The sequence below is a fragment of the Syngnathus floridae genome, chromosome 2, assembly GCF_059516105.1.
Source record: "Syngnathus floridae isolate MCC-2025c chromosome 2, RoL_Sflo_1.0, whole genome shotgun sequence".
Taxonomy (NCBI): domain Eukaryota; kingdom Metazoa; phylum Chordata; class Actinopteri; order Syngnathiformes; family Syngnathidae; genus Syngnathus; species Syngnathus floridae.
In genome coordinates, this window is record NC_142414.1 from 4,505,105 (window position 1) to 4,733,229 (window position 228,125).

The window sequence follows — 228,125 nt, forward strand, 5'->3', positions numbered from 1 at the left end:
ATCTCCATGTGACCTTCCTGTGAACATTCTTCTCCAATCTTGGACATATACTGTCGTACCTCATTCTTTCAATTTTGTCATTTTGTACGAAATTATGTTAGCTTTTGGCTGTGACATCATTAATCTATTGCTGTTCCCTGACTATGTAAAGTTTCTTCTTTTGATACTTCATGTCTTTGCTTACGTCATTATATTCTTAGTTTAATCATGCTTCCAACCGTATCTTTTCTTTGTTAGGCAAAATATTTCCCTCTGTGCAGAGCGTTCAGTAGTAATCAAAAACTGGTGTCTAACATTAGTCAAAACATAAGATACAATCAAGTACTGAACGGTTAAGACGACTCTGGCCGTGTCCATGATTTAGAGAAAAACATCAGGCATGCATTACATATTAGGCAATATATCAAAAGACATTTGTTATTTCAAAGTGCTCAGAAATATATATCAGATCTCATTACCACTTATCAAAAATGTCTAGTTATGTCTTCTTTATTGATTTGGTGTGCAGGTGTAATTATATGCTTCAAATGTTTCTTTTATTGATTTAATATGTGAATATACTTGTCTGCTTATGTACTTTATTCAATGAGGTTTGAGCACATCTGTTTTTGTAGCTAGGCAGGACTTTTTGTAATTTAACCCCATTCCTTCAAGGCCACAAGGATTTGGTTCAGCTAAATCAATCGGTGGATAAGTGACACAGTTTGTGATATTACGGAACGAAGATAAGCAAGAAGTGGCGGGTGCAGTAAAACATATTTTTGTACATTCTTTTAAACTGGTGGATATTTGGACTTTGCTTGAGTTCCTCACTTAGATTGTTCCATAGTTTGACGCCAGTTAAAGTGATACAGAAACTTTTTAAGGTTGTTCTTATGTTTAAGATTTTGAAGTTGTGATTCCCCCTTAACTTATAACCTCCCTCCCGATTCCTAAATAAGTTTTGGATATTTTCTGGTAGTTGTTTTGCTTTTGCCCTATACATTGCTGTTTGATAAGATACTATGTCAGTGAATTTCAATAGTTTGGATTGTATGAAAAGTGGATTTGTGTGTTCCAAGTAGTTGACTTTATGAATAGTCCTTATTGCTCTTTTCTGCAGAATGATAAGTGGCTGTAGTGAAGTTTTATAAGTATTCCCCCAAACCTCAGCACAGTAATGCAAATAGGGCAAGACAAGAGAACAATAAAGTGTACAAAGTGAATGATAATCCAGTAATTCTTTTGCTTTGTATATGACTGCCATGCTTCTTGAAATTTTAGACTTTACGTTTTTGAAGTGTGGCTTCCAACTCAGCCTGTCATCTATTATAACCCCAAGAAATTTGTTTTCCTGCACTCTTTCAATTTCAGTCCCATCTATTTCTATTCGTATCTTTATGTTCGCTTTGCCAAATAACATAAACTTGGTCTTACTTACATTTAATGATAATTTGTTCCAGTCGAATTCATTGATTTGAATGAATAATTGAGAAGAAATTTCAATTCTGAAGGCTCCTTTTGTCCCAAGCAAAGTGACAGGTGGTGGGGAGGGGGGATAAAAATTGTAACAGGAACTCTCGACTGGCTTTTTTTGTCTTCCAGGGGGTCTATTCAGGTAGTGTGGCAAATTTGAACAGGTTGTCTCATTTCTAGCCCAAGTTACAGAGGGGTAACACATCCTCACGGCAGCCCCGGGAGAATATGGGGTCAGGGGGGAGTTTAGTTGAAAAAAGTGGGGGCAAGGAGGGACTTTTGCTGAAAAAAAAAAGGCATCTGAAGGAGATAGTCAAGGTGTTGCTGCATCTAATTTGACATACAATAGTTTGTGGGGCCTCCGAGTTGTCTGTGTAACTTGGTTGAAAAAGGCATCTAATTCGACATACAATAGCTTGTGGGGCCACCGCTAGTTGAGTCAGGCGAGTCAACATTATTGGCTCCGAGTTGTCTGCGTGTAACTTTGAAGGAGAAAGTTTAACATACAATAGTTTGAGCCGAGGTCGAGTCATTAAAGCGTCGTCAATATGCTGATGAAGTTATCTGAAAGAAAGAGACTGGCTGTTGGGAGCATTTAATTTTGGAGGGAGACAGATGAAGGCCTCTGAAGGCCTTATATTTGATGTGCCTCCAGCATATTTCGTATGTTACAATTTGTTTAGACAGTTTTTATGAAAGTTGCCTAAATTAAAAACATGTCCTGACTAAAAACACGTGATACACAGAGGTGTGGTTTGAGAGAGGGGGTGGACCTGCTGCAGCTATATTACGGCAGAATATTGAGCGGCTAGTTCACAGAAAAGAGCTAAGCTAAAGCTTTGGTGTTAAACTGCAAACCTGAAGCTCAAATCATGATAGCGGAAACACCGGTCAGTATTCATCTTTGCCGTAAAGGCCCTGATGGCTTGTTAGACGCGCCTCGGAAGAAACATATGTATCTAAAGTGTATGCAACAGCCTCCTACAGAAAAACTTGGGCAGAACTGGTATCTAACACCGGAGACTCTGTGGGGATTTACATTTTTTTATGAGGTCGGCGAGCTATCTTTCTTCATGAGAAACCAAGGGGGCTCTGGACCAAACAACGACTGTGAGCCAGCCAGCACGTATGGTTCGTTGAACTAAAAAAGGACTGTTTTAAATCAACTCCTATCCGAGGTTTTGACTGAATATCTCGATGAATACGGATTACAAGGTGAGCTGAATGTAACATGGGTTTCAAGAATTACAGCGAGCGGAAGATGTTTTTTCCGGCTTAAAGTTTCTCCTCAAACTGTTGATGGGACAGAAGATGGAGAGCTAATCGATCTACTGTATCTGACACTAGAAGTGTTTATTAGCGAATGTGGAGTTTTTCAAACAATAGTGAATGTACCATTAACAGAATGGTATAAACTGTCACGGATCGGATGGAACATGGAGTAGGACGACTAAGTGCAGCTTGGACCAGGGTTTATTGAGGGAAAAGGGAAGTGGAACAAGGCATCGAGGTAAACAGACGAGAACTGGCAAACTAATAACATGACAGACTGACAGGGATGGCAAACAGAAACAGACTCGAAACAGACAGGAACCACAAGGACAGCAAACGTGACGACATCGACGATCCGACAGGGAGTGAGGGGCAGACAGGACTTATATACACGACAGGTAACGAGAGGCAGGTGGGAATAATCACACTGATCATGGGCACACAGGAAGGGAGGGGCAAGCACACAGACACACGAACAGACCTATGACGCGATTGGGGACGAGTACTGACAGAACCCCCCCCACACACACACAAGGGATGGCTCCCGACGTCCCAAAAAACAAACAACTAGGGGAACCGAACCGCACCCGGGCGGCGACTAGGGGAACCGAACTGCACTCGGGCGGCGACTTGGGGAACCGAACCGCGCTCGGGTGGCGACTTGGGGAACCAAACCGCGCTCGGGCGGCGACTTGGGGAACTGAAGCGCAGTCGGGTGGTGACTTGGGGAACTGAACCGCACTTGGGCGGCGACTTGGGGGACAGAACCGCACTCGGGCGGCGACTTGGGGGACAGAACCGCACTCGGGCGGCGACTTGGGGGAGCGAACCGCACACGGGCGGCGACTTGGGGGCGCGAACCGCACACGGGCGGCGACTTGGGGAACCGAACCGCACACAGGCGGCAACTTGGGGAACTGAACCGCACTCGGGCGGCGACTTGGGGAACCAAACCGCACTCGGGCGGCGACTTGGGGGACAGAACTGCACTCGGGCGGCGACTTGGGGAACCGAACCGCGCTCGGGCGGCGACTTGGGGAACCGAACCGCGCTCGGGCGGCGACTTGGGGAACCGAACCGCGCTCGGGCGGCGACTTGGGGAACCAAACCGCGCTAGCGCGGTGACTTGGGGAACAGAACCGCGCTCGGGCGGCGACTTGGGGAACAGAACCGCGCTCGGGCGTCGACTTGGGGAACAGAACCACGCTCGGGCGGCGACTTGGGGAACAGAACCGCGCTCGGGCGGTGACTTGGGGGACAGAACCGCACTCGGGCGGTGACTTGGGGAAGCGAACCGCACTCGGACAAAAGGAGAGTCAAAATCGCATGCAGCGGCAAGAGTCACACGCGCCACAGCAGTGGGAGTGGAGCCAGGGACAATCACTGGTTTGGCGCAGCTGGCTCAAGGTCCGGCGTTGCTGGCAAGAAGTCCGATGACGGCCATGGGTCCAGTGATGCCGGGGTGAGGCCCGATGGTGGCCGCGAGTCTGATGGCGGCCGCGGGTCCGGCGTCGCCGGAGCGAAGTCTGATGGCGGCCACGGAGCCGATGGCGTCGCGAGGAACTCCAATGGGGGCCGCGGGTCCGGTGTCGCGGGAGTGAGTTCGACGGCGGCTGTGGAGCCCATGGCGCTGAAACCTGCTCGGACGTGGATTGGGCGTCGCAGCAGGAGCTGGTGGTGGAGGGGGGTCCAAGCGCTGGTCGCTGTGATGGTCGAATCGTTCTGTCACGGATCGGATGGAACATGGAGCAGGACGACCAAGTGCAGCTTGGACCAGGGTTTATTGAGGGAAAAGGGAAGTGGAACAAGGCATCGAGGTAAACAGACGAGAACTGGCAAACTAATAACATGACAGACTGACAGGGATGGCAAACAGAAACCGACTCGAAACAGACAGGAACCACAAGGACAGCAAACGTGACGACATCGACGATCCGACAGGGAGTGAGGGGCAGACAGGACTTATATACACGACAGGTAATGAGAGGCAGGTGGGAATAATCACACTGATCATGGGCACACAGGAGGAGAGGGGCGAGCACACAGACACACGAACAGAACTATGACACGATCGGGGACGAGTCCTCATTCAAACGAATGCAAGCATTTGGTGACAGTATTACGGGACTCTTTCTATCTAGCCATGTCTGGAGAAACATCATCGGAGTGAAAATAAACTGAATTTAGATTAACCCTTACTAAAAAATAACTTTAAACTCCCCCCACCCTTGCCCTCCTCACACTTCTTCAGTACAAACTTTCCCAGCCCCCCTCTTTTTTTTTTACCTACTGTCACAGAAAGGTGGGGCTGTAGTCATTAGCATACCTATCTAAAATGTATAAGAAAGGGCTTTCGGGCTCATCCTTCACACCTACCACCAAGAGACCACTCTACACGTCAGAGAAAGAAGATGGCTCAAAAAAGACCCGCCAGACGACTTTTACCAAGTTTTACACCTGTGGAGAACGGGCCGGGAGAAAAGCTTTCCAGAGGCGTGGAACACTCTGGTCCAGCCCTGACAACTCTGGCACAGCGCAAAGCCAGGCCAACACAGCTTTCATCGCACCTCCACGACCAAACGCGCTGCCTGAGGGGTCGAGATCACCGGCTGCTACAACGTGGTCAGCACCCGAGGGGTTTGACATCTTGCCGATGCCTACACCCGAACCAAGCGATCTCTTAACACCGGTGCTACAGCTACCGTTGCTGGACTACGACAATCAGCGGTTAGCGCGTCTCTTTGGAGCTTCGTCATCAGCCTTCGAGGTGTTTGAGAGTCCTGAGACGAGTCCTGAGACCCTACAGGCAACCCCGGGGTACAGCGGCGAGAGCCGCTTAGCAAACGGGATGGAGCAGCAGCAGCATAAACATTGGTCCTCGTCTCATGCCATCGACCTGTTTGATGACGCATGCGCGCATTACCCTGAAAACGGTATGGATTTGCCCCGCTTATCTGCCGCTAACATTGCCCACATACTTAATACAGAGACAGAGGCCAGGGTAACCGATGATTTTGCGAGGAACATGGATCTGGCCGCGGATGAGACAATCGTTGTCGACTCATCTTTTGTACGATGCCTTAATTAAACATTTAAAAATAAAATGTGATGGGTGTACCCTTGACGATCTTAGCCAGTTGCATCACACGTGCCTGTTTATTGAGGACAGCTGCTTTTATTTCTATGCGAATTATGAAACAGTGACGGCTGAGTTGTGCAATGCTAACTTCCTCCACACTTTATCGACCATGCTTTTCTATTTCAGGACAGCCGGCTCTCTTAAAAACATCCGCAACACGGCTGCTGCCATTTTGCACAACCTCGCGCATGAATGCAAGGTCTTTGTGCGTCTCCGTTCGATAAAACAAGAATTTAGTGGCATTGTGTTGTTGAGTAATAGTGAAGTCAAACTATTATTTAGAACCTTTGGAAAGACACAATGGGAAATATTGTGAGAAAAATGTGGGCCCAATTGGAGACTGTTCTAACATTGTTTATAGACTGTATTAAATACCATTTGCCAAAACAGGGGAGCTAAAGAAATTTAAAACCCTAATTGAGTCTAAAGTAGCACCTCCTGTGTTATTTTCATTCATCCGTTATGTTAAACCTTAGGGGCTGGAGAAAAACATTACTTTTTTTACCATGTTGAATTTCTATTTTTTACCATGTTTTTTATTTTTACTGCTGTGTGATTTATACTTTTTTTTCTACTCATTAGTAATGTTTTTAAGAACCAGCTGAATTTTCTTTTTTTTGTAATAAACTATTGTGACCAACAAAGTGATTGTTTTTCTGTTTATTCAATTTAAAATGACAAAATGTCATACCTGTATGCTTCATTAATCGCACCACACTCCGATATCCAGCAGACCACATCTAATAATGGGTGGGGAGAAATGTCTTGAAAAGCTCTATTATGCTAAAAATCCAGCTGGTTTCGGGGGAGAGGCACGCTGTTAGCTGTAAAAACACTAACATTAAAAAAGGGAAAGCTTTTCTATCCGATCAAGATGTTTACACTTTACACAAACCAGCCAGAATAACTTTTTCTTAGAAATAAAGTTTTTTTTCGAGGTCCTATGAGACAATTTCAAGCAGATTTATGCGATATGCAATCATTAGCACGCTACAATGATGGATATAAATATTTACTGACCGTGATAGATATTTTCTCGAAACGTGCATATGTACGAGTTTTGAAAGCTAAAACAGGTACGCAGGTCACCAAAGCATTTGAAGATGTCTTATCAGTTAGCGGCACACCATTACGGCTCCAGACAGATAAGGGGAAATAATTTTTTAACAAACATTTCCAGAAATTAATGAGACAGCACAATATTATACATTTTGCAATGTCTTCCGATACAAAAGCGCAAACTGTTGAACGATTCAACAAAACATTAAAGGCACGCATGTGGAGGTATTTCACAGCTAAGAACACACAACGATACGTTGATGTAATTCGGGATTTTATTGTCAGCTATAATGACAGTTTTCATACTTGTATAAAAATGACACCAAATGCCGCAAACGAGGATAATAAAGATATTGTTTTCACCAACCTGTATGCAAACAATCCTTTCCACTGGGGGGACAAGTTCCGTTTTGCTCCAGGTGAAACTGTGCGGCTTTCCAAACTAAGAGGTGTTTTTGAGAAGGGTTATTTACAAAGTTACACGGACGAAGTATTCAGAATAACACAACGTCTCCATTGCGTTCCCCCCCGTCTACAAAATATCGGACTTGGATGGTATGCCTATAGAAGGCAGCTTTTACGAAGCAGAATTACAAAGAGTAAAAATTGAAAAAAAATCAAATTTTCCGCATACAGAAAATTCTTAAATCACGCACCGTGTCAGGCAGACACGAGTTACTCGTCCACTGAGTCGGCTGGTAAGCCAAACTCGACAGTTGGGTACCCGCAAAGAGCGTTAAAGACATTTGAAGTTCGATAAAACGGTCATTCTGTGAAAATTACAAGACGGGTGAAGTCCAGAGAGAATTCTACGTAAAATTAGCGTCAAATGCTAGTATGCACATTTTCAGTGAAAATACCCTTTCAGAATTTAATGTGGAATTAGCGCAACATATCGACTTAAAAGGTTCATGGGAGGTCGGATTATGTGAAATTTCATACATCAACTCAATTTCTGACGTTCCTGAGAAAAAATGGAATTTCTATCTCAATCAGCCGAAGTTTTCTGCTCAGAGAGGCGACGTATTCCAAGATGATTCAGAAGTTCGACATATGCTGAAAGTTCGAGGAGGCGTTTACAACGATCATGAGTCATTGGCTTCGGAAATTCAACCTCTATTAACTATAGCGAGTAAGAAAAGGTTTGATGTGCAATTTGATCAACATAAGCAGAGGTTCTTGTTTTCAGGCGAAGAAGGTTTGAGAATTATGTTCAAGAGCCCTCTAGCGTACAAAGTCAAAGTCAAAGTCAAAGTCAGCTTTATTGTCAATTTCTCCACATGCCAAAGACACACAAAGAAACCGAAATTTCGTTCCCCCCTATCCCACGGTGACAAGACATGGCTCACAACAGACAAACAGTAAACAAGTATAACAAAAGCGTGCTGAATAAATAATGAATAAATAACACAACAATAAATAAATAAATAATTAATTAAGAGGAGCGTAAAAACGCGTACAGCAGACATTCCCGAAAATAGCGCAACAGTGCCGCACGCTACGCAGAAGGGGGTAGCGAGTTCAGGGCCCTAACAGCCTGGAGAAAGAAGCTGTTGGCGAGTCTGGTGGTGCGGGAGCGCAGGCTCCTGTACCTCTTCCCAGAGGGCAGAAGGTCAAACAAGGAGTGAGCCGGGTGACTCACATCTCTGGCAATCGAGGTTGCCTTGCGGGCGAGATGGGAGGTGTAAATGTCCTTCAGGGAGGGAAGCGAAGCACCAATAATCTTACTAGCCGTATTCACTATGCGCTGCAGGGCCTTCAAGTTCTGTTCAGTGCAGTTACCACCCCAGACAGCGATGCAACTGGTGAGGACGCTCTCAATGGTGCCACGGTAGAATGTAGACAGGACTGCCTGAGGAGCACATGCACGCCTGAGCTTCCGCAGGAAATACAGGCGGCGCTGAGCTTTCTTTGCCAGTGACGAGGTGTTCGCGGACCAGGAGAGGTCCTCACTGATGTGCACCCCCAGGAACTTGGTGCAGCTCACCCTCTCCACCACAGCACCGTCGATGATCAGCGGCAGGTGTGTTGTGTGACCCTTCCGGAAGTCCACAATGATTTCCTTGGTCTTACTGACGTTCAGCAGGAGGTTGTTGTCCCTGCACCACGTGGTCAGAAGGTCAACTTCCGACCTGTACCGAGTCTCGTCGCCCTTCGTGATGAGACCCACCAGAGTCGTGTCGTCAGCAAACTTCACTATGCGGTTGTCGCTGTAGGTCGCAGTGCAGTCATGCGTCAGCAGGGTGAAGAGCAATGGACTGAGCACGCAGCCCTGGGGGGCCCCCGTGCTCAGCGTGACGCTGGCGGAGATTTTGTCGCCAACACGCACCACCTGAGGCCTCTGACAGAGGAAGTCCAGTATCCAGTTGCAGAGGGAGGTACTGAGGCCCAGCTCGTCGAGTTTGGAGATGAGTCGCTGCGGCACAATGGTGTTGAAGGCAGAGCTGAAGTCCACAAACAGCAACCTCACATATGAGTCCTTCCTCTCCAGGTGGGTGAGGGCCGAGTGGAGGGCAGAGCAGATGGCATCCTCAGAGGACCGCTTGGCACGGTACGCAAACTGGAAAGGGTCAATGGTGGGGGGGAGAACGGACTTGATGTGCTCCAAGACCAGCCGCTCAAAGCACTTCATGATGATGGGCGTCAGTGCCACAGGGCGGTAGTCATTGAAGCAGGACGGTGCAGGTTTCTTCGGCACAGGAACGATGGTGGCAGCCTTGAAACACGAGGGGACGATGGCCTGCTGCAGGGAAACGTTAAAGATGTCTGTGAAGACACCCGACAGCTCCCCAGCGCAGTCCTTCAGCGCTCGACCCGGGATGTTGTCAGGGCCCGCCGCCTTACGGGTGTCAATAGCGGCAAGCGCCCTCCTCACACCGTCGGCAGAGAGGCGCAGGGGCTGCTCGTGTGGGGGGGGAGTGGTCTTCAGCGGGCAAGTGCTGTTCTGGGCGTCGAAGCGAGCAAAGAAGCGGTTCAGATCGTTCAGCAGGCGGACGTCGCCCTCACAGCTCCTCGGCGCGGGCTTGTAGTCTGTGATGGTCTGAATGCCCCGCCAAAGGCTACGTGCGTCCTTGCTGTCCTTGAAATGGGTGGAGACCCTGCACGAGAACGCCTTCTTCGCTTCTTTGATGCCTCGGGACAGGTCGGCCCTCGCTGTCCTCAAGCCAGCCTCATCCCCTGCTCTGAAAGCCTTGTCCCTGGCCCTCAACAGTCTGAGGACAGCCCCCGTCAGCCACGGCTTCCAGTTCGCGCGAGTGACGACGGATTTCGAGCAAGTCACATCATCGATGCACTTCGTGATGTAAGAGGTAACAGAGTCAGTATATTCCTCTATGTCCGTCCAATCGTTGTAGGTGGCTGCCTGCTTAAACAAGTCCCAGTCAGTGGTGTCGAAGCAGTCACGAAGTGCATCGGAGGCACCCTCAGGCCACACACGAACCTGCCTCCGAACCGGCCTGGATGCCTTTACCAATTGTCTGTATGCGGGCAAAAGCAAAACGGTGAGATGGTCAGAAAGCCCCAGATGGGGGAGGGGGGTGGCTTTGAAGGCTCCCTTTTGCGCCGAGTAGACCAGGTCCAGGAAGCTGTCTCCACGTGTCGGAAAAGGAACATGCTGGTGAAGCCTCGGGAAAACAGACTTCAGGTTGGCATGATTGAAGTCTCCAGCGAAGATGGTGAAACCGTCAGGGTGCGCCGTTTGCTGTTCACTGACGGCCTGGTACAGTTCGCCAAGCGCCGCGGTCCTGTCTCCTTCGATGTTGGAAGGCGGGATGTATACCGCGACTAGCAGAATCGCGGTAAATTCCCTCGGCAGATAAAAAGGACGGCACTTAATGATCACAAACTCCACAAGCGGCGAGCAGTGCTTACATACCATCACAGAGTCCCGGCACCATTCTTCTCGGATGTAGACGCATATTCCACCTCCTCGCGACTTTCCCCCTCGTACAATGGCACGGTCCGCCCGATAGCACGCTAGCCGCTCCAGATGCACCGCAGAGTCCGGAATGTTGTCACTCAACCAGGTCTCGGTGAACACGAGCACACAGCAGTTCCGCACCGTCCGGTTCGTAGACCTCAGCAGGCGAACGTAATCCATTTTGTTGTCCAGCGATCGAACATTCGCCAGAAGAATGGAGGGCACCGCCGGTCGCGCTGGGTTGGCCGCCAGCCTGGCCCGGACACCTCCGCGCTTGCCCCTCTTCTGCTTCCTCGCACACCGTTTCCGACGACTCCCAACCGGGGGAGGAATAGCGGGTGAGGTCGGCGACGGATCAGGACGTAGCAGTCCGAGCGCCTTTAATGTCGACGCTTCAAAGTTCAGAACGCCGCAAAACCCACTTCTGCCGATGTCAAGCAGAACCTGCCTGCTGTACTTGTAGCACGGACGAGACGAACACACAAGACTGTCGGACGAACACTCATTAGACGAACAAATCACCGTACTGACGGGACAGAGAGTGGCCGCTGCGTATGCACGCGCCGCCATCTTGAAAAACATTGTTGGAATGAACCCTGAACATCTCGCTCAGACCGGAAGGCGTAAACGGACAACATCCGGCCGACAGACGAGCCGGATCATATTTCGTGTTTGTCTACACAGACGTCATAGATCATCAGACAGTAGGCGACGCCTACGCTCCGATGCTCCGAACTCTCCCCATTGAGGGGGAATACGGTGATGTTATAAACAAGACTTTCAATCCTGTTTACTATTTAGACATGTGCAGAAGCCATATCGAAACCATTTCGATTTACTTACGAACAGACCAGAACAATCCGTGAGAATTTGAATACGGGAAAGTTATTCTCATTCTGCATTTTAGATCGAAATAATAAAAAATAATGGTGACGTCAATCACGCATCCCGATCTGTATTGTTTTGTCAATTATTACGAAACACAAGTAGGGGGGTCATTTCAGGGGTTCCAAGGAAGCCCCGTTCAATATGGGCGCGATCTGGGCTCTATTTTTGCAAAACTCTTCCGCTTCGTGGTGCCGATGTTCAGAAACGGGTTTAACTTGGCGAAGCCACACCTTCAAGCCGCTGCTAAAAACAGCAACGAATGTAGCAGGGCAGGTCATAGAGAGGATTCACCGAAAACCGGAAACCACTCAAGAAGGTTCCGGGCTTGCAGCTTTATCACGCCGAGGGCTGCACCCTGGTGGGCGGAGAAAAAGGAGCGTTAAAAGAAAAAGGCGCTCGGCCGATCTCAGATCAGTTGTCAAGAAAAGGCGGAGAAGACGCGAGACAGATATTTTCTCTTAAAATGGCCCTTCTACATTTTAAATCGCAAGAGGGAACGCTATCAAGCCTTGACTTGTTTTGTCCTCCCATGACGCAACTCTCCATCGAAGACAGTTCTTATGTGGAATTTCTCCTTTATCCGCCATTGTGGACCAGGGTCCAATCGAATTTTTTATACCCGGGGACGGCTCAAAATATTTTGATTCATCCGACATTACTACACCTGCGTTTAAAGGTGACCCGTAGAAATGGAACTAATTTACCGCCACAAGATCAAGTTGGCATTGTGAATTTTCCGATAAACACAATTTTTAGTCAATTCGATGTTTCGCTGTGCGGGCAGCTAATCTCACAATCTAGCGCCACACACGCCTATCAGTCCATCATTGAGTTATTGTTAAACTTTTCAAACGATTCTTTGGAGTCACAATTCGCAGCAGGAATGTTCGCTAAAGACACAAGGGGGCGTATAGACTCTATCGCTTTTGAAGGGGCGTTGGCCAACGAGGGGTTAGTCCGACGCGCACAGCAGATAGTCATTTAATTTAAGTCAAGCAGATGACTCTGGGGCTTTGTCACCCGTAAATAACGGTGTTTTAAGACTAGATTTGCGTTTCCGTACGCCGCTACCGCACACAGCCACTCTTATTGTATACGCGGCTTATGATTCCCTTATTGAGATGAATGCCAAGAGGAAAGTATTGATGGACTATTATTAACTCTATTAACGGTCATGAATTGGACTTGATTATGACTCGGATGCAAAGAGCGTTGTTTGGAGGTGTTTACGCATCGGACAAGTTAGCTGACGTCAAAGACACACCCCCTGGACACTACATTGTAAGCACGCATCCGAGGCATCTACCCGGCGAACACTGGCTCGCTTTAACTTTAGAATCTAAATAGCTGTACATTTTTAGACGTGCATAGGCTGTTGTGAAACACGCTGCAGCCACGTTAGATGTTTTTGACGCGGGTATCTCATTGTTTATGTTGAAACAATACTGTACAATCGAAAGCTTTTCGCTGATAAAGTGGAAGAATTTCACATCGTACAGACCTGAAAACAGAAGTTCAAAAAATTCCTCAGATTTTGTCACAATTTTTGCGTTTGTCATGTTCTCACACTGCGCGAGTTTACCCCATAGATTGTTGAGACAAGAGTTTTGAAACTTGTCTTCTTCCCTGGTTTACAGCAATTTTGGAAGGGTCGAGTTCGAACCTGGGCAAATTACGGCCCGCAGGCCACATCCGGCCCTTTGTGCGTCCCTGTCCGGCCCGCATGAGGCCAATCGTAATTAAAAAAAAAAAAAAAAAAAATTGTCGTGCGTACAATACAACTGTTTCGCTTTTATTTTGAAAGGCGTCGCACTTCCGTGTAGCGTGCGTGCATGTGAGCTGTGCGTGTAGGAGAACAGCGCGAAGTAATGCTACCCTCAAAATGTGTGCTAACGCGAAGAAAAGAAAAGTTGACAAGGAGCGCCGTGTTTTCAACAAGACATGGACTGCCAAGTATTTCTTTACAGAAATGAAAGGTAAAGCCATGTGCCTGATTTGTGGTACACAGGTCGCTGTGTTTAAAGAATATAATTTGAGTCGCCATTACACGACCAAGCATGAGAAAAAATACATCTGTCTGATAAACAGGGCGCATCAGAGACTGATGCATTGCTAGCAAAACTGCAAGCCCAACAAGGACTTTTTATCAAGCTTCACACCCAGAGATGGAGCGGCTTTGTCATTTGAGGAAAAGTTAAAGAAGTTAAGAATAAATTGTACTGATTAATAATTGTTTTTTTATTTGACCTTTACACCACAATTTCACATAGCTTAATATAAGTATAAACAGAATAATTGTATTCTTCTAATTACCAGGACCAACTATTTAAAATAAATAATTTAGTGCATTTTACAATGGAAGAAAATTGAGCAGGTTTAAGTTATCGTGGATGTGGGCCTCTGACACAACTCAGGTTTTTCATGTGGCCCCTTGTAAAAATTAATTGCCCACCCCTGGTCGAGTTGGATACCCTGATGAATTGCGTACCCTTCTATGTATCTTTCTCTATCAGCCTCATTGACCACATGAGCCGGATAACCTGAAGTTTCCTGTTTACCTTTTAGAAATGTTCGCATGTAATCACGGGAAATTGTGTCGCTCACCCTTGTGTAATGCCATACTTCTGTAATATCTGCAACCATGTAGCCGAGATCAAGTGCCTTAACAAATTCAGGAGTTGTCCAAACACCAGTTAACGATCTTTGCTCATCATTATGTGTACACACCGTCTGCTAGTTGTTACGCTCAGCGCTTGTACGACACAGTGTGAAGACGAGTTTACCTTTAGCTGTTTTGAAGGGTAAAACAGGAAAATACAAACCACGGGTTGGGTTGATTGTGGCGCTGATGAAACCGAAATACGACCTGGGGTCTTTAAAATCACCGTGGATAATGGTTGGTGCCTGTACTATTGATGAAAGGGTATAATGACGTCACATCAACATACAACACACGCTTGTTAGGTTCTGCCATGTATCTTAAAACTAATGCGTTTGTTCGACCCCCCAAAAAGGGCCTGCATCGGCTTGAGCGGTGTAGGAAATTTGGCTTTTTTCAGGAATTCCTTCACCTCTATGTTCAACTTTTTCATTTGCAACCATTCGTGCTCCCACATAATTACAAGTTGCACATCCTGTTTAAGCTGTAGTTCCTGAATTTTCTTTTGGGTGTTATCAGACCTCTCCTGAAAGGGGCATTTTGTTGTCGGACATATTTTAGAGAGGTCATAGCATTCTGTGCAGCCGTGGTGATAACAACCAAAATACTCAAACACTATTTTTACGCCCCCAATTTCAGAATATCTATATATATCTACCGTGTACTTATCTATCTTAACCTCGCCCCCGTTCAATGCATGCCTAATATGAATATTTTGGCTGTGCATGATCCATCGCATGTACTGAATAGAGTCATGCGAAAAAGCTTTGTACTGACGCATATATTGTCTGAAGGTGTAATGGCTAGTGTTTGAGGGGTTAGAAAATTAGTGCGAAAAACTTTCATGCACGCAGAGGCTATTGTCACAGCATTGAATGGGTCTGTTCCGGTGGCCTCAAAAAACTCACTCCTGAATTTCTCACACCCCTGCATTAACAGGTCAACGTCATTCTCGCAGTAGGCTATCGCCTGTTTAGCAAAATCAAACACATTGCTAGCTTCTTTGGCATACCATTCATCAAACTTGGCTTGTTGAGGGGGTGACATTCGCCCAATATCGTAGTACGTAGGGTCAGGGTGACACCCCACGTACCGTAATTTCCGGACTATAAGTCGCGTTTTTTTTTCATAGTTTGGGTGGGGGGGCGACTTATACTCAGGAGCGACTTATATATGTTTTTTTTCACAAATTTTTACTTGATCATTAGGACATCACTTACAAGTATAGTTGACCACTTCCCATGTTATTTTTAGTATAGTTGATCACTTCACATGCTTTTATATCTTTATCTTGAACATATTCAAAACATAAAAAACTAGAGAAAACATCAAATAAAGCAATTAACACTTTAAAGCACCATATCCAAGTCCACTGTCTGCTGTATGTACACTTGCTCCATTTTTGCTCCTCTTATATTTATTATTATTATTTATTATTATTTGTTTATTTATCATTTATTCAACACTTATTTATTCATTGTTTGTGCCTTCTTGTTTTTTTTTGTGTTGCTTGTATGCATATGCGTACTATCTCACCGAGGGACAGTGGAAACGTAATTTCAATCTCTTTGTGTGTCTTAGTATATAAAAAAAAAATTGACGATAAAGCAGACTTTGACTTTGATAAAACAACCCAAAAAATTATATTTTCAGACGAAACTGGATGAGGGCGCTCTAAATTTCACCGTTGGCCGTGACTCATCAACTGGGTGGGCTTAAGAAAAATGGCACCAAAAAGAAACTCATATTTTGCAGGTTACAAACTTCAAGTTGTAAAATATGCAGCTGAAAACAGTAATCGAGCAGCAGAAAGAAAGTTTGGAGAACCGTGGAGAACTATTTCAAGTGACGTCAGTAGCGCGGCGCGGCGGTTGTTTACATACAAACGTGCCCACATAAGGACTACCGGCATCATTAGCGGTGATCATTTCTAAGTGACACGGAGGACAAAGAGTTTGAAGGAATTAAGGATTTGGAGTGACATAGAAGGTTTGAAAAACTATTGTGGCTTTAACGCACGCCCGGTCCTACTCTACTGAGTCGGGGGCCGGCGCTCGGCCGAGTGGCTGTCCGCGAATGGTGCGCGGGGCTCGGACATGGCCATTACGCACGCCCGGTCTGTCTGGAAGTCCACGCCGCCACATGCTTGGAAGTTTGTTTTGTTTAATAAAGAGCCGTTTAACAAACCCACGTCTATCCTTGTACTTTGTTAACGCTACAATATAGTTATATACTAAATCTGTGGAATAAAGACGAGGCTGACGTCAGGGCGCACGCGCGGTGAAGTTGACAAAGGACGACGAATTTGATCGATAGATTTAATGGAATTAAAGTGCACGGATGGTTTGATAATATTATTGGCTTGTATTATAGTTATTTGAAATATAGTTTATCTATCGTTATATGAGCCTGTGGAATATTTTGAAGTGCAAGCGCCCTCAGCCGCGCGCACCCATTGTTGACAAAGAACGATCGATGGATTTAATGAATTGGAGTGACACCGATGGTTTTATAAACATGTTATTCATGTAATAGTTGTCCTTAATCACTCTATATGTTACGTCAGGCCCGTTCTCAGCTCTTTGTTTGTGTTTGTCACGTTAGCATACCTATCGTTTAGTCTGTTGTTGCTATCGTTTAGCCTGTTGTTGCTCGTTCATGACTGTTTTTGGTGTGGGATTTTGTCGAATAAATTGCCCCCAAAATGCGACTTATACTCCGGAGCGACTTATATATATTTTTTTTCACTTTTTGGGGCATTTTATGGCTGGTGCGACTTATACTCCGGAGCGACTTATAGTCCGGAAAATACGGTAGTTTAGATGTTCTAAAGAGCTGAATTTGTGCGGGAAATAACCATTTGATTTGTCTTCAAACCCCAGGGCCTTGGGCATCGCACTTAGAGGCATCGTCAGGAATGAGAGCGAGTCTATGAATCGAGATTTTGTGTCTAAATCGACAAAAGACAGAACTTTACTCCCCTGCATCAGAATGTCAAGTTTGAGACCTAATTCAAGCATTCTCCTTATCATGATGCATGAATCAAAACCTCTCGCATTATGTGCAACAAATGTCGTTTGTTTAAACCGTGGGTTTCGAAAAAATCTGAGAAATTCGTCAACACAATCTGTGCCAAACCACTGTTTCGCCAGTCTATTTGATTTACAACAGATGAGAAAAGTTTTGTGTAAACCATCAGTATCTACATGGGTTTCAAAATCGTAGTAGACTACATTTTTGCAAGGTGGTTGAGGCTTGATGGGCTAAATGTAGCACATGTGGGGGTTCAGCAAGGCATCATCTTGGTTTAAGATCTCATCACACACTGTGCATTTTTTAACAGGGCAGCGATGTTTAGCACCGGTACCATCAGCTTTTAACATAATACTGGAGACCACACTGCAAACATTTTTTGTATGAAGTGCAGTTGCTCACACGATTCGTCGCTCGAAACTCTTTACGTTTGGAAAAGCATTCCTCATTACGGCAAGTTTTGTTACAATTGGGGCAGATAACACATTTAACATAGATAACATGGATAACACAGCCGTTGTTTACAACACGGATCGAGACAAACGCTAAAGTGTCCTTCACACTGGTGCTGTTGCCAATTCTCGTGCCCCTTGTAGCAATGTCTGCAAAAGAACGCGTGACCAACGGATGCCTCTATAGCTTTCACGCCGTAGTAATGACCCTCGAGGTGTAAGACAAATAAAGTGTCGTTGTCTGTTTTGGGATAATGTGTGTCGAAAAACGTCATGGGGCGACAGTCCTCTTTTCGGTACATTACAGTTATTTTCCGTTTGAGAACTTTCTCAAATTTTTGGACATCACCCAGACTCACAGGTGTTTGACAATTCAACCCCGCACTCTCATGTAAAAGCCGTGCCTGTCTTGTGGCCTGTTTTGTTGTTAGTTGTCATTTAGCAGATAGGTTAGTGAGAGAGCAAAGCATAGATTGTTGTCTTTATTACGAGGTATGTGTAAGTGTCGTTTTTTTTCAACCTCAAAATTTCTCTCTTGGTACTGTTCACCAACCTACGACACATTCCACCGCGCAATGGAGTGACTATTTGTACAATAAGCTCTAAGCTGTCATCAGCCAGAAGCTCTGCATTTGACTGAGCTAAACGCCCAAGCATGTCTGATACACTATCTCTGATAGAGTTTATGTCAGTCGTTTGCTGGTAGATGTGAGCTCTATCATTACCACTCACTAACTCAGCTTGAATCACCTCACCTGGTTGTGCTCGCCTAACCACCTCTTGCAAAACATCGCCTATTTTATCATCAATCTGGAGGTAAAAGGCTGCAAAATCATTGATGTTGGCTTGCGATGGTATATTTAACTGCCGCCTTACCTCGACATTGTTGAAATGCGGTCTATTGACTACAACAGAACCGCCACGCTGATCAGTTATTACAGAACCACTGTTAGATTGGTGGGCCATGTGTTGAAATGCTTGTGTGGTGTCATCAATAACATCTATTTCATGATCAATTATAACAGAGCAGTTGTTAGGCTGAAATGCCGGTGGAATGTCATCAATAACAGCCGGCGTTGAATCGACAGGCTTAACGGTCAACGAGTCAACCAGAGGCTGTGTATTTAGATTTTGGATCATGTTTAGCAATTGAACAGGAATATCAGGACTGATACGCCCGCTGCTATCATTGGCTTGGTTGTTTAATTCTGCTATCATGTTTAGCAATTGTGACGGGATCTGTGTAGGACTCTGTCTACCTTCATTCAGACATTGATTGTTCAGTTCATTTATGACAACTTGTAAATGGGTAAGAATAGCAGGACTGACAGGGCTTTCTACCTCCAACAAAACATTGTTCACATTGTTGAGCAAATCTGCTATTTGGCTCGTAGATGTCAGGCTGGGAACAAGGCGGAGGACTCGGATGCAGAGTCGTTTCTTTCTCTGATTTATTCCAGCACACACACTGATTAAAAGTACAACTCAAAACGCCTCTTGCGAGGGAAAACACGTGGCAAAAAGTTCAAACAAAAGCGTCGCACTGGGGTGAGACAAAAAGGCTATGGGGATCAAGGCACTAACAAAAAGCGTCGGTCGGCGGCGAGACAAAAAGGAGGAATCTTACTGAGAGCTCGGACGTCAAAGAATCGCTGGTGGTCGGGACGAGGCAAGACACACTGGCACAAGACAAGGGGAAGACACGGACTAAATACACACAAAAGGGCGGGGACACAGGTGCTGACAATTAGTGTCGACTACACAGGTGCACACAATCGGGATCAGGGAAGACAAGACAACCAAACACCGAGGAAGGAAACACGAACAGAAACGGAAGGGATGACAAAATAAAACAGGAAGTAAAGTTACGACACCGATGAGACAGAAAACCGGAAAAATAAACGCGACCGCATGACAGTAGACGCATTGTTTGATAGCAAATCATTGTTAACGCTTGACAAATCTAGCTCTGGTGTATCACTTCTTTGGTTTGTTTCGCTAAATGGTTGCAAATCTATTTCGTCGATGTTTGTTAAGAAATCTGACTCTGCTGACGTGAGGTTAGAATGATCATTATATTTCTTTTTTTAAGAAAATCACAACAGAAGCAACACAGAGTAGTAAAAAAACAGACCTATCTTGATTCTGCCAAATCTGTCAGGATCCGTATTAGCTTATAACATTCCTGTAACCGACTTTTGTAGATACAATTACCACTGCACTTTACAGGGTGTCTTCTATTCGTGTGGTGATGACTCTCGCGTGCCGGCTTAGGCCCCCTGGTGGCTGAGTGATTCGTGCTGTAGAAGGATGACCCCCCTCCTCCTCCTCCTTCCTCTTTGAACCCCTCGTCCTGTGTCACGACGCTTAACTGGAAGTAGATATTAAAAAAACAGTTAAACCGTTATAATACCAAAAATAGCACGTGGAATGATAACATAGAAAAAAATAGAAGGAATACCTCTAACGTTGTTTGTCGACTCGTGAGGATGGTTCAAGCCTTCGTATGCAGATAGATTGTGTTAGATAAACGCCGCTAAAGTCGTCGTCAAAGGATGCGTGGATATCGGCAAAAACGGTGACGTCTACAAACATTACATAAACATTACATCGTGTTTTACAAATAACTCCAGTGTATTATTATTATTATTATTATTATTATTATTATTATCTATTATTATGCCGACAAAATAGTAACATGACTTACCTTTAACCATCTCAAAACAATTTTCGACGCACTCCGACTCCGCTGATCAGAGCTCATGCGCTGGGTTGTCTTCTCAAAATGAGCGCTGATCATCCGTCCCAAACTAACTTGACCACGCCTATGGGGTCACGTGCCACGAGAACACTCTGCTACCGCTAATGATTTGTGACGTCGTTTTAATGACTCGACCTCAGCTCAAACTATTGTATGTTAAACTTTCTCCTTCAGATGTCTTTTTCAACAAAGTTACACGCAGACAACTCGGAGCCAATAATGTTGACTCTCCTGACTCAACTCGCGGTGGCCCCACAAGCTATTGTATGTCAAATTAGATGGCTTTTTCAACAAAGTTACACAGACAACTCGGAGGCTCCACAAGCTATTGTATGTCAAATTAGATGCAGCAACACCTTGACTTTCTCCTTCAGATGCCTTTTTTTTTTCAGCAAAACTCCCCCCTTGCTCCCACTTTTTTCAACAAAACTCCCCCCTTGACCCTGAGATGCACTGGTTGATAGCAAATCTAGCTCAGGTGGATCACTTCTTTGGTTTGTTTCACCAAAATGCAGGCCCTATACATGCCCATACATGTCCCCATCCAAAAATGGCACCAGCAAACCAAAATGGCGACAGCCAAAGATGGCGGCGTCTCGACTGGCGCTATCTTGGCGCCCGCCAGACTGGCGCACATGTCCACCCCAATCCAAACTGGCACTGATTTATGGTGCCATAAAATGCCATAAAATTTTATGACCCCTACCTCATTTACATACAATAGACATCAAGGGTAAGTACATTATTAATTTGATGAGTTTCATATCGTATTGAAAACTTTTTTCGTCCCCTTCCCAGTTGTTGGTAGAGGTCTTGAGATGGCACAAATCAAGTTGGAAGTCAATTGGATAAATCCCCCAGGACAGACCTGGGAATATTACAGCTTGTGGGCCAAACACAGCCCACTGATGTTGTCCAACTCTATAAATATATATTTTTTTAAATCATTCAATAATTTTGTCTTGTCACTGCAATTACTGTATTACTCCATTAGAGAGCGCAGCCACTGGTGAACCTTTGTGGGAGTGCATTGAGGCTGGCAAGCAACAGCCACTGTAAAGAAATGGGTCTTGTCAGCCCACCCTCTACCAATAGGGTATGCACAGTTTATTTGCTGTGAGTATTCATGGGTGGTGCACAGCGGCAGTCGTTGGTACTTCTTTCGCATCCGCTTTAGATTGTAGATGTACCTGTTGCCGTTCGAGATATACCGTAAAAATGAGCGGACCAAAGTACAGGTGAGTGGACAGTGAGTTCTGAGTGTTTACTAAAGAGTGGATGACGAAATATTGTATTTAAAGAACAGTGGACAATAAAATATTTTACAAAAATCTGATGTACCGTATTTTTCGGACTATAAATTGCGTTTTTCTTCATAGTTTGGGTGGGGGAGCGACTTATTCTCAGGAGCAACTTATATGTGAAATTACTCACAAATTTTTACTTGATTTTTAACGCATTACTTACTAATATAGTTGATCACTTCACATGTTATTTTCACTTTAAACCGCATGAGGGTTCACTATGGCTGTGGAATAATTGGAGCCTCACTGACAATGAGTTCCATTCACTGACTTCCGGAGATCTAATGATTTGGAGTGACACAGATGGTTCGATAAACTACTTATTTATGTTAAAATTATTTGATATATAGTTTATTTAGAGTAGCAACGTGTATGTTGTTAGATTCAAGAGAGATTCAAGAGTTTTTATTCGCCATGTTTGAGCTTGCCAAACAAGGAATTTGACTTTGGTACATCACAGCCTCTGTTCAACATTTAGGTGACTAAAAACACTCAGGACATTCATTCAAGATTCAAGAGTTTTTTATTCGCCATGTTTGAGCGTGCCAAACAAGGAATTTGACTTCGGTAAATCACAGCCTCTGTTCAACATTTAGGTGACTAACAACAACACTCAGGACATGTGAAGAACGAAAGATATTCTCAAACACCCCCTGATCTTAAACTGATCTTAAACTCCCAAGACGGCAAGGAAAAACTCAAAACTCCAGCTAGGGGAAATGAGAAACCTTGAGAAGAGACCACAGATGGGAGGGTCCCTCTTCTAGGATGACCAGGCTGCCATGGATGCAGAGAGGACACATAGTACAAACAGTGTAGACAAAAAAGGTGTGGAAAGCGGGATGTTATTGCACAGTAATGACACTGAGACTCTAAGAGTGGTCTGAGTTCATCAGAGCGACAGCCTGGGGGAAGAAGCTGTCTCTGTGTCTGCTGGTTTTAGTGTACAGAGCTCTATAACGGCGTCCGGAGGGGAGTAGTTCAAACAGGCTGCAACCTGGGTGCGAAGGGTCTGTTGAGATGTTACTTGCACGTTTCCTGGTCCTGGACAGGTACAAGTCTTGGATAGATGGGAGGTTGATTCCAATTATCTTTTCTGCAGTCCTTATTGTCCGTTGCAGTCTGTGCTTGTCTTGTTTGGAGGCCGATCCAAACCAGACAGTGATGGAGGTGCAGAGGACAGACTGGATGATGGCAGTGTAGAAGGTCTTCAGCAGCTCCCGCGGCAGGTTGAACTTCTTGAGCTGTCTCAGGAAGTACAGCCTCTGCTGGGCCTTCTTCCGGACAGAGTCTATGTGGCCGGTCCATTTCAGGTCCCGAGAGATTCTGGTTCCCAGGAACTTGAAGGTGTCTGATGAGAGAATAGTATTACAGCGGATAGTGAGGGGTGAAAGCGGTGAAGGGCCTCGCCTGAAGTCCACTGTCATCTCCACGGTCTTGAGCGGGTTCAGGTCCAGGTGGTTTTGGCTGCACCAGTGGACCAGCCGCTCCACCTCCTGTCTGTACGCAGTCTCATCACCGTTCTGGATCAGTCCGATGAGAGTGGTGTCGTCTGCATACTTCAGGAGCTTCACAGAAGAGTCACTTGCGGAGAAATCGTTGGTGTAGAGGGAGAAGAGCAGTGGGGAGAGGACGCATCCCTGAGGGGCTCCAGTGTTGGTGGTCAGGGTGTCAGATGTGATGCTCCCCAGCCTCACACGCTGTCTCCTGTTGGTCAGGAAGCTGGTGATCCACTGACAGGTGGAGGCAGGCACCGCGAGCTGGATGAGCTTCTGTTGGAGGATGTCAGGAGCGATGGTGTTGAACGCCGAGCTGAAGTCCACAAACAGGATCCTGGCGTACTTTCCTGGGATGTCCAGGTGTTGCAGGATGTAGTGCAGTCCCATGTTGACCGCATCATCCACCGACCTGTTTGCCCGGTAGGCAAACTGGAGGGGGTCCAGCAGGGGGCCCGTGACATCCTTCAGGTGGTTCAGTACTAACCTCTCGAAAGATTTCATGACCACAGATGTTAGTGCAACAGGTCTATAGTCATTCAGACCTGTGATGGCGGGCTTCTTGGCCACTGGAACGATGGTGGAGCTCTTGAAGCACGAGGGCACCTCACACAGCTCCAGGGAACGGTTGAAGATCCGTGCAAAGGTGGGCGCCAGCTGCTCAGCGCAGACTTTCAAGCAGGAAGGTGACACGCCGTCTGGGCCCGGTGCCTTCCTGATCTTTTGTCTCCGGAACATCTGGCGCACTTCCTCCTCGCGAATCTGGAGTGCGGGCGCGGCCTCTGCAAGAGAGAGTCGGTGACCACGGTGATGGAGGTGTGGACAGAGCAGTTGTGGGGGGAGGTGAGTATGTGGATTGTGTGGATTGTGCTGCAGGAGGTCCCGTTGTGTGGGAGGACCGATCAAACCTGCAGTAGAACCTGTTTAGCTGGTCAGCGAGCCTTGGGCTCTCCACAGGACGGGGGGTTCGTTTCTTGAACCCCGTGATGCTCTGCAGGCCTTTCCACACTGTTGAGGGATCAGGATTGGCAGAGAGGTGTCTCTTCAGGCTCTCCCCGTAACACCTCCTGGCTTTCCTGACCTCTCGGTTCAGTGTGTTTCTGGTCTGCTTGAACAGGTCCCGGTCGCCGCTCCTGTCGGCCTCCTCCTTGACTTTGCGCAGCCTCCTAAGGTTCGGTGTAAACCAAGGTTTGTCGTTGTTGTACGTCCAGAAGGTCTTAGTTTGCACACACAGATCCTCACAAAAACTGATGTATGATGTGACAGTGTCAATGAGTTCATGCAAGTCTGAGTTTGCAGCTTCAAAAACACTCCAATCGGTGCAGTCAAAGCAGGCTTGGAGGTCCTGCCTTGACTCCACTGTCCACTTCCTGACAGTCCTCACCACAGGCTTAGAAGTTTTTAGTTTCTGTCTGTAGGCAGGGATCAGATGAACTAGACAGTGGTCCGAGAGTCGTAAAGCTGCACGAGCATCCTTAATTACGGTGTAGCAGTGGTCCAGTGTATGTGCCCCTCTGGTGGGACACGTTATGTGCTGTCTGTATCTGGGGAGTTCGTGTGCGAGGTTCGCCCTGTTAAGATCACCCAGAACAATGATTAGTGAATTTGGTAGAAGTTTCTCCATGTCTGTCACCTGGTCAGCCAGCATCTGCGTGGCTTCACTCGCACGTGCGTGTGGTGGGATGTAAACAGCCGCCATGACGATCGAGGAGAACTCCCGTGGTGAATAGAACGGCCGGCAGTTTATGAAAAGTGTTTCTAGGAGAGGGCTGCAAAACTCTTTCAACACCATGACATCGGTACACCAACGTTCATTAATGTAGAAACAGAGACCACCTCCCTTTGATTTTCCGGAGAGCTCCGCGCTGCGATCTGCACGCGTTAGCCGAAACCCAGTTAACTCCATGGCGTGGTGGGGGGCTCGTTCGCTAAGCCACGTTTCAACAAAACACAGCGCGGCGGATCTGCTGAAGTCCGTGTTCCTTGAAGTGAGGAGCAGCAGTTCGTCCATCTTGTTTGCCAGGGAGCGGACATTCGCCAGATGAATTGACGGTAGGGCAGAACGGAACCCTCTCTGCCTCAGCTTTACGAGGGCTCCGGCACGTTTTCCGCGTCGCCGCCGTCGCGCTAGCTTGTATAGCACCGCCGCTCCGGCTAAAATCTCCGACAAACAGTCTGAATCAGAGAGAACAGGAGAGAAAATACCAGAAGAAGACTGACCGATGTTTAACAGTGCTTCTCTAGTAAAAGTGATCCGGGATGGATAGCAGAAGACACAGAAAACACACAAAATAAGACAAAGAAACAGAGAGCGACTCACCGTGGCAGCCATCCGCGGCGCCATCAGATCATTCTTTCTTTCTTTTATTTAGCCAGCCATATAACAAGCTCATTAGGTATACCATAATGATAACAGCATTTTCAATTCAATCAATACAGCATAGCGAGTAGTTATTGGATATTTATGTCATGATACCGCATGGTGAACAATGAAATGGGCATGGCGGGGAGGGTATGGGCCCATTGGGCCACTAATAATCCCCCCCTCTCAAAAATCTCGAGAGATCTACAGCTAACAATCTTTGTTTGAACACAGCCAAGTTAGGTGAAGAAACCAAATCCTCAGATAAAAAGTTCCAAGGGTTAACTACCCTATTTGAGAAAAAGTATTTTCGACAGTCTAGCCTCGATTGCTTTTTTGCGAGCTTGTGTGTATTTGACCTGGTCGCGGCATAGGGTGCCCACTCGAAAAGCGAATTGAAAGGTATGTCAACTAACCCATGAATAATTTTATAGACCATGTGTAAATCAAAACGTAATCTTCTAAGTTCTAACAACTCAAGTTTTGCAACCTCCAAGCGAACTGCGTACAGTACTTCCGACAACCCAGGTAGTCGCCTTGTGAACAATTTCTGCACGCTTTCAAGTTTCTTTATGTCTCCGAGCAAGTATGAATTCCAAACTTGCGTTGAACTTTCAAGTATGGGCCTGATGCAGGACTTGTAAATCGAAACGAGAGTGTCTATATTTCTTGACTTGAACGATCGATAGAGGAAACAAATCATTTGCTTAGCGTTCCTGCTGATGTTCGAAACATGCGCTGAAGATTTCAAATTTTCTGTGATCGTAAATCCTAGATCCTTGAATTGGTTTACCGAGGGTATTAAATTTCCATTGATGAAATATTCTTTTTTCGGGTTGCTACGCCCTAGATGCAAAACTGCGCACTTAGCGTATGATAAATTCAGTTGAAATTTTCTTGACCATTCGAAAATACTTGTCAGGTCATTTTCCGCAAACGCAGTGTCGTTCAAATCTTCAAATACAAAAGAGAGCTTCGCATCATCTGCAAACATTTTTACATCACAATAATTGACACTACTAGGTAGATAGTTGATAAATAAGGAAAAAAGCAGAGGACCTAACTTCCCACCCTGTGGTATCCCTGATCCAATAGATAAATTACCAGATTTTTCTCCGTCTACGAACACGAATTGAAAACGGTCACTAAGGTAACTTTTGAGCCAGTCGAGCGCGCGGCCAGTAATTCCTGCAGCATTGAGTACTTCGATCAACTTTGGGTGAGAAACGGTGTCAAAAGCTTTAGATATATCCAAATAGAAAATATCTACATTTCTATGCGCATCCAAGGCTTTCGTCCACTGGTCTAAACACATCAACATTTGGGTTGTACATGAACGGCCTTTTCTAAATCCGTATTGCTGGTCCGATATTATATGATTGCGGTCAAAAAAATGATTTAAATTTAACTTAACCGTTTCTTCAAGAATCTTACTCAAACCTGGTAACAAAGCGACGGGTCGGTAATTTTCACATTCTGATCGGGAACCTTTTTTAAATATGGGGGTTATCTTTGATTGTTTTATACAATTTGGGACAATGCCATCTCGCAGCGATGCCTCTATGATTTTTGTTACGGGCAGAATAAGACTTTGCTTCAATTCTTTTAAGAGAAATTGTGGAATTTCAGCGACACCAAAACTCTTTTTGCCCGCCAAACTTTGAATCGCCTCCAGAACTGAATCTTCATCAACATCAAATTGATCTAAGACATCAGTGTCAAACAGAGTTGGTAAGTTCAGAGCTACGCCATTATCAACAGTAAAAACGGTTGAATAATACTGATTAAAGGCATCGGCTTTTTCTTTCGCATCGGTTAAGATCTGCCCATTACGGAGTTTGAGACATGGAATTTCAGCCTTGACTTTGAATTTGCCCTGCACAACATTCCAGAAAGTCTTTGAATTAATATTTTCAAGCATTTTTGTCTCGTAGGTCAAATAATCTAGCCCTTTTCTATCGCGAGCTTCTTTCGAAGCAGCCTTCCATCTTCGGTAACAGTGCTCTGTTCCTCGTCTCCTGTAGACGCGGTGAAGACTTTTTTGCCGAACATGCAATCTGTGAGATTCTGCCGACCAAGGAAATTTGTGATTTCGCAGATTGCATGGAGGCACGAACCTACTTATTCCCATCTGTATAATTTCGGTAACTTTCTTCCACATGGATTCGCAATTTAGACCATCGAACTCTCTAACCCAATCAATTGAATTCAAAAAATCTCTGAAAAGATTTAAGTCAGTTTTGGAAAAATTTTTTGTCACAGGTTTGGATTCGTTAAATGAGACGAAGGGACCAAAGAAGCCTTGAACGATGAAATTGTCGCTGAAACCTAAACGCTCAGCTTGGCCTTCGTGGGTGTAGAGGTTAGGCTCATTACAGAAGACCAAGTCTAACGTATTACCATTTTTGTGGGTTGGGCCAGTAACTTGCTGCATGAGGCCGTTGTCTTCAATGAAATTGATAAAATCGGACAAGGCAGTGTTGACAGAATACGGATTCTCCCATTGAATCTCAGGGTAGTTAAAGTCACCCAGCAAAGCGATGGGGCCTTCGAAACGGCATAAGTTATTTAGAGCTTGAATCAAGGCTGCAGTTGAATTAACACGATGTGAGAAATGACAAATATTCTCAAACGTCCCCTGATCTTAAACTCCCAGGAGGGCAAGAAAAAACTCAAAACTACAGCTAGGGAAAATGAGAAACCTTCAGTAGTTTCCGGGAGATATATTGTACTCCCCGGGAGTCCCAGCCGCAATCGGCGGGATACGGGGAGTCGCGCCGCAAACGGCGGTATTCGGGGAGTCCGCGCCGCAATCAGCGGCATTCTGGGAGTCTGCGCTGCAATCGGTGGAATTTTGGGAGTCCGCGCTGCAATCGGCGGCATACGGGGTTTCCCAGCCGCAATCGGCAGCATACGGGGAGTCGGCGCCGCAATCGACGGCAATGTAGGAGTCCCAGCCGCAATTGGTGGCACTGGGGGAGTCCGCGCTGCAATCGGCGGCATTCGGGGAGTCCGCGCCAAAATCGGCGTTATTTGGGAGGTCCGCGCCGCAATCTGCGGCATTCGGGGAGTCCGCGCCGCAATCGGCAGCATACGGGGAGTCCCAGCCGCAATCGGCGGCACACGGGGAGTCCCAGCCGCAATCGGAATCGGCGGCATTCGGGGAGTCCGCGTGCAATCGGATTCATTCGGGGAGTCCGCGCTGCAATCGACGGCATACGGGGAGTCCCAGCCGCAATCGACGGCATACGTGGAGTCCCAGCCACAATCGGCGGCATTCAGGGAGTCCCCACCGCAATCGGCGGCATACGAGGAGTCCCAGCCGCAATCGGCGGCATACGGGGAGTGACTATTATATATATGTAGATCTGTAGAGTAATTGGACCCGCAACTGACGACAAGGCTGAAGTCAGCGGCACACATAGTTCCGGAGTCAACAGCTGTGTGTTTGTTTTTTTAAGCGACACGGAAGACGAAGATTCCGATGGATTTAATGATTTGGAGCGACATGAATGGTTCTATAAAATTGTTGTTTATATTACATGTATTTGATATATCTAGTCTGACGTCAGCGGTGCACGTAGTTCCGGAGTCAAAAGCTGTGTTTTTTTTTTTTTCTTTCTTAAGTGACACGGAAGATGAAGATTCCGATGGATTTATTGGTTTGGAGTGACACGGATGGTTCGATAAAATTGTTGTTTATATTATTATTTGATATATAGTTTATATATTGTTATATGGGCCTGTGGAATAATTTGAACTGCAACTGAAGACAACGAGTCCAACGTCAGTGGCGCGCCGCACTCGTGGCATTGTTTACAGAAAGGACGAAGGATTCGATCAATCGATTTAATGATTTGGAGTGACACAGATGGTTTGATAAACCTGTTATTTATGTTATAGTTATTTGAATAACTGTTAATGTTACTTCAGGCCCGTTCTCAGCTCCTCATTTGTGTTTAAGTCACATTAGCATACCGTATCGTTTTGCCTGTTGCTGGTTCATATCTGTTTTTGGTGTTGGATTTTGTCAAATAAATTTCCCCCAAAATGGAACTTATACGCTGGTGCGACTTACTATATACGTTTTTTTTTCCCCTTATTGTGCATTTTATGGCTGATGCGACTTGTACTCCGGAGCGAATTTTAGACCGAAAAATACGGTATGTCTGAAAAACGAATGAGGTATTGCGGTTTTCAAATATACAATATCATGCAAAAAAGAGACAAAAACAACAGTGGTTCTTATGTCAGCAACATTCTAATTTCCTGTATAGTGGAGGAAGAGGGCCAAGATTTGGCCTGATAATATTTATACAAAAAAAACCCCAAAGACTCCTAGCACAGGGTCCAGCCACCCGCGAGCCTTGTGAGAAGTGGTTCGGAAGATGGATGGATGGATTGATTGGTTTGGGTGGATGAATGGATGGATTGGTTTGGGTAGATGGATGGATGGATGGATGGATGGATGGATGGATGGATGGATGGATGGATGGATGGATGGATGGATGGAGATATAGTTATTTTATTTCAATCTGTATTGTTTTTATAATTATAGCTGGATGGATGGATGGATAGAGAGAGAGAGAGAGAGAGAGAGAGAGAGAGAGAGAGAGAGAGAGAGAGAGAGAGAGAGAGAGAGAGAGAGAGAGAGAGAGAGAAAAAGAGAGAGAGAGAGAGATGTCAATACCGTATTTGTTTTTATTTTCATTTTTTTATTTAGGTATTTGTTATATGGGCAATTTGGTCAGTGGTCACAATAGCACACATTCAGGCCTCGACTGACCGGTATTAGAGTGTAGTTTTGCCCCCGTATCAGTAGGAGGTACAGTTGCGGTGTAACAAAGAAGTTTCTGGGCCTCACGTCAAAGATTGTCTATTTTTATGAAGAAGAAATTGACGTTTGATTATTTAATGACTATTTTGTTCAACTTTGTTCAATGATTGGTTCTGTAGTGGTGGAGTTTCATTCTTCCAAAGAGCCATTATTTGAATCTATATTTTAAAAATTATTTTTCATTTTCCGTATTCATCTTGCCTTTTCATCATATGATCCAATAGTAAAAAGCAGTGGTTCTCATCTGGGGATGCGTGTACAACTTGGGGTATCGGAAGACACTCCTGGAGGTATGTAAGATTTTTAAATACGTATATTGAAAAAGTAACATATGTGCAAATATGTTTTAAAAACACCTTAATTATGTAAATCTTTCAGGAAAAATCCAAGTTCATGAATTTTATATTCACTAGGCTACTCAATTTCATTATCCTAAAAGCCCTGCCAAACTGTCATAATAATGCTACCACACTTGTCAATCATTTGAAAATAATTTAAAAGTAAGTAAATGATTTATTTTACAGCACTTTATTATGATCCCAAAGCAGATAACATTGTTGATAATATTTTTATGTGCACAGTTCCAAAGGTTAATAAACCAGACAATGATGGTACAGGACTCTGATGTTCTTTTTTTTTTGTTGTTCTCATCCCTAATTGCTTTGCGCTGATTAGAGGGCACTTGGTTCAAAACCATTATTTCACACAATTATCCATCCAATATCTCCATGACTGAAAAATCGTTGAGAATCACTGGTATAAAGCATTTTATTAATTCAAAATGCCAATGAGTAGGGCTGAGCATATAACAGTTACCAACCAGGTGCCTGCGGGAGCCAAGAAGCCACAAAGCATCACATGTCCTAAACATACTGTACCTGACTAATGATGGGACATTTGTGATTTTCTAGGAATGTTGTACAAGTGATCACTTGAAATTGTGAACTATGGATGGATGGATGGATGGATGGATGGATCGATGGCAGAGATTCATAAAAATAATGTCGTCTAATGATATTTATTTGTTGCTTAGTTATTGTGAAGTCATTAACTTTATCATTGTCTTGTCATAAATGTACATATATCATTAAATATATATTCTAGTGATGGTGAAACCACACACTTCCCAGGGTGCATGTAAATAGTTGTATACAGTTAAAAGTTGCTCTTTACAGTATTTGCCTTGTCAAAAGTGTGACGTCTTTGAGATGGAAGGAAAAAGGAACAGCAATTCAAGGAAGCAAAGGAAGGCTGCAGGTAAAATGGGCAGGAGTACCATTTTAGCTTGAAGCTTGTCTTAAGGCAGTCTGTGAGTTGGGTGAGTGGGCATGAGTTCTAGCCAATAGGAGATCTTGAATGAAAGTGCATTATGTTACTGCTTGTGGAAATAAAGCAAAAGTGTTGTCCTTTAAACACAAATGAGGATTTTAAATATTTATAGTCCATCCATTCAGCCATTCTCTGAACCACTTATCGTCACAAGGGTCGCGGGTGTGCTGGAGCCTATCTCAGCAGTCAGGGAACAGTAGGCAGGGGACACCCTGAACCGGTTGCGAGCCAATCGCAGGACACACATGGACAAAACCATTCACACTACAGACAATTTGGAGTGGTCAATCAGCCTACCATGCAGGTCTTTGGAATATGTGAGGAAACTGGAGTATCCGGAGAAAACCTGCACCGGCACGGGGAGATCATGCAAACTCCACCCAGGAACACCAGAGCCAAAATCTAACCCACAAACTCTGCACTGTGAGGCAGTGTTTCACCATGCCACCAATATTAATACAGTGAAACCTCTCCTTATGAAATTAATTCATTTTGTAATCGCGTTCATGGGTAGAAAAGTTTGTAAATAGATCAAAATTTCCCCATAAGAATGAATGCAAAATGTAAAATGAACGTTTTTACCTTGAAATACATGACGACTTGCTATTAGAGTAGGCACTTGAGAAACGGGGTGGGAGGGGGAAGTGGGAATATCATGTCCCGTGCTTAATTTCTACATTCGCTACACAGGAAGTGGCCGAGCGAAGGGTAGAGACACGTACACACATCACAACGTCATCGGACACGATCTGATAGTCATTATTTGTTTGGTTGTCGAATTTTGTTTGTAAAGGGAGGCAAAAAATCTTGAGGCTCCGGTTCACATCTTGAAATGTTCATAAGTATAGGCATTTCTAACAAGGGGTTTTAATGTAGTAACATTTAATAATATTAAAAGGTATCGTGGACATTGTCATTTCATACGTCTGTTTCAATCTGGTACAGCATTAATGAGTACCCCAGAAGTAGCTCCGTCTTTCAGAAAGGTTGGTAATGCCTGATTTAACAAAACAAACATACTGTGCAACATTGCACAGTTATTCTAAGAATACAATAATAGGACACTATAGGTAGTTTCACATTGTGTGATCAGTGTTTATCTGCTATGTTGGAGGATGGAGGATAAACTAGGAAATGTGAATTCGTTTGTGCGGAACCGTGGGTATGCGGGGTCCACCGTACAGCTGTTTGTTAGCATAATGTAGTCCTGCTCTCGCACAGCATCAGAGTGAGAGGTCTAGCCGCTTGGTGCATCTTTGCTAAAAGAAACGTGGCCTTAGAGGGTTACCGGCTGGCTCGCGTGTGCTCTACGAATGACACGCACACAATTCCGGCTTTGTCCTCCATCTGTTGGCCTTTTTTTCGAGCGGGGTTTGATTGCAGAACCTTGTTTTTTCCGCACATTTCTCGCGCTACCCGCCGTCTCTGCCTTACCAGCCGCGATCCACGGCGAGATATGTCTGAGGTGGAGAAAGCCAGCAACTCGGGTCCGGAGACCGTCACCGCTCTCCTGGACGCCCTGAACACCACCGACTCGAACGGGAATGAGGCGCTCAACGCGACCGCCAAATTCGTGGCCACGCCGGAGGGTACGGCACTGGCTTACGGCAGCCTGGTGCTCATGGCTCTGGTGCCCATCTTCTTCGGAGCTCTGCGCTCCGTGGCCTGCTCCAAGTCCAAGGTGAGATTGCCGTTAGCTGGCTAGCCGTGCGCACAATCGAGCGAGCTGCTGACTTGGGAAGCTTTCTTACGTCACAAAATGTGATTCCCGATACAACATGTGTGCTGGTTATTGTTAACCATCGCTGTTGTTTCGAGATTGTGTTGTTCTTTGTACGCGTGTTGACATCATCGCGTTGCTTATCTCCGGCAATCATGAAGTGGACATTTGCCATTGGACAGATGTCATCATGTGTATTGTTGTAATTATTAGCGCCCGCTGGTAGGTCCCGATGGTTTTGTAGAAATTCTGCAGTTTTGTCCCGTCAAGAATCCCATATCTGACACCCGACACATCCACGGAAACTCACAAAATTTAGCGCACTCATCGGCCCTGGGGAAAAAGTATATATGTTATGGTAAGAAATGAAATGGCCTTGTAGCGCCACCTAGAATGGAAAAATAAAAAACATTCCCTGGCTGTTTGGCCTGGATTTACGAAAATTGGTAGGCACGTGTAGCACCCTGAGATGTGCAAAAGATCAATTGCAGTGGTAGTCTAAAATGTACAGGAAGTGAGCTGTAATTTTTTGAATATCGAATTTTTGCCCATTTTTGCCCATTTACAAAGGTCATAATTTTGCACCCGTGTCTTAGAGCATAGGTGTCAAACTCAAGGCCTGGGGGCCAGATACGGCCCGCCACATCATTTTATGTGGCTGGTGAGACAAATTTTGCATCGACATTGTATCATAACTAAAATTACTAATTGTCTTCACTTTTAAACAAGAAAATAGACATTACTGGCTATTTTGTTACCATTCGTCTTTTAAAAATATTTGAACAGTTTTTACTACTCTCTGATTTCAAAACTAGTTATTCATCAGTTTGTTTTGTAGCCAGTCTGCATCCGTGCCGCGCACCCCTCTATGCTCATTTCTGCCATGCCGCCTGCGAAGAAAACGAGGGAAGTTGACATTGAGGGCCGTCGCTTTCAAGAGAGATGGGAATTACAATACTTCTTCACTGAAAATCAAGGCAATTGTGTTTGCAATTTGTAAAGAGACGGTTGCCTTGTTTAAAGTTTCAACCTAAAGAGACACTACCAGACTAGACATGCTAACACATACGACAAGCTAACAGGGAGTGACCGCGGTGATAAAATGAAGCAGCTCCAAGCTGAACTGGCATCACAACAGCGATTTTTCACGCTCGGCTGAGTCAAAAGTAAATATTACTAAAGCAAGTTATGAAGTGGCCATGTTAATACTGTTGATGTTATGAACCTGTAGACGTGACACAATCAATTACTTTCTGAAAGATATTGTAAAATCCACTTGTTTTAATAACAGACAACTTTGCATTACTTATAACTCCTGTTTAAAATGTTCATGAGGCAAAAATAATTTAAAACTCATGTAAATTTAAGGTATTTCATACAGTTTGTTCAATGTTAGCTGACTCTTCAGATATGAATGAAAGGCAGAATTTGTGTTTTTAGAGTTGTTCACATCTGCCTGAGTGGCTTATATTTGGTTATTTTGTCATTTGAACAATGAAAAAAAAAATGTTTTATAACAGTGTGTATTTGCATGAACTTTTTATAGTTAAAAAAATGTCCGAAAAGACTATTGGCCCCCAGGCCCCTTCACTTGATCAAATCTGGCACTCTTTGCAAAAAGTTTGGACACCACTGCTGTACGTCAAATTTTGTGAGTTTTTGGCAAAAGGCGTGGCTCTTAAAGTCTAATGATACGCCGTGACAATAAAACCTGCTGTAACTTGACCCAGATGATCCTATCTTTTTTCAAATTTGCACATTTCATCATAGTCCAGTCCTGAAGACAGCTACAAACTTCTTTTACATCGTAGTGGTAGCACCACCGACTGGCTACAGGAGATAGATAGATTTGATGTTTTTCTGCTTCATATTTGCTCAGAGTGATTTGGCCATCATAATGCCAAACCACAAAATGTGTGAGTTTCCTTTAAATAGTGTTTCCATGGAAATGCAGTTCCCTAAGAAGACAACATTTAAGTTTGAAGGTTTCAGTATGCACGAAAACTCATAAAGGTTTGCATACACATCAGGTTTATTGTGCAATTGAAAAAAATAGCTCAGTGGCATCCTTTACAAAAATAAAAAAAAATAAAAATTACCTTTGTAAGTTTCACCTCGCTCTATGAAAATGTACAGTGCCTTGCGAAAGTATTCGGCCCCCTTGAAACTTTCAACATTTCGCCACATTTCAGGCTTCAAACATAAAGATATAAAATTTAAATTTTTTGTCAAGAATCAACAAGTGGGACACAATCGTGAAGCCGAACGAAATTTATTGGATAATTTAAACTTTTTTAACAAATAAAAAACTGAAAAGTGGGGCGTGCAATATTATTCGGCCCCTTTACGTTCAGTGCAGCAAACTCACTCCAGAAGTTCAGTGAGGATCTTTGAATGATCCAATGTTGTCCTAAATGACTGATGATGATAAATAGAATGCACCTGTGTGTAATCAAGTCTCCGTATAAATGCACCTGCTCTTTGATAGTCTCAGGGTTCTGTGTAAAGCGCAGAGAGAACCATGAAGACAAAGGAACACACCAGGCAAGTCCGAGATACTGTTTTGGAGAAGTTTAAAGCCGGATTTGGATACAAAAAGATTTCCCAAGCTTTAAACATCTCAAGGAGCACTGTGCAAGCAATTATATTGAAATGGAAGGAGTATCAGACCACTGCAAATCTACCAAGACCCGGCCGTCCCTCCAAACTTTAATCTCAAACAAGGAGAAGACTGATCAGAGATGCAGCCAAGAGGCCCATGATCACTCTGGATGAACTGCAGATAACTACAGCTGAGGTCTGTCCACAGGACAACAATCAGTCGTGCACTGCACAAATCTGGCCTTTATGGAAGAGTGGCAAGAAGAAAGCCATTTCTCAAAGATATCCATAAAAAGTCTCGTTTAAAGTTTGCCACAAGCCACCTGGGAGACACACCAAACGTGGAAGAAGGTGCTCTGGTCAGATGAATCCAAAATCGAACTTTTTGGCCACAATGCAAAACGATATGTTCGGCGTAAAAGCAACACAGCTCATCACCCTGAACACACCACCCCACTGTCAAACCTGGTGGTGGCAGTATCATGGTTTGGGCCTGCTTTTCTTCAGCAGGGACAGGGAAGATGGCTAAAATTGATGGGAAGATGGATGGAGCCAAATACAGGACCATTCTGGAAAAAACCTGTTGGAGTCTGCAAAAGGCTTGAGACTGGGACGGAGATGTATCTTCCAACAGGACAATGATCCAAAACATAAAGCCAAATCTACAATGGAATGGCTCACAAATAGACGTATCCAGGTGTTAGAATGGCCAAGTCAAAGTCCAGACCTGAATCCAATCGAGAATCTGTGGAAAGAGCTGAAGACTGCTGTTCACAAACGCTCTCTATCCAACCTCACTGAGCTCGAGCTGTTTTGCAAGGAAGAATGGGCAAGAATTCCAGTCTCTCGATGTGCAAAACTGATAGACATACCCCAAGCGACTTGCAGCTGTAATTGCTGCAAAAGGTGGCCCTACAAGGTATTAGCGCAAGGGGGCCGAATAATATTGCACGCCCCACTTTTCAGTTTTTTATTTGTTAAAAAAGTTTAAATTATCCAATAAATTTTGTTCCACTTCACGGTTGTGTCCCACTTGTTTTTGATTCTTGACAATTTTTTTTTATATCTTTATGTTTGAAGCCTGAAATGTGGCGAAATGTTGAAAGGTTCAAGGGGGCCGAATACTTTCGCAAGGCATTGTATCTATGAAAAAGTCTTTTGGAGCCATATGTTAAAAACTACTTTTGTTAAAAAAAACTTTTCATTTATATTTCATAAATAAAGAAATAAAATAAATAAAGAAAAGAGTGACACAACAAAATGTCATCAACAATAGCCCAGTGGCCCCTAGTGACCGGAAGAAACCTCTAAAGTGCATATATGAGCAGCTGTAGTTCCTACATTAAGAGCCAAATCAATTTGAAAAAGCGGCATCATATGCATTTCTTTTGTCCCCCATAATGAGGGTTTGTGTATAAAAGCTTCCTTTCTTCAGTCATGTCCATCTTGATCTCATTCCGTCTCTTCTTTGTGTCAATTATACGGTACTATTTGCCTGGCGGATTGACATGCGATCAACGCATCACTCTTCTCCCCAGTGACTGTGTCACGTATCCCTCCACCCAGCAAAGCGGTGCCGCACAACAGTCCACAGCCTTTTTACAAGTGTATGAGTGATCAAGTCATCACAAAAATCACGAAAAATCCATAGATACGCCGCACCGGACGACAAGCCGCAGGGTTCAAAACTTGAGTAAAAAGTAGGGGTTTATAGTCTGGAAATTACGGTAATCTATGGCCTTCTGACTCGTACTCTTTAATTGCATAATGTGATGAAGCATGGCATTTTTATTTTGCATAGAGCAGGAGTCGGGAACCTATAGCTTGCGAGCCAGATATGGCACTTATGATGACTGCGTCTGGCACGTGGACAAATCTGGCATTTGTTTACACAATTGAAGTCATAGATAATTTTGTTATATTATCAAAGTAAAAAATAGACCTACTGAAATCAAAATGTTAAATTAGCTTTCAAAATATAAAATATGATCACGTTTGCAATCCATCCCATCTGTTTTCTACCGCTGAAATCCACGGTTGCGTCGTATCAGCCACTCCCAGCTGCCTTTCGGTGTACAAAAGGGTGACGCCAGGTCGGACAAAAAAAAGCGTGATTTTTATTGGACAATACGGTGCCTATGGGGTCGTGAGAGGTAAAATTCTATCCGCTTTATTTAAAATTTCAGCTAGCTAGCTGGTGTGTGCCAGGCAAGCAAGAAAGATGGCAAAGAGAAAAAAAGATGACGATAACCGAACATTTCAGTGACTGGACCGAAGAATTTGCATTTGTTGAGAGAGGAGGCTCTGCTACCTGCCTCATATGCAATGACCAAATTGCATCAATGAAACGCTCCAATATTAAGCGCGACTTCGAGACACAACATGCTACATTTGCAACCAAATCCCCAGCTGGGGACAGCAGAAAGAAAGCGTGTGAAGAGCTTCAGAGGAAGGTCCAAGCTAGTCAACAGCAACTCCGTGTATGAACCCAGACAAGGTGACTTTAATTCAGCTAGTTTTGCTGGTGCATTAGCAATTGTAACGAACGGGAAAACGTTCACGGATGGCGAGTATTTCAAAACATTTATGCTTGATGTGGCTAATGAACTTTTTGACGACTTGACGGATAAAGAAAAGATACTCAAACGGATCGAATACATGCCTCTGTCAGCAAGAACCGTTCATGATCGGGCCATTATGACTGAAGAGAGCCTCAAAGCCTACACGAAGCTCAACCTCACCGCATATCAACCGGACTACAAAGCCATCAGCAAAACGATGCAGCACTAGAAGTCTCATTAATGGTGAGCATTTTTTTTCTAGGCTTCAATATAAAAACTTTATTAAAAAGAATACATTAGTACACTCAAAAAATCGTTGGTCTTAATTAAAATACATGCATTTAATTGTATTTCAAGTCAAGTTTATTTGTATAGCCCTAAATCACAAACAGTCTCAAAGGGCTTCACATAGACAAAAATTGACAATTATTCTCAAAGTATCCCTTGATCTCAAGCTCCCAAAAGGGCAAGGAAAAACTCAAAAAACCCCTGCCAGGGGAAAATGAGAAACCTTGAGAAGGGACCACAGATGGAAGGATCCCCCTTTCAGGATCACCAGGTTGTAATGGATGCAGAGAGGGCACAAGTAATACATAAGATGAAAATCAATGAAAAAATGGATGTCGGAGGTGCTCTCGATTGTCCTGGCAGTGTCTTCAAGGAGGTTGAGTTGCAGTTTCCTCATCTTGAATTGGTCCCCAAGAATCCAGCTAGCCGCTATTAGCTTTTGCGCCACCTAACCCCCTCCCCAGCCAGGGAGGGGGTGGGCAGAGAGAACAAAACAAACTCCGGCCGAATCGGCCGCTACAAGTTAGTTAAAGGCCATCTCATAGAAATGTGTCTTTAAACGTGTCTTAAATGTTTCTACTGAGGTAGTAGTTCTCATATCCATTGGTAGGGCATTCCAATTATTTTTAAGTATTTAGCCTATCGTTGTTTTTGTTTTTTTTAATGGTATGGCTCTCACGGAAAATTATTTTTAAAAAATGGCAGTTATGGCTCTGTCCGCCAAAAAGGTTCCCGACCCCTGGCATAGAGCAAAGGTAGACATTTTGAGTAGACCGAGGATTCTCACTAGGTCTTCAACAACAACAATGTCAGTGCAATCCAAAGCGTCAAGTTTTTATTATTATTAGATTCTTATCAGACAAATGCTAGAAATTTTTCATTGTTACCTGCTGCTGACAGTTTCGACTGCGCATTCCAGTCTTCTTCAGAGCCGACGGGTCTGTAATTTCTAGTATTTGTCTGAAAATAAGAATCTAATAATAGCATCCAGAAGACATTATGAAACTAATCGGAAAAAAAAGTGTTGAGTTTTTGTTATAGTTCTGGGCTGTAGATACAGCAGCCTGCTGTTCTTGATACTGGGCCGTCATTTTCAAAAATTTAGCGGCCGCCGTGGAAAAAGGAGAGCAATTAAATATGTCTTTTACGACTAGAACAGTGGTCGTCAAATAGGGGCCCGCGGGCCAATTTTGGGCCGCCATCTATTCTGTCTGGCCCGCGAGATGACATTAATATGATGTATTAAAAAAAAAAAAGAAAAAAAGTGCATACAACAATCCCATCAAATTCGAAACATTTATTGAGGTATGATAGTCCTTAGTAACAACAACAGGTGGAACATCCTGTTTCAGTTATCCATGACGCACAGGTCGGAACGGTATTGACACGCGAGTGCACGTAATCGTATGCAAAAAAACAAAACAAATTGTCCTGTCTCCCTCCTCCATTGGGCAAGGTAGAAAATAGTCTATTTCGTTAAATTAACAACATAACAAGGTCTGTTCAAATGTGAAATGGCCCACTTAAAATAAAACACAAAGAAAGAAGTGAACGTGAAAGCCCAATTGAAAGAAAAGATGAATGCGCATTGGCCGCGTGGGAGAAGGATCTGCGCTGCTACTTAATAAAGACAAAAAAATCAGAAATTTAAATAAGATCAAACTATATAACTGGCATTTTCGTTTAACTATTTAAAAAGGCCAGTTGGCTACTCACTTAATGGAAAAAGTGGCTCCTCCCTTTGGTCATAATTTTGTGGATGTCGGGCAACAGGGATCTCACTTTTATCCTCAAGCAGTTCTCCAAGCTTGCATTGGTCAGATGGTTCCTCTCGTATGTTTTGATTGCATTCATTGATGAAAAGCTTGACTCACACGTGTAGGTAGATGGAAACATCGTCAGCACATAAAGGGCAAGTTTCTTGATCCCCGTGGACTCTTCTGAGCATCCGATCCAGAAATCCTCCACGGAATGCGCACTAAAGGCATCACGGACGAGGGAGCTTGACTGGAAATCGATTAACTCCAACTGTAGCGTTGCCTCGTCCAATGAGCTCATGGTTGTTTTGGCCAGTAAGGAGAATTCCTCACTTCGCGTGGACAATGGGTCACGGACAAAGCCAACAATTTCCCTTGGGACACAGTAGTTTTGGAACCGCTACTGAAAGTTGTCCCGTAGCTTGTCAAGGAATTCAGCCATAATTCCTGTCACTCGTCCACCTCCCTGTGATTTTAATGTTGCAAAGTGCAAGAGCCTTCCATTGCTAGATCAGACTGGAACAACTCCAGCTTTCTTGTAAATGAATCCATCATCTCGATCAGGTCCACAATGGTTTTCCCTCTCTCTTGTAGTTGCAGGTTCAGCTGGTTAAGATGGCCAAAAATATCAGTTAAAAACACAATGTCTGAGATGGACATTTCCCCTTCTAGAAAGGCCAAGTGGTCATCTGAAGCACGCATCTTGCTCATTCGCAGGAAGGTTTTCACTTGCTCTAGTAGTGCACAGAAGCGCTCCAGTGGTTCACTTAACCAGCGCACGTCATTGTGAAGTAGCAGATCCTCATAGCAGGCCTCTGACTCAGAAACAAGTTGGCGAAAAAGACAGTGCTGAGTGCTTGATGCACCCCGGACAAAATTAATGACTCATCACTTTATCCATGAACACTCTTCAGCTCGCTACTGAGTTTGGCGCACATGACACTCTGGTGAATTAGTCAATGTAGTGCGTGCATTTGTGGGGCTATTTCCTTCAATCGGGCCACCAGACCTCTGTGGCAACCAACCATGGCAGGTGCACCATCTGTCATGATGAGTTTTATTTTCTCAAATGGTATTGCATGGTGTTTAAACAATTCCTCCACTTTGGCAAATATAATATCCCTAGTGGTGTTCCCTTCTAATGGAATTAAAGCCAACAACTCCTCCCTGAACTCCTTCCCATCAAAATACCGCATGTAGATGTACATCTGACTGTTGTCAGTGCACCATCTGTCATGATGAGTTTTATTTTCTCAAATGGTATTGCATGGTGTTTAACCAATTCCTCCACTTTGGCAAATATAATATCCCTAGTGGTGTTCCCTTCTAATGGAATTAAAGCCAACAACTCCTCCCTGAACTCCTTCCCATCAAAATACCGCATGTAGATGTACATCTGACTGTTATCAGTGTTGTCTGTACTTTGTCAATGGCAACGGAAAAGTAGTTGGCCTGACTCAGGGCACTCATAATTGATCCGTACACATCGTCAGATAGTCTCTCTTTGCGTCGGGAAGCTGACCTCGCTGAGAGCGGCATTTGTTTCACAGAGGCAATCACTCCATCCATGGACTTATCAGTAACCATCTCCTCCGAAACAGCCACCATCATTTCCTTAAAAACCTCTGCGTCCATAAATGGTTTGTTGTGACAGGTAAGAACCCATGCTGCTTTAAGGGACGCACTTGTAACCCTCTGCTGCTCTGTGAGTGACCTGACAAGTATTTTGTTGCTGTGTGCATATCCGGCCTCCAATGCTTTAATTTTATTCGTTTGCACATCTGTCCCAGGAGGATAAGTTGTTTTGAACTGGCCATGTTTTGTCTCATAGTGTCTTCTGATGTTATACTCTTTGCAAACGGCAACAGCCTCGTTGCAAACGAGACACGTAGGCTTGGCATTAATAAATGCAGGCAGAATAAATGCATACCTCTGCTTCCGTTCTACTTTGTAGGTCTTGCATTCTAAATCAATTTTTCTTTTCAAGGCTTTCGACAATGACATTTTGCATCGATAACTAGCATAGCAATGTTCAGCTACTCATTCACACGTGATCCAAAAGAATATTTGTATGAGTACAGCAGGTTGAGACGGACACGCAGCAGGCGGCATAAAAACAGCGAACATAAGCAAATAAATGTTTTTAATGGAATTAAATTAAATGCATCTTAAAAGTAAGATGTTTTTCAGACTAAAAGTCGCTCCGAAATATAGGTCGCATTAGCCATAAAATGCACAATAACGTGAAAAAAAACAAATCAGTCGCTCCGGAGTATGAGTTGCATTTTGGGGGAAATTTCTTCAACAAAATCCAACACCAAGAAAAGACTTGAACGAGCAACAACAGGCTAAACGATAGGTATGCTAACGTGACACAAACAGAAACAAAGAGCTGAGAACGGGCCTGACGTAACATCCATCCATCCATCCATCTTCTTCCGCTTATCCGGGGTCGGGTCGCGGGGGCAGCAGCTTTAGGAGGGACTCCCAGACTTCCCTCTCCCCAGCCACTTCGTCCAGCTCATCCCGGGGGATCCCAAGGCGTTCCCAGGCCAGCTGAGAGACATAGTCTCTCCAGCGCGTCCTGGGTCGTCCCCGGGGTCTCCTACCTGTGGGACATGCCCGGAACACCTCCCCAGGGAGGCGTCCAGGAGGCATCCTGATAAGATGCCCGAGCCACCTCATCTGGCTCCTCTCAACGTGGAGGAGTAGCGACTCTACTCCGAGTCTCTCCCGGATGACCAAGCTTCTCACCCTATCTCTAAGGGAGAGCCCGGACATCCTGCGGAGAAAACTCATTTCGGCCGCTTGTATCCGAGATCTCGTTCTTTCGGTCACGACCCATAGCTCGTGACCATAGGTGAGGGTAAGAGCGTATATCGACCGGTAAATTGAGAGCTTTGCCTTTTGGCTCAGCTCTCTCTTCACCACAACGGACCGGTACAGGGTCCGCATTACTGCCGACGCTGCACCGATCCGCCTGTCGATCTCACGCTCCATCCTCCCCTCACTCGTGAACAAGACTCCAAGATACTTGAACTCCTCCACTTGGGGCAGGATCTCATCCCGGATCCGGAGAGGGCATTCCACGGACTCGGATTTGGAGGTGCTGACCCTCATCCCGACCGCTTCACACTCGGCTGCGAACCGTTCCAGCGAGAGCTGGAGATCACGGCCTGAAGAAGCCAACAGCACCACGTCATCTGCAAATAGCAGAGACGCGATGCTGAGGTCCCCAAACCGGACCCCCTCAACGCCTCGGCTGCGCCTAGAAATTCTGTCCATAAAAATTATGAACAGAATCGGTGACAAAGGGCAGCCTTGGCGGAGTCCAACCCTCACTGGGAACGAATCCGACTTACTGCCGGAAATGCGGACTAGACTCTGGCATCGGTGATACAGGGACCGAACCGCCCTCATCAGTTGGCTCGGCACCCCGTACTCCCGAAGCACCCTCCACAGAACCTCCCGAGGGACACGGTCGAACGCCTTCTCCAAGTCCACAAAACACATGTGGACTGGTTGGGCGAACTCCCATGCACCCTCGAGGATCCTGCCGAGGGTGTAGAGCTGGTCCACTGTTCCACGGCCAGGACGAAAGCCACACTGCTCCTCCTGAATCCGAGGTTCGACCTCCCGACAGACCCTCCTCTCCAGCACCCCTGAATAGACCTTACCAGGGAGGCTGAGGAGTGTGATTCCCCTGTAATTGGAACACACCCTCCGGTCCCCCTTCTTAAAGAGGGGAACCACCACCCCAGTCTGCCAATCCAGAGGCACTGTCCCCGATGTCCACGCAACGTTGTAGAGGCGTGTCAGCCATGACAGCCCCACAACATCCAGAGCCTTTAAGAACTCCGGGCGGATCTCATCCACTCCCGGGGCCCTTTTTTAACTACCTCAGTGACTTCGACCCCAGAGATTGGAGAATCCGCCTCAGAGTCTCCAGGCCCTGCTTCCTCAATGGAAGGTTTGTAGGTGGAATTGAGGAGGTCTTCGAAGTATTCTCCCCACCGACTCACGACGTCCCGAGTCGAGGTCAGCAGCACGCCATCCCCACTGTAAACAGTGTTGACGTTGCACTGCTTCCCCCTCCTGAGACGCCGGATGGTAGACCAGAATTTCCTCGAAGCCGTCCGAAAGTCATTTTCCATGGCCTCACCAAACTCCTCCCACGCCCGGGTTTTTGCCTCAGCAACCGCCGAAGCTGGTTCCGCTTGGCCATCCGGTACCTGTCAGCTTCCTCCGGAGTCCCGCAGACCAAAACGGCCTGACAGGACTCTTTCTTCAGCCGGTGTCCACCAGCGGGTTCAGGGATTGCCGCCACGACAGGCACCAACGACCTTACGACCATAGCTCCGGTCGGCCGCCTCAACAATGGAGGCGCGGAACATGGTCCACTCAGACTCAATGTCCCGCGCCTCCCCCGGGACGTGGGAAAAGCTCTGCCGGAGGTGGGAGTTGAAGCTCTTCCTGACAGGGAATTCTGCCAGACGTTCCCAGCAGACCTTCACAGAGCGTTTGGGTCTGCCAGGTCGGACCGGCATCTTCCCCCACCATCGGAGCCAACCCACCACCAGGTGGTGATCAGTTGACAGCTCCGCCTCTCTCTTCACCCGAGTGTCCAAAACATGCGGCCGCAAATCCGACGACACGACTACAAAGTCGATCATCGAACTGCGGCCTAGGGTGTCCTGGTGCCAAGTGCACACATGGACACCCTTATGCTTGACCATGATGTTCATTATTGAAAATCCGTGTCGAGCACAGAAGTCCAACAATAGAACACCGCTCGGGTTCAGATCGGGGGGGGGCGTTCCTCCCAATCACGCCCTTCCAGGTCTCACTGTCATTGCCCACGTGAGCATTGAAGTCACCCAGTAGAACGATGGAGTCCCCAGAAGGAGCGCTCTCCAGCACTTCCTCCAGGGACCCCAAGAAGGGTGGGTACTCTGAGCTGCCGTTTGGTGCATAGAGACAAACAGCATTCAGGACCCGTCCCCCCCACCCGAAGGCGGAGGGAGGCTACCCTCTCGTTCATCGGGGTGAACCCCAATGTGCAGGCGCCCAGCCGGGGGGCAATAAGTATACCCACACCTGCTTGACGCCTCTCACCGTGGGCAACTCCAGAGTGGAAGAGAGTCCAGCCCCTCTCGAGAGGGCTTGTACCGGAACCCAAACTGTGCGTGGAGGCTAGTCCGACTATATCTAGTCGGAATTTTTCTGCCTCGCACACCAGTTCAAGCTCCTTTCCAGCCAGAGAGGTGACATTCCATGTCCCAAGAGCCAGCTTCTGCAGCCGGGGATCAGACCGCCAAGGTCCCTGCCTTTGGCTGCCGCCCAGCTCACATTGCACCCGACCCCTTCGGCCCCTCCCACAGGTGGTGAGCCCATGGGAAGGGGGACCCACGTTTCCATTTCGGGCTATGCCCGGCCGGGCCCCATGGGCGAAGGCCCGGCCACCAGACGCTCGCCTTCGAGCCCCGCCTCCAGGCCTGGCTCCAGAGGGAGGCCCCGGTGACCCGCGTCCGGGCGAGGGAAAACAAAGTCCATTTGTGTTCTTCGTCATAAGGGGCTTGGGTGAGCCGTGCTTTGTCTGACCCCTCACCTAGGACCCGTTTGCCATGGGTAACCCTACCAGGGGCATGAAGCCCCCGACAACATGGCTCCTAGGATCATAGGGGCACGCAAACCCCTCCACCACGATAAGGTGACGACTCACGGAGGGGGTAACATTCATTCAGAGTTATTCAAAAAACTATTACATAAATAATACATTTATAAAACCATCTGTGTCACTCCAATTCATTAAATCCATCGATCGTCCTTTATGTCAACAATAGCTGCGCGCCGCTGACGGCACTTCAAAATATTCCCCAGGCCCATATAACGATATATAAATGATATATCAAATAACTATTATATAAGCAATAATATTATCAAACCATCTGTGTCACTCCAAATCATTAAATCCATCGATCAAATTCCTCATTCTTTGTCAACAACGCCGCGCGTGCGCCCTGACGTCAGCCTCGTCTTTATGCCACAGATCTAGTATATAACTATATTGTAGTGTTAACAAAGTACAAGGAAAGACGTGGGTTTGGTAAACGGCTCTTTATTTAACAAAACAAGAGTTCAACGAGCCAACAACTACTGAACTGTAACGATAAAAATATATACAGGTTGCTACACGAAATAAAATATATCAAATAACTATAACATAAATAGTTAACCGCCACACGGCCCCAAGCACCTGCGTGGACTTCCATCCCCGATAGGTGACACTTCCAGCCACGGAGGTCGAGGAGAGCTCCATAGAATAGGACCGGGCGTGCGTAAAAGCCATGTCCGAGCCCCATCCACTGTCCCCGGACAGCCACCCGGCCGAGCACCGGCCCCCGACTTCCATCCACGGAGGTGAAAGAGAGCTCCGTAGAGTGGGACCGGGCGTGCCTAAAAGCCATAATAGTTTTTCAAACCTTCTGTGTCACTCCAAATCATTAAATCCTTCAAACTCTTCGTCCGTGTCACTGACAAATAAAGCTCTAATGATGCCGGTAATACGTGGGGCCCTTTGTCATCTTCGTCGTCCCGTGATTGAATCTTTGTCATTTATGTAAACAACCGCCGTGCTGCTGACGTCACTTGAAATTCAAATTACAGTAATCCCTTGCTACATCGCCGTTCGTTTATCGCGGTTTCACTTTTTTTTCTTTCTTTCAATTTTGAAGATTCATGAAAAAAATTCACATATGTCGCTCCTCAGTATAAGTCGCCCCCCCACCCAAACTATGAAAAAACCTTACCGTTTGTAGTCCGAAAAATACGGTAATTTAAATAGTAGGGAAAAAAAAAAAAAAGCTATGGCCGGGGATGCCATTGACTGAATTTTTTTTGGCCCACATCCAACAGTAATTGCTGACCCATGGACTTGAAGGTGGTGTCTCAACTGACCTTGGCAATCACAAACAAGGCATTTTTAACATCCCCCCCGAGGTCGGAGGTCACCAACTGAAAGCAGTAAAATCTACACCATGTAAATGACCATTTCTCTGGTAAAGTCTTATACCTTTGTGTGGAATTCCAAGGTGCACGTTGATGGGCTCAGGAATGAAAGCAGGGAAAATAGGGACAATTTCAAGTGGACAATTGGCCTGAAAAACATTGGGGACAAAAAAAAGATGTTTGACTGAATCGTTAGGCCAAAATCAAACATCCATCCATCCATCCATCCATCCATCCATCCATCCATCCATCCATCCATCCATCCATCCATCCATCCAATTTTTGAACCGCTTTATCCTCACAAAGGTTGCGGGTTTGCTGGAGTCTATCAGAGCAGTCTTTGGGCGGTGGGCACCATTAACGGTCGCCAGCCAATGGCAGGAACAAGTAGACAAACAACCACACACAAAATCACTTCAATCAGCCACCATGCATGTTTTTGGATTGTGTGGGAGGAAACCAGAGTACCCGGAGGAAACACGCAAGCACAGGTAGAACATCCAAATTCCACGCAGGAAGTCCGGAGCTGGAATCGAACCCACCACCTCTGCAATGTGAGGGGGATGTGCTAAACTGTGCTGCCTGTGTCTAAATCATTAATTAAATTGATCCCAGATTTAAAAAAAAAAAATCAGCTGAAAAGCAAAATAAAATATTTCAATAGAAAAGCTGTTTTGTGTATGCACAAAAGGTATACCGAAACCATAGTGTAAAAGCCGAGGTACAGACTGCACCGTTGCACCCTGAATGTGGCCCAATCGGTCACAGCCTGTATTTGTATATTAATAGTCAGTGACATAAATTTCCCTCAAAAAAATAACTCCCAAAAGGATATATATACCTCTGATTTTGCTTTCATATTGATATAAATTGTCTTCCTTTACCTTTCATGTTTTTAGTTTTTATTTCACTGGCGAGGTGGTAGCAAATGTAAACCCTGCAAGTGCTCTGTCTTATTCTGGTGGTGTAAGAGGGGAATCGAATCCGTTACGATGGCTTCATTTCTCTATCAATGTTGCTCCTTTGGTCAATAATGAAGATTCAGTTTTGTGCTTGTCCGTCTGCATGGCTAATTGACATTCTACACTGCCAATTTATTTATGCTATCTTATGTTTAACACCTTATTTTCTCTTCCACGCACCAATGCAGCGACTCCCGCTATACAATGGCAATAAAGGCATTCTATTCTATTCTATACATTATTTTATATTTTATTCTATATACAGCGGAACCTCTACTCACAAATGTCTATACTTACAAACTTTTCGAGATACGAATCGGAGACTCGTGATTTTTTTGCATCTAATTACGAACCAATTTTCGACTTGCAAACCAACGCCCCCCCACCACCCCGCCTCTTGTTTTCTTTGCTTTGCCATTCCCTGTTCGGCTCGACGCATTAGCAGTGTAAAAAATAAATAGTGTAATGTGTCTCCTAAAACTATCTATGAAACTCTAAATCATAAAGGAGTATGGCGAATGTATGCGTATCCTCGAGTATGGCCGGTGTTGTGCCACCCGTGAAAATCCGTGTTCCCTGCTGCAGGAGCACACACGCATTGAGTGTAAGGCGGAAGCCGTTGCTGTGCGGCAGGTAATCCCAGCTTGTTTTCAATAAAAACATGAAGAACACACTTTTATGTTTGTCAATTTCCATCTTTAGATTCCTTCCTTTTCTTTTTTCTATTTTTAAGTTCTCACTCGCGTTCGTTCTGCGCTCGTTGATAACTAATGAATAACTCATTAATTGCACCAAAAAGTAATGACGAGTACGTGAGCACATTGCAGGGAGTACGTGGAACAATTAATAATTTATTAATTTGACGTTTTCTGTCTTTTCGGGGTATTTTTAGCAAGTGTAGAAAATTAAAACATGTTCCTCCTTCCCCAAGCAAAGTTAGGAGGTCAAGAATAAAGTGACATTTATCTTTTGTTATGAAGGTTTAAAAAAGCAAAAATAAAAAATAAAACTGTCTATCTGTGTTTTTACACAGAGTAGTAGGGCAAACAGTGTGACTTTTGGGATAGTCCGACACACATTGTTTGCTTTTACATTGATTCCTATGGTAAACATTGCTTCTACTTACAAACCTGATCATGGAACCAATTAAGTTCATAAGTAGAGGCACCACTGTATTATAGTATATTATATAATTTTTAGATTTTAGGTTTTATTTGGATTATATTCAGTCCTGATCCTGTTTTTCTTACTGTCTTATCTGTTTACATCTCTCTTTTTCTTTCTCAAATTTTCTACTTTATTTGGATTCAGTCCTGATGCTTTCTTTCTTCCTGTCTTGTGCGGTTGCATCTGTCTTGTCTGTAGGAGCTTGGAGAAAAAGCGTACGAGTCAAGCATACGAGTGAGTATAAAAGATGCTGTTTAAATGCATGAAAATATACATGCTTTGTGTGTCTATGATTTTGTGTGCAACCATCATATCACTTGATGACCGTAAATCATGTCAACTGCATCAGAGAGTGTTTCCCACTTTCCCACTTGTCATTAACCAATCAAAATCGTTTCACACTTTTCTCCTTGTCATTAACCAACTTGATCACTTTTTTGATCTTCATGTTGATGTGATGCTTCTCATGAACAGAAAGTATCAGGTTGGAAAATTTTGTCACCTCTAATATCATGGTTTATTATATAGGTTTATTTATTTATATAGAAAATCTATATCCAAACGCATTTTTTTATACTGGTTGTATTAAACGATTGTAAAGCTCACTGAACATTTGTCAAGACACCCTGGAGGCGGCCATGCTTGCTTGAAAGAAGGTAGCAGTAGAGCTGTGACTCAGGTTCATTGACAGCCATCTTTGCCTCGTCAGTTTTTCTTGGTCAGATTCTGACAAATTATCAAGACCTCAATGCACTTTAATCAACCATGGTTGATCTTATACTAGACCAGTGGTTCTTAAGCTTGTTGAAGGTACCGAACCCCACCAGTTTCATATGCGCATTCACTGAACCCCTCTTTAATGAAAAACAAAATATTTTTTTTCAAATTAAGACATGTTTTTTTTTACAAAATGAGCCATGCATGAACGTCACCTTGTTCAAAGAACAAAACCAATACAATGCATGCACTCACAACAAATTAATCAGTGCGACTTCTGCTGTTGCCTTTATGAGACCAGTTCAGATATGCATCATCACGAATTTACACGATAAATCAGGTGTGTTCGGACCTCCACAATGGAGGCTCTGCCGAACCCCTGAGGCCGACTCACTGAACCCCTAGGGTTCGATCGAACCCAGGTTAAGAACCACTGTACTAGACTATCTTGATACGTATTGCGATACATGTTTTGCATCCCTGAATGGACTTTAATCTATCATGGTTGACCTTACACTAGACTAGAGATGCACCGACCCGATATCTGGATCGGATATCGGCCCCGATATCAACAAAATAGATGGATCGGGTATCGGAAAATGCAGCCGATCTGTGAGCCGATCCTTTCCTTAATCTATTGGGACGCAGGCTACGTCATACGTCAGCAGCACGTGTGCCGCATGCCACGAGAGTTTTCTAAACAAACGCAAACATGGAGCGAACGAAAGAGTCAGCTGTGTGGAGGTACTTTAAACTGAACACGCCAACTAGCTCGACGGCAGTTTGTAATGTCTGCAAAGCTAATGTTGCGAGGGGTGGTGGTAGTACTGCCAGTTATAGTACTACCAATTTAATTAAGCATCTCCAGAAACACCATGCAACGGAGCACCAGGAGTTCCAGCAGTTGAGCAGATCTAAGGGAGCGGGAGGTGGACCTACACGGCAGTTAACGTTAGCAGATGCACTGCAAAGACGGGAGAAATTCCCAGGCAATAGCGCAAAAGCTATGAGAATTACTGAGAAAGTGCTGGAATTCATGGTTTTGGATGGACAACCGATGAGTGTTGTTGAAAACGAGGGCTTCCGACGTTTACTTGAGCACCTGGAGCCACAGTACAATTTGCCATCGCGCAAGTATTTTTCTGAGACCGCACTGTCAGAAATGTATGAGAAAGTGTGCGAACACATGTTTACATTGCCTGATTATTGTATTTGACCAAGTCACTTGTTTATTTTCTTGTCTCGATGCTATATTTTATTTTTCCACATGTAGAGGTATGTAGCTTGTTAAATCAACCATAATATCGGATCGGTATCGGGTATCGACCGATACGCAAAGCATGGCATGCGGCACACGTGCTGCTGACGTATGACGTAGCCCGCGTCCTGATAGATTAAGGAAAGGATCGGCTCACAGATCGGCTGCATTTTCCGATACCCAATCCATCTATTTTGTTGATATCGGGGCCGATGTCCGATCCAGATATCGGATCGGTGCATCTCTACCATTGAGCAGAGACTATCTTCTTCACCTTGCACCTCGACTGTGAGGCTTCCGACAGGAGGTTTTAAGGGTGTTTTCACACCTGGACTCTTTTAAAAGAACCAAAGTCAGGCCTCTTTAAGTGGACCAAAAAGTGGAGCAAGAGGAAACAAACTCAGTCCTTTTTGTGCTCACATTGTGAGTGTATTTCAAAGAGGACCGAGTTCTCTTTCTGGTTCACTTCAGCCTTGATGGGGCCTTTCTGTTCACACTAGGTCCTCTAGAGCTCTCACACTCCCACTGCACTGCATTCTGGGTAGTTTTCAGTTGAAACCGGCTGCTTTCATTCTCTCAGAAAATTCTTGAAATACTTTCGCATTACGGTGGGTCGTAGATAGTTGTGATTTAATGCTGTCGTCGTTCCAAATTTCCAAAAGACATTCCGTTTCGTCTTCTCCCCAAACTATGCCGCGTCCAGGTGCCGTGGCAGAACTTTGAACGGCACATGCTTCTCTACGTTTACTATTAGAACCACGGTCACGACCACGACTCGCTGCTGCCATACTTTGGATTCTCTGTTCTCTACAGTTTTGTTTTTGCGCCTGCAGTCACGTGACCAATCTACGGCAAGCCAAGGAGGTTACAATACAGTGCAAAAAGGCGAAGTGAACCCAGTGCGCTTTGTGTTCACAATGCACAGATTAGGTGAACCGTACCGTTGACTTTTTAGCAAACCGTACTGAGACCACCTCAGGAGGTGGTTCGTTTTAAAGGGGTCTGAGTACGGTTGGCGTGTTCACATATGCACAAAAAATACTGAGTCATCGATCTGAGTTCGTTTAGAGGGCTGAAAGGGACCAAGTGTGAAAACACCCTTAGAGAGAAATGGCCACTGAGCTGAGAATGTCAGAGTTGTTAGCAGGTTTGTGAGTGTGACAAGAGTTGCAGAAAGGAATAGATGTGGACATCCTTGGAAATGTTCATGAATCAAACACAAGTTGTAACATTTGCCATTCAGATCCAATTTCAGAAACAAGTACTGAACAGTAGTTCATATGCGTTCAAAAGTTTAGAGATGGTCAAAATAAGTTAACCCAGTGGTTCCAAACTTTGTTTGCAGTGCCCTGCAAGACGTTTGTTGTTAAAATGATCTTTTACGAGCCTGGGATAGCCCCGGCACGCTAGTTTTCATTATATTCCGTCAAAACATGAATAATGTTACTTCACCTTTGATTATGTCTTTCTTAAGATTTGTGTCCTTTGGTGAGTAGTAGTTGAAGCAGACTTACTTTGTTAATCACATTTAAAGGTTTAATGAACAAGTCTCACTGTAAGTGTTTAACTATCCCTGTCGTTGTCCGCAGAACATGTCAGACATGCCAGAGACCATCACCAGCAGAGAAGCTGCCAAATTCCCAATCATTGCCAGCTGTACTCTCTTTGGACTCTACCTTTTTTTCAAGGTGACCTTCCAGATTCTTTACACTTGGCTCAAACTGTTATTCGTTTGATTGGTGGTGGGGATGGGGACAAATTTGATTGTGAACAGCAAAGAGACACTAGCTGTTGACAATAATGTGGACTGAGCAGCTGACAAACACCAGAAAACCACTAGCTTATGACGATAGTATAGGGTTTAGCATCAAACAAGTTACAGAGCAGCTGGTGTACATAGTTTTGTATTTAGTAGGGGTGTAACAATACATCTTTTCTATCCATATACCAATGTGTCTGCCCCACAATCCAACTACTGTATTTTCCGCACTATAAGGCGCACTTAAAAACTTAAAGTTTACTCAATTTATATGCCTTATAATGCAGAGCCCATTATACAGGACTGTCTCAGAAAATTAGAATATTGAAATAAAGTTCCTTATATTCTGTAATGCAATTGAAGGCCTACAGACATCCCTTTTTTTTTTCTTCAATTGGAACGGAATTTGATAGAATGTATAAAGAGAACACATTTGCCGCATTGGAAATTAAAAATGGACACCGATTACTAAGAATAAAACTAAAATTAAATGCCAGTTTATCGATCGGGTTCCGCACGCAGCCACACTGGTGGCGCCATTACTGTGACGTCACAAGTTGTACATCCGGATCTCAACAAACCCAAACAACATGGCAGATGATAGCGACAACTCCGTTTCTAGCGGCAATATTAGCATCATTTTATCCGATTCAGAAACCTCTTTTGACGCAGAATATGATGAATCTAGCAGTTCACTTGGGCTGAGCTGAGCACGTTTTCTGAATTGTGCCCCTCCCGTCACTCTGGTTAGGTTGGCATAGTAAAAAGTGCTCTTGGGGGCTTTAGAGTGCCGAGTTGATCTCGGCACATGAAGAAATGACCACCTGCAACGTTTGGTTTAGGTTTTATAAGCATTTTTAATTTTATTGCTTAAATCGCATTTTCTCGACGAGCTGAGCATGTTTTCTGAGATGTGCCTCTCCCGTCACTCTGGTTAGGTTGGCATCGTAAAAGGTTCTCCAGGGGGCTTTAGAGTGCCGAGTTGACCACAGCGCATGAAGAAATGACCATCTGCAGCGTTTGGTTTAGGTTTAAATCGCATTTTTAATTTTATTGCTTAAATCGCATTTTCTTGACGAGCTGAGCACGTTTTCTGAATTGTGCCTCTCCCGTCACTGTGGTTAGGTTGGCATAGTAAAAAGTTCTCAGGGGGCTTTAGAGTGCCGAGTTGACCACTGCGCATGAAGAAATCAACATCTGCAGCGTTTGGTTTAGGTTTTAGGCGCATTTTTATTTTATTGCTTAAGTCGCATTTTTTCGACGAGCTGAGCACGTTTTCTGAATTGTGCCCCTCCCGTCACGCTTCGACATACTTTTCAAAGTCAAAGTCTCCTTTATTGTCAATTCCTCCGTATGTCAAGACACACAAAGAGATCGAAATTACGTTTCTCACTATCGCACATACAAGTAAACAACACAGGAAAAATAAAACAAGAAGTCAACATCAATGAACAATAAGTGTGATAGCATGCTAGCCGCTCCCGATGCACAGCAGAGTCCGGAAAGATGACAGTCAACCAGGCCACTGTGAACACGAGCACACAGCATGCACGCACTGTCCGGTTCGTGGATCGTATCAGGCGAACGCAACCCATCTTGTCGTCCCGCGAACGAAAGTACGCCAGGAGAATGGAAGGCACGGCTGGGCGAGCTGGGTTGGCCGCAAGCCTGGCCCGACGTCTCCGCGCTGGCCCCTCTTCTCTTTTTGTTTACATTCACTGAAGCTAAATGCGTAAAACTTGAGACGTCATGAGACGTCACTTCCGGCTGGCGGCTCGGTGCAATCAAAGTCGTCTGCGCGGCAAATTTAAATTATATTTTTCAGAGCAACAGCTTCCTTTTCGTTGTTTCGATCGTCAATTTATATTTATAAGCCCATAAGCTAACTAAAACCGATTTATACATATACCGGTGTCTCTGGGCCTTTAAAAAAACAAAAATGTCATACATTCTGGATTCATTACAAATCAACTGAAATATTGCAAGCCTTTCATTATTTTAATATTGCTGATTATGGCATACAGGTTAAGAAAACTCAAATATCCTATCTCAAAATATTAGAATATCATGAAAAAGTAAACTAGGAGGGTATTCAACTAATCACTTGAATCGTCTAATTAATTCGAAACACCTGCAAGGATTTCCTGAGCCTTGAAAAACACAGCTTGGTTCAGTAAACTAAATCACAAGTATGGGGAGGACTGCTGATCTGACTGCTGTCCAGAGGGCCATCATTGACACCCTCCATCAGGAGGGTAAGACACAAAAAGAAATTTCTCAAAGCGCAAGCTGTTCACAGAGTGCAGTTTCAAAGCACATCCACAAAAAGTCTGTTGGAAGGGGGAAATGTGGCAGGAAATGCTGCACAACGAAAAGAGATGACTGCAGCCTTAACAGCATTGTGAAGAAGAGTTACTTCCAGAATTTGGGGGAGCTTCAAAGACAGTGACTGAAGCTGGAGTCCAGGTATCAAAAGCCACTGTTCACAGACGTGTCCGGGAAATGGGCTACAATAGCCGTATTCCCATGGTCAAGCCACTTCTGAACTCAAGACAACGGAAGAAGCGTCTGACTTGGGCTATGGAAAAGAAGCACTGGACAGTTGCAGAGTGGTCCAAAGTCCTCTTTTCAGACGAAAGCAAGTTTTGTATTTCATTTGGACGTCAAGGCACCAGAGTATGGAGAAAGGCTGGAGAGGAGCAAAATCCAAGTTGCTTGAAATCCAGTGTGAAGTTCCCACAGTCAGCGATGGTTTGGGGAGCCATGTCAGCTGCTGGTGTTGGTCCACTGTGTTTCATCAAGTCCAGAGTAAATGCAGATTTTAAAGCACTACATGCTAAAAAGCTCTATGGAGTTGATTTCATTTTCCAGCATGATCTGGCACCTGCCCACAGTGCCAAAACCACCAGTAAATGGTATACTGACCATGACATTACTGTCCTCGATTGGCCTGCCAATTTCCCTGACCTGAACCCCATAGATAATTTGTGGGGTATTGTGAAAGAAGCTGAAAGACACCAGACCCAACAATGCAAATGAGCTAAAGGCTGCTATTGAAGCATCCTGGGCATCCATAACACCTCAGCAATGCCACAGGCTGATTGCCTCCATGCCACGCCGCATTGATGCAGTAATACGTGCAAAAAGATTCCCAACCAACTACTGAGTGCATTAATGGACATTTTCAAATGTTTGATTTTGTTTTGCTGTTATAAATCTTTTTTTTTTACTTTGTCTGAGGAAATATTCTAATATTTGAGTTTTCTTAACCTGTATGCCATGATCAGCAATATTAAAATAATAAAAGGCTTGCAATATTTCCGTTGATTTGTAATGAATCCAGAATTTATGACATTTTTGGTTGTTTAATTGCATTACAGAAAATAAAGAATTTCATCACAATATTCAAATTTTCTGAGACAGTCCTGTATATAGATCAATTGATGAATTTGTTGATCCATACTGGTTGTACACAGTGCTCTGCCAAAATGTTTCGGTATGTTACAGTATGACTAATAAATTACAAGGTTGCATCGCTTTCAGCATTACGGCAACCGTGGTCCGTGGCGTCACCCAAGTAAGCTACTACTGGTTGATCACATGACTTTAAAAAAAACAAACAAAAAAACCAACATTTTTTCTATAGGCTAGAATCCATCCCATTGCTTGATTGACATACAGGTAAGCCTGTCGGGAGGAAATCACAGTGAACCGCACATGCGCAATAGACAGTGACCACACCCCCTCACTGCAGCAAGTCTGGATGTACACAGCGCTCTGCCAAAATGTTTCAGTACGACTAGTAAATTACAAGGTCACATCGCTTTCAGCATTACGGCAACCGTGGTCAGGGGCGTCACCGAAGTAAGCTACTACTGGTCAATCGCATGACTTTTTTTATCCATCCATCCATCTTCTTCAGCTTATCCGGGGTCGGGTCGCGGGGGCAGCAGCTTTAGGAGGGACTCCCAGACTTCCCTCTCCGCAGCCACTTCATCCAGCTCATCCCCGGGGATCCCAAGGCGTTCCCAGGCCAGCTGAGAGACATAGTCCTGTGTCGTCCCCGGGGTCTCCTACCGGTGGGACATGCCCGGAACACCTCCCCAGGGAGGCGTCCAGGAGGCATCCTGAGAAGATGCCCGAGCCACCTCATCTGGCTCCTCTCAACGTGGAGGAGTAGCGACTCTAGTCCGAGCCTCTCCCGGATGACCGAGCTTCTCACCCTATCTCTAAGGGAGAACCCGAACATCCTGCGGAGAAAACTCAGTTCGGCCGCTTGTATCCAGGATCTCGTTCTTTCGGTCACGACCCATAGCTCATGACCATAGGTGAGGGTAGGAGCGTAAATCGACCAGTATATTGAGAGCTTTGCCTTTTGGCTCAGCTCTCTCTTCACCACAACAGACTGGTACAGGATCCGCATTACTGCCGACGCTGCACCGATCCGCCTGTCGATCTCGCGCTCCATCCTCCCCTCACTCGTGAACAAGACTCCAAGATACTTGAACTCCTCCACTTGGGGCAGGATCTCATCCCCGATCTGGAAAGGGCATTCCACCCTTGTCCGATTGAGGACCATGGACTCGGATTTGGATGTGCTGACCCTCATCCCGACCGCTTCACACTCGGCTGTGAACCGTTCCGGCGAGAGCTGGAGATCACGGCCTGAAGAAGCCAACAGCACCACGTCATCTGCAAAAAGCAGAGACGCGATGCTGAGGTCCCCAAACCGGACCCCCTCAACGCCTTGGCTGCGCCTAGAAATTCTGTCCATAAAAATTAACAGAATCGGTGACAAAGGGCAGCCTTGGCGGAGTCCAACCCTCACTGGGAACGAATCCAACTTACTGCCGGAAATGCAGACTAGACTCTGGCATCGGTGATACAGGGACCGAACCGCCCTTATCAGTTGGCTCGGCACCGCGTACTCCCGAAGCACCCTCCACAGAACCTCCCGAGGGACACGGTTGAACGCCTTCTCCAAATCCACAAAACACATGTGGACTGGTTGGGCGAACTCCCATGCACCCTCGAGGATCCTGCCGAGGGTGTAGAGCTGGTCCACTGTTCCACGGCCAGGACGAAAGCCACACTGCTCCTCCTGAATCCGAGGTTCGACCTCCCGACGGACCCTCCTCCCCAGCACCCCTGAATAGACCTTACCGGGGAGGCTGAGGAGTGTGATTCCCCTGTAATTGAAACACACCCTCCGGTCCCCCTTCTTAAAGAGGGGAACCACCACCCCAGTCTGCTAATCCAGAGGCACTGTCCCCGATGTCCACGCAATGTTGTAGAGGCGTGTCAGCCATGACAGCCCCACAACATCCAGAGCCTTTAAGAACTCCGGGCGGATCTCATCCACCTCCGGGGCCTTGGCCGAGGAGTTTTTTAACTACCTCAGTGACTTCGACCCCAGAGATTGGAGAATCCGCCTCAGTCTCCAGGCCCCGCTTCCTCAATGGAAGCCGTGTAAGTGGAATTGAGGAGGTCTTCGAAGTATTCTCCCCACCGACTCACGACGTCCCGAGTCGAGGTCAGCAGCACGCCATCCCCACTGTAAACAGTGTTGATGTTGCACTGCTTCCCCCTCCTGAGACGCCGGATGGTGGACCAGAATTTCCTCAAAGCCGTCCGGAAGTCATTCTCCATGGCCTCACCAAACTCCTCCCACGCCCGGGTTTTTGCCTCAGCAACCGCTGAAGCCGCGTTCCGCTTGGCCATCCGGTACCTGTCAGCTGCCTCCGGAGTCCCGCAGGCCAAAACGGCCCGATAGGACTCCTTCAGCTTGACGGCATCCATTACCGCCGGTGTCCACCAGCGGGTTCGGGGATTGCCGCCACGACAGGCACCAACGACCTTACGGCCACAGCTTCGGTCGGCCGCCTCAACAATGGAGGCGCAGAACATGGTTCACTCAGACTCAATGTCCCCCGCCTTCCCCGGGACGTGGGAAAAGCTCTGCCGGAGGTGGGAGTTGAAGCTCTTCCTGACAGGAGATTCTGCCAGACGTTCCCAGCAGACCCTCACAGAGCGTTTGGGTCTGCCAGGTCGGACCGGCATCTTCCCCCACCATCGGAGCCAACCCACCACCAGGTGGTGATCAGTTGACAGCTCCGCCCCTCTCTTCGCCCGAGTTTCCAGAACATGCGGCCGCAAATCTGATGACACGACTACAAAGTTGATCATCGAACTGCGGCCTAGGGTGTCCTGGTGCCAAGTGCACACATGGACACCCTTATGTTTGAACATGGTTTTGTTCATTATTGAAAATCCGTGTCGAGCACAGAAGTGCAATAATAGAACACCGCTCGGGTTCAGGTCGGGGGGGCCGTTCCTCCCAATCACGCCCTTCCAGGTCTCACTGTCATTGCCCACGTGAGCATTGAAGTCGCCCAGTAGAACGATGGAGTCCCCAGAAGGAGCGCTCACCAGCACTTCCTCCAGGGACTCCAAGAAGGGCTGGTACTCTGAGCTGCCGTTTGGTGCATACACTTTTTAAAAAAAAAAAAATTTTTCTATAGGCTAGAATCCATTCCATCGCTTGATTGACATATAGGTAAGCCTGTCGGGAGGAAATCACAGTGAACCGCACCCCCCCACCGCAGCAAATTTGGCTGTGCATACACAAGCCAGGTGTTGTGCTCGATTTGGTTCCCCCGTGAGATTTTGTTCCCCCTGCCGCGAGAGCGCGCACGCCTTGTTTGGAAAGCAAAAAACCGATGTCGTACGGCGTCAGCACTCTGTTGTTTTCAATAAAAACATGAAGAACTCACGTTTGCGTCCGTCAGTTTTAATTTTTATAAAGGATTATTCTCATTTGATGTCTTTAGATTCATCCGCGTTCTGCCGTTGAAGTGGTGTGCATTCAAAGACCAGTCGTACAGAAGGACCACTCATTCACTTCACCAAAAAGCAACGATATAATTACGTGAGCTCTTTGCATAAACCTCGATGCAAAGAAACTCCTCCTTTTGGGTACCGTTACATGCTACAATGAGTATATATTACAAAGGAGAATTTCTACTTAATTTTGATCATCATTCATCCATCCATTTTATTACTCAGGTATTTTCAAAGCAAATTAATATTGTTGCATTTATTAATTTGCTTTAAAATGACAGGCGCAATATAATTAAAAACTGACACTATAGCAATGTCAAACGTGTTCATTTAAGAAAAAGCCACACACGTTTTGTGATCAAATCTTTCATAACGAGAATGATTTGAGTGAATTGATTTGAATGAATAATTGAGAAGAAATTTCAGTTCTGAAGGCTCCTTTTGTCCCAAGCAAAGTGACAGGTGGTGGGGAGGGGGGATAACAATTGTAACAGGAACTCTATAAAAAATATCAAGCCGTGAGAATTTGTGCCCCCCTCCCATTTTGAGAACGGTGAGTCCTGGACATCGACTGGCTTTTTTTCTGTCTTCCTGGGGGTCTGTTCATCTTGTGTGGCAAATTTGAACAGAATCCCTCATTCCTAGGCCAAATTACAGGGGGGAACACATCCTCACGGGGCGGCCGTGAGGATGTGTCCCCCCGCCCCCTATTTTGAGAAGGGTAAGTCCTGGACTCCAACTTTTTTTTTTTTCTGTCTTCCTGGGGGTCTGTTCAGGTAATGTGGCAAATTTGAACAGGTTCCCTCATTCCTTGGCCAAATTTCAGGGGTGGGACACATCCTCACGGGGCGGCCGTGAGGATGTGTCCCCCCCCCCCCCCCTATTTTGAGAAGGGTAAGTCCTGGACTCCAACTGTTTTTTTTTTTTCTGTCTTCCTGGGGGTCTGTTCAGGTAGTGTGGCAAATTTTTTGTCTGTTTGAATGCACCCCGCTTCAACGGCAGAACGCGGATGAATTTAAAGACATCAAATGAGAATAACCCTTTATAAAAATTAAAATTGACCGACGCAAACGTGAGTTCTTCATGTTTTTATTGAAAACAACATAGTGCTGACACCGTACGGCATCAGTTTTTCGCTTTCTAAAGAAGGCGTGCGCGCTCCCGCGGCAGGGGGAACAAAATCTCACGGGGGAACCAAATCGAGCGCAACACCGGCACCAAAGCTAACAAGCTAATAAACGCATTACACATCAACACACGCACTCGCTTTTGTCTTTTAAACTAAAGAAAGTTTATGACCATCAAAAATGAGTGGGGTTGCTGGACCAAGTAAGAAGCCAAACCGTATCACTTTCATACAGAATGGGAGTTGGATTTTTTTTTTTTCACCTGATTGACTGGTTTGACATTCCCTTTAGCACAGCTCCATCTAGTGCAGGGGTGGGCAAACTTTTTGACTTGCGGGCTGAATTGGGTTCTAAATTTTGACCGGGGGGCCAAACCAGGAGCAGATGGATGTAGTGTTTGTGTGAAGCAATATAAACGACATGTTAAGGTCATTGCATAAAAGGTTTTGGCCTTTAGTAGGTAGTAAAGCATAGATATTAAAAAAAAAACTTATTGAAAACAAATGCCTTTATTAACAGCATAAAAAATATTTCACCAAAAAACTGCTATTAGTGATTATCATTAAATACGACACTCTTATTATGAATAACAGTTTCCAACACTTCAGCGCCTGCAGGTCAAATTTATGAAAGATGTTTATCTTATGAGCCGAAATCACATCAAACGGCAAACATTCTGACCAAATACATCATCTTGAAGAATCGGTGAAAGAATACATCTAAATAAAGTAATAAAGAAATCAAAACGGCAACACTGACGAATATCTGAAAATTAGAGCAGAGCTTTAACTCACAAACACCTGGTGACAGAGGTGAGGAAACAGTAAATACTTCCTTAAAGTAGGCATTAAGAACTGTTAAGAAGTTAAGATTAGTGGTGCATCAATGTCCTTGAGCATCCTGCATCGTTTGAAAATGAGAATGGTCTCTAGTTTCAATCCCTGCTATTTGTACAAATTATATTCCAAATGCTTTTTTTTTTTTTTTTTTAAAACAAACTTGAGAAACTCCCCTTCATTTTCAGTTGGAACAGTGTTGTTGGTCTCACTCTTTTTTACTAATGCATCATAGTCTGGAGTAAAATTTGTTGTGGCAGTTCTTAGGATAGAGCCGAGGTGTTGGTCCGTTAACCTAGATCTGTGACGAGTTGATGTTCATGCGGCTGAACATCACGTCACGTCGCGTAGGTCGAGCGAAATTGTTGTCTCTTTTTAAACACTCTTTATTTCCATGGGCCACTCATTTTAATAGAAGGATTCCAGGGAAAGGTTTGTCGGTGGCTTTAGCGTAAAACTGTATCTGAAAGCCCAGCGCGCAAATTACGAGAATGCTGACGTCACAGGCCACACTCTAAATTCGGCACTAATAGAAATAGAGTGCAGACTACTGAGTATGTACACGCACTTGTGAGTGTGCACTGAGGTTTCTGACACGGCTTCCAGTAATAAATGCGTGGGCGGGCGGTTCCCCATCTACTGGGGAAACGCAGTCATTGCAGGGAAAATTACCGGAGAAAAAAAAAGTTTAATACAATTTATTCAGGGTTGGCGGGCCGGATTAAACAAACGGTCCCGTGGGCCGGATGTGGCCCGTGGGCTGTAGTTTGCCCATGTCTGATCTAGTGGATGCATAACGCAAACCTAGTCAACCCCAGTTTGACGCTGTAGGTTCTATTCTATGCGCCTTTTAATCCGGTGAGCCCTATATATGAAATAATTTCTAAAATAAAAAAATTCAATGAATGTGCGCCTTATAATCCAGTGCGCTTTATAGTGCAGAAAACACTGTACATCGACGAGAGCTGGACTTATTTACACTGATGCTGGCCACACGACATAATTTTTATTTTTGTTATTGATTGCTTTAATTGATATAATAAATTAGATGGTTTTAGACCCAACAGTCCTGATACCCTTTCATCTTTATTCAAGTAAGAATGTTATTTTCAATCAAGTCTAAGTTGTTTTCGCTCAAAAATGTCATCTCTGGTCAGCGCTTGCTGCGAGAGATTACGTCAAGCATGCAAACAAGATAATAATGGTGACGAGGAAGACGAGACGCACTGCGTCTGCGTGTGTGGGAGGACTGTGGATTTTGCAAGAAAGGAGATTGTCTTGATAACACAGTTGCAGAGTATTGACTTTGCAAATGCCCAGTACAAATTGTGTTCCCAGTGTACTTGTACACTGGGAACACAATTTGTCGACGCATGACGTTTCCGCCGCGGGGGCGCGCGCGCACCTTGAGTCAGATTAGTGCGACATTACTTGCTTGTTTTCACAAAGAACACACATTTGTGTGTTTTGATGTTCAGTTATATGAACAAGGTTTTGAAAAATAAACAGGTGATGCATTCAACGATCAATATCTGCGTGTAGAAGCAAAAGAACTGTACGAAGTCACGTTCGTCAGTTTATTCCATGTCCGTTCATTGACCACTCACACGATAGGACATCTCAAACATCCACAAAATACTCATTCAATGCACCAAAAGGCAATGACTCAGCACATTGCAGGGAGTAGGTGACTTTTATGATCTATTTGAACCACCAAAATCAGACCACGGGGGATGGGGAGTCAATGGGACAACAGTTTTTGTTGCCAAGCATGTGGACTAGCTGATATTTTTTAAACCGAATATGTAAGCCTTTCGCAAAATTGGATAAAAGTCATCATCACGATTATTTTGTTCAATATTGAAATCACAATTTACACAATTGTTTTGGAAATTGGAACATTTATTGAACATGTTTTAAAAAAGCACTCTCCTGTTAACAGTGATGGGAAAGTTTATTTTCTTTACAAACTACCGTATTTTCCGCACTATAAGGCGCACCTAAAAACCTCCAATTTTCTCAAAAGCCGACAGTGTGCCTTATAATCAGGTGCGCCTTACATATAGACCAATATTGAGCCACTACAGCAGGCGTGTCCAAAGTCCAGCCCGCGGGCCAAATGTATATATCTTATATATGGACAAAATTTTAAAATGGGCCATTCATTAAAGGTGCGCCTTATAATCCGGTGCACCTTATAGTGCAGAAAATACGGTAGTTCAAAGTTCACTTCACAAATTTTAAAATGAACTTGTTCAGTTCAGAGCTCGTAATTGAAATTTCATGGTTTATTGTTCCAAAAATGAAGTTAATCATTTTTTTTCTTCCTCAATAAAAAAATGAGTTGCTTTGAGCTGTTTTCTGGCATTTTCCCATTATTTTCACCCATTCCATTCACACTAGTATCCAGATGCTATCAACGTACAATCTTAAATATAAGAGAAAATCGCTTGAATTGTCTCTTATACTTCATGGTGTCGAAACTTGCACAGTAAAATTTTAATTTAAAACATTGTAGTTTCTGCAAGTACTTACCGTAATTTCCGGACAATAAGTCGTGTTTTTTTTCATAGTTTGGGTGGGGGGGCAACTTACTCAGGAGCGACTTATATGTTTTTTTTCACGAATTTTTACTTGATCATTAAGACATCACTTACTTAGAAGTATAGTTGACCACTTCCCGTGTTATTTTTAGTATAGTTGATCATTTCACATGCTTTTATATCTTTATCTTGAACATATTCAAGACATAAAACATAGAGAAAACATCAAATAAAGCAATTAACGCTTTAAAGCACCATATCCAAGTCCACTGTCTGCTGTATGTACACTTGCTCCATTTTTGCTCCTCTTATATTTATTATTATTTATTATTATTTGTTTATCATTTATTCAACACTCTTATTTATTCATTGTTTGTGCCTTATTGGGGTTTTTTTGTGTTGCTTGTATGCATTTGTGTACTATCTCACCGAGGGACAGTGGGAACGTAATTTCAATCTGTGTGTGTGTCTTGGTATATGAAAAAAAATCGACAATAAAGCAGACGTTGACTTTGATAAAACAACCAAATAAACAAAACAAAAAACTACATCTGAAAAGAATTATATTTTCAGACGAAACTGGATGAGGGCGCTCTAAATTTCACCGTTGGCTGTGACTCATCAACTGGGTGGGCTTAAGAAAAATGGCACCAAAAAGAAACTCATATTTTGCAGGTTACAAACTTCAAGTTGTAAAATATGCAGCTGAAAACAGTAACCGTGATGTACCAAAGGATTACTATTTCAAGTGACGTCAGTGGCGGTGGTTGTTTACATAAAGGACAAACGTACCCATGGACGGACTACCGGCATCATTAGCGGTGATCATTTCTAAGTGACACAGAGGACAAAGAGTTTGAAAGAATTAAGGATTTGGAGTGACATAGAAGGTTGAAAAACTATTATGGCTTTTACGCACGCCCGGTCCTACTCTACTGAGTCGGGGGCCGGCGCTCGGCCGAGTGGCTGTCCGCAAACAGTGCATGGGGCTCGGACATGGCTATTATGCACGCCCGGTCCTATGCCATGGAGCTCTCGTGTTTAATAAAGAACGTTTACCAAACCCACGTCTATCCTTGTACTTTGTTAACGCTACAATATAGTTATATACTAGATCTGTGGAATAAAGACGAGGCTGACGTCAGGGCGCACGCGCGGCGATGTTGACAAAGGACGAGGAATTTGATCGATGGATTTAATGGATTTAAAGTGCACGGATGGCTTGATAATATTATTGCTTATATTATTTGAAATATAGTCTATCGTTATATGAGCCTGTGGAATATTTTGAAGTGCAAGCGCCCTCAGCCGCGCGCACCCATTGTTGACAAAGAACGATCGATGGATTTAATGAATTGGAGTGACACCGATGATTTTATAAAGGTGTGTTGGGTCTAAATACGATTAGACATTAAATCACTCACTGGAATGAAGAGGAGAAGACAACCAGAACAGGTTTACTCGCGAGGAGAACGATAGAGAAAGCAAACTCAGTTACAACCTCCATCAGTTCTGAGTCCATTCACCACGTGCCCCTCTTTTTAATGTTATGGTTGCCCTGGTTACAGAGGCGTTGCTACACTAAAGGGAGGGGGGATTGTGTCTGTAGCAACGCTGATTAGCAAAAGAATGTAGTGTGGTGTGAATTAGCACTTCGTTGTTGGCTCTTGAACCCCCGCAGAGACCGTCCCCAGCCGTCTTCCCTCACAGTTGGCTGACTCCTTCTCGACTGTGGTCAAATACCCTGAAGCACGTTGATTGCCGCTTTGCTGTGGAACAAATGCAACTAGACCTTTGCTAACTTTGTCTACTTGGTAATTAACACATAATAATAATAATAAGTAACTTGTCCTAAACACTTCAACACACATTAAGTATGTAACCGGTATGCAGTTCCTTAAACAAACATTGAGTAAATATGGGATAACTTTTATGCAACTACTTCTAACTGTATGTAACCTTTAACAAAGAAAAACAGGTCTGATAAACTACAATCTATGAACCAAAACTATATCTAACTGCAAAGGAATGAAGTTCCTGTGAATCAAACAAAGAACATGTCACCTATGCAAATAAGCCTTGCTCATTGTTAGTGAAGGCCTCTTACGGGAATGAAAACACACAGACAACATAAGGACAGGAAGGATACAAATGGCTGACAGGGATCAAAAGACATCCCTATCACTAAAAAGGAAGAACCTAGATAAAAGGAAAGATAAACTCGTAAAGGCGAGGCCTCCAGGTCTGGCAGGCCAAAGCTTCACTTAAAATTATTCCAACAAGGTGTTATTCATGTAATCGTTTTCTTTAATAACTCTATATGTTACGTCAGGCCCATTCTCAGCTCTTCGTCTGTGTTTGTCACGTTAGCATACCTATCGTTTGGCCTGTTGTTGCTATCGTATCGAACGATCGATGGATTTAATGAATTGGAGTGACACAGATAGTTTTATAAACATGTTATTTATGTAATAGTTGTCCTAAATCACTCTATGTTACATCAGGCCCGTTCTCAGCTCCTCGTTTGTGTTTGTCACGTTAGCATACCTATCGTTTAGCCTGTTGCTGCTATTGTTTAGCCTGTTGTTGCTCGTTCATTTTGGTGTGGGATTTTGTCGAATAAATTGCCCCCCAAAATGAGACTTATACTTTTTTTTCACTTTTTGGGGCATTTTATGGCTGGTGCGACTTATACTCCGGAGCGACTTATAGTCCGGAAAATACGGTAGTAAGTAGTTATACGGTGAAAATAGAGGGAATTGTGAATAAGTCAAATTGTCGTGTGTGCCCCTAAGTTTTCTTCCAGCACTGCTAAAATCTTCAATTTGAAGCTCTTCTTGAATTATATTAGTCTGGTGCCCTCCTGTAGAGAGACAGCTAATGATGAGCTCTTGAACACAAGAGTGTCTAGCAGCTGACAGAGATGGTTAGCCACGAGCACCCAAAAGACACAGTAAGTGTTCAGCTTGTGAGTGGAGCATGAATTTACCTGCTAAGAGAACACTTGGCACGAAATTCTGAACACATCAGTGGGTTGAGCCAGAAGACTGTACTATTTGAGACTGAAAACTGTACAGTTTTCTGTTACGTGTTGAACATAGCAGTGACCTGATGTGTGCATAGCTATTAACTTGTATTAAGATAGCACAGTACTTAGCAGCAGTTACGTATATATTAGCTGGTGAACATTGCAATGAATCTTGCTGAACTCTAAGTGTGTTCAGCAGCTAAGGGACATGGTTGACATGGTTAACATATTTTTGCATCACATTTTGGATTTGTACGGTGTGTGCAGGTGTTTTCTCAAGAGTACATAAACCTGTTACTGTCGGCCTACTTCTTTGTCCTTGGTGTGTTGGCGCTGTCTCACACGACGAGGTAAGTTGCACAGCCTTGCACATTATACACCACCCTGTTACATTGACTCTTCTTTTTGGTATCCAAGTCCTCTGCTGTCCAGAATCTTCCCCTCTTCTGTGCCAAACAAGCAGTACCAGCTGCTCTTCACACAGGGTGCTGGTGAGGCCAAAGAAGGTGAGAAAAATCTAGTCCTCTAGTCTCCTAGTCTTCTGCCCTGCATACACTGATTGCCAAATTCTGTTCTTTTGTCTCTAGAGATCATTAACTACGAGTTTGACACAAACAACTTGGTGTGTCTGATTTGCAGCAGCGTGGTTGGCGTCTGGTACGTTCTCAAAAAGGTATTCTACGTCATGGTGGTGGGACAATAGCACACACTTGTGTCCAATCATTTTGTACTTTGGGACGGCCAATCATCAGTGTTGTTTTGGCCTCGTAGCATTGGATCGCTAACAATCTCTTTGGCCTGGCCTTTGCCCTCAACGGAGTGGAACTTCTGCACCTGAACAATGTCAGTACCGGATGCATCCTGTTAGGGGGGCTGTTTGTCTACGATATCTTCTGGGTAAGAGCCTGCCTCACCTAAAATTAGGGGTGGGCGATATGGCAAAACTATCACATCACCATTATTATTATTTTTTTTTTTTAAATCACAATCACAAATTTTATCATTATTTTTTTGGGGTGTGTTGTTTCTACGTGCACACCAAACACTGGATGAGCAGCAGCAGCAGCCAGCAGCAGCCAGCCGCATCTTTTAAGTATGTGTCCCGCAGACTTTTCAATTTTATATGGCAAAACTCCTCTGACGACCAAAATAACGTCAACATCGAGTGGCTGACACTGTGCTAATACTGGTGCTTCGTACAGTTCAACAGCTGAAAAAAAAACAACCTAAGTAAAACATGTTAGGTAAATCCCAAGTTCCTCACAGTTCTCCTGCTCGCCTGCTCCTGTTTACTTCTGTCCTGTTTATACATGGACATGTTGTAGTTCTCGAGATTATCATCTTTTCCTGCATGGTTTTCCAAACTATCTTTCTGCATTTGGTTCTTTCTTCTCCATAAAGCCCGCCGGTACCAGACGCAGTGCGTCACGTGGTATGTTCGCAAAATTGATTGGGGTAGCGTTTTACTTTATATCCAGCGGAAAGGCGACATGAGCGTTATTGCGTTGCCTCATCAGCGCCATTCTGCACTCGCATGCGCCCACACGCAAGACCTACATTGACTGATTGAATCGCATCGCCAGAAACCCGTGCAACATATTTGGTGTGAACGCAGCATTAGCTTGAAGCTCACGTTTGCCTCTGGCTGCTGTGTGTCTGACGTGCGATTGGTTTGGCTGTTGGTGTATGGTGTATGTAGTGTTTTGGTTGCTGTCTCCTCAATTAAATAAACAGGTTCATAGTGTCCAACGTCCGAATGTAGTCGCCGCATATAACTGGTTTGCGTCTTGCCAACCCAAATCCACGCTGTGATTTCAGACGATCTGCCAATCTCTCGCCTTCATGAGATCATGAGTTAAATTCGATCTAATATTGTCATATCGCCCACCACTACCTAAAATCTAACCTTAATATTCGTAATGACACTCACTCTTCACAGGTGTTTGGTACCAATGTCATGGTGACAGTTGCCAAGTCTTTTGAGGCGCCGATTAAACGTGAGTATCGGTTAGGATTGATTACAAGACTTTTATTATCTGATTACATGCATGAAATAGACTCAAATGTTCCAATTTATTATATAGCCTACAATGATGCATTGAGATTATTACTTATTAAAACTAGTTGGACCCGTGCAACTGAAATAAGTACATAAATAAGTAAATACCAAAGGCGCATCTAGTCTTTTTTTAGAAGGGGTGGGTACTGAAGCACTAATTATTGAGTTGAGCAGGCATTCCAATCCCCGGCAACAGAAGCTAGCTTTTGGCACATGGAATGTCACCTCTTTGGCATGGAAGGAGCCGAAGCTGGTGTGCGAGGCAGAGAAATCCAGACTCGACATGGCTCTGGTACCAGTCCTCTTGAGAGTCTTCGACTCTATTCCACTCTGGAGTTGCCCATGACGAGAGGGACAGAGCAGGTGTGGGCATACTTATCGACACCCAGATTTGCGCCTTCACCCCGGTGGACGATAGAGTAGCCTTGCTCCGCTTTCGGGTGGGGGGGACAGATTCTGACTGTTGTTAGCGCCTATGGACCAAACGGCAGTTCAGAGTACCCACAGAGTACCCACCATTTTTGTAGTACCTGGACGATATGCGGGAGAGTGCTCCTTACGGTTGATGCATAAGGGTGTCCATACATACACTTGGCACCAGGACAGCCTCGGACTCTGTTCGCTGATTGACTTTGTGGTTGTGTCATTAGATTTGCTGTCGCATGTTTTGGACACTCGGAAGTAAAGAAGGGGAGCGCTGTCAACTGATCACCAACTGGTGGTGTGTTGGAAAAGAGGATCTGTTGGGATGTTCAATCTCAGTTTCAGGAGGAGCAATGCGGTTTTCGTCCCGGCCGTGGAGCAGTGAACCAACTCGACACACTCAGCAGGGTCCTCGAAGGTGCATGGGAGTTCACCCAACCAGTCTACATGTGTTTTGTGGACTTGGAGAATGTGTTCGACCGTGTCCAACGTTGAATTCTGTGGGAGGTGCTTTACTCGTATGGGGTACCGAGCCCCCCTGGGCTGTTTGGTCCCTATATGTCAGAGTTTGGTCTGCATTTCTCTGCAGTACTCTACACTCTCAGCAAGGTCCTTGAGGGTGCATGGGTGTTCACCCAATCAGTCTACATGTCTTTTGTGGACTTGGAGGATTCAACCGTGTCGTATGTGAGATTGCTGTTTGTGGACTTCAGTTCTGCATTCAACACCATTGTACCAGAACGACTCATCTGCAAACTCGACAAACTGGGACTCAGTACCTACCTCTGCAACTGGCTACTGGACTTCCTCTGTCAGAGGCCTCAAATAGTATGTGGTGGTGACAATATCTCAAGCAGCAGCATCACGCTGAGCACGGGGGCCCCCCAAGGCTGCATGCTCAGTCCGCTGCTCTTCACCCTGCTGACGCATGACTGCACTGCAACCTACAGCACCAACCACATAGTGAAATTTGCTGACTCTGGTGGGTCTCATCACCAAGGGCGACGAGACTCAATACAGGTTGGAGGTCGACCTTCTGACCACGTGGTGAGGGGACAACAACAACCTGCTGAACGTCAGCAAGACCAAGGAGATTGTTGTTGACTTCTGGAAGGGTCACACCCAACACCTGCCACTGACCATAGACGGTGCTGTGGTGGAGAGAGTGAGCAGCACCAGATTCCTGGGGGTCCACATCAGTGACGACCTCTCCTGGACCACCAACACTGCATCACAGGCGAAGAAAGCTCAGCGCCGCCTGTACTTCCTGCGGAAACTCAGGCGAGGTAGTGCTCCACCAGCCATCATGTCCACATTCTACCGAGGCACCATTGAGAGCGGCCTCTCCAGCTGTATCGGTGTGTGGAGTGGTAGCTGCACTGAATACAACAGGAAGGCCCTGCAGTGCATAGTGAACATAGCTGGAAGGATTATTGGTGCTTCACTCCCCTCCCTGAAGGACATTTACACCTCCCATCTCACCCGCAAAGCGACCACGATTGTGAGTGATGTGAGTCACCCTGCTCACACTTTGTTTGATTTACTGCCCTCTGAGAAGAGGTACAGAAGCCTGTGCTCTCGCACCACCAGACTCACCAACAGCTTCATACTCCAGGCTGTTAGGATCCTGAACTCTCTCCCCCCTCCACCCTCGGCTACATGACGTCCCAGCGCTCTCTTATTTTTACTTTTTGTATTGTTTACTTGAATGTTTCATGTCTTGTCACCGTGGGATAGTAGGAAACGAAAATTTGATCTCTTAGTAGGTGCTTTGCTAGTATGGGGTACTATACCCCACCCCCACCCGGGCTATTTGTTTCCTATACCGCCGGTGTCACAGTTTGGTCTGCATTTCCCAGCAGTAAGTTGGATTCATTTTCCGTGAGGTGTGGACTTTTGGCCCTTTGTCACTGTTTCTGTTCATAACTTTTATGGACAGAATTTCTTGGCGCATCTGAGGCCCTGAGCGGTCTGGTTTGGTGGCCTCAGTATTGCATCTCTGCATTTTGCAGATGAGGTCATATTGTTGGCTTTTTCAAGCCGTAATCGCCGACGCTCGCTAGAGCGGTTTGCAGCAGGGTGTGAAGCGGTTGGGATGAAAATCAGCTACTCCAAATCTGAGACCATGGTCCTCAGTCAGAATAGGGTGGGGTGCCCTCTTTAGGTCAGTGATGAGATCCTGTCCCGTGGAGGAGTTCACGAGTGAGGGCAGGATGAAGCGTCCAAATCTGAGACCCATGGTCCTCAATTCGAATAGGGTGGGGTGCCTACCTCTTTTGGTCAGGGATGAGATCCTGCCCTAAGTGGAGGAGTTCATGAGTGAGGGCAGGATGAAGCATCTGCTGTGATGTGGACACTGTATCGGTCTGTTGTGATGAAAAAGGAGCTGAGCTGAAAGGCTAAACTCTTGATTTACTAGCCGATCTACAAACCGGATTCGGTTGAAGTTGGAAAAATGTGTAAATAAAATGTAAATAAAAACAAAATACAATGATTTGAAAATCCTTTTCAACCTATATTCAATTGAATACACTACAAAGACAACATATTTAATGCTCAAACTCAATTAACTTTGAATTTCATGGCTGCAACACGTGCAGAAGAAGTTGGGAAAGGGCATGGTTACCACTTTGTTACATCACCTTTCCTTTTAACAACACTCAATAAACGTTTTGGAAGAGAGGAAACTAATTCTCTCAGCTTCTCATGTGGAATTCTTTCCCATTCTTGCTTGATGAACCACTTGAGTTGTTCAACAGTCCGGGGTCTTCCCTGTCGTATTTTACGCTTCATAATGCGCCACACATTTTCAATGGGAGACAGGTCTGGACTGCAAGCGGGCCAGGGGAGAACCTGGACTCTTTTACTCCGAAGCCACGCTGTTATGATGTGCAGAATGTAGCTTGGCATTATCTTGCTGAAATAAGCAGCGGCGTCCATGAAAAAGACGTCACTTGGATGGCAGCATATGTTGCTCCAAAATCTGGTATGTACTTTTCAGCATTTATGTTGCCTTCACAAAAATGTAAGTCACCCATGCCATCACAGATGCTGGCTTTTGAACTGTGCGTTGATAACAGTCCGGGTGGACCGCTTCCTGTTTGGTCCGGAGGACACAACGTCCAGTGTTTCCAAAGACAATTTCAAAAGTGGACTCATCAGACCACAAAACACTTTTCCAGTGTGCATCAGTCCATTTTACATGAGCTCGGGCCCAGAGAACCCGGTGGCGTTTCTGGATGTTGTTCATAAACGGCTTTTGCTTTGCATGGTAGAGTTTTAACCCGCACTTACTGATGTAGTGACGAACTGTAATTACGGACAGTCGTTTTCTGAAGTTTTCCTGAGCCCATTTGGTGATATCCTTTACACACTCATGTCGGTTTTTAAGGCAGTGCCGTCTGAGGGATCGAAGGTCACGGTCATTCAGTCTTGGTTTCTGGCCGTGGCGCTTACGTGCATTGATTTCACCAGATTCTCTGAACCTTTTGATGATATTATGGACCGTAGATGTTGAAATCCCTAAATTCCTTGCAATTTTGCTTTGAGAAATGTTGTTCTTAAACTGTTCAACTATTTTCTCACGCACTTGTGGACAAAGTGGTGAACCCCATCCTTGCTTGTGAGTGACTGAGCATGTTTGGGGAGGCTCCTTTTATACCCAATCATGGTACCCACCTGTTCCCAATTAGCCTGATCACATGTGGGATCTTCCAAATAGGTGTTTGATGAGCTTTTGTCAGCTTTCTCAGTATTTTTTGCCACCTTTCCCAACTTCTATTGGACGTGTTGCAGCCATGAAATTCTAAGTTAATTATTATTTGGCAAAAAACAATTAAGTTTATCAGTTTGAATATTAAATATCTTGTCTTTGTAGTGTATTCAATTGAATATAGAGATTATAGAGAATAATTTTCAAATCATTGTATTTTGTTTTTATTTACATTTTACACAATTTCCCAACTTCAACCGGATCCAGTTTGTAGATTGGTTTATTTACATTTCAAAAACCAGAAGCCATTCATTTACAAATGTGATTGCACTTTAGTTTACATATTTAAATGTTCAGATATTAAGATGTGACACAGTTTTTGCATGATTTGAATGAGGCAAAATAACATGCTTTTTCTCTTGAATATATTGTTATAATCATTTGTTTCAGATGTACTGTAATTATTTTCTGTATAAAAATTAAATTTGGTGTTCAAAAAGTCTTTTTACAAACTTGAGTCAAAAAGTATTCTTGAGAAAGAGGGGTTCGTCTTATAATCAGGATCGTCTTATATCCGGGCCAATACGATAACAACTTTTTTATAACAAGGTACAAGTGTACATACTGTAAATTATAAAAAAATATATAATAAGGTAAAATACTGTAAATATACTTTTAGAACTCTTATAACAACTATTTTTTTATAAAAAGGTACAAGTGTACGTACTGCATGTGGGCAATTTATGTCCCATAATTCCTCAATTTAGAAGGTTTATTTTGAAATTGTGATTTTTTTTGGGGGGGGGGGAATCTGTGATTTACTGAAGCCGCAATAATCAAACCGCGATGTAGCGAGGGATTACTGTAAACGTAGAGACAAACATGGTAAGTACAGCGATGGCCACGGCGTTCTGATGTGCTCACTCTCTCCCCTTGCCAGTGGTCTTTCCACAAGACTTATTGGAGAAAGGTCTGGATGCCAGCAACTTCGCCATGCTGGGTCTTGGTGACATCGTTATCCCGGGCATCTTCATTGCGCTGCTGCTACGTTTTGACGTCAGGTAACCCTGCGGATGGGATGCTTGTTGTAACCATTGCTTATCGTTTCTTGTGATGTCTTCTCCTATTTTTTCCTACTTTCATTGGTTCTTCTCATTTTATTTGTCCTTCAAATTGTTCTTAATGTTCTTGTATTCTTCCATCCTTCTTTCTGCTCGTCGTGGTTATTCTTGTACTTAACATACTACATATTGGACTTTTTCTCTCCTACTTGTTCTTGTGCACATCCTTCTGTTTCTACTTTTTGATCATCTAATTGGTATTCTACTTCTGTTTATTGTATGTAATGTTCATCTACATTAGTATGTATATACACGTTCTAATACTTGTCTTCCTTTGCTTTCTACTTGCTCGACATCTGCTAATTCTTCTTTGACATGCTTCTCTTTCTACTTTTTCCTCTTGTTAATCTACTTTTAACTTGTTCATCTTTTCTTCTACGTTTTCTGCATGTGCTTTTCCTCTTCTAATTCTCATTCTTATTCTGTTAACTTTTTCAACCTATTTCTTCTCCTACTTCAATTTGTTTTTCGTCTATTTGCCCTTGTTGTTTTTATTATTCTCCTTGTTGATTTTTCTCCACCTTCTTCTACTATGTCTTGTTTGCTTCTAGCCTGAAGAAGAACAGCAGGACATATTTCTGCTCCAGCTTCCTGGCCTACATCTTCGGACTGGGCCTCACCATCTTTGTCATGCACACCTTCAAACATGCACAGGTGAGACATTGAAGGTCACAGCGCCATTAAAGCCCCTTCCCTCAGAGAGTAGCTAACCTTGGTTTGTGTGTGTGGTCAGCCCGCTCTGCTCTATCTGGTACCTGCCTGTGTCGGCTTCCCCGTTGTAGTGGCTCTCTTCAAAGGAGAACTTACTGAGATGTTCAGGTGAGTAACCATGGTAAAAAGAAGCAATCTTAACCACAGCTGCTGTTATGACAAGTCAGTGAACGCAACCAATCATCCCATTCAATGCTTGGACATCATCCTCCTGTCTGTCTGCATGCATTTCCTGTCTTCTTCTCTTCCTCTATCTGCCGATACTCCATGTGTCTTCATCTACCTCTTCTACTGCATCAGGGTTCTTATAGTTTTGGAATCTAAATTATAGTTAGTTTTTATTTAGTTTTGAGTTTTTTGTTTTTTTAATTTAGCAAGTCATCATGAGGACAAGCGGTTCGGATGGATGGATGGATGGATGGATGGATGGATGGATGGATGGATGGATGGATGGATGGATGGATGGATGGATGGATGGATGGATGGATGGATGGATGGATGGATGGATGGATGGATGGATGGATGGATGGATGGATGGATGGATGGATGGATGGATGGATGGAATAGTTTTAGTGTTAGTTTTAATTTTTAATTATTGCGTGTGTGCAAGATTTTAAAAAAAGATAACATGGTAGGTATTGCGTAATACAAGTTCAGGAAAACCATTACTTTAAAACTGTTTGATATTACCGGGTACAGTTTAACAATCCATAGACTATTTACAATAAGTAATACTGATTTGAAAGTAAATAAGTGTGCAGTGTACTATTTTTTTTTATATGTACTGTATATTTTTTTCCATATATGAACCAAAAAAATTAAAGCACTTTTTATCTAGTGTTGCCTTTCAGGCTGAGTTAAATAAATGCAGGGAAGCCATTAAACCACACGCAAACTCATCTTTTTGGAGCAACGTCATCGTGTTGGCTCTTTTTTTTATTGGCTGCTGCTTTTTGGTGTCGCTTCTGTGCGCCACACATTAGGACTACAACTCCAACGTGACTGCTTGACCTTCTCTTCTGCAAGTGGTCATGCATTCATTTAGAACTATTGTCTTTTCCGCACTATAGGGCGCCCTTAAAGGCTTATAATTTTACTCAAAAAAACACAGTGCGCCTTGTATTGCAGAGCGCCTTATACAGTGCTTTGCGAAAGTATTGGGCCCCCTTGAACCTTTCAACATTTCGCCACATTTCAGGCTTCAAACATAAAGATATAAAATTTAAATTTTTTGTCAAGAATCAACAACAAGTGGGACACAATCGTGAAGTGGAACGAAATTTATTGGATAATTTAAACTTTTTTAACAAATAAAAAACTGAAAAGTGGGGCGTGCAATATTATTCGGCCCCTTTACGTTCAGTGCAGCAAACTCACTCCAGAAGTTCAGTGAGGATCTTTGAATGATCCAATGTTGTCCTAAATGACTGATGATGATAAATAGAATGCACCTGTGTGTAATCAAGTCTCCGTATAAATGCACCTGCTCTTTGATAGTCTCAGGGTTCTGTGTAAAGCGCAGAGAGAACCATGAAGACAAAGGAACACACCAGGCAGGTCCGAGATACTGTTGTGGAGAAGTTTAAAGCCGGATTTGGATACAAAAAGATTTCCCAAGCTTTAAACATCTCAAGGAGCACTGTGCAAGCAATTATATTGAAATGGAAGGAGTATCAGACCACTGCAAATCTACCAAGACCCGGCCGTCCCTCCAAACTTTCATCTCACACAAGGACAAGACTGATCAGAGATGCAGCCAAGAGGCCCATGATCACTCTGGATGAACTGCAGATAACTACAGCTGAGGTGGGAGAGTCTGTCCACAGGACAACAATCAGTCGTGCACTGCACATATCTGGCCTTTATGGAAGAGTGGCAAGAAGAAACCCATTTCTCAAAGATATTCATAAAAAGTCTCGTTTAAAGTTTGCCACAAGCCACCTGGGAGACACACCAAACGTGGAATAAGGTGCTCTGGTCAGATGAATCCAAAATCGAACTTTTTGGCCACAATGCAAAACAATATGTTTGGCGTAAAAGCAACTCAGCTCATCACCCTGAACACACCACCCCACTGTCAAACATGGTGGTGGCAGGATCATGGTTTGGGCCTGCTTTTCTTCAGCAGGGACAGGGAAGATGGCTAAAATTGATGGGAAGATGGATGGAGCCAAATACAGGACCATTCTGGAAGAAAACCTGTTGGAGTCTTCAAAAGACCAGAGACTGGGACGGAGATGTATCTTCCAACAGGACAATGATCCAAAACATAAAGGCAAATCTACAATGGAATGGTTCACAAATAGACTTATCCAGGTGTTAGAATGGCCAAGTGAAAGTCCAGACCTGAATCCAATCGAGAATCTGTGGAAAGAGCTGAAGACTGCTGTTCACAAACGCTCTCCAGCCAACCTCACTGAGCTCGAGCTGTTTTGCAAGGAAGAATGGGCAAGAATTCCAGTCTCTCGATGTGCAAAACTGATAGAGACATACCCCAAGCGACTTGCAGCTGTAATTGCAGCAAAAGGTGCCCTACAAAGTATTAGCGCAAGGGGGCAGAATAATATTGCACGCCCCACTTTTCAGTTTATTTGTTAAAAAAGTTTAAATTATCCAATAAATTTTGTTCCACTTGTTGTTGATTCTTGACAAAAAATTTCTATATCTTTTTTTGAAGCCTGAAATGTCGCGAAATTTTGAAAGGCTCAAGGGGGCCGAATACTTTCGTAAGGCACTGTGTATGGATCAATTGATGAATATGTTGATCCATACTGGTTGTACACAGCGCTCTGCCAAAATGTTTCAGTATGACTAGTAAATTACAAGGTCGCATCGCTTTCAGCATTACGGCAACCGTAGTCAGGGGCATCACCAAAGTAAGCTGGTCGATCTCATGACATTTTTTTAATAAAAAACAAAAAATTTTCTATAGGCGAGAATCCATCCCATCGCTTGATTGACATACAGGTCAGCCTGTCGGGAGGCAATCTCAGTGAACCGCACGTGCAACACCCCCTCATTGCAGCATGTTTGGCTGCGCATACACAAAAGCTAACAAGCTAATCAATGAATTATGCATCAACGCACGCACTCGCTTTTTTCTTTTAAACTAAAGAATGTTTATGACCATCAAAATGAATGGGGTTGCTAGACCAAGTAAGAAGCCAAACTGTAACACTTTCATACAGAATGGGAGTTGGACTTTTTTTTACCTCATTGACTGGGTTGACATTCCCTTTAGCACAGCTCCATCTAGTGGATGCATAACACAACCCTAGTCAACCCCAGTTTGATACAGTAGCTTCTATTCTATGCGCCTTTTAATGCAGTGCGCCCTGTATATGACATTTACAAAACATTTATAAAATAAAAAAAATCAAGAAAGGTGCGCCCTATTATCCAGTGCGCCTTAGTGCAGAAAATACTGTAAATACATTTAAAATCAACACGAAAGGCTCGTTTATTAAATTGCCAAGGGAAACTAAAGACATTTTTGCTAGAAGTAGTTTGTTTTGGTTAGTAAACGTAAAACATACTTTGGTAGTTTTCGTTTACTAAAACAACCTTGGTGTATATACTCCTCGTCATACTAAATGGGCTGTACTTGCTGTATGCCTTCTACGTACCTTTGGTACTCAAAGCGCTTCACAGTTTCGTCATTCACCTCCTGATGACATATCGTCAGGAGCAACTGGGGGTTCAGTGTCTTGCTCAAGGACACTTAGACATTGTCACAAACCCCCAACTGCCGGGTTGGAATGCAACCACTCCACCATTGAACTACACTGCTCACTCATGAGTACCGTAATTTTCGGACTATAAGTCGCACCGGAGTATGTCGCACCAGCCATAAAATGCACAATACAGTGGGAAAAAAACATATATAAGTCGCACTGGAGTATAAGTCGCACTTTTGGGGCAAATTTATTTGTCAAAATCCAACACCATGAACAGACATGAACCAGCAACAAAAGGCTAAACGATGCGGTATGCTAACGTGACATATACACAAACGAGGAGCTGAGAACGGGCCTGAGTAACATTCAGAGTTATTCAAATAAGTATTACATAAATAACACGTTTATCAAACCATCTGTGTCACTCCAATTCATTAAATCCATCGATCGTCCTTTATGTAAACAATGCCGCGTATGCACCACATATGCGCCGCTGACATCGGACTCGTAAGTTGCATTTCTAATTATTCCACAGACCCATATAACGATATATAAAGTATATTTCAAATAACTATCATATAACAACAATATTATCAAACCATCTGTGTCACTCCTAGTCATTAAATCCATCGATCAAATTCCTTCCATCCTTTGTCAACAACGCCACGTGCGCTAGCCGCACAGATCTAGTATACAACTATATTGTAGCGTCAACAAAGTACCAGGAAACACGTGGGTTTGGTAAACGGCTCTTTATTTAACAAAACAAGAGTTCAACGAGCCAACAACTACTGAACTGTAATGATAAAAACATATACAAGTTGCTACACAAAATAAAATATATCAAATAACTATAACATAAATACGTTTTTCAAACCTTGTGTCACTCCAAATCATTAAATCCTTCAAACTTGGGGCCCTTCGTCATCTTTGTCATCCCGTGATAGAATCCTTTGTCCTTATGTAAACAACCGCTGCGCTGCTAACGTCACTTGCATGTCAAATGACAGTAATCCCTTGCTACATCGCGGTTCGTTTACCACACTTTCACTACATCACGGATTTTTGAATTTTGAAAATTTGCGAAAAAATTCACATATAAGTCGCTCCTGAGTATAAGTCGTCCCCACACCCAAACTATGAAAAAAACGCGACTTATAGTCCAAAAATTACAGTACTTCATCCTCTCTGTCTCATCTTTTGCCTTGCTTATCTGCATACACTTTCTGTAGCTTTAAAGTCCTCTGTATCTGTATCCACTCTCTCTTCTTCCTCTTCTGTCTGCATCGACTGCTGTCTGAATTCTGCTCCGTCTTCATCCCTATTCCCCTCCTTGTCTGAATTTACTGCCCATGTGTTCATCTTTCTCCTTTCTGTATTCTGCCACTTTCTGTTTCCCCCACTTTACTGTTTGCACACATGTCCTGTCTTCATCCCCACCTTCCACTCTTTTTCTGCATCTTCATACTATCTTCCTCCTCCTCATCTTTTTATTCTTACTCACCTCTGCATCTACTTCCTCTCGTCATGTTTCTCTTCCTCCTGTCTGCATTATTGATGGGAGTATTGATCCAAATGTAACTACACATCGATATCTAGTCAGTATATTGGATCGATACTAGCACAATGAGTTCAATACCATAGTTCAGGGGTGTCCAAACTTTTTGCAAGGAGGGCCAGATTTGATAAAGTGAAGGGGCCCGGGAGCCAATGGTCTTTTCGGACATTTTTTAACGATAAAAAGTTCATGCAAATACACAGTTATAAAACAGTTTTCTTTTTTTTTCTTTCATTGTTCAAATGACAAAATAACCAAATATAAACCACTCAGGCGGATGTGAACAACTTTAAAAACACAAATTCTGCCTTTCATTCATATCTGAAGAGTCAGATAACATTGAACAAATTGTATGAAATACCTTAAATTCACATGAGTTTAAAATTATTTTTGCCTCATGAACATTTTAAACAAGTTATAAGTAATGCAAAGTTGTCTGTTATCAAAACTTGAAACAAGTGAATTCTACAATATCTTTCAGAAAGTAATTGTTTGTCACGTTGACAGGTTCATAACATCAACAGTACTAACATGGCCACTTGCTTTAGTAATATTTACTTTTGACTCAGCCCTGCGTGAAGAATCACTGTTGTGGTGCCAGTTCAGCTTGGAGCTGCTTCACTTTATCACCGCGGGCACTCCCTGTTAGCTTGTCGTAAGTGTTAGCATGTTTAGTCTGGTAGTGTCTTTTTAGGTTGAAATCCTTAAACAAGGCTACCGTCTCTTTACAAATTAGACAAACACATTTGCCTTGATTTTCAGTGAAGAAGTATTGTAATTCCCATCTCTTTTGAAAGCGACGGCCCTCAATGTCAACTTTCCTCGTTTTCTTTGCAGTCGGCATGGCAGAAATGAGCAGAGAGGGGTGCGCGGCACGGATGCAGACATTATTAAAGTAGTGCTGCCACCTTTTGGTTAAAGGAGGAATTATGAAACTTCATAGTTTTTTTGTTCAGTTTAACAGTGCAGGCGAGCCATAAATAATACATTATAAGACCGAAGCTGCGGGCTGTATGAAATTTGACCGGGAGCCGGATTTGGATATGCCTGCCATAGTTCAAGTTCCATTTTTACTAATTTTGTCACAGTTGACAGCCAGTTTGCCGTAAAAAAATCCAGAATCCAGAAACATTGCCAATCTGTAGGGAAAAAGTAGAATTTTATATTTATCAATACATTTTCTTAATTATGATGTCATGGCTTTTAACAGTTTAATACTAAAAAGGCAAATATCACCAAAACACTTACAGGTCATGAAATTAATTGAGAATTGGCAATTCAAGAATGCAGCTATCTTAACTATGTAAAGTAACGGTACTGATATTGCCGATACTGTATTTACTCGTTTACTTGGATTGACTGTGTGAATTATGACACTCAAACAAAAAATACCCGGGAACCTCATCAATCTTTTGTACTCGCATGAGTGTGCACAAAACTCCTGTCAGTGTTCTTTTAGCATCGTCATCCTTTCAGTGTCTTTTTTTCTTTTTCACCACATTTTAATCCTAGTTCTTGGCCCCTTCTTTTTTCTCTTACCCTCTTTCCTCTCGAGGCACTCAGCTATGAGTCATTCGAGGGTGTCCTTCCAGCCTCTCCCAGGCTCACCTCCTTTCCAAGCATCAGCGGCTCCCCCGCCAGCCTCGCTGCCTCCATGAACGCTGTCTCTATGGCGACAGACTCCCCCCACCGGCTTCGCTTAAAGAACGCCGCCATGTAGACAGACTGTCCGTGGTGTTAGCATTTGCCATCAGACGTTTACTGCTACTGATAACGTCTCCTTCCTGTCCAACATCATCGTCATCTGTTCCCCAGGTACGAGGAGACCTTTGGGGAGGAGGGCCTAGCTAAAGATGACGCGGCAGAATCACTGAAGAAGGACCAATAACATTCACCGATCACATCTGCCTCGCAAACACTCTCATACTGCCAGCCTCCGCCCACAAGTTCTCATCTGGCTACTTCCTGCCATGCTTCCTATCACTTCTCATTCTGCAACCATATTGTCTGCAGCGGGGCAAGGACCCAGAAGCCCTCTTTCATCAATACGTTGCAAGGATGATCAGATGAGGGCAGAAACTTGATGGGTGAGGTGACAAAAATCAATAAAATTAATACATAAATCAAAAAAAGAATCGATGGATGAATGAATGAGTGGTTGGGTTGGGTGAATGAATGAATGAAGGGAGGATTAATTCAGAATTCAAAAGGCCTTTTTGGGGCGTTGATAAAGAAATTTATCACAAGCATTCTTTTACGTATCTTTTGGACAACAAAAATTGTGACGTGCCTTTTCTACCCCTAATTATTTTAATTTTCATGATTACTTAAATCATAATAAAATGCGGTCCCAACATGTTATTATTAATATATGTAAAAATGTTATTTCAAAGGGCTGTTCCAGCATTTTTTGTAAAATAATCATTAATATTTGATAATGTAAACTTCATTATAAATGCCCCCCTTGCCCTCATCTGCACCCTTGCATCTAAATGGTCACAGCATCATGGTTGAATGTCATCGTGCATCCTTTACTTTTTTAAGATTGATTTTAGGTTTATTAAGATATGATAAAAGGGAGTTTTCCAAACGTAAATGGGTATTTCACAATAAAACCTTATTTCACAGAAGTCTTTTTGATGTTGCGGTTGTGCTTTGTTTTCCGATTGGATAAGAGCATTTAGGGAAGTGTTTATTGTGTGTTTATTTGGAAAGGGTACATTTGCTCTCATAATCCTCAAATTTTAAATGGTTTCTTCTTCGATGTTCATGCTCCCTTTGCTCAATTTTCTTTTCTAACTTAATGTTAAGGAGAGAAACAAATGGATGAATAATTGCTCTTCTCCAGCTCACTTTGGTTGAGGACTGCATGTTAATGTTTTTGGTGTGCATAAAAAAATAGAACTTTGACTCAGACAACTCAAGTATCTGTGTCGCCATAACGTCTGCTGTTCACAATGTTTCTATAAAATGTATTAACACATGAGAATTTCTAACGAAAACCACCACACCAGGGCTCTGCTTTGTCCCTAAATTGTGGCATTTTGCCACTAAAATGTGCAACTAAAATTTATTCACGCGAGTGCACTCAGTCAATTTGCTTTTTCAAAATGTTTTCTTTTTAATATTTACGAATCTTTGATATCGTTGCTGACAAACGTTTGCCCCACACTATATAGTGAACATAGGATGAATATTTACCTTGGAATGCAATTTGCAATGTGTGGTCTAAAATCTGCTTGAGCCCCTAAAATTTAGGTTTAAAGGAACAATAAGGCCACTCTGGTCCATTTTTCAGTTACTATCTCAATTTTTGTATCTTTTGATCGGGAAAATGAAAACACTTTGCATTTTCTATTTTCTCAGTTTATTTTACAGAAATAATTACCTTGAAAATACAGCAATATGGCCATGTCCTCTCCCCTCCATATCTTTGTGGGTGTCTCTTGAGGATCAGTTTCTCAATTGGAAATCATTGTACACGGTCACAAGGCTGCCTAAAACCCTACTAGTTTACAACCCTTCTTTAACAACCTCGCAGTGGCGGGTGCTGGTCTTTGAAGGAGGGGAAGCTAATATCGGCCTCCGTCATGAAATTTGTCGGTTTATTTATACGTAAATTCTACCCTTCGTTCTTTCGATCGCTGTTTCGCACATTGCGCTGTCAATCATAAAGGGATTCAGCCTCAGACAGATCATCCAATCATCATTAAGAAGCTGAGCATCCGCAGCCAGTCCACTGGCTGTACTGCCCCGTACACCCCCAGAGACGCTGGGCGTTCAATGGGTGGGATAAAGCCCGTATACTCGTCTCGTTTCGCTGCACTATTTGCTTCCCTATTAAACTTGGTAGACGCCCAGCAGTGAATCTTAACCTTTTTCCTTGTTCGCACCCCATTCAATTCACCAACCAGTTCTCGCACCCCTAATCCTAAATAATTATCATAATAATAATTGTTTTTCTTTACAGCTATAAGGCTTAATTAGCATCCCTAATTCCAATTAACATAATGACTTCTTGATTTCCAAAATTTTTCACATTTTTCGGTTACCCGACCTTTATCCCCGAAAAATTGTAAATTTCCCCCAAAAAAAGGGAGACCAACAACACTTTTCCCACTGAAATGAAGGGGAGGCTCTCAAGTTTGTACAAATAGCATGGATTGAAACTAGCGTTTGTTTGAAAACTTCTCATTTTCAAACAACGCAGGATCCTCAAGGACATTGATGCACCACCTATTTGCGACTAATCTTAACCTGTAAAGTTCTTAAGGCTTACTTTAAGGAAGTGTTTCCCGTTTCCTCACCTCTGTTACCAGGTGTTTGTGAGTTAAAACTCTGCTCTGATTTTCAGATACCCCTCACCGTGTTGCCGTTTTGATTACTTTATTTGGACCGATTCTTCAAGATGATATATTTGGTCGGAATGTTTGCCGTTTGATGTGATCTCATAAGATAAACATCTTTCATTAATCTGACCTGCAGGCACTGAAGTGATGGAGACTTTTATTCATAATAACAGTGTCATATTTATGAGAATCACTGATAGCAGTTTTTTGGGGAATTTTCTTTTTTTAAATGCTGTTAATAAATGCATTTGTTTTCAAAAAACGTTTTTTGAATATCCATGCTTTACTACCTACTAACGGCCAAAACCTTTTATGCAATGACCTTTACAGGTCATCTATATTACTTAACACAAACACTACATCCGTCTGCTCCTGGTTCGGCCCTCCGGTCCAAATTTAGAACCCAGTTCGGCCCGCAAGTCAAAAAGTTTGCCCACCCCTGTTCTACACCATTCACTTTGTGTGAAGGCGAAGGCCTTCACACTATTGTTATTCTACTTTATTATTATTATTATTATTAGTGTGAAGGCGAAGGCCTATTGTTATTCTACTTTATTATTATTATTATTATTATTATTAGTGTGAAGGCGAAGGCCTTCACACTATTGTTATTCTACTTTATTATTATTATTATTATTATTATTATTATTATTGTGTGATAATATTTTATTACTACTTTATTAGTGTGAAGGTGAAGACCTTCACACTATTGTTATTGCTGTCCTTTATTATTAGTGTGAAGGTGAAGACCTTCACACTATTGTTATTGCTGTCCTTTATTATTATTAGTGTGAAGGTGAAGACCTTCACACTATTGTTATTGCTGTCCTTTATTATTATTATTATTATTAGTGTGAAGGTGAAGACCTTCACACTATTGTTATTGCTGTACTTTATTATTATTATTGTGTGATTCTACACCATTCTCTATTATTGTGTGAGGGCGATGGCCTTCACACATGTTATTCTACACCATTCTCTATTATTATTAGTGTGAAGGTGAAGACCTTCACACTATTGTTATTGCTGTCCTTTATTATTATTATAATTATTAGTGTGAAGGTGAAGACCTTCACACTATTGTTATTGCTGTCCTTTATTAGTGTGAAGGTGAAGACCTTCACACTATTGTTATTGCTGTCCTTTATTATTAGTGTGAAGGTGAAGACCTTCACACTATTGTTATTGCTGTCCTTTATTATTATTATTATTAGTGTGAAGGTGAAGACCTTCACACTATTGTTATTGCTGTCCTTTATTAGTGTGAAGGTCTTCACCTTCACACTATTGTTATTGCTGTCCTTTATTAGTGTGAAGGTGAAGACCTTCACACTATTATTGCTGTCCTTTATTATTATTAGTGTGAAGGTGAAGACCTTCACACTATTGTTATTGCTGTCCTTTATTATTGTGTGAAGGCGAAGGCCTTCACACATTGTTATTAGTGTGAAGGTGAAGACCTTCACACTATTGTTATTGCTGTCCTTTATTAGTGTGAAGGTGAAGACCTTCACACTATTGTTATTGCTGTCTATTATTATTATTAGTGTGAAGGTGAAGACCTTCACACTATTGTTATTGCTGTCCTTTATTAGTGTGAAGGTGAAGACCTTCACACTATTGTTATTGCTGTCCTTTATTAGTGTGAAGGTGAAGACCTTCACACTATTGTTATTGCTGTCCTTTATTATTGTGTGAAGGCGATGGCCTTCACACATATGTTATTCTACACCATTCTCTATTATTATTATTATTGTGTGAAGGCGATGGCCTTCACACATATGTTATTCTACACCATTCTCTATTATTATTATTATTATTATTATTGTGTGAAGGCGATGGCCTTCACACATATGTTATTCTACGCCATTCTCTATTATTGTGTGAAGGCGATGGCCTTCACACATATGTTATTCTACACCATTCTCTATTATTATTGTGTGAAGGCGATGGCCTTCACACATATGTTATTCTACACCATTCTCTATTATTGTGTGAAGGCGATGGCCTTCACACATATGTTATTCTACACCATTCTCTATTATTATTATTCTTCTATTTTATTCCCGCCACTTTTTTGTCCCGCTTTTTCTTCCACATAATTCATCCGATTCACTCCGTTCCACTTTTGACGTATTCCAAATATTCACGAGATGAGCGCTTCCATTTTTCTCGTTCCGAAAATTTTCCGATTTCGCAAAATTCGCGAATTTACGACAAATTTTTCCCCATTCATTCTCAACGGCAGATTCGACATTTCACATTTACGTCATTCCCTTTTTAAATTCACCTCATTCAGCACATTCAAACCACATTCAGAATGATTCTCGACATTCCCAAAATTCCCAAATTCAAAAATTTCACGTTTTCACGTTAAAAATTCCGACAAAATTTCACAAAATTTTGTTTTTCACCTCTAATTTCTACATTTTTCGACCGATTCAACCCATTCCAACTTCCAACTGTTCATCTTTTGCCTACCTATTCCACAACTTCCCACTTACAAAAAAATTCCAAATTTTCAAATTTGAAATTCAACCAAATTCTTGGTAATTTCGTTTTTCTACTCTAATTTCTACATTTTTAAACCGATTCAACCCATTCCAACTTTCAACTGTTCATCTTTTGCCTGCCTATTCCACAACTTATCACCTACCAAAAACTCCAAATTTTTAAATTTGAAATTCAACCAAATTCTCCAAAATTTCGTTTTTCTACTCTAACTTCTACATTTTTCAACCGATTCAACTCATTCCAACTTTCAACTGTTCATCTTTTGCCTAACTATTCCACAACTTCCCACTTACCAAAAATTCCAAATTTGAAATTCAACCAAATTCTCCAACATTTTTTTTCTACTCTAATTTCTACATTGTACAACCGATTCAACCCATTCCAACTTTCAACTGTTCATCTTTTGCCTACCTATTCTACAACTTCCAACTTACCAGAAATTCCAAATTTGAAATTCAACCAAATTCTCCAAAATTTCGTTTTTCTACTCTCATTTCTACATTTCTCTACCGATTCAACCCATTCCAACTTTCAAGTATTCATATTTTGCCTACCTATTCCACAACTTCCCTTTTCAAAAAATTCCAAATTTTCAAATTTGAAATTCAACCAAATTCTCCAAAAATTTGTTTTTCTACTCTAATTTCTACATTTTTCAACCGATTCAACCCATTCCAACTTTCAACTCTTCATCTTTTTCCTACGTATTCCCCAAATTCCCACTTACCAAAAATTCCACATTTTCGGATTTGAAATTCAACCAAATCCTCCAAAATTCCACCAAATCCTCCAAAATTCCCTTTTTGTCCTCTGTTTTCTACATTTCTCAAGTAATTCAACTCATTTCAAAATCATTCGGCATCATTCCCCAAGAAGTGATTCAAAGTCTTCGCCTTCACACGCAATTTCTCCAGAAATTGCATTTTCTAGTTGTGTGAAGGCGATGGCCTTCACACATATGTTATTCTACACCATTCTCTATTATTGTGTGAAGGCGATGGCACATATGTTATTCTACACCATTCTCTATTATTGTGTGAAGGCGATGGCCTTCACACATATGTTATTCTACACCATTCTCTATTATTATTATTCTTCTATTTTATTCCCGCCACTTTTTTGTCCCGCTTCTTCTTCCACATAATTCATCCGATTCACTCCGTTCCACTTTTGACGTATTCCAAATATTCACGAGATGAGCGCTTCCATTTTTCTCGTTCCGAAAATTTTCCGATTTCGCAAAATTCGCGAATTTACGACAATTTTTTCCCCATTCATTCTCAATGGCAGATTCGACATTTCACATTTACGTCATTCCCCTTTTAAATTCACTTATTCAGCACATTCAAACCACATTCAGAATGATTCTCGACATTCCCAAAATTCCCAAATTCAAAAATTTCACGTTTTCACGTTAAAAATTCCGACAAAATTTCACAAAATTTCGTTTTTCACCTCTAATTTCTACATTTTTCGACCGATTCAACCCATTCCAACTTCCAACTGTTCATCTTTTGCCTACCTATTCCACAACTTCCCACTTACAAAAAATTCCAAATTTTCAAATTTGAAATTCAACCAAATTCTTCGTAATTTCGTTTTTCTACTCTAATTTCTACATTTTTCAACCGATTCAACCCATTCCAACTTTCAACTGTTCATCTTTTGCCTGCCTATTCCACAACTTCTCACATACCAAAAATTCCAAAATTTCAAATTTGAAATTCAACCAAATTCTCCAAAATTTCGTTTTTCTACTCTAACTTCTACGTTTTCCAACCGATTCAACCCATTCCAACTTTCAACTGTTCATCTTTTGCCTACCTATTCCACACCTTCCCACTTACCAAAATTTCCAAATTTTCAATTTTGAAATTCACACCAAATTTTCCAAAAATTTAGTTTTTCCCTTCTAATTTCTACATTTTTCAACCGATTCAACCCATTCCAACTTTATTCACTTTGTTCACCTTATGCTTACCATATTCACCCCCTTCACCCCCACTTCCACAATTCAACCCTTGACCCCCACTTCCAGAGTGGCGGCCATCTTGGATTGACCCTGAAGTGCCCCAATGAACTCGGAATGAACCGGAAGTGCCCCAAATCAAACCGGAATTGACCCCGAATGAACCGGAAGTGACCTCAGGTGAACCGGAAGTGACCCCAAATCAAACCGGAAGTGACCCCAAATCAAACCGACGGTCTGGCACCTAAAGGAAAATGTGTTTTTGGGAGTTTGCAAACATATTTTTTAAGGTTGTGTTAAACTTATAATCATATTAATATCTAGTATTGAAGTGCTCGTGTGGATTGGTGGGGGCCGAGGAATGTGCAGGCAAACTGCATGAACTTGTTTTCTTGGAAGTGTTGTGTATAGGCCCAGACAGGGAGTACCGGACGAGATAATCTCAAGGTCGGTGAAGGAACGAGAACAACAGCACATCTATGGGACCGGGCATCGAGGGGAAAACCCAACCGCCTGACCTCAGCGACACCTGGACGGGGAGGAGATGGCCATCCACCAATCATCTCACAATATTTTGCATGCTTTAATATTCATATTGTGTTTCTTTAAAACTGGGCAACCCGGAAGAATGTGTCGTCTTTTGGTGGTCACAAAAACGCACGAGCTTTAGTGTGAGGGACCCGGGACCCAGGCCTGTATTAGTGCGCTTTGTCAGGAATAAATAATTGGTAAATTTGGTCTAATTGATCTACTGGTCTTCTCTTTGACAGAACGAACTCGCAAAATTGTTAGGTGCGCCAGTGTGTGGATTAGGGCATAGCAATTTATGAGTTAAGTGTTGATCACAATTTGGAGTCAGATCAATAACTAGAATCCGTAACCTAACACACCTACTGGTTTTATTTCCACGTGACCTTCCTGTAAACATTCTTCTCCAATCTTGGACATACACTGTCGTACCTCATTCTTTCAATTTTGTCATTTTGTACGAAATTATGTTAGCTTTTGGCTGTGACATCATTAATCTATTGCTGTTCCCTGACTATGTAAAGTTTGTTCTTTTGATACTTCATGTCTTTGCTTAATCTTAGTTTAATCATGCTTCCAACCGTATCTTTTCTTTGTTAGGCAAAATATTTCCCTCTGTGCAGAGCGTTCAGTCGTAATCAAAAACTGGCATCTAGCATTAGTCAAAACATAAGATACAATCAAGTACTGAACGGTCAAGACGACTGGCCGTGTCCATGATTTAGAGAAAAACATCAGGCATGCATTACACAGTTCCTTAAGGGTCATTAAGCTATTTAGGCAATGTATCAAAAGACATTTGTTATTTCAAAGTGCTCAGAAATATATATCAGATCATAAAGTTTATAAAAACCTTTCTCATTACCACTTATCAAAAATGTCTAGATATGTCTTCTTTATTATTTAGTATGTAGGTATAATTATATGCTTACAATGTTTTCTTTTATTGATTTAGTATGTGACTATACTTGTCTGCTTATGTACTTTTGTCAATGAGGTTTGAGCACATCTGTTTTTGTAGCTCGGCAGGACTTTTTGTATTTTGACCCCATTCTTTCAACGTCTATTAGACGTCAAAATGCTCGCAGGGATATTCTTCTAGAAATTATGAAACCTCTAATCTGGGTCGTAAAATTCTCTCGCGACGTAAAGCGTTTCGAATTTATACGGATTCCATAGCGATCGGATTTTGAATTAACGGCCAATCCATGTCTTTGTGTGGGAGGAGACCGATTGAAACTCTGTGTCTCTTATAGTAAACCTGCCAAGGAGCAGATTATGTTCACAGAGTAAATTTCCGCAGTAACTGACCCAGAGTTTAAATTACCTCTCTTTCTGGAACGGATAACTCCGTTTCCCTCGTTTCCGGGGTAATTTACTCAAGTTTTCACAGAACCCGCTTTCTGGAATACCCCGGTCGTCACGTTCAAGCTTGCATTGTGTTTGTATCATTAAAAAAAAAGTAGGATGAGGAAGAAGACGACGAAGAAGAGAAGAAGCCGCAGCCGCAGAAGAAGAAGAAGGAGGAGGCGGAAAGAGACGCAGACGAGACGAAGCAAAGCAAACGCAGTCGCGTGACCGCAGAGCGTAATTCCGCCGCCGCGTTTCTCCCATCATGGCGGAGTGGCCAGCAGCGCGGATGGGTAGTGCCTCCCATTCGGATGTTTTTTCTTGAAAGCCTTTCATACTCCTTAAAGTGGCTTTTCCCGCATCGACCCTACATCCCCTCCTCTCGTGTGATTTTCGGCAAAGTCATGGCAGACTGCGGCGTTGATTTATACGCCCTGCCGAAGGAGGTTCGAGACCAATTGGCGGAGTTGGACTTGGAACTGTCCGAAGGTAAATAGACGCTGCGAATGGTAGAAATCAATGGTAACGATGTCAAGACATGTCTCGACTATATCCGGCCACTGTGTTTTATTGTCGGCGGCAGGCGAACGCGGCTTTACCGAGGTTATTGTCAGCTGAAACTGAATGTTGCTTGTCGTTTCTTGAGACGCGCAAGCTTCTGTCATATCCGGCACCTTGCCGCTTGAAACACAAGCTTTTTGAGGGGGTAAAACACCAAAAAGATGTGAATTGTTTAGGTATCGTGTGCCTTGGAAATTTATTATCTTATTGTGTGTGTGTGCGTGTGTGTGTGTGTGTGTGTGTGTGTGTGTGTGTGTGCGCGCGCGCGCGTGTGCGTGTGTGTTACAAATGTCAATATAAGCATTAAAATAATTGTGTTGCTTTGCAAATAAGGTAAAAAGCACTGCAGTAAATGAGACTGGCAGTGATGCACCATTCAAACACCACGACTTACAGCTCCAATAAACACGTTCAATAGGACTTTGTGTTAGATTTTCTCAAGAAAGTCGAGCACGTTATAAGCGACATACGAACAAGGAGAAATGACAGCAGAGTCAAGCCCTGACAAGTAGGGCCTGCTTGCCTCTGGCCATGGCTGTCTCACGCACGCACGCATGCGCGCGCACGCACGCGCGCACACACACACACAATGAATCCAATGAACAGTTCATAGTACCCTCCCCCAAGCAGCTGTTAGCCCCCTCATGCATCCCACGGACACAGTGTGCGCCCCCACTCCCAGCACCCTAACTGCTGAATAATGCACTGAAGCTTGATTTCAAGAAAATCACAAATGAAATCAAAATAGCAATCTGTCAGAAAAATGGCAAAACAATTTTTACTTGAATTGTTTGGTCCAAGTCCTCAGTTGGCCAAAGGAACATATTATTGGAATGTGGAAGATAGTCGGCATACCCTAAGGAAACCACCTAAAGAGGACATATTGTGCAATTTCAAAGATGACAAAGACCCAAATGCTGTGCGATCCTGTACCTGACTCCGGCTTTGCCTGGAAAGGCGTGGGACGATGGTGGCGTGTGGAGGTCCTGGGGCTTTGGTCGCGGCTGTACCCCTGAGCTATGGGACAGTACTCACTGCAAAAGAAAATGGATGGATGGAATACAACATGAAACATTGTAACCATTGTATCCAGGTGTTTTGGCTATGACTTAACGGGAGATGGTGATAACCATGTTTCAGATTAACCCATAAAATCAATATTTGAGTTGGTAAGCAGATGCTCCATTTGTTCTTTTTTAGACCCCAAACATCGCACATTTAAATGACCTCCCAGAAACCTTTGTTTCTGTAATTCTTATCCCAAATTAATTTTGAGTGGTTTAATGTTTGAAATATCTTGAAGTATCTATGTTTTTTCATGACCGGATTTTTCATATAAATGTTTTACCCTCGCGTGTATGTGACTCAGTGGTTGGCACTGGTGAGAGAGTTTTTGGTGATCCGGCTAGCTGAGGTGGAGGCCCAGCTTGCTGAAATACAAGCCCAGGCAGTTGTCAGGTTCAAAGTACTAACTGAATATCTGAATAAAAGAAAAGGATCAGCAGACAAAAACAAGTGAGGCAGAATATTGATTTTTTTCTCGCGAGGAGTGCGATACAGATTGCTTTCTACAATCTGACTACACTAAATATCTGTTTACACTCTCGCTCTTTTTATTTGGAACGCCCTACCCACAGTGTGAGACGATTAGCCCCTAAGGGTGGGGAGAAGAAGCGCGTGGGCTTCGTCTCGTAAGAAAAGAAACAAAAGTAATGCACAAAGTGTTGCGTGCAGATATGGCTATATCAGCAAAACAGTTGAAGCAATCTTGGATTCCGAGAGATAAAAAGAGAAAGTGACGTTCTTTAAGGAAGATCAGAAGGTTCATGACGCATCGTTTGACGTGTTGTTTTCACAATCTGTTCTGGTGGATGTCATTTTTCTGCTGAGATGTCAGCAGTATCTTGTTTGACACAACCGTCATCTCGCCCCTGACCCAGCCGTAATTCTTCTGTTCTGTTGCACAAGATAAGAATCAGCAAGGCAAAGCAGCAAGCATACTGAGCAGTAACATTATGAATACGTACTCATTAGAGAACGCATGATAACATATATATACAATTTTTCTAACAGCAGTGGTAAAGGTCCGGCTAGCTGAGGTGAAGGCCTGGGACAGCAGAGGCCGAGGCCTGAACAGGTGAGATGGAGGCCCAGACCACAGAGGCAGAGGCCCGGACAGCTGAGGTGGAGGCCCGGCTAGCAGAAGCGGGTGCCCGGCTCGCTGAGATGGAGGCCTGGCTACCAGAGGGTAAGGTGGAGGACCAGACCGCTGAATTGGAGGCCTGGCCAGTAGAGGTGGCGACCCAGCTAGCTGAGGTGGCGGCCCGGCTAGCTGAGGTGGCGGCCCAGCTAGCTGAGGTGGAGGCCCGTTTTGCTGAGGTAGAGGCCCAGACAGGTGATATGGAGGCCAGGACAGCCAAGGTGGAGGCCCGGCTAGCTGAAACGGAGGCCTGGCCAGCAGAGGTTTTGTTTTAAAGTCTGAGAAAACCTGGCATCCTTGAGAGAAAATAAACTGCCCTTCAAAATCGTTCATTGGCTCCAAAATGAGCACGTTCACAAGAACGTTCACGAAGTTAAAATGCGCTACGTTCAGTTCACGTTCATCCAAAATTTGAACGGGTTCAGGAACTATCGTTCATTGAATGCGTTCAGGGGAAACACTGTCTGTGGTCCATTCAGCCGGAAATGAAGAGGCTAGTCAGTCGCCCCGGTCTGTGTGCATCAATTTCTGATGAACAACTGCGAGAAAACCCCTAGAGTTCAGAGTCAAAATTTAAAAGTTGGACTTGGAAAGATTTGGCGCACTGAACTTCCAGTGATGACTGTCACCTTTCAGCCGAGTGTGGTCAATTAAAGCAACTCCTTGTCACCTTTGATCCTTATCAAAGAATTGTTAGTTCATTGCTGCTGTGACTAAGTTTATTGCCGCTGTGACTTAGTTCATTGCAAAACCTGCTGTGACTTGAGGGGGAAATGTTTGTTTTCTTGTTACTTGGATAAGAACAGTGGCCTGCCAAAAGGCCTCTTGGAGGTATGCTACTTCTGTTGCAAGCCTCCCCCCCGTGACCATGGTAACACAATGACCATTCAGCTGCTTTGGGTCTGCATGGCCAGGAGCTCTGGCGTTTGTACCATTCAGCTAAACTCGTTCTTTCTGCAGTTCTCACTGATTTGTTTTCGTTGGAGGAAGGAGGGCCATACTCGAAAAGTTGACTTGCTGTCCTCTTGTGGGTCAAAGTTAATGCCTGTTCAATAGAATGGTTGGAATTGAGGAGTAAGTTGTGATATTTTGTAATGATATCATGATAGAGAGCGTATAGAGAGAGTAAGAAAACTGTTTAAATATCAATTATCAAACAAACAAACACAGATTTTACCACTAAATTCACCGCCCGCCGTTGATTTTGGTGCCCCCTGCAGATATCACAGCAGTCTGCGGATGTGCAGAATAATATATTTCCATCTAATTTTCATCCCGGTAGCGAGGTGTCGCAACGCCTTTGTTTTCAACTGGAAGGCATCTTTTTTCAATGCTTTATTGATAGCCTCACTCGTTTGGACAATGGAGCGATTTCTCAAAACTCAGCCTCCGTAGTCCGTACAGAGAGAGCAAACTCTTACCTGAAAGATTTGCGTGAGGATGGAGGCAAGGTCTTTTGTACAAGTTGTAACAAGGTGCTGGATCACAAATGAAACTCGACAATAAAAGTTAATCTGTCCTCTGCTCCTCATTTAAAGAGAAATGCAATGTTAATGGACAACATTTTAAAACGGCAGACAACAATTACCACAATCGCCAGTAAGACTGTGACTGTTGAGGATAAGAAACAGATCTATTGTGGGGGCCGTGGCTCAGGCAGTAGAGCGGGTCGATTAGTAACCAGAGGGTTGTCGGTTCAACTCTGTCACAGTCACGCGTCGTCGTTTAATAACATACCTTAACTTTTCTTACAAATAATGCCTGTGATGAGGGAGTAACACAGCAGCAACACGGTAGTAACACAACACTAATAGGGCTGGATAAAAGTCACTGAGACCCAGCTGTAACACAGCAGCAACACGGTAACACAGCACTAACAGGGCTGGTTGAAAAAAAATACCAGTAAAAGTCACTGAGCGCCATCGTCTTCATCTTCCTCCTGTGCACTGAAACCATCAAAGTCTTCCTCTTCAGTGTCGGATTGGAATAGCATCAGCTATAGTTCGCCACACACTTTCTCAGTCTCTCTTTCATTGTCGCTTTTATGCATTTCTTCTAGCATTTTCTATGATGGTCTGTTCATGCTAATTTTATTCATGCACAAAGCGCTAAGTTACATTAAACTAGCGAGCTACACATATAGTTCCAGAGTGGATGTGACCAGGAAATAAATAAAGAAAAGGGTGACAGAACAAGATGTCATCAACAATAGCCCAGCGCCCCCTAGTGACCGGAAGAAACCTCTCAAGTGCATGCATGAGCAGCTGTAGTTCTTACGTTAAGAGCCAAATCGACTGACTTTAACTTAAAAGTGACATCATATGCATTTATTTTGTCCCCCATAATGAGGGTTTGTGTATATAAGCTTCCTTTCTTCAGTAACGTCCGTCTTGAGCTTGTTCTGTCTCTTCTTTGTGTCAATTATACGGAACTATTTGCCTGGGGGATGGACATGCGATCAATGCGCCACTCTTCTCCCCAGTGACTGTGTCACATATTCCTCCGCCCAGCAAAGCGGTGCAGCACAACAGCGGTCCACAGCCTTTTTACGAGTGTGTAAGTGTATTAGTCATCACAAAAGTCATGAAAAATTCATAGATACGCTGCACTGGACGACAAGCCGCAGAATTCAAAACTTGAGCAAAAAGTAGCGGCTTATAGTCCGGAAATTACGGTAGTAAAGATTGATAAGTATTTAAAATGTTTTAAAATTACTGCGCTTTGCTTGACATAGTATGGTTTTTTTTTACAGGGTGTATTCATTTATAAGACGCATAGTATATTGTATGTCATGAAATGTCTATGACTCAAATACTTGATTGAAATAACCCACATCCTTTTCACTGTATTATTTGAAAACTGTAAATATCAAAAATATTTACAATGAATGTATTGTTTTGTATGTTTGTGCTGGAATGTTAACAGTATCCACAGCTCAAGTGGATCATTTACACTTAACTTTGGCACTTGCTATGTTAGCCTTGTTTACACATAGTGTTTTGCATTGTTTTGCACCATATTAAGTTAATTTCTGCTGTATGCAGTATGTTTACAATGTCCTAGTCATGGATATTTTATACTTTGTTTTAATATTTGCTTTAATATCTTCTGCCTCAAAAGATTTGTACCTTATAAAGTAATGCAAATAAATCTGCCAAAGAAGGACAAAGAGAATATTGATTATTTTATAACCACAAATTTTCAGTATGTTTTTGTTTTACACATAATTTTCCAAGATAATTCTTACTTTATTATTAATTAGCTTTATAACTAGTCATTTTAGATAGTTTTTAAGATTCCTGCGGGGACTAAGAAATAGACCCAAAACCTAAAGAATGTTACAAAGCAAATATTTTTGTGTGTACCTAATACTTTTTCAATATCCCATATTTGGTCTAATTTGTTTTTTCCCATTATTTGTGATTTAAAAAAATATTTTTCTATATTCTGTTTGTGTCGTAATAACATGTTATAGTGTATTTTTTCTTGTTTTGTGTTGTATTCCATCCATCCATTTTCTGTACTTCTTGTCCCTAAGGGGGTCGTGTGCGTGCTGGAGCCTATCCCAGCATTCATCAGGCAGTAGGCAAGGGACACCCTGAACTGGTTGCCAGCACACAAAGACGAACAATCATCCGCACTCACAGTTACGGGCAATTTGGAGTGCTCAATCAGTCCACCATGCATGTTTTTGGGATGCCGGAAGAAACCGTAGTGGCCGGAGAAAACCCACGCAGGCACGGGGAGAACATACAAATCCACACAGGGAGGGCCAAAGGTGGAATCAAACCCGCACCCTCTGAACTGTGAGGCAGACGTGCTAACCAGTGCTCCATGTGCCTTCCTTGTGTTGTTGTATGAATATATTAATGTTATATTTATTCATTTTTATCTATTTTGTACGCATGTACATATATTAGGTATGAAATGGTTTTCAAAAACCGCTTGAATCAACCGGTCCAACAGTTTCGGTTCAGTTCGGGCTCAAGCAATCATTTGGATAGCTCTGTAAGAAAACATGTCAACTTGTAAAGGGTTTTATTTGTCTACAACCACATACAAATGAAGTTCCACTGGATAATGTTTTGTTTTGTTTCTGTATTTTTGGTTACGTTCCAAGCAGATTGTTCAACACTTAAGGCAAGTATCTTGTGTGCATAAAATATGACAAACATATGCATGTTGTCGTGGTGAATAGTTAATAATGGTGATGCCAACTCACTCTCCTCCAGATATGCTGGAGGCATAATAATTCACATGCCTTAATTAACTCTTTGAATGCCAAGCTTTTTCAGAAATACCAACCCATAAAATCTCAGACGATTACAAGCATTTTCACCCATTTTTAAGGCCTACAGAATATTGTGTACTATGGCTATACGTATACAGTAATCCCTCGCTACATTGCGGTTCATTTATCGCGGCTTCAGTACATCGCAGATTTTTTCCCAAATTAAAAAAAAAAACATGAAAAATTCAAAATAAAACTTCTAAATTGAGGATTTATGGCAAAAAGGTTGCCCGCCCGCCAGCAGAAGACAAGGAGTGCCCACACAATTGCAGTACGTACACTTGTACCATTTTATAAAAAAAAGTTGTCATAATAGAGTTCTAAAAACATATCTACAGTGTTGTACCTTGTTATACGTAATTTTTTATAATAAGAGAGTTCTAAAAACATATTTACAGTATGTACACTTGTACGTTGTTATAAAAAAGTTATTATGATAATAGAGTTCTAAAAACATATTTACAGTATGTACGTATGTATACTTTAGCTACATCTACATATGTCGTGCACACGCACACACACACATCATATTTATACTTATTTATACACTATTTTCTGTATGTCATTTATACCAGTTAATTTTTTATAATAAGAGAGTTCTAAAAACATATTTACAGTATGTACACTTGTACGTTGTTATAAAAAAGTTATTATGATAATAGAGTTCTAAAAACATATTTACAGTATGTACGTATGTATACTTTAGCTACATCTACATATGTCGCGCACACACACACACATCATATTTATACTTATTTATACACTATTTTCTGTATGTCATTTATACCAGTGGTGCCCAACCACCGGGCCGCGGACCGGTACCGGTCCGTGGGGCACTTGGTACGGAGCCGCCAAACCGCAAAGGAAAACGATGGTTTTTTTTTTTTGTTTTTTGTTTTTTTATTTTTTAATCGACGATCAATTAATTCAGGTCAAGACGCTCGTCCTGGTCACGTAACATGTTTCCCCAGTCAAGCCCGCAAAGCTAGCAAAAATGAGTAAGAATTAAATTTTAAAAATATAAAAAAAATTGGCGATACTCTCCCAATTACATCCGTTGGTTCAGGTCAAGACACTCGTCTCGGTCACGTTACATGTCACGTCAGTCGAGCCTGCGAAGCAAGCAAAAATGAGCAAGAAACAGAGGTGTTTGGAAAGCTTCTTCGAAAAGGGAAAAAAGCCCAATGAGGAGACGGAAGAAGAAGAGGCTACGACTTCTAAGAAAAGGAAAGCTGCATTTAAAAGAACATTTCTGGAGTCCTACGTAAAATATGGATTTATCGCCACAGATGACTCTGACGCACCAAGCCCACTCTGCATAATATGTGGTGACAGGCTAGCTAACGAGACAATGAAGCCTTCAAAACTGCTTCGGCACATGGAGACCAAGCATCCTGCATTAAAAGACAAACCTTAACCACTTCGGGTGTCATTGTCTCCGATTATACCTCGATGGGACTGGCTCGTTTCTGAGAAACAAGCTCAGTGCTCCCACTAATTCAACGTAATGGTGAGTTTTATTAATAAAATTTTATAAATAATAAATAAAAAATTAATAATGAATAAATAATAAAAAATGTCGTTTATACTTGTCTTTATGCCAGTCGTATCATTTTATTTCATCGCATTTATATCCATCCATCCATCTTCTTCCGCTTATCCGGGGTCGAGTCGCGGGGGCAGCAGCTTTAGGAGGGACTCCCAGACTTCCCTCTCCCCAGCCACTTCATCCAGCTCATCCCGGGGGATCCCAAGGCGTTCCCAGGCCAGCTGAGAGACATAGTCTCTTCAGCGCGTCCTGGGTCATCCCCGGGGTCTCCTACCGGTGGGACATGCCCGGAACGCCTCCCCAGGGAGGCGTCCAGGAGGCATCCTGATAAGATGCCCGAGCCATCTCATCTGGCTCCTCTCAACGTGGAGGAGTAGCGACTCTACTCCGAGTCTCTCCTGGATGACCAAGCTTCTCAACTCTCCACTCTGGAGTTGCCCACGGTGAGAGGCGTCGAGCAGGTGTGGGTATACTTATTGCCCCCCCGGCTGGGCGCCTGCACATTGGGGTTCACCCCGGTGAACGATAGGGTAGCCTACCTCCGCCTTCGGGTGGAGGGACGGGTCCTGACTGTTGTTTGTGTCTATGCACCAAACGGCAGCTCAGAGTACCCACCCTTCTTGGGGTCCCTGGAGGAAGTGCTGGAGAGCGCTCCTTCTGGGGACTCCATCGTTCTACTGGGTGACTCACGTGGGCAATGACAGTGAGACCTGGAGGGGCCCGATCTGAACCCAAGCGGTGTTCTATTATTGGACTTCTGTGCTCGACACGGATTTTCAATAATGAACACCATGTCCAAACATCAGGGTGTCCATGTGTGCACTTGGCACCAGGACACCCTCGGCCGCAGTTCGATGATTGACTTTGTAGTCGTGTCATCGGATTTGCGGCCGCATGTTTTGGACACTCAGGTGAAGAGAAGAGCGGAGCTGTCAAGTGATCACCACCTGGTGGTGGGTTGGCTCTGATGGTGGGGGAAGATGCCGGTCCAACCTGGCAGACCCAAACGCTCTGTGAGGGTCTGCTGGGAACGTCTGGCAGAATCTCCTGTCAGGAAGAGCTTCAACTCCCGCCTCCGGCAGTGCTTTTCCCACGTCCCGGGGGAGGCGGGGGACATTGAGTCTGAGTGGACCATGTTCCGTGCCTCCATTGTTGAGGCGGCCAACCAAGGATGTGGCCGTAAGGTCGTTGGTGCCTGTCGTGGCGGCAATCCCCGAACCCGCTGGTGGACACCGGCGGTAAGGGATGCTGTCAAGCTGAAGAAGGGGTCCTATCGGGCTGTTTTGGCCTGTGGGACTCCGGAGGCAGCTGACAGGTACCGGATGGCCAAGCGGAACACAGCTTCGGCGGTTGCTGAGGCAAAAACCCGGGCGTGGGTGGAGTTTGGTGAGGCCATGGAGAATGACTTCCGGACGGCTTCGATGAAATTCTGGTCCACCATCCGGCGTCTCAGGAGGGATAAGCAGTGCAACGTCAACACTGTTTACAGTGGGGATGGCGTGCTGCTGACCTCGACACGGGGCGTCGTGAGTTGGTGGGGAGAATACTTCGAAGACCTCCTCAATTCCACCTACACGCCTTCCATTGAGGAAGCAGGACCTGGAGACTCTGAGGCGGATTCTCCAATCTCTGGGATCGAAGTCACTGAGGTAGTTAAAAAACTCCTCGCCCCCGGGAGTGGATGAGATCCGCCCGGAGTTCTTGAAAGGCTCTGGATGTTGTGGGGCTGTCATGGCTGACACGCCTCTACAACATTGCGTGGACATCGAGGACAGTGCCTCTGGATTGGCAGACTGGGGTGGTGGTTCCCCTCTTTAAGAAGGGGGACCGGAGGGTGTGTTCCAATTACAGGGGAATCACACTCCTCAGCCTCCCCGGTAAGGTCTATTCAGGGGTGCTGGGGAGGAGGGTCCGTCGGGAGATCGAACCTCAGATTCAGGAGGAGCAGTGTGGCTTTCGTCATGGCCGTGGAACAGTGGACCAGCTCTACACCCTCGCTGACACGTAACCGGTCTGTGGCGGAACAATGATTGGGGACCACTGCGTTAAGGTACAAGACTGCCTGTTAAATATGGCCTCGATCTCCACTCTCCACACACACGGGGGGCAGCGCGGTTGAGTTGCATATTCACGTCTCAGATTGGAAACACCAAATAATCGTAATATTAATAATGTCCTCCATTATGTGAATTTTGGGATCGTCTGGAGCCAAAATTGCAATCATGATTAAATTTGATGAATTAAGCAGCCCTAGCCAAAGTGAATTTCAATGGAGAAACGGGACAGTCTTGTCTGTTACCACGATATAAAGGAAAGGAGGAAGAAAGAGTTTTATTTGTCTGAACTGAGGCCCTAGGTGAGGAGTAGAGGAGTCTCACCCAGTCAATGAAAGCGTCGCCCACCCCAAATTTAGCCAGCCATACTGGAAGCCCCATTCGATCCTGTCGAAGTGTCAAGAGACACGACAACTGCAGGAACAGCAGTGCGAGGAGAAGTGATGATATTAAAGAGCCGCCTATTGTTGCACAAGGCAATGTGGAGATCCCCAGACCACATCACGGAGAACCAAATAGACCACATATGCATCAGCCGAAAGTTCAGGAGGTCAATGCAAGATGCTCGAGTAATGAGAGGGGCAGATGCGGCTTCAGACCGCCACCACTTGCTGATGACTATAAAACTGCATCTGAAGAAGCACTCCACAACCACCAGCACAACAACAAAATACAATGTGGGACCTCAGGAATAAAGAAGTAGAAAGCGGATTTCAGATCAGCCTTACCAACAGGTACCAACTACTGCAGGAGCAATATGAAGAAGTGGATGCAGAAATGGAGACTCGATGGCAACACTCTAAGAAGGCATGGCAGGACACTTGTGAAGAAATACTGGGGAGGAAGACAACAAGACACAAAGACTGGGTCACTGTGGAAACACTCCAGAAACTGAAAGAAAGAAAGAAAGGACAAAAAAGTGAAGCTGAACACAAGCAGAACAAGAACAGCAAAAGGAAAGGCACAAGAAGAGTACACACATGCCAATAAAGAGGTGAAGAAGAACATAAGGAAGGACATAAGGGTCCACATAGACAACCTGGCCCAACAAGCAGAAAAAGCAGCGGGGCAAGGCAATTTGAAAGCCCTCTACATGATAACCAAGAAGCTAGCAGGCAAGTTCCAGCAGTCAGACAAGCCAGTAAAAGATAAACAGGGAAACACTCTTACCACAACCGAGGACCAGTGGCGAAGGTGGACTGAACACTTCCGTGAGATACTGAACCGACCTGCTCCAGACGAATCACCGGACATTCCACCAGCAGAGGCAGTACTACCTATGAGCTGTGATAAACCCAGCAGAGCAGAGATCAGGAAAGCCTTCAAGACACTGAAGAACGGCAAAGCGGCAGGACCCGATGGAATACCAGCAGAGGCAATCAAGGCTGACCTGAAGACGGCCACCAACATGCTCCACAGCCTCTTTACTAAAGTCTGGGAGGAAGAAAAAATTCCAGAAAAATGGAGAGAGGGAGTCATGATCAAGATATCAAAGGGAGACCCCACCAACTGTGACAACTATAGAGGAATCATGCTTCTCTTAGTACCTGGCAAAGTGCTCAACAGAATCCTACTGGAGAGAATGAAAGCATCAGTTGACCCCCAGCTCAGAGACCAGCAGGCAGAACTCAAGAGCCTTGGAATCAGCTGGGGGGAGGCAGAAAGGACAGCCCAAAACCGTGTTAAATGGAGAAGAGTCATCGGTGGCCTATGCTCCACGGGGAGCGATGGGGCTAAGTAAGTAAGTATTGTTGCACGGGGACTGCTACCGGACATAAAACCTGTTTACAGTCTAAGTTTATGATTAAAGGCAAGGCCCTCTGTAAGCGCAGTGCCAAGATTTATGTCAAGATCTTAAATTAGACATTCAAAAATGAAATAGGACTATAGTAGCTGCTACCTAACAAAGGGTCTTTGTCCGTCTTAAGAAGCAAAGAAATTGTCGCTTCCGAAATCGTATTGGGAAGCTGTCCAAGAGATAAGGCTTCATTGTATAAGTCTTTGAGAGAAGGGTTGAGCAAAGTGGAAAAAGCTTTAGTGTTCTATTGAAAAATCACAAGGCCGTGGTGTTTTGCCTCTTGGACTTCTAATACAGTGACCAAAGAACTGAGCTTTTCTGTAGATTGTTCTGAAACTTGGGAAAAATGCATCCTATCTAATATAGCATCAGAAGGGGGAGGAGATTCAGAAGCATAAAGAGATAGACCTGTACAAAAGCATCATTGATATCCTTGGGATCAGAGGAGGATATGCCCAAATTGATGATATCGCTGGTATAAACCTAGATGACACTTAAGCCCGGGCTCGATATGAAAGACTCTTGTCCACAGTTTCGTAAAAATGGTGTCTAGATTCAAGTAAGATAGTTCTAATATGAGCGATGGAAATCAAATTATGTTCAGTCTGTAATGCAAGCTGTTGTTTATAAAGATCAGAGGTAGGATTAACAGCATACTGTTCATCAACTTCCTTGATGGCCCTCAAAAGCTGATCGGAGCGAGCGGCCTGAGATGCCTCCCACAGACTGCTTCTATTTATGCCCTGTACATCAAGTTTGAAAAAAAAGATTTGAGAATGCAAAAATTCTCTGTAGTGGTCTTCAGCCAAAAGAACAGAATCAAATCTTCATTGTCTGATTACCCAGTCCAGAAAGTAGAACCAAATCAAGAGAAACTAGTGCGTGATCTGACATAGCAGGGGTCTTCAACTGGTTTTGTCCAGGGGACCACCATTATACCCAAGAAGCAACCACTGCTTTGGCGGAATATTATTTTATTTCGCACCAAAGGAGGATAGACCGATACATCGTATCTGTGTGTCTATTTTGGGAATCTTAGCAACATTTGGCATAATTTGGATGGGTAAATGACTCACAAAAATAGCTGGAAAGTAAATCAAGCCTAAATAATAAATACATTTTATTTTTAAAAACGTTATAATTATAATTATCTTGTGAGAAGAATGAGAAGGCTTTAGCTGATGTAAATTTGTGTCTCCAGGGATCTGTAAGACCAAACTGTTGGGAAAGAGCAAGTAATGTTTTCGCTGCTTTCAAAAGGGGAGCAGGTCTGTTGGAAGACCTGTCCAACAGGAGATCCTGAACCAAGTTAAAATCACCACCCACAATGACATGTTGGTTATCAATGTCCAAATTTTTTGGAAAATTGACTATCATCCCAGTTAGGGCGTATACACAAACAAATAAAAATGGCATCTTCCGAAGCCTCCTAAAAACCATAGCATATCTGCCACTTGGGTTTAAAATTGATTTCTCGGATTTAAAAAGGCCTCTGCGAAAAATATGCCCGCACCCCGAGCCTTACCGTTAAATGTTGAGTGGAAAATAAAAAATGTCAACCCAATGTTTTTTGATACGTACAATATGCGTGATTAACATATAGGTTTCCTGAATAAAATAAACATCACCTTTAAGGTGATCTAAATGGTTCATTACAGGTTGTAATTTAACAGTATTTCCCATTCCCTTTACATTCCAAGAGATGTGTGTGGTACTTATTGTTGCCATACCTCATGTTGTTTAGAATAATTGGAGAGCACGGCATTGGCCATACTTCGGGATCCTGAAGAAATTGTTTCTGAAAAGCCAAAAGAGAGAGATGAGGGGGGAACTCAAATTCTGGCCTAACATCCCTTACAAACATGAAAAATCAGTGTCCATTGCACAATATATATATATATATATGAGTCAAACAATAAGCAGATAAAAGTAAAAATATTTGAAAAAATAAGCAACCAAAATTTGTCTATAATTAAATCTTTATCATGGTGGAAGAAAAGGTCAAATAAAGTAATTATAGAGAAACTTCAACATAGAACATACTGTATTTTTCGGACTAAAAGTCGCTCCGGAAAATATGTCGCATTAGCCATAAAATGCACAATAAAGTGAAAAAAAACATATATAAGTCGCTCCGGAGTATAACTCGCATTTTGGGGGAAATTTATTCGACAAAATCCAACACCAAGAACAGACACGAACGAGCAACAACAGGCTAAACGATAGGTATGCTAACGTGACATAAACATAAACGAAGAGCTGAGAACTTTCTTCTTCTTTTTGTGCCTTACCCTCCTGATGGAGGGTGTCAATGATGGTCCTCTGGACAGCAGTCAGATCAGCAGTCTTCCCCATACTTGTGATTTAGTTTACTGAACCAAGCTGAGTGTTTTTCAAGGCTCAGGAAACCCTTGCAGGTGTTTCGAGTTAATTAGACGATTCAAGTGATTAGTTGAATACCCTACTAGTATACTTTTTCATGATATTCTAATATTTTGAGATAGGATATTTGAGTTTTCTTAAGCTTTATGCCATAATCAGCAATATTAAAATAATAAAAGGCAATATTTCAGTTGATTTGTAATGAATCCAGAATGTATGACATTTTTGTTTTTTAATTGCATTACAGAAAATAAAGAACTTTATCACAATATTATAATTTTCTGAGACAGTCCTGTAGTTGGTTGGACTCAGACAAATTGGGCAACACAAGCAAAACAAATGTCACTTTATTCTTGACCTTCTAACTTTGCTCGGAGAGGGGGAACCTTGTTCTAATTTTGTACACTTGCTGAAAAATACCCTCAAAAAGACATTGTAAAAGTCCGGGTAATAAAGTATTGCTTGCTTCCATGTACTCCCTGCAATGTGCTCACGTACTCGTCATTACTTTTTTGTGCAATCAATGAGTTTTACGACTGTCATTAAATGCACTTCGCACAACAAGTTAATGAGAACTTGAAAAAAAAAATAGGATTCAAGCTTCTAAAGATTGAAATTGACAAACACAAAAGTGTCTCCTTTATGATTTTATTGAAAACAAGCTGGTACTAGCGTTCACTCAATGTGTGTGCCTTTCTGCAGCAGGGGATGCCGATTTTCACGGGGGTAGCTACTTTGGCACGACATCTTGTTCTCGAATTTCATAGTCTTAGGAGACATACTTTACTACACTACTTGTTTTTTACACTGCTAACGTGCAGAGACTAACTGGGAATAGCAGAGCAAAGGAGACAAGGCTGGGGTGTCGGTTCGGAAGTCAAAATTGGTTCATAAGTACGTAGATCGCAATATGAAATTGAACACATTGAAAAAATCAGAACTGAGCCGTTCAGATAATTTAAAAAAATGAGATACAGGTCGCATACAGGCAAAACAATGTGATCGAGGTTGAATTTGCCTGCAGTGTGAACCTCGTCATAGTTATTTTACCGATTAAAAAAAGGTTTTGCCTGAGGATTTCTTTTTGAATTTTCAGTATTCAACGGACTGATATTTTTGCATCAAGTAGCTGGAACATAGGTTTCCAGGGATTGGGGGAACTTTGGTCCAGGAAAAGCTGCAAATGTCGGTTTACGAGTAATTAATTCACCAGAGTACCTGTTGTTGCAGTCTTGAGTCACTGCAGTAAGGTGTGGGCCCATCCATGCAGTGAAAGAACTTGTTTTGGGCTACTCCCTTTCTTGGCTGTTTGTCAAGGTGACAGGTTTGATGGTGATGATGCAAGACATAAATCAACACCAGAGAATAATGACTGGCGGAATTTATAGCAGAAGTTAATATCTACACCCACCTGGTAATTCACCACTTGACATATTTTCTGCCCTAGGCCAAAGGTTACAGTCAAGTATACCTCAGATGATTCATTACACAACCTCCTAACTCAGCTCTTCAGGGGCCAGCAGACATTTTTAGTCAGGGAAATAGTGACATAACTACTTTGCAAATAATTCACTTTAGATTTTACACCCCATGGTTGCTTGTCTTTTGCATGGTTTGGAAATATTGAGCATGCAAGTATTGCAATGCTGAGGAATACTCTTATGACTCTAAATACACACGGCAGCTAAGGCAAATTGTAGAAGGGAAGCTAAGGCATTATTGCGGCGGGGTCCAATCCCTTGGTATTCTGAGGAGTACGTTCTTATAACATGTACTTGGAAAGTCTGTGTATGAAGCGCAGCACATTTAGGGCAGTTATACAGTGGGTTTGTATGTGAAATATCACATCCTGTTTGGAAAAACGTCTCTCCTCAGCCCGCTGATTGACCTTTTTAAGTACTAATAGCGTTGCATGCTCACGTCACTGTTTCAGAATTATGTTGACACACCTCTGACATGATTGATGTAATTAAAAAGTTACTTTAACAGCTGCTATAAGACAATTTTTGGTTTTCTGTGCGTTTTAGACAGATTAATAGGTCAAAGACTGTGACTTTTGGGATAGTCTGGCATGCGTTATTCGCTTTTACATTGATTTCTATGAAAAACGTTGCTTCTACTTACAAACGTTTCTACTTACAAACTTGATCGCAGAACCAATTAAGTTCATAAGTAGAGGTACCACTGTACTTGTGCGAAAAGCTCTTTTCTACCTTGAACTTCAATAAGTCCAAGTACAGGTCCAGACTTACTGATGAGCATTTTCAAGCCCTCCTAAGGGTCTCAACTGCTTCCTCCCACAAGCCAAATGTGACTCAGCTATGCGAGAGGAAGCACTGCCAGGCCTCTAACAGCAAGAAGTTGGCAGATGCCATATTCAGAACTATGTTCTTTCCAAGGTACTTCCAAGAAACTGTTAATACAGACATGTGAATGTGAAAAATAATATTTGTCTAGTCAGCAACTACATGTGCTTTCTTCAGTTTTCTATATCTGCTGTATTATTATTGTTTTTATGATTATCATTTTATTTATTTACTAGTGTTTGATAATTGTTTTTCCTGATTTGATAACATTAAAAGTTATTATCCATGCTTAAAAAAAAACAATGCAGCCCAACCTCACCCCAGACTCTACCTCCAGTGGCCCCAGATAAATTGAGTTTGAGATCCTTGACATAAACTAATACAACGGCGACATCAGCAAATGCTGGAACATGGTTAACAGCTGACAGTAGCCATTACCAAGAGATCATTGTCAAATATATTAATATCAGCAATGTTATTTATCTTTGCAACACAGAGCACTGGGTTTTGAGATCTACACAAAAATAGTTATCAAAATTATTTACATTCAATTTAGCTTTGCTGAGGGACTGTTTATTTGTTAAATGTATTTCATCACAACAGAAAAAAACAGACATACGTATTTACATAAAAGAAGCAGAGTAGAATGCTTATCCTAATATTTTGAAATAAGGTTTTTAGTCTTATCTTTACACTTTTGCTGATTTTTATATTTTTGTCGTGGTACCATTTAGGTACCACTATCAAGGTGCTTAAGGCAGATATAGTATCAAAGTAACATTTTTGGTATCGTGACAAAACCACAATCTATAGTTTTTATCAGTCGCCACATCTTGGAATGCACCGTTGGGCACACCATATAGTCCTCTACAGGATGGAGCGGATTCTGTAATGAACTGCTTGTATATAAATGCTAATATCTGAGATTGTAGACCGATGTAATCTGATACAGTTTTCTTTGGTTGATATCGGAACAATATCAAACGTCACTATCGGACCGGTTTCATTTGTTACATTAGATGATGTATAGTTAATAAACGCAAATCTGTTTTTAACAGTCCATGCAACAAAAACGTAATGCTCTCCCCATGCCTGCATGGGTTTCCTCCGGGAACTCTGGTTTCATCCCACATTCCAAAAACATGCATGGTAGGCCGATTGAGCACTCTAAATTGCCCACAGGTGTGATTGTGGGTGTGAATGTTAGTTTCACTGATTGAGTACTCTAAATTGCCCATAGGTGTGATTGTGAGTGTGAATGTTTGCTCCTCTCTGTGTGCCCTGCGACCAGTTCAGGGTGTACCGAACATACTGCCCTGAGACAACTGGGATGGATTCCAGCAGGCCCGCAACCCTCATCAGGTTCAGAAAATGGATGGATGGATGCAAGCAAGAATGATTGTTTGTTGCGATTGGCTGGTGACCAGTCCCGAGCTTTTCTTGCCACAAGACAGATGGGGGAGGTAGACGCTCAACGGTGATCTTAATGATGAGTAGTATTGAAAATTGATGCCCGTGACCCTCGTGGGGCAGAACGGGTCGCTCAGAGTCCCTAAAGATTTACTTCTTAGTCACCTGTATGTTGTTAGTCACTTAAATGTTGTACAGAGGCTGAGATCAACTGGAGTCAAATTCTTTGTTTGGCATGCACAAACTTGGCCAATAAAGCTGATTCTGAGGAAATCTTGTTTTTCTGGTTTTATGGACAGCCAGGTTTTGTGTTCTTCTAAACAGGTCATAGCACTTACTTTCGGTTCAAGTTGCTGACAGAAACCTATGACGTCGGAATAGGACAACGCACCTGCAGGAATGTACATTTTCTTGACCTTGAAAGACAAGAAAGATACTTTGAAAGTGAAGTGAGAGGCCAATTTCGTGAAGGTTAAAAGACCATCTCTAAACAGAGATGACTTACCAAACCACTTTGCCCCCACGTACAATCCCAACCTTTCATCTATCCCAAAGACACTCAATGATTTTGCCTCCAACAAACCCTGTAAACACAGTGCCCAGTGCCTGTGGAATGGTCAAGATGGCGGCGCGTGCACACGCAGCGGCCACTCTCTGTCCCGTCAGTACGGTGATTTGTTCGTCTAATGAGTGTTCGTCCGACAGTCTTATGTGTTCGTCTCGTCGTGCTTTACCGTGCCACTTGTTTGTCTGTTGTGGGCCATGTCTTGTCACCGTGGGATAGGGGGGAACGACATTTCGGTTTCTTTGTGTCTTTGGCATGTGGAGAAATTGACAATAAAGCTGACTTTGACTTTGACTTTGACTGTGGAGGCAGCGCCACAACTGAATGGAATATTAGTGAGGGAGTTTACACCCAGTGACTTTTTGAAGGACAGTTTGACATTCACAGTTAACACATATTGACAAGTAACCTTTCGAAGCGGCTACAAATGGGGGAATCCCCCTTCCAAGACAGACTCCAAGTGGGCAACATGTAGCACACAATTTGATGCTGTACGATATTAGTTACAATAATGTGAAAGCCCATTCAATCAGATGAAATTCAAAATTTGGTTGACACACAAATTGCTGCCTCAAAACTGCAATATTTGCATGTTTGGCATCATTTGTAGCTGCAGATGTTCTTTACCAGTGACAAATGTCCATGATGATGAAGAAGCCTAGGGTTTGTTGTAGCTTTAGACCAGGGGTGTCCAAACTAAGACCCGCGGGCCAATTGCAGCCCCCAGTTTTAATTGGCCCGCAAGACATTTTATAAAAAGAATAGAAAATGGCCTGCACTTCAACTATTGCCTGAGTGAATTGCACTTTTTAATTTTAACACCAGAGGGAGCTACTGTTCTACTACTACTGTTGATCAAGGCACCATAAAAAAGGACAAAAATAGATGAAGTGTGAGAGGACAGACAGGGCAGCCAATTGCAAGTTGACGTAGTCTTTATTGAATGAGGGGAAAGGGGAAGTGGCGATCAGGAGTTGGAGCAGGTGGGTGCTTCCTTCGTGGCGTAGCCGGCGATTGAGAAAGACGGGTGCGTCAAGGAGCGCAGAGCACCAGGCACGGAGGAGACAGGAAGCGGGAGCAGTGCCGGCGAGGAGAGCGGATCGGCGTCGAGGACGGGCGGAGAGTCAGGACGGGTGGCGAGCAGAGTGTGGTCAGCACCGGGCAGATGGTCAGGGCAGGCGGCGAGCAGAGCATGGTCAATAACGGGCGGGTGGTCAGGGTAGGCGGCTGGCAATACAAGACGGGTCAGCAAACAGAACAGGTCGGCAATGGGAGTCAGACGGGTAGAGTGCAGTGAGCATACGGGTAGCATCACAGGACAGACTGACAAGGAGTGTTCCGCTTGCATGGCTTAAATAGGTTGAGGGTGAGAGGATGAGAGAGGATATGAGCGAGTGAGATACTGAAGCGAAGAAGTAAAGTCTTCTCTGATTGGCTGTTGTCACGCATGTGACCGCATTCTTTTTTATCAAGTATCATGGTTTGCGTCCATTGCATTGCATTAGCAATTACTGGATTATATGTGAATAGCAGGCGGCCCAGTGGTCGACTGGTTAGAACGTGTGCCTCACAGTGCAGAGGTTGCGGGTTCCATTTTGGCTCTGGCCTTCCTGTGTGGAGTTTGCATGTCCTCCGGGTACTCCGGTTTCCTCCCGCATTCCAAAAACATGCATGGTAGGCCGATTGAGCACTCCAAATTCCCCGTAGGTGTGAATGCGAGTGCGGATGGTTGTCTGTCAGTGTGCCCTGCAATTGGCTGGCAACCAGTTCAGGGTGTCCCCTGCCTACTGCCCGAATTCAGCTGGAATAGGCTTCAGCATGCCCGTGACCCTCGTGATGCAAAGCGGTTCAGAAAATGGATGGATGGATGTGTATTGCAACCAGGTTCATGCTTAATTGTGGAATATGCACACACCTGATCACCGTAATCGACCTGAAATTTATCACGATCAGTAATCACGATTGCTTAAAGCGTATGTAAAAGCACCTTTAAAGGGCATGTCTTTACATTATGCGGTCCCAAAATGTATTTGATAAAGATGGACTTGTACTTTAGGAAACTGTTGTTAATTTTTGAATAAAATTGCAAATTGAGGAGTAATTGATGAAGAATCAACAGTTTGTATGTGATCGTTGAAGTTCATCCCGGAAATTGCCGAAGTGACTGTGATGTAGATTATAGGATGCCGAGCGTTGCCGAGTTACTTAGCCCATGTAAACCTAATGGCGGATACAGCGGCGGATGTGATGTCGTCTGACGAATCTCCCTCAGATGATTCTTCACCTTCAGATGAAAATGAAGAAGAGTATGATTTCTTTCCTGGGGTACAAGGGTATCAATTTGAACCGGTGAGAAGTACCCCAGTGGGAGAAAATCAAACCGAAAATGGCGATCATCGTGGTCGTGGTCAGGGCCATGGTCAGGAAAATACTGACTGGTTCGTAACAAAATATCCCATAGTTAACTGCCTAAATAGTTGTGAATAATTTAAAACTATTCTACTTGTTAATACCTACGCGCAAAATGTAAACAAATAAGATATTCTAACCGGAGATTGCATTGACTTAATTTTCACATGGTCCTTGTTTACATTTTGCATTTGACTGATTTTCATGAATGCCTGTCTTTTATATTGTAATATCACGACCAGAAAAATTATTGTAATTACTATAATTGTTAGGTTCATTTCCTAGGCATCTCACAAACAATAAGGAGAAAAGACGTTTTCGGTTTCTTGCGAGGAGAATTAGGAGAGCTGTATGGTTCTCCCACAATTCCCCCCGCAAGGAGAAATAGGAGAGACGTACGCTTGCCGTACGCTGGTCTCAACTACTCCCGAGCAGCTCTCCCATCAACCTCACTTTTATTTGGTTTGGGGTCCCTAAGTTACATAATTCTAAGGGGTGGGGAAATCAGCACTTGTTTACATGTTTTTGTTGCAGAGCCTCTGCAAACAGACATTAACAGATAAGCTATTTTGCACATCATTTCATCATATCTGTCAGGTTCAGGGGTGGAGCATGGAGCAGGACGACCAAGTGCAGCTTGGACCAGGGTTTATTGAGGGAAAAGGGAAGTGGAATGAGGCATCGAGGGAAACAGACGAGAACTGGCAAACTAATAACATGACAGACTGACCGACAGGAATGGCAAACAGAAACAGACTCGCAACAGACAGGAACCACAAGGACAGCAAACGTGACGACATCGACTATCCGACAGGGAGTGAGGGGCAGACAGGACTTATATACACGACAGGTAACGAGAGGCAGGTGGGAATAATCACACGGATCATGGGCACACAGGAGGGGAGGGGCGAGCACACAGACACACGAACAGAACTATGAAACGATCGGGGACGAGTCCTGACAGAACCCCCCCCCCCCCCACAAGGGACGGCTCCTGACGTCCCAAAAAACAAACAACTAGGGGAACCGAACCGCACTAGGGCGGCAACTAGGGGAACCGAACCGCACTCGGGCGGCGACTTGGGGAACCGAACTGCGCTCGGGCGGCGACATAGGGGAAAGAACCGCGCTCGGGCAGCGACTTGGGGAACCGAACCGCACTCGGGCGGTGACTTGCGGGACAGAACCGCACTCGGGCGGCGGCTTGGGGAACCGAACCGCACTCGGGCGGCGACTTGGGGAACCGAACCACGCTCGGGCGGCGACTTGGGGAAACAGAACCGCGCTCGGGCGGCGACTTAAGGGACAGAACCGCACTCTGGCGGCGACTTGGGGGACAGAACCGCACTCGGGCGGCGACTTGGGGAACCGAACCGCACACGGGCGGCGACTTGGGGAACCAAACCGCACTCGGGCGGCGACTTGGGGAAACAGAACCGCACTCTGCGGCAAACGGAGAGTCTGAACCGTGTGCAGCGGCAACAGTCACAGCCACACGCACGGCGGCATACAGGAAGCCAGAGCTGCACGTAGCAGCAGGAGTTAGTGTTTCAGCATTGGGTGCAGGGTCTGTGATAATCGCGGGTCCGGCTTTGTTAGCACGAGGCCCGGCAATGCCGCGGGTCCGGTGACGCTGGGGTGGAGCCCGTTGGCGGCCGCGAGTCTGATGGCCCAGGGAGGCACTCCGATGGCGGCCGCGGGTCCGGCGTCGCTGCAGTGAAGTCCGATTGCGGCCGCGAAGCCGCTGGTGCCAGAAGCATTCCGATGGCGGCCGAGGATCCGGCGTCGCGGCAGCGAAGTCCGATGACGGTCGCGGAGCCACTGGTGCCGGGGGGAACTCCGATGGCGGCCGTGAGTCCGCCGTCGCTGGAACGAGTTCGACGGCGGCTGTGGAGCCCATGGTGCTGGAACCTGCTCAGACGTGGATCGGGCGTCGCAGCGGGAGCTGGGGGTGGAGGGGGGTCCAAGCGCTGGTCGCTGTGATGGTCGGATCGTTCTGTCAGGTTCAGGGGTGGAGCATGGAGCAGGACGACCAAGTGCAGCTTGGACCAGGGTTTATTGAAGGAAAAGGGAAGTGGAATGAGGCATCGAGGGAAACAGACGAGAACTGGCAAACTAATAACATGACAGACTGACCGACAGGGATGGCAAACAGAAGCAGACTCGAAACAGACAGGAACCACAAGGACAGCAAACGTGACGACATCGACGATCCGACAGGGAGTGAGGGGCAGACAGGACTTATATACACGACAGGTAACGAGAGGCAGGTGGGAATAATCACACTGATCATGGGCACACAGGAGGGGAGGGGCGAGCACACAGACACACGAACAGAACTATGAAACGAGTCCTGACAATATCATCTAACAGCAGAAAAGTCTTCTCCGGTGGTTTCCTCTTATCGCCGGCTTGAGATCAACTGGGGCCAAGCAGAGGCAACAAGTTTCGGCCCCTCTGCTCCTGTTTGACAATAGACTTTCCACAGCGATCACAAATGTATAATAACACATAATAAATCATAATGAAATATTACTCTGACAATAATGTAAAATGATATTTTGACAGTAAACATACTTTCATGGTTTTGCCACAGGTCAGTGTTCAATTATTGTGTCTCATTCAAAAGTGCCTTGTAAATGCCTCTGATTTATGAATCATGACAGGTAAAAAAAAAAAACACCAAATAAACACCATGATGTTTGGTTGTTACATACATGGCAACCAATTGTTCTTCTGTGGGCACAGGTTGGACTGTAGGGACTGCGTCTGGCTTGAGAAGTTTCTCAGTTTTGAACCCAAGATGCTCCATCATTGACCCCTGATAACATTCCGCAGTGAAATGAGCTCCACGAATGACAGCTTGAGAGTCTGGCCGCGGGGTCTTAAAATCGGCTCGTTTTGTTTGGACAAAATGAACCCATTGTCGTCGTATAGATTCCATTGCTGGGAAACGATGTAAACTGTGGGTTTTTTGTGTATTGCTAAAAAATTTGACAACACAAACCTTCACCATCGTGGAACAGACGTTTGAACACCAATTTGTAAACTAAATGAAGCTTATATGTGACGTATTGGAGACAAAACACTAGGAAAATGTGTGGTTCTTCGCCCTATCAATCGGTAAACAATGGGGGGGAGGAGTACTGTCATTACGTCACGGTACCATGTGATCCAGAAAAGAGCGGTTCATGACGGGCGGGAAAGATCGAGAAATACACACATTGACTGTGTTTGGCTCACGAATGCAATTTTATTTCAAATTCTATAATATTATTTGGATACAGGTGAATATAATTGAACATTCTTAGTGGTTTTTAGAGCATGTTAAAGGTGCCTTTACATATGTTTTAACATGTTTTAAAAAACACGCGCCTTCGTTTTGCGATGCTTCAGTCACTGGGGTACTTCTCAATGGTTCAAATTGGTAGCCTTGTACCCCAAGAAAGAAATCATACTCTTCTTCATTTTCGTCAGAAGGTGAAGAATCATCTGAGGGAGATACATCAGACGACATCGCTTCGCTATTTGTAAATAAAGCAAACCAAAAACGACAACGCTTCCATTTCTGTATCCGCCATTATGCTTACATGGGCTAAGTAACTCGGCAACGCTCGGCCTCCTATAATGTACGTCACAGTCACTTCGGCAATTTCCGAGATGAACTTCAACGATCACATACAAACCATTGATTTTTCATCGATGACTCCTCAATTCGCAATTTTATTCAAAAATTAACAACAGTTTCCAAAAATACAAGTCCATCTTTATCAAATAAATTTTGGGACCCCATAGTGTCTTTACATGCCCTTTAATTGCCCAAGCCTATGCTAATGGGAACAAACATATAGAAAAGAGATGGATTAATAAAGAGACAGAATGTGAAAACGGATTAAAAATGTTTTCATTGTGAACTACACCATTAAGCTTTTAAAATGAGGCTGGACTGACACAGGTAGAGTGGAATGGTTCTCATTAATGACAATTTCCTGCCAAGTGCAGTCGAGACAGGTTACCAGGACAGTCTACTCATTGTTTTTACGTTTTTGCTCTCTAGTTTTTATAATTAAAATCTTGTTGGGGTGATGTTTTTTTCCCCTTTTAGGCTGCGAGAGCACTTCTTATTGTTCAGTTCTCCTTAGATTGACTTGGCTTTGGTGGGGTTTGGGATAAGGCTTTATGATTTTGGATTAGGCATTAGGAGTAGGCTATGGGTTAGAAAGAATGGGTTTCAAGTGTTTGGATTAGGGTCAATATGTACAGAATAACAGAAATGTACAGGAGTTGCGTATTCAGAACACAAAAAAAGTTCACTATTCTGTTACAGTTACAGAAAAAAGAAGTAATCAGATTACAGGTATGTTTATTAAAAATGAGGATTATTTTGCAGGATTACAATTTCCATGCAGGCAGACAGATGCCATCAGATTACATTACAAACTACAGGTAACTAGTAACTATATTGGAATAGAAATAACCCTCCCAACCCTGGTTTGAACTTAATGTTATGAGTAGGGCTGCCAAGATTACTTGACAAGTCATAACAGCGTCAATGACCAAATCTGTTGAAAGCTAAGTTAAAGGGATGCTTGGATTGTCTGAACATTGGCACTTCTACTGTATGACAGATCTGAATGTGAAAATATTGTCAGCACTAAAATTGAAACTCTAACCCTAACACCATTGTTTGGAATAACGGCATTTATAATAACGGCGTTAGGTAATGCCGTTATTTTTTCAGTAACGTGGTAATCTAATTAATTACTGTTTCCGTCGCTATAACGCCGTTATCGTTACTGAACGTTAAATGCGATGCGTAACTATGAATTGATTGAATGAACCGCGTAATCCCGACGCAACCCTGGCTGCTCCACACACAAAATCGAGACTGGGTGGGTTAACGAGATAAGCGATTATGATTGGCTAAGGCAGAGACATGTTTCATGGGAACCAATCGGAGCCAGGCCATGCGCTTCACGCGCGCGCGCGCGCACACACACACACACACGTACACGCACACAGCAGCAAATGCACTTTGTATTGTTTAACTGTTTACTTTTGAAGGAAATACTTAAAGTACAGAATGTCTACCAGACCAGTTGTCTGAGATTGTGAGCTTGATTTATTGAGTTAAGACTACAGAGTTAAACACACTTTATGTTGTTCAAATGTTTACTTTTGTTGTGAACAAAATACTTCAAGTGTAGGATAAACATTGTGCAATAAATATTAAAGGTTATGTACAAGTACCTATTTGTTCCAATCATTTCAACTGACTTGTGAAAACTGCTCAGAAAAATCCAAATTCTTTTATATATCGCAACTTCTTTACAGTAACGCAAATAGTTACTTTCTCTGGTTACTTTTATTATAAAGTAATTCTGTTACTAACGCAGTTACTTTTTGGATCAAATAGTGAGTAACAATAACTAATTATCTTTTGAAAGGAATGTTCCCAACACTGTCTAACACTACCCCCACTAAAATAATCTGTAGTGATTTTTATAGGTTGAAGTGAACAAGAGTAGCAATGCACATATGATTTTTGGTGATGATTGATTATAGTTTTCAGACATTAAGATACACGAATATTTTTTATCTCCATGGACAGGCAGGCAGGAATGAAGTCAAATTTATCAAACGTCTCCATGTGCAAAAACGTGCAAATTTGATGGTGCATTTAAACAGATGAGGGCTGGAATAAATAAATTTTTGGTGCTGTTTTTTTTTTGGGGGAGCCAACCTCACATTCAAGCCACCAGTGTGACAATGAAGTCCTCAGTAAGCGTTTGTTAGCGTGCATCAACTGACACCCCTAGTAAACATGTACCACCTGGGCAGCACGCACACACAGGGTGGAGTAACGCTCATATCCTGACCTAAGATTACAGGCACACACACAATCACAGTACTGTTATGCACGCGCCACATTCTTGCACTCCAGCTTTCCCTCTCTTTTGGCAAAAGCTGTCAACATCACACAGTCAGTGTGGTCATGCCAGTCTGGCCCTGTTGTTTTTCCCCACAACCCCGACAGGACCTCCTCTGTTTGCTAATGACTGTCAACCCTCCACTCTCCTGGCACTCACTGGAAGAACATGAAGACTCCAACCATAATGACGCCCCAGTCTGTTACAATCCTTGTGCATAGGTGTTTCTGCATCAATATGCAGCTTAGCATAAACAATTGCATGCGGCACATCCACAAGTCTCGATTACATTTACCAAACACCCAACAAGCACATACAGTTTTTGGAAGACTGGTGCTATATATATTTTCCAAATTTTCCAAACAAACTACAAACGAAAAGTTTTACCTTGAGCTACAAGAGGCCTGAAATGTTATTCTATTTTTAGAGTCATGATCATTTAGGTGATTTGTTGTTTTTTTTGCCTTAACTTATAAGCAGAAATATGACAGGACTGCTGCAAGATGGAAGGAAAGAAAGGCCGAACGAGTTAACGTTTTCTGATTGAAATGGCGATTAAATTTTTTTGGAGTGCTCCTGACTGACCCAAGGTCTGTTTATGTATCCTATTTAAGATCACTATCATTTGTCATGGTTCATCAGATTTGTTCACAAACGGGTCGCTGATTCAATCCTTTGCAGTTTGTGGGCCGTTTGTAGATGGACAGTACCACTAAAGCACGAGTTAAAGCAAAGACAGTGTGCACCAGTTGGGACAATGATGGCCCGGGCATTGTGTCTTCCAAAATTTTAATTTAAAACATGTCAGACATCCAAAGCCACACAGTTCCAGTTTGGCTTTGAATGCAGCTACTTTATCTGCCAACTTATTTACCTTGAAGTGACAGCTTGAGCTTGATGAGCGGATTCAATATATCGCACTGGTAAGCAAGTTGAGCAGCTCATTCTTTGTCATTCAAACACTAGCCAGTGATCTTTATCAGGATAGCCAGTAGCGCAAAAAGTGGGTATGCACCAGTGACGTGCAGTGAGGTTCATGACTGGGGAGGCACCGACGTCAATCCATCCATCTATCTTCTTCCGCTTATCCGGGGTCGGTTCGCGGGGGCAGCAGCGTTAGGAGGGACTCCCAGACTTCCCTCTCCCCAGCAACTTCATCCAGCTCATCCCGGGGGATCCCAAGGCGTTCCCAGGCCAGCTGAGATACGTGGTCTCTCGAGCGCGTCCTGGGTCGTCCCCGGGGTCTCCTACCGGTGGGACATGCCCGGAACACCTTCCCAGGGAGGTGTCCAGGAGGCATCCTGATGTGATGCCCGAGCCACCTCATCTGGCTCCTCTCAACGTGGAGGAGTAGCGACTCTACTCCGAGTCTCTCTCGGATGACCAAGCTTCTCACCCTATCTCTAAGGGAGAGCCCGGACATCCTGCGGAGAAAACTCATTTCGGCCGCTTGTATCCGGGATCTCGTTCTTTCGATCACGACACATAGCTCATGTCCATAGGTGAGGGTAGGAGCGTAAATCGACCGGTAAATTGAGAGCTTTGCCTTTTGGCTCAGCTCTCTCTTTACCACGATGGACCGGTACGGAGTCCGCATTACTGCCGACGCTGCACCGATCTGCCTGTCGATCTCGCGCTCCATCCTCCCCTCACTCGTGAACAAGACTTATACTTGTTACTTAGATACTTGAACTCCTCCACTTGGGTCAGGATCTCATCCCCGATCCAGAGAAGGCATTCCACCCTTTTCCAACTGAGGACCACGGACTCGGATTTGGAGGTGCTGACCCTCATCCCGACCACTTCACACTCGGCTGCGAACCGCTCCAGTGAGAGCTGGAGATCACCGCCTGAAGAAGCCAACAGCACCACGTCGTCTGCAAAAAGCAGAGATGCGATGCTGAGGTCCGCAAACCGGACCACCGCAACGCCTCGGCTACGTCTAGAAATTCTGTCCATAAAAATTATGAACAGAATCGGTGACAAAGGGCAGCCTTGGCCGAGTCCAACCCTCACTGGGTATGAACCCGACTTACTGCCGGAAATGCGGACCAAACTCTGGCGTCGGTGATACAGGGACTGAACCTCCCGAGGGACACGGTCGTCTGCCTTCTCCAAGTCCACAAGACATGTGGACTAGTTGGGCGAACTCCCATGCACCCTCGAGGATCCTGCTGAGGGTGTAGAGCTGGTCCACTGTTCCACGGCCAGGACGAAAGCCACACTGCTCCTCTTGAATCCGAGGTTCGACCTCCCGACGGACCCTCCTCTCCAGCACCCCTGATTAGACCTTACCAGGGAGGCTGAGGCATGTGAGTCCCCTGTAGTTGGAACACACCCTCCGGTCCCCTTTCTTAAAGAGGGGAACCACCACCCCAGTTCCGCCAATCCAGAGGCACTGTCCCTGATGTCCACGCAATGTTGTAGAGGCGTGACAGCCCCACAACATCCAGAGCCTTTAAGAACTCCGGGCGGATATCATCCACTCCTGGGGCCTTACCACTGAGGAGTTTTTTAACTACCTCAGTGACTTCGACCCCAGAGATTAGAGAGTCCGCCTCAGAGTCTCCAGGCCCTGCTTCCACAATGGAAGGCATGAAGGTGGAATTGAGGAGGTCTTCAAAGTATTCTCCCCACCGGCTCACGACGTCCCGAGTCGAGGTCAGCAGCACGCCATCCCCACTGTAAACAGTATTGACGTTGCACTGCTTCCCCCTCCTGAGACGCCGGATGGTGGACCAGAATTTCCTCGAAGCCCTCTGGAAGTCATTCTCTATGGCCTCACCAAACTCCTCCCACGCCCGGGTTTTTGCCTCAGCAACCGCCGAGGCCACGTCCCGCTTGGCCATCCGGTACCTGTCAGCTGCCTCCGGAGTCCCGCAGGCCAAATTCGGCCCGATAGGACTCCTTCTTCAGCTTGACAGCATCCCTTACCGCAGGTGTCCACCAGCGGGTTCGGGGATTGCCGCCACGACAGGCACCAACGACCTTACGGCCACAGCTCCGGTCGGCCGCCTCAACAATGGAGGCGCGGAACATGGTCCACTTGGACTCAATGTCCCCCGCCTCCCCTGGGACGTGGGTAAAGCTCGGCTGGAGGTGGGAAATGAAGCTCTTCCTGACAGGGGATTCTGCCAGACGTCCCCAGCAGACCCTCACAGAGCGTTTGGGTCTGCCAAGTCGGACCGGGATCTTCCCCCACCATCGGAGCCAAGCCACCACCAGTGGCAGGTGATCAATTGACAGCTCCGCCCCTCTTCACCTGAGTGTCCAAAACAGGCAGCCGCTAAACATTCAATCAAGCACATGGAATAAGAACCTTGTTTTTTATTGTGCGTACCACTCCGTTTGAAAAGACATGCTCCTAAGTCCCATTGTCCGAATCAAATCTTTTAACTACGGAGTTGCTCTTCCTTTACTGATGACCTCCTGCTTCGACCGAAAATCCATCGTTGAAAATCGTTTGGATATGTAATCCTGCATTGTAAAAAGAAATGTAAAAACAGAAAAGAAAAAAAAACGAATGTAAAACAAAACAAATGGAAGACTGCTCCTCAGTTGTTCACTGTAAATTTGAACTGGAGATCTCTTATTCTACAGGTAGGCGCATGAAGCATCCCGGGATCACTAGCACCCCCTGCCATAAGGCTGGAGAACCTTTTTTCTTAGCCTCCATAAGGTCTCTTTTCAAAGCCAATTTGTTCATCTAAAGAAACACGACATTACAGACAGATGACAAAAAACACAAGATATTGTATACACCAGCTTAACTACAGAAATTAGTTAATATAGCCACAGTGTTTGAACACTTAAAAAGCAACATGAAGACACAGCAGTTCAGTCTAACTGCATACATAACCTGTCAACATCGGCAGCCGTGTGATTACGAAATCTTCAGAGGAGGCTAGATAGGAAGTTGGCGCCTCCGAGTGAATCGTCTTCGGTTTTAAAATAACTATAAAAATTCAGCGATTTTGGTTCAAAATGATACAAACTTATTGAAATTAAAAGGAAAATTACTTTATAATCAAAACAATTGAATTTGTTTTTCCCCTTTTCATGATGGCAGGGGAGGCGTATATGCGTGCGTGTGTGTGTCTGGAAGAAGGCCCAGCAGAGGCTGTACTTTCTGAGACAGCTCAGGAAGTTCAACCTGCCACAGGAGCTGCTGAAGACCTTTTCAAGATTCAAGATTCAAGAGTTTTTTTTATTCGCCATGTTTGAGCTTGCCAAACAAGGAATTTGACTTCGGTAAATCACAGCATTTAGGTGACTAACAACAACACTCAGGACATGTGAAAAACGAAAGATATTCTCAAACATCCCCTGATCTTAAACTGATCTTAAACTCCCAAGAGGGCAAGAAAAAACTCAAAACTCCAGCTAGGTGAAATGAGAAACCTTGAGAAGAGACCACAGATGGGAGGGTCCCTCTTCTAGGATGACCAGGCTGCAATGGATGCAGAGAGGACACATAGTACAAAAAGTGTAGACAAAAAAGGTGTGGAAAGCGGGATGTTATTGCACAGTAATGACTCTGAGACTCTAAGAGTGGTGTGAGTTCATCAGAGCGACAGCCTGGGGGAAGAAGCTGTCTCTGTGTCTGCTGGTTTTAGTGTACAGAGCTCTATAACGGCGTCCGGATGGGAGTAGTTCAAACAGGCTGCAACCTGGGTGCGAAGGGTCTGTTGAGATGTTACTTGCACGTTTCCTGGTCCTGGACAGGTACAAGTCTTGGATAAATGGGAGGTTGATTCCAATTATCTTTTCTGCAGTCCTTATTGTCCGTTGCAGTCTGTGCTTGTCTTGTTTGGAGGCCGATCCAAACCAGACAGTGATGGAGGTGCAGAGGACAGACTGGATGATGGCAGTGTAGAAGGTCTTCAGCAGCTCCCGCGGCAGGTTGAACTTCTTGAGCTGTCTCAGGAAGTACAGTCTCTGCTGGGCCTTCTTCCGGACAGAGTCTATGTGGCCGGTCCATTTCAGGTCCCGAGAGATTGTGGTTCCCAGGAACTTGAAGGTGTCTGATGAGAGAATAGTATTACTGCAGATAGTGAGGGGTGAAAGTGGTGAAGGGCCTCGCCTGAAGTCCACTGTCATCTCCACGGTCTTGAGCCGGTTCAGTTCCAGGTGGTTTTGGCTGCACCAGTGGACCAGCCGCTCCACCTCCTGTCTGTACGCAGTCTCATCACCATTCTGGATCAGTCCGATGAGAGTGGTGTCGTCTGCATACTTCAGGAGCTTCACAGAAGAGTCACTTGCGGAGAAATCGTTGGTGTAGAGGGAGAAGAGCAGTGGGGAGAGGACGCACCCCTGAGGGGCTCCAGTATTGGTGGTCAGGGTGTCAGATGTGATGCTCCCCAGCCTCACACGCTGTCTCCTGTTGGTCAGGAAGCTGGTGATCCACTGACAGGTGGAGGCAGGCACCGCGAGCTGGATGAGATTCTGTTGGAGGATGTCAGGAGCGATGGTGTTGAACGCCGAGCTGAAGTCCACAAACAGGATCCTGGCGTACTTTCCTGGGGTGTCCAGGTGTTGCAGGATGTAGTGCAGTCCCATGTTGACCGCATCATCCACCGACCTGTTTGCCCGGGAGGCAAACTGAAGGGGGTCCAGCAGGGGGCCCGTGACATCCTTCAGGTGGTTCAGCACTAACCTCTCGAAAGATTTCATGACCACAGATGTCCGTGCAACAGGTCTATAGTCATTCAGACCTGTGATGGCAGGCTTCTTGGCCACTGGAACGATGGTGGAGCTCTTGAAGCACGAGGGCACCTCACACAGCTCCAGGGAACGGTTGAAGATCCGTGCAAAGGTGGGCGCCAGCTGCTCAGCGCAGACTTTCAAGCAGGAGGGTGACACGCCATCTGGGCCCGGTGCCTTCCTGATCTTTTGTCTCCGGAACATCTGGCGCACTTCCTCCTCGCGAATCTGGAGTGCGGGCGCGGCCTCTGCAAGAGAGAGACTCGGTGACCACAGTGATGGAGGTGTGGACAGAGCAGTTGTGGGGGGAGGTGAGTATGTGGATTGTGCTGCAGGAGGTCCCGTTGTGTGGGAGGACCGATCAAACCTGCAGTAGAACCTGTTTAGCTGGTTAGCGAGCCTTGGGCTCTCCACAGGACGGGGGGTTCGTTTCTTGAAGCCCGTGATGCTCTGCAGGCCTTTCCACACCGTTGAGGGATCAGGATTGGCAGAGAGGTGTCTCTCCAGGCTCTCCCCGGGCACCTCCTGGCTTTCCTGACCTCTCGGTTCAGTGTGTTTCTGGTCTGCTTGAACAGGTCCCGGTCGCCGCTCCTGTAGGCCTCCTCCTTGACTTTGCGCAGCCTCCTAAGGTTCGGTGTAAACCAAGGTTTGTCGTTGTTGTACGTGCAGAAGGTCTTAGTCTGCACACACAGATCCTCACAAAAACTGATGTATGACAGTGTCAGTGAGTTCATGCAAGTCTGAATTTGCAGCTTCAAAAACTCTCCAATCGGTGCAGTCAAAGCAGGCTTGGAGGTCCTGCCTTGACTCCACTGTCCACTTCCTTACAGTCCTCACCAGAGGCTTAGAAGTGTTTAGTTTCTGTCTGTAGGCAGGGATCAGATGAAGTAGACAGTGGTCCGAGAGTCCTAAAGCTGCACGAGCCACAGAGTGGTATGCATCCTTAATTACGGTGTAGCAGTGGTCCAGTGTCTGTGCCCCTCTGGTAGGACACGTTATGTGCTGTCTGTATCTGGGGAGTTCGTGTGCGAGGTTCGCCCTGTTAAGATCACCCAGAACAATGATTAGTGAATTTGGTAGAAGTTTCTCCATGTCTGTCACCTGGTCAGCCAGCATCTGCGTGGCTTCACTCGCACGTGCGTGTGGTGGAATGTAAACAGCCGCCATCGATCGAGGAGAACTCCCGTGGTGAATAGAACGGCCGGCAGTTTATGAAAAGTGTTTCTAGGAGAGGGCTGCAAAACTCTTTCAACACCATGACATCGGTACACCAACGTTCATTAATGTAGAAACAGAGACCACCTCCCTTTGATTTTCCGGAGAGCTCCGCGCTGCGATCTGCACCCGTTAGCCGAAACCCAGCTAACTCCATGGCGTGGTGGGGGGTTCATTCACTAAGCCACGTTTCAACAAAACACAGCGCGGCGGATCTGCTGAAGTCCGTGTTCCTTGAAGTGAGGAGCAGCAGTTCGTCCATCTTGTTCGCCAGGGAGCGGACATTCGCCAGATGAATTGACGGTAGGGCAGAACGGAACCCTCTCTGCCTCAGCTTTACGAGGGCTCCGGCTCGTTTTCCGCGTCGCCGCCGTCGTGCTAGCTTGTATAGCACCGCCGCTCCGGCTAAAATCTCCGACAAACAGTCTGAATCAGAGAGAACAGGAGAGAAAATACCAGAAGAAGACTGACCCATGTTTAACAGTGCTTCTCTAGTAAAAGTGATCCGGGATGGACAGCAGAAGACACAGAAAACACACAAAATAAGACAAAGAAACAGAGAGCGACTCACCGTGGCAGCCATCCGCGGCGCCATCAGATGACGTCATCATTATACTCCCATCGTCCAGTCTATCCTCTGCACCTCCATCACTGTCTGGTTTGGATCAGCCACCAAATAAGACAAGCACAGACTACAACGGACAATCAGGACTGCAGAAAAGATAATTGGAATCAACCTCCCATCTATCCAGGACTTGTACCTGTCCAGGACCAGGAAACGTGCACGTAACATCTCTACAGACCCTTCTCACCCAGATTGCTGTCTGTTCGAACTACTCCCCTCTGGACGGCGTTACAGAGCACTGTATGCCAAAACCAGCAGACAAAGAGACAGCTTCTTCCCCCAGGCTATCACTGATGAACTCACACCACTCTCAGTCTCAGAGACATTGCTGAGGAATAACATCCTGCTCTCGACGCTTTATTTTGAATTGGCTATGTTATTTGTACTGTGTCCACTCTGCATCCATTGCAGCCTGGTCATCCTGGAAGAGGGATCCTCCCATCTGTGGTCTCTTCTCTAGGTTTCTCATTTACCCTAGTAGGAGTTTTGAGTTTTTCCTTGCCCTCCTGGGAGTTTAAGATCAGGGGATGTTTGAGAATATTTGACAAGTTTTGCACATGTCCTGACTGTTGTTCGTCACCTACTAAATGTTGAACAGAGGCTGAGATGTACCGAAGTCAAATTCCTTGTTTGGCACGCTCAAACATGGCCAATAAAAATGTTCCGCATATGGTGCATACCAGGGACGCGCGGTCAGAGGAGACACACATACACACACACACACACACATATATATGTATATATATATATATATACGTCGGACTCGTCATCATTTGCAGTTCTAATTATTCCACAGGCCCATAAAACTATATATAAATTATATATCGAATAACTATTGTATAAACAACAACATTATCAAACCATCAGTGTCACTGCAAATCATTAAATCCATGGATCGTCCTTTATGTAAACAAGCCGTGTGTGACGTCGGACTTGTTGTCAGTTGCAGTTCAAATTATTCCACAGGTCCATATAATTATAAACAACAATTTTGTCAAACAATCTCTGTCACTCCAAGTCATTAAATCCCGTGATCGAATCCTTTGTCCTTTATGTAAACAACCGCCGCGTGTGCACCGCGCCACTGATGTCAGTTGCAGTTCAAATGACAGTAATCCCTTGCTACTTCGCGGTTCGTTTATCGCGGTTTCACTACATCGCGGATTTTTGAATTTTGAAAATTTGTGAATAATTTCACATATAAGTCACTCCTTTGTATAAATCGCCCCTCCACCCAAACTATGAAAAAAAAACGCGACTTGTAGTCCAAAAAATACCGTGTGTGTGTGTGTGTGTGTGTGTGTGTGTGTGTGTGTGTGTGTGTGTGTGTGTGTGTGTGTGTGTGTGTGTGTATGTATATATATATATACATACATACATACATATATATATATATATATATATATATATATATACATATACATATGTACATACATACATATGTATATATATATATATATATATATATATATAAATTTAATCCGTTCCAAACAAATAAAAATGCCTTTTTTAAGCATTTTTACACTTGCGCATTTTTGTCCGATTGCGCAACTGCAGCGCACCGCCGAACACCCAACCGTAGCGCGTTGCCGAACGCGCAACTGCACCACGCTGGTGGCATTATTGTGACAGAGCCGTCGCTGAAATTTAGAAAATATTTTTAAAGTCCCGATGTACTTTCCAAACTTTAAGTGGACATCAGTGCACAGGGAGCTTAATTTTGTCCGATTGCGCAATTGCAGCGCACCGCGCTGGTTGCATTATTGTGACAGAGCGGTCGCTAAAATTTTGAAAATATTTTTAAAGTCCTCATGGACTTTCCAAAATTTAAGTAGACCTCAGTGCGCAGGGAGCTTAATTTGGTCCGATCACGCAACCGCAGCGCACCGGGCGCTCACTGTCGCATTGCCTTAGGAGCGTCTTTGTGTTTTACGATTGCTTTACTGCTCCCACTTGCTTCTTTTGGAGGCATGATTAGAGTTGATTCAATCCTCAGAGTAACGAGAACGTAATAACGAACGAGGTTCGACTACCGAATTTCGTCCGACATCCGAAGGAAAAAATCTCGAATTTTTTGTTCGAATACCGATTTGTTGAGAACCGGGACGTTCGAAAACCGAGGCTCCACTGTATATGTATATATTACAAAACCAGGTTTGTGTATCTTAAAATTAAAAGTGCAAATAGAATGTACGGTTCATGTTAATCTGAGCAAAATTGACAAAGTTTGGAGTACCTAGAGAATTAAAAGACGTTTTTGAGAAAATCGGTTTTGAAAATCTGCAAATGTTCCACAGCTATTACCGTACAGTGTGGGAATGGATATTAAGGGAATGGGAAATGTTTATGTAGCGTTAAAGTATTGGGGAGTGTTTAAAAAACTTTAATATTGTGTACTGGAACACAATGCAACAGGAGATTTATGCACAACCGTGACTCACTTTGTTTTTGCTATGCATGATGTCCCCTGGGTTAGTGTAGTGTGGGGATTATGAAGATGGACACATAGCATTGCTTTGCAGGGTAAACCATACTTATAAATAACATGCCGTCTAGCAGCCAACAAGAAACACTACGTGTTAAAAAATTCAACACTGTGGTATCAAATTTTTAAATAATGAATATAACATTTCTACTTCACTACTTCATTTCTCGCGCGTAGTTCTGGATCGCATCTCCTGCAAAAACGAAGGATCACTGTATTGCGTTTTCAGTTATTTCTCATGGGATAAATTGCTTTGAAACTCAACGGTTTCCCTTCTCAACACCCTTTCTGGAACAAATTACCCTTAAGATCTGAGGTTATGCTGTTTATTAAATTGCAAAATATACTGTGGTAATTATTCCTGACAAAAGGTCAAAAATATGCATATTTAGACAAATTGTTCTGGAAGTGAATTTCATCAGGTTGGCAGCTCTGTATTTCTGTAGCAGTGTTTTGTTCCTTGTCTGACTGACACTATCTCTTTGTGGATTAAAATAATGCGGCATATTTAATAAGAAGCCTGGTTGGCTCTGTTCACACATTAAATTGCCCACTGTGCAGGGAAGAGTGACCAACTTTTATTTTTTGCAATAATACGGTCCAAATCGGCGGGTTCAAAATACTGTGCCCTGTGCGGCGGAGTTTAGCACTAAACCTACGCAATGTGTCAATCCGCAAATGCATGGGCAAATGTGTCAAAAATATACACAATGATGCAGTTAAGACGCACACTCAAGTACGCAAATAAATACGTGTTGTAGCAATAGAAAATATATATCAACCCTAAGGAACCTCCAGGAGTGTGTTGAGATCAAATGAGTGCTCTTGATTTTGCTTTATAGGTGTGGGTGTGCACACAAGTGTGTGCTTCTACATTGAATTTTGTGCAGCAATGGAGAAACAGATTTAACAATTTGGTGTATCTGTTTTCTCTCCTAGGTGATATCACACAGAAAGGTTTTGAGAAGAAGAGAGCCAAGCTGCTGGCTTCCTATTTGCCAAGTAAGACCCATCAACTCTTAGGCCAATATCGTTTTCGTTTTCGTCAGTATCCAGTGTGACTTTTGACCTAGTTTGCCACCATCATCTGTAATACTCGAATAATACTAGAATACTGTAATACTGTAATACTAGAATTAGAATTGCAATGGGTTTATGTTAATCTGCCTGATTTGGGCTCTAAAATAATTTTATTTCAGGGGCCACGTCACCCCAATTTGATCTCAAATGGGCTATTTTTGACAACCTCAACTGACTCAGTTCACCATACAAATTAAAGTTGGAGGTTCTAGGAACTATTTACAAAAGAAGATCCTGTTTACTCCTTCCTGAGTAAAGGTCATATCCCCAAGGAATCTTGCATTCCCCAGAAAACCAACCTACTTTCAAGTTATCTAAAAACACAACATTTTATGTTCAGAGGTTTTATTGGTAGGGAAAGTATTTAAGGGTGCTCTTGGTATCCTGTGGCATTTTTTTGTATTTATTAGGGGTATAACAGTTCACCATACCCATGGTTCCGTTTGAGTTCCGGTTTTTAAGTGACGGTTCCATTCAAACTTCAGTTCAGCTTAAAAAAAGTTAAAAAAACATGTATATTTTTAGTTGTTGAAAACCTCCAGGCAAAATGTATTGATTTTATTGCAATATTAAGAACACGTACATGACTCAACTATATATGTTATAATAACATCTCTTTAGACCAGTCCTCAATAATAAGGTACCGTATTATTTGAACTAAAAGTCGCTCCGGAGTATAAGTCGCATTAGCCACAAAATGTACAATAAAGGGGAAAAAAACATACATAATTCGCACTGGAGTATAAGTCGCATTTTGGGGGAAATTTATTTGACAAAATTCAACACCAAGAACAGACATGAACCAGCAACAACAGGCTAGATGATACGGTATGCTAACGTGACATAAACACCAACGAGGAGCTGAGAACGAGCCTGACGTAATATTAACAGTTATCCAAATAATGATAACATAAATATCACCTTTATCAAATCATCTGTCATCACTCCAAATCATGAAATCCATCGATAGAATTCTTCGTCCTTTATGTAAACAACGGCGCGTGTGCGCCGCTGACGTCGGACTCGTCATCAGTTGCAGTTCAAATTACAGTAATCCCTCGCTACATCGCGGTTCGTTTATCGCAGTTTCACTACATCGCGGATTTTTTTTCCCAAATTTAAAACAATAAAATTCAAAATAAAACTTTTAAATTGAGGAATTATGGCACTAAAGTTGCCCACACATCAGCAGAAGCAGGGAGTGCCCACACAATTGCAGTGCCTACACTTGTACCTTTTTATAAAAAAAATTTTTTTATAATAATAAGAGTTCTAAAAACACATTTAAGAGTGTTATACCTTGTTATGGAAAAATCGTTATAATATAAAACAGTTCTAAAAACATATTTACAGTATGTACATTTGTACCTTGTTATTAAAATTGTTATAATAATAAAAGCTGTTCTAAAAACATATTTACAGTATGTGTTAAGAATTCTCCATGTTATTTATATTATTCAGCCGTGCTTTGATTTGAAGTTCATCATCGGCATAACAGTCTTGAAAGACCATAGATTTCTTGTGTCTGGAGGTTAGGTAATTCTTTGCACAGCGTCTGCTGTGGCTGGTGAGTCCTAGGCCGCAGATGTTACAGGTGTGGGCCGGATCCCGTGAAGGTGGGGGCATGGTGGCTTGCTGCTTCCTCAACTTCCTTTTCGTTTGTCGATGTTGATGTTGATTTCGTAGGTCTGCAGCCCGTTTCGGAGAGCCTGTTGCCATTTGTAGCAATCCTGGGCGACGTCTTCACAGGTGGCTGGGTTGATTTTGAAGGATTTGAGGTCTTATTTGCAGACATCCTTGTAGCGGAGCAATGGGTGGCCTACTTGCCTTTTGCCTGATTTTAGCTCTGCATATAAGATGTCCTTTGGCATACGACCTTCTTCCATCCGACAGACATGGCCCAGCCAACGGAGACGCCGCTGCTTCAGCAGGGAGAGCATAGTGGGGAGCTGTGCACTCTCCAGGACTGCACTGTCTGTGATCCTGTCCCGCCAGGTGATGCCCAGTATGCGTCTCAGGCAACGCAGATGGGAAGAGTTTAGCCTTCTCTCTTGATGTGCATAAAGAGTCCAGGCTTCGCTGCCATACAAGAGTGTACTGACGACACAGGCCCTGTACACTTGCACCTTTGTATGGATGGTGAGCTTGCTGTTCTGCCATACTCTGGGAGTATGGCTAGGAGAATCTGCAGGTGTTCCTTAGTGTGTGTTGCCAATGCTGCATCATCAGCAAACATGTCCCTAATGGTGAGTGGTCTGATCTTGGTTTTTGCTGTCAGTCGGGATAGGTTGAATAGTTTGCTGTCTGTCCTGGTGTGTAAATAAACTCCCTCAGTTGATGTTCCGAAGGCTTGGCGCAGGAGTAGAGAGAAGAATATCCCAAACAGAGTGGGTGCCAGCACGCATCCCTGTTTGACACCACAGCGGATGTTAAAGGACTCAGAAGTGCACCCATCGTACTGGACAGTACCTTTCATGTCAGTGTGGAAGGACTGGAGGATGCTGAGGAGTTTTGGCGGGCAACCTATCCGTTCCACCAGTTGGAAAAGGCCGCTCCTGCTCACCAGGTCAAAAGCCTTGGTAAGGTCAACGAAGGCCATGTAGGGAGGTTTGTGTTGTTTTCTGCACTTGTCCTGCAGCTGTCTCAGGGTGAAGATCATATTCAGAGTTGAACTTCCTGCTCTGAACCCTGCCTGTGACTCTGGGTTGAGCTTCTCTGCGAGGACTTGGAGTCTGTTTAGTACAACGCGAGCAAAGAGCTTACCGGTAATGCTGAGTAGGGAGATGCCACGGTAGTTGTTACAGTCACTCCTGTCTCCCTTGTTTTTGTACAAGGTGACGATGTTAGCATTTCTCATGTTCTGTGGGACAGAGCCTTCTGTCCAGCACAGGCATAAGAGCTTGTGCAGTCTATGCAGAAGAGCAGGCTTCCCACACTTGAGGACTTCGGCTGTTATCCCATCGGTGCCTGGAGCTTTTCCGCTGGGCAGGCTGTTTATTGCTTTGCTTAGCTCCTCAGTTGTCGGTTCCATGTCGAGCTCTTCCATGACAGGTAGGTGCCCTACATGCCTGAGGGCTGCATCAGAGACGCTGTTGTCCCTGGCATAGAGCTCTGAGTAGTGTTCCACCCAGCGGTCAAGCTGCTTAGAGCGTTCAACGATGGTTTCTCCCGATTTTGCGGGGTGATGGTCCAAGTGCCTTTTTGATGCCATCAAACATGAGTCTGATGTTGCCTGTGTTAGCAGCTGCTTGAATGTTGCTGCAGAGCTGTAGCCAATAGTCATTGGCACAACGTCTAGCGGCTTGTTGGAGTTTCCCCCTAGAAGATCGGAGGGTCTGTAGAGTTTTGGTGTTAGGAGTGTGCTTGTAATTTGTGAGTGCGACGCGTTTTTCTTTAAGGATTGGTGCCAATGATGTTAAATTGGCATTGAACCAGTCGTTTGGCTTTCCCTGCTTTTTGACCGACAGGGCCGTGCTGTGTATGGCATCCCTCAAGCCATCCCAGTACCGCTGGGCGGAGCTGGACAGGGGTGGGCCGTGGAGGGAGACCTCTAAGGCACAGAGGAAGGCTGTAGCTTTCGTTGGGTCAGTTGTTTTGCTGCTGTCGATGCGTGGGGCTCTCTTTGGTTTGGATCTGTGTAGGTTTTTTGCCTGTAGCTTGACTCTATAGAGCACAAGGGAGTGGTCTGTGTCGCAGAGTGCACTGTGGAGACTGCGTGTTTGAAGGATGCCTCTGAGATCAGAAGTGCGTGTTATGATCAGGTCTAACTGGTGCCAGTGACCTGAGCGTGGATGTCTCCAAGAGACTTTGTGAATGGGTTTGGTCTGGAAGTATGTGTTGGTGATGCAGAGGTGGTGATATGTGCAGAACTCCAGAAGTCGCTTCCCATTTTCGTTCAGCTTACCGATGCCATGGTGGCCCAAGCAGGATGGCCAGGAGTCACGATCGGCTCCGACTCTAGCATTAAAGTCACCAAGTAGGTAGAGCTGTTCACGGCTGGGAATGTTTTTAAGAGTCGCTTCGAGTTCATCATAAAACCTGTCTTTTATTTCCTGAGGGGAGCTAAGTGTTGGAGCGTACACACTCACTAGGTGGACAGGTCCCATGGATGTATTGAGGCAGAGAGCCAGGATTCTCTCAGAGCCACCTGTGGGTGGTACCACTGCTCCCAGGAATGTGTTCCTGACAGCGAACCCTACTCCGTATTCCCTGGTTTCCTCAGGGGGCTTCCCCCGCCAAAAGAAGGTATAGTCCTTTTCCTTGAGTGAGCCAGATCCATGGAGTCGTGTTTCCTGGAGGGTCGAGATGTCAATTCTGAGCTTCAGGAGTTCGTTGTTTATAACTGCAGTTTTACGGACATCACTAATTTCTTGTAGGTTGTCACTGAGCCCGGGTGTCATAGTTCTGACATTCCAGCACCCCAGGCGTAGTGCTGGAATCTTCAGTAATTTCCTTGTGTTGCTTGGTGCGTAAATTTACAGCCCACTTGTTAGGATAGATCCCTGAGCTCCAAGCACCCAATGAAGCAGGCAGGCTGTGGCGGGAAAGCACCTTATTGGCTGGGGCGGCCCAGCTTGAGGGGAGCGGTAGCTGTCCAATGAGACCGAACATCTCTCCCATCGTCGGAGGTAGCCCCTGGCACCCATACTCTACACCAATAAGAAAGGGCTTATAACCGGTAACTGCTAACCTCCCGTGTTGTGTCTCCACTGGTTAGTGGAGCTGAAGTTTCCTCTCCGGTGCACAAGAAGCCTGGGCAAGTTTTTTGGAAGCCTTGAGTTTCCCAGGCATCAGGGCTCCCCTTTCGGCCTTCCTGTTGTCATCCAAAGGAACGGTGAACCGATACATTTGGCATCAGGTTGGCTGCAGGAGTTGCCAGAACAATGCTTTTTTGAAGCATGAGTCTGCCTAACGGAGTCTGAGCCGGGTTTTCTGTCGGGGTTTGCTCCCTTAGCCTTTTCGTTCCAGACGATACACACAAGGCAGCAGCACACACAATTTGAAGTAGGGTGCTTTATTTTGAAGGCCGTTTTCAGCCGATACCATTTCAAATGATTAAATCTCCTAACTCCGGAAGTCATTGAATAGAACTCATTGTCAGTGATGCTACAATTATTCTACAGCCATAGTGCGCCCTCATGCGGTTTAAAGTGAAAATATCATGTGAAGTGATCAACTATACAAGTAAGTAAGTAATGTGTTAACGATCAAGTAAAAATTCGTGAATAATTTCACATATAAGTCGCTCCTGAGTATAAATCGCCCCCCCCACCCAAACTATGAAAAAAAACGCGACTTATACTCCGAAAAATGCGGTACTTCTAATTAACTGAACCAAGAATAATAAAATAAACATTTGTTTAATGATCAGTTTACTTTGTCATAATAAAATCAGTGAAACTGTTCTTGAACCAGTCTGAGGTATAATAAAAAGAAAAAAAAACACTTATCTTAGGAGCAGCCAACATTGTTTAAGTAAATAAAATATAAATGGAAAAACCTCTATATTGTTTAAAGTAAAATAAAAATCTGACACTGGTCTGAAGTAGAATAAGGATGAATAAATATCAAGTCTTTAAAGACCAGTCTTTATTCTCAGGTAAGAGGCTGGATCTCTGTGCTGTCATTACATTGTGAAGTGCTGAATAGAAAACCGTCTCACAAGCAACAATTGTTGCTGGGACGCCAAGATAGCTTTTAGCCAATTTAGCAAGTTGGAAATTGGCTGGCATTAGTTATTGCTTTTGCCCACTGTGATTTTGGACCAAGTTTCACTATGAAGGGTCGGGATATTTGGCCTCATGAATATTTGGCTGCTGTTGTGGTTTCACTGCTCCGCCTGAGTGAGCTCGGTGTCTACGTGATACCTCCTCATATAGGCTAGCATGTTTGACATGTTACCGTTCTCTCCCACAGACAGTTTCATGTAACACAAACGACTAATAATTAGGTAGAAGGCAAGACCACCATCCTCTGTCGTCTCAATTAGAAATCCAAAATGTCTCCACACAGCTGACTCAAATATGGCTAGGGGTGCTGCTCATTCGTGTTTGGCCGTCATTTCTGTCGGCTGCCTCCGGAGTCCCACAGGCCAAAACGGCCCGATAGGACTGCTTCTTCAGCTTGACGGCATCCTTTACTACCGTTGTCCACCAGACTGGCACCGACGACCTTACGTCCACAGCTCCGGTCGACCGCCTCAACAATGGAGGCATGGAACATGGTCCACTCAGACTCAATGTTCCCCGCCTCCCCTGGGATGTGGGAAAAGCTCTGCCGGAGGTGGAAGTTGAAACTCTTTCTGACAGGGGATTCTGCCAGACGCTCCCAGCAGACCCTCACAGTACGTTTGGGTCTGCCATGTTGGACCGACATCTTCCCCCACCATCGGATCCAACCCACCAACAGGTGGTGATCAGTTGACAGCTCCGCCCCTCTCTCCACCCGGCTGTCCAAAACATGCGGTCGCAAATCCGTCAACACGACTACAAAGTCGATCTTCGAACTGCGGCCGAGGGTGTCCTGGTGCCAGGTGCACACATAGACACCCTTATGTTTTAACATGGTGTTCATTATGGACAATCCATGTTGAGCACAGAAGTGCAATAAAGCACACCACTTGGGTTCTGATCGGGGGTGCAGTTCCTCATAATCACGCCCTTCCAGGTCTCACTGTCATTGCCCACGTGAGCATTGAAGTTACCCAGTAGAACGATGGAATCCCCAGAAGCAGCCCTCTCCAGCACTTCCAGAAAGGGTGGGTACTCTGAGCTGCCGCTTGGTGCATAGACACAAACAACAGTCAGGACCCGTCACCCCACCCGAAGGCGGAGGAACCCTACCCTCTTGTTCACCGGGGTGAACCCCAATGTGCAGGTGCCCAGGCGGGGGGCAATAAGTATGCCCCACACAACTCTAGAGTGGAAGAGAGTCCAGCCCCTCTCAAGAGGACTTACCAGAAACCAAAACTGTGTGCCGAAGCAAGTCCGACTATGTCTAGTTGGAACTTTTCTGCCTCGCACACAAGCTCGGGGTCCTTTCCTGCCAGAGTGGTGACGTTCCATGTCCCAAGAGCCAACTTCTGTAGCCGGGGATCAGACCGCCAAGGTCCCTGCCTTTGGCCGCCGCCCAGATTGATTTTCACCTGACCCCTTTGGCCCCTCCTTCAAGTGGTGAGCCCATGGGAAGGGGAACCCACGTTGTCTTTTCGGGCTGTACCCGGCAGGACCCCATGGGTTAAGGCCCGGCCACCAGACGCTCGCCATTGAGCCCCAACTCCAGGCCTGGTTCCAAAGGGGGGCCCCGGTGACCCGAGTCCGGACAAGGGAAAACAAAGTCCATTTTTGTTTATGATCATATGGGGTTAATGAGCCGTGCTTTGTCTGGCCTCTCACCTAGGACCCTTTTGCCATGGGTGACCCTGTCAGGGGCATAAAGCTCCGGACAACTTGGCTCCTAGGATCATTAGGACACGCAAACCCCTCCACCACGCTAAAGTGATGACTCATGGAGTTTTTTTTTTAGACAATTCTGTTAATTTAGATTATTTCTTAGAGCATGTTCGCTCATTATTTTCAGTTTTTACTTTTCTGAAAAGCATCATACTTGTTGTTTTTCTTAGTTTTAGCTTTACCGTAATTTTCGGACTATAAGTCGCGTTTTTTTTTCATAGTTTGGGGGGGCGACTTATACTCAGGAGCGACTTATATGTGAATTTTTTCGCAAATTTTCAAAATTCAAAGATCCGTGATGTAGTGAAAGCGCGGTAAACGAACCGCGATGTAGCAAGGGATTACTGTCATTTGACCTGCAAGTGACGTTAGCAGCGCAGCGGTTGTTTACATAAGGACAAAGGATTCTATCACGGGATGACAAAGATGACGAAGGGCCCCACGTTTGAAGGATTTAATGATTTGGAGTGACACAAGGTTTGAAAAACGTATTTATGTTATAGTTATTTGATATATTTTATTTCGTGTAGCAACTTGTATATGTTTTTATCATTACAGTTCAGTAGTTTTTGGCTCGTTGAACTCTTGTTTTGTTAAATAAAGAGCCGTTTACCAAACCCACGTGTTTCCTGGTACTTTGTTAACGCTACAATATTGTTGTATACTAGATCTGTGCGGCGCGCACGCGGCATTGTTGACATAAAGGACGAGGAATTGGATCGATGGATTTAATGATTAGGAGTGACACAGATGGTTTGATAATATTGTTGTTATATGATAGTTATTTGAAATATACTTTATATATCGTTATATGGGTCCGTGGAATAATTAGAAATGCAACTTACCAGTCCGACGTCAGTGGCGCATATGTGGCGCATCTGCGGCATTGTTTACATAAAGGACGATCGATGGATTTAATGAATTGGAGTGACACAGATGGTTTGATAAACGTGTTATTTATGTAATACTTATTTGAATACCGTATTTGCCGGTGTATTGGTGGACCTTTTTCGATCCAAAATCGACCGAAAAAAATCGACCTCGACTTATACACCGAGTCATAAAATTTAACTTTGTATTCATCGCTTCAAATGTGATGGTAACCAAGGCCGTTTCTCATGCATCTCATTGTGCGTGGGTGTGCGTCCGTCAGGCTCATCAAACAGCGAGAAACTGAATCATTATAAAGCGTCCGTCGCATTAACACGCATCCTCAGCAACAATTTCAAATATTCTCACCTCAATAACGGACATGGAAAGCCAGACAGCGACGATGAATGCTAGGGGGAATTACTGGGTATTGAGCGAATGTGCGAGTCATCGCGCGTCAAGCAACGACAATAACTACCGGTACGTAAACATTCAATCGCCATGTCTAAATGAATGTTGTTGGCACTTAGAAAATATTCGCCAAACTTGGCCAGACTTCCAGGGGAAGAGGCCGAATTTTCACTTGTTCTGGCCGACCGGAGGAACCAGCCGAGGCGGACACTTTACGGCGGTTGAGTCGTTGGCACTTAGAAAATATTCGCTAAACTTGGCCGGACTTCCAGGGGAAGAGGCCGAATTTTCACTTGTTATGGCCGACATGGGGAACCAGCCGAGGCGGACACTTTACGGCGGTTGAGTCGTTCGCACTTTGAAAATATTTGCCAAACTTGGCCAGACTTCCAGGGGAAGAGGCCGAATTTTCACTTGTGGTGGCCGACATGGGGAACCAGCCAAGGCGGACACTTTAAGCCACAGCTCAGTGGCTTAGTAGTAGAGTGTCCGCCCTGAGACTGGAAGGTTGTGGGTTCAAACCCCGGCCGGGTCATACCAAAGACTATAAAAATGGGACCCATTACCTCCCTGCTTGGCACTCAGCATTAAGGGTTGGAATTGGGGGGTTAGATCACCAAATGATTCCCGAGCGCGGCACCGCTGCTGCTCACTGCTCCCCTCTCCCCCAGGGGATGGATCAAAATCACATGGGGATGGGTTAAATGCAGAGGACAAATTTCACCACACCCAGATGTGTGTGTGACGATGATCATTGGGACTTTAACTTTAACTTTAACTTTACGGCGGTTGAGTCGTTGGCAGTTAGAAAATATTTGCCAAACTTGGCCAGACTTCCAGGGGAAGAGGACGAATTTTCACTTGTTCTGGCCGACATGGGGGACCAGCCGAGGCGGACTCTTTATGGCGCAAGAGCCGTTGGCACTTAGAAAATTTGATCCGGGCGGCGTGCGCGAGTGCGCGGCCCGCTGGAAAACGAATGAGGCTCCGCGATTTCATCCGCGGTGCTTGTAAAGTGCCGATCCGCTCGGCGGGAGCTATTTTCGGCCACTTGGCGCGTGCGCACGGCCTCCAGGATGTGCCGGGCGGCGTGCGCGAGCTCGCCGGCCGCTGGAAGTCGAATGAGGCTCCGCGATCTCCTCCGCGGTGCTTATAAACAGCCGATCCGCTCGGCGGGAGCTATTTTCGGCCACTTGGCACGTGCGCACGCCCTCCCGGATGTGCCGGGCGGCGTGCGCAAGCTCGCCGGCCGCTGGAAGTCGAATGAGGCTCCGCGATCTCCTCCGCGGTGCTTATAAACAGCCGATCCGCTCGGCGGGAGCTATTTTCGGCCACTTGGCGCGTGCGCACGGCCTCCCGGATGTGCCGGGCGGCGTGCGCGAGCTTGCCGGCCGCTGGAAGTCGAATGAGGCTCCGCGATCTCCTCCGCGGTGCTTATAAAGAGCCGATCCGCTCGGCGGGAGCTTTTTCCGGCCACTTGGCGCGTGCGCACGGTGCGCACGGCCTCCCGGTGGTGCCAGGCGGCGTGCGCGAGTGCGCTGGCCGCTGGAAGTCGAATGAGGCTCCGCGATCTCCTCCGCGGTGCTTATAAAGTGCCGATCCGCTCGGCTGGAGCTATTTCCGGCCACTGCGCATGCGCACGGCCTCCCGGAATTTAAACACATTTCGTCAATAAATTTCGCATATTTCTGATTGAATTTTGAAGTTTAATATAATGCAACAATTGAGCTCGACTTATACAAAGGATATATCATAAAATCGTAAATTTCCGTCGAATTTTAGGGGGTCGACTTATACACCGAGTCGACTTATACACCGGCAAATACGGTAACTCTGAATGTTACTCAGGCCCGTTCTCAGATCCTCGTTTGTGTATATGTCACGTTAGCAGATCGTATCGTTTAGCCTGTTGTTGCTGGTTCATGTCTGTTCTTGGTGTTGGATTTTGACAAATAAATTTGCCCCAAAAGTGCGACTTATACTCCGGTGCGACTTATATATGTTTTTTTTCACTGTATTGTGCATTTTATGGCTGGTGCGACTTATACTCCGGTGCGACTTATTGTCTGAAAATTACGGTAGTTTTAGTTTTCTTCCTAAATTTAGAGTAGCCGAGTGCAAGATTAAAAAAAATGCTTACCAAGTATTGTGTAACAAAGCAAACTGCAATTCTGAAATGACCTGTTGGCTATTCTTTTTTTATGTCCAAACATACAGCAATACCAAAATAAAAACATTTAAAATGAACCTCAAAAGCACACATATGGTATAAATGCGCAAAGACAAAAACATTAGTTTTTTCCCCCTCAGTAATTGTAGTTATAGTTAGTTTATAGTTAGTATAGTTCTTTTTTCAGAAGCACATGTGTTTTTCTTTCTTTTTTAAATTTAATTAAGGACATTTTTCTCTCTTTTAGTTATTTCATTAAATTATGTTTACTGTAATATTCTTGCTCTAGATGAGGATGTGACTCTGCCAGATGTGCAGCTTTCTGGGGGCCACAGTGGTGAGCCCACGACTAGTCCTGAGGCCTCGGGGAACTCCATATCTTCAGCCTCCAAACACCATCGTACACACCGAAGTGGAGGGGCCAGAGATGAACGGTATAGATCAGGTAATAACAAATCACAAAGCTTTTGAAATGTAATATTTGTTACATTTTGCTTACTGCTGTTCTCATTTTCTATGTTAATTTGTTTAGACATTCACACAGAAGCTGTGCAGGCAGCACTAGCCAAACACAAAGAGCAGAAGATGGCCCTACCCATGCCAACGAAGCGACGCTCAGCTTTGGTCCAGTCTCCTGGTGATGCTTGCACACCTCCAGGTACAAATAATTGCCAGTAACTTTTTTGCTTTAATATGCTTCAGCAGAAGTACCTTCAAGTGGCCCACATTCTGAACTTTCAGGTTTTTATCAGCCAACATCATATTAATCCGCTGCCGGAGGGCAGAGCAGGCATCTCTCACAACCTGCAGTTTTCTATTTATCTGTGTGAAAGGCTCATCCTCTTCCTCGCACCATTACAGTGGTACCTCTACTTATGCCTATACTTACCATACTTCGCAATATTTTTTTATATCTACTTAGGAACCAATTTTCAACCTTCCGAACCGACGGTGCAAAAGACAAGTAGTGTAGTTGAGTATGTCTCCTAAGACCATGAAACTCGAACTCATAAAGGTGTTGTGCCAAAGTAGGTACCCCTGTGAAAATCGGTATCCCCTGCTGCAGGAACGCACACGCATTGAATGAAAGCTTGTACCAGCTGGTTTTCAATAAAAACATGAAGAACACCCTTTTGTGTTTGTCATTTTCCATCTTTAGAAGCTCGGTTCCTTTTCTTTTCTTTTCTTTTCTTTTCTTTTTTTAAATTCTCACTTGCGTTCTGTACGAGTTGTGTTTAATGACCACTCACCACTCACACTGTCATAAAACTCATTAATTGCACCAAAAATTAATGACGAGTACGAGTACGAGCATCTTCTCGGGGGTATTTTTTAGCAATTGCAGAAAATTAGAACAGCCCCTTCCCAAGCAAAGTTAGGAGGTCAAGAATAAAGTGACATTTATTTTTCGTTATAAAGGTTTGAAAAAGCAAAAATAAAACTGTTGCTATCTGTGTGTTTTACACAGAGTAATAGGGCAATAAGTGTTACTTTTGGGATAGTGCAGCAAACAATATTTGCTTTTATATTGATTCCTATGGGAAACCTTGCTTCTATGTACAAACTTTTCTACTTACAAACCTGATCGCGGAACCAATTAAGTTCGTAAGTAGAGGTACCACTGTACAAGGAACCAGGATTCCTTAGTAGGTAGCAGGTTTTCACCTCAACACGAGCGGCTGTGACAGGCGCGGCATAAGTGCAAGTGATGCAGAGCTGCAGAAAAATGCCCTCGCTCTTACTGCAGCAAGATGGTTTGTAACTGTCTGACTAGCGGCAACAGCAATACGGCAGTTGTGGTGACATCACACTGTCTCAACAGAGTGCATAAAATTATAAATTGATATTCATCATGTCAATCGAACAAGTGACCGAATTACAATTCATGTAAATGTGATACGTTGATGGTGCAAACTTAAAAAAAAAAAATCCAACTTTGTGGCATATTGTTCATTTGTAGTTTGGTGGAACTGCGAATTGTAAAATATTTGGAGCATTCATTTATTTATGGTATATCTGTGAATGAGTTTTGATCAAGATTACAGATTTTAAATGTTTGTTCTTTCCACCAGACACATCTTCTGCATCAGAGGATGAGGGCTCACTGCGCAGAAAGGCCGCCTTCAGTGTGGCGCTGGCCCAGGGGCTGCAAAGTCCTGATTACTGGATCAACCATTCCGTCCAAAGCTCCTCCACTTCCTCATCGGCGTCCTCTACACTGTCCCACGGAGAGCTGAAAAGCCAGCCCCAGCCTCAGCCCGCTGCTTCAGTGCTGGCCGATGTACTAGCCCACATGCACATTGGTAAATTCCCTTTATCAACAGCACATATGAATGTGTTTGTGCTCTGCAGACCCTTAGCATGGCTCACTTTGTGGTTCCCCATTAGAGAACAGTGTTTCTCCAGATGTGACATCATCTGCCACTGCCCAGGACAGAGGCTCGAGAATGGACCTGCCTCCAGCTGTCAGGGGCATGAGCCGTGGACAGAGCCGTTCTAGCATGCTTGATACTGCTGATGGTAGATACACACACACACATGCATACAATCACACAAAACTGTTGGTAATATCAGGTATGTGTGCCTGTGTGCTTTACTGTGTACGAAATACAAAGTAAAACCCAGCAATGACCTCCTAATCATTCCAGTCATGCTGGGCGTTCTTGATAAATTAATTATATTGTCAAAAATGTTAATTGGGTCCAGTAGTTGAGTTCAAATTCTTTCAATAATGTTTCAATAATTCAACGAGTAATTTTTTTATTGTTGATGTAACATTTTAATTTCTTGAGATACCAAATATTAGTTTTTCGCTAGTGAGAGTTGTTACCATCAAAACTTTCAAAAATAAAGTCCTGAACTACTTGACACAGTGTCAAAAGTGAGTTTTACACTTTGAATTAAGCTACTAAAATTTGCTAAAATTTACTACTAAAATACTAAAAGTTTTTGTTTCTCCCGTGGTCTATTTTTTATTGGTAGGCCTCTGTGGTGATGACACTCTGTTCGATAAAGTCAAGGCACATGACGCTAATTATCCGTATCTTTCTTCTTTCTTTTGGGTCCATTAATCCATCTTGACTTTCATTTAAAAAGGAAAGCGAAAAGGTAATACGAGTGGCACGGGGATCCTGGGGAGTGATTCTGAAGACGCCCGTGTCAGCTTGCTTCCCGGCCTGTCAGTCTCTGTGTGTCTTGTGACTTAAGCTTAGATTTAGACAACCTCCTGCGCTCTTTTTCCCTGAATTTTCAAAACTGTGTTCATACAACTCATTTCAAATCTTTCCTGTTGCTGATCTTGACCCTGACTGTGTGATTGTGTATACTACAATAGCAATGTGTGTTAGAGTTGCACGTGTAGATCATGATTTTCTTAATTGGTAATACTGTATGTTTGTTTGATGGTGGTGGTTGTTTATGCAGGTGTGCCTGTCAACAGCAGAGTGTCCACTAAGATTCAGCAGTTGCTAAACACGCTCAAACGGCCTAAAAGACCACCACTCAGCGAATTCTTCCTCGACGACTCTGAGGAAATAGTTGAAGGTGAAAAGATGAATTCATCGCATTCATTACAACAAGGGACACCCATTTCATTTGTCGCAATCCTCTGTTTAATCCAGTTCCCCAGCTAGACCTCAATACCCCAAAGCCAGAGGGTCGTCAAATCATCCCAGTAAAGGGGGAGCCCCTCGGTGTTGTCAGTAATTGGCCCCCTGCCCTGCAAGCAGCTCTAGCCCGCTGGGGGGCCACCCAGGCCAAGAGCCCTGCACTCACGGTGCTAGACATCACTGGAAAACCCCTCTACACTCTCACATATGGTGAGTAACAATTTGTTGCAAATTTTAAATGAAGCGATAGCTCAAAGTTAGTTCACAATCTGTTCTAAGATGCTGGGCCAGAGTCGAAGTTTTAAGAAAACCTTTGATAACAGTACAGGTCGTTATTGATCGTAATTAACATTTTAATCATCATACTCGTACTAGCTACCTACTGCCTTCCTGTGTGGGGTTTGCATGTTCTTCCCATCCCTGTGTGGGTTTTCTCCGGTTACACTGTTTTCCTCCCACAGTCCAAAAACATGCATGGTAGGTTGTTTGAACTTTGAAGACTCAAAATTGTCAATAGGTGTGACTGTCCATGTGAATGATGTGTGCCTTGCGATTTCCTAAAAAACTTTTGTTGGTTCAAAAATGGTGTTATACGGCAGCCTACCAGTGTTTTTTTTTTTTTTTTTTGTCAGAAGATTAAGTTGTGGTCTGCATCAGTGATTCTTAACCTTTTTTTTTGTCTTGTGTACTCCCAAACGCATTTGTTATACTCAAAGTTGTTGATGATATTCCAAGAGTAGAATGTAACACTGATTATGAACAGAAAATCTTTTTTTTTCGTCTCCTAAATTTCAACATTTAATTACTGGGCACTGTCTTCTTTTTAACTCAAATTAAACATCAAAATTAAAAAAAAATGTTGCCTCGAAAATACATATGCAATATGAATAAAGTAAATAAACCTTTGTTTTGTATGTATAACTTTTCGAACATTTACCACAAAATCTAGAGCTCATTTTATAGTCCCTTTCAAACAGGCATTTTAACTTTTGTTTTTGTAAGAATGAAACACATTTCCCCAAGGAAACAAGATGTTGTGCACACCATTTCATTCACAGACTTATGAAAGGACTAAGAATATGTACTTATCATCTTGTAAATAAAACATAAAATATTTAGGCATAGCCCCTGCAATGTACTCACATAACCTTGGTTAGGAAAGTCTTGTGTGTCTCTTCAGTCAATGTTCCTTCTTGTCAGAGTTGCTTACACATTTGAAAATGGTTGCATCCAACCAATGCTGGTCTGCAACAGAAGAGCTTGTTTTAAGACTACTTGTAATTTGCTTAATAGAGTCGCAACTATAGTATTTTAGATGATGGAAGTCCATCTTGATAATTTGCATGATGTTTGCATGTCTGTGCATGTCACATGGCTGTAAAATGGCTGTTCTGATTAATTCGTAGAGCGTGTAAGTGGCAGGTCGGAGTAGATCACATCACATCAGTTCAATTCAGGTTGCCGAGGGAGTAGGGCGCCTTTTTGTTCTGCTCTCAAGGTTACAGCTGCAAACTAAGAGATAACGGCATTCAAAATACAAACAACTTAATATGAAATAGCTTTACTTGTACAATGAACGAGCAAAAGAAAGGACATTTTGGAGTGATGCAGCCAAAAAAGGATCAGGCAACGGCGATACTTTGGAAGAAATGAGAAATCAGATGAGAACTCGGTGAACAAATCTGCAGAGAACAATGGACATTCTTCAAGGGACAAGAGGGGAGATTAGCGACATTAAGAAGAGTATTAACGAAATTAAGACTCAATTGACTGGATTAAAAACCAAGATGAAAGAAATAGCATGTCTCAAAGCTGAGAATGCCAAGAAAGACTAACAGATAAAATTCTCACCAACAAAGTAGATGATATCGACCAACAATATAAAATGAACAACGTCATTATCTTTGGGATCAACTGACTACTGAGATTTATAAATATCATATAAATATAAATATCAAGCACAAAGTTGCTTGACTGCAACAGGGAAAGATTCTAAGAAGATCGAATGTCTACATTAACAAAAATCTCAACAAGCAAAATGCAACCATTGCATGGAGAGCTCGCCAGCTGAAAAAGCAAGGAAAAATACAAAGCACTTGGATGACGAATTGCAAAATCTACATAAAGCTGAATGGATCATCCCTAGAAAGCACCAAACCTGTGCTGATGGAAGAGCTAGAGAAATATGCAAACGGAGGTACGTCATTCTATTAAATCATAACAAAAATGTCAACAAACAAGAACTAATGGACTTGGCTGCAAGATATGAGAAAATTTAAACGGAAATTAAAAATTATCCAACAACAAATGTTCCAAATGTGGATACTAACCCAGACTGTCACTACTATGGAAATGGATTAGAGAAATGTGGATACTACTTGGAAGATAAATTCAACAACTGCATAAATATGAAAGAAAACTGTCCATAACTCACTTCAACATCAGGGGTTTAAATTCCAACTTTGAAAAATATAGGACTACCTTCAGACATTGGACAAACCTTTCAACGTCATTGCAATATCGGAAATGTGGAACAAAGAAACTACAGTCGAGTCTCGACCTCGACGGATATAAACCAGTCCATAGATGTAGAGGCAACAAAACAGGTGGTGGAGTCGCAATCTATATTGAAAACAATATTGTTTTTGAAACGCTACAGAATGGTGATTGAAAATGTTTGTGCATGTGTAACTATCTGTGACTATGAAAACAGAAATACTCAAGTTACAAGATATTATTGTATGCATTTCTTTGGTAAGCATTTATGGAGTATCTGGATTTTACATACCTTCTACTATACTAAATCTATTCAGACTGGGAAAAGACACCCTTGGACTCAGAGGACTGTTGATATTTGAGCACCTGCAGATGAGCACAACATCAAGGAGCCACACGCCAGCAGTTACTGGTGTATATTGCAATAAATTAAATACAGAAACTAAGACGTCTGCAAATCGTAAGACTTTCAAAAAAACAGTCAAGAGCTTTTTGATACAAAAACACAATTCATCATATGACTTCACCAAAATTATAAGAGGCTTTGAGACGCATTCCATATTAAATCACTGTGACTTTTGCTTTAAATATTTTTGTATTATGTCTACAGTACAGGCTGGTGACTGTGATGCTGATGTGTGCAAAGGTTGACACAAAAACTCACCAACCCTTGTGTCTAAGGTTGTTGACATTGAAATTCATAAACAATGCTGTTGAATGTTAAATTTTTTGAACTTGTGACACATAAGAGGGGAGTTGCAGTGAGTCTTGTGGGCGCATCAGGTGCAGGCCTCCTAGAGACAGGAACAGGCGCTTCATCAGCTATATCATATGCTATGGATCTCCTAAGCTCGGCCTAAGTGCAATCGACCAGACAATCTCCACTCGACGTCCAGGAACTTGGGAGCCGCAATGACCCCACAGTACTTCTCTCGCAGGGTACACAAACGGACTGGAACAAGTGGCGCGTCTTGTGCCTCAACGTGTTGCACACGGAAGATGGGGAAGTTGTGTACATTGTGATCATCGGTTGGCTTTCTCTGACCACCGTAGGGTTGCACATGTACCAAAAGCATTGCACATGTACAATGCAAAAGTCTAGTGCCCTTGGAAATGAGGGACTTCCTGCTTTGGAAAACAACCTGAGGGCTGAGAGACCAGAGAGATGATGAGAAGGCTCTGTCACGAGATATCGGAACTTAATGGGAAAATGGTCAAGGTACAGGAGGCCAGCGTGGGAGATGACTGGCTGTGATCGATCGGTGCAGGTGCTGCCTGGTGCTGGGGGTAGTGCCCCGGGGTGCTGCCGAGATTGTGACTCCAACTCTCTCTATATTGATTGTTTTATTCAAAGCAAATTGTCATAATTTGCTGGGATAGGCTCCAGCACACCCGTGACCCCCATGGGGACAAGCTGTATACAAAATGGATGGATGGATGGATGGATGGATGGATGGATGGATGGATGGATGGATGGATGGATGGATGGATGGATGGATGGATGGATGGATGGATGGATGGATGGATGGATGGATGGATGGATGGATGTTATAACTCAGTTGTCTTGTCATTGCTGTATTCAAATCAAATGTTATCTTGTGTAATTTTTCTGATTCTTTGTTTCTTCCTTTTTTTTGTTATGGTGGTACTTAGGTAATACTGTGGAGATATAGACTGTGTCTGGCAGTGTAAAGCCTTGGTTGAAATCGGGACAGGACTAGATAAGCAAAATTGCTTCAACCCGCCTCCCTTTGTGTAATTCTGGCCACAGAAGATCCAAATCAAAATATTTTGCTCACAAAAAGCTGCCAGCTGACAGTCCTATCAATTTAGTGCAAGTGAGCAAAAACAAAGCGGTATAATTGCTCAGTATATCTTAACAGAATCAGCACTTGCGCTAAATCACCCATATGTGATTACTGTCCATATCTAACTATCATGACGCTGAAATATTCTGCATAAAAGCACTTACAGTGTCAGCTTGTTTTCTGCTTTCAAAGCACACCTGCTTACTTCATGTTAATCATGAGAAAATTGTTGCAAAAAGCCAAAGGAAAAGGCAAAACCCACAAGCACAATTATTCCTTTCATGCTTCCTGAAATGAGATCTCGTACATTGCGGTTGATGTCATATGACTTCACGTTTGAGAATGGCTTCAATCACAGAAATTGTGTGAACCTCGGGGAGCATTTTTCACCAACATTTTGATTTCTTTCTTGTAGGCAAACTGTGGAGTCGCAGTCTGAAACTGGCTTACACGCTGCTTAATAAACTGGGCACAAAGACGGAACCTGTGTTACAACCTGGAGATAGAGTAGGAGCATGTTAATCACTGCACATAGGGTGCACATATTAACAGCTGACAGTGAAATGTATCATCTCTTGTCTCCTAGGTGGCACTGGTTTACCCAAACAGTGACCCCATTATGTTCTGGGTTGCATTCTATGGCTGTTTGTTGGCTGAGGTCATCCCTGTGCCTATTGAAGTACCACTTTCAAAACAAGTAAGGACAATGCGATCGAACATTGAAGGACACATTTTTTTGTTTGTGACACTGCCTTATTTTACTCAGAACGTTGTGAGATAAAATACCAACAGGAACATTGGAAATGAGGTTTTGTATTGTGAGATAAAATACCAACACGAAAATTGAAAATGTGATTTTGATGGCAAAATAATATATTTACAATGATTCTTATAAGGACGGTTCAATGGGGCACTTGGCTAGCACGTTTTCCTCACACTGCAGAGGTTGTGGGTTCAATTCCGGCTCCGACCTTCCTGTGTGGCGTTTGCTTGTTCTCCCTGTGCCTCCAGGAACTCCGGTTTCATACCACATTCCAAAAACATGCATGGTTAGGCTGATTGAGCACTCTTAATTGTCAACTGGGATAGGCACGACCGTGACCCTTGTGAGGAGAAGTGGATGGAGGAATCTTACTAAGTATTTGCACGCTATTTAGTAGGAGTAGTAGTGTTTAGCAGTGGTGGGCGCATCAACGAACTTCTGTCATCAGGGCATTATAATGCTAAAGTGTGTTTTATAGATTTGTACAGATTAAGAATCCATTATATTGATCGGATGTTGTCTCTCTCCATAGGATGCAGGCAGCCAGCAGATTGGTTTCCTCTTGGGCAGCTGTTGCGTCAGTCTGGCGCTGACCAGTGAAGTGTGTCTCAAAGGGCTGCCCAAGACACAAAATGGAGAAATCATCCAGTTCAAAGGTCACACAGCCCTATGGCTCAGTCATCACTATCTACCACTAGCTCTGTGTTTGTCATTTGCTCCTCCTGGGGACCTTTTAGAGGTCATCATTACACTGAATAAAAACTGTACATGATTAATATGTCATCAACTGACGTCATTTTCTAATCTTTAATCAATGGCATGTCCAAATTAAGTAAATCCAGTGGAACCAAAGTGGAACCAGCATAGAAGTACTTGTTGTGTTAAGATTTGTTTGGATGGCCTCTCTGCATGTGCAGTCGGAGCTGAGATTGCAAAATGAAAACTTGTTTTAATGTTACTCGTCATGGGTTCTTCCCCACCCCTTGTCAGGCAGCTAAAACTTGTTCACCTTCTTCAGGATGGCCCAGAATGAAATGGGTGGTGACGGACACCAAGTACCTGACCAAACCTTCCAAAGACTGGCAGCCTCATATTCCCACCGCCAACACAGACACTGCCTACATTGAGGTACTCACTTAAGGCGAATGTATTTTACTTATCGTGGAGCTTCTGATATCTCACAAATGTGTAACTTAACTCTGGAAAATACTGGTCGACCTCTGCTTCTTGTCTTAGGTCATTTGTGTGCATTTCTACTCATTGCAGTACAAAGCCAGTAAGGAGGGGACCGTGATGGGTGTGGCTGTGTCCAAGATCTCCATGCTGACTCACTGTCAAGCCCTGACACAGGCCTGTAACTACTGTGAAGGTCAGTATGTAACAGTATAATTTAGTAATTTCGGACGAGTCAACCTTTGATTATTGTGAGGGTTCTGTTCTAGACCACACACGTAATACATGACTTAGTGACCCAGTATTCTGTATATATTCAGTATCCCACCATACTAAACATAAAGATATGTTTAACAATCTGTGCAATACTCTATTTATCAACTCTGACACATTCTTTTTCAGTAATAGCTCTTACTGAAATCTGGATGGTTGATGATACATCTAGCTATCCTCTGTCTCTCTCACTACACTCCTATACACTCCTGTAGACCAAAAAAGCAAGGTGGACGAGTCTCACTGTATGTGACTGATAACTTAAATTTCTCTGCCAGAAAGGAACTAAGTGTTCACTTTGATATGACTGTAGCAGAATCAGTGTTTATAGAACTCTCATCTTGTTCACACATCAACAATAAAAATGTGATAATTGGACATATATATAGACCACCAGACTCTGATAAAATCACTTTCAATGAGGCCCTCGTCTCTACTCTAGAAATCATAAACAAAAAAAACAAATCAAGTCAAAGTCAAAGTCAGCTTTATTGTCAATTTCTCCACATGCCAAAGACACACAAAGAAACCGAAATTTCGTTCCCCCCTATCCCACGGTGACAAGACATGGCTCACAACAGACAAACAGTAAACAAGTATAACAAAAGCGTGCTGAATAAATAATGAATAAATAACACAACAATAAATAAATAAAAACGCGTACAGCAGACATTCCCGAAAATAGCGCAACAGTGCCGCACGCTACGCAGAAGGGGGTAGCGAGTTCAGGGCCCTAACAGCCTGGAGAAAGAAGCTGTTGGCGAGTCTGGTGGTGCGGGAGCGCAGGCTCCTGTACCTCTTCCCAGAGGGCAGAAGGTCAAACAAGGAGTGAGCCGGGTGACTCACATCTCTGGCAATCGAGGTCGCCTTGCGGGCGAGATGGGAGGTGTAAATGTCCTTCAGGGAGGGAAGCGAAGCACCAATAATCTTACCAGCCGTATTCACTATGCGCTGCAGGGCCTTCAAGTTCTGTTCAGTGCAGTTACCACCCCAGACAGCGATGCAACTGATGAGGACGCTCTCAATGGTGCCACGGTAGAATGTAGACAGGACTGCCTGAGGAGCACATGCACGCCTGAGCTTCCGCAGGAAATACAGGCGGCGCTGAGCTTTCTTTGCCAGTGACGAGGTGTTCGCGGACCAGGAGAGGTCCTCACTGATGTGCACCCCCAGGAACTTGGTGCAGCTCACCCTCTCCACCACAGCACCGTCGATGATCAGCGGCAGGTGTATTGTGTGACCCTTCCGGAAGTCCACAATGATTTCCTTGGTCTTACTGACGTTCAGCAGGAGGTTGTTGTCCCTGCACCACGTGGTCAGAAGGTCAACTTCCGACCTGTACCGAGTCTCGTCGCCCTTCGTGATGAGACCCACCAGAGTCGTGTCGTCAGCAAACTTCACTATGCGGTTGTCGCTGTAGGTCGCAGTGCAGTCATGCGTCAGCAGGGTGAAGAGCAATGGACTGAGCACGCAGCCCTGGGGGGCCCCCGTGCTCAGCGTGATGCTGGCGGAGATTTTGTCGCCAACACGCACCACCTGAGGCCTCTGACAGAGGAAGTCCAGTATCCAGTTGCAGAGGGAGGTACTGAGGCCCAGCTCGTCGAGTTTGGAGATGAGTCGCTGCGGCACAATGGTGTTGAAGGCAGAGCTGAAGTCCACAAACAGCAACCTCACATATGAGTCCTTTCTCTCCAGGTGGGTGAGGGCCGAGTGGAGGGCAGAGCAGATGGCATCCTCAGAGGACCGCTTGGCACGGTACGCAAACTGGAAAGGGTCAATGGTGGGGGGGAGAACGGACTTGATGTGCTCCAAGACCAGCCGCTCAAAGCACTTCATGATGATGGGCGTCAGTGCCACAGGGCGGTAGTCATTGAAGCAGGACGGTGCAGGTTTCTTCGGCACAGGAACGATGGTGGCAGCCTTGAAACACGAGGGGACGATGGCCTGCTGCAGGGAAACGTTAAAGATGTCTGTGAAGACACCCGACAGCTCCCCAGCGCAGTCCTTCAGCGCTCGACCCGGGATGTTGTCAGGGCCCGCCGCCTTACGGGTGTCAATAGCGGCAAGCGCCCTCCTCACACCGTCGGCAGAGAGGCGCAGGGGCTGCTCGTGTGGGGGGGGAGTGGTCTTCAGCGGGCAAGTGCTGTTCTGGGCGTCGAAGCGAGCAAAGAAGCGGTTCAGATCGTTCAGCAGGCGGACGTCGCCCTCACAGCTCCTCGGCGCGGGCTTGTAGTCTGTGATGGTCTGAATGCCCCGCCAAAGGCTACGTGCGTCCTTGCTGTCCTTGAAATGGGTGGAGACCTTGCACGAGAACGCCTTCTTCGCTTCTTTGATGCCTCGGGACAGGTCGGCCCTCGCTGTCCTCAAGCCAGCCTCATCCCCTGCTCTGAAAGCCTTGTCCCTGGCCCTCAACAGTCTGAGGACAGCCCCCGTCAGCCACGGCTTCCAGTTCGCGCGAGTGACGACGGATTTCGAGCAAGTCACATCATCGATGCACTTCGTGATGTAAGAGGTAACAGAGTCAGTATATTCCTCTATGTCCGTCCAATCGTTGTAGGTGGCCGCCTGCTTAAACAAGTCCCAGTCAGTGGTGTCGAAGCAGTCACAAAGTGCATCGGAGGCACCCTCAGGCCACACCCGAACCTGCCTCCGAACCGGCCTGGATGCCTTTACCAATTGTCTGTATGCGGGCAAAAGCAAAACGGTGAGATGGTCAGAAAGCCCCAGATGGGGGAGGGGGGTGGCTTTGAAGGCTCCCTTTTGTGCCGAGTAGACCAGGTCCAGGAAGCTGTCTCCACGTGTCGGAAAAGGAACATGCTGGTGAAGGCTCGGGAAAACAGACTTCAGGTTGGCATGATTGAAGTCTCCAGCGAAGATGGTGAAACCGTCAGGGTGCGCCGTTTGCTGTTCACTGACGGCCTGGTACAGTTCGCCAAGCGCCGCGGTCCTGTCTCCTTCGATGTTGGAAGGCGGGATGTATACCGCGACTAGCAGAATCGCGGTAAATTCCCTCGGCAGATAAAAAGGACGGCACTTAATGATCACAAACTCCACAAGCGGCGAGCAGTGCTTACATACCATCACAGAGTCCCGGCACCATTCTTCTCGGATGTAGACGCATATTCCACCTCCTCGCGACTTCCCCCCTCGTACAATGGCACGGTCCGCCCGATAGCACGCTAGCCGCTCCAGATGCACCGCAGAGTCCGGAATGTTGTCACTCAACCAGGCTGCGTGCTCATTCCGCTGCTCTTCACCCTGCTGACGCATGACTGCACTGCAACCTACAGCAACAACCACATAATGAAATTTGCTGACGACACGACTCTGGTGGGTCTCATCACCAAGGGCGACGAGACTCATTACAGGTCGGAGGTCGACCTTCTGACCACATGGTGCAGGGACAGCAACCTCCTGTTGAACGTCAGCAAGACGAAGGAGATTGTTGTTGACTTCCGGAAGGGTCACACCCAACATCTGCCACTGACCATCAACGGTGCTGTCGTGGAGAGAGTGAGCAGCACCAGATTCCTGGGGGTCCACATCAGTGAAGACCTCTCCTGGACCACCAACACCGCATCACTAGTGAAGAAAGCTCAGCGCCGCCTGTACTTCCTGCGGAAACTCAGGCGAACAAGTGCTCCACCAGCCATCATGACCACATTCTGCCGTGGCACCATTGAGAGCATCCTCTACAGTCGTATCACTGTGTGGGGTGGAAGCTGCACTGACTACAACATGAAGGCCCTGCAGCGCATAGTGAACACAGCTGGTAGGATTATTGGTGCTTCACTCCCCTCTCTGAAGGACATTTATACCTCCCATCTCACGCGCAAGGCGACCACGATTGTGAGTGATGTGAGTCACCCCGCTCACACTTTGTTTGATCTATTGCCCTCTGGGAAGAGGTACAGAAGCCTGCACTCCTGCACCACCAGACTCACCAACAGCTTCATACTCCAGGCTGTTAGGATCCTGAACTCTCTCCCCCCCCCTCCACTCTAGGCTACATGACGTCCTGGCCTTTTGGGCCACGATGGCTGCCTTGCTCCACTTGCACTACTCCTCCTGTACTTTTGCGCTATATTCTGACTGTCTGCTGTATGCACAATTGCTCCATTTCAACTATGTTGCTATTATTTATTATTTATTCATTGCTCTTATTATTCATTGTATGTGCCTTTTTGTTTTTACTTTTTGTATTGTTTAACTGAATGTTTTGTTTTTCGTGGACCTATATAATATGATATAATATAATATAATATAATATAATATAATATAATATAATATAATATAATATAATATAATATAATATAATATGTACTATTTCTTGTCACCGTGGGATAGTAGGATTTGACTACTTGGTGACTATAATATTAATTTCCTTGAAACTAAGCAGTCACATACAGCAGACTTCCTTAATACATTATACTCTGGCAACATTTCCCCCCTTATTAACAAACCCTCCAGGATCACAAGCTCAACGGCCACTCTCATTGACAACATCTTATTTAATTCTCTGGACTACAAAATAACATCTGGCCTGTTGATCTGTGATGGGTCTGATCATCTTCCTGTCTTCCATTTCATCCACAATGATAGTGTTCCAAAAATCAAAGGTCATAGCATTACTGGTGATCAAGTGAAATTCCGCAAATTTACTGAGAAAAACATGGAATCCTTTATATCTATCATCAGCTCTGTCATGGGATGAGGTGATCCTGTTGCAAGATGTCAACAAAGCCTATCACTCCTTTCTGTCACTATTCACAAATGCATTAGAGTCATCATTTCCTTTAATTCAGACCTGGGCAAATTACGGCCCGCGGGCCACATCCGGCCCTTTGTGCGTCCCTGTCCGGCCCGCATGAGGCCAATTGTAAATTATATTTGATTACTACTTAATTAAAAAAATAATAATAAATTTATGTCGTGCATGCAATACAACTGTTTTGCTTTTATTTTGAAAGGCGTCGCACTTCCGTGTAACGTACGTGTATGTGAGCTGTGCGTGAAGGTGAACAGTGCGAAGTAATGCTGCCCGAGAAATGTGTGCTGACCCTCAGAAAAGAAAAGTTGACAAGGAGCGCCGTGTTTTCAACAAGACATGGACTGCCAAGTATTTCTTTACAGAAATGAAAGGTAAAGCCGTGTGCCTGATTTGTGGTACACAGGTCGCTGTGTTTAAGGAATATAATTTGAGTCGCCACTTGTCGACACGACCAAGCATGAGAAAAAATACATCTGTCTGATAAACAGGGCGCATCAGAGGCTGATGCATTGGCCCAACAAGGACTTTTTATCAAACTTCACACCCAGAGATGCAGCGGCTTTGTCATTTGAGGAAAAGTTAAAGAAGTTAAGAATAAATTGTACTGATTAATGATTGTTTTTTTATTTGACCTATACAACACAATTTCACATAGCTTAATATAAATATAAACATAATAATTGTATTCTTCTAATTACCAGTACCAACTATTTAAAATAAATAATTTTGTGCATTTTACAATGGAAGAAAATTGAGCAGGTTTAAGTTATCGTAGGTGTGGCCCTCTGACACAACTCAGGTTTTTCATGTGGCCCCTTGTAAAAATTAATTGCCCACCCCTGCTTTAATTTCTAGTCGTAAAAATAATTACTCTAAGGGGAAACCATGGATAACGAATGAACTAAAAAAATGTTCACGTAAAAAAAATAAACTTTATAGATATTCTATTGCAAATCCCACCCCTATAAATATAGAAACATACAAGAAATATGAAAATACATTTACAGTATTACTAAGGAAAACCAAACAAACTTACTACTGTATTTTCCGGACTATAAGTCGCTCCGGAGTATAAGTCGCACCAGCCATAAAATGCCCCAAAATGTGAAAAAAAACATATATAAGTCGCTCCGGAGTATAAGTCGCATTTTGGGGACAATTTACTCGACAAAATCCCACACCAAAAACAGTCATGAACGAGCAACAACAGGCTAAACAATACCAACAACAGGCTAAACGATAGGTATGCTAACGTGACAAACACAAACAAAGAGCTGAGAACGGGCCTGACGTAACATATAGAGTGATTAAGGACAACTATTACATGAATAACATGTTTATAAAACCATCGGTGTCACTCCAATTCATTGAATAGCAACAACAGGCTAAACGATAGGTATGCTAACGTGACAAACACAAACAAAGAGCTGAGAACGGGCCTGACGTAACATATAGAGTGATTAAGGACAACTATTACATGAATAACATGTTTATAAAACCATCGGTGTCACTCCAATTCATTGAATAGCAACAACAGGCTAAACGATAGGTATGCTAACATGACAAACACAAACAAAGAGCTGAGAACGGGCCTGACGTAACATATAGAGTGATTAAGGACAACTATTACATGAATAACATGTTTATAAAACCATCGGTGTCACTCCAATTCATTAAATCCATCGATCGTTCTTTGTCAACAATGGGTGCACGTAGCTGAGGGCGCTTGCACTTCAAAATATTCCACAGGCTCATATAACGATAGATAAACTATATTTCAAATAACTATAATATAAGCCAATAATATTATTTAAACCATCCGTGCACTTTAAATCCATGAAATCCATCGATCAAATTCCTCGTCCTTTGTCAACATCGCCGCGCGTGCGCCCTGACGTCAGCCTCGTCTTTATTCCAAAGATCTAGTATATAACTATATTGTAGCGTTAACAAAGTACAAGGATAGACGTGGGTTTGGTAAACGCCTCTTTATTAAACAAAACAAACTTCCAAGTGTGTGGCGGCGTGGACTTCCAGACACGAGAGCTCCATGGCATAGGACCGGGCGTGCGTAATGGCCATGTCCGAGCCCCATGCACCGTTTGTGGACAGCCACTCAGCCGAGCGCCGGCCCCCGACTCAGTAGAGTCGGACCGGGCGTGCGTAGAAGCCATAATAGTTTTTCAAACCTTCTATGTCACTCCAAATCCTTAATTCCTTCAAACTCTTTGTCCTCCGTGTCACTTAGAAATGATCACCGCTAATGATGCCGGTAGTCCTTACGTGGATACGTTTCTCCATTATGTAAACAACCGCCGCGCCGTGCTACTGATGTCACTTGAAATAGTAATCCATTGGTACATCACGGTTCTCCAAACTTTCTTTCTGCTGCTCGATTACTGTTTTCAGCTGCATATTTTACAACTTGAAGTTTGTAACCTGCAAAATATGAGTTTCTTTTTGGTGCCATTTTTCTTAAGCCCACCCAGTTGATGAGTCACGGCCAACGGTGAAATTTAGAGCGCCCTCATCCAGTTTCATCTGAAAATATAATTTTTTTCAGATGTAGTTTTTTGTTTTGTTTATTTGGTTGTTTTATCAAAGTCAAAGTCTCCTTTATTGTCGATTTTTCTTTTCATATACCAAGACACACAAAGAGATTGAAATTATGTTCCCACTATCCCTCGGTGAGATATTACACATATGCATACAAGCAACACAAAAAACCCAAGAAGGCACAAACAATGAATAAATAAGAGTGTTGAATAAATGATAAATAAACAAATAATAATAAATAATAATAATAATAAATATAAGAGGAGCAAAAATGGAGCAAGTGTACATACAGCAGACAGTGGACTTGGATATCGTGCTTTAAAGTTTTAATTGCTTTATTTGATGTTTTCTCTATTTTTTATGTTTTGAATATGTTCAAGACAAAGATATAAAAGCATGTGAAGTGATCAACTATACTAAAAATAACATGGGAAGTGGTCAACTATACTTGTAAGTAAGTGATGTCTTAATGATCAAGTAAAAATTTGTGAAAAAAAACATATATAAGTCGCTCTGAGTATAAGTCGCCCCCTCACCCAAACTATGAAAAAAAACGCGACTTATAGTCCGGAAATTACGGTATGCTGATAAATTTACTCAAGTCTCTGGTGACATCAAAACAACATGGAATCTTATCAACCATTTATTACATTGCCAAAAATCTAAAGCATCTACCCCAAGTGAGATGCTGGGGAAGAATGGAGCCAATTCTAACCTAACAGATATTTCTAATGGTTTCAAGGATTTCTTTGTAAATGTTGGCACTACCTTGGCATCTAGCTTCTCAACCTCTGATGCAAGCCCCTGTTGCCTAATTAAAGGGTAGTTTCTTTCACTCTCCATTCTTGACCCTCCTAGAGTTGAGGAAGTCTACAGCATCGTCATGAGCTTGAAAAACTCGGCTCTTGGCCATGACGAGATCAGAAGCATACTTATTAAGAAAACCATTAATTCAACAATAATTCCACTAACACACATTTTCTCCTTATCTTTAAAATCTGGCATCGTACCCCAAGAACCAAAAATTGCTAAAGTCATTCCTATTTTCAAAGCTGGTGAGACAAATGGTTATGGTAATTATTGCCCTATATCCACTCTTCCATGTTTCTCCAAGATTCTAGAAAAATTGGTTTATTCAAGGTTGTCAAAGCACCTAGAAACAAACAATATTCTCTACAAGCATCAATGTGGTTTCCGCAAAAAGTTTTCGACTGAGCATGCACTGCTTCAGCTTGTCAACCATATCTCAACAGCTCTTGACAATAAGAAATTCACTCTTGGTGTCTTTCTAGATCTAAGCAAAGCCTTTGATACTGTCGACCATTAGATTCTCATTCCTAAGCTAGAGAGATATGGAGTGAACGATTCTGCCCTGAAATGGTTCACAAACTACCTCGCCAACAGTATGTATAAATGGTTGTTCATCTAACAGATCTAAAATACTATTTGGGGTCCCGCAGGGCTCAATATTGGGTCCTCTATTGATTTTGGTGCACATAAATGATTTCTCCATGTCTTGTTCTAATTTTCTCCCTGTGTTATTTATGGACGATACCAACCTCATTGCCACCCATGATGATTTTAATTCCCTCATTGCAAGCATCAATGCTGAGTTGTCCTCTGTTACAAAATGGTTCAAAACAAACAAGTTGACATTCAATATAAAAAAAAATGTAACTTCATGATCTTCTGCAATATAAATAAATCTTACCCCAAAGAACAGACCAAAATTTACATAAACAATAACTAGCACCAAATTCCTAGGTGTTATAGTAGACGAATCTTTAAACTGGTCCGAACATATTGATTTGATTTGCAAAAGATCTATGAAAATGCTACGTATTTCACGAAAAGTTTGTCCCCTGGTCCATCCTTCTGCTCATCTCACTCTGTATTATAGCTTCCTTTTTCCTTTTCTCAATTACTGCAATATAATCTGGGCAGCCACATATCCAACATACCTCAACAAACTACTCATCATACAAAAGAAGTTCCTAAGAATTATCTCAGTTTCAAATAGATATGAACCATCGGCACCACTGTTTAGAAATTCAAGATTCAAGAGTTTTTATTCAAGTCAAGTCAAGTCAAGTCAAGTTTATTTGTATAGCCCTAAATCACAAACAGTCTCAAAGGGCTTCACATAGCCAAAATTGACAATTATTCTCAAAGCATCCCCTGATCTTAAGCTCCCAAAAGGGCAAGGAAAAACTCAAAAAAAACCCTGCCAGGGGAAAATGAGAAACCTTGAGAAGGGACCACAGATGGAAGGATCCCCCTTTCAGGATCACCAGGTTGTAATGGATGCAGAGAGGGCACAAGTAATACATAATATGAAAATCAATGAAAAAATGGATGTCGGAGGTGCCCTCGATTGTCCTGGCAGTGTCTTCAAGGGGGTTGAGCTGCAGTTTCTTCATCTTGAATTGGTCCCCGAGAATCCAGCTAGCCGCTATCAGCTTTTGAGCCACCTAACCCCCTCCCCAGCCGGGGAGGGGGTGGGCAGAGAGAATAAAACAAACTCCGGCCAAATCGGCCACTACAAGTTAGTTAAAGGCCATCTCATAGAAATGTGTCTTTAAACGTGTCTTAAATGTTTCTACTGAGGTAGTAGTTCTAATATCCATTGGTAGGGCATTCCAAAGCTCTGGAGCCCGAATAGAGAATGCTCTAGACCCTGCAGACATTTTCTTGGCCCTCGGTGTAACTAAAAGACTAGCGTTTTGCGAACGAAGGTTACGAGACGGAACATAAGGAACGACTAGGTCGACGAGATATGAAGGCGCTAAGCCATGCAGTGAATTATAGGTTAGTAGAAGAACCTTGAAGTCACATCTTAAATGGACCGGGAGCCAATGTAATTTGGCTAATATTGGGGTAATGTGATCAAATTTTCTTGACCGTGAGAGCAGCCTCGCAGCGGCATTTTGCACTAACTGTAGACTTTTGATACTGGACTTAGGAAGACCAGAGAATAATACATTACAGTAGTCCAGGCGCGACGTGACGAACGCATGTATAATAGTTTCCGCATCCCCGGTCGAGAGGATAGGACGAATCTTAGCAATATTACGAAGGTGAAAAAACGCAATCCTGGTTATATTCTTAATGTGTTTTTGAAAGGAGAGCGTTTGGTCAAATATTACCCCTCGATTAGTTACCGTATCACTCTGAGTGATAGTACGGTTATCTATAGTTATAGTGGTTTCCTTAAATAAGTGTTGATAACAAGTAGGACCAATTATCAACATCTCAGTTTTATCTGGGTTAAGACGAAGGAAGTTGAGAGACATCCATTGCTTGATCTCCGCAAGGCACGCCTCGAGATTACAACAGTCCCGTGGATCTGTCATCGATAACGGCATATATAATTGGGTGTAATCCACGTAGCATTGAAAGCTAATATTATATTTACGTATTATGTCCCCAAGCGGAATCATATAAATATTAAATAAAATCGGTCCGAGTACCGATCCCTGTGGGACACCACACGTAACATTATAAAGCTCAGAGGACGTATTGCCATGGACCACTCGGTGCGTCCTGTCTGATAGATAGGAATTGAACCAGCTTAGTGCTGACCCTGAGATACCAACACAACTTTTAAGACGCCCTAATAAAATATCGAAGTCTACAGTGTCAAAGGCAGCACTAAGATCGAGTAGTAACAATACAGACGACGTATTTGAATCCATAGCTATGAGGAGATCATTAGTCACTTTAGCAAGTGCTGTCTCTGTAGAATGATTAGCTCTAAAACCAGACTGAAAAGAGTCATATCGATTATTAGCGACCATGTAATCAATAAGATGCTGCGCTACTACTTTTTCGAGAAGTTTTGCTATGAATGGGAGGTTTGAAACTGGCCTATAATTACTGAGACAGTCCGGGTCAAGATTTGCTCGCTTAAGTAGCGGTTTAATAATAGCGGTTTTAAAGGCTGTTGGCACTATCCCAGAGGAAACAGACAGATTGATTATATTTAAGACGGACGGTCTTAAAATTGGAAATAATTCTTTAAGTAGTTTGGCTGGAAGCGGGTCGAGTAAACATGTTGTTTGTTTAGCCGTACTAACCAATTTTATAAGCATTTCAAGGGACACGCTTTTAAAATTTGAGAGGGTTATTGCATGATCCCCAGCGCTAGTAACCGGCGGAGCGATTGGAATGGTATTCTTGATCTCGTCCCTAATGGACTCAATCTTTTGAGCAAAAAATTTCATAAACTCGTCAGCTGAGTGGAAGGAGCTATCGGGGGTCGGCTGGCGCAGAGTTAGCTTTGCCACTGTATCAAATAGGTATTTAGGATTGTTTTTATTAAGATTAATGACTTGCGAAAAATAACGAGTTTTTGCTAAAATAAGCGCATCTTTATATTTCAGGAGGCTGTCCTTCCATGCCTGATGGAAAACCTCAAGTTTGGTTAAACGCCATCTGCGCTCATGCTTTCTACATAATTGTTTAAACATACGTGTTTCATCTGTGAACCACGGAGTTGGCCATCTACGGCGAGTTTTCAGACGTAGCGGTGCCACAGAGTCGATGGCTTTTAATAATGTCGCATTGAATTCATTTGTAAGATTATCAATAGAGCCGCTGTATGTGGGAAACATGGCGGTTGCCGGCAACAGTAACTCAGATAGCGCATGTGCAGTCATGGAGTTAAAATTACGGCTGCTATAATTCTTATTGCTCTCTTGTCTTTGACAAGGAACTAAAATTTCAAATTTTATTAAGAAATGATCAGACAGAACAGTAGTGTATGGCAGTACTGCTATATTTGAGGTTGCTAGTCCCCGGGATAATACCAGATCTAAGGTATTTCCATTCTTATGCGTTGCTGCCTGTACAGCTTGCGTAAAACCAAACGTATCGATTAAAGTTTGAAATGCCGAAGTCAGTGGTTCTGACGGTGAATTCATGTGGATGTTGAAATCACCCATGATAACTATATTATCTGCATTTGTCACTAGATCAGCCACAAATTCTGAAAATTCATCCAGGAAGCCAGAGTAAGCCCCGGGTGGGCGGTAAATAACAACAAGATAGAATGACGGTAACGCAGTGGATCGAACAATGAGAACTTCAAATGTTTTAAATACGTGAATTGAGCGAGGCCTAAATCTAAGCTCAGAATTTGAGATGAGGTCGACACCCCCACCCTTTTTTCGAGGACGTGCCACATGCGAGCTCACAAAATTTGGAGGCGAGGCCTCGTTAAGTGGCAGCAGTTCATTAGGTTTTAACCAGGTCTCGCAAAGACCAAAAACGTTTAGATTATGTTCCGTGATAAGGTCATTAACGAGAACTGCTTTTGTATGAAGTGATCTAATATTCATAAAACCGAATTTAAGTGTAATCGGTTGATCAGGGTGCGTATCTATCGAAGGATTTTTAAACGGGATGCGAGTAAAATTGTGTTCTCTAGGCCTAATATCACCTCTCAAAAGTTTATTAGGGCGGTGGGATGAAACGACCGTGGGAATTTGATGATGAATATTTGTTACACATGTGAAGTTATCTAAAACAGGCACCGTTTCATCAGCAAGACCGGTCGGGACGGAGTGATTGGATTTGTCTACTACCCCAGTAGAAAGTGTGTTTATGTGTACTGCAGCACTATTTAAACTGTCGCGCTCTAGTCTACACGAGGAGCTATGTGTATGCTGAAAGTCTAGCCTAGCGCTAGTTAACTTTAACTTAACAGACTCCAAACCCATCCTCACAGGTGGTCTAATCACCTGTGCCCTGGCCTGCTCTAGAGTGACCTGTCATGAGAGGCTCAAACAGTAATCTATATTCCTAGAAAGAGTGAAGGCGCCTTCACGGTTAGGGTGAAGGCCGTCCTTCCTCAGCAGGTCGGGGCGGCCCCAGAAGGATGACCAGTTATCTATAAAATACAGTCCCTGCTTTTTACAGAACCCAGCCATCCATCGATTAAGGGAGACTAATCTACTAAACCTCTCATCAGTGCCTCTCCCAGGCAGGGGGCCAGAGACAAATACTCGATGCCGACTCATCTTTCTGGCAAGATCACAAGTCCTCGCTATGTTTTTCTTTGTGATCTCTGATTGTCTCATCCTAACATCATTGGAGCCGACGTGTATCACTATGTCCGAGTAGCTAGTGTTGGTGGAACTACGCTGTTGACTAGGCCTATTGCGAGTCAGCTCCCTAAGATTAGCTTCTATGTCGGGTGCTCTGGCCCCAGGAATACACATTACCGTGGCTGGATTTTTAAGCGTAATGTTTCGGGTAATGGAGTCGTCTATGACCAAAGTGCGAGGGCCAGTAGACCGAGATGACTTTGGACGGCTATGCGTCTTACCTGGCTCATCGCGATTAGCAAGCCGCTTGGGGCTAATGCTAACCGGGCTAGCGGGCTGACTACAGCCCGCGTCTGTGTCCGCCGCAACTACTGTTATCGCACTATTCTGCTCTAACTGGCGGACACGTCCCTCTAGCAGAGACAACCTCTCTAAGAGAAGGGTGCAGCTGGTGCACGAAGCCGTACATACCACTTGGTCCGCTGCCATACTTTGTGTCCGAAGAGCGACGATCTTTCAGAACAATCACCTGGCTGATTTTCTCCCACGGAATGTTGAATATATCAATATATATATATTCGCCATGTTTGAGCGTGCCAAACAAGGAATTTGACTTCGGTAAATCACATCCTCTGTTCAACATTTTAGGTGACTAACAACAACACTCAGGACATGTGAAAAATGGCAAATATTCTCAAACATCCCCTGATCTTAAACTCCCAAGAGGGCAAGGAAAAACTCAAAACTCCAGCTAGGGGAAATGAGAAACCTTGAGAAGAGACCACAGATGGGACGGTCCCTCTCCTAGGATGACCAGGCTGCAGTGGATACAGAGAGGACACATAGTACAAACAGTGTAGACAACTTACTCACTACTGTCAATTAATAAAGTAAATATTTATCAAACCTGTCTACTCATCCATAAATACATAGTACATAGGAAACACCATCTTCCAGCCACTTTTCATAATTTCTTCACATTTGTATCAGACATTCATTCATATCCACCAAGACAGAGGGACAATCTCCACCCACCTTTCTGTCGAACATCACGCCATCAATACAATATCCACTTTAGAGGGCCCGCACTCTGGAATGAGCTACCAGTCCATATCCAATCCATATCTTCACAGGCTGCTTTTAGAAAGCACCTGAAACACCACCTTCTCCACTCATGATCCTACCAGTCCATAATTACTCCACTGTACTCAGCTGATCCATACTAAGAAGTTCATGCATTTATTACCTCCAGACTGGATTACTGCAACAGCATCCTGTATGGTCTCCCCTCAACTGTCCTTCACAAACTGCAATATGTTCAAAACTCTGCTGCCCGACTGCTCACCCGCTCACCCAGCAGACAGCACATCACCCCTGTCCTCCGTCATCTTCACTGGCTCCCCACAAAACACCGCATACATTTCAAGATTCTTGTCACCGCATATAAGGCCCTAAACAACCTTGTTCCCCCCTACCTTTCTGAACTCCTGCGCCGCTAAACCCCCACCCGCCGACTCCGCTCTGCTGACGCCAACTTGGTCACCCCATTGCCTCGACCAAATACCGGACTATTGGGGATAGAGACTTTGCCATTGCTGCCTCCACTCTCTGGAACTCTCTCCCCCTGACCATCCATAATGCTGATTCCCTGCACTCCTTCAAACACCATCTCAAGACCCACCTCTTCAACTTTGCATACAACCCCTAACTCTTCGTGTGTGTGTGTGTGTGTGTGTGTGTGTGTGTGTGCGTGTGTGTGCATGTGAATTTTCTATGTAAAGCGGCTTTGAGTGTTTAAAAAAGCGCTGTATAAAACCGATCTATTATTATTATTATTATTATTATTATTATTATTATTATTATTATTATTATTATCAACCTAAACTACAATTTCACACTCTGATTCTTCTTTATCTTTGTTATTTTCTGTTCGCAGTTCTTCTGTTCCCTTTTAGTTATTCCTACCTGGTGTCTCTTCGATTGCTTAAACATCGCTAAGTGTTTATTTTATTTCGCTTGTTTCTTATTTTGTGTGGTGTATCTATTTATGTGAATATGATGAATTAATATTTAGCTTGTTATGCTTTTGTTTATTTATTTATTTTTTCAAACACTTGAGAGACATTTGCCTACACAGCACATATAACAGAAGTGGAGCTCTCTACAAGCCCTAGGCTTCGTCTCCCTCCTTGCACTGTTATTGCAGTAATAATACGTATGTGGTAAACAATAAACTAAACTAAACTAGTATTTATTGTATTATGTATTGTATTGTATTATGATTTTATTTTTATTTTTTTTGCTCTATGCTTATACTGTAATATAGATAATATATTAATTTATCTATGTGGGGTGCAGGTGTTTTTTTCCACTTGGGGTCGTAATCACATTTGACAACGGCAGTATGAATGATGTTGAATGTGTACCTGCTTTTAAAAGGCAGGCCTGTCCTATCTAACAACATGGAAATGAGCCAATGAGAACTTACAATTGTTTACTGGCTTTAGCATTGGTTACTGCATGTCCAGAGCGATGCGTCAGTTGAGGCGATTGACAGGTTGGCTAAGAATACACGTTTACTATATTTTGTCACCTATTGAAAGAGTACAAGGGGCTCTTTCCATCCTTCCTCTTATTCACCTTTATGAATTACATTTCATTCTAATTTCTGGTTGTAGGCTGTTTTGAATTTGCTAATCTTAATTTTATGTAGACATGCAGTTGTGTAATCCAAGCCATATGTACTTTTCAATAGGCACATTGCGCTTGAGCTTATTCTATAAGATGCTGAAAGTATCCCAAACTTTGAACATTTTGTTTCTCACCTCTTAACTCCTTGTTTTCACTTGTTACTACAACAGTCGATATACATAAGAACAATAAAAACTGTTTATAATGCACTGCCTGCACAAAATGGGAACTGCAAAAGTTAGGAATTACTGTTGAGTTAATATTTTGGCTAAAGACAGCTGGATAAAAAATGACAATTTTGTTCATAGGCGCCGGGTTAGGCACCATGTAACAGTGGACAGTGGAAAAAGCATTACCAGTCTTTGTGTGTCTCTCCTGTTTGCTAATGTGTTTCTGTTTTTTGTCTCAGGTGAGACTTTGGTCAATGTATTGGACTGCAAAAAGGATATGGGCTTGTGGCATGGCGTCTTAACGGTAAGATAAATTTGTCCTCCACAGCCAATTGACTGGTGGTCTCAACCAGGATGTCTTTCTTCTCCTTCCAGAGTGTCATGAATAGAATTCATACTATTACTGTGCCGTATTCCGTCATGAAAGCCTGTCCCATGTCCTGGGTGCAGAGGGTGCACATTCATAAAGGTTTGCCTTCATTGCTCTTATTATGATGATCCTTTGTCTATTGTTTTTCAGTATGCATTATGTTACTTGTCATCTCACAGCTCGTGTGGCCTTGGTTAAGTGCCGTGACCTTCACTGGGCAATGATGGCCCACAAAGATCAGAGGGACACCAACCTGTCCTCCATACGAATGCTTATAGTGGCTGATGGAGCAAACCCATGTGAATCACATCCCTTTTTTAACATTATATAGACCTTTGTTTGGTCTGGTATAATTGACCCTTTTTCCTTTTTTGTGTGATTAGGGTCAGTGTCATCATGTGATGCCTTCCTGAATGTGTTCCAGTCTCACGGTCTAAAGCCTGAGGTCATCTGTCCTTGTGCCACCTCGCCAGAAGCCTTGACGGTGGCCATTCGCAGGTACAGTAGTCTTTCACATGCATAAAGGCATGCAGTTAAATCTGGCCTTACATGCATTCCATGGTGGATTTAAGCACTTTTTCTCTTATGCACATCAAAGGCTGTAGTAATGGTTTGCCATATATCGTCAAAGTCATAAAGTCAAAGTCTGCTTTATTGTCAATTTCTTCACATGCCAAGACACACAAAGAGGTCGAAATTACGTTTCCACTATCCCACGGTGACAAGACATAGTTCACAATGCACATACAATATTATCAGGGTATTTTTTTTGGAGGTGATACAATTTTGGAAGATCATGTAATTGACACTGTAGAGACGTGATTACGTTAACGCAACATCGTACATTATTGTATGTGCTCTTCCCAATGTCGGAGAGCGTGAGCGGCTTTGCACCGTCTTCGTCCTCAAATGAGGCGTTGGTTAAGGTGAAAGGGGTCAGATATATTGCAAAATGCAATCCTTTAAAAATTATACAATTAAACTGTTGTCACTAAGGTTAAGAAGAAACAACCAGCATCTTAAACCCAAGATAAAGACGTGAGGAGGACATGAAAAAAGCTTGTGGTGTTGAACGTAAATGTTAACAAAAGTTTCAACCTAACATTGCTGCAGCATTTGTTAGATGGGCTCCTTATTTAAAAAAAAAAAAAACGGTCGTAAAGTAATATTGAGGCCGTTGCTTATTGTTTGGCCAGGATACACAATCCCTGGGAGAGTCCAATCAAATATATATGCATATGTATGTATGTATGTGTGTATGTGTGCGTGTGTGTATGTGTGCGTGTGTGTGTGTGTGTGTGTGTGTGTGTGTGTGTGTGTGTGTGTGTGTGTGTGTGCGTGTATGTGTTTGCGTGCGTGCGTACATGCGTGTATGTGTGTATGTTAATGTTAACGTTAATATAATAATTATATTTATAAAAATATAGGCAGCACGATGGCGCTCTAGTTAGCACGTCCGCCTCACAGTTCAGAGGGTGCAGGTTCCGGCCCTACCTGTGTGGAGTTTGCATGTTCTCCTCGTGCCTGTGTGGGTTTCCTCTGGGCATACTTTTTAAGAGCTACAACTACAGAGGAATCACACTCCTCAGCCTACCTGTTAAGGTCTATTAAGGGGTGCTGGAGAGGAGTGCCTGTCTGGAGGTTGAATCTTGGATTCAGGAGGAGCAGTGTAGTTGTCGCCCTGGCCGTGGACCAGCTCTATACCCTCGGCAGGATCCTCGAGAATGCAAGGGAGTTCGTCAACCAGTCCACATGTTTTGTGGACCTGGAGAAGGCGTTCGACCGTGTCCCTTGGGGAGTTATGTGGGGGGGTGCTCAGGACACGCTAGAGAAACTGTCTCTCGCCTGGCATGGGAACGACTTGGGATCCCCTAGAACACATATGTCAGAGTCAAGGCCCGCGGGCCACATCCGGCCCGCGAGAAGGTTTTTTAGGGCCCCTGGGATGATCTTGATTCATTATTAGAACCGGCCCGCAGACCGCAGCAAGCCGGCAACCCGCAGATCTTTTTCCCATTTAGATCTACATTTCCCACAATGCAACGGTGACGCACCGAGCAGTACGCTGCTTCATTTCAGTGTTTATTATTAGCACAGCAGTCGTCAGCATAACTGTAAAATTAACTTTCAGATACCCATCAAAAATGGCAAAAAGGAAGGTGGACACTGAGAACCGGGGGTTTCAAACAAGGTGGGAGTCGGAGTATATGTTCACGGAGGTAGCAGGAAAACCTGTGTCTTCTGTGTGGAGAAAGTGTGGCGGTACTGAAAGAGTATAATCTGAGACGACATTATGAAACGAAAACCGCGGATTATTTTTTTCTTTGAAGTAAATTTAGCCCACTTTTGCTAAAATAGAAAGTTTAAAAGTTAAAGTTTAATATTTGTTTTCACTGCATGTTACTTTTGATTAATAGATTTTTGCACTTTATTTTATTGTATTTCAATCCATCCATCCATCCATCCATCCGTCCATTTTCTGAACCGCTTAGTCCCCACGGGGGTCGCGGGCGTGCTGGAGCCTATCCCAGCCATCAACGGGCAGTAGGCGGGGGACACCCTGAACCGGTTGCCAGCCAATCGCAGGGCACACAGGATTTGGATTTCAATCCAATTACATTTTAAAAATATTTCAGTTGCGTGGATGATAGAAAATTGCTATTATTTTTTTCTTTGAAGTAAATTTAGCCCACTTTTGCTAAAATATAAAATATAGGTTACTGATGGTGCCTTAAACAATAAAGGTTTCTTTCATTTAATGTTCATGTTATGGGGATTTTTATATAAAGGAAATTTGTCGTTTGTGTCTGTTGAAAATTAAAGATTATTGACAGAGCCATAAGAAAATATTGCTTTATTTATCTGATCATATTGGAATATATGTTAAGTTTTCAGTAGGTTCAATTAGGTTCACTAGACTATATGCGTCATTTAAAAAAATTTCAATGAACATTCGATCAGTCCGGCCCTCGGCTTGTAGCTAATTTTTTTATTTGGCCCTCCGTCCATTTGACTTTGACACTCCTGCCCTAGAATGAGCTGGGCAAAGTGGCTGGGGAGAGGGAAGTCTGGGCGTCCCTCCTAAAGCTGCTGCCTCTGCGGCCAGACCCTTGATAAGCAGTAGAGGATTGATGGATAGACGGACGGACGGACGGATGGATGTTGTTAATAATTAATGATGGATCGGAGCTAGACCGGACTTGGGCACCCCCGATCTAGACTGTTGTAGAGGTCCTCTTGGATGAGCAGCGAAAGGTCTTATAATGTAACCAGAAAATTCCAGTTGCAATCAATTCAATGCGCCAAGAATGAATTGACTTAGACCTGTCAAGCCTTTAGCTCACACGAGCACTATCTTTCCCCACTGCCTCCACTACAGACCTGGGGCGCGAGGAGCTCCTCTACCAGCCAGAGCTATCCTCTCCATGGGCGGGCTGAGCCACGGTGTGATCAGAGTGAACACAGAGGACAAGAATTCGGCTCTCACTGTCCAAGACGTCGGACACATTATGCCTGGAGGTTCGTTGCCAGTGCTAACTCTTGGAAATACAGCAACACAAAACGTTAACATACCCAGAGTTGATGTGACAATAATATGTATTTCAGCTCTGATGTGCATCGTGAAACCAGATGGCTCGCCTCAGCTGTGCAAAACGGACGAGATAGGAGAGATTGTTATCAGTTCCCGAGCGGGGGGCACTATGTACTACGGTCTTCCTGGGGTCACCAAGAACACTTTTGAGGTCTGTCAAAGCCCAGGTTGAAGTGATGCTTTCAAGATAAAATTTTCTTTTTGTCCTCCAAAAATACTAAAACCAAGCACATTTAATTGCAGATATACCCTTTTAAACATATAATTGCTAATACACATCAAACTATACATGAAAAAGTTAATTTTGAAGGCATTAAATAAAACTGAGTATAAGTAAAATGCACAACATAAATAAGGGCAACTGCAATAGGTGCTCTTTAGTCATGTTTGATGATGTTATAACCTTTAGATTTGTATGTCACTCAAAACACAATTTCATTTCAACTCAATCTAGCAGTTCTGTTTCAAAATGCTGCTCATATAAGAAACAGAAAATGGCAACTGCAGGGTGTTCTGTTCGATGTTGTGTTGTCTATAACAATCTAATGTTTTGCCCTCTGTAGGTGATCCCTGTCAACCAATCTGGAGCACCTTTAGGAGAAGTTCCCTTTACCAGAACTGGTTTGCTTGGATTTGTTGGCCCAGTAAGTCCCATGCACCCAGAAATCAAGAGCTGACATTTAGCATGCTTGTAGTCGGGGCTGAGGCCCTCCCTTTGTTCTTTGCGTAGGCCAGCTTGGTATTTGTTGTGGGCAAAATTGAAGGGTTACTAATGGTGAGCAGGCGACGCCACAATGCTGACGACTTGGTGGCAACCGCTCTTGCCGTCGAGCCTGTCAAAACAGTTTACAGGGGGAGGTGAGACACTGCCTGCTTAGTAATATTAAATGTGAAATACTTAATAATGTGTGTGCATTTGTGCATGCGTGTGTTTTGATCCCTCTAGGATCACTGTGTTTTCAGTGACTGTTTTTTATGATGAGAGAATTGTGATCGTGGCAGAGCAACGGCCAGATGCCAGTGAGGAAGACAGCTTCCAGTGGATGAGTCGAGTTCTGCAGGTATGTTGCAGCCTCTCTCTTACAATGGGAAAGCCTCAGACGTTTAGTGATCTAACAAAACCTATGTGAAATATAAGCTCCAAAGGTTGTGTGTTATAGTGTGTATGACACAAACCATCAGTATTCTAGACCTCGTTGTATCCAGTATCACATGAGGAACTCTGCTTATGTGTTTTACCTTTCTTCTTGTGTTTTTGTGGCACATTTTTAAATAAAAGATGAGAGAAGATATCCATAGGAAAATTGTATGAAGTAAGCAGACCTGCTTCGGATACGAGGATCCGCTGTCATTGTAGTGCTGTTACTGGTTTTTATTTGTCAGGTTTACACTTGCCCTTTTTGTTCCATTGCTGTTGGCTTGATTAGATTGAATTGAACAGCTTATTGCCATGCATTGATTCTGAGGAGCACTACGTGCATATGTAGACTGATATGCATATGTAGCTTATCACACTAGCTCTTATTCAGCCACTGACTAGCTAGCTGCCATATGATGGACATGTCGCTTGAATATTCTACTCAAATGACGCTAGTGGCTTTGTTTAACCCATTACGGCTGAAAGTGCTTTGCAAAACACGCCTCTAAAATCTAAGGGCAATTTTAGAAGCACTCCTTCTAAAGTCTGTGCTACTGGAAATTCAACAATATTGTTAACACCTACTAAACTAGAAAATGCAATTTCTGGAGAAATTGCGTGTGAAGGCGAAGACTTTGAATCACTTCTTCGGGAATGATGCAGAATGATGTTGAAATGAGTTGAATGACTTGGGAAATGTGGAAAATAGAAGTGTAAAACGAAATTTTGGAGAACTTGTGGTGAAAATGTGTAATTTTTGGTAAGTGGGAAGTTGTGGAATACGTAGGAAAATGATGAACAGTTGAAAGTTTGAACGGGTTGAATCGGTTGAAAAATGTTGAAATTAGAGTTGAAAAATGAAATTTTGGAGAATTTGGTTGAATTTCAAATTTGAAAGTTTGGAATTTTTGGTAAGTGGGAAGTTGTGGAATAGGTAGGCAAAAGATGAAGAGTTGAAAGTTGGAATAGGTTGAATCAGTTGAAAAATGTAGAAATTAGAGTAGAATAATGAAAATTTGGAGAATTTTGTTGAATTTCAAATTTGGAATTTTTGGTAAGTGGGAAGTTGTGGAATAGGTAGGCAAAAGATGAACAGTTGAAAGTTGGAATGGGTTGAGTCGGTTGAACAATGTAGAAATTAGAGTAGATAAATGAAATTTTGGACAATTTGGTTGAATTTCAAATTTGAAAGTTTGGAATTTTTGGTAAGTGGGAAGTTGTGGAATAGGTAGGCAAACAATGAACACTTGAAAGTTAGAATGGGTTGAATCGGTCGAAAAATGTAGAAATTAGAGGTGAAAAACGAAATTTTGTGAAATTTTGTCGAAATTTAACGTGAAAACGTGAAATTTTTGAGTTTGGCAATGTTGGGAATGTCGAGAATCACTCCAAATGTGATTTGAATGTGCTGAATGATGTGAATTTTATGATGTTTTCACACCTGGACCCTTTTAAAAGAACCAAAGTCAGGCCTCTTTGGGTGTTTTCACGAGGTGGTCTCAGTACGGTTCGCTAAAAAGTCAATGGTACGGTTCACCTAATCTGTGCATTGTGAACACAAAGCGCACTGGGTTCACTTCGCCTTTTTGCACTGTATTGTAACCTCCTTGGCTTGCCGTAGATTGGTCACGTGACTGCAGGCGCAAAAACAAAACTGTAGAGAACAGAGAATCCAAAGTATGGCAGCATCAAGTCGTGGTCGTGACCGTGGTTCTAATAGTAAACGTAGAGAAGCATGTGCCGTTCAAAGTTCTGCCACGGCACCTGGACGCGGCATAGTTTGGGGAGAAGATGAAACGGAATGGCTTTTGGAAATTTGGAATGACGACAGCATTAAATCACAACTATCTACGACCCACCGTAATGCGAAAGTATTTCAAGAATTTTCTGAGAGAATCAAAGCAGCCGGTTTTGATAGAACTTCTATACAATGCAGAATAAAAGTGAAAAACAACAACTGAAAACTACCCAGAATGCAGTGCAGTGGGAGTGTGAGAGCTCTAGAGGACCTAGTGTGAACAGAAAGAGGACTGAGGCCCCATCAAGGCTGAACTGAACCAGAAAGAGAACTCGGTCCTCTTTGAAATACACTCACAATGTGAACACAAAAAGAGCTGAGTTTGTTTTCTCTTGGTCCACTATTTGGTCCACTTAAAGAGGCCTGACTTTGGTTCTTTTAAAAGGGTCCAGGTGTGAAAACACCCTTTAAGTGGACCAAAAAGTGGACCAAGAGAAAACAAACTCAGTTCTTTCTGTGTTCACATTGTGAGTGTATTTCAAAGAGGACCGAGTTCTCTTTCTGGTTCACTTCAGCCTTGATGGGGCCTCAGTCCTCTTTCTGTTCACACTGGGTTGTGGGGCGTAGATAGTTGTGATTTAATGCTGTCGTCGTTCCAAATTTCCAAAAGACATTCCGTTTCGTCTTCTCCCCACCTATGCCGCGTCCAGGTGCCGTGGCAGAACTTTGAACGGCACATGTTTCTCTACGTTTACTATTAGAACCACGGTCACGACCACGACTTGCTGCTGCCATACTTTGGATTCTCTGTTCTCTACAGTTTTGTTTTTGCGCCTGCAGTCACGTGACCAATCTACGGCAAGCCAAGGAGGTTACAATACAGTGCAAAAAGGCGAAGTGAACCCAGTGCGCTTTGTGTTCACAATGCACAGATTAGGTGAACCGTACCGTTGACTTTTTAGCGAACCGTACTGAGACCACCTCCTGAGGTGGTCTCAGTACGGTTCGTTTTAAAGGGGTCTGAGTACGGTTGGCGTGTTCACATATGCACAAAAAATGCTGAGTCATCGATCTGAGTTCGTTTAGAGGGCTGAAAGGGACCAAGTGTGAAAACACCCTCAAAGGGGTCTGAGTACGGTTGGCGTGTTCACATATGCACAAAAAATGCTGAGTCATCGATCTGAGTTTGTTTAGAGGGCTGAAAGGGACCAAGTGTGAAAACACCCTGAATTACAGCGACGGCTCTGTCACAATAATGCGACCAGCGCGGTGCAGTTGCGTGGTGGCCGACGCGCTACGGTTGCACGTTTGGCGGTGCGCTGCAGTTGCGCGATCGGACAAATATGCGCAAATGAAAAAATGCTTTCAAAAGGCGTTTTTTTTTTTTGTCTTGAAACGGATTAAAAAAAAAAATCCATTATTTGTAATGGGAAAAATAGATTCGGAAATCGACCGATTCACTTCTCGAACCGCCTTCTGGAACGGATTATGGTAAAAAAAAACAAGGTTTGACTGTATTTTTGCTATTCTTGTTAAAATCACACTTACACGTGAACTGGAAATGACAATACTAAAACATCGTGAAAGCCAAATTGAGCAAATTGGCTATTTCAGAAGTGTGTGTCAAACTGGTAGCCCTTTGCCTTAATCAGTACCCAGGAAGTAGCTCTCGGTTTAAGAAAGGTTGGTGACCCATGGTTTAAACAATGTTTTACTGTTTTATTTTGTGGATTAATACTGCAGTGTAAGTCATCACGAACATTCTCACCACAGGCCATTGACAGTATACACCAAGTGGGTTTATACTGCCTTTCACTGGTGCCTGCCAACACCCTCCCAAAGACGCCTCTCGGTGGCATCCACATCTGTGAAACCAAACAGAACTTTCTAGAGGGAAACCTACACCCTTGCAACATCCTGATGTGCCCACACACCTGCGTCACCAACATGCCCAAACCACGGCAGAAACAGCCTGGTGAGTTTGTTGAATTAAGTTGTTTTACTCCTCAAGTGAATGGTGTTGCTTAAAATGACTGATGTGCCATCTGATCTTTGCAGTAGACGTTGGTCCAGCGTCTATGCTAGTGGGCAACCTAGTGGCGGGAAAACGTATTGCACAGGCGACAGGCAGAGAACTGGGTGTGTTAGAGGACCAGGATCTGATTCGTAAGGTACGATAGAGCACACTACATTGACCAAGTTCACATCTGTTGCACAATGTTTGATATGTTCTAACCAGGGGTGGAACGGTTCACTTAATCCACATTCAAAACTTGAGTTTGCGGTCATGGATTTCTCACAGAATTATTGATAAACATTAATTGTTATTGTAGCACTATTTACATATTTTTACTAATCAGAAATGTATCTATGCTAGTGGGCAACCTATCCATGTTCGCTGCATATAGGTGGCCAAAGATCACAGGCCCAAAAATACCAATGTATTTTACCCCATCTCAGGGTGACTTTTACCTAATATGTTTGCAAATACAGTAGATGGCACTTGTCTTTTTTTGGTTCACACAAGGAAAGTACGGTGGCCCGAAAGTGACAAAATAAATATTTTTTTACATTTGTGGTGAGGAGTTGTCATGATTGACATGGTCATTCAGTATGATGAATTACAATGTGTCGCCATGTCTGACTACTTAATGTGTCAAGTCAAGTCAAGTCAAGTTTATTTGTATAGCCCTAAATCACAAACAGTCTCAAAGGGCTTCACATAGCCAAAAAATTGACAATTATTCTCAAAGCATCCCCTGATCATAAGCTCCCAAAAGGGCAAGGAAAAACTCAAAAAACCCCTGGCAGGGGAAAATGAGAAACCTTGAGAAGGGACCACAGATGGAAGGATCCCCCTTTCAGGATCACCAGGTTATAATGGATGCAGAGAGTGCACAAGTAATACATAATATGAAAATCAATGAAAAAATGGATGTCGGAGGTGCCCTCAGTTGTCCTGGCCGTGTCTTCAAGGGGGTTGAGCTGCAGTTCCTTCATCTTGAATTGGTCCCCGAGAATCCAGCTAGCCGCGATCAGCTTTTGAGCCACCTAACCTCCCCCAGCCGGGGAGGGGGTGGGCAGAGAGAACAAAACAAACTCCGGCCAAATCGGCCATCACAAGTTAGTTAAAGGCCATCTCATAGAAATGTGTCTTTAAACGTGTCTTAAATGTTTCTACTGAGGTAGTAGTTCTAATATCCATTGGTAGGGCATTCCAAAGCTCTGGAGCCCGAATAGAGAATGCTCTAGACCCGGCAGACATTTTCTTGGCCCTCGGTATAACTAAAAGACTAGCGTTTTGCGAACGAAGGTTACGAGACGGAACATAAGGAACGACTAGGTCGACGAGATATGAAGGCGCTAAGCCATGCAGTGATTTATAGGTTAGTAGAAGAACCTTGAAGTCACATCTTAAATGGACCGGGAGCCAATGTAATTTGGCTAATATTGGGGTAATGTGATCAAATTTTCTTGACCGTGAGAGCATCCTCGCAGCGGCATTTTGCACTAACTGTAGACTTTTGATACTGGACTTAGGAAGACCAGAGAATAATACATTACAGTAGTCCAGGCGCGACGTAACGAACGCATGTATAATGGTTTCCGCATCCCCGGTCGAGAGGATAGGACGAATCTTAGCAATATTACGAAGGTGAAAAAACGCAATCCTGGTTATATTCTTAATGTGTTTTTGAAAGGAGAGCGTTTGGTCAAATATTACCCCGAGATTAGTTACCGTATCACTCTGAGTGATAGTCCGGTTATCTATAGTTATAGTGGTTTCCTTAAATAAGTGTTGATAACGAGTAGGACCAATTATCAACATCTCAGTTTTATCTGGGTTAAGACGAAGGAAGTTGAGAGACATCCATTGCTTGATCTCCGCAAGGCACGCCTCGAGATTACAACAGTCCCGTGGATCTGTCATCGATAACGGCATATATAATTGGGTGTCATCCGCGTAGCATTGAAAGCTAATATTATATTTACGTATTATGTCCCCAAGCGGAATCATATAAATATTAAATAAAATCGGTCCGAGTACCGATCCCTGTGGAACACCACACGTAACATTATAAAGCTCAGAGGACGTATTACCATGGACCACTCGGTGCGTCCTGCCTGATAGATAGGAATTGAACCAGCTGAGTGCTGACCCTGAGATACCAACACAACTTTTAAGACGCCCTAATAAAATATCAAAGTCTACAGTGTCAAAGGCAGCACTAAGATCGAGTAGTAACAATACAGACGACGTATTTGAATCCATAGCTATGAGGAGATCATTAGTCACTTTAGCAAGTGCTGTCTCTGTAGAATGATTAGCTCTAAAACCAGACTGAAAGGAGTCATATCGATTTTTAGCGACCATGTAATCAATAAGCTGCTGCGCTACTACTTTTTCGAGAAGTTTTGCTATGAATGGGAGGTTTGAAACTGGCCTATAATTACTGAGACAGTCCGGGTCAAGATTTGCTCGCTTAAGTAGTGGTTTGATAATAGCGGTTTTAAAGGCTATTGGCACTATCCCAGAGGAAACAGACAGATTGATTATATTTAAGACGGACGGTCCTAAAATTGGAAATAATTCTTTAAGTAGTTTGGCTGGAAGCGGGTCGAGTAAACATGTTGTTTGTTTAGCCGTACTAACCAATTTTGTAAGCATTTCAAGGGACACGCTATCAAAATTTGAGAGGGTTATTGCATGATCCCCAGCGCTAGTAACCAGCGGAGCGATTGGCATGGTATTCTTGATCTCGTCCCGAATGGACTCAATCTTTTGAGCAAAAAATTTCATAAACTCGTCAGCTGAGTGGAAGGAGCTATCGGGGGTCGGCTGGCGCAGAGTTAGCTTTGCCACTGTATCAAATAGGTATTTAGGATTGTTTTTATTAAGATTAATGACTTGCGAAAAATAATGAGTTTTTGCTAAAATTAGCGCATCTTTATATTTCAGGAGGCTGTCCTTCCATGCCTGATGGAAAACCTCAAGTTTGGTTAAACGCCATCTGCGCTCATGCTTTCTACATAATTGTTTAAACGTACGTGTTTCATCTGTGAACCACGGAGTTGGCCATCTACGGCGAGTTTTCAGACGTAGCGGTGCCACAGAGTCGATGGCTTTTAATAATGTCGCATTGAATTCATTTGTAAGATTATCGATAGAGCCGCTGTATGCGGGAAACATGGCGGTTGCCGGCGACAGTAACTCAGACAGCGCAGTTGCAGTCATGGAGTTAAGATTACGGCTGCTATAATTCCGATTGCTCTCTTGTCTTTGACAAGGAACTAAAATTTCAAATTTTATTAAGAAATGATCAGACAGAACAGTAGTGTAGGGCAGTACTGCTATATTTGAGGTTGCTAGTCCCCGGGATAATACCAGATCTAAGGTATTTCCATTCTTATGCGTTGCTGCTTGTACAGCTTGCGTAAAACCACACGTATCGATTAAAGTTTGAAATGCCGAAGTCAGTGGTTCTCACGGTGAATTCATGTGGATGTTGAAATCACCCATGATAACTATATTATCTGCATTTGTCACTAGATCAGCCACAAATTCTGAAAATTCATCCAGGAAGCCAGAGTAAGCCCCGGGTGGGCGGTAAATAACAACAAGATAGAATGACGGTAACGCAGTGGATCGCACAATGAGAACTTCAAATGTTTTAAATACGTGAATTGAGCGAGGCCTAAATCTAAGCTCAGAATTTGAGATGAGGGCGACACCCCCACCCTTTTTTCGAGGACGTGCCACATGCGAGCTCACAAAATTTGGAGGCGAGGCCTCGTTAAGTGGCAGCAATTCATTAGGTTTTAACCAGGTCTCGCAAAGACCAAAAAATGTGTAATAGTGAAAGTTAGAAAATATGCTGTACTTCCGTCATATTTAAACATACTGTACAATAATATTACCGTATTGGCCCGAATATAAGGCGACCCTGATTATAAGATGACCCCCTCTTTTTCAAGACTTAGGTTTGAAAAAAGACTTTTTGAACACCAAATTTAATTTTTATACAGAAAATAATTACATCTGAAACAAATGATTATAACAATATATTCAAGAGAAAAAGCATGTTATTTTGCCTCATTCAAATCATGCAAAAACTGTCTATCACATCTTAATATCTGAACATTTAAATATGTAAACTAAAGTGCAATCACATTTGTAAATGAATGGCTTCCGGTTTTTGAAATGTAAATAAACCAATCTACTGTGATAAAACAACTAAATTGCAATAACTGCATTAACCATCCAAGGGAAGTCTAACTGTAACTGTAGTCTTGAAACAAATCTGAATAAGGAAAAACATTGCAATAAAATAATGCAAACTGGTTTAACCTTGAGAGTAGCTGAGATCTGTCATGTCAGAACATTACTCTTCACAAACATCCTCTGCCTCGCTGTGCTCAGTGTCAGTCCTCACATTTTCTGTTATCTCTTCTCTTATTTTCTTCTTTTTTTTCTTACCGCAATTTTTTCTTCTTCTTCATCGTGCTCCCACTATTTTTTTTTTCATTCTTCGTGACAGGGGTTTGCTTTGGCCTGGGGAGTTAAGTTCAGCATTCGCTTTAGAAATATGGTGCCATCTAGCGTTGTAAATTGGTATAATGTCTAGACCCCGAATGTAAGACGATCCCCACTTTTTCACTTATTTTAATGCAAAAAACTGTCTTATATTATACCGGCCAATACGGTACTACAAATCCTGTGTGCTGATTGAGCCGAATATGCCAAAATCCTGGATGTGTGCTGGGTTATGGATGGTCATTCTGCAGTGTGCATCTTTTTTCAACATGTAGCCGTAACAATTTTTCAAAGCCTACAGTATATTGCTTGTTAGCAGGTGCAGATGGTATGTGTGTCTGTTTTTAAATGGGCTCGGATCGACTAATAATTCATGTGTATAAAAGTCTATTCCTCTCCCTTTCAGCACCAGTTCTTATCTGACGCACTCCAATCAAGAGCCCAGACTGACCCGGACCATATTCTCTATGTCCTACTGAATGCAAAGGTAGAGCAAACAAGTGCACAACCATCCTAGTCATCTGTAGAATAAGGTCGTACTAAGAATGAATGAATGAATGGGATCTGTACATGGCAATGTTCTAACAGCATATCTTTTTGCTGTAATGCAGCATTGTCGCCTAAGACATTACAAATGCAGGTTGTGCTAATCTTAAACCCCTTAAAATCTCAGTATAATAGGCTGCAGTGCATTTGAACCACTTGTACAATTGCATATAAATTTATGAAATATAAAGTGTCAATTTTAAAATCGTCCGGGATTCCATTCATTTTTAGTCACCATGGATATTATGTCTGCAGCGTTATCAGCTGGCTTTTTGCTGCAGTCAGACCAAACACGAGCTGAGTGTTTTCTGATGGCACGTTTCCATATAGTGTTACCTTGACATTTTGCGGTTCGCTTCTTGTGGATTCACTTTAACGCAGATTTGTATTCGTGACTCATTAAAGTGTTACCCACGAAAAGTGAGGGGACAATGTATATATGTATCAATGCAGTTTGCTCGGTCAGGCACGAAGGAGGCTCGGAGGAAAATATTTTTGCTCCTTTTCCCATTTTATGGCATTGCATTGCCAACAGTCAATCGGTATCAAGAATGTACTCAATGTATTAGCGTAAACGCTGACACATAGCCAAATAGTTAAAAATAAGACACACATACACACACACACACACACACACACACGCACACACACGCACACACAGGATGCTCAAATGAAAACATTTTGGGACAATATCACCTTCAGTGGGACCGAGAGGTCTTCGACAGCCTGTGATGACCAGTGTAATTTTTACTTAATTCTTTAAATTGTTCAGGCACGGAGTTGATTGAATGTACAAAAATATGACTAAATAGAATATTTTGTAAGTGCCTTTGAATAAGACTGAAAGCAACCGACTTAGATTTAATTCAAATGCCATATTAGTACTCAAACTTTGTGTAAAGGTGCAAAATTTGAATTGAAAGTATGCCGATTAATTTTTTTTTTTTCTCATACGTAATGATTTATTTTGACAAATTCGTCTTAAAGACTACCAGTGTATGCCATACTTGAAAATACTGTGATTGTTTTGGCAAAGGTAACTCAAAATTGTAGCAGTACTATGATAAATCTTAGTAATATTGTTCTGAATAGGTGTCCTGGACATTTTTCCAGGACTGTTATCACAAAGGTTTTACAGGTTTTGAAGCTGAATCTACAAAGTTTTGCCTTTATTGTGAGTAATATAATCTACAGCACATCTGCAAAAAGATGCCATAGCATTTTCTTTGCTCAACGAGTGAGAAGAGGCAAATGTTGGGACAGGACAACTTGTGGCTGCTTCAACATGACACCTGAATCTAACAGTTGCTGGCTGAGAAGAAACCTGGTTCTGTGGGAAAGTGGGTTATGCAAGGGTACTAATTCCTTCAGTTTTCAGTTTGGATTCAACTTGTTTGTGATACCAGTCCTAAAACATTTCTGACATACTTTGGACATGAATAACAGTAACCAAGTACAAGTATGTTGTACATAATACCATAGATATAATGCCAAATGGCGGTTGTTATTATTGTTCTGTTTTGGCTGCAGGGCGTAGCAGTGTGCACGGCCACGTGTGCTCAGCTGCACAAGCGGGCAGAGAAAATCACAGCCACCCTAATCGAGCGAGGAGGCCTCAACACCGGCGACAATGTGGTGCTGCTTTATCCCCCAGGTGAACATGTGCATCGATGATGAGCTTCTGTCAGAGCAGAAACGTTTAGGTTGTTGCTCTGTCAATACATTCTGTTTGAGTCTGAGACCTGAGGATAGAACATGCCATGTGTACTATACAAACATAGCTCCTGACAGCTTTCATTTGTCAAATCTTTACGAAGTTTGAATGAAGTCTATTGATCACATATATTACAGACAAAAACATATATAACAAGCTTGTTACTGGGAACTGATGAAAAGATGCTACCTGGGCCTTTGATTTACTAATATAGTGGATCTTGACGCTAATTCGTTCCAGAAGGAGCGTTGAAGATTGAAGCCGTCGCGTTCAGTCACAACAGAATCAGAATTATTGAATTAAGATTTATTGACAGGCACCCGTACCTACTGTGTCATTGCGCATGTTGAGCTAGTGTGTTGCATCTCGTGGATATTCATTACTGAAAAGGCCCCTCATTGAAACTTGGTCTTAAAAGGATCCGTCCTCCAGCCTCTTAAATACTGTATAACAGGGGTCACCAACACGGTGCCCGAGGGCACCAGGTCGCCCGTGAGGACCGCATGAGTCGCCCGCAGGACTGTTCTAAAATTAGCTCAAGTAGCGGCACTTGTCAGTGAGCTGCATCTATTTATTTTACAGTCAAACCTTGGGTTTTGAACGTCCTGGTTCTTGAACAAATCAGAATTTGAACAAAAAAATTCAATATTTTTTTGCTTCAGTTGTCGAACAAAATTTGGAGGTCGAACCTCGCGAGATAAGCCGGGAGAACCCGAGAAAACCCGACCGCACGGCCCGGATGCCGACTGACTCCGTTGTTATTGTATTTTTGTTACTTTGAGGATTGTATTAACCCCTAATCATGCCTCCAAAGAAAGCAAGTGGGAGCAGTAAAGCCATCCTAAAACAGAAAGACGCTCTTAAAGCAATGCGACACTGAGCGCTCTGTCACAATAATGCGACCAGCGCGGTGCAGTTGGGTGGTAGGCGACGCGCTACGGTTGCGCGTTCGGCGGTGCGCTGCAGTTGCACACTCGGACAAATATGCGCAAATGAAAAAAATGCTTAAAAAAGGCGTTTTTTGTTGTTGTCTTGAAACAGATTAAAATGTTTTCCATTATTTGTAATGGGAAAAATAGATTCGGAAATTGACCGATTCACTTCTCGAACCGCCTTCTGGAATGGACTGTGATCAAAAACCAAGGTTTTGACTGTATTTTTGCTATTCTCGTTAAAATCACACTTACACGTGAACTGGAAATGACAATAATAACACATAGTGAAAGCCAAATTGAGCAAATTGGCTATTTCAGAAGTGTGTGTCAAACTGGTAGCCCTTTGCCTTAATCAATACCCAGGAAGTAGCTCTCGGTTTAAGAAAGGTTGGTGACCCCTGCCATAGACCATAGCACGCTCCAGCCACAACGCAGCAGAGGCTCCACCTGGCATGTGGAGCCCCGTTGCTACTAGGATGGCAGAGACACCGAGACATACCCTCGCCTAGCGGAGTGGGGATCGTTGTTCACTTCACCAACATTGAGACGCCCCACCCTAAATGATGAGGCCCCTTTGCAATCAGACTTCCCCACCACTCCAAAATGAGGGATCCAGCACTCCCTGCAGCTTGCAGTGGCTGAGGTGAATCCAGGTGGGCCGTTCAGCAATTTTCACTGCGGTGGGGGTAGTCAGCAAGACTTGGAATGCTCCCTCTGACCGTGGACTGGCCCAGTTCTTTCTTTTGATGACCTTGAAGTAGACCCAGTCTCCTGGCTTGATGGGGTTGTCGACCTGTGAGGACGAAAGATCAAGCGGCAGTAAATTTGCATTTGACACATCTTTCAGTCTGAGTGTTTTGATCAAGTAATCTGCCAAGGACTGTTCATTTGCTTTTTGTAAATCTGCAGGGAACACAGGTCATCTATATGGTCTCCCGTGGATGATTTCAAAAGGTGTTAACCCTTCTGAAGTGGGAGTAATTCTCATATAGAGCTTCACTAAGTCTAAACACTGGCCAAGATCTGCCTGTTGTTTCCATGCATTTTTTCAACCTGCTTTTGATAGCGGCGTTCGCGCGTTCAACCAACCCAGCACTCGAAGGGTGCCAAGCGCAGTGTTTTTTAAACGTTATCCCAAGGTGTACAGCCATGTTCTGTACCACTTGGTTCACAAAGTGTGGACCATTGTCACTGTAAATGATTTGGGGGATGCCATGAGCCGGTATGATGGCTTTGCAGATGGCTTTTGCCACTGTTAAGGCATCTGCCCGTTTAGATGGAACTATTTCCACCCATTTGGAAAATGAATCAATCATCACTAGGCAGTATTTGTGAGGTCCACTTTGTGTGAGTTCAATAAAATCCATTTGCATGATTTGAAATGGGTAAGACACCTTAGTGCGTCCCTGTCCGGCCCGCATGAGGCCAATCGTAATTAAAAAAAAAAAAAAAAAAAATTGTGTCGTGCGTACAATACAACTGTATCGCTTTTATTTTGAAAGGCGTCGCACTTTCGTGTAGCGTGCGTGCATGTGAGCTGTGCGTGTAGGTGAACAGCGCGAAGTAATGCTGCCCTCAAAATGTGTGCTAACGTGAAGAAAAGAAAAGTTGACAAGGAGCGCTGTGTTTTCAACAAGACATGGACTGCCAAGTATTTCTTTACAGAAATGAAAGGTAAAGCCATGTGCCTGATTTGTGGTACACTGGTCGCTGTGTTTAAAGAATATAATTTGAGTCGCCATTACACGACCAAGCATGAGAAAAAATACATCTGTCTGATAAACAGGGCGCATCAGAGGCTGATGCATTGGCCCAACAAGGACTTTTTATCAAACTTCACACCCAGAGATGGAGCGGCTTTGTCATTTGAGGAAAAGTTAAAGAAGTTAAGAATAAATTGTACTGATTAATAATTGTTTTTTTATTTGACCTTTACACCACAATTTCACATAGCTTAAATATAAACAGAATAATTGTATTCTTCTAATTACCAGGACCAACTATTTAAAATAAATAATTTAGTGCATTTTACAATAGAAGAAAATTGACCAGGTTTAAGTTATCGTAGGTGTGGCCCTCTGACACAACTCAGGTTTTTCATGTGGCCCCTTGTAAAAATTAATTGCCCACCCCTGGTATAGAGAGAGAAGACCTGACAGGAGAGGACGCACCCCTGGGGGGCGCCAGTGTTGGTGGTCCAGGTGTCTGATGTGATGGTCCCCAGCCTCACATGCTGTCTCCTGTTGGTCAGGAAGCTGGTGATCCACTGACAGGTGGAGGCAGGTACAGCGAGCTGGATGAACTTCTGGTGGAGGATGTCAGGAGCGATGGTGTTGAACGCTGAGCTGAAGTCCACAAACAGGATCCTGGCATACGTCCCTGGGGTGTCAAGGTGTTGCAGTATGTACCTGAGAACTAAGAGGACCGCATCGTCCACCAACCTGTGTGCCCGGTAGTCAAACTGCAGGGGGTCGAGCAGGGGGCCTGTAATGTCCTTCAGGTGGTTCCACACCAACCTCTCAAAGGATTTCATGACCATAGATGTCAGGGCGACAGGTCTGTAATCATTCAAACCTGTGATGGCGGGCTTCTTGGCCACAATGGTGCAATGAAGGAACCTCACACAGCTCCAGGGAACGATTGAAGATCTGTGCAAAGGTCGGTGCCAGTTCTTCAGCACAGACTTTCAGGCAGGAGGGGGGACACGCCGTCTGGGCCTGGTGCCTTAATGACCTTTTGTCTCCGGAATATCTGACACACCTCCTCCTCGTGCATCTGGAGTGCAGGCGCGGCTTCTGAAAGAGAGAGAGTAGGTGATATCGACGATGGAGGTGTGGACAGAGGGGTTGTGGGTGAAGATGTGTATGTTGATTGTACTGCTGGAGGTCCTGTGGTGTGAGTGGACCATTCAAACCTGCAGTAAAACCTGTTTAACTGGTTTGCAAGCCTTGGGTTCTCTACAGGAGGTTGGTTTCTTGAAGCCTGTGATGGTCTGCAGGCCTTTCCACACTGTTGAGGGATCAGGATTGGCAGCGAGGCTCTCCCCATAACACCTCTTGGCTTTCCTGATCTCTCGGTTCAGTGTGTTCCTGATCTGCCTGAACAAGTCCCGGTCCCCACTCCTGTAGGCCTCCTCCTTGGCTTTCCGCAGCATCCTGAGGTTTGGTGTAAACCAAGGTTTGTTGTTGTTGTACGCGCAGTCTTAGTCTGCACACACAAGTCCTCACAAAAGCTAATGTATGATGTCACAGTATCGGTGAGTTCATGCAGGTCTGAAGCTGCAGCTTCAGAAACACCCCAATCGGTGCAGAAGGTCTTAGTCTGCACACACAGATCCTCACAAAAACTGATGTATGACAGTGTCAGTGAGTTCATGCAAGTCTGAATTTGCAGCTTCAAAAACTCTCCAATCGGTGCAGTCAAAGCAGGCCTGGAGGTCCTGCTTTGACTCCACTATCCATTTCCTCACAGTCCTCACCACAGGCTTAGAGGTTTTTAATTTCTGCTTGTAGGTTGTGATCAGATGAACTAGACAGTGGTCCGAGAGTCTTAAAGCTGCATGGGGCACAGAGCGGAATGCGTCCTTTATTACGGTGTAGCAGTGGTCCAGTGTCTTTGTCCCTCTGGTGGGACACGTTATGTGCTGTCTGTATTTGAGGAGTTCGTGTGCGAGGTTCGCTCTGTTAAAATCACCCAGAACAATGATCAGTGAGTTTGGTAATTTTTTCTCCATGTCTGTTACCTGGTCAGCCAGCAGCTGCGTGGCTTCGATCGCACGTGCGTGTGGTGGAATGTAAACAGCTGCCAAAACGATCGAGGAGAACTCACGTGGTGAGTAAAACGGCCGGCAGTTTATGAAAAGTGTTTCTAGGAGAGGGCTGCAAGACTCTTTCAACACTGTGACATCAGTAGACCAACCTTCATTAATATAGAAACATAGACCACCTCCCTTTGTTTTTCCCGTGAGCTCTGCGCTGCGATCTGCGCGTAGTAGCTGAAACCCAGTTAGCTCTACGGCGTGGTGGGGGCTGCGTCCGTCAAGCCACGTTTCAACAAAGCACAGGGCGGCGGATCTGTTAACGTCCGTGTTCCTTGAAATGAGAAGCAGCAGTTCATCTATCTTGTTAGACAGAGAGCGGACATTCGCCAGATGAATTGATGGTAGGGGAGCACGGAACCCTCTCCGCTTCAACTTCACAAGGGCTCCGGCGCGCTTGCCACGCCGCCGTCTTTGGCATGCTAGCTTGTAGAGTGCCGCCACTCTGGCTAAAATCTCCGTCAAACAGTCTGAGTCAGTGAAAACCGGAGAGAAAGTATCAGGAGAAGACTGTCTGATGTTTAACAGTTCTTCTCTGGTAAAAGTGTTCCAGGATGGGCAGCAGAAGACGCAAAAATCACACAAAATAACAATAAGAAGCAGAGAGCGAGTCACCGAGGCGGCCATCTGCGGCGCCATCTTGATCCTCCGCCTTCTTGATGCAATATCTACATAGGTGTATAAAGGCTCATTTCCAGCAACCAAACATCCAGTGTGCTTAATGGTCTATTGTGTTTGCTAATTGTGTCAGAAGGCCAATGGATGATGAGAAAACCCTTGAAAACCCTTGTGCAATTGTATTAGTTTTCATGGAAAACACAAAATTGTCTGGGTGACCCCAAACATTTGAACGGTAGTGTATGTTAATAGTCTATTTTTGTAATCAAGGGCCTCCTCCCTCTACATGCAGGCATTGACCTGATAGCTGCCTTCTATGGCTGCCTTTACGCCGGCGCCATCCCTGTGACTGTGAGGCCGCCCCACCCACAAAATCTGGCCGCGACTCTCCCCACTGTTCGCATGATCATTGACGTGAGTGTGCGCCACCTTGATCCCAAACCATGTGTGTTAAATGGTTCATATTTATTTGAGAATGTAATTGCTTCCTATATATCCCAGGTGAGCAAAGCAGCCTGCATCCTCACCACTCAGCCGCTCATGAGGATCCTAAGGTCCCGGGAAGCTGCTGCCAGTGTCAATGTCAAAACATGGCCCACCATCATCGACACAGGTAGAACAAATATTGATGTTCTATCAACCTTAGTGCATTAAATCGAGGTGCCACTGTAAATTAACTTCTGTTGGACCTGTTGTCCTTAGCCCATATGCAAATGGCCATTGTTTTTTGTTGTTTTTTAAACATTTTCATCTGTAAAAATATTACATAAATAACATACAAATTTAAAAAAAAAACATTTGCATATCTCATAAGGACAACAGGTCCAAAAGAAATTTCAAATAATAATTTCAAATATGAATTGCCATTGGGTGACGTGACAGCAAAAAAGTACAGCCCATTAAATTCACAGATGCTTTCACATTTAGACGAAATTTAGACATTGAGATGAAAAATCCATTTCCGAGTTTAAGGCAGCAAGATAGCACTCATCGCCCTCACTCTGTGGCGAAGCTGCCTAAAACCGCATTGCATACTGTATAACCGCAATCCTGCCCATCCATCCATCCATCCATCCATCCATCCATCCATCCATCCATCCATCCATCCATCCATCCATCCATCCATCCATCCATCCATCCATCCATCCATCCATCCATCCATCCACTTCCGCTTATCCGGGGTCGGGTCGCGGGGGCAGCAGCTATAGGAGGGACTCCCAGACTTCCCTCTCCCCAGCCACTTCATCCAGCTCATCCCGGGGGATCCCAAGGCGTTCCCAGGCCAGCTGAGAGACATAGTCTCTCCAGCGCGTCCTGGGTCGTCCCCGGGGTCTCCTACCGGTGGGACATTCCCGGAACACCTCCCCAGAGAGGCGTCCAGGAGGCATCCTGATGAGATGCCCGAGCCACCTCATTTGGCTCCTCTCAACGTGGAGGAGTAGCGACTCGACTCCGAGTCTCTCCCGGATGACCGAGCTTCTCACCCTATCTCTAAGGGAGAGCCCGGACATCCTGCGGAGAAAACTCATTTCGGCCGCTTGTATCCGGGATCTCGTTCTTTCGGTCACGACCCATAGCTCGTGACCATAAGTGAGGGTAGGAGCGTAAATCGACCGGTAAATCGAGAGCTTTGCCTTTTGGCTCAGCTCTCTGTTTACCACGACGGACCGGTACAGAGTCCGCATTACTGCCGACGCTGCACCGTTCCGCCTGTCGATCTCATGCTCCATCCTCCCCTCACTTGTGAACAAGACCCCAAGATACTTAAACTCCTCCACTTGGGGCAGGATCTCCTCCCCGATCCGGAGAGGGAATTCCACCCTTTTTCGATCGAGGACCATGGACTCGGAATTGGAGGTGCTGACCCTCATCCCGACCGCTTCACACTTTGCTGCGAACTGCTCCAGTGAGAGCTGGAGATCACGGCCTGAAGAAGCCAACAGCACCACGTCGTCTGCAAAAAGCAGAGACACAATGCTGAGGTCCCCAAACCGGACCCCCTCAACGCTTCGGCTGCACCTAGAAATTCTGTCCATAAAAATTATGAACAGAATCGGTGACAGAGGGCAGCCTTGGCGGAGTCCAACCCTCACTGCGAACGAATCCAACTTACTACTGCCGGAAATGCGGACCAAACTCTGGCATCGGTGATCCAGGGACCGAACTGCCCTTATCAGTTGGCTCGGCACCCCGTACTCCCGAAGCAGCCTCCACAGAACCCCCCGAGGGACACGGTCAAACACCTTCCCCAAGTCCACAAAACACATGTGGACTGGTTGGGCGAACTCCCATGCACCCTCGAGGATCCTGCTGAGGGTGTAGAGCTGGTCCACTGTTCCACGGCCGGGACGAAAGCCACACTGCTCCTCCTAAATCTGAGGTTCGACCTCCCAACGGACCCTCCTCTCCAGCACCCCTGAATAGACCTTACCGGGGAGGCTGAGGAGTGTGATTCCCCTGTAATTGGAACACATCCTCCGGTCCCCCTTCTTAAAGAGGGGAACCACCACCCCAGTCTGCCAATCCAGAGGTACTGTCCCCGATGTCCTCTCAATGTTATAGAGGCGTGTCAGCCATGACAGCCCCACAACATCCAGAGCCCTTAAGAACTCCGGGCGGATCTCATCCACCCCCGGGGCCTTGCCACCGAGGAGTTTTTTAACTACCTCAGTGACTTCGAGCCCAGAGATTGGAGAATCCGCCTCAGAATCTCCAGGCCCTGCTTCCACAATGGAAGGCGTGTAGGTGGAATTGAGGAGGTCTTCGAAGTATTCTCCCCACCAACTCACGACATCCCGAGTCGAGGTCAGCAGCACGCCATCCCCACTGTAAACAGAGTTGACGTTGTACTGCTTCCCCCTCCTGAGACGCCGGATGGTGGACCAGAATTTCCTCGAAGCTGTCCGGAAGTCATTCTCCATGGCCTCACCAAACTCCTCCCACGCCCGGGTTTTTGCCTCAGCAACCGCCGAAGCCGCGTTCCGCTTGGCCATCCGGTACCTGTCAGCTGCCTCCGGAGTCCCGCAGGCCAAAATGGCCCGATAGGACTCCTTCTTCAGCTTGACGGCATCCCTTACCGCCGGTATCCACCAGCGGGTTCGGGGATTGCCGCCACGACAGGCACCAACGACCTTATGGCCACAGCTCCGGTCGGCCGCCTCAACAATGGAGGCGCGGAACATGGTCCACTTGGACTCAATGTCCCCCGCCTCCCCCGGGACGTGGGACAAGCTTTGCCGGAGGTGGGAGTTGAAGCTCTTCCTGATAGGGGATTCTGCCAGATGTTCCCAGCAGACCCTCACAGAGCGTTTGGGTCTGCCAGGTCGGACCGGCATCTTCCCCCACCATCGGAGCCGTTCCTCCCAATCACGCCCTTCCAGGTCTCACTGTCATTGCCCACGTGAGCATTGAAGTCACCCAGTAGAACGATGGAGTCCCCAAAACGAGCGCTTTCCAGCACTTCCTCCAGGGACTCCAAGAAGGGTGGGTACTCTGAGCTGCCGCTTGGTGCATAGACACAAACAACAGTCGGGACCCGTCCCCCCACCCGAAGGCGAGGGAGGCTACCCTCTCGTTCACCGGGGTGAACCCCAATGTGCAGGCGCCCAGCCGGGGGGCAATAAGTATACCCACACCTGCTCGACGCCTCTCACCGTGGGCAACTCCAGAGTGGAAGAGAGTCCAGCTCCTCTCGAGACGGCTTGTATCGGAACCCAAACTGTGCGTGGAGGCAAGTCCGACTATGTCTAGTCGGAACTTTTCTGCCTCGCACACCAGCTCGGGCTCCTTTCCAGCCAGAGAGGTGACATTCCATGTCCCAAGAGCCAGCTTCAGCAGCCGGGGATCAGACCGCCAAGGTTCCTGCCTTTCACCGCCGCCCAGCTTACACTGCACCCGACCCCTTTGGCCCCTCCCACAGGTGGTGAGCCCATGGGAAGGGGGACCTACGTTTCCTTTTCGGGCTGTGCCCGGCCGGGCCCCATGGGTGAAGGCCCGGCCACTAGACGCTCGCCTTCGAGCCCCGCCTCCAGGCCTGGTTCCAGAGGGAGGGCCCCGGTGACCCGCGTCCGGGCGAGGGAAAACGCAATCCATTTATTTTATTCATCATAAGGCGCTTGTGAGCCGTGCTTTGTCTGGCCCCTCACCTAGGACCCGTTTCCCATGGGTGAACCAGGGGCATGAAGCCCCAGACAACATGGCTCCTAGGATCATAGGGCATGCAAACCCCTCCACCACAATAAGGTGACGACTCACGGAGGGGCCTGCCCAACCATACTGGACACTCTTCTCTCTGTTGGGTCCAGGGTCCGTTGGTTCTGGCTCCATTAAATCGAGGATCCACTGAAAATAAATGGACACATTTTGTATGTTTGTTTACTCTCCTCTTAGATGACCTACCCAGAAAGCGGCCGCCACAGATCTACAAGCCCCCAACAGCTGAGATGTTGGCTTACCTGGACTTCAGTGTGTCTACCACAGGCATGTTAACTGGAGTAAAGGTAACGATTTGAGCACCTTGCATTAAAATCCAAGCTCAATACTGTAGATTAGTGTTTCCTAACCTATCTATACTGACTCAAGGCGTATATGTTACATCGGAAAAAAATCACATGGCATTACATACCAAAATGATTCACAAAACGTGAATCGCAATTGGTTGTTTTGCCTGTTACTATACATGATTGGCATAGATTTACAAATTACCCTTTTTGTATAAGAAAATAATGACAATTTTGTCAAAATGATTGACATTGGATAATTCCCTGTGGCACACCTGATGATCTCGCAGTGATTGAAAATCACTGCTGTTGATAATCTAAATAATCGTGACCAATACTGTACGTACAATTTAGCTTTGAACTTGAAAAAGGCCCATATCATGCATGCGATAGTATTACTTGATTACTTTATGTTTGTATGTTTGTGAAAGAATTTATTTGAAATGTAATTGCTCTCAATTGGAAATGTAGTTTCAAAAGTCAACCAGATGAAAGTTGGCTTAGTATTGCAAAGACCCAAACTTAAGGCGGCATTTTGTCACCTAACCGTTGCTGAATGATTCACTTGTGTGTAGTATCTCACACTCAATGTTGTTTGTAGTGACGCTGAGTAGTATTTTAAAAGGTACTGTCCCATTTTTTATTTTTTTTTTAATCAGATGTCTCATGCTGCAGTCAGCACTCTGTGTCGTTCCATCAAGTTGCAGTGTGAACTGTACTCCTCACGCCAAATAGCCATCTGCCTGGACCCATACTGCGGCCTAGGCTTTGTCCTGTGGTGCCTCTCCAGGTATGTAAAATGGTCCATAGATGATAAGCAGTGTGATTGTTACAAAAGTGATTGGGGTGTGCAGTGTTTACTCAGGTCATCAGTCAATCCTCATCCCTCCCCTGGAGCTGGAAAGCTCACTTCCTCTGTGGCTGAGCACCCTCAGTCAGTACAAGATCCGAGACACCTTCTGCTCCTACTCAGTTATGGAGCTTTGTACCAAAGGCCTTGGAACCCAGACAGAGCTGCTGAAGGTTGGCGTGCAAAACACTTGAAATGCCTCAATTGTTCTCTCTGTCTTTATGAAACACATTCACTTAAGGCTTGAAATAAGCGGTTTTGCATCTTAACTTGTGAGGCAAAATTTGCATCTTGTGCCTCATCAAACACATTGAATAGCAAAACAGCTGTCCTAAAAATAGTTGTTTGGGAGGACGCATGCGCATCTCTCAAGACATCTACTGTGGATAGTCGGAAGGTACGGCTTAAGTAGCTGGATGGATGGATGGATGGATGGATGGATGGATGGATGGATGGATGGATGGATGGATGGATGGATGGATGGATGGATGGATGGATGGATGGATGGATGGATGGATGGATGGATGGATGGATGGATGGATGGATGGATGGATGCCCTTTTAAACTAAATACTTTTAATAGGGCTGGGCAGTGTTGGGCAAATTACTTCCAAAATGTATTTAGTTACAGTTATTAGTGACCTTTCCAAAAAAGTAATTGAATTATAATTGATTTACTCCTTCATAGATGTAATTAGTTACTAGGGAAAGTAATTACAGTGATCCATCATAACTTCGCGCGTCATTGATTGCGGATTCACTATTTCACGGGTTAATAAGTGACAGGAGAATAGCGTTTGAATACACGCTGATAGCGTGAGGCGTACCTCTGAGCAATGTGCGTCACTTGGGACAAGCGCGGAAGCCAGCTGCACACCAAATTAATGCACTGGCATGAGCGCTGATAGCGTGCTCTGCCTCTGAGCAATGTGGAGGTGACAGAGTAGAAGCACAGGAGGCGCGGGAGGCGGGAAGACGCGAGGCAACAGCACCAATCGGTGCAGGAGGAGTTGGGACATGTGACAATATTACGTTTGTTCTTTTATTTACTGTAAAGGTAGAATACATGCACAGAACAGTGTGGGAAAGGTTATTAAGAGATTGGGAAAGTTTTATGTCATGTAAAAGTATTAAAGAAGCTTTACAAAGCCTAAATATTGTGTATAGTACCACAATGTAACAGGAGATTCATGCGTGACTGTGACTCTCTTTGGTTTTGCTATGCATGAGGTCCCTGGGTTAGTGCAGGAATTGTCAACTGGTCGTCCGAGGCCCTCTAGTGATCCAAAGTGGTATTGCACGTGGTCCACGAAATTGGAAATGGAAAACAATTGAAACATTTTGAAAAATAAAATTGATTTATAATTTAGACTTCATTCATTTTCCAGATAATTTTGTGAATCATTTACCCCTCCAAATTATGTCAAATGTAGCTGACATTTCCAAAATACACATACAGATGCAAATAAATAGCCTGTAAAGGTCTATCCTCTTTCGGTGCAGAATGAAATAATATTCCGTCAAAGCAATGGTCTCTGAGTTGCTTCTTGGGTATAATGGTGGTTCCTTGGACAAAACCATTTGAAAACCCCTGGTGTAGTGTCTTAATCCTGAAGGTGGTCACTTTGCATTGCTTGAAAAGGTAAACCAGACTTCAAATAAACTTGCAATACATACATGCCCTCTAGCGGCCAACACGAAACACGACATGTTTAAAATTTCTATACAAAGGTAATTAAACTCCTAATTAATACATACCGTATTTGCCGGTGTACAAGTCGACTCAGTGTATAAGTCGACCCCCTAAAATTCGACGGAAATTTACGATTTTATTATATATCCTTTGTATAAGTCGAGCTCAATTGTTGCATTATATTAAACTTCAAAATTCAATCAGAAATATGCGAAATTTATTGACGAAATGTGTTCAAATTCGTGAGTTTGTAGCGAGCGATCTATACGCCATTTTGTATATTATTTACTTCATGACCCTGTGATATTACGCGCCGAGAGAGACTAACAACAATGAACACTCTTAGAAACTGGTTTATTTTTAGTTAAGAAACAACAAATTATAATTATAAAGTGATTGCCGGTACATAGAGTTCAAAATTCGTCTTCATCGTCGCTATTTCCGAAAAGCGTTTGGCGAATATTTTCTAAGTGCCAACGGCATAAAGAGTCCGCCTCGGCTGGTTCCCCATGTCGGCCGGAACAAGTGAAAATTCGGCCTCTTCCCCTGGAAGTCTGGCCAAGTTTGGCGAATATTTTCTAAATGCCAACGACTCAACCGCCGTAAAGTGTCCGCCTCGGCTGGTTCCCCATGTCGGCCAGAACAAGTGAAAATTCGGCCTCTTCCCCTGGAAGTCTGGCCAAGTTTGGCAAATATTTTCAAAGTGCGAACGGCTCAACCGCCGTAAAGTGTCCGCCTCGGCTGGTTCCCCGTGTCGGCCACCACAAGTGAAAATTTGGCCTCTTCCCCTGGAAGTCCGGCCAAGTTTGGCGAATATTTTCTAAGTGCCAACGACTCAACCGCCGTAAAGTGTCCGCCTCGGCTGGTTCCTCCGGTCGGCCAGAACAAGTGAAAATTCGGCCTCTTCCCCTGGAAGTCCGGCCAAGTTTGGCGAATATTTTCTAAGTGCCAATGACTCAACCGCCGTAAAGTGTCCGCCTCGGCTGGTTCCTCCGGTCGGCCAGAACAAGTGAAAATTCGGCCTCTTCCCCTGGAAGTCTGGCCAAGTTTGGCGAATATTTTCTAAGTGCCAACGACATTCATTTAGACATGGCGATTGAATGTTTACGTACCGGTAGTTATTGTCGTTGCTTGACACGCGATGACTCGCACATTCGCTCAATACCCAGTACTTCCCCCTAGCAGTCATCGTCGCTGCCTGGCTTTCGATGTCCGTTATTGAGGTGAGAATATTTGAAATTGTTGCTGAGGATGCGTGTTAATGCGACGAACGCTTTATAATGATTCAATTTCTCGCTGTTTGATGAGCCTGACGGACGCACACCCACGCACAATGAGATGCATGAGAAACGGCCTTGGTTACCATCACATTTGAAGCGATGAATACGAAGTTAAATTTTATGACTCGGTGTATAAGTCGAGGTCGATTTTTTTCGGTCGATTTTGGATCGAAAAAGGTCGACTAATACACCGGCAAATACGGTATACTGTTTCTACTATGCGGATCTTCATTTAAAGGATGGTTCTGGAACACATCTCCCGCGACAAACGAGGGATCAGTGTATTGCATTACTTTTTCAAAAACGTTCAATGATGTAAAAGAAATCAACTTTTTAAGCAGGTGTCAATACAGTTGCATTAACTAATACAGCATAGCTCAGAACCTCATTTAACTTAATATTTATTGAACAATATAAAATAAGCATAAAATAAATAAATTGTCACACAACTTCCAAATTGTTCACATCGGCCACACTGCACACGTTTTCATTTTTTTACACCAAAACTCTGACGAGAAAAAAAAAGTTACGGCACAGAGTGGCGCACAATTCACTATATGGTAATTAAAATCAATGTTTGCGTCTTTGGACAGTCCAACAGCTGAAAAACGAACAAAGTAAAAAGTAAAAGATACCAGGTATGCCAAGTTCCTCACTCAAGATCCCCCATGCCTGCTCCCATTTTGTTGTATCCCGGTATAGGTACAAAGAAGTACATAAAGTACAGTGAGGGGTGAGCACGGATGGTTGTTTTGTTTTTGACATTCTGAAAGTCTACTCCCTAAACTGAACTTGAAACCCAAGATGAATTACTGTACACTGCACCCTTTCTCAGCGAGGAGGAGGGGCTTATAGGTTAAAATTACCGTAATTTTCGGACTATAAACTGCACCGGACTATAAACCGCACAAGCTAAAATTCAGGGATATTTTAGTTTTTTTCTTATATAAGCCGCACCGGACTATAAGCCGCACGTGCACACGAGTTATTTACAAAGAAAGACAGTACACAGAAAGCCTTTTTAAAGTTTTAATAACATACTTTAACATATCTTTCTAAACGCTGCCTGTGACGCAGCAGTAGTACCGCAGCAACACGGAAGTAACACAGCACTAATAGGGTTGGTTGAAAAAAATACTAGTAAAAGTGAGAGCCAACGTCTTCATCTTCCTCCTGTGCACTGAAACCATCAAAGTCTTCCTCCTCAGTGTCGGATTGGAATAGTGTCAGATATACTTCGCCACACACTTTTTCAGTCTCTCTTTTGTTGTCACTTTCATGCATTTCTTCTAGCATTTTCCATGATGAGGGTATGTTCATGCTAACTTTATTCATGCACAAAGCGCTAAGTTACATTACACTAGCGAGCTACATGTATAGCTCCAGAGTAGATGTGACCTGGAAATAAAGAAAGAAAAGGGTGATGCAACAAGATGTCATCAACAAAAGCCCAGTGCCCCCTTGTGACCGGAAGAAACCTCTACAGTGCATGTATGAGCTGCTGTAGTTCTTACGCTAAGAGCCAAATCGACTGCCTTTAACTCAAAAGCGGCATCATATGCATTTCTTTTGTCCCCCATAATGAGGGTTTGTGTATAAAAGCTTCCGTTCTTCAGTAATGTCCGTCTTGATCTCGTTCTCTCTTCTTTGTGTCAGTTATACGGCACTATTTGCCTGGGGGATGGACATGCGCTCAACACACCACTCTTCTCCCCAGTGACCCTGTCACATTTCCCTCCGCCCAGCAAAGTGGTGCCGCACAACTGTCCACAGCCTTTTTACGAGTGTATAAAAGTGATCAAGTCATCACAAAAATCACGGAAATAATCCTATATAAACCGCACCGGACTATAAACCGCTGGGTTGAAAATTTGAGAAAAGAGTTGCGGCTTATAGTCCAAAATTTACGGTATTGTAGCATTGCAGAATGAATCAGGCTAAGCAGCAAGCTAGCAACAAGAGCTTGAATGAGAACAAAAAAGGATTACTGTGACTGTAACCACCCCAAATTAAGGAAGTGTAGCATTTTGGCTTGAAGCAGCCATTTTTGTCACGGATCGGAGTGGAGTAGGGCGACCAAGTGCAGCTTGGACCAGGGTTTATTGGAGAACACAAACTAACAGACTCGGCAGACTGACGTAACTTACTAACAAAACCACAAATAGAAACTGAACAGAGACGTGAGACAAAAGACAGGGTGACATTAACAATGATCCGATAGGGAGTCACACACAGACAAGACTTAAATACAAGACAGGTAACAAGAGGCAGGTGACTGAGATTAGAATGATTGTGAGGTAACACGGGAGGGTAGGGGCGAGTACACAGACGTGGACAGAAACCATGACATATAAAACAACCAGGGACGAGTCATGACAATTTTAGGCAAATTAGAGGGCTCCGACTTTGACAAACTGTTCAGAAACCATGACAACCTACATATAAAACAACCAGGGACGAGTCATGACAATTTTAGGCAAATTAGAGGGCTCCGACTTTGACAAACTGTTCTTGGTAATTTGCCCAAATGAGCTCCAGTGGGAAGTAGGTTTCCTAAAAAGATGGACAACGCTCTATTAAATAATATTTTTATATTGGTGAAACATTGAATGCATTTGGATCCTTCACCATTTAAAAAAAAGGTATAAGGGCCCATTCATCAATGTTTGTAGCTTTAATTCCTATTGTATCCCACAGCAGTAAACCACGATGGTGCAGGTTATCAGAATGTTGTGGCTTATCTGTTTATCTGTAAGAAGTAAGCAAAACGTTCCTGTTAAACAACTCTTATGGGAAAAATATTTGACATACACAGCATTATCAACAATTGGATGATCCCTGTTGCGATAAATATGGTTGTCTACCTGGGGCATAGTACATTGTCCATGTTTCACTGGTAGATCAGAAATAACATGTTTCTGTCAAAGACAAGTCTACAATTGTGTGTGTGTGTGTGTGTGTGCGTGCGTGCGTGCGTGCGTGCGTGCGTGCGTGCATGTGTCTAGGCACGTGGTGTAAATCTGTCGTGCGTGCGCAGTTGCGTGGTGATAGCTGAGGAGAGGCCCAGACTTACCCTCACGCAGTCTTTCTCCAAGCTTTTCAAGGATGTCGGTCTGTCGTCGCGAGCCGTCAGCACTGCTTTTGGCTCCAGGGTCAACCTGGCCATCTGTATGCAGGTGGGAATTCTGACACTCAGGTCATCCAGGTTCATGCACTTAAGTACATTAGTGCATCTGCATGTTTCCTTTTTTGTTTTCCTGGCTGTGTTGCAGGGTACAGCTGGACCAGACCCCTCCACTGTCTACGTTGACATGAAGTCGTTACGCCATGACAGGTAATGCTCAACACTATCTTTAGGACATTTTTAGGGTAACAGAGTTATGAGTGTCTCTGTTGCTAAGGGTGAGGCTGGTGGAGCGTGGAGCACCTCAGAGTCTTCCACTCATGGAGTCAGGCACTGTGAGTGTTGATTATTGATAAATTAGCACCATGACACAGATCCAGCAGCTATCAGCGATTGTGTTCTGTTTGAAGATTTTAGCGGGGGTGCGAGTCATCATCGTCAACCCAGAGACACGAGGACCGCTGGGAGACTCCCATCTTGGTGAGGTAAGTGGCTAGAGAGGATAGCAGGAACTCACATTGGCTTAACTGGGCTTTGACCATATAGCCATATGCTTTTTGTGAGGATGTTGATTTAGACCCGTTTGAGTTTTTCAGGTTGAGACGTTTGACAATAAGAACCGAGTAAAGCCAGATCTAGACTGGGTACCTGCTGTATGTTTGTTACTTTTGATGAAACGTTTGCGTATCATTGTGGTAATGACCTTGATTTCAATTGATGTAAAAGAAGAAAAAGAAAGAGTTGTTCATAGACGTTTATTGTTCAGTGGTCATTTGTCCTTACAGCAATTTACGATACTTACAATGTAAGGTGTTTCAAGGTTACAAATCGCAAGTAATGAACTACCATAAAATCCCGTAAGGCTAAGTTAAACCTAAATTTTAAACGCTTCGATTCTACGCGATTTTCTGTCTAATGCGATTTGGTCATGGACCCCAATTTTTTTTGTCGCATTTTAAATGGTTGAAATTGTAGAAATTACAGTGCGAAACGACAAGAGGCATTATCTACTTTTGACGACGCAACGGCGCATTATTATTTTTCTCCTACCATATTCCTCAGCAACATGGCGCTGCAAAACACCTGTCAACCCGTTGTCCATCTTTCTTAAAGAGACTGCAGCAGTAACTTACAGGTTATATATACATTAGCACAATGTAACAAATCAATTAATTATTCATTTTCACCCAGCTCAGATAAGTTATTCCCCAAATGCAAACGTTTTTCCCTACTGCAATTACCCGATACACTCGCATGCACGGCTCTGTATTTTTTCCCCTTCCAAGACTTTCTAAATAAAGTCCTTTCGGGTTAACGCCATTCCCAAATTCTGGACCCCAAAGTCTGTGTAAACTCTAAGCTTAGCTGTACTCCTTTTTTCCCCCCAAAATGATCCCCAAATTGTAATGGATTACAGCACTCAGTAACTAATACATGACAAAAGCACATCGTGCCATAATGCATTACAATAATTTATTAATAAATGATGCGTTATTCAGCATTTTCTGTAATATTTTTACAGTTACTGAGTCCTGTATCATGTTACATTTTCAGGATTACAATAAATAAGTACTCACAAATTTGACTGGAAATAAAGTGCATTGCGTCTATTACAAGATGGGCTAGTTTCTTTACCAACCACTGTGAACAGGATTTTTTTTACCTCTCTTAGGGATTCTTGATGCAATTTACAAACACATTGCATCACTGCAAAAATGTTTTCTGTATTTGAAACAACAACAAACTTAAAACATTGTTAAGAAGTCATGGCTTGTTAAAATAAAAAATGCAAAATTGACATCCATCCATTATCAGAACCGCTTATCTTGTCGAGGGTCACGGGTGTGCTGAATCCTGTCCCAGCTGACTTTGGGCAGTTGTCGAGGGACACCCTGAAGTGGTTGCCAGACATTCGCAGGGCACAGAGACAAACAACCATCCGCACTCACACCTACGGGCAATTTGGAGTGGTCAATCAGCCTACCATGCATGTTTTTGGGATGTGAAAGGAAACTGGAGAATTACAATTTAATGAACTGTAGATTGTGTGTTTTTTGTTTTTTGTTTTTAAAGAATACCCAGGGCGATAATTAGAGAAGGTTTATGTCCAACGGGGGGGTGGGCGATTAATAGAGAACACTTTTTGTCCGATCGCCAAGGGGCACTGAAATGGGCGACAATATGTATATTTTCCTTATGTAGTATGCAATACCTGCATCTCACTGGTGTTCTTAACGCTAGAACAGCGGCTGTTTTGACCTACTTCTAACAGCGGGGTGCGTACATTGACTCTCCATCGATTCAACACGTTACCGTCGCACATCACATGTTGCGCACGTCATGTTATCGTGATCGTCTTGTTCGAGCTCACGCCCTGATAACGTAATTGTGTGAGGATATTGTAGCGGAGTCACGAGTGTAATTGTATCATAGTTTGGAGAAAAACAATTTAAAAGGGCCATTCGACGTGCTGTCAAATCAGTCATATTTAAACTTGTGCAATGACGTCGGCATGCGGTCGCGGAGGAAAACGTAAGTTTTGGGGGGAATTTTTAGCAGCATGGGCGATAATTGGAGGTATCATTGTTTTTTTATTTATGTCATCGCTAACACACGCTGGGTGATTATTAGAATATGGGTGATGATTAGAATAAATACGGTAAAATGCTTACATAATATGGATCGCTCTCTAGCCATTCATATTTTTTCCTTTGTTGCATGTTCTTTATCTAGCTATCTATCGTATCTGTTTTGATTGACCAATTATCAATTACAGTGGAGCCTCGGTTTTCGAACGTCCCGGTTCTTGAACAAATCGGTATTCGAAAAAAAAATTCGAGATTTTTTTGCTTTGGATGTCGGACGAAATTCGGGTTTCGAACCTCGCGAGATGAGCCGAGAGGAGTCAGAATTCTGAGAAAAAAAGTCAGAATCCTGTCACCCCTCTTTTTTTTTTTTTTTCTTCACTGGCCCTAATCCTCTTCCGTAGTAAAGCCATCCTAAAACACAAAGACCCTTTTAAAACAATGCGACAGTGAGCGCCCGGCGCGCTACGGTTGTGCGATCGTACAAAATTATGCTCCTTTTGCACTGAGGTCCACTTAAATTTTGGAAAATACATCAGGACATTAAAAATATTTTCTAAATTTCAGCGACGCCTCTGTCACAATAATGCGACCAGCGCGGTGTAGTTGCGCGTTCGCTGGTGCGCTGCAGTTGCGCGATCGGACAAAATTAAGCTCCTTGCGCACTGACGTCCACTTAAATTTTGGTAATTACATCAGGACTTTTAAACTATTTTCTGAATTTCAGCGACGGCTCTGTCACAATAATGCGATCAGCGCGGTGCAGTTGCGTGTTCAGTGACGCGCTACGGTTGCGCGATCGGGCAAAAATGCGCAAATGAAAAAAATGCTTAAGAAAGGCGGTTTTTTTGTTTTTTGGGTTTTTTTTTTTTGCTTGGAACGGATAATTTTTTTTTTCCATTATTTGTAATGGGAAAACATGATCTGGAATTCGAACGATTCACTTCTCGAACAGCCTTCTGGAACGGATTGTGGTCGAAAACCGAGACTCCATTGTATACTCTTTCACTATTATTTAATACTCGCGTTGGGTGTGTGACAAAAAGTGACTGTGAGTCCAAATTAAGTCCACTTTGTGTATGCGTGTTCTTACATGTGTATAGATCTGGGTCAACAGTCTCCACAGTGCGAGTGGCTACTACACTATCTATGGCGAGGAGAGCCTGCAGGCGGATCACTTTAACACCAAACTCAGCTTTGGGGATCCCAACACGCTGTGGGCTAGAACAGGGTACCTGGGCTTCATCAAGAGAACCGAGTTACTGGATGCTAGTGGAGGTCAGCCACTGTTTTACAGTTTACAGTCTCTGGTACATTTCCAAGATCAGAATTGACATTTACATAACAGTCAGTCTATTTCTCAAAGCAATACTTACAAATAGCAAAACATAATGGTTTCCCTGCAAAGGTCATTTTCTGTCTCAAAATCCTTCGTGCATCTCTCAAAATGAATATTTGTGCATCTCTCAAAACAAATATTTGTGTCCCCAAACTTATCAGAATGACAGGTCTTGGTGTCACTGTGTATGGCAATGATATGGCTGGCTATCCCCTTTTATTTTCTCAATCGATTTGATTTTAATTCACAAGAGTTCACTTCTATTTCAGTAGGTGCCACTGACGCAGCTGACCCGTGGTGGAGCTGCCAAGTGGTCAAAAATTGTCCATTTGTTTATTGATCGAGATTTGTTCAATCCAATTTTAATCGGTTTAATTGAAAACATCATTTTTTTAATTCACTGGTTGATAGGCATATTTGCCAACATTTGGTTGTGAAAAATGTGGAAAAAAATGTTTTCAATAGCGTATAGACCTAAAGTTTATTTGCCAAGTTTTTTGCCTTATATTCACCACACGAAAGAAAATTATGCCAGCTGTTTCACAGATATTCAGTAAATTTCCATTGAGGACAATGAATAAATGAGCAGTTCTATTTAATCTCTGCTGACCGCCAGGAGAAGGTGCTTAAAGCAGTTTCCTTTGTGCATGCGCAGTCTAAGTACGCGTACCAAATTAGTCATATGTGACCTCTGGATGTGTTCTGTTGTCACCCGGTTCGTTCGTTTTCTCTTTTCTTCTCATTGACATTTTGCATACCGCTGGGTCTTTCTCTACCCTGAAGAACGCACGTATTTGTCTATCAACATTTTCACCCCGTTGCTGTAGAGCAGGGGTGTCCAAGTCCAGTCCTCGGGGCCGCATTCCTCCATGTTTTCCAAGTTTCCCTCGTTAAACACACCTGATTTAATGATCAGGCTTCTGCACAGGTGTGTTTAACGAGGGAAACTTGGAAAACATGTAGGAATGCGGCCCTCGAGGACTGGACTTGGACACCCCTGCTGTAGAGCCTTGAGACTGTTGGTCAGAGCAGCAAAGTTTCCCTCTCTAGACGCTGCAATGGCATTTAACTTTGAGTGTAATTGTTTGACGCCGTTGTGGCGTTTGAACTTGTTTGAGGCCCGGTGTGGTCACATTCTCTAACCTCCGACTAGTAATGTGTCGCAGAGTAACCTTTTTTTTTCTTCACCGGTTGACCTCTGCGGGAGAGCAGCATGGATGCTGCTGTTTTCTTTAGTGACGCAGTCCGACAGGCTTTTGGGCTGATGACCAGGGAGCACGGGCGGGTGATGTCCTTTCCAGTCGAGGCGCACCGCCTGCCAGGTGTGGCTGGTGCAGTCACCCCTGATGGAGGCCTCTAGGAAGGCTCTCTGTAGCTTTCCTGTGGAACCGGGGAAGCCTTTTGCAATGGGAGCACTGGAGAGAACGATTAGGGCTCACAAGAATAGGAAACTGCATTGGAGTCTTAATAGGAGCCTTGCCCCTTGGGGTAGACTCAGAGCACCTTCTATATCTCCGCGCCCCTGCCCTTTGCTGCAGTTTCCGACCGTGGGCATGGTCCCCAGCTAGTTGGCTGCTTTGCTGGCTGGGTGGTCTTGACCCAGGGGTACAAGTTCCAGTATCAACCTACTTCCTTGTGACAAAAAAGACTGGTGGATAATGACTGACTATGGACCTGAGAGGGCTCAACCATCACTTCAAGGTGCACTTCCACATGCTAACTACTGCTGACGTCTCGCGAACGCTCAGCCGGGGGGAGTGGTTTACATTTGTCGACCTTAAGGACGCCTTCTTCCACATCCCAGTTGCACTTCAATTGCTGTCACTGGCAGTTCCATATGGTCTCTTTTGGGCTCTCCCTCACCCCAAGGGTCTTCACACGTTTTGTGAAGGCTGCACTTGCGCCCCTACAGTCTGCGGACATGACGGTGTTGCCGGACGTGGATGACTGGCTCATCTGTGCACCATCAAAGGCTCAGGTAGTTCAGGATACGTCTACTCTTGCGTTCCTGTGTTGCCCGAATGGGCATCTGGGTCAATTTAACCAAGTCTATGAGACCTGATTAACACCAAAACAGAATTTAACAGCTCCGAAGCATTGTTGACCATAAAAGTACAACTGACACAATGATGTCAAAATTGGACAAGTAGTTTTGAGAGACCTACTGATTCTGACATGGGAAGTGTACCAAAGCAACTGAGAAAAGTTGTAAACTAAGGAGTAAGGAGGGAAACTGTTAATGACTCAATGATTTTCTGCTACAGATCGCCATGATGCCTTATTTGTAGTGGGGTCCCTGGATGAGACGCTGGAACTAAGGGGCTTACGTTACCACCCCATCGACATTGAGACGTCCGTATCTCGAGCTCACCGCAGCATTGCAGAGAGGTGAGTGCTTAGCTTGTTTTTATGGTACAGTTGACTCCACATTTCTGACACTACGTACAATATGGTGGTGGGCTTTAAAAAGATCGCAAGACAGGTTGTGTCAAACTTTGTGTAAAATTATTAGATGATAGAAGAATGTAAAATTGAAATACTATAATTTATTAAATCAGGATTTACTAAAAAATACCCAATAAAAAGCATTGCTTTGATTTATGGGTTTATAGCCTTTACGTGAATATATTTGTTTGTAATTTCCCGAGACAACTTTCTCCTTCACATTCTAGTCAATGTTGAGTCCGGTACGCACCATGTCATCAAGCAACACAGTGACTAAATAAATAGAGGACACACTATAGGTGCCTATGCTCAAGGCAACTCCAAAAAATATTTGTAATATGTTTTGTGCAGCCCAATTAGTCGAAACATAGTGTTTTGAATATTGCGTTTGTTGAATATGAATAAGGCAGGCAACATCCAACTGTTAATCCATCTCAGGCCATTTTGCCACTTGTCAACTGAAAATGACATCACAGTTGCCAGGTCTCAGGTCACAACCAATCGCGGCTCACCAGTTTTCTGAAGCTGAGTCGTTATTGGTTGTGATCTTAGACCTTGCAACTGTAATGTAACTTTTCAGCCGCCCACTGAGATGGGTAAAAACGGGCAAATTTTGCTGCTTCACTTATATTGCACAAACACAATATATTAATCCAAATGCCGTGTTTAGACTAGTGGGGGCACATACCACATATTGTAAGAAAAATGTTTGGGTTGATTTCCCCTTTAATAACAAAAGCACCCACAGATTGCTCTATTTTTTGGTCAGTCATCAGGTATCCAATGCAAGAAACAAATCCAGTATTTATTCTTCTGGTAAACATGCATACTATTCCTTGTTTTGAGGCTTATTCTTTCAGAAACTGTGGGTGGAATGTGAAGTGTGCATAGATACTAAGTAATCCCAGACATCAGACTTGTATGTGTTCCCACCAGCGCCGTGTTCACGTGGACTAACCTACTGGTGGTGGTGGCCGAGCTGAGCGGCTCCGAGCAAGAGGCATTGGACCTGGTTCCCCTTGTCACCAACGTGGTTCTTGACGAGCACCACCTTATTGTGGGCGTAGTGGTCATCGTGGACCCGGGCGTGATCCCCATCAACTCCAGAGGAGAGAAGCAGCGCATGCACCTGCGCGACTCCTTCCTGGCCGACCAGCTTGACCCCATCTATGTGGCCTACAACATGTGATCTGAGAGAGAGGAACACTACGAGAAATCAAACCGGGCTTCCTTTGTCTCCCTCATTAGTCATCTTTTCAAACAAAACTATGTTTAATTGCTTGTATTCTTCCATCTATTCATTGCTCTCCATGTAAACAGTTCATCAACACATTTATTTTCTTTATCGTTATTCCCCCTACACCCTCATAAAAGACCCTCACTTCTCAGTGGCAGGGAGGCACAGTGATTGAAACTACAAAGAAGAGGTGGAACTTTCCTCCTTCCCCTTGCACTTTAAGTCCTCGCACCTCCGAGTCCACCTCCTGTCTGGCCAGAAGGGGACACACACATTGTTTGCTTTCCCAGGGGCGAAACCTCCACTTCAGTATTAACATGTGCCGCCAGCCGGGGGGGTCCTGATATGTGCACACTGGCAATGCATGTTACAAAATGTTCTGAAAATACACTGAGGCTGAGGTCCAATTGCTTTATGATTGTTTACCTGCTGAAAATGGAATTTTCTTTTGCTGCAACCTGCGGGTAATAGCCAACACTATGTTGAATATATAATTGAGCAGGGTTTTCAATTGACAGCACAAATTGGATGAATTTCTGCACAAATCTTGCACAAACGAGCCTTTAGCTGAACAGCCCACTGCATGGTAAGGCCATGTTCACACCCATGTGGATATTTACAAAAATATATATGCCTTTCAAGTAGACATATTTTGCATCGCCCCCCAATTCAAAGTGATTCTGAGGTGTCTCAATAACATGTCAGTAACATGTTTTCATCAAAATAACCAAAGCATAAAAACTTGCATCACATTTTACCCACCGTAATTTTCCCTTGTTCATATTAACCTGTTTTCAAGGTGCAGTCTTGTCTCATGTAAGTGAGCCACTGTTTCCACTCCACTCTACTGCTTCAATCAAGTATGGCCTCTGTTACCTTGATGCCTCGCTTGTGCATCATGACAAGACAAGCAGCTATTTGTTGTCAAAGAGCAAAGCAAGCCCTCATGAAGACCATTTGTGTGTCCACTGGTGGAGGTAGCACTTAATCACCAAGCTGCCTAATTACATTTTTCAATTATTGCAGTGGATCTCTGCATGAGGCGCATGCAGCGTCCATATTGGCAAACACAAATTCCCCCCCCCCTCCCATGTCGACAACTTAGCTCAACTTTCGAGTAAGTGCCAGTTAGCACAGGCTAACGAGCGATGCACTCTGCTTACCTTTTAGCTGGCCATTGTAGTGTTCTGTGTACTCCAGGGGCCGGACTCCAACTGTGACTTAAAAATAGTGGATTGTCAGACAGCCTAGCTTCCCAGTCATGAATGGAGATACTCAGTGTGGGGATGAAATTATGCAAATAAACTGCATTACTAGGCTACAGTCTCGCAAAATTCAAAAGGGCTTGCTCACATTTGGGAAAATAGGCAGCTAACAAAGAATTTCTGTGGTTGTTTAATTTCACACTTGATAGGTGTGTTGTAGATGTATGTTGTAAAAGAATTGGAGTTTGGAAAATATACTTTTATTGTATTATTTTAAATATCAATGTATGTGTGGACCTTAAGGGCTCCCACTTGACTTGACCTCAACTGGTCTCTTGCTAGAGTCAAAACTAATTTTTATTGAATTTTTATTAGAGATTAAACAGCCTTCAAATAAATGACAAGTAATCCCTTTTAGCAAAAAATGCAATATGTCTAACAGCAAGGGAAATGTATGTTCTAGACAATTTATTAAGGACCTTCAAATTGCTCTAGCCAGCGAGAAATATGGCAACTGGATGTATTAAATGAATAATGAAAGGCAGGACCTGATACTTGATGCAACAAATGACCCATTGAAAAACACCCGGATATCAAATGACGTTTTATCATCACTGTATTATAAAACAGACTTACTGGACATTTCAGTTATAAGTCCCAATCTCAAATCCCTTGTTTTTTAAATTTTTTTATTTTTAACCCCAGCTGCATTGCAAGCACATGTTCGCATTGTGTGCAGTCGTTTTGACGATGCTTAAAAGCTGTCCTATCAGCGCGAGTATGCTGTTCAAATAGGTTGCTTGTTAGGAGGCAGAGTTGTGCCTTTTCACAAAAAAACTCCATTGTGACACAATGGATGAAGGAGTCGTATTATTAAGAAATCAGTGAGTGAGGAAACAACTTTTTGCCTTATTGAAACTCTTGGAACTTTTAATTTGAACCTTCTCCAATCATACTGTTCATATCTCTCGCTCATGTCGTCTTTACATAGTCCAAGGCTTAATGAATGTCAAACACTTGAAAGCAAGGTAGGATGGCCGAGTGCTAGTTGTAAGCAAGTCATATAGCAAGATACATTAACAAAGTTGTAGGGGATCAATGAGGGTATAAGGATGTCAATTTGTAATCTGTGTGTTAGGTCAAATACTGTTATCAACTGGTGTTATTGTGTACATGCAAATAGTCTACACTTGACTGGTCTTTAATACTTGACAGCATTTTTCTGCTTTCATTTGAAAAACAAAACGAAAAAAAACACCAGATTTATTAGACTATTTTGGCCGGAACACTTTTCACAAGACTGGTGTGTACATGCGTGTGCGGAAAAGCGCGTGCGTGCTTTTATGATGATTTTTTTTTTTTTTAAGAAATTTGAAACTTCTTTAATGATTTGATTTGTTTTCGTCTTTTATGTCACCGCCACTGTAATGTTACCCTTTCCATCCAACTATAGAATTTAAAATATAGGATCTTATAGAGTTTTAATTGCTTTTTTTTTCTTAGTGTGACCAACGTCACACGTTAACACATTAAGTCACATGTATGCAACAGGCACGTTAAAAAAGCACTCATGCATCAGTGAAGCATTTGAGTCACTTCGTGACTATTCTTCTGTTGTAACTCTTACAAGTTTTTAATAAAGTTTTATAATTTAACGTCAACCTTTTTCGGTGCTATTCTCTTAGAGATGTGAAAATGTCCTCTTATACTGTCTGGATGTTCATAAATTGCTGTTCATTACGATGTTCCACAAGGGATTGTCTTCATTAACATTCATTCCACATCTCCAAAGTAATTCCAAGCACAGGCTGATGTACCTACAATGTATACCTCAATAATGACTTGTCGCCTCACTATGCATCGATGAGCCGCAAGCAGTAGTTTGATCAATGGTGTGATTTCTTTAACGCTGTCTTGACAAGCAAAAACAAAGATTTCATACTGTCGTTGGATGTGGTTCATGTGAAATAAATAAGATGCTTTGTCAGAAGCTCCTGTCATTTTGCCACGTTTCACTCACATTTCATAAATACCGGAAATTTCGGGCTATAAACCGCACCGGATTATAAGCCGCACCAGCTAAAATTCGTGATTTTTTTAGTTTTATACTTATATAAGCCGCACTGGACTATAAGCCGCACGTGCGCACGAGTTATTTACAAAGAAAGACAGTACACAGAAAGCCTTTTTAAAGTTTTAATCACATTAACATTTCATTGTAAACACAGAAGTAACAGCACTAGCTGGGCTAAAGTTTGAATAGCATTAACATTTTGTTGTTAACACGGAATTAACAGCACTAGCTGGGCTAAAGTTTTAATAACATTAACATTTTGTTGTAAACACGGAAGTAACAGCACTAACTAGGCGGGTAAAAAAAACAAACATACCAGTCAACAGTCACTGAGAGCCGTCTTTGTCTTCCTACTGTCCACTGAACCCAGCAAAATCTTCCTCCTCAGTGTCTGATTGGAATAGCGCCAGATGTACGTCGCAACACTCTTTCTCATTCGCTCTTTCGTTGTCGCTTTCATCATCACTCTCGTCCTGAGGCAAATTCACTCCTGAGCTTGTGCTCTCCTCTCCATCACACAGCAGACCGGCTTGTCGAAACCCGTTGGTGATGGTGGTTTTTTTCACCCTGCTCCACACTGTCATGATCCACTGGCAGACTTGTGCGAAAGTTGCTCTTCGCATGGGTCCAGTTTTTGTAAACGATTTCTCGCCGCTGGTCATCCAAGCCGCCCATTCAAGTCGGGGGGGCACTTTAAATCGATTCATTTATTCCAAGTTTACGTGCAACCGCTCAGTTCCCTTCTTTATCAGCCAGCTCAATTTAACTTGACAGCTGCGTCATGCGCACACCTTCCAGTGTCTTCCATCATTGGGCTCTGTTTACGCTAACGTTCCTCGTGCACAACGCGCCACTACTGTAAGAGTTGTGCTCACTCTAATTTATTTTGCAAGAACCACACGGGAGACAAGCAAGTCCTTTTAGACACCTGCAGGTGGAGAGTTCACCCGTTGAAGGAATGAAGTCTAAACTCACCCTCCTGCAAGGGCATATTTATTAAGAGAAACAGAGTGGGGGTAAGAGTAGGCTGAATAGGAAGCCCTTGTCCTCGAGTCAAAACATATCAGGGGGTGTTTTACGACCTTGTGTACGATGGGACAAGCTAGTTTATTTATTACCGGTTGCATTCCAACATAATCATACGATAAGTATAATCAGAAAAACTCTGACATCTCCCTCCTGTTTTATCATATGATTATGCCACCCCAAACAACAAAGGCAAGCAAGAAAATATAACGAAGAAAGAAGAATAGTAAAAATAAAAAACAACAAACAATGATAGCAACAATTTCCAGTGAAGATGAGGTTTTCCCTCAATACCCCAGATCAAACTTACTGTGTAAGCGAAAAACCTGCTGGCCAGATGTTATTAGCAGGAAAAGTCTCACACGGTCCCTCTGCCTTAGGCGACCAGAATGCTATCAATAAAAAAAGAAAAAGAAAAACAGAGAAACCGTACATCATTGTAATCATTACTTGCGAAGCATTTTTGATGGTCAAATCAACAAGTTTCCGTAAAACATGCTCAACAGAACAGCATCTACGCAATCCACGTCTCATTATCATTATCACATCTGTCATATCTAAGAAGTTGTATATGTGCTCGTGTTTTCGTCAGCTGATGATGTTCTAGTCTGTAGGTGTGGTCTGTCATTCACACTGGTGCACACACTCATGTCCAGTTCGCAGGCAGCATCGGACAACTCTTGTGACCACAAAACCATGATCCGTTCTGAACAGGCACGTGCACTCATAGGGTGCAGGTGAGGCAGTGCTTCTGAACTTCTGGACGAAGTAGGTCCCGTCCGATGGTGCAGCCATGTTGGTAGTAGAGCCCTTACACCTTGAAAACGGCTCTCTCATCCTGGCACACAGCGGCGATGTCCAAAGCTCCCATCCAGTTTCCTCCGTCTGCAAGTCCAGAGCGGGATGGGTCGGCAACACTGATTGTGACAGCTCGGTGTTGATATCCAACTCCTGGATGCCGTGTCCCTGTAAAACAATGCTCTAGACTTTCTTGCTACGTTTCACACAATATTAATGATGAGTAAATCATCAGATACCTCTCGTGCATACACTCCAACAAACGTTAAGTAGATGTGAGATAACTTGCATGAAGTCTACCTAACCAAACATTGAGTAAATATGGGATAACTTAAAAACTGTCCCGGTCAACAATAATTCATAAATAGAAACTACAAGGTATAATAGAGAAAGAACTTCTCTTTAGCTAAACAAGGAACAAAGGTGTTCTGTTCATAACTAGTGAGGGCCTCTCACAGATAAGACAAGGAAGGGAGTATAAGAACTCCCTAAAACCTGGCAGATGTGTTGGCCTTGAGCGAAGGTATGAGACCTCTGGTTCAGGCCGGCCAGCGCTTCTACAAAACTAATTATCCTGACATTTCCCCACTGTTTATCACATATTTGCTCAAATTCACACATCACCGTAAACAACCCCTTTTCTCGACTCTCAGTCGTCGGATCACATTCATGAGGACAAATATGTTTACACCAAAGGATAAACGTTGCAATGTCATCATTCAGAATCCCACGTATCTGGGAAAAGTCTGGTAACACAGATGCAGGAATTTTGCCATCAACATCATCACGTTGCCGCTCAGACATTAGGTATATCTGAGCAATCTCGTCCTCCATGGGCGATATTACTGTAGTGACGAGACGATTAAACAGAGCACGAAGACATGGTATGCAACATCCATACAAGGTGAGCATAGCAACAAACACTGCGACTGATGATAAAATTGAGGACACAAGGGCGTTATACTTCCCAAAACCAGTCATCCACTTGTAGTGCTCTTTCGTCCTCGTTTTAAGGGATCGCAGGCCTGCAACCGCCTCCGTCAGGCTCCCATCAGGGGCGGTGTCGTTCTGGATGAAGGTGCAGCATTGTTTTCCAAACATTGCGCAGACCCCTCCTTTCTCAGACAACAACATGTCATGAGCATTGTGGTTCTGGATCGACATTAGGGAAGGCGTGGCTTGCTGTTCATGCATTGCCTCGAGCCCCGCTTGTGTCCATTTGCCCAATTTCTGCATGTTGTAATGGATGCAATTTATCCTGTCTACGTTCTTGTTCATCGTTCACCAGCAGCAAATGGAGGACTCCCATCCCGCTGCAATTTGGTCATTTAATTCTTATTAACCAGGAACTCCTTTAGGGACTCCAATTGCATCAATTTCGGTCAGATCATCGTCGCCTCTCAAATTTAAAGATATTTTGTTTTTTCCCAGCTTTTTTCCCAGATCTTGGCATGTTGATGTATATACAATTTCGTTTGACTACATTCTCTGAAAGCAATGGCTTCTTTTTTTTTTCTTTTTTCTCTCAATGGATATTATATAGAATGCTCTGTCACACATTTCACAATCCAGTAGACGTGACAGATTTCACACAATTTTTGGTCAATGGCAACGGTACAACATAAATAATCGGTCGCAAATCCATACATATGACATATTCAATTTTTTCTGTCTTTGCAGCTTGTTTTGCCATAAGCAATCAATTGTTTTCTTTTTCAGTTACTTTTATAGTTAGTTACCTGAAACAAATTATCCACATTCATTCTAGATATTCATCCCATTCTTTAACATCTACAGCGGTTGTTGACAAAGTACACATATAAACATCATACTTTCATGGCAGTCCAGATCCGACACAGCAGATCATCCTGCAAAGGTCAAATTGATCTTTTAAATTGAAGGCATTCAGTGTTTTTGTTTTTGTTGAAACCAGCTCTACAAAAAAAAAAATTGTTTTGTTTTGAAAATGTTTTGAATATGAATCAAATCCATATGTTGTATAAAGCTGACTGACCTGCCCCACTATCCCCCCTCTTGAGCCATGTGACACGCACCGTGGCTCAATACTGCTGCCCATTTGCATAGGTTCTTTGGTAGGGTAGGTCATTTATAGATGCCATTCTCTAATCTTGCCCCTCTTTTCGTTCATAATTGAACTTCACTCTATGGACTTTGTCGCTGCACATCTTTAAAAATGTTTCAGTGATTTAATCTGCTTCTTGTGTGTATAAAATTTGAAGTGTCTTTTGCGCTGCAGCTTTGTGGTTCTGTCTGCAAGCTTATTACCTCTTATCAGTCTCGTGTGTGTGTGTACTGCACACGTGCATATAGCTACTTTTCGTGGCAATTGGACTGCTTTCACAACTAGCTTAGCAAGTAAATGGATGGCTTCCCCGAATGGGGAGCGACTCAGCTAGCAAATGATTAGACATTTTCACCTTCTTGTAGTTTCTTTAGTTACTTTTCAATTGTTTTCTCATTGTTTATCACAAGAATCTTAGAAATTTGAATACAAATCAAAATGTATGTTTTATTTTACTCAATTATATGATTTAGAGAATCCATATGTATTAAAGTGTTGTATTACTACATATGATTTCATCATCATTTAATTTAACTTTCTTTCCAAAACGCTTCTTAATTTCTCAGTTCACAATCTTCTACATGTGTTACTGGTTCTCCAGTTTTTTCTCTAGTTAATTATCAATCCAAAAGCTACGTTTTCTTTTTAGCATTCAACCTGCTCAAAATCACTCTTTCATCAAAGTCGCTCTACTAATTTTCTATAGTAGTCGCCAACGACTTCAACCATTCAACCTTTCATTCAGGCAATCATTCATCAATGCTCATCATATGCATCTCACACAGTCTCCAAAAAGTAGTCTTCCTATTACATTGGTCCCATTTCATCCAAGCTCACCACGCAACATTCATATATCATTTTCAACTCAAGTTTCCTGGTAGAACAATCCACCAATTCAAAAAAAACTTAACTAAAACAAACAACTGGCAAATTAATCTGAATTTTTTCTTTGTTTTTAAAATTGAAGAACTCAATCTCTCAGATTTAGCTTGCATTTAGAATTTTGTATAATCTTATAACACAACCAATCAATTATTCCTATTAAATGTAGCATTACAAAATCTTAAATTCACAATTTAGCTTCTTCCAAATACTGAAAGCATGTTCTGTCGTTTTTTTTTCTTCTTCGAATTTCTCATGTGGGCTCGACACTTAACATGCACTAGTGTGGATTAGTTTCTGCTCGCAAACAGATTTCTCTCTTTTCCTCTCGTTTTATCTGTCAAAATTGTTTCTGTTCTGCGGTGTAAATCGAATAGACAACAGTGTAGCAAATTTTTTTATACTAAAAGTTTAGCCAATCTTCATCAATTTAACACATACGCACACACATGCACAGCTCTCACGTGCGGAAGGTAGGTCCCAGCACCAATGATTCGTCACAGGCTGGCCATTTCCTGTGGTTGATCATGAGCTGGTCCCTCCCATGCACACGAGGACAGCACATTCTAATTTTATTTATTTATCTTCTTGAAGCAAGTTGCATTTCTTTACCAATTGATTTGCATATTTTAACCTTAGTGTAACACAATTTGATCTCTAGTAATGTAATTGGGCATACAAACAACATTGTCATACTTCTTGTATGGACAGGAGCTCTAACAATCTAAAAAGATTTTTGATAACCTGACAATAACATGTTTTGCTGTCATATGGGAGAGGTTTCAGATCTTTTAAATTTCGATACATGATTTGCAGAGGACCGGAAACTCCTCTTGCCCCTTGTTTGAGCCGCGGCTTGAGCTGCGGCCTTGCACCTGCTCACAGGGGCCTTATTGTGTCCTGGTCTGACAAACACTTGTGACCTCATCAGTTTTCATCTTTCTAGCTTTTGTCTCTTGAATTCGTTCTCATCTCTTTGTGAAGATTTCAACCACGCTAGCACTTCTACCACTTCTTCCACATTTCAAATTTCCTTGTATTCCATACATTTTCTTTCACTTCAGCATGTATTGCATACAATTAAGAAATCTACTCGCCATGAACTTCCCATCTCAAGGAAGAGCAGAACAAGAGATTTACCGTTCTTATTTGCCATCTTAATTTTAGTAGTTTAAGGTTTTACAAAATTTTTTTCAATTTTTTTTTGTCTTTGAGGATCCTCAATGCAGGTTTAAATTGACCTTTCAACAAATTACTAGCCTGTATTAATGCCGTGGATCAATGCTAGAACTGCTATTTAGTCAATTTATCCTACCAGTCACACATTCAATCACACAAACTCAAGCGCTTTTTTAGGCCTATCCAGGGATGGGTGTAAAACCCTCCCAAACAGCTTTGGAAAAACGGACAAAAGAAAAAATCTACGCCCTTCTTCAATTAAGAAAAAGAAGCTCTGTTTTTCTTAGCCCGTTTCTTCCACTGGGACTTGAACCCAAGCTGTTCTTTGGCCGGAAAAACATACAAAAAAAAATCTACAACAAAAAAGAAGCTCTGTCTTTCTTGGCACGTTTCTTCCACTGGGACTCTAACCCAAGCCAGATCCCTCAGCTCGGAAGAACAGACAAAGAAGAGTCTACGCACCTCTTCGATGAACGAAAAAGAAGCTCTGCTTTTCTTAGCCTGTTCATTCCACTGGGACTTGAACCCAAACTGGCTCTCGTGCACCTCTCCGTTTTACGCGTTTCACAACAACACAATCACACAACTTCAGGCCTTTAACTTACTTGTCCCCTGGTTCGTTGCACTGCCGGGTCCCGTCAATCCACCTCTGTCAGACGAAGGCAGACCTAAGATGCTGGCCCAGCAAAGAATTCTCTTCCCAGGACTTTCTTCTCCAGGTCCTCCTAATGGACGCTGGCTTGTCGACAATGCAGCACGTCCTTCTTCGTCAGACAGATAGCGGGTATGAGGGATCCCGGGTTTCGGCACCAAAATTTTAGAGTTGTGCTCACTCTAACTTATTTTGCAAGAACCACACGGGAGACAAGCAAGTCCTTTTAGACACCTGCAGGTGGAGAGTTCACCCGTTGAAGGAATGAAGTCGAAACTCTCCGTCCTGCAAGGGCATATTTATTAAGAGAAACAGAGTCGGGGTAAGAGTAGGCTGAATAGGAAGCCCTTGTCCTCTAGTCAAAACATATCAGGGGGTGTTTTACGACCTTGTGTAGGATGGGACAAGCTAGTTTATTTATTACCGGTTGCATTCCAACATAATCATACGATAAGGATAATCTGAAAAATCCTGACAACTACTGTCTTCCTCGACGCATATACTCCACCTCTTTCACTCTTACCTTTTCTGCTCGAGTCTTCCCTGATGGCCGTTAGAAACAAATGCATGTACAGTCGCAGCATGATCGCGTAAAGTTTTTAATGTTTAATTACCATTTGTAAGAGAATATACACAAAGATGATTGTCAGGAAAGAGATGATTATTCAGGGACGCATAACTTTTATTAACATAACAGCGGTCCACAGCCTTTTTATGATTGTATAAGTGTATTAGTCATGAGAAAAATCACGGAAAAAACCTACATAAACTGCACCGGGCTATAAGCCGCAGGGTTTAAAATTTGAGAAAAAAGTAGCAGTTTATAGTACGAAATTTACGGTAAATGAGAGACAACAGCATCTGTCCTGTGTGCGGTGGCAGTGTCACTCAATGTCGGTGACCGTAGCATGGCAATCCCCTTAACCCACCCTGTTGGTGAGGGATGCCCTCAAGCCGATGGAGTTCTAATGAAGTTTTTTTTGTCTGTACAACTGTGGAGGCAACGGATGGATACTGGTAGGCCAAGCGGAAATCAGCTTTGGTGGTTACTGAGGCAAAAACTCAGGCTTGGCATGAGTTTAGCAAGGCCGTGGAGAACGTCGTCTGGATGCCTTCAAGGGGGTCCAGTACAGTGAGCTCAGTATCACGTCTGCTTTTTGAAGAGGCTGTGGTACTGGTGGCGTCCTTAAAATGCAATGTTCATCAAGCCATTGGGATGAAAATTAGCACATCTGAGACCAAGACGCTCGGTCAGAGTCTGGGTCCTTTTTTTCTTTTTTCACTTTGAATCCTCTCCAATGTGTTCTTTTTAGCTGGGGAGTACTGCACTGCTGGTTCACTTCTTTGCACTTGGGTCCTTCATTCTGCCACAAACGTAACAGGGATGTGCTCAGTGCAGTCATCAAAATCAACTGATTTTGTTTTTCATGTTGACTCCTAGCAACCTGTTAGGATAACTAGGATGTGTCCAAGTTTGTTGACATGAGTGTGGAAATATTTAATTGACCTGCCTTACTGTCATACCTCCATGTGTCCATTGTCACGGATCAGAGACAGGTGTTAGGTTACGGATTCTAGTTATTGATCTGACTCCAAATTGCGATCAACACTTAACACATAAATTGCTATGTCCTAATCCACACACTGGCGCACCTAACAATTTTGCGAGTTCGTTCTGTCAAAGAGAAGACCAGTAGATCAATCAGACCAAATTTACCAATTGTTTATTCCTGACAAAGCGCACTAATACAGGCCTGGGTCCCGGGTCCCTCACACTAAAACTCGTGCGTTTTTGTGACCACCAAAAGACGACACATTCTTCCGGGTTGCCCAGTTTTAAAGAAAGACAATATGAATATTAAAGCATGCAAAATATTGTGAGATGATTGGTCGATGGCCATCTCCTCCCCGTCCAGGTGTCGCTGAGGTCAGGCGGTTGGGTTTTCCCCTCGAAGCCCGGTCTCATAGACGTGCTGTTGTTATACTTATCTGGCACACCCCGGGGCACTCCTATAGTGTCAATGTATGTTGGATCGTCGTCGCTCAACCACTGGGGCAAAACGTCTCTTTTGCTTGCTTCAGGAGCCCCGCCAGTGGGGACTCCAGGTTCCAATTGAGATTCTGTATTTCAATGGGGACAACCACCACAGGCATTATCAACGACCCGAGGGCACAGATACCTGATGCATTCTTCGGCAAGCGATCCTATAATTTGTCATCTCCACACCACAACCAGATGTCACTGGTCTTCCTCTGCTCCTTCCATCACTGCTGGGTGAATTCTGGCATGTCCTGTTAAAGCTTGAAAGCAAGTGAATTTGGAAAAAAACTTTGTATATCACAATTACAAATTGAAACCTACTCACCCATTTCTATTTTACCACTCCCCCTCTTTGACACATTCACCCAATGTGTCATTACGTATCAAAAGGAACCTGCAAAGCGTCCCCTCTCATCACCACACTCATTGTAGACAGGCCCACGGAACCTCTAGTTACCATCTGGGCCCCGGGACCATCACCCCAAGTCCTTGAAACTTGACTGTCCACCACACACACTCGGCAACACAAACAAAAATCATCGCACTCCTGTCAGTGAGCTTATAGCCCGGCTGACAGCGGACATTTGTACACACAAAAACAGACATCAAGTATCAAAATAAAAACAGTCATAAAATGAATCCTGGCGCCCGCGGATCATGTCCTGAAAACCACGTCATCAACAAGTTCATCATAAAAACCAAAAGGGCAAGGGTTAACATATACACAAACTTTCCACGAATGCAATCGACAACCTGCAAAAAGGAAAACAAGTTACGCAAGCAACGCGCAATCCGCTCCTTGGCTGGTGGCTGGTGCTGCAAAAAAAAATCAAGTCACACAGAAAAACAAAGCAGAGCGTGCTATTGTCGCAAACACGTTCAAGCGTCAAACAATTGGTCACTGTCCACCTAGTCCGTCACCCCGTCGGGTGAGCTCAAAGTCGTCACACGTCAAATCGTCCAAAGTCTTGCTGTTCGATACTAGTTCTGTCTTGTCTGACCATATCACTGAAATGGGCCTTCTCCATCACACCGTTTTGTTGTCGATGGTGCCCCTGATTGATCATTGAGCCATGGTTCCGGTCAGAACTCATCACTTACCAGTTCCAGACCCTCCAGTCTGTACCACCCCTTCAGGTGAGAGGAATTTTATCCTCAATTGCAAACACATCACCCCAACTTCAGACCTCTCTGGCCAATCATACTGCGCCCACACAGTCATAGATGATCACATGCGCACGCACCCATCCACACACTCGCAGACACACACATCCGTCTCTATCACTCAGCTCTCCTCCCACACTAAGCAAAGTTAGTATGTTAGTGTGCAGGCAAACATTGACTCCTAATAGTAACTCTTCACATTTGGACATACTTGTCAACATGACCTATTGTAAACTCTCCAATTCAATTTTCCATAAACTCGCCCATCAGATTCATCGCAAATTGTCATATATGTCTATCTGGGGGGGGACGACTGTGGGACCCGCGTGTCAGGGGAGCCTCCATAACCTCAGATTGCTCCTACAAACTCGATCTCTATTAATTATCCTAATTAAATTCAATAAAGATGGGTCCGACTATTCCCTCTGGATTTTTACGTCATCATTTGGCTCTCCCCCTTTTTCCTGTTGTCTAGCTCAAATATGTTTCTCAGTCTGCTTCTCTTTATTGCCCCTCTTGGCGAGTCTCACTCCCCCCTTTTTCTCTTCCTAAAAATCCTGCCTGTCACACCATCCTGCACCTCTCCCTGCTTCCTTAAATCGTCACCTATTTCCACTCCTTTCATCCACTCCCTCGCGCGGTCTGCCCCCCTCTGCAAAGCTGCAGCTGCACACAGGGAGCGCCAAGCCCTCTCCCTAGAATGGGCAGTTTTTAATGTAATTTACGTCATTGCTGTCCAGATCTTCTATCCTCAATCTCCCTTGCTGTCAATCCCTGTTAAAATGCCAAAATGCCCCTCTTCCTCTTGACTGAATCCACTTTAGTCCAAATGTCCTATTCTAAAATGTATCTAACACAACTTCTACTTCTTAAGCCTGACGAGCCAAAATATCAGATCTCGCTCTTGTTTCTTACCGTTTTAGCCTATTTGTTTTATCCAAATCTGTTCAATCTCTGACTATGATGCTTTTCTCTGTAGCTCTACGCATTATTCAATTTTTTATCAAATCTCCTCAGTTCTGTCAAACTCAGTGCACAATGAAGCTCCTGTCCACCTTGACCCAAGCTCCACCCAGTTTGGTAACGCCACAGCAAGGAGTGCGATTTGGCCGTCGGACACTTCCAACACCCCTGCGTCCCAGAGGCCACACAGAGTGTCTTCCATGCCTTGGTCCGCCTCTTTCGGACAACGATATTGAGGCCGTTTGATAGGCTGCGTCTCATCTATTTGGAGATCAATAGGGGCCACCGAATGACAAAACCCGACATCAAATGGACCCTGGGACCACAGTGTGTTGGGCAAGGCCGCCAGCATTACTTCAGCGTCCTCATGATCAGTTAACTCCCTACCGTGTGTGCGGGACACCAACATCATCTCCAGCAATCCTGTGTCTGCCATGGGTTGTTTAATTTGGTATGCATTCTGAGACTCAGACCAGTACAAATTAGGAATGTGAGTTTTCCGCCAATCGGTCTGTTGCAACAACTGCTTGACCATTGAGCCCAATTGTCTGGCCTCGTGTCCTGCGGCAAGAGCCAGCGAAATGTGTGGCACCCCTTTCTCTGTCATTTTGAACCACTGCATTTGTTCATATGTCAATTCAGTTGCCGCTGCGACTCCCTCTTTACCAGTCAAAATGGATGATGAAGTTAAATCCCACATGTGCCCTTCAATTCCTTCAAACAAATCATCACTTTTTTGGTCATAATATAGAGTGCAATGCAAAGGATCAACAGGTGGGTGGTATGGCGCCAGTGAGCAGATCCAGGGCTTCCACAGTAGGTAGGTCGAGAACACACCGCCACCAGCAGGGGTCTCTGGCTCCAGCCTGGCCCAGTAGATGGTTGCAGTTTCTGCTTCTGCCGGTAGGGGCGCCATCAGCCACTGACCATGTTGTTGTAGCTGCTGTGAGCACTGGATGCTGACGCCATCTGGAAATTAAATAATCACTCCCTCTGGCCCACACAGAATTCTGGCTTGAACGGCTGACAGCAAGTCCCTTCCCATCAAATTGATCGGAGTGTCTGTGGAATGGATGTATTTGTGCCACAGTCTACACCCTGTCCGGGTGATCACAGTTTCAAGTGGTTTGGTAAAAGGCAGAGTACGTGGTTGTCCCGAGAAGTCGACTAAAGTCGTTGTTTTCGTCGACAGTGAGGATACAGGAAGGGCAGTGTTTATTGATGAATAAGTTGCTCCCGTGTCCACCAGCATCTTCACAGGTTTTCCTTCCACTGTCACATGAAGCATTGGCTCCGCCGGGCCACTGCTTTCCTGGCTCCCCGGGCAGCCCTATTCAAATTGTCCACACCAGAGATCATCATGTTGGTAGTACTGACCTCCGTGCGTTTGTGGCTGTTGCCAGGGCCGTCCACCTGATGGAGCTGTTCCTGCCTGTTGCATTGGCGCCCCGGGTTAGTATGACGGGCCTCCGGCTGGGCGGGTGGCTCCGCGCGGTCGATACTGTGGGCATTCTTTTGCCCAGTGATCGGTTTCGCCGCAGATGAAACATGCGTTTGTTGAATGGGGCTTGTATGTTGCCCTCCCCGGGTAAGCAGGTGCACTCCCTCCCCGGCCTCTGTATCCGCCCCGGAACTGGCCCCTTCCGCGCCCCACCATCTGAAGAGCCTGTGACATTTGCATTTCCTTTTTCTGTGATTTAGACTGTTTGGCTTCACCATGCATTTTTGCCAACTGTAATTTCAACAACTGTTTAGATAATGCGTCTGTCTCGTTTTCAACTTTAGCTTGTGACTCAGTGAACATTCTGCAGTGATGCAAAAGATGACGTTTAAATCGTTCTTCGGCACAAACCAGAATGTCAGGATCTGACATTAGCTGCTTCTTCACATCTGGCGGAAGTCCATCCACCAGCGCCGTTCGGAAGAGCACCTCTTCCTCGTGCGTGAGAGCCGGATGGCGACCTGTGGCTTCAATCCAACTCTCCACACATGTTACATAATGTTGTGCAGGTGACATTTTCACATCTTAAGGAAACATAGTGGGGGCCAGATCGGTGGGTTGTGGGAAAGTCAATTTAATGTTTTCAAACAGGGGCGCTGCTACTTGTGGCAAGGGCACCTCCCTCCCCAGTCTCGCTGTGCCTGCTGCTTCCTCAATCGCCTGCAATTGCACTAGGGAGCATGCTCCTGCCAACATCTGGTGCATGTCACCGAGTGTACAGCTCTGCCCACTCATCAGAGCCAAAAATTTGTTCAGCCACACCTTGCCTCCTCTGTGAAGTGCGGGCATCTTTTCCATCATCGCGGTCACATCACGGAGCACCATGGGCTCGTAGTGCTGACCGCCCGATGTGGTCACCAGCGGACACATCAATTCATTTTTCTGCACCTCGGCCTGTGTCATCTGTCCCTGACCACTCCGCAAATTATATTTTCTCCGTGTCTCTCTCTCTCTCTCTCTGTTGCCCATTTTAACATCTGCGCTTCCTGTCTACGCTGCTCATCGGCTTGATCAATTTTCTTTTTTAGCTCCTCATTCTCGGCAGTAAGTCTATGCCAGCTTTCTCCTTTCGTCACATTGGACGGTTGAGGGCTCGGACCAGGGGTGGAGGTGTCCACGCGGGATGTATCCACGCGGGAGGTGTCCCCCTCCCGGGCCCGTCGCCTCTCTTTATTTACTGCTTGTTCAATCAACTGTACAATACTCTGATCCGCGCGTAGTCGGAGGCAGGCAGGTGGTCGAGGCAGGCGGCGATCAGAAGCGTGGTCAAAGGATGAGCAAGTAGTTTGGGCAGGCAGCGATCAAAGCGTGGTCGGTCAATTTACAGAAGCGGTTGGCAACAGAGCTCGTTCAGGGCACAAAAGCAGTGGTGTCACAGGTAGGGTAAGCAGACAAACTGACAACCACTGGCAGAATACACAGAGGTTAAGTCTGGGACCTAACGAGCTGTAGCAGGTGCTGGCAATTCCTTGATTGGGGCTTGGCTGGAAGTCAGGTGACACAGGAATGTGACATCTCCATGTAGTTTTATGAACCTATGAGCTCCTTTTTTTAAGGTGACCTTGCTTGCTTTTTTGCCTTTTTTTCTGTCTTTGCTTGACATAACCAATGCATGTCAAGGATTGGTCTGTGAGCAAGTTTCATGGTACTGATGACGCTCCAAAGTTCCCAACTAAGAGGCTTAGAGCAATACAAGCAATGAAGTCTCTCCATTCTACTTTTCTTTTTTTTTTGACAGTAATGATCAACTGTTAAAGATGTAAAATGTTGAATGGGTGAGAGTTTTACTCGGGAATCGATTCATTCACATTTCATTCATTACTAAGAAAGATTCAAGATTCAAGAGTTTTTATTCGCCATGTTTGAGCGTGCCAAACATGGAATTTGATTTCGGTAAATCACAGCCTCCCTTCAACATTTAGGTGTCTAACAACAACACTCAGGACATGTGAAAAATGGCAACTATTCCCAAACATCCTCTGATCTTAAACTCCCAAGAGGGTAAGGAAAAACTCAAAACTCCAGCTAGGGGAAATGAGAAACCTTTGTGAGAGGTACTCTGTGTTGCTAGTTGTGTACAGTAAAATAAGGGACAAAAAGGCAAGCTTGTGGTCTCTCCTGGGTTTGGGACCAGAAAAAGTCCAACATAGGGGTTAGAATTTCAGAATAAGCAAATGAAAACCTTTTCAAAACAAGAAGCCCAAAGTGACATGGCAATCATGGCTGCACGGACCCTCCTACAGTTACAACAACGCGAGAGAATGAGAAACCTTGAGAGGAGACCACAGATGGGAGGGTCCCTCTTCTAGGATGACCAGGCTGCAATGGATGCAGAGAAGACACATAGTACAAACAGTGTAGACAATTCAAAAAAGGTGTGGAGAGCAGGATGTTATTGCACAGTAATGACTCTGAGACTCTAAGAGTGGTGTGAGTTCATCAGAGCAACAGCCTGGGGGAAGGAGCTGTCTCTGTGTCTGCTGGTTTTGGCGTACAGAGCTCTATAACGCCGTCCGGAGGGGAGTAGTTCAAACAGACTGCAACCTGGGTGAGAAGGGTCTGTAGAGATGTTACTTGCACGTTTCCTGGTCCTGGACGGGTACAAGTCTTGGATAGATGGGAAGTTGATTCCAATTATCTTTTCTGCAGTCCTGATTGTCCGTTGCAGTCTGTGGTTGTCTTGTTTGGAGGCCGATCCAAACCAGACAGTGATGGGGGTGCAGAGGACAGACTGGATGATGGCAGTGTAGAAGGTCTTCAGCAGCTCCCGCGGCAGGTTGAACTTCTTGAGCTGTCTCAGGAAGTACAGCCGCTGCTGGGCCTTCTTCTGGACAGAGTCTATGTGGCCGGTCCATTTCAGGTCCCGAGAGATTGTGGTTCCCAGGAACTTGAAGGTGTCTGTGGAGAGAATAGTATTACTGTGGATAGTGAGGGGTGAAAGTGGTGAAGGGTCTCGCCTGAAGTCCACTGTCATCTCCACGGTCTTGAGCGGGTTCAGCTGCAGGTGGTTTTGGCTGCACCTGGACCTGCCGCTCCACCTCCTGTCTGTACGCAGTCTCATCACCGTCCTGGATCAGTCCGATGAGAGTGGTGTCGTCTGCATACTTCAGGAGCTTCACAGGAGAGTCACCTGAGGAGAAATCGTTGGTGTAGAGAGAGAAGAGCAGTGGGGAGAGTACGCACCCCTGAGGGGCTCCAGTATTGGTGGTCCGGGTGTCAGATGTGATGCTCCCCAGCCTTACACGCTGTCTCCTGTTGGTCAGGAAGCTGGTGATCCACCGACAGGTGGACGCAGGAACCACGAGCTGGATGAGCTTCTGTTGGAGGATGTCAGGAGCGATGGTGTTGAACGCCGAGCTGAAGTCCACAAACAGGATCCTGGCGTACGTTCCTGGGGTGTCCAGGTGGTGCAGGATGTAGTGCAGTCCCATGTTGACCGCATCATCCACCGACCTGTTTGCCCGGTAGGCAAACTGGAGGGGGTCAAGCAGGGGGCCCGTGACATCCTTCAGGTGGTTCAGCACTAACCTCTCGAAAGATTTCATGACCACAGATGTCAGTGCGACAGGTCTATAGTCATTCAAACCTGTGATGGCGGGCTTCTTGGCCACTGGAACGATGGTCGAGCTCTTGAAGCACGAGGGCACCTCACACAGCTCCAGGGAACGGTTGAAGATCCGTGCAAAGGTGGGCGCCAGCTGCTCAGCGCAGATTTTCAAGCAGGAAGGGAACACGCCGTCTGGGCCCGGTGCCTTCCTGATCTTTTGTCTCCGGAACATCTGGCGCACTTCCTCCTTGGATCTGGAGTGCGGGCGCGGCCTCTGCAAGAGAGAGAGTCGGTGACAACGGTGATGGAGGTGTGGACAGAGCAGTTGTGGGGGGAGGTGAGTATGGAGATTGTGCTGCAGGAGGTTCCGTTGTGTGGGAGGACTGATTAAACCTGCAAACCTGTTTACCTGGTTAGCAAGCCTTGGGCTCTCCACAGGACGGGGAGTTCGTTTCTTGAAGCCCATGATGCTCTGCAGACCTTTCCACACTGTTGAGGGATCAGGATTGGCAGAGAGATGTCTCTCCAGGCACTCCCCGTAACACCTCCTGGCTTTCCTGACCTCTCGGTTCATTGTGTTTCGGGTCTGCTTGAACAGGTCCCGGTCGCCGCTCCTGTAGGCCTCCTCCTTGACTTTGCGCAGCCTCCTGAGGTTCGGTGTAAACCAAGGTTTGTCATTGTTGTACGTGCAGAAGGTCTTAGTCTGCACACACAGATCCTCACAAAAACTGATGTATGATGTGACAGTGTCAGTGAGTTCATGCAGGTCTGAAGTTGCAGCTTCAAAAACTCCCCAATCGGTGCAGTCAAAGCAGGCTTGGATGTCCTGCCTTGACTCCACTGTCCACTTCCTCACAGTCCTCACCACAGGCTTAGAGGTTTTTAATTTCTGCCTGAATGCCGGGATCAGATGAACTAGACAGTGGTCCGAGAGTCCTAAAGCTGCACGAGCCACAGAGTGGTATGCATCCTTAAGTACGGTGTAGCAGTGGTCCAGTGTCTGTCTCTGGTGGGACACGTTATGTGC

The 228,125-nt window shown here is 44.0% G+C and overlaps 4 protein-coding genes and 1 long non-coding RNA gene across 20 annotated transcripts; 3 read left to right on the forward strand and 2 right to left on the reverse strand.

The window, feature by feature from the left end:
* Positions 1-8,599: 8,599 nt before the first annotated feature.
* LOC148401305 (uncharacterized) lies at positions 8,600-16,851 on the reverse strand. Its single transcript, XM_088398204.1, has 2 exons — positions 8,879-16,851; positions 8,600-8,777 (listed from the first exon to the last, which is right to left on the reverse strand). Exons 1-2 carry the CDS (start codon positions 11,424-11,426, stop codon positions 8,743-8,745), a joined length of 2,583 nt encoding a protein of 860 aa, XP_088254330.1. The 5' UTR covers positions 11,427-16,851; the 3' UTR covers positions 8,600-8,742.
* Positions 16,852-32,659: 15,808 nt separating this feature from the next.
* hm13 (histocompatibility (minor) 13) lies at positions 32,660-84,317 on the forward strand. Of its 4 annotated transcripts, XM_088398267.1 has the most exons (13): positions 32,660-32,951; positions 33,403-33,646; positions 50,228-50,263; positions 53,594-53,692; positions 68,405-68,487; positions 68,555-68,643; positions 68,725-68,810; positions 68,909-69,034; positions 70,077-70,134; positions 75,272-75,392; positions 76,004-76,106; positions 76,186-76,271; positions 83,214-84,317. In XM_088398267.1, the coding sequence occupies exons 2-13, from the start codon at positions 33,422-33,424 to the stop codon at positions 83,284-83,286; spliced, it is 1,185 nt and encodes a 394-aa protein (XP_088254393.1). In that variant the 5' UTR covers positions 32,660-32,951; positions 33,403-33,421; the 3' UTR covers positions 83,287-84,317. The 4 variants fall into 4 exon arrangements, with proteins under 4 accessions (XP_088254393.1, XP_088254408.1, XP_088254383.1 ...); XM_088398282.1 differs by lacking the exons at positions 32,660-32,951; positions 83,214-84,317 and adding an exon at positions 82,962-83,133 and having other exon boundaries at positions 33,138-33,646; XM_088398257.1 differs by lacking the exon at positions 32,660-32,951 and having other exon boundaries at positions 33,161-33,646.
* On the forward strand, positions 33,663-35,410 carry LOC148401307 (uncharacterized). Its single transcript, XR_015863016.1, has 2 exons — positions 33,663-34,043; positions 34,524-35,410. It is a non-coding gene; the product is annotated as an uncharacterized LOC148401307 (long non-coding RNA).
* Positions 84,318-92,043: 7,726 nt separating the features above from the next.
* dip2ba (DIP2 acetate--CoA ligase B (putative)a) lies at positions 92,044-211,178 on the forward strand. 9 transcript variants are annotated; one of them, XM_088398170.1, is made up of 39 exons: positions 92,056-92,597; positions 130,531-130,593; positions 141,863-142,018; positions 142,106-142,231; positions 143,646-143,876; positions 143,962-144,093; positions 144,670-144,681; positions 144,997-145,116; positions 145,194-145,391; positions 149,901-149,992; positions 150,072-150,182; positions 150,781-150,904; positions 151,267-151,376; positions 151,515-151,617; positions 168,169-168,233; positions 168,305-168,398; positions 168,479-168,598; positions 168,683-168,797; positions 171,679-171,818; positions 171,906-172,042; positions 172,455-172,535; positions 172,622-172,749; positions 172,838-172,952; positions 176,541-176,742; positions 176,826-176,938; positions 181,709-181,789; positions 183,379-183,502; positions 189,225-189,346; positions 189,434-189,545; positions 193,322-193,431; positions 194,091-194,221; positions 194,286-194,454; positions 200,259-200,429; positions 200,526-200,587; positions 200,655-200,712; positions 200,788-200,862; positions 204,066-204,240; positions 206,566-206,689; positions 207,683-211,178. In XM_088398170.1, the coding sequence occupies exons 1-39, from the start codon at positions 92,420-92,422 to the stop codon at positions 207,933-207,935; spliced, it is 4,833 nt and encodes a 1,610-aa protein (XP_088254296.1). In that variant the 5' UTR covers positions 92,056-92,419; the 3' UTR covers positions 207,936-211,178. The 9 variants fall into 9 exon arrangements, 8 of the variants coding, with proteins under 8 accessions (XP_088254263.1, XP_088254280.1, XP_088254254.1 ...); XM_088398163.1 differs by adding an exon at positions 94,743-94,917 and having other exon boundaries at positions 92,449-92,597; positions 200,259-200,587; XM_088398137.1 differs by having other exon boundaries at positions 92,049-92,597; positions 176,829-176,938; positions 200,259-200,587.
* Positions 182,938-189,011, reverse strand: LOC148401309 (uncharacterized). 5 transcript variants are annotated; one of them, XR_015863012.1, is made up of 5 exons: positions 187,412-189,011; positions 187,072-187,292; positions 186,939-186,991; positions 186,669-186,863; positions 182,938-185,290 (listed from the first exon to the last, which is right to left on the reverse strand). XR_015863012.1 is itself a non-coding variant. In XM_088398294.1 (5 exons), exons 2-5 carry the CDS (start codon positions 187,649-187,651, stop codon positions 186,745-186,747), a joined length of 633 nt encoding a protein of 210 aa, XP_088254420.1. In that variant the 5' UTR covers position 187,652; positions 188,240-189,011; the 3' UTR covers positions 182,938-186,744. The 5 variants fall into 5 exon arrangements, 3 of the variants coding, with proteins under 3 accessions (XP_088254420.1, XP_088254443.1, XP_088254434.1); XM_088398294.1 differs by having other exon boundaries at positions 182,938-186,863; positions 187,412-187,652; positions 188,240-189,011; XM_088398317.1 differs by having other exon boundaries at positions 186,728-186,863; positions 186,939-189,011.
* Positions 211,179-228,125: the final 16,947 nt, after the last annotated feature.

Excerpts from the sequence above, each read along its gene's own strand:
- LOC148401305 (XM_088398204.1), bottom strand. The coding sequence starts at position 11,426 with ATGTTTTTCAAGATGGCGGCGCGTGCATACGCAGCGGCCACTCTCTGT. Across the intron at positions 8,778-8,878 it reads GTTCCTGGGGGTGCACATCA|GCAGTCCTGTCTACATTCTA; the intron begins GTGAGGACCTCT and ends TGTGCTCCTCAG.
- dip2ba (XM_088398128.1), top strand. The coding sequence starts at position 92,420 with ATGTTTTTTCTTGAAAGCCTTTCATACTCCTTAAAGTGGCTTTTCCCG. Across the intron at positions 143,877-143,961 it reads ACTAGCCCACATGCACATTG|AGAACAGTGTTTCTCCAGAT; the intron begins GTAAATTCCCTT and ends GTTCCCCATTAG. Across the intron at positions 194,455-200,258 it reads CCCAGACAGAGCTGCTGAAG|GCACGTGGTGTAAATCTGTC; the intron begins GTTGGCGTGCAA and ends GCATGTGTCTAG.
- LOC148401309 (XM_088398294.1), bottom strand. The coding sequence starts at position 187,651 with ATGCTGCGGAAAGCCAAGGAGGAGGCCTACAGGAGTGGGGACCGGGAC. Across the intron at positions 187,293-187,411 it reads TTAAACAGGTTTTACTGCAG|AAGCCGCGCCTGCACTCCAG; the intron begins GTTTGAATGGTC and ends TCTCTCTTTCAG. Across the intron at positions 186,864-186,938 it reads TTTGACTACCGGGCACACAG|GATCCTGTTTGTGGACTTCA; the intron begins GTTGGTGGACGA and ends GACGTATGCCAG.
- hm13 (XM_088398282.1), top strand. The coding sequence starts at position 33,422 with ATGTCTGAGGTGGAGAAAGCCAGCAACTCGGGTCCGGAGACCGTCACC. Across the intron at positions 68,488-68,554 it reads GCGCTGTCTCACACGACGAG|TCCTCTGCTGTCCAGAATCT; the intron begins GTAAGTTGCACA and ends TTGGTATCCAAG. Across the intron at positions 75,393-76,003 it reads CTGCTACGTTTTGACGTCAG|CCTGAAGAAGAACAGCAGGA; the intron begins GTAACCCTGCGG and ends GTTTGCTTCTAG.